This window comes from Channa argus, chromosome 2, assembly GCF_033026475.1.
Source record: "Channa argus isolate prfri chromosome 2, Channa argus male v1.0, whole genome shotgun sequence".
Classification (NCBI taxonomy): domain Eukaryota; kingdom Metazoa; phylum Chordata; class Actinopteri; order Anabantiformes; family Channidae; genus Channa; species Channa argus.
The window spans coordinates 21,543,250-21,831,607 of NC_090198.1; the positions used below are offsets into that span (position 1 = coordinate 21,543,250).

At 39.5% G+C, this 288,358-nt stretch overlaps 4 protein-coding genes across 39 annotated transcripts; 3 read left to right on the plus strand and 1 right to left on the minus strand.

Annotated features, from left to right (window-relative positions):
- The first annotated feature begins 827 nt into the window (after positions 1-827).
- Positions 828-8,111, plus strand: caprin1a (cell cycle associated protein 1a). The gene is made up of 17 exons (XM_067496368.1): positions 828-991; positions 2,279-2,413; positions 2,827-2,889; positions 2,964-3,050; positions 3,395-3,636; positions 3,731-3,813; positions 3,931-4,086; positions 4,186-4,238; positions 4,341-4,424; positions 4,534-4,695; positions 5,437-5,545; positions 5,696-5,757; positions 6,210-6,341; positions 6,537-6,696; positions 6,994-7,182; positions 7,284-7,390; positions 7,530-8,111. Exons 2-17 carry the CDS (start codon positions 2,279-2,281, stop codon positions 7,614-7,616), a joined length of 1,911 nt encoding a protein of 636 aa, XP_067352469.1. The 5' UTR covers positions 828-991; the 3' UTR covers positions 7,617-8,111.
- A 307-nt stretch (positions 8,112-8,418) lies between these two features.
- On the minus strand, positions 8,419-14,511 carry nucb2a (nucleobindin 2a). Its single transcript, XM_067496369.1, has 13 exons — positions 14,379-14,511; positions 13,903-14,040; positions 12,860-12,967; positions 12,530-12,662; positions 12,290-12,393; positions 11,592-11,777; positions 11,380-11,470; positions 11,195-11,253; positions 11,021-11,113; positions 10,749-10,838; positions 10,471-10,641; positions 10,181-10,241; positions 8,419-10,096 (listed from the first exon to the last, which is right to left on the minus strand). The coding sequence occupies exons 1-13, from the start codon at positions 14,400-14,402 to the stop codon at positions 9,867-9,869; spliced, it is 1,488 nt and encodes a 495-aa protein (XP_067352470.1). The 5' UTR covers positions 14,403-14,511; the 3' UTR covers positions 8,419-9,866.
- A 4,130-nt stretch (positions 14,512-18,641) lies between these two features.
- Positions 18,642-79,639, plus strand: plekha7b (pleckstrin homology domain containing, family A member 7b). Of its 24 annotated transcripts, none has more exons than XM_067496373.1 (29): positions 18,642-18,968; positions 19,077-19,153; positions 19,248-19,305; positions 46,860-46,943; positions 50,636-50,744; positions 51,626-51,730; positions 52,269-52,341; positions 52,806-52,906; positions 56,281-56,459; positions 57,922-58,350; positions 58,481-59,003; positions 61,285-61,368; positions 61,844-61,978; positions 62,855-62,923; positions 65,588-65,659; positions 66,745-66,825; positions 66,961-67,110; positions 67,794-67,895; positions 68,172-68,286; positions 68,499-68,698; positions 69,330-69,521; positions 69,609-69,723; positions 69,838-69,929; positions 70,885-71,112; positions 73,366-73,593; positions 74,414-74,547; positions 74,765-74,913; positions 77,342-77,479; positions 78,756-79,638. In XM_067496373.1, exons 1-28 carry the CDS (start codon positions 18,886-18,888, stop codon positions 77,464-77,466), a joined length of 4,092 nt encoding a protein of 1,363 aa, XP_067352474.1. In that variant the 5' UTR covers positions 18,642-18,885; the 3' UTR covers positions 77,467-77,479; positions 78,756-79,638. The 24 variants fall into 24 exon arrangements, with proteins under 24 accessions (XP_067352474.1, XP_067352475.1, XP_067352494.1 ...); XM_067496374.1 differs by having other exon boundaries at positions 18,643-18,968; positions 68,175-68,286; XM_067496376.1 differs by having other exon boundaries at positions 18,644-18,968; positions 62,855-62,908; positions 68,175-68,286; positions 78,756-79,637.
- Positions 79,640-84,616: 4,977 nt separating this feature from the next.
- sox6 (SRY-box transcription factor 6) lies at positions 84,617-223,331 on the plus strand. Of its 13 annotated transcripts, none has more exons than XM_067496401.1 (17): positions 84,618-84,759; positions 107,285-107,355; positions 115,314-115,364; positions 133,609-133,849; positions 136,868-137,078; positions 154,923-155,012; positions 166,538-166,710; positions 168,263-168,331; positions 182,730-182,853; positions 186,631-186,710; positions 196,296-196,445; positions 198,482-198,662; positions 198,807-198,994; positions 208,968-209,073; positions 216,091-216,324; positions 217,106-217,322; positions 218,210-223,331. In XM_067496401.1, exons 3-17 carry the CDS (start codon positions 115,330-115,332, stop codon positions 218,511-218,513), a joined length of 2,403 nt encoding a protein of 800 aa, XP_067352502.1. In that variant the 5' UTR covers positions 84,618-84,759; positions 107,285-107,355; positions 115,314-115,329; the 3' UTR covers positions 218,514-223,331. The 13 variants fall into 13 exon arrangements, with proteins under 13 accessions (XP_067352509.1, XP_067352502.1, XP_067352500.1 ...); XM_067496399.1 differs by lacking the exon at positions 84,618-84,759 and adding an exon at positions 85,180-85,225; XM_067496404.1 differs by lacking the exon at positions 84,618-84,759 and adding an exon at positions 86,736-87,102 and having other exon boundaries at positions 133,612-133,849.
- Positions 223,332-288,358: the final 65,027 nt, after the last annotated feature.

A 288,358-nucleotide genomic window follows, 5' to 3' on the forward strand; every position in this document is an offset into this window, starting at 1 on the left:
TCATGTTGGAAAAAAAACAAAACAATACAAAAAAATTTAACACATTGCCAAAGCCAGCCCTAGTCCTAGGGATATTTATTCTTGGGGACCTAGGATAGTATTTGAGGTGTGATTAAAAACTGTATTATATTGTTATCATTTATCTCATTTAGGGACTGCATATTAGTGAGGTTGTTTATCACAGACCTGACTGTTTGCATTTTCATAAGGAGTGTCTCATGTTAAATACATACCTTTACTTTGAATGCTGGACTTCAAAGTTGGCTACCTTCCCCTCAATACGAAATAGCCAAAAGATAGAAAACCTTTTTTTGTACACAGACAGCAGAGCCAGAACACTGGGTCCAGTAAACAAGTAATTAAAGAATGAAAAAAGTAAATAAATATAACTAGGTTGGGGCCCTGTGAGCCACAGGACCCCAAACAACCTTGTAGCTTTCTTGTCCCTCGGGCAAGCACAGCACATTTCTATCATGTCATTAGTTAGTCATAAGTGGACTGAAAATAGCACAATACGACTATGTGTGATTTTTTGTGTAACAGTAAAATAAAGAGTTCAGGACTGGGAAGTGCATGAGCATTTTCGGCTATTAATACAGTCAAGAAATCAAAAACAGCACAACACATTAGTGGCCTATGTCATCACATCTTTTAAACCATAAAAGTGTACACAGTCCTGTTGAGATTTCTTAATACATTCAGCGTGGACATTCTGCATGTACACATTTACAGTTTGTATTTGCAGGTGTTTAATTACTAATTTTTTCCTAACATGCATATTTTACTGTCAGGCAACATTGAGGGCAGCAGCGGGGACTTTGTAGCCGCTACCGTTAGCTTAGCAGGAGCTAGACAGCCATTGGCCGGTGTGAGACTGTGCATCTTTCTGGAAAAATACGACTGAAAGTAAAAGATACTGACGACACTTAGCTCAACAGTACTAACGCGAATCCCGACAAAGGAAATCTCTTTGAAGACAAAGAGTATAAAGGTATGTGATCTATGTCATCATCTGTAAATGTCTGTTTGAGTTTAATTACTCGTCTTCAGCGTTAGTTCTTTTCACTCGAGGCGATTGCACAAACCCAGTTGTCGCAGTGACCTGAGGTTGTCTTTGTTTTTCCACAGATGAAAACGTCGTACTTGTAGTCGGCCCACTTTTATATGAACGTAGATTCATGTTTTATTGGTGTGGTTGTGAAAAACACCAGTTAACTCGCTATACGCTAACAAGCATGGTAGCTGCTTGGCTAACAATGAGACGGGGCGATATGGTCCCCTTAATAAATTGTTTCGACGTAGGTTAGTTAACGCTCGATAGCTAACGTTAGCGTTGTACACCGGACCAAGGCTGGCATGCTAACGAAGCTAAAAGCAAAGCATGTTAACTTAGCTGTTGTCGATGAGGTTAAGCGGGTATGAACTTTAATTTGTAGGCCGACTTTTTTTTTTTTTTTTTTTACTTAGCGTCATGCTAGTTCAGCGTCTTCACATGTAACGTTAACACACGGTACCCAGCGACCAGCATTAACGTTTGTTTAGATCAGACACAACGGTACCTCGGGGCTTTTGGGATTGATTTGCTCGATCGCGTCGGTATCACTTTCTCTTGCTCGTTTCAGCAGGTTTAAGTTTAGGTTAGTTTCACTTTCCTAATTTTGACCCTGGATTAAACTATGACACGTCAAGTTACGTTAAGAAAATCACAGCAATGACAGTAACGTTAACGTCAGGTGGTAGTCGGCCTATACAGTAGCTTTAGGAGTTTTCGCAAAATGGAAAAGGAAAACAGCTTTTTTCCGGAATAATAATATAAGTCATTGTTTGCTTATCCGCCACCCCTTTATGTAGAGAGGTATCGTTATTTGCATAACTTAGAAAATTGTTTAAACAAAGTGTACTTTCTGAATTTATACTATAACAATAACCTGCGCGTTCTGAATTGCAAAGTGTTTTTTTTTTATTTAATAGTAATGAAATCATCTCAACGAGAGCACTGTCATCAAACATGTTTCCCTTCCCGCTTCATCAGCTGATTATACGTTTCTCCATTTTCACCCTGGTTGTTAATACCTGTCAAGTATCTATACACTGCAGGGCATACTGTAACCGCTACGTTAATTTTCAAACCTTGGTATTAGTTTAGTTCAGAGCAGTCAATGCACAGTGCACGTCTTAGATGGGATAAATTGCCTCTGTTTGTTTCTTCTATTTGGGGATGACATTTACCCTCCCTCCAAAAATTCCTGCTGTGTAAAAGTCATTTTCCTCTCCTTAGATGCCTTCAGCAATGGTTGGCAACAGTGCTGTACAGTCTGTCGCTCCAGAACTGGGAAATGGAAGTCATTGTGAGACCATGAAGCAGATTCTTGGTACAATGGACAAGAAGGTTCGCAACATGGAAAAGAAAAAGGTATCGCTAGTTCTTCAAAAGTTCAAATGTGGCATCACAGTATTTTCTTTTGTTTAACATGTTGTGGGAATGTTTGTCATGAATGTCATCAAAGATTTTGATAACATCTGTCATGTAAAATGTCAATACATATTATCCCTCTTAGCGGTGTGGAAGAACAGAAATTATAAAATTATTTTCCATCTCTGCTGAAAAAGTTGTATCAGGGACTGTTTGTCAGTAGGTATATGAAGTTGGCTCTTCTAGACAATTGTGCCATAATACAACGTCAACATAAATGTTTGGACAGAAACTGTTATTCACATTCAGATTACTTAAATGTTCTTTTGAATTATGATATGGAAATCAGAATTATAAGATGTTTCATGCAGCAGCAGCAATCCTTGTTCTTAGTGTTTTTTATTATGTTACAGTCTAAACTGGATGACTATCAGGCGAAGAAGAATAAGGGAGAAAGACTGAATCAGGATCAGCTGGTAAGATAGGACTTCATAAATCATACTTTTAATGATGTACAAATCTTAATACTTCTCCTATGATGTACCTGTAGGAGGCTTTGTCAAAGTACCAGGAGATTACCAACAACCTTGAATTTGCTAGAGAACTGCAGAAGAGCTTCCTGGCATTGGGCCAAGAGGTGAGTTAAAAAATTATGTTAAAATGGTTCTTTTTATTAGCAAATGAGTTCAAATCATCTTAAATTTAAAGATTTGATGGGATGACACAGCTCTTCAATTATATTTAGTAGCAGTTTTAGAAAACTGCAGCATACGTTCTTCTATTTCAATACTGTATCAAGAGCTTATGTACTAATATGGTCAACAATGGTCAACATGCTGATGGAACAGGAGATTGACACTGATCTGCAACACTGGTTTGACCTTGCTTAGTGTAATTTTAGACTTTACAAATGCTGCAGTGTACACGGTGCAAATTGACAGGGTTTTCATTTGTTTGGAAAAACGTACGATTATATTTTAGGTTCAAAAGGCTGTAAAAAAGTCAGCAAGACGGGAACAGCTGCAGCGGGAAGAGATGGAACAACGGCGACTGAAGACGGTTTTGGAGATTCAGTTTTTACTGGACCAGCTGGGAGATGACCGTGTCCGACAGGACCTTAAACGGCCTGATGCCACTGGTTCCCCTTTGCTAACTGACACTGACCTAGCATTCCTTGATGAGTTTTATAAACTGGTGGGACCTGATAGGAACCATGATGTCAGGTGTGTGTACTTTAATATCTTGAATAATAATTTTGAAAACAGTGCCAGTAGCATACTGCCAAATTTTACATTTACCCTCTTGTATTGCATACAGGCTGACTGACCAATATGAAGAGGCCTCACTACACTTGTGGGAACTGCTTGAGGGTCGGGACAAGGCTGTGGCAGGGTCCACATGTAAGTATGGACCCCCTCCCCAAAAGCAAAAAAACTGTTATTTAATATAAATGTATGTTGTTAAGCTTTTTTTCTGTTGCTTTTGTTCACTTTCTTGTCGCACTGTCTTCGTTCCAGATAAATCGTTGAAAGACACTCTGGACAAAGTGCTGCTAAGTGGTTACTTTGACAGGGCACACACTCATCAGAATGGGACGTGTGAGGAGGAAGAGGAACAGGAGGAGCAGAGTGTGGTGGCTGAGTCTAAGGCTGGGGAGCAGCCATCAGAACCTGGTAACCAAATATACATTTTCTTCGTGTGTCTGTGAGAGAGGAAGAAAAGTATGTGACCCAATTAAATAAAAGTTCTTCACATCTGTTTCTTTTCATTAGAAGAATCAGCTACCGATAAATACACAGAGCCAATTAAAGTTGAAACCACAGAGGTGAAAATTTTGATTGTTGCATTAATAATTCATAGCAATTCAAACAAAGCAGCAGTTTTCTCTTGGTTTTATTTATTTTCATTGTCTTGTCTTGTGTTATAGTTCGTAAATAGACAGTTCATTCCAGAAACTACATACAGCAGTACAGACAAAGACCAAGTTGAGGAATGGACAGTGGAGGCTCAGGTATGCTGTACTATGTATCACAACAGTCCTTAATGCCATTATGCATATTTCCAAGCCCTGCATCTTAGTGTACTCTAATATACCTATTACATGTTCTTGCATTGCATAGATAGTAAATTCCCTCCAGCACCAGTCCTCTGCCCAGCTGTCCCAGGAACCAACGATTACTGTGAACAATGTCACATCCTGTCCGGCCACTGACCCAGTGGTCAGAAAGCAGGCCGTGCAAGACCTCATGGCCCAGATGCAAGGAACGTACAACTTCATGCAGGTGAGAAGGTCCAGTATGTATTGTAGTATTCTGTGCAGATTTGCCTTTTAGTGTGTTACCCAACATTCAGTGCGTTTACATGGTTTTAAGTAACCAGGTTACATTCAGTTAAGAAAGCTGGTTTCTTAACAGGAACATGCGGCTGAATGAAAGGAGCGATTATTAATAGGGTGATTCCATCATTTTTTTTTTTTTTTAAAACAGTCTGCCTACAAGTCAAACAAAAGATTTACTACACAAAGTGCTTTGTAGAGGTCTAAATAAGTCGCTTTCCCTGTAGAATTTTAAAAATTCAGACAGTTCCTGTTATCGTTCAGCTGCCCTTTTTTATCCTTTCTCTCCTCCTGTGTTGTCACTCTGCTGAGACAGGAACACACACACACAAAAAGGAAAAGCCGAAAACAGCATTTCTGTCAATATACTTTTAAAATCTGTGTACGGCTTCCAAAATGAGTCAGAGGTCAAGGAGAAATCAGATTACTCTTCTGCCGCATTTATACAAAAATTTCCAAGAACAAGTTTTCTGAAGTACATAAAAATATTTGCCCCAATTACCAGAGAAATTAGTTTTCTCTGAGTAGCCTGATTACTTAATTGGATATTAAAAGTGATGTCTTGTAGTAAGACACGTGATGTGGGGGGAAAAAAACAGCAAACAAAAACAAATGACACACACACACACACACACACAGGTCTCCCAAAGAGTAAAATGCTATATTTGATTTTGCTTGGTTGTCTTAGGACTCTATGTTGGAGTTTGACGGCCAGGCCATGGACCCAGCCATAGTGTCTGCGCAGCCAATGAAGCCTGGGCAGACTGTTGACCTTCAACAGATGGGCTGCCCTTCAAGTGAGCACCAATTAACATATATCTTATGGGATAAATTCTCTCACATATTGTAATGATAAAGAGGTTGTTATTCCATTTATTGAAGTCTATTTCTTTTAGTTTGACTTTTGTTTGTGCTGTTTTTTGTTTTTTGTTTGTTATTTCTAACAGCACATTCTGAGTCCAGACTTCCTCAAACAAGTGCAGTGTCTGGAGCACAAGAGCCCTCACAAGTAAGTAGAGTAGAGATGCAGCAGGAAGTAGATGGTGTGACACATTTGTTTGGCCCGATAGAGCAGAATAACTGGTAGTACAGGTTATATAGTTTTAGGCGGTGCTAATTAAATTTAATGTGATTCTTTGACACGTCATGGTTTATGAACACAATGGGATTTTCAGTAAATAACAGTGGAAGAAAGTTCAATAAGTGAATGAGCAGTGATCATATAATGACATGGTTAATGATTATGATGGTAATCAAAACTTGATTGTGAAGATATGTTGACACAGTTTTTGGTCATTAAAAAGTGTGGTTAAGTTCTATCCAGTTTTAAAGATATGTGGTTAATTTCAATATTATAAAAAGGTAGAAGGAAGCTCTAAAGTGAAAATTTGTTATCCCATTCCTACCTTTAACCTCACCACAATTTGTGTTTCCTAACCCTAACCCACACCTCCCCCCCAGGCATCGATGTCTTTGTCATCTGAACAGTCCCACGCTCCATGTTCACTTTCCTCTGCGTTTCCGCCTGTCTCGAAACCCACCCACACCGGAGGCATCAATGTCAATGCAGCTCCCTTCCAGTCAGTGCAAGCGGTATGCCTTCTATCTGGGTCCAATTAAACAATGTCTCAGTGGACATGTTTGGACTTGATTTATAGATTTTCCTGAATCATTCAGGTTCATGTAACACAGCTTAATAATGTCAGCAAAAAGACATTTACAGAAATTGTGATTGTGATATGGTTTGGTATGGATGGAATTACAGAAAATGTATCTTTCTCTTCTCAGGTATTTAATATGAATGCACCTGTACCTCCAGCCACTGATGGCCAAGCAGACCCTATGAAGCAGCCCGGCCAGTTTCCTGGTGGCTATGGACAGGGCTATACCAATCAGTCAGACAGTACTGTAGACCAGCCAGACATCCCACAGGACACATTACAATCAGGTGAGGCCAGAGTATCTGGGCGCATGTTTACAGAGAAATCAGTTGACATGCAATGACAACTGCATTTCCCTTGTGTGCATTTCCCTTTAATAATGGGTCTCAGAAGACATGAAAGCTCTTATATGATCAAGAGTGCTTCTTAGTTGCACTGTAGGACCTAGTATCCCTTGTAACAAAGTTAAAATTAGGTTTTTTTTTTCATCTTGTTGAAAGTATTTTATATATTAAAGCAGAACCTTATCTGACCCCATACGAGTTCAGCATAGACTTATAAAGTTTTGTCTACCACTACTCCAGTTGTAAGTGGGTTCCAGCCCCAAGACCAGGTGATGCCACCAACAGGAGGCCATGAAGATTCTCCTTCAGGTTCAGCGTTTGGACAGTCGGCCCAGCCCTATTACAACAGCAGGGCTGTGCCCAGGGGTGGACACAGGAATGCCCGTGGAATGATGAACGGATACCGGAGCTCCTCCAATGGATTTAGAGGTACAAATATGAAACCACTTTTTGATAAAGAAATAACAATAATGTTGCCTAAGTTGGGTAGTTACACAGGTCCGCTGTTAAATATTGTAATTTGTCATCAGGGGGATATGAAGGCTATCGTCCTCCCTTCTCAAATGCTCCGACCAGTGGTTATGGTCAAACCCAGTTTAACACATCTCGGGACTATTCCAATAGCGCCTACCAGCAGGTAAGGTGCTCTCTCGTTAATAATTAAAATACTTTGAAGCTGAATGAAATAGCATATAATAGCTGCTATTAAGATATTGTCTCTGCATTTGCAAATATGTAAGATCGCTAGTCACTATAAATTCCTGTTGTTCTTCAAGGAGGGATACCAGCAAGGCTACAAGCGGGGAGCTGGCCAAGGACCTCGAGGTTTGTCTCGAGGTAATGCTCAAGCTATGAGATCTTAAAGGATCCTAAGGACCATCAATTTGCGCCACGTTGAACATTCAGGTTTTTGAATGTGTTCACCCCAGCCCACTTTTATAACAATTTTTTCTTTGTCACTGTAATCTTTTTTTTCCCCCCAAACTCCTGGCCTACTTATCAGTCAGCCTGCTTTGGTCTGTCTAAATCCTTGTAATGATTTAACACAAAATGCTGAACTTCACCACATGTAGGATTATCAGAAGGTCTGTGATGTAAAACAGATATTCCTGTAAACTTGAAAGATGTCATTAATTTATTTTTTGTACAAAATAAATGTTAACAGTACTCTGCCACTGTCAGACTGATTCCATGAGAATGATTTTCTTGTGCCCTTTGCTGTAAGCCACATTTCCTTTTGATCTTATTCAAAAAAGCATTTAATGTTATTTTTAATCCCACTGTCACTTCTTATGCCATTACTTCTTTGTAAGCTGTTACTGGTTAAGACTGTTTCAATAAAGTGTTCTGCTACCTTCTGTTTAATGGTATGACCTTATGCTATTATCAGTTTGGTTTAGTTCAGTCATTGAATTTTCAGTGTTGGGTTTGTGCTTAGATGATTCCTGCTGGGAACACCAGTAGTACTCCTTTGTAACAGTACTGTCACTAAGCCACATGCACGAGGAATCGGGTAATTAAGACTCTTGTGTAGACAAACCACTTTTGTGTTTTTTTTTTTTTGTTTTGTTTTTTTGTAAAAGGTAACAAGATCTACATTTCATATTATATTGTACTGTAAAGGTTTGTTTATTCTAGTGGTTACTGCATCAATTTTGCACAAACTTAAAGTTCATAACCATTTTATTATGTTGAACTGAGGTTTATAGTATGGCCAAATGACTTTTTATCCAGCAGCAAGCTATCAAAAACACCACCTGTACAATTTGTGCAAATTATAATGCAGTATTGTTTAAAAGGAACACTTGTCACACAAAAAAAACAAATGACACTCCAAATACTAATGTCCACTGTCAATCTTGTATACTGTAAAACCAAGGTAAGGCAGAACTGTAAACACCTATGGCCACAGTCTTACAGCTAGAGACCACAACATTAAAAGAAAAAAGCAACCAGGATAACAATTACACCAAACTAACAGTTTGTTGAGAAAATGATAATTTAAAACAAATGCTGCTTAATGTCACCATTATATCTGCTCTTTCTGTCTCAAAACCTTTCCGTTACCAAAACACCAAATTAAGCAGCGGCTTCAACAGAGAGCTTTGATATAGACGTTTAAGACACCTGAATGAGTCTACACCTGATAAAATTAAAACATAAGTTTTAAATTAAATGTCATGATCAACTCACAAATAGCATGGAACATACATATTTGTATGAACAGACCAAAATTAAAAATCCAATTGTGCTGTTACGTATAACATTTCACAGGTTCAACATTTACTCACTTTGCAGAAAGCAAATTATTTTACAAACTTATTTGCAAAAAAGTCAGGGTTAAAGTTTTGTAACTAAACAGGGTGGATGAAGTTTATTTTTGGAGTGTGTGATTTCACACTTCTGTTCATTTTAAGAACCTAGCACCTTTTATTATTAAAAAAAAAAAAAACAGTGAGAGCAGCTGCAGTGTGGCCCCAAAATAGCCAGTCCTGTACCTGGTGGTTTTTTTTTTGGGCAGAGTAAACATTTTAATAGCTGAAAAACTCTGAATATACCCTTAAAAATGATTAGTGGTATACAGGTCACCTGTAGCAAGAACAAGCATTAAGAAAAGCTGAAGTATTGGTAAAAGAATTGCTTGATAAACATGAGTGCTGTGAGCAAACTGACGTGTAAGATGGCATTTCTTATTAAATCATTATTTGCTGCAATGTAAACTAACCTGTTTTAGATATGAGAAAATCAAAGTGATCTTCACCAACTGTATTGAATGCATATCCATCAGGCTCTCATATTTAAAACCTGTCACACTGCCAAACATTCTTACTTATTTCTGATGGCAAACAAATGAATGTGCACGTTTAAATGCACTTCCTTGGTTGGTCATTTTAATTTTGTACTTCTGTTATATTATCCAAAGATTTGGATATTATTGAAAAATTACGTCATTCATCTGGGATTTGTTTTGTGCTGCTCTCCTTCATCAGAAGTGTCCTCCAAGTCACACTGGTTAAAGAGGTGTAGCACTCAGAGGGGACTGTTCCTCTGAACGCTGGAGATGAGGTGCTGCATAAAGTCTGGTTGTGGAGGCTCAAGTTTACACAGCCTCGTTATGGTTGGTTTTGCTGGCCTTGTGCAGCTTCTTGGTGGCCTGGTGGCAGATTCTGGTGTTCCTGGGGCAGACCTTGCTGGGCCTGGTCTTGATTATGTTGTTCGTGATTTTGTGGATCCTGAGGTGTATCCTGAGGAACCTGGGGTGGAGACTGATGTTCTTGTTGTTGAGCTACTTGTTCAGGATGCAGCTGGTGGTCAAGTGGATGTACCTCTGGGACTGCATTGTCTTCAAATGTAACAAAGATGCAGATTTGCATTCTTAGAGATATGAAGAAAATCATTTACATAAAATGCTGCACTAAAAACTCACCGTGAACCTCAGCAGGGGGTTCTACTTTCTGGGATTTCAGACGCTCCATATGCTCAACTGCCTGTAACAAAAGTGCTTTTATGTCATCACAAACTACTGTGGATGGTTACTGTAATGTGAGCCTGGGAAACACTTAACACTACCAGCAAAAAACATTAGAAGTCTAATACAGAGGAAACTCTCTACAGAACTATTACTGTTTTTTTACTATAAACTTACAGCATTATATTTAATTTTTTCATTAGACTTAACCTATTCTAAATAAATGTATACAATGTGCGACGCCTTACCTGTTGCAGCTCTATTTTCTGTGCATTAAGCTGCTCCTGTTGTCTCTCTAGCTCATCTCTCTGTTTCTGGAGATCCACAGCCTTCTCGTTGAGGTCCTGTTCCTGTTGAGCGAGATGCTCCTCAAACTCCCTCATCTCTTCGTCTGTGTAGGCCTGGTTCTGCTCCAGGGTCTGAGAACACAATATGATGGGACAAAATTTATCCAAGACCTGCTTCTTCTCTGGGTAAATGTTGTAGACTTATAATGTGAATGTGAATCACATTTATTGTGTCTTACCTCCCAGCTATCTGGCTCCAAGAATTCTTTTTTCTTTGTTGCAACCAGGAACTCATCTAAAGAGACCAGCCTGTCTTTGTTAGAATCCACCTATGAGAAAGACAAGAGCAGAGAGTGTTTTACAATATATTATGTATTTAATATTAGTAGTGAAAGAAAGGAACATCATATGTTATCTCTGTAGTATAGTGCCTGGTTTTTAATATCCCTCGTGAGGGTTCATCAGTCTTAACTAACCAATGAATCACACAATCCCATGTGATCTCCTGTACCTCATTCATAACATGTTCTCTCATACGTAGCCTCTCTTCTTCCATCTCCACCATATCATCCTCTTCGTTGGTGGGATCATAAATTTTTTCCAGCTGAAATTACAGACAGTCAACGCCAAGATCATTTATTGAAACTTTACTGAAACTACAGATTAGCAGATGCTAGGACTTTACCTCTTTTGTGAACAAGGCTTCCAGCTCCTGTTCATCAAAGAAGCCATCTCCATTGCTGTCTGTGTTATGAACATATGAATAGACACTGGTGAGAAAATTCTTAATATTCTAATAACAGTGCAAATAATAATTGTCGTATTGAATTCAGTCCAGTCTTTCACAAATACTGTTTAGGAAAGTCTTACCATGCAGGTTGAAAAATGTCTTAGGGTCAAAGTCTTCAGGGTCCAAGCCATCAGCTTCCTCCCACACCTCCTTCAGTTGATTCTGGCTACCCTGAGACATACAAGCAAAATCACATTAGAATTACAGCTGAATAAAAAACAATATTTGCATATTCCATCTTTTTTGTGTGTGTGCGTTTTGTTTTTTGGGTGTGCAGTTAGACCAGACTTACGGGGTGGTTGACTTTAGGGTGGTCAGCATGTTTCATTTTCATTTCCTCATAGTGCTCCTCCTCTTTCTTTCTTTCTTCATCATTCAAAGATTTTAGGTGTTCCCGCCTGTCATGCTCTTTCATCATTTCATATCTCTTAAACTCTTCGTGTCTCTCTTTGTCATAGTTCTCCAAATCCTTAGTGGCCTTGATGCAGGGGAAAACATTGATAAGAGTCAGGTCCATTATAAAAGTCAATTTTTCATGTTGTTCATGTTGTTTCATGTAACACCAGCAAAACTAAAATAAACCGCAGAATATAATGGGGTAAATAAGTATTTAACAATTCAACATTTTTCCAGTCACCACACAACATTCGGCCACAACAAAACTTTAAATTTAAACACAAAACAATCAGCTGACAAATAGGTCAAAGGACCCTAGCTACAGAATACTGCAGGTTTCCCCACTATAGACAATCTACTATCAGTGACTATGGGCATTTGTCGTGGCATAAACACAAAGCAGTTGTGTGTTCCTGTTCTAACATCTGTGCCAAGACAACATGTCTGTAAAGTGTGTATTTTCCACTGATCCTGTGTATTCTGCCCAATGACTTTAGTTAAAAAAAGGTCAACATCAGTTTAAATAAGTGGATAACCTTGGCGTGTCATTACTTTAACATTTTTAAAAAGGTACAAAGTTGCAATGAGATTTACCGATTTGATGAGCCGATCTAGGTCATCCACTTCAAAAGTGTGTGGGTTCATGTGGTTCAGATACTCAAACTGTTTCAGCAGAGCCTGGTGGTCCACTGCAATATCTGTAAAGGAAGTAAATGATGGCATTAATAAAAACATTAAGAGATGTATACCATGATATTTCCTTACAGAAGGCTTATTTGGTAGCATCTTACTTTAAATCATAATGAAATATATATGTTTTTCTGAACAACATACCGTTCCCTCCTTCAAGGTCTTGCTTTGCCTTAATCAAGGTTCGGAGTCTGTTTACCTCCTGCCTCTTCAACTCATCCAGTTTTGTTCTGACATGATGGCTGACAAAGTCGAGCTCTTTAGCCAGCTTACCTTGCTGTATTGTACATGAATGATGTATAACTTAGTGTCATTTACACTGTGAGTTATGGCGGCACATATAGCTATCATCTGTTATTTGCACAAAAGATAAGACACAATCCTGAACAAGTAAAAGACATTTACCAACAGTTTATCTAAGGCTGGTGGAAACTGTGCATACTAGTAAGACTAATGCACAGAAAAGCAGCATACCTTAATGTCTTCCATGTCTGTGTTGTGAAGTTTTTCTCTGAAATGCTGATCTTTCTCTAGAAAATCGATGACTTCCCTGAGGTAGCGGTCATAGTGGAGTCCTGTGTCCTAGAAGATATACCAAATCAAATGTTTTTTTTTTTTTTAAATGCAATGAAATTTACTAATTCAAATTCAAACATTTTTACCGTGGTCTTTTATTGTCACAAAGGTAGAAATTAGTCTTGACAACGAGACATTACATATTATGAACAAGACTAACATTAGGATGTTTCATTTCATAGTGAGCAACATTATCACAGTTATCAAAGTTTCAAGAAAGTGGGACATCAGAAATAATTAGGGTTATCAAATTTAGGTATCACAATATCAAAAGACAATACACTCAGTAATTTGCTACAGAAATTTCTTATTTTACTTTAAGTGATAACTCATTATTAGGAACACTTGAGTTGTCTGATAAGGACACCGTAAATTACAAAATATTTTGATTCATGGGATACATGACGAGTCAAGATGGCTCTTATGTTAAGCTGTATAAATGTATTACTGACTTCTCCAACTTGTCATATGCAAACTTTCCTTTTCTCCAGTGAAAAGGTTGCATTTAAAGTAAATGGAAACATTAAATACATCCGGAGTCTCAGACCAATCACTATACTGACAAAGCTACAACATGCAGGTTCAGGTGATGAAATTAATTTTTGGAATTCATACTTTCTGTGAGGCAATTAGCGGCCATCATGTCATTCCTCGCTTAAATCAGTCAAGCTGCTTTTATCACAGTCTTGTTTAAGTTACAACCTTGCTAGCAAGCAGCCGATAGTGACATAACTGCATAGGAGTGGCACCGGAGTCCCATTCACAATCGATGCAAGTGAAGGGTTTTTCAAGATTATTATAAAAAGGCTCAACAATAACAGTATCGTCCCAGAACAAACTGTAACCAAAATCGTAAACACGTGAAATCTTTTTAAAGCTAAAACCGGAAATATGCTTTGTAATAAACTTTCTATTAATTTCTACACTATGATACATCTTACCACATTAGCTGGAGGCTCTTCGGTTTTTGTCTCTTGTTCTGTGACCTTTGTCTTATCTATGCTGATGGGCACTGCCTCTGAACACAGCAGGTGGATCAGCAGCAGAACCCAGCCGGCGAGAACGGCCCGGCAACACATCTGGGAAAGAGGACAATTGTCGTTTACATTACAGTAACATAAGCATTGAAGAGTATTAGAAGGTACAGCAGTTAACGTTTCCCGGGGTACACAAGGATTTTTATGTCGCTGTTACTAGCTTCTCTAGCCTCTAATGTACATTTTGGCTAGCTAATAATATCCACAGGAAGCTGCTGGTCTTAGCTAACTAACAGCATTGGCTGATACGAATAAAGCACCATGTGACGTTATACTGTCCGTACAAGCACTGCAGCTAACGTAACATGACCGTAAAAATAAACAATCTCTTAAAAGGTTGACTTAAACGCACAACCGACGTGCGTCACTGTTATACTAACTTTATTATGAATCCACGACCCCATCTGGTCTGCTTTACTCCCGTCGCTTCCTCTCAGCTGTGTCGACAGCTTGCTCGCTGGCCAAGCACGGTAGGCTGTGAGTATGCTAGCCTCAACCGCATTGGCCAGTTCAGCTTTCTGCCAAACCCACTAACAAGTTGCGTTGCATTGAATAGTACGTGGCGAGATGACGACGGAGCAGGTGGCTGATTGGTTGGTAGCAGCGCTTGAAAAACGGAGTATGAGGAAACACGGTAAATACAGGTAGGTGATGCAAGTGCATCGGTGTTCTTATAAACACAATTTCCACTGTTCCCTTAGTGTATACCAGCTATTCTGTTTATGTATTAAATTTATTTATTTATTATTTAATGAAATATTTATTTGACAAAAATATAGACACTAATGAACAACAATGCACATCTGATCTGCCCTTTGTGCTATTTCTTCAACAATTAACAAATTACACAATGCGTAGGCTCTGTGTCCTTTCCTGTTCAATTGAGGAAGGAGCACTCTATGATTAATTGGTTTAATGCCACCTCTCACCTCTGCTCTACTCACTGGCCTTATGGGGAGATCTTATATGGGAAACTGTGGCTGTTCTTACAGATGATCATTCTTCTGTCTATGCACTAATCATTTTATAAGCTGATGAAAATAGAATTATTGTTCTGAAGACATTTTATATCTGCAGGTTTATTCTAGTTATTCTAAGTTATTCGGTCTACAATGTTGTGTTTTATTGCAAAAAGCATAGCGTATTCATTGATCTCAAGTGTTGTATTTTGTATTGCCCTTTGCCACTGGGTATTTTGAGGATGTTTTTCTTATTTTTGCCTATGAAGCATTGTCATAACTGAAGTATTTTGTGAATAACTAAATGGCAATTTTCATTGCACTCACATCAGGTTATAAAAATGCTCACTTTGACTTAGACAAAACTGAAAAGCTGAAAATCTTCACTTCTTGTACAGCACTGGGACAACTTTCATTGACCTTTACTTCCTGTGCAGAATCACCTGCTGAGCACCCATCTCTTCAGCAGAGGGCGCTGTTGTGATGTGTTGGCTGAATCCATCTCTGCCATCTGTTCACAGTTGGCCTGAGTGGTCAAATATGCCAGAAGGCACATTCAGGCGAACTCATGAGTCCATGATTAAAACCAACCATAAAACTATGACCATTGTTATGAGCTGCAGCTGCAGTTGTTCTGTTAAGTAATCTTCATTATGAACACACTGAAAACTACAGTAAAAAATAATTCAAAAGAAAATTAGGTCCATATTAAGTGCCTTCTTGATAACACCTTAAACAGCTGCTTGGACCAGCTAGGATAAAGACATAAATTTCTTACCTAGGACTCTGCTTTTTATTGGCAAATTGACTACCAGAATGAACAATTTCCAAAATACTTTTTATGGGCCTTGGCAGATACAGCAATTCAATAATTCAAGATAGTTGTTATCTGGATCGTTTGGCTTATGACTAATTATAACACCCCCGCCCTAGATGTCACTGGACTGGAAGACAATTAATCATTGTCTTTGATCATAACTAGCATGTATACTGAAAGAAAGGTTGAGCAGATGGGGAAAATCAGAACTTCTTTACAATGCATTTATGATTAATGAGGCATGCGATAATAAAATGCACGGCATAATAAACAGGGAACTATAGTTTAAATATTACCTTAAACTTTAAGTTTAACAATTTAGCACTGATTATGTTCTGTATAGAACCTTGTCATGCTGCAATTAAAAAGCGATGTTATTGATTTCCCACATATTGATTTTTTGTGGACATTTGCCAGACACAATAGGATCTAAAATGTTCTCAGTGGAAGACCTGGAAATCACAAGAGAATCTTTATTAAATTTTCTGCTCGGCACCTTTAGTAAGCTGTGATTCAGCAGGAGGGGGCTCTCGGAGGAGAAGACAATAACATTGAGTCACCTTGCTGCATTGTAAGCCTCTGGCAGCCAAGAGGCAGGAATCAGCAGAGTATGCTGCAGAACTGCACTGGACTGTGCATCAATTTTGTGTGTAGTTAGTTTTTGTGTGTGAACTAGTATGTATAAGTGTGTGTGTATTTGTGTGTATGTGGGGGGGTGATGATAAATTATAGCAAGGTCAAAAGTGCAACTAAGTGGGAAAATCATAGTATTACATTGCAGTATGTATGCATTTTAGCTACTCTGCACATCATTTGTCGGGGTAGATATGGAACACAACATCATTGGACACAATCTACACAAGACAGTGCACACTGACACACAATTATGGATTAATCTCTGCCAGTCTCCGCCAACTTCTGTTAAGATGTTTGATGCTTTTCTCTGATTGGTGTAAAGTAATGATGGCTTTTATGATTCAGAAATTGAGATTGGTACTTAAAGGTGAAACTATTTCAGTCACTGTACCTGGGATGTGCATTTGTTGTGCTTGCAAACCATTTATTCAGTTCTTCCATGTCTTTTGTCGTTTCCTTGTAGATGTAATTCCCTTCTCATTATGTGTTAAAAAAAGATACTTAACAGGGTTAGAAACACACAATTAAAAAGAATCCTTTTTATTTTTAGCTTTAGGCACAGCAGCTGTAAGTTTGTTTTTTCGAGGAAATGTTTTATGGCCTTGATCCCATAGATAAATGTATCAACAAAGGAAATCAGAGGTCATATTGTTGACAGTTTGGTGCTCTTTGTTCACTTATGCTCACCCTGGAAACACAAGAATGTCTGGGCTAAGACACAGCTGGGTTTCTGATCTCTGGTTTCTGTCTTCTAAAGTTGGTAAACAAGTTTATTGATACCTTTTACTCTTTCCCACCTAAAGCAGGTAATGTAACACAGAAATAATCATATTATTGCTTTAATTTAAAAGAGCACATTAGGATGTTTGATGCTCAGCTTAATGACTCCTGTACTGACATGAATGTGACTTTGAACATCGCCTGCACTCACACAGCTCAAGCAAAATTTATGGTAGCATTGGTAAATTGGGCAGGTTTGTTTGATGCAGTGTAAGCATTATTGTAATGTGTCATGGTCAGGAAGGCTCTTTGTCCTCAAACCGTGACTGCAGTGAAGGTGATGTGAGCATGACAAACTTCCCCTAAAGCTTCATGTGCAATTTATGCACATACACATACAGTGGTACTTGACTGTATATGTCAAGGTATTTTCACGCAAGTGATTTTGTCTGCCCACTTGTCATGTAGTATATTTTATGCAGTACATCAGTAAACATGTATAAAGGTAATAAAGGTAATAAAATCCTACATTCATGGATTACTGGAAGGTTATTGCAATGGCAACTCCTTTTAATTTATATAACTTGAATCACATGTATAAAAAAATACATGTGTTTCAAGTTAAAAAAAACGTAAACTTTGTTTCAAGAAAATTACATCGAAAGAATAGGGTATATATAAAAAAACCTCTTGTATTGTGATCCAACTTTTAAAGAATAATCACGGTGTGTTCTCCCCGGATTGGCACAGCTTTGTCCTCTTTACTCACATGAGGTCAAAGCTGACTGAGTCATTCTGATTTAAAATGTGGACAAACCCTCTGACCAAAAGGTCACCCAGTTGACCTTAAGGCTGTTTTGTGTTGTCGGACTTAAATCCTTGTTTTCGATTATCTTCCTCTTGTCCTTGCACAATGCAACCTTCTCTGTTTGTTATTAGGAACATGTTGCTCTCAAAAAGTTTCCGAATAAAATGCTGGCTACAGTGCAATCCAGACTTTTAATTGCTCAGTCCCCTCAGAAATAATTCACCTCTTTCTCATAAGTATATGTCAAAACATTTCTTGCAGGGTGTGGATTTAATCAGCGCCCATATTTTAGGCCTGTGGTTTTCAAGTGGGGGCTGGGGTTCTTGGCAAATTACAAAGATAATGGAAAATGTTATTATATTATGTTTGTTAGTATAAAATAGTTGCATAAATTAGCTGTATTGACAATAGGTTTTTAATCTTGTAAAGCTATCTGGGGCCAGAAACTACTCTGGGTATCTTGGCATGGAAAAGTTTGGGAACCCCTGCTATAAGCTACCTGAAAGACACATAATCAAGCAAGTTTCTGTTGGTTTGGCTGAAAAATCATATCCTCTAATACAACTTACAACTATATTATTTTTATTTTGGTGCAAGCAGACTCTCAGAAACCCTCATAACAATTAATTCCTAATTTATTTATGTGCCAAAACTCATTGTCCAGAAAGGTCCGGTGCTCTAATCCAGTGCCCTTCTGCTACACCCTGCTGTTCTCCGCAGTGATGTCCACGTCTTACGCCAGCGAGCAGCTCCACGCTTTCTGCAGCTCACGCCACCACAAGAAACGAAGCCTTGGGGCGAGTCTGTTGCCCAGTTTGGCTCTTCCCCTTTAAAAAGTATGCAGCCCTAGCGGTGGTATTATCTGGGCTCCCTGGAAAAAGTCTGCGGAGAGGAAAGAGGGGAGAGAAGGGGGGTGGGGGGACAAGCCGAGCCGGAGACGAGAGATCATGGCGGCACCTCTCGGACGGGACGCCCTACCTGACCACTGGTCGTACGGAGTTTGCAGAGATGGCCGGGTCTTCTTTATCAAGTGAGGGGCTTCAACTAGTCAACGCTTCGCCCTTATTACGAGTCATTACGGAGGGTGTGGGGGATTTTGGTGGTTTTTGTCGTGCAGTAACAGGTGTCTTTCTTGCAGTGATAAAACTCGTAGCACCACTTGGCTCCATCCACGCACCGGTGAACCTGTAAACTCCGGACACATGATACGCTCAGGTACGCGACGAATCACACGTTTTTTGGTTTTTGCTGCAGTGTGTTTTCTGTGTGTGTGGCGGGTTGTTTGACGCGTTGTTGGTCCGTGTTACAGACTTGCCGAGAGGATGGGAAGAGGGCTTCACGGAAGAAGGAGCCAGCTACTTCATCAAGTGAGTAGCTCGGGAGCAGTGTTGCTTTGTTGCTTTAAAGTGCTGTGTGTCGGCGGCGTTTCTACTCATGTCCACTGTGCAGTTCTCACATGGAGCTGCAGGCAGTGCCACTGGGACTAGATTAAAAGGCTGTCTTTAAAAACTATTTGCACCGATGAAAATGACACCCAAACACACTGACATATGGTTTAACTCACATGGGTTCCATCTGCTCCGGGAAACCAATTATTTCTGCTTGCACTGTGCGTGGAAAGTCGCAAAGACTGGCAGGACCGGAAGGAGGCTATTAAATATTCTCCTCACATGCTCCATGCAGGACCTTGACTCCCTCTAATAGATAGGTGTGCAGCCTTCATTCTGTGTGTGTGTGAGGGACTGTAAAGGTTGTAGGAGAGGGGTGTGACCATGGAGTGACAGAGATGTATTATTGATGCAGATAGGACAGAATTGTCCTAGTCATAGCCCACACTTTAAAGTACTTTTCTTGTTGGTCTGATTTTCACGTCCTTCGTAGGTTATAAAATCATACGATTTAGTTGGGACAGCGTGAAAGGGAAAGGCACCACACGGCGTTTTAACTTTTTATCAGCGCTGTTTGTGTATGTCATCTTGTGAATTCTGGTCATTGTGTATATAAAAACCAATCCAACCAGTCAGAATAAAATGAACACTTATTGTAAAACTATGACATAGATTTTTCATTCAATAATTATGAATTACAGCTCTATAGCTTGCTTAAATTTTTGATGTTCCACTGTCTATAGCCCTGTCATGGCCACTTTACTTTGCCCCATTTGTTGCAGACAGAAGGTCTATACGGAGAGTTTATATCCCCATAGCTGCAGTGTGACACACAAGGTCCCAACAGGTCCCAACAACATGCAGCACATTGTAGCACTGAAGTAATGATATAAACACTCTCATTTCATTTTAGCAATGCCTGTTCAACTCAGAAATGACTATAAATAATAATTATTAAAAAAAAACAATCAGGCTATAAATACCAATGAATTATGTCCAAGCATTCAATGGCCACCACTGAACCCTTCTGGCATTCAAAGGCGTGGACTTTGAGGAAAAACACATAAAATGGTTTTAACTGACAAATTTGTTGTTGCTGACTCTCACATTGTGTGTAGAATAAAGGCGGCCATTGTGTTTGCCTTGTACGCTCACTTTTGTCGCTTAGATGTGAGAACAATGCAACAGTGGAATTGTGTGATATGTGGGAGCCTAAATCTTAAAGCTGGTAAATCAGTGGACTACTTGTTGCCGAGTTGGCTTAGTGGAGGGATCCTGTTTTGCTCCTGCTCCCTGCCTATTTCTTTGTCTTAGAGGCCCAAGTTCTTGGATTCACGCAGTGGCCAGGAACACCCCAAGACTGTTCTCTTGTTCCATTCAGCTTGTTTTGACCACAGCTGACATGTTTTCTTGTTGTCTTGGTGTGTGAAAGAAAGCAAGATTGTTTTGTTTGTCTCCAAGCAGTTAAAACTACTAGTTGATTATTTTCTTTTTTGCTATCACTGTATCGTGATCTTACATTTTTAGTAAAAAAAAAAAAACATACATTTTAGCTTGAATGTGCCTCTGACAACAAATTGTAACACGGATATTGAGATAATGATGACTGTACGCCTGTATTCCTATTGCGGGTATATATAAGTGAAGACCTTTTGTAAACTTTAAATACTGAAATTATGAAGTGCTGTTTAGCATCCATATGAATGCGATAAAACACCTGATCATTGTTATGATGACCAAAAACTTTTTATTGCGCCTCAGAGGAAATTTCTGTTATTTAATCATGACAAATACTGCCATTTTGTATGTTAACTTTGATATAACTATATAATTTATATATAGCCATATGTTATATCCAGGTTTCTGTATTTGTCCCATTTGCTATCGGTTAATTATAGCAATTATCACTTGTGTCCAATAGGATAGAAGAACAAAGCATGCCTGGTTAATTTATTACTCATTTACTTTCTTAATAAATTGGTTGGTTTGACAGATTAAGGGATAAACAACTTTTTAAGTAAGATATGGTCAAGACAATAATTTATTATGTTATTCATTCATATCACACATGCTCCACATTCTGGTAGGGTCATTAGGTCATTGTCACGCAATATTATGCACCACTTATGCACTACTTTTGGCCTGGCTTAGGCACAGAGTCAAGGAGGTCGGTGTTGGCAAAAGATTGTGGGATGGCTTAAAAGATACAACAACACTGACTAAAGTAAAAACAATGACTAACAAGGAGAATATAAGCACATGACTCTTGTTTTGTGCTTTCTCATTACCCCTGCAACCACAAACTCCTCTGTGCGAAGCTTTTGTTTGACTTTAAAATACGTCATAAATTCTACTCGGGTGACTAATATTATAGAGCCTACTAATGGATGCCAATTTCCCACACATATCACTCATAATAAACTATGCCAGTAGCTCATAGGTGACCTACCAAACCATAAATATGCGCTGACATAAACTGATAATCCACCATCCACTGGCATGATAACTTTGACTCCATTTAGTCAGTAGATATAGCTCAACTGCATTGGGATCATTCCTCAAAATCACATTTAAAAACCAGGTAATGGTACGAGAACTTAGACTGTGGCTTTGTTTGAAACAATTCAAATCATCAAGTTTTAGTTTTTAGTTTTGAATTGGCTATAATTCAGCATATAGAATTTTAAAATCCAGTTGATACTTAGCCATCAGACAACAGAATCCCCCTGAAGTAGAAAATCAACTTGTTAACACAAAGCATGTAGGCTCTGTCCACTCCTATTGATCCAGCTCTTGTCTCATGTCTTAGCTTCCAAGTAGCAAACAGCAACAAACAGTTGTGCGGTGCTGCCATTGCCACACGTTGCTGCCGTGACAACGGTGGGTAGATTTTGTTGTGTGTTGACGGTGGAATTTAGCTGAGTTGGAGTACAAAGGAGGGATTGTGCAGACCTTCTGTTGTGGCAAAACTCACATTTATTTACACCTCATTCTGTAGGCCAGCCTGCAGACCTAAATTATGATTGAAAGTTGCTGCTGTTATGTTTAATGTAAGGTTTTCACTGTGTTGGCTTAAACTGAGAAGGATTTAATCATGAAAGTTTGAATTTAGTTACAATGAAGCGCATATGTTAAAATGTGAAAATAGAAGGATGATATTATCAAAACTAATGGGCGAGGTCCGCTGTCATCTGTGGCATCAGATCGAAATTGAGTGTGCCTGGCTGTCATACTTCTGGCAAACCTCCAAGGAAGTGACCCAATTTCAAAATGATTTTCTAAAATCAACCCATTTCAATCCCTAAAGATAATGTTCTACAGATGAAACTAGTCTGTTTTGCAGGTACTTGTTGAGGTCTACACATTTAAAGGGTGTAGTTTAGCAGTTAGAAAGCAAAACAATCATGATGTGCTTAACATGTGGAAATGGGATTTGTAGAGTATGTAAGCACTATCACAACTAAGTAGGCTTAATTTAAAGTAATAATAGTAGTAAGACTATTGCACTTGCTGTAAAAACATTTTATATGAATTTGTGTGAAAATTATCAACGTTAAAATGGGGAAAATGAGTTCAGCAAGGTTTACTCCAGACCACATTTTTGGCTCTCACTAAGTAAATGTGAAAATCTATAGCTCCCTGAGGGAAAAAAATGATCCCAGTGAGGTACAATGGTGTCCTGTTGAGGACACAGTTTACATTGTAAATGGACTTACAATGATGTGGGACAGTTTGATATCCACACTAAAACTCACATTCATATGGACTTCATTTACTTGTTAAATGTAATAAACCCCATCATCATTATGTTGGGTGTTAGGAGTGTTTATCTTCTAATAGTCTTGCTGCTTGTTGTGTTTGAAGTTTCATTTTTACCTACCTAAGTACTCTAAGCTAATTATCCACAGGGTGTTCTGGGAGTTTTGAAACAGGGCATTTTTATAAGGGATAAAAAAGTTTAGTACAGGCCCTTATATTGAGACTGCTTTAATGATGGTTTCTCTCTGCAAACAAAGCACATCCACACCTCCATCCTGAGTTTGAAACATCATTGCCAAAACAGGACATTACTAAGACACTGTCCTGAAATGACCTTTGGTCTTTCAGATGTTGCATTTTTAACATAAAATATATGAATGTGTACAGAAGCTGTAATGTTTGCTGTGTTCTTTGTCAAGAAGAATGAATACACATTAGAGTATTTTATTTGGGATATTTGGTTATTCTGAATGTCTTTTTTTTCTTTTTTTCAAACTACAAAACTGTGTCTTTGAAAATGGACTTTGACTCATAAACATGTAAAGTGAGTTTCTTTGTGTAGGACAAATGTGTGCGAGGCTAGTTGGCCTTATTGGCTTGAAACAGTTCACTTGAAAATGTTTTCCTGGCTGGTCCTCCTTTGAGCTCACGCAAGGAAAGTATTTAGTTTTTTTTTTTTTTTTTAAAGGCAAGAGAAGGACCAACACTCTGCTTAAGACTCAGCTTAACAGCATCAAACAGTGACACTTGTAAAAATCCACTGGATTTTTTGAATAAGCCTGACTACTGTTTTATTTGCCAACTAGCCTCATGTTTCCTCAAAGGACCACTGATGTCAAGAGATGCCATTTGTGGCATGGGAAGTATTGAATAAATATTGGAAACACAACAGTGGATACTAATCAGATAGTGCTCTCCTGCCCCAGGGAAGAGACGGTAGAAAGATCAGTGCAAAGCTTTTGTTTCAGCAAAGCTGATGTATGGTGACAAAAACAGTAAAGCAGCTGTTCATTTTTACTGGTGGTCTTAAAATAGTCCTTTGTGTAACTAACTGAGAATTTGATTTTATTAATTTGTTGTGCTTACACATAAACAGCTGGTGTAACACATTTTCTTTCCCTAAACAATGAGAAACTATCTGTATCACTGTGCAAACATAGCAGTTTTAGGTACAAAGACGTAATTTAGGTTTAGACACAAAATAAACATGGCTAACTTTAGTAGAAACTTAGTGGTGGGGCCTAAAATATGTATGCTACATCCTTCTGGCTGTTTGAAACTGGACTTTATTTCGATCTCCTGTGGGAAAGTCAGGTGCTTTGCCGACTTACCCATACCACTGCACTCAAAGAAGACACAAACTAATATGTAGCTATGTGGTATAGACCAACGCTGTTTGAGGTGTCAGAGTCAAGCTTGTGGCTTAATTTAGATCAGTTTTGACATTTAAAGACATTTTCTGAAACATTTACTCATTTAGTCAATGGCACACAATATTTAGATGTAATGTACATATGTTACATTTGCATATGTTGCACCACAGTGGGTCTGCATTTGGATTTACAGTCTAGCACATCATCATCATCATCATCAGATAAGTTTTACCTTTCTATTCCCCTTGATTTCCTACCAGAAATCTAGACATGGTTTCCATCAGGCTCAAATATCAGCACTTCTGAAGACTCTTCTTTGTAAGATTGTGTGTCAGCACAGTTCAGTGTCTTCCTTTTCTGTACCTTGCCTTAGGGTGTTAGCTCAGTGACCTTCAGCTGAAAACAGATAAAATCCCCCTTTTATTATTGGTAAACAAATTTGATTATGGGGGGATTTATTAGTATGACAGAGGGCTAAAACACTACACTTATAGGTACTGTTTAGCAGGAATCCTTTTGTCACTATTAGATACACTTCCTGCTATTATTAGTAAAACTGTCTGCTGATTGGTGCATGTATGGAGAAGATTTATATGTGATGGTTTGGTTAGAACTTATATTTGTTGTGCCAAATATGCTATGCAGGGGATTAAAATACTGGACGGAGAGCATTGTAAGTAACCATATATCATGATGTGTTCCTTTGCACCATGATCAAAGAATCAACAACTGGAACAAGGAGAGAACACACACACAAACTGCATGCAACATTAAAACATTTAATTTACCTATAACATTGAAACACAACCTTGCCGTGAAGCATGAATCATTAATCTTATGCACACGCAACACTGTCTTTAGCAGCAAATGCAGGCATACAAAATTGATATTACAATTCATGGCCAAGTGATTGTAAATGAGCTGTTGGTGAGGCAGCAAGTCGTCTCCCTCTTGTAGGTGATTTATGTCATTATCTGCAGATCCTTGTGTCATGTCGGAAATGTGTGCAGCTATTATGTTTGTTGATCTGTCTTTTTCTCTGTTTGCTTGTGTTGTGGTCTGAACCTTCACTGAAGACCATTTTTCAAACAGACCTGTCTTGTCAATATCACATCCACGTCGACTTATTGCAAGGCTTGTGACAGTTTAACAATACAGTACAGTACTGTCGGGGCCTACAAATAAAGTTAGAGGTTAAAGCAATGGACTGACTAAAGATGATGAAAACAAAGAGCAGATTGAGAGTCTGTACAGTGGGTGTTTGTGCTGCAGAATAGAAATCAGGCCTTGTGTGGGCTACCAATATTTATCTCAAGAATCTGCAATGAATGAATACATTAGGAGTGGCAGGCCTGAGGTGTGCTCTATGTGATGATATACATTACCTAGAATGAGTCAGTCACTGTCTAGCCAGCTTGAGCAGGTTGACCATTCGGAGCAGGAGCAGGAGTCAGAGCAGAGACAGGGCAGGGGAGATGCCCGAGACAGGATGGGGACCTGCTGTTGCAGTTGTCTGCCCCTCTGTCAAGGGACTGACTTTGCTGATCATGACACAGAGCGGGTTGCAGGGGTACAGCCCTCCAGTGTGGAGAAGAAGGAGAGTCAGACTGAAACAAGGTAACACAGGTTTAAAGTTATTACACTGTGAAATTAAAGTTGTGTCTTTTTGTAAAATAAGGTTTAGTGTTTATACATGTGTTACTATTATATGGATAAGTGTAGTATAGCAATGTTCAGCAGGTGAATGGAATTAGTAGGTGACAAACTGCAGTGGAAAATCTGAACATATTCTATTCAAAAACAAAAATTTTCCCCACTTTTTTTGTGTTTTGTCATTCCATCATTTTCTAAATATTGTTAAACAAAGAAGATCTGCAACTGAGTAATCTCAGCTGCCTCTCAGAGGGAACGAAAGCGTTTGTATACCCTCCCTGTGATTGAATTCAGATGACAGTTCTCTCTGCCGCATTCTGTCAAAGCCTGAGTGTGACTGGAGCCACTGCAGAGAGAAGCAGGTCCCATATCACCTTGCAAGATGAGTGAGAAAACACATGACTGCTTAGCAGCCACAAAGAAGGATGGATGTTATATAGACGGAGAACGTCTTTCCAGGGAAAGTAAAAGCATTAGTAAGCAGGACAGATTAGTGTTCATCTGGTAAGGTATTGTATAAATACCTTTTTAGACTTGCTAACTATTTGTAAATCACAATCCACAAACTGTTTCATATGATTTACTGTTTTTAAGTAAAAGCAAACATGTTAAAATGGAATTAAAGCTACTATATGCTACCTAAGCTAATGCTGCCATGGTATTCAAAATCAGTCCACACTGGTAAAACTTTCCACTTGCTCAGTACCAAAGGCAGACAAAGTTAGCAACTCACTGGTGCACATAGTGGACACATAGCCTTAATCAGTCAAAGACAAATTAAACTCATGATCTGGTGAAGTGCAAATTTTTCACTTACTGCTATTTTTTAATGTAAGGACCTTGAAAATCTATACGGATTTGTCTGTTTAATCTGACATTCACTGACTAATCAAAAGCTTTGTAGCAGTAATCAGTTTTTGTGTTTAACTATCTCTTTATATTCCTTCAGTTATATTGTCTAGGATTCAGCCTATGAGCTCTGAACACACCGTTTCTCATTGTGGATTACTTGATTGCATATTGCTGTTCCATTAATGGAATATTGAATATGAAACTCGTAAATGAATTGGCCCATCTGGTCAGTGCCAGTGAGATCTTAGTTTGGGAAATTTAACTCACTGCAGCATTTATTGACCACATAGAGCTGTGTTAGTCCTTTCAAACTAATCCCATTTAATTTACTTTAGTGCAGAGATGTGCAAGGCTAATTTCCTATTAATAAGCTGACTGAATCACCTTTTTACTATACTAATTGTTTGTGATTTGATCATGTACAATTGCTGTGATTAGTGATTGCTTACAATCATCCAGTGTCTGTACTGTGCTTCGTGACATAAAGCTTGGTTTGAGCAGTTAAGCTGTATTTTGATAGCATGTGTGGAAGTTTTCTAATCACTGTAACGAAGTGCAGGACCCATGATGATGTACACCCTCATCTGTCTCAGAATCACAGTCCTGGTAATGTGTGTGCATTTTTCTAAATTTATTATTCAGTGCAGTTCTGTGTGTAACCACTAGATATTGCTGTTGAGTCTTTTAGAGATTTAAATAGTTTTTAATCAGGACGGGTAATGTTTTTGTGCAGGCTTTTCTCTTTTAGCTGTGATGTTTAGAAGAAATTCTGATGTGATTTATTGAAGTTCAACTTCATAGGTGAGTCTAATGGAATGTTTTACCTTCATACCCTCATTTCTCTTTTGCATAATCACTTGGAAGAATCTTTGAGCCTTTCAACTTGAAAAACACTTTGGTATATTTGCAGTCTACAAGTCTACTTTTTCTGATTAGATGTGTTTCTAGCAGAGAAGATGTCATATGTTGAAACTTATTTTATAATACAACAGCAGGATGATAACACTAGAAGTCCACTGTAGGTGATAGAGCGAGAATGTTGACCTGACTGTCTGTCTGACGTATCGACCTAAACCACCCCCATTCAGCCTTCTGCTCTTATCTATATGTCTGTGGATTATTGAACTGACATTGCAGCATCCTGAGCCAGCCAGCTCAGCTATAGTCTGCCCTCCATCCTGAAGCCTTCTCTCCCTGAATGGGATGTGATCTGATAAAAAGAGCTCAGGGTTGGACGGAGGGCTCTGATTGCACACAAGGTCAGCACTTTTATGTTGACTGGACAACACACTAAAGTGAAGATTGTACATCTGGCCACCAAAAAGAGTTGTCGCTTCAGAGTTTTTAGTAGGATGGGCCTTTTTTCCTTTCTGTCATCTTCATCCCTTGAACAATAGAGCATTATCATTTTATTCATCCCTTAGGAGGCTAAGCAGAGCTAGGTACTGGACAGTAAGTGCTGGTAATGTTACTGAGTGATCAGGAGCAGAGAGAGAGGGCTGAAACAGCAGTTTTACTCCTAACTGACACCACCACCATTCCATGTGCACCCTTTGTAGCACACCCACCTTGTTCTGCACACAGTTAAGACAAAGGCTCAGTTACTATAGGTTCATATAACAGAAAGGACATCCCCCCCCCCGCCTTACCGTTCATCTTCAGAATAAAGAAAGACTTGGACCTTTGAATTGCTCTCCACATCTGATCTCTCACTGGTAAGTAGCAAATGTAGAGACATCCTCAGCTAGATTAACCATCAGATGCTGGGGATATGCTGACAACAGTAAGAAAAAGAGGGAGGAATCTATGGCATCGTCTTGGTGACATCCGGCATTGTTATCGTGGGGAAAATAGAATGACATGTTTTCCAAATGTAGGATATTCAGTTTAGTGTTACCATTCTAATTATTGTTCTTTTTGTTATTATGGCTTTGCTTGTTTACATGTATGTGAATATACATCTTTTTTATATATGCATCAAACGTTTAATTTCTCTGTTGGCTCTGCATTAATATACTGCTTATGTAGGTACATATGCAAAGTTGTCATTCAAGTCATTGCGAGCAATGCTGTTGTCTGTATTCAGATGTTTTACTTAAGTATAGCAACACCACAGTGTTAAAGTACTCTATTACAAGTAAAAACCTTGTGTTAACAATGTATGTAAGTATTAACAACTAAATATACTTACAAGATATAAAGTAAATTGAATCGGTTTGCAGCAGGGCCACTTTTTCTAACTCAGTGTTATGAACTGAAAGGCTTTACATGTAAAACATTGATCTGTCAAGTAACTAGTAACAGTCTCATTCCAGTGTGGTGAAGTAAAAAAATAAAATATGTACCTCTGGAATGTACTGATATATCAAAATAGAAAGGCTCCTTTTTAAAGTGCATGTTTCTACAAATAATTTTAAACTGTTATTTGGACAGATCAGTAAATGTTTTAACTACTTTACTGCAGGAGATTTGGAACTGTCCTACTTTCTGGCAGTTCACCTGTTTGCCATTGTAATGCTGATTTACATTTAGGTGGTGTGCATGTTCCAGTTTTTCATTGCAGAAAAATAAATTACTGTGGGAACCCTGATGCAGATTTCATATGGATATTTGTGGCTAGACCAGAGATCTGAAAGACTGTTATTACTGCCACACAGTTAAAAAGCTGTTTACTTGCAGCGGGACTGCCTTTGACGCTTTGGGTATGGTAACAAGATGTAAAGGACAGTGTATACAGATAAAACTTGGCTGATGAGAGCAACACCGGCTGGATGAAATACCTACCTGTTTGCATGTGTGTATGTGCAGGTACTTTCAGTTTAATCTGTGTGTTGACTTCATGAGTCCTCAGTTGCTGCAGAAAACATTTTTCATCTGCTCTCCCACTTTCTTTACGGGTTGATAGAAGGCATCTGTAGCATGGCCTAGTCATCAGTCTATTCAGCTGTTGGGACATAGCCTAGTCCTCACTTGCATTTCTCAGGTTGTCACACTAGCACTCTCTGCCCTTCATTACTCAATTTTTTTAGTTGAGAAGTTGTTATTGGACGTTGTTGTCACGTGGCTCATGAAATGTGTAGTGATCTACAGAAGCTGCTGCCTCCAAGATGTTTAAATTAAAGATTATTTTTGCACTCACATTTACATACAGTTATTTCAAGTTGGTACACAATGACAGCATATTAAAATTATATAAAGAGTAGCAATTACATATACTTTATGCAGCTAACTACCATATTAATATGTAACATTAAAACTGCAGTGCACCTTCTGCCCCTTATCTTTTTCTCTCCTCACTACTATTTTCCTACTTCTCACTGCTCATTCCTGACTTTGCTTGCTGTGCATGTTGTGTAGTCCCTGCATGACTGCAGAGGGAACTGACTAGAGAGAGTGTCCAGTTCTGGGCAGAGCACTGCCAGCAGAGCTCTACTGAGGAACACATACATTAGCAAAGAGAAGAAGAGAGGGGAGCAGAGAAAGAGAACCGCTTCAAGGAGAGTATGTGAGAGAAGATTTTGATTATATATCTACTGGCTAGTGCCTTGTGCTTGTGGTTTTATTTGGTGCTGTGGGGCCTCTTATATGATGTACTGTTGAGGTTGGCTGCCTGTGATAATACCCATCACAAGTCTAACACTATCTGAAACAAGGGACAGCTCAGTGATTGCATGTATTTTTAGCAACACCTCAGCAGCCCAACACAGGGGAGGTGGGAAAGAGGATGTTTTGAATGAATCGACGCCACAGAGCTCATCAGAGGACGTCACCAACAGCAGCACTAACAGCTGAGAGGAGTATACACACACACACACACACACACACACAGACAGCCACCACTGAGAAGAGCACAGCACAGCAAAACACAAACCTACGGCTAACATGTTGGGCCAACCGGGACAGTCAAGCTTGCGCGTCCCTTACAAGAGGCAGCCAGTGTATCAGGCGACAACAGTCAGGTGTGTATCCCATCCCCTCTCCCAACACACAGTATGTGGGATTGCGATGCTGTGTGGCTACTCAGGAGGTGTGTCTGCCAAAGCTCTCCAGCAGCTGCGGGAGATAAAGTGATTCAGATTGCATGCTGTTACGCGTTTGTACAAAGTATGTGTGCAGTCAAGACAAATTACTTGCATGCTAAAAAGTGCTTATTGTCTTGGTTTTTTTTTGTGGTAGAAAAGGCAACAAGCTGTTTTTGCTCAATACATCTTTGGTTTGCCTTTCTGGATACGGTTGGTACATACATCAATATGGTACTAATGGAGCATTCTTCACAGGAATGAGAAGACGGAGAGGGAAAAAGAGAGATACTCACTGCAGCGCCTCATAATCATGGGTCACTAACTGCTGTGTTGATGTCAGCAGAACTGATTAAGCAGATAATAATATACATGGTTAATATGGGATGTCTCTATAGCTTAGACTGTAGTGGGGATTTGATGCAGTCGTCTCCATCTCTCAGCTAGACAATAATACTGTGCAATTCCTAAAAGAAGTACTTGTTTACATGAATTTTCCTCCAAATCTTTAGCACAGTTGTTTTTAGGGTCCAGCCCACACTGAGGCAGACCAATAACTCAGACTCTTCTACTTTGTGGTATTTTGAAATCTATTTACTTCTTTGATGTAAGCCGTGCCATTGTGAGCTCTCTCTCCAAAGTGTGTGCAAAGATGTTGAAATTTCACCTCAGTTAACTCGACGTGTACTGTATAATGCTTTACATGACCTCCTATACGCAAAGATGCTTTGAAATCCAGGTATTTACCACAGGTATATTGTGATTTATACAAATAAGCAACCTACAGAGTTTGAGCAGTTTTTCTGGTGACCTGTCACTTTTAACTGGGTTGTGACGTGGAAACAATGGCATGGATCCAATCGTTTATAGATCTAGACAAAAGCTACTGTATCAGGCTTATTATCATTCTGTCAGGGTCTCTTTGTCATCTGCAGCAGTAAGGTTACTTTGCCTATTCATCATTCATATATCCTTCATCAGTGAGCCCTCTTGCTATGTTCTCAGCCACACAGGCAGCAGGGTGAAAACACCAGCCAGCAAAATTACCTGTCGGCAGCAGATAACGGAGGGTGACAAGTTGAGCCAGTTTTGAGTTAATATTATTTTCATTGGTGGAAGTATGGATAGATTTATAAATAACCTAGACAACCTTAAATTAACATCAGTGTGTCTCTGGTGGGTTTGTTCATTCCTCTGTAGTGGTTTGTTTTTAATGGGTTATGTAATGATCAGCTTTAACTTGGTCGGGTTCTGCTCATAACAGCCTATTTGATGTTTCCTCCATCCAGTCAGTTCCAGTTGGTGCTTCATCTGTATGCTTAGCTGATATAGAGGTCGTATCTTTGTTAAGTATGGTTTTAATAGCTGGGCCATTTCAGTCTGAAAAATGACGCACCTAAAATAGGTGCAGGGGACACACTGACAGAAGCGAGACCGTATCTGTGAAAGGAGAGGACCTTTACTTAACCCGAGACATTCTGCAAATTTCCAAGGACATGGATACTTCTCAGAATAGACATAATGATGATGCCTAACAGAAGGTTGAGGTATTTTAGAAGGGAGTATGTTCCCTGTGTACTAAGTACATGACCTTTTAAATTCCCCTGATTATCATTCAGTTCTGCATCTGTGAGTGGGATGAAAATTCCAGGGACGGGACTGTTCTAGTAAAATCTCAATGTTCCTTACCAGTTTGAGTTGTAGAGCCGTGCACCAGACGTGGCCTAACTTCCTTCTCTGATGCCTGAATTAATAAGCCTACCAAGACTCTACAAGCTCCCCCCCACTCGTGGGAAACAAAGAGCTAAAAATAGCATCTAAATTCATTTACCCCCTGCCAGCCAAGGGGAATCTCATCTAATTTATTTAATCCATCTGCCTAATTTCCTCAATAAAACGACAAAAGCATAGTCTGTGTGCTTTATCCACAAAGTGGGGCAGATGAGAGTGGGCTTAAACTAAACTATTTGATCTTTTTTTACTACTTTTGTAACTATATATATTATACCATTATTTGATGTACTGTAACATTACATAATATAAGATGCCAGTCTTATAACCAAAGACACTTTAGGATTAGATTGTAGGAGAAACCTGCTTGTGGCTTTGTGTATGGACATCAAGCCATCCACACTTTCATACATCATGATATAACAAGACATTGACTTAGAACCAATCTGTGCTTTTGGGCCACTGATGCCTCAGTACCTTTTGTGTTGTTCACTGCCACCAAGCATTACAGCCATGGAGTAGCTGTGTGTATCACTGTAATGTAACTTCCCAATGGGACTGTGTTGAGTGGCTGCTTTTTTTCCCTCTGCAGTGTGTGTCTGCTCACGTTCTGTAATGAGATAGGTTCCTCCAAGGCTGGAGCCAGTCTGGACATGGTTAGCAAAGAGCAGATACAGTATCTCTCTCTCTCTCTCTCTCACAGACACACACACAGACACACACACACACACACACACACACAGTGCATACAATATTCTAAATTGTGAGTGGGGGCAACATATAACAAATACATATTACACATTCAAGCAAACACTGTTGTAAAGACTGGTTTGCTGCAGTAAAGTATGCTGCACTGTACAAGCTCGGACACCCTCTGGGCTACGTTTCTCTGCAGCAAAATTTACCAGACTAATCAAAATGTTCTGATAAAGTGGTTTCTGTATTTTTGTGTAAATATGATGACTTTGCCACTGTACAACATCCTGGGGAATAAAGCAAGGACTATAAGTTTATCTATTTGTATTCTTTACAGTGCACTTTTCAGAAGGGGAATAACTTAAAATGTTTCCTCCACTGTCATCCTGCTGACAAAAGCTCCTCAATGTTAAAACAAATCCTTCATTTTTGATGTGTGTGTGTGTGTGTGTTTGTATGTGGCAGATGAGGATTTGGGGTAGGACGAGAGTACTTAGTGGTGGGATAACATAATAATGCCTCTGACATAACATGACTGTGAGGGATTTACACATGTTTTACAGCGTGAGGGTGAGCTGAATCTCTTGTTAGAGGATCCAGGGGCCGATGATCTGCTCGTGTGTTTTTGGACAAAAGCAGTGGCAAGTGACCTGGCTTTCATGAAACAGGGATTGTCCTGGTTCAAATAATGTCATCCTTAGGAGTACAATGAAATCCAACTACACCTGTTCTTTCTTGTTTCATATGGTCGAATGAATGACAGCATGAAGACACTCACTTATCATACCTTCACACTTTGAGAGGCACATGTCATGATTATCATGATATTAATTTATTATATACTAATATGTTTTAATTATATGAGAGCAGTTCTGAGCTCCCTGACTCTTATTACACAGACATTGAGCTCTTATGTCATGTTTACACTATTGCTGATGAATCGTTATGCTCTGGCGAAGCTGTAGTTCTGAAAGTGTGTTGCGTTGAGCACAGTTATTTACACGATATGACTCGGCAGTTTTTGAGCCATGGACAGAAACACCAACATCTTTTACAAGTCATTCTCTTTTCTCTCCTGGTACTTGCATATCATGTTAAACACATGTATTGGTAAACCAATGCCACAGCTCTCTTCTGTAGTTGCGTAGTAAAACTCCCTCCTTCCTTCAGTTTCCAGGAGGGTCAAGACAGTCCAGATCAGTTTTTGTGGCCTGGCTGTCACTGAACACTGTTGGGCTTCCTTCAACTTCTCCTGTCTCGTTGCTGCGGTTCTTTTGTCCCTGTCTCACAAAGGGTACTATGCTTCAATTGACAATTGACTGGCAGCTGTCCCTGGGATAAGGGACCAATCACAGGTAGTGCGAACACACCATTACAGAGGTGTTTTCCCAAGCGCAAGTTAATAAAAACAAAAGACATAACTTCTCAGTTTTGTTCATCTCTGCACTGGGCCATATTAGACAATTTACCCGAAGCTTTTTTTTTTACTTTGTTGGGATATCACAGTCACAAATGTGACATCATACAAGCTACCCATCCAAACTGCTAACCTACCAACCAGTATTTTATAGGGTGAACACCTCTTCCTTGAATTATCAGACTTTATGACAACTCTAGGCAAGCTTTCTACCAGAGCTGTGACATATTAGTCATTTGTAGAAGTGAAGTATTCTGTGTTAAATCTGATCCCGTCATGTGATTAAACATACTGTATTTAGATGATGTCAAAGATTCTGTGTATTTTTGCTACAACTGTCTGTTACAATTTGAGTTTTTTTTATGTCTGATTTATTTTTGATGCTGGGGGATTTTGGGGATTAGAGATCAGACAGATAATCTAACCACAAACATATGTAATTTGTGTTTGTGTGTGCGCTCAGGAGAATATGTGCGTATTGTATCAAAGGTTGTGTTACTTTGGCAGAATCAGGCAGAGTCATGTTGTTGGTGTATAACCTTCAGGAACCAGGCTGCTGTTTTGGATTTGAAGAAAAATGCTTACTGTTAGTCCAACAAAGTATGACTGCTGCTGCAGTTTGGGACTTGCATTGAGGACCTGCTGGTAGGAAATCTTTTGATGCACTTGTTCTGTCTGTTATGCCATTATGTCATGTTATGTGTTTGAGTTAAATTCATAACTGCGCATGTTGCTACTTAGGTGCTGATGTGTAGTCTGTGTGACAAGATGTAAGCAATTCTACTGCATGATGCATGGACCTAAAGTGATTTTCTGTTCAAATGGTCTTATGACTAGTGACTAGGAAGATTAATGTCTCTGATCAGAAAAGAAAAGCTGACTGTTATTTTTTTTGTGCTTTTGTTGCACTCTGCATCCTTAGCATTTTTGCTTTATTAATGATCAGTCAGAGTCATTGTTTTCTTCTAAAGCTGCCATCTCCAACTGGCATCTGCTGCAGAATTACTGCAGAATTCAGCACAAGCTGCCTCACTATAAATTTTCTGTTGAGCTATAACCAGAAGCATAAGAAGGCACTTAACATGAGTGTGCACATGCACCTTGTAATAAGCTAGCTGAGAGGCTGGGCAGTGATGCACCATCTCGATCAGGAATGCAGAATCACTTTTTTTTTCTTGGGCTTTATGGAAATCTATAAGAAATGCAGTTAAGTGGAAATATAACATTGAGCCTGTTTTCCCAGAATTCACTCTGCCCTCTCTTCATTCCCCTTCATCTCTTCTATTCTTAACTTGCTAAGTAGATCCATGTCTCTGTGTGCTTGTGTGCGTCTGAATATTGAATAACCTTGTTCCAATGTAAACACAGATGAGTGCCTGTCACATGATTGGCCAGGATATCATTTAGGGTAGGGACAGGGTCACTGTGCTTGTCTTCTATGTTGATAAGAATGAATCATACCAGAACTATTCTTAAGTAGTAGTCAATTGTAATTGCTACTCTTAAACTTGTTAATGCACATTTCAATAAGTGTACTTCACTAATTTATGTTTAGAAGGGCAAAGAATATAGTTCAGAACAAAGTCAAAATTAAAAATGTGTATTTCTTTTTTTTTATTATAATGAACTTTGACATATATCTTGCTTTTATATTTCAGATCCAGTGGCTGCAATTCAAGCTGCTTATTACTGATTATATGTTTGGTTTTTACATATTTGATAAGGTTACTGGAGATAGACTTTTAGCTGTTGCTCTTATGTGCCCACCTTGATGATACTTTACTCTCTGTACTGCACTGTACTCAAGATAATGGGAGAAGATGGTGCTTTTGTTCTCGACATCTGTTGCAGCAAGAGTAAATATTTCAACTAAAAAGTGTCCTAGTGACAAGCCCTTGATTTTCTGAGTAAATGTGCAAATGTGGGCTCGACTCTTCACTTGTTACTTGTGTTTTAGTGTTTTGTTGGAATAGTGTTGGGGTGTGTTTTGAGTAAAATTACTTTCATATTGGGTGTGTACAGGAGGTTTTTGAACTGGGAGAAAGTCTGCCCCTCAGTGTGGTCATACTGTTCTGTGTCCATAACAAGAGAAGTCTACTTCTGGTTTTAAATTTACACATTTGGGGGGTTCTGGAAAAAGACAATGCTTTAATAGAAGCAGTGTGGGAGGCATCATCTCTTTATCTTGTCTAATTAATTCTTTCTAATTGTTCAGAACCTCAAGCTCTTTAATATTCGTGATTTCTATTCTGCTGACAGCGCGATGATCATTTTCCTACTGCAGTTAAGCCTTGTGCACATGGGTGGAGCTCCCTGAAGGGATTCAAGGGCGAATCGGTCAAATTTAAATTAATCACTACTTTAGTCTCTTTCATGCAGATGTGATCAAAGTTTAATCACTTACCATCATTTTAAAACACAGCATGGTCTTTATTGTTGTGTTTTGTTGAAAATTGAACTGTTTCTTTTAATAATTTAGTATCAGTGGATGAGATTATCTAACTACATTTCATATTTTAAGATTGTGTTGTGTTCATTACAGTGAAGTCTCTTGGTGATTTGATTTTTTTATTTTTATTACTACATATGGCAGCACATAGTCAATGTTGATGCACAGCATTACCATTGGTATATTATGCTCTTTTCCTGCTCGGAGCTGTATCCAAGCCCTCTGTCTATATCCTGCCTGAGATTTTCAGCTTTAAAATTTCCTGCATTTTACTTCTGTCCTACATTGCTCAGCTAAGCGATTAGCTGTGTTTGGCTTTGCAGTGTGGGTTGGACTCGGCATAAAACACCCAAGCAGAAGGACTAGTTCAGTGTTATTAGCTTATTTAGCTGTTATTCAGAGTAGATATGGCACCTCGTATTTGTTTTAATTAATCTCAGTAATATTAAAAGTGTCTTTTTTGTTTGTCATCATTTATATAACATATCCACACAAGAGAAGACTCCAATTATATAGTGTTTTTCTAGCTCATTGGTATTCAAACCACTTTACAGTTGCTTCCCATTCACCCATTCATACAAACAATGGCAGCAGCTGCTACGCAAGGTGCTGTCCTGATCCACTAAGGCAACCTCTCTAGCTCCTGAGCCTCAGCCGCCCCAATGAACAATCCAATAAGATGAGCGGGTTGGGTATCACTGCTCGTGAAACTACCTTTGTGTGATTAGATTAATAGCACACACATGCTTTGTTAAGCACATTTGTTGAAAAAGTGATACACAGTAAACCTGCTTTTAAGCTGATGACAAACGCATGGTTTAGGTGTAATTTTCAATTAAAATTCAAATTCAATGATACAGAGGATATACCACAAGGAGGGCCATGAGTTTGTTTTAAAATCATTGTCAGTTGTTTCAGTCAGGCTGTCTATTAAAGACCAGTTCATTTGTTCGACATGCAGCAAACTTAAGATATGTTGATACAGTGGGGTTCCTATGCTTTGCTCTGTAAAAGTGTGACTCTGTCCTGCGGTTAACACATAAGGACATGCAGCTGTTGCTTATTTCCTGCTTAGTAAGGAGTTGTTCTCGCTTTTCAGCTGTGTACACTGTGATGACCTCTGCTTCATGTTTTATAATCACATTCCCCCTTTTAGTGTGTGTCACTAACCCACATCCTCCACTGACCTGCAGTGATGACGAACATAGATCTGTAGACTTTAGCATGTGTTTTCCAGAGGTAAGTGGCTGATGATGTTCTTGAGCTCTGCATTCAAGATTTGCTCGGACATTTGTTGATAAGCTTGACTGAGTACTGTGTGTGTGTGTGTGTGTGTGTGTGTGTGTGTGTGTGTGTGTGTGTGTGTGTGTGTGTGTGTGTGTGTGTGTGTGTGTGTGTGTGTGTGTGTGTGTGTGTGTGTGTGTGTGTGTGTGTGTGTGTGTGTGTGTGTGTGTGTGTGTGTGTGTGTGTGTGTGTGTGTGTGTGTGTGTGTGTGTGTGGTGAAAAAAAAACAATATGCCTTTGAACCTGCTTTGTTGATGTGCTGATCAGTGGGGGAAAGACTGGCAGGAGAAAAAAAGGGGCATTGGCTACTCTCATTTCAATTTCATTAAGTTAGTTGGCTGTAAGATTTGATTAGTTTTCTGTCAGCATATCACTTAATCTGACTGATTAGACACTTTAGGATGCACTGTTCATTGGATAATGTGAACTCCACTGATAAGATCCATGAACAAATAATGGGTGGAGTGGAGACTAACATCATCCTCACATGCTCTTTGCAAACTGTCTCTCCTCTCTGTATTTGCACTGTCAAGCTTGTGATGCTTTAATGCTCTTTTTTTGGTAGGAGATCCAGTAATTGCTTTGCAGAATCTTTTCTCCTGCAGCTTTTCAGTGCCCCAAGAAGAGGTTTGCCAATCTAGATTAAATGTCAGAACTTTCAAACCAGCTATGCTGCTCCACTGTTTATAAGCACACAAGGCAGACTTTTCTGTGTATAAAATACATCAGTCTTAAAAGGTTCGTTCTAATTGCAGAGTTGCAATAGAGAAAAGCATTCCACTCTCTTTTACTAGAAACTTTGAGATTTTCCACTTTCGCTGAATTTGACAGACACTCATTATAAATTAGAAGTAGGTCACACACTGTGTTTTCTATTGCATTTGATAGTTAAATTTCTCTGGGGCCTGAATCCGGAATCTGTTTTGAAATCAAGTAAATTGCACCCTGAAAAAAAACATGATTTGTTCACTTGAAGAGCAGAACAGATCAGTTTGGCTTTCATGTGAACTTTCTGTTTCCTAGCATTAAATTTAACACCGTATAACGTGTTATTGAGTGTCACAGCTGACTGTGTCTAAGCCCAGTGAAAACCTGCTGCAGATGGTTGGTTTCTTAAAAGTAAAGTGATTGATACTGGAGGTCGTGTACACACACTAGTAAATAAAGGAATATTTAATTAACACCTGAGTTGAAAACCAGTGAAGCTTTTCTTCACAATTACTTATTTTTATTATAGGTGTGCAGCAGTATCTAACATCATTTCCATATACCACACAAACAAATTCAAACATATTAGATTTCAACAATTCCTGATAGCACAAATGAAGAGATGGAATGAAGTTTATTCAAGGTGTCTGTGGGTCATCATTATTTAGTGCAGGATAAATCTGCCTGTGTTAGTTATTGACATAAAGCAGCAGGGACCTTTTTATTGATTCATTCCCCAGAGTAATACTTGCTCCAGAAAACTCCTTAACCATTTTTGTTTCACAGTCTATATCTGTCACTATTGATCCTTACGGTAAGTGCTTTTGGAAATCCTATCATAGTCATGGTTGGATGCATTATAAAACCACCGCTCATTTGATCAGTTCCTTTAAGTAACCCTTAATAAATATTTATCAGTTCAGGAACATTTGTGCTAATGTGCAAAAGAAGTACCCATTGTCTTGAATGTACTCCTCCGTTAAAACATTGCTCCATGTTCCAGGCTTTTACTCGAACAATGTCAGATTACACATTTTTCCTAGTACAACCAAGGGCAAACCTTCATGTGTACAATTTGTCTATACAGATTTTGTACACTGCAGCTAGGCATCCATTAGACTTTTTTCCAGTTTTCCAAAATGTAATTTTTACTTTTGAATTTTTACTTAACAGAATGAAATTGAGAAGTAACTGATGGGTTTAACCATCTTTGGAAGAGATTTTAGTTCCCAGACAAGTAAGAGCAATATTTAGACTGAGGAGTGTTTCCTTGCATTTTAATTATTTATTTTGGACCAACACAGACTTCTTGCATTCACTGAAATGCAATTAGCTGTTGCCTTGCTTATGCTTTGGAACAGCATGGCCTAAAGGGCCATTGTGAATGAAATAAAATGTGCCATGTCAGTGTGTTTGTGTGTTGAATGTTGATAAGGTAACAGCTCTTTCAAGCCCTCTGTCTGACAGCAGTTCAGATGCTGGCAAGTTTTTACACCTCTTCTACTCAGCATTGGGCCTTTTTGAACCTGTCTTTGCGCTGTGCTACATGAGTGCGTTGTTGGATGACTGCAAACTCCAAAATGGGATTTTTCCTCTTTCCTCTTTAGACTACTATATCTGCATGCATAGACTTCTCTAGTATGGATATAATCAATGTATTCCATGTCCTTTCAATTTGGAATTCTGTACTTCTTTCTGTAAATAACAATAGTAGTGATGATGATGATGACGATGATATAGTGATTGAGCTCAGTTAACCAAGAAAGGCCAGTGTGAAATATGTTTGGGCGAATTTCCTCATTTCCATTGTGAATAATAACTCCAATATCTACTTGGAGATAGTGTCCTTGCACCAGAAATGTCAGGGAAATGAAACTGAGTGAGGCTGCAGCATTGCTCTGTATGAAGCTGATAAAGGTCAGTCAACACTTGAACATTTTACTGTAGAATGTTTATTTCCTTAATGGCTGCCTGTGTCTGGATTCTGTGCCTTGTTATTAGGGGTTAATTAATTTTGCCAACCAAGCCTGGTATGCTGCAGGGGGTGTCAGGAGGTCCATTTCTCCACTCTTTGTCTCTTACCCTTTCACACATTCACACTGCCTGGGTTAGGTGACATACACATGCTGTCATTACAGAGTTCAGTGTTGGTTCACCGCACCTGATTTGTCTGTGGTGTGTATCTCTGCAGACATTCTTTGGATTGTATGGAAGAATAGCATCTTCACAATAATAATCTTGCCGATATTAATGCTACATTATATTTACAGATAAATGAATTGGTGTGGAAATGAAGTCAGCAGCCCAGCTAAATTAAATGATTGCTGCTGTGTTCTGCTGAGGTGATTAGTAGAATTGCACAGCATTGATTTGTGTTTCACTTTACTCAGAGCTGCAAAATAAAGTACTGCAAAACCAAATGTAGGCTATTGTATGGCTTTTTTATACTACACCAGTTTGAGGGAGGAGTTTCTGTTCAGTGGCTTTCAGTAGGTGAACTAGGTGAACGCCTAAGCTGTCATCTAAAATGACTACTTGAAAAACTACTTCATGTAGGTGAAAGAAAACAGCAAGCACAGACATCTGTGGTGTTGTTTTTTTTTTGTTTGTTTTTTTTGCTTTTGTTTATTTTCTTTTATTACCACAGAAGGCTGCTACCATCTGTTTCCATGTGTTGGATTCCTTGGGATTACTTTCACTTCTCTCTCAGCATAGGTCACAGGTCAATATCACTGTTAAACCAGTGCTTCAAAGAGAAGACACCAAAGACCCTGAGGTGCCCTTGAAAGGGCTCATGAAGTTCGAGAGATCATCTATTTCACAACTGTTAATATGTTACTGAATCCTGCTTTCAATCTTCTGTTTGTCTTGTATTTAATATGAGCATTGTGGTCATTATATAGTATAGTTTTAAGAATCCCCATCTGAAACAGTCCACTGACAGCACAGCGAGGACTTTAGCAAAAGCTGTTATTGTAACCCTTACGATTAAACTGCTAATCCAAATTCCCCCTTTCTGGGGAATGTAATTACAACCAGATTACTTTTTCTGTTAACATAATGTTGATATTGAATATGTCAATTATGTATTCCAAGACAACATTTGTCCACCAAAATATGCAGTCTTAAGAAATCACAGCAGCAGGTTAGTATTAGAGAAAGATCGAGCTCTGTCTTGGCATCATTTATCACAATATTACAGCATAAAGACAGATATAGCATCCATGGCCACTCTCAGCTTCTGTAAGAACCGAATGATGTGCAAAAATATTGTTTCCATCCTTCTCTTTTTCCCTTTTCGTCATCTTTACACTGGCACCTAGAATGCACTACAATAGGCAGTGCATTTTGATAAAAATGTCTTGCTGAAGAACAGATAAAGCTAACAATACTACTTCAAAATTTGTAATTAAATCTTGTTATACTTTATATTTCTACAGTGTTAATATGTTAAGTAAAATGTTAAATAAAATTCAGATTTTCTATGTGGCCTAATTATCAGTGAAAAACCATTTTGGATGACTGTGGTTAATTTTGTTCTGTCGTTTTAAAGACTTGTACTCACGAATCTTTGAAATATCAAACAGAGGATTCAACAGAGGGGTTTCTGGAGAAAGTCATTGTGTAGCTTGTCCCAGCTCCTTTATCCTCAGTTTACCTAGAGTGCAAGGTAAACTGGGGGTCAGAAAAATTTAAATGACACCAATTTGCTGCCAATAAAAGTGGAATCTTTCTCCCTTTGGGCAAATTGAATTTAGCAAATCACACACCTGTCACTCACTAAACACTGAAGATGAATGAAATCTGACGCCATGTCTTGGCTGCAAAAAATAAGCTAATTTAGGTATATTCTGCGTCCTTCTGGACACTGCTGTTACTGCTCTAGGTTCCACCTAAACATAAACTTGTTCTAAGCTTTATAGTGCTAATCTTTATCGCAAAGGATGGGGAAGACGTAGCTCCGTTTGAGTGACTGGAGTGACCACAGATTTTTGGTGTTAAATTTTATAAAAAGGGACATAGAGAAACTAATGAACATTGCAGAATGATTGTGGCTTAGCCAGTAAAGTTATGTTTCTGACTGAGGTAAAGCAAAACTGACAACATGCTCTCTTGTTTTCATTTACTTTAGGAGTAGACGGACCCAAACCTGTGTTACAAACACTAACCAGAAAACAAACCTATAACAGCTTCAGCTGTGAAGGACTTTTGACAGCATAGCAGCAAACCTAACAAGGAGCTGACAATAATACAGAAATAAAAAAGAACCTCTGTTTTTTTGTTGTAAGACTATATTGACAGCTTAGGTACAGTTTGTCTTCTTGAGAAGTGTTGGAGAGTACATATCTTACTATTTCTTTGAATGAGATCATGTTTAGCAAATTCTGGTAATGTGTGCAGTGTAGTGAGAAGGGATGGTAGAAAATGGAGAGGGAGGAGGATGTGATTAGCGACTGAGATATTTCCCTGATGGGAGGGGAAAAAATCTGTGTGGGACGAAACTCTGCACGCTTGAGCAGGAGAAAACGGAAATAAAGAGCTCCCCCTCCTGCTCTTCTCCTGCTGGCTCTACTGCTATGAGCGACCCTCTCTGCATCTTCTACCTGCTCTAGTAATGCAGACAGAGTCTAACAGCTGACTCAAGACGATTCACCCTCCCACAGCAGGTGAGACTGGCTCTGCTGTGTGCATGAAACGACAGGGCACAGTAAGTAATAAACATAAATGGAGAGATCTGAGCAAGTAGTGAGTAGAGTTTTCCTTTTTCCCCTTTGGGATTTTTGTTAGGGGAAAGGAGTGTGAATAGACACAGGGGTTGAAATGTGTAATCCTTTTGTCTGATGTATGCTGTGTTTCTTTAGGGTTAAGATAAAGAGGAAGAGGTGTCCAAACGATAAACCCTGCCTCTAGTGCCAAGTCTTAGTCCTTGTGTTGGGTAGGGATTACCCTGAGCCTCTTGTTTTGCTTTAAACTTTGAATTTGGACTAAATTGTGGACTCCAGTTGCTGCAGCATTAAGAGACAGCTTGTTATAATTTGTGCTGCTGTGTCTTAACATTTCTTATGAAAAAATTAAACACTATCCCCAGTGTGGTTTGCCTTCTTTACATCAAATGTAATTTATAGGCAGTTAGCTGCTTAAGGGTTAATGCAAATTCTGGTCGCAAACCTCTGTGTTTTTACTTCATATATAGTAGTTTTTAACTACAACAGTCTTATTTGATCAGATTAAACTTATTCTTGTTTACATAGTGGTAACAATAGTACTGTACGTGCAAACACTGCTGTATTGAGAAACATCCTCTTGAAGCTCTCAGCAAGGAGAAATGCCTCCCATTCTTTTCTTTATCTGGCCCGATGGAGGCAGAAACTCTTGACCTGATGATTAGTGTTTTGGATCCCTGGGACATGTTAGTGGTGTTAGGCAGTGCCTGTTTTTAAGAGTCTATAGTAACATGGCACACCTCACCTTATGACAAGTACTGTACTTTAAAATATCTGACAGATTTGTTTTCTTTTGGTCCGATTAATTATGGATTAAAATGCAAACAGTTAATATATAGTATAGTGAGGTTTACTAACTCTGACATATTAAGTCAATCATTGCATTTTTTTTTTTATGTGATGTAATGAGAGTTCTTGTAGAGTTTATTCTGACTTTAAAATGTGTTATTCGAACATCTGCTAAATTAATGTGCACAGTCAAGATCATATCGCAGAACGTCGCAGGCACGGCTGTAAGATACTCCTCTGTGAGATTGGTTGCTTTTTATTTGTACCTGAAATAAGGTTGGCCGTTTGGGTTGGCTCTTATAAAATATTTTATATTTGTAGAGTCACGACACAGAACCCTTATATGAAACTCTGCTAATTAAGTGTCATTGGCAGTAGCAGCAACACTGCATCCCGACTAGAAGTTGCGTGCCGGTTCATCTGCAGCAGGAGTTTATCTTCCCCTTTGGGACAATGTTGTCACTAGTGTTGATGGCAGCTACTTCTCACAAAACAAATTGACCTACTGTGATGCAGTGTTTATAGAGTAACTTGAGATGCTGCAAATTCCATGACAAATAGTTCAGAAGTAATGCGGCTAAAACAAAAGCCTCAAAGAATGCACATTCCTAATTAACCGGGGGAAGCTGGTCCAATGCCATATGTGCACAGTGCAGCTCGGCAATTTATGACCTGTTTTGTGGCAGTTTTATGTATTGTTTATATTTAATGTGATGTTGTTTTTGTGTGCAGAATCATGCAGCATCATTCCTGGTCAATATGCCCTCTGAACCTTTATGAAATGTCAACTCATACATTGGTTTACCCTGCTCAGTTTTTTTCCCCTCACTATGCTGCATTCGTGTTCTGTTTCAATAATTCTGCACCTTTATGGTGCTGAACCTTTGCAGCTGTCCTTTAAATAATTCATCCCTTACTGCTGGATGTACAGTATAGTCATTTATTTACCATTGTTACTCTAGTGATGGTTGTGTAGTCCTGTTCATTTTTGCTGTTTGTATATCTGTGCGATGTGTGTCTATGAAAAAGGAGCACATGCATTTATGTAGCGTCTGCACAGCAGTATTTACCCTGTGTTTTTTCATTGCAGGCTTGTACACAATATTTTCCATCCTCTGTAGAAAAATTGTGTTTTGTTTTTTCTGCTGTAATAGACTGTGATAAGAGAGGGTCAGCTGGAATAAAATACAACCCTAACAAAAGCCAAACAGGAAAGCATAACATTGTAGTTTTCCTTATGTTTGCACCCAGTTTTTATCTAATCTAAATGGGACAAAGAGTCCCATCTTACAGGTTGCCCCCCATGACAATCTACATAACAAATAGATTAGAATGTAATGGAAATAAAAGATATGAATATAAACTTTCAAAATGTCCAGGACTAATTATATCTGCTTTCATAAAACATAACAAATACAGATCTACAGTAAATAATATACCAATGACCAACGCTTCAGTGTGTCAGACCAAAGGTTTGCTCAGGGCATGTACATGTACATGTACCTGTACTTTGGCACATAGCCAGTTTGGACAGTATGTCAAATATTTTCCAGGGTTTTGTGGTAAAATTCTAAAATGGAGTGGTATAGAAAAAATTATGTTGCACTTATGAATATACTATAGACAACACATAGTAGCAGAGTCATTGCATATAATTTCAGTCCTCTATCTACCAGTACCACTTGTCACTTGTCAGTTTTTTATTCTGCCCTGTGACAGTTACATGCATTTATGCTCTAGTTAAAGCAATGAAAGGCCCCATCTAATTGAAATCAATAAAGCCTGGTGAGCTGGATAAGGGGGAGTGCTGAGCCCCACACTTTGTGTAAAAGAATATGAGCTGCGGTTCCTGACCTGGCTGCAGTGCTACCATAGATTTTTGTACTGCTGACTGAGGCATCATTGCAAGCTTAGTGCAAACTTCATGTGGTTATAACGCAACTCTATGCTTCTGTTTGGCTGCAGGTAAACACACAGCTGTGCAAGGACACGATGAGGCAGGAATATGATTAATGAGTTGATACTCATTTTGCTTTCTCCCTTAATGTTGGTTTTTCACTATCTCCCTCTGTCCTGCAGCCACAACTTGAGGGCTACATCATTTCGACACCCTGTGACCGGGCAGATTTCCGCTGAAAACACTGAATACACCCTACAAGACAGGTGAGTGGGTCTTTTTCTTTTAGGGATCGATCCACATGTCACATGGTTAAAAGAGTTAAGTTCAAGGTCATATGATTGGAGTCTTAAAAATTGTGAAAATGTGAAATAGTCTGTCAGCCACCCTGGAGAAGCATATGATGGAGGAGTTCTTTATTTTGCAAGCAGAGAAACATAAACAAGCAGAGACAAAACAGTTAAGTTTCAACTAACTGTTCATGAGGAGAATTAGCTGCATTCATAGTCTGAACACTATGGTTGAGCTTTGTAATTTATTCATAACTATCGTGGTATTTAAAACTGACTGCACTCACATGTCACTGGAATTAGGAGGCTCCAAAGGCTCTATAATTTGATTCGTTAAATTATTGCCTTAATAGAATTTTTGGTAGTGACACAGGTGATGCTCACATATGCTTCTGATTGTGTTCATATCATGTCTGGAGTCGTGAATCTGTGTCGTCTAATGGATATCACAGATAAACGACTCCAGACAAGTTATAATAATGATAATGATTACTTTTCATTAATAATCACCTTTCTCTCAGCTCTAATTTCTCTTAATGTAGTTAAACTGGTATAAGAGCAAACTTGTGTTTCTCAGTTTTTATTATTGTCATTGTGTGAACCTCATCCTGCAAGGCCACTAAAGCTTTATTGCAGGTTTAAATCATAATATAAAGCAGCAGGTGTCTGATCACATTAAGCTGACTTGTGTAAGATGATCAATCACAGCAAAGACTCCACTATCTGCAGAAGCATGTGACCCCCATATTCACACTTATTCTGTTCTGTTAAAGCAATGCAGCCATACTGGTCCTAACCTGCATCGTGTACTGTCATTCATTTCCATTATCCTTGGTTTATGTTTGTTGAGACAAAGATTCATATATCATCAAGGAACATTAAAGCTATGGTTGCCTCACTTGCATATATTCAAAAGTAAAAGGATGACTTTGGTAGTTTGAGATGTTGTATTTAATGTCGTAATGCATGTTATAGTAAAAATACAGTTGGTTTAAATTGCCCCTCACACAACAACATGACAGATATATTTTCTAATGCACAAGTCAAGTTTAGGCAAAGGGTGGGGGTGCTCAGCTGTGTTTGTTAACTATTCATCTGCACATCCACATCTGCAGCAGTAAAGAAAAGCCTCTCTGCTGCAGCATTAGGAAGCATAGACTATTTGATTAGGAATCATTTTGATCCAAAATGCTGAATGAATGCTGGTATTTTGAGACAGGTTAGTTCTTCAGTTCTGTTTTCTTCAGTATGTACCAGATGGGGGACATATGTTTTGTCAGCATTAAAAGCTAAGTAAACTAAAAGTTAAAATACTGATTTTGAAACCTAAAAGATTTTATACATAAGTAAACCAAAAAAACTGCATAAAATGTTTTTCGGCTCAAATGGAATTTTGATTTTATTGTTTAGAATTTATAATAATCCACTGTGGCAACCCTGAACTCACAGGATAACCTGAAAGGAAAGGTTTCCTTTCATAATTATGACAATGTTTCTTACAGCTTTACCTACAGTTACATATATTGTTTTTTTTACTATTGGCTCTTTTCTGGAACAGGGCAGGCTTAACAAGGTTGGGTGTGTTGCCCAGGAAATTTTCTAACTTGAAATCTTCTACACCAAAATGGATAGTAGGGAGAAAGTGGCATATTTTGCTGCATGTTGAATTAAATTGAATAAGTCGCTTTTTTTTTTTCATCCACCTGTAATTAACACTACCCATATTTTTTGTTAGATCTTTTCTGCCTTGTATAAGCTACATCCATACAGCAATCAGGCACAACAAAAAAAAAAATCAGCTGGTGGCTTTAATATTGTGCTGGATCTGGGTCAGCATGAGAACCTGGTCTGCAGTTACACCACCACATATGCAGCAAACTGCGACGCACCGATCTAACACCCATTGATCATGGTCACCATTATTTTTGGTTTGTTTGTTTTAACATGTTGACCCCTGTTGACTGCAACAGTAAAACCACCAGGTATTAGTTGCGGTGGTAATTGTAATATACTCAGAATAATAATGTTAGGTTAAAAAAAACGTAAAATTAATGTATGTGTAAATTGTCTGTTTGTCTATCAAGGCCTTCTTAATGCTGTGGTTGATCTCTGTATACTGCAGGCTTCCTGCCCAAGCGGAGGGAACCCTGATGACATTTTTAGAAAGCTCCCTCAACTAACACAAAATACATTATAAAACTGTTTTGACTGACTGAGCAGTTCTTTCTCAGACAAGTGACCTCACCCTTGAGTAAAATTGGTGGTGTGCCCTTTATGGCAATTTCTTTTTTCATCTGCACCTACTTCTATTTACTTCATCTCCCATTTTAGTGCATCACTTCTCCACCCTCCTGCATATATGAATGTTAAAATCCATGTTGTAGGCTTGAGGGTGTGACGGCTTGGATGCAGATTTAACATTGAATGTGTATGATGCAGTCATGACCACTCATGTCTGCCGAACATCCTGTTCACAGACATAATGTTAGGGGCTTCATTTTCTGTATCATGATATCTGAATAGAAGTGTTTTTTTATCCTTTAATTAATGACTCTCCTCCCAAGAGGGAGAATCTCAGTGTTTTTCTGGATATAGGATTAAGGACAGAGTAGGAAGAAGTGCCTCAGAGAACTCGCTGAGACAATCAGTTCCTCAACTCTTTTCCTGCACACCCATTGCTTCAAAGGATTAAAAAACATCAAATATGCCCTCACTTTTATCACAGCAAGAGAAACAAGGGGAAATTGAGTATTGTGTCCCTCCCTTTACACTACTTGACGTGAAATATCGCTCCTCTCCACCACATGCCGCAACAAATTTCCTGGGGAACTGTTCCAATGACAGTGGTGGTAAACAGCGTGAAAGCTTATCATAAAACAGCAGTCCCCTTACGACAGAAACATCCTGTAAAAACTCTGGCTGCAGTCCAGTCTGTGAGTGCAGATATTCCACTGAGGTGTGTATACATAAATAGTGTAATAGTAAATAAATTGTTATTATTATCATCACTGTCTTAGCCCCTATCACCTTTATTATTGCTTCCAATAACGACATAATAAGTGTCCTAGTAAACATAGTAGTCAACAAAACAAAGAGAGATAAATAAATAAAAATAGTATAGGTGGGGGGGTACCAGTGGAGGATCCACCTTGAGTCACTAGCAGTGAAGTGACAGTGAAGGCCACATCAGGGATCTTGAGAGCAGTGTATCATGGGCAGGTCTGCCAGGGAGTAAATGTGAAAGCTTGAAGGTAAAGAGAATGCTGAGAATGAATAGCAGGTCATTTACAACTCAAATAGCAATAGTGGTAGTGATAGGATTGTTAGCCAGTGGTTATAAGACAAAATGAGACAATATGAAAAATAATCAAATAATACGTGCATATTACGTATGCATAGTTTAAAGTCTTGTGGTGTATAAGTTGCTTGCCCACAGCTGATTGTCAGAGTGTCATTGAAGTGTTAAAATATTCACTGCAGAGCTATTGGCCGTCGCAGGTGGCGGGGCTGTGTCAGGAAATTGTCATATCCTTTATATCTGAAACCTCAGCATAGAGCTACACTCAGCTTTACTGCATGTCTGGATTTTGTCAGAGGAATAGACAAGGAATCCAATGCTTCCCATTGTTTTTTACTGATCTTCCTCTATGCTGTCGTCTCTACTGTAGGATAGAGTCCCGAATGTCCAAGTCAGCAGCCACTCACAGATCCCCCAGCATGGTCACGGAGTCTCGTAAGGCTGTGACAGCAGCAGCAGATACCACTTCAGGGTCAAAGGTGAGCGTTAGTGTTTCTGTCCTCTGAGAGGTCAGCTGTTCATGTCAAGTGTGTTTTGTGTCTCACGTTAATCATTTTTACCTTTGAACCTAAACATAAAACGGTGAATAATGGTCAGAGCTAAATACTTCTAAAAAGAGTATCTTAATGTGTTTTTTTTTTTCTTTTTCTACTTGTCTTCTTTGACAATAATAAACTCATATGCACATCCTGTGAGACTGGACAGGGGTGTGGTGTACAGAATGTATTCTTGTGAAACCCGTGCTTTGATTTCCAATGTGATCATGGAAATTTTTGCTGCAAACATGACGCAGAGTAGAAGACAAATTGAAAAGTGCAGGACAGTAAAAAAAATTCACAGAAATTGCTAATTTTGGGTAAAAAAGGTAAAAAACTGTCTTCTGTTTTTCAGAATGTTTAACTAAAATGTGTCACGTTTTTGATTCTGTATTAGAGATTAGGTATGCATATTTTTCACCACCATTTTTTCACCACCATCACCACCACCATTTTTTATTTTCTTCTTTCCACCCTGACAACCTCCGGATATTCTGCAGATGAACACATTAGAAAAAAGTAGGATTTATTTTTCACATTTAATGTGGAGCCTGAAAGGAGCCTGTCTAAATGTTACAAATGGCTGCACACACTCACAGAAATAGCGAGTTGGTATTTTCTCTTCTCATTATGGGTGTTAAAAGGACGTTCAGGAAAGAAAGAAACTTTTCTTTCTCTTATACTGTAAGAGCAGGGAAATATTCAACACAATCATACTCTTTTACGTTCTTTTTTGTTACCTCACATGCACATTAATTGGCTCAGCTGTCTTTAACAAAGCTGCCATATAATCGGCTGATTTGGGTTTTCTTTGCTTTCTGCAGGGATCCAGGGGTATGGGGAAAGTGCACAGCTTTGGCAAGAGGGATCATGCTATTAAAAGAAATCTCAATGTCCCAGTGGTGGTAAGGGGCTGGCTCTACAAACAGGTGAGCTGGCATTCTCCTCCTCTTGTTGAAAGACCCTTCCTGTCACATCTTTCAGTGAATGATGAGGGAAATGTAATTCATTTGCTTTTCAAAATTCAAGCAAGTTCTGGTTTCTCTGTTTTTAAATAATTTGAATAACTGCATTGTGTTGCTGACAAAACAACACACACAACAAAATTGTGTGTTGTTGTTGTGTATATATAGAGTAATTACTTTAATAATCATACAAATAAATTACAATTTAATTAATGATGAAAACAACCGGTAATTGCATGCGCACAATTGTTAAAAAGTATCAGTCACAACCGTTGCATATTTACAATTTATACAGTTGGTGAGATACTTAACTGCAAGTGTTGTACAAGCTATGCTAACCATTACAAGAAAAATCAAAGTTAAATGAAGTGAGTGTAATCACATACATAAAGCCTTCCTTCCCCCTGCATTCCCAAACTACACTGTTTAATTGAAATGTGAATAAATTAAGATCCTGTGAGGACCTTTCCTAAATTCGTTGTGTATTTCCCCTCACCTCCAGGACAGCTCTGGAATGCGACTGTGGAAACGGAAGTGGTTTGTTTTGTCAGACTATTGCTTGTTTTATTACAAAGGTGAGTATCTAAAAAGTGCACTTGGACTTGGTTTAGAAGTTAATGTTAAACTGGACTTGGTTGTGACATCAAAAATATGAACCTTCAGTAATCTCCTCTGTGGGATGATACATTTCCCGATGAGTGACAACCTGTAATTAGACATATGACATATCTTGCTTTCGCTTACTCTCCCCCCCACCCCAACTTCTCCTTCCCCATTAACATGAGTGTTTTATCATTGGAGGTAATCACTACTTGTGTTTCCATGGCACCTATCTCCATTAATCACACTGAATCATTCATAAGCCACATCCCACTTTGTGCCGCATGCTACCACATGGCCCCATCCAGACAAGAGTCACCCGGGAATTATACTAATTTTACTTCTGTTCGTAATTCTTCAGTCACACACAAGCATCGTAAAAGATTTAGGCAGAGTTGAAGGTTGTTTTTCTTGACGATTGTGTTTTCTTGCTTCACAGACAGCCGTGAAGAAACAGTGCTTGGCAGTATCCCTCTGCCCAGTTATGTCATTGCACCAGTTGAGCCTGATGACCACATAAACCGAAAATATGCTTTCAAGGTAACACTGAAGTGGCATAGAATGAGATCCACTGCATGAAAAATAGTTGTTTAGTGCTGGTTAAGTGCTCTCTACTGCCTAGATCACATTTTTGTATCTTCTTTAAATTATGAAGATAGGTCATTATTAGGGCTGGATAAAAACTACAGCATCAACTAAAAAATGCCTGTGTAGCATCAGGTATATTTAGTTTAATTATGGAACGATCAGATGTTTCCTGATTTATATTGTAAGGTTTCTATTTATAGTTAACATTTATTGCTGCTCATGTTACAGCATGACACTAAGAAATTTGTTTGAGAAGTTTGGACTAATTTTGTTTACTTATTAAAAAACAGTTTCTGTCTATGTAGTGAAACGGTTATTGTTTTGCACTGCTGCTTAGACAATGTCAACTTAGGTTCACATTTTATAGCTAATGAATTCTCTAAAGATTTCCGTCTAAAGTCCAGGTGAGCAGAGTCCTCATAAACATTTTACCTCCTGGTCCCTGATGACGAGTGTTACAGTGGATGTCTACAGCAGATGATCTAATCATCAAAGCATGGTTTGATATTGTTGAGCTATCTTGGGCAGAGGCAAATGTTTCACTCTTTTAGCAGTACCACCAGCATGCTGGAGAAGCTGCACCAGCGCAGTCTTCCATATGTGCTTTTTTGTCTCTTGTACTTTGCCTAAAACGTGAATGACACACAACGTCCTTATACCTTAAACAACCAGCCACCATGTACTAATAGTGTCATTTTTACTTTAAAGTGTGCAGCAGAACTTTTTCCTGCATGCAGCAAAGTCTTTTGTTTCTGTTCCCTCTGAGAATCTGCCAGAGTACAGCAAAGGGATTTGTGTCTTTTTGTTACAGCATGAGTGTTATCTAGCTCCTCCTTTGTGGAAACACAGAGCTTGCTGCAGAGAACAATAGTGTCTAAATGTCTGATGCCCTGCTCCAGCTTCATGGTATTCTGTCGCAATCCTTTCAGCTTGTTTGTACTTTGGCTTTTTGTTCATGGATTGTGTGTGTGTGTGTGTGTGTGTGTGTGTGCTTGAGTGCACATTTGTATTATGTAAATGTGTATGCTTGTGTTGATCTCATACACTTTAAAGATCACTTTACAGTACATACAATGGAATTTGTATAATTGTTCTGCTGGGATATAAATTATACATTCTTCCTGCTCATCACCTCCTCCCACCACCAGCAGGAGAGAACATACAAGATTAGGTGAAGTGAGCCTGGATGAGCCTTTGCTGCATCACCTGTATTTAAGTAATACATGCCCCTCCCTTCCCCCCAACTCTCCCTAAGCTATGATGAATTAAAAAGCCGAAGATTCCATTCCTTCCTAAGGTGCTTTGGAAATTTTTATTTACTGCTAAGTAAGCATGACAAAAGCTTAGCAGATGTGTGATGTTGTTCAACAATACGATATTCTTCTGGAGCCACTCGCATGTACAGTGAATTAAACAGTACAGTGAACACAGTTTTTGCTGGCTTGGGATAAAATTACTCTTGAAAACAACCTGAGAACCAATTCTTTAATTTAAGACATATAAAACAAGTTGGGCAAGTCAGTACAGTATCACAGGCAATTTTTACAGTTGAGATATGAGTTGATGCTATGCAGATGTGTCTGATTGTAAACTTTAAAGCCCTTTTGATGTTTCACACTTTACTCATTCCTGCTTCTGCCAAAAGACCACAGCCAGACACATTTCTGATCCTAATGAGTCAGCACTGATCTGCTGTAACTTCCTGTTGTTTTCTGTTCTCTTATTTTTGCTCATCTCACTGTGTTTCTCTCATTCCCTGGTGGTCAATTGCTTCCCATTGTGACCTGGTGTGTGTGCGCGGGCGGAGTGAGTACTGTTCTCTGCGGGCGGCCATCCTGAATCAAACAGGCTTCCTGTCTTGCATGAATAGGTATTTGGTTTCACTTTAGCCTCATCAGTGGATTGCCACCCTTCACTTATTTTGTGTTTCATATCATGCCACTAGCTGCTGAATACACATTTCTAAATGTGCATCAAAGGCTTCTCATATTTTCATTTCTGGACAATATAGAGCTCATATAATTGTCAGTTTTTCCTTCTTTCATTAAAACTCGCCTCTTCTTTAATATGGTGAGTGCAGGGTTCTTTGGCAAGACATTGACCCCCAAGTTGCCCCATTGCCTTTTATGGCAGCTAAACCATGATCAGTGTTGTCCTGAATGTGTCAATGGGGATTAATAAAGAAGTTGAATTAAATAAAACTGTCAAATCCAAGATGGAGTCTTGCAGTTAAGTCTGCACTTAATGACACACCTCGAAGCAAAACAAAAAGCACATCTGGAACCCCCTAATATTTAGCAAGCTAGCACATTGTTCAGTTTACTGAGCATATTCTAACACATACGTTCATGCTCAGTGGTTTTGGTATTTGTCTTGTCAACCTGTGTATAATTTGTGACATTTTCAGAATCATGCCTCAGCCATTTTTTCCACACTCTTGTCTCATTTCATTGCCTTGTCTTGGATGTTTGTTGCCATTGATAATTTGCCCCCTGTTGGAAATACATTCATTTTATGTAGTTTTACAAGTCAAGGTACAATATAACCTGATAACTTGTTTTTCTGTTGTCTATTTTGAAGCAGACATCTTATTGTGTTTACTTTTGGGTGTTTGCTTGTCACACATTGTCTAAAAGTTGCCTAAAATTGTGCTCACTCCACATTATTCATACAGTAATTGATAAGCTACAGAGGTATGTTAGTATGGGCCAAAACTCCACATCCCGAGTGCAGTGGTAATAGCAATTGTGACATGTTGTGACCAGTTTGTGAGCAGGCAATGAAGTGCTGAATGCTTTTTAATGTGGTAAAGTCAGTTGTCTGCATCAGATTTGGGTGGGGTTTGTTGTGAGTTTGAAGGATTTGATGGCCATGCAATACAATCATCCTATTAGGTTAGATTCACACCGCCCCATAGAAATGACCAAAGGTAAGATAATATTTAACATGAATGATTATGTGTTTGTGCGTCCTGACTGAAATGGTGACAGAGGCTTTTAATTACTTTTTCTTTGCTGCTCTTTGCAGCTTTTTTGAAAAGCAGTTGAAACCATAACCTGTAAAAGCTTTTTTTTTCTTACCAATAACAGCACAATGCTCCCATTATTTCTGCTGCAGCACTTTGCTCCCTCCCAATTCTTACTTTCAGTGAAATGTTGCTGTAAACGCTGCCTTCACTTGGTTGACAGTTGTCAGTCTCAGTAGAGAAGAAAGCAAAGTTTTTCAACTCATCACTCAACTGGCAGTTTTCTTTTTTCAGTCCAAAGGAAGAGATTCTCTTATCTATTCCTCTTTTCTCTCCCTCTCAATATCTCTCTCTTTGATAGGCGAGCCACACAGGAATGCGCTCCTACATTTACAATAAGAACTCTGTGATTGGCTCACAGGCAGAACACTGCGGGATGCGGACATATTACTTCAGTGCGGATACACAGGAGGACATGAATGGCTGGATCCGGGCCATGAACCAGGCTGCACTGATGCAGCAGAGTCACACTATAAAGAGGTTGGTCTTGCTCTACAGAGTAGGATGCACTTCAGTTTTTGTTTTTTTTTGTTGGACTTTCATAGAACAAAATGAACTAGATGTGTCTTGAAATGATATAAAGGGAACATAATTATCGGTGGTTTTGAAAACATCAGCTACAGTGTTGAACTGGCAAATGCTTCAAGTGCAGTTACAAATATGTGCTCCATTTATTTTGACAGCAGTCTTCTGCAGTAGGTTCAGTCCTCTACATCAATTCTGGGTTAGATAGATAGGATGACACGCACGCACGCACACGCGCGCACACGCGCGCACACACACACACACACACATACACACACACACACACACACAAACACACACACACACACTGCATCTTGTATTGGGGTCTGATATAGACATTATACCTGCTGTTTCCAACTGAGGCAGTACACAAGATTGTTATGAATATTGTTTTCATAACAAAATTCATAATCAATGGCAGAAATGGTCTGCAACACAGTTGGATGGCCTTTGACAACTGTATGTGATAGCTGTATGTCAAATGCCTTCCAAACAGCATTTAGCCATCTTAGATTAGCTGGATGTACTGCACAGCTTAATGGGCTGTGCAATAATGTCACCTAGAGGCCACTGTGCGTCAGTGCCCTTTTTTTTTTTAAGTAAGCTCTCAACATGATGGGGTCCTAAGGAATAAAACATAAATTAAATTAAACAATTTGCACTGGCGACTTACTGTAATAATAAACGCAACACTGAGGTATATACTTGATTGCCATGAAAATACTTCCAAAAATAAACTAAACTACACCTTTTATCACCGTTCTCCCATTTATATTTTACTTCTTAAATGTTATTTCCACACAAATGAGTAATCTTTATATGTATGCTTTGTAAATTTAGGCTTTTAAAAGTAACTTACTATTTATCCCATTTAAATGTGAAACTTAATTAACTGAATGAATGAAATCTTGGCATGGTACCCAGAGCATCTAGCATGGAGACAAAGTGATTTCCATTTCTGTTTCCAAAAGATCCACTCTTAATGAATCCTCCAGCAAAAGCCTTTTTTCTTAAATCTAGCTAACATACCTCTAGTCACTGGTCTTTCCTCTCTTTAACTCAGTAATGCATCTGATCATTTCTAAGTGGCTTTGCAAATGTACTGGGACATTAGTTTTAATGGGCATGAAAATTAATTTGAGTTCCCGTTGTGTTTTTTTTATCCAGCTCTTAATGCTTTTAAATCTCTTGCTTCAAGAAATGTCCTGCATGGTACTGTAATATACACTAATAGTATACAGTGAAGCGGTAGAACAAAATAATAAATGTGTGTTGCTGAAAAATTGCTGCAAGGTTAAATAATTCACCTTTAAATTAATATTTTTTTGTAAGCTGGAAACATCTGCGTGAAGAAATGTAATAAAATAAAATAAAAAACTTTGTAAATAGTACCAGGTCCCTTCTCACTTTTTAACAGAGAGGTGGAGAAGGCAGAGAAGGCTGCGCAGCAAGCAGGCCCACAAACCAACCATGTCCACATCAAACAGAACTCTCCCCAGTCAGAAAGTCTTCGCAGGACAGACCGAAAGGAGCCTCAGGATAATGGTGTCAGACTGGCTCATGGAGATGAGGTGAGGTACGCATTAGAGATCCAAGGGAGGCCCAGCCAGTCATCCACAGACGAAAGAGTAGAAAGACTCTCTCCAGACTCTGTTGACGGTGCCGCCCACAAGAATGGACAACAAACTGTAATTCAAGTGGCTTTGCTACCAGAACAAAATGGAAATCTTGTCTACCAGAGGGGCCTTGTTCCACAGTCAGACCCCGAGAAACATGTGCTAAGAAAGAATACACGGGCTCAAGTGGAGCAGTGGGTCAAAGTTCAAAAAGGGGACCCACCAAAGAGGTGAGTTTGATGTCACACAACACCGGTTTTCACTATAACTGCAGAATAAAGGGTTTGCTTAGGATTATGTTGAAATGATGATATTAAATTATTATGAACATAAAGACTTCCATGTGTTTTTCTGTCCCAGTGCTTCCACTGCTGATTACAACCTTCCTCGGCGAACTCCTCCCTTAAAGCCAAAAGCCAGCACCGCAGATGCTGCCTATCAGTCGTTGCCAAAGTCTCCCCGTCTTCCATCTGGCAGCAGCTCTCCTCCAGCATCATGCAACTTGCCCAGTGACTACAAGTATGCCCATGACCGGCTCAGCCACTTTCGCATGTCCACCGATGAGCGAATGGCAACCAAGGAGGGAATGGTGTGGCAGCTGTATGAGTGGCAGCAGCGGCAGCAGTTCCGACATGGCAGCCCCACCGCTCCAATGTACACTGGCCCTAACTTCACAGACTCTTTTAGAGTTACTGTGGAAATGCCACGTTCTATCTCTGTCCCTCCATCCCCATGTGAAGTCCCACCATCAGTCCCCTCTTCCTTCAAACCCCTGTCCCCTCGCAGGCCACACACTCCTTCAGATAGACGCACAGTCAGGCCTGTGGATGAAGTGGCACCTGGTTCCAGCTCCCCTGGCCATATCTGTGCCCATCTTTCTCAGGTAGAACACCTAAATACATATGAAGGAGACATACTCTCTTCATACTTAGGCAGAACCCTGAAGACCTGGTTCTCAGAAATGTTCTCTAGACAATTTATACAACAATTTATTTCAGTATTGTAGTGTAAAACATAAGGACGTAACAAGTCTGACACAAAGACCGACCAACGATTCTGTATCTAAATCCTGGAAGACATAATCATGATATTTAGGTTAGGAAAAAAAAATTTATATGTAAAAGTTCATGAATTAGTTTATATCAGTGGCTTTACGAAGAAGAAGAATCTTTATTGTTGTCATTGAGCACATATACATATAGCACATACATGTTACAATGAATTTCCTTCTCTGCATTTAACCCATCGCTCTGGGGGGAGAAGTGGGAAGGGTTGGGGGGGTGCCCAGGGAGCTAGCGCTGAGTGTCTCGCTCAGGGACACACTTGGTGGGTAGGCTGGGATTTCCTCCTGCAGACTTCTGCATCCCATCCTGCTGCTCGAGTGATTTGTTATGTACTGTAGCCTAGGTTAGCAAACACACAGTGCAGTCTGGGAATTTGTTTTTAGCTATTTTATCAATACTCGTAAGAAAAAAGGAAACACAGACATTGTTTTGTTTTTTTTTTCTATGAATTGCCTCAAAGGTTTTGGTAAACAATAGCACAATACACTTGCACTGTTGTGTTGTTTTTTGTTGTAAATGCTGCCTGTTGTTGTCCAACATGTGCTGTGATGATCTGTGCTGATCTGTTTCCCCTCAACCCTGCACACAATAAAATGGATCGATAATGTTGAGAGGGATTCATGCAAGCACCACCCCTTATGACTTTATGGGCTGATTCTCAGTCATTGGTGTCAAGCATACTGGCACACAGTAAATGTCAAAAGTCTGTCATCTTCCTGGGACTGAAAGAAAAATTGTTGATTCACATGTAGTGAGTCAATGATAAAGGTCTCATTCTCACGGTAGCTTTGGATAGTGGATGTGAGGTGTCTATTAATGTTCACTCGAAGGATAGTGTGAGCTCACAAGGACACCATGGGAAGATTAGCATGTAGAGCATGAGAAGACTCTGACTTCTCATGTGCACACACTTTGATGCTCGTGTGAATCATTCGCAGATTCACACAGTCCACACCCAGGCACCCTCCACAGGTGGTGTGAGCATGTGTGAGTAAAAAGTTTGCTGCTGTGCTGTTCCCCAAGCCGTTGCAGCACTCAGGCAGCACCGCTGTCGCCGCAGGAGACGAAGCAAGGGGACGTCCTGTCATCCACACCCTGTGCTGTCTCCCCACCACACCCTCCACATGTGAAAGGATCTCCCTCCAGACCATCGCCACATTTGCCAACACAAACAAGCCTCATAACCAACCCGTTGGCCTTACGCAAGTAAACAAAGTGTCGTAGATGCTCTGTTTCCTTCATCAAGACAGTAATTACAACCATAAAACAGAGTGCAGCACAATTATGGAAAACCCTTCAGAAGAAGATGCATTTTTAACAAAAGGGGCTACAGTGACTTCGCAAGAGGATCCAAGAGTGAAATGCTTATGGGAACTACATTTAGTTGGCAGTGAACTTTGTACGGTGCACCCAGCGTCTTTGGGGCTGATTGTGCTTTCTGGCTGGAGTGTGCTTAAGTAATAGCAAACTGCGTACCTCTCTGGAATATCATTAAGAAGTATATTTTATTAGCAGCTAATCCAGTTTGCCCAGGGCTTCTCAGCACCCTATAAACATCTCTACTGTATCTCAAACATCAGCAGCGGTCTTTTTCTTGTGATCTCGCATTTAAATAAAAAACCTATTATACAGCAAAAAAATAGTGGCATGGGAATCTCAAAGGGAATGGCTTACAGTGCTTCTCTTGCTGGTAGCAAACAAATGTTATTTTAAGAAAGCAGGTTTAGTATAATTTATGTGTAGTTAATTAAATCTCTTGTTGTTTGTGTCTTTTTAAGGTTCTGTAGTGGGCCTGCTTTTCATTAATTCTGTGTGTTAAGCAAAAACGTCAAATTTTTTGGAGCCCTGTAGCGTCTGAAACTCAGGGCACACCTTGTTTCAAATAAGAGTACGAGTGATGAAAGGGAGAAAAAGATAAATCTGCTGCATAGTCAAATTTGTTTGCAGACTTGGAGGCAAAGGTTTAACTTTGATTCAGTGTTATGGAGTGGTCTTCTTCTCTTTCAACACTGTTGAAGATACTTATTGAATTAGACATTCTGTTTGATTTGTCTCACTAAGATCTGTAATAACACGTTAATGATTTTTGTTTTTCCACAGACTTCCCAAATAGAGAGACGGTCCATGCCAGCCATGGGCTACATCACACATACTGTCAGTGCACCCAGCTTACATGGAAAAACGGTAAAACCCTTTTTAATACCTGTACTACATTACTAGGGTTTAATATTAAAGATATTTGATCTATAGTGTTGCATTGTTTTTTATTTGTCCAGGACAGCCCATCTGGGCACTGGAATAATTCTGCAACAGTATCAAGATGTAGAATCTAGCGGTGATTGAGCACCTAAAAAGCTGGTTTAATTTGTATGTAGTACATTTGCTTTAGTGTTCTCAGTTTTGAAAACATACATTTTCAGAAAATGCCTGGTAACACAATAAACCACCCTTTCATTATCAGCCTCCATAGTGCATTATTAGCTTTTACATTTTCAGCGCTACTAGGAAGCAAAATATATACATACAGGCGTCTCTACCACTTGGCTCTCTCAGCTGCTGTAGCTCAGCCACTGTACTACCCAGATGGTTCTCAAGTATTTTCTCTCATCCCTCTGCACTGTCACTGGCTTCTGGGCCCCTGAACCGGCCTTGGCTACAGCCAGAGGAGCTGACTCTGCTTCTTATTCAGCTTCGGAGGCACCAGGCCAAGATGGCTGGTGTGCATAACCCCAATGATGCGTTCGCTCACCTGCAGCACCACCAGCACAACGGCCTTCTAGGCCCCAGCATGCAGGTCAGGGGCCCTTGTACTTCCCTAAACTCTTCTACAGCACACCTGCCAGTGCATTGTGGCCTGCCTTTCCCTACCCAATCCTATACATTACTTCCCTGCCATTCATAATAGTGTGGCTGGTTGATATTTGTTGGTTGTCTTGTTCATTCAACCACTTGGGCATGAGCTAGATCACCTTTTACGTATACATTCATGTCTTCACCATAAGTATTCATGACGGGCTTGTGTTACTTTATTTGTAAAGGAAATACACCACATTTGAAGCATGTTGCTTGTTGATTGTGCCTGCACAAATCTGACTTTGTTTGATAGATATATAACATTGCACAGCCACTTATAATATGCTATCCATGCAGCCCATTAGTATCCACATCCCTGCGTGAAGTCAAGTCATTTGTTCTTGGTGTTACCATTCTGAGGCAGCCATTAGTCTCCATATGAGCCCGTTGAAAAACAACAGTGCACTGCTGCACAGACTAGCAGACCACAGCAAAGCTGCAATGGTGCTCAGTAATGACAGCTCCACCCAGTTTTGAACATCCAACCATTCTCTTGTCATTCCCCATGTTTATGAAGATGTGTAATCACTCAGTGTGACCACATGTCATGCACAAAACCTGTGTTGCTCAGTTGTCTATGAGGTCAAACATGAGACATTAAACCAGTTCAAAAATTACACAAATTCTTAATTACAGTTTAGCTTTACTCGCTGCAGATAAAAATACAGAGGTGAAGTAAACTGTAATTGAGATCAAGTTAATTAAAGTTCTGTTAGTAAAGCCTGAACAGCAAATAAAGGCCTTAGGAATCATCTGGTCACCCATTATCCTTTGCAGCTTCATTTCAAATATTTATCTCTCCACTGCTCATTTAAAGGCTGATGATACTTACATACAACTGAAGAAGGACCTGGAGTATCTAGATCTGAAGGTGGGCCCCAACAAAGTAAATGCCACTTTATTCTTTTGAAATTCTACTTCGTCTCCCTTCTGTGGTCTGCTGCTGCTTCCTCCAACATCTGCTTCCCCGTTTCCCCATATTCTTATCTTTCCTCTGTTCTATGCTGTGTTCTTATTCTCTGCTTAAGATGCTATTAACATATCTTTTAACAGTCTTTATGTTGTGTAAAATTTCCATCTGAGGATAAAAAAAAACATTTTTTGACACGTCAATGTTAAGTTTATCCTAATGGGAACTGAAGTTGTATAAGCACATGGCTAAATTAAAAAAAAATATTTCAGTCATGTGAACTCCAATGCCTCCAATTTGAGTGTTAATGGTATAGATGAAATATAAATAAAGTTCAACTGGTAGAAATGCCAAGGCTTAGTATTACTTTATTTAAACAATCTGTCTCATTTAGCTATCGGCATATTCCATTCACACCTAATTGATTTGTATGTTTACCACCACAGTGCATTAATTAGAATTCTATGTTGTGTTTTGGAATGGGGAGGTCATAAAGTGATGTTCAGGACATCCTGTTTCACCTCTCCACTTTGGATCTGTTCCAATATACTGTAGATCCAAAGTATTGACCCAATGGTTGTTTCAGTACGCAGTGTTCAAAAACTACACGTTTTGGGTGCTGTTTGAATGTAAGGATGGTGTGCATACAAAGTGAAACCGACCATTTCACTGCTTTTTAAATGGATTGGAATGCATCCCTGGAAATTATGCCAAGTGCTGCACATGAATGACGTGATCCTGACATTCACTGTGTGATCCTTCAACACTGCCATGAGGTTTGAGTTGATGGAAAGGAAATTGTAATGCAATGAACTGCATTGCATGGCATTAGGTATTTCTGAATGTATTATTGAATATAACTTTGATAAATTAATTTTGCTTTTGTTTTGCTTGCAAGAGCATAAGAGATGACCCATTGATGCTCTTTAAGAAATATAGTAACATGTCATTTTTAGACAACAGTGCCAATTTATATTTTAGGGCCTCTAGTTTCATCTGGGTGTCAGGTAGAAATATACAGTAACATGCAGTTGTGTGCATGTATCACAAAGTGTACTTGGTAGTAATTAGTAATGTACATAAAGTTGGCAAACTTGATCAGGTTTCAACTTGTTTTTCATGTGATCCTCACTGAGCAACAATGCCTTTTACAAATTTTCTTTTAAAAACTTTTAGGGTCCAAGCACAAGCTAAGAAACCCTGATGATTACTTTAGTTACTATCCCAGACTTGACAAAGCCCTTACCCCAGAAGACATTGTAAAACTGTTTTCCAAGCTGTCAAGTACTCCTGACTAGTAGAGTAGACATATTAAGTCTCACATATGCACTGGTCCATACCAGTGAGCTGGGTGTGGTCATTCTGACTTGCCTTATGACTATTCCACCCACAGTTACCCTCAGCTTCATGCATTACTAACAGTGAATAACAACTGCCAGACACATCTCTACCCCGTTACCTTTACTATTGCAATTTATTCATGTGCTTTTGTACAAATTCGAGGTACTTGAGTTTTTGCCTTAAAACATACTTTGTTCTTCTGCTCGACTACAGTTTACAGAAAAATTTTTGACTTTTTACTCCACTACATTTATTGGAAAGCATTTAGTTACTAGATCCTCTACAGATTCAGATAATTTGCATAAATAAATTTGCTAATACGATGTAATATTATGGATTAAGCCAACCAGCAGAACAGACAATTCTTACAGTACACATAATAAAATTATAATTAAATTTATTATATTATGCATATTAAGCATTCTAAAATGGGACATTCTATAATATTATTTAGACTTTCTGGTACCTCGTTTTCAAAGAGTAACATTTTGAAGATCACAAGAGACAAACACACAAGATAAACATGAAACATACAATTGCATTATCAAAACAAGTCTATAAGTCTTATGAGGGTACAGTAGCCAATAAATAAATAAATTAAAGAAGCTAAAATATGAAAAGAATCAGTTTAACATCAATGACTTTGCATGTTTAGCTCCAAACACCACTTACAGAGCTTTGTCATTGCTGCAGACTCAGATGTTTGTCAAAGCTGTAGGCAGTTTAAATTATTTGTTCGGGGGTAGATCGCTCTAGAATATTTGCCGAATTTATGATTCAGATTGTCATGGTTTGCACAGATTATTTTTAATAATTCCCAACTGTTTAGCCTCTTACCGCTAGCTTTACCCACACCGTCACTGCTGTTTCTACTAGTATATACTGCCTTACCCCACATGATAATAGACGCCTTAGTAACTTACAGTTAAACGTTTACACTGTACTACACAGTACAGTTTAGATCAGCGTTGAATCTTTGTAATCTTTATCATTAAATAACAATTGTATGTATCATTTTCCTCCCACATTGTCCATATAAAGGACCTGGTTGTTTTGGAGAGTTTAGTGTTTCCCTGAACGCAAAGATGCAGAAAATTCGCTGAGCTGCTGCTCACAGTTTTCTTATAGGAGCTGCTTTTTGATTGGATGGTGTTTTTTTTTTTCCCTTCTTTATTTTGTTATTTTATTTGACTTTGCTAGCAGTTTCACTGTATAATGAAAATCCATGCAGTATGGAAAATATGCAACTCCTACTAATGTTTAACATTTTATTGTATTTGCGACTATTGGGAATTTCAGGTTACTGGCCGTGAGAGTTTAAAAAGAGAGAGACCATCCAGGCCTGTGAAAATAGCAGAAAGTGATGCTGATGTAAGTGAATCATTTTGTTCCCAAGATTTAAAGAAACAGCCTGATAAGCACCCTGTTTATCCATCCCTTTTCTTTTCTTTAAGATCTTTAGCTTTAGATACTGTGTGTTTTACTGTGGTTTATGTGTGCGTTCTTAAGTTGTGGTAAACAGAGACGGCAGAGGGAAGGGAACGTATGTACACTGCAACACTGTGGGGACATCCATCTACGCTGCACAGTGAGGGCCTGAGAGTATCGACCACAGCTTTTATTTTCTTCCCTGCAATTTAAAGAGAAAAATACATGTAATGGGAGTTTTAGATGTTGAGCTGTTAAATTTTTCAGTTTGATTTGCCTGATCTTGATTTGCTCATTCTTTGTTTTCTGCTGCATAGAGGTAAATAAGATGGATGTCCTGGCTTTTCATCATTAGCATTGTTCCACTTTAACAATTTATAAGAAATTGCCAGTAAATTTATCTGAACAATGAATATTTTATGCAATTAAAAACAACAATATATGGCAGCAAAATAAAAACAGCTTAATTATTGATTGAACAGAATGATAAATAAATCTGAGGAAAAAAAACTACACTGTGTGAGAAAGACTGTGAATTAGGCAGTCTTATGTTGTTTTCATAAACACATAACCCATTTCTGGGAAAACAAATCTGTCACTCTCAGTAAACACCCTTTTCTCCAAAAGTGAATATGAAAATATGGATTTTTGATTATGATTACTCATAATGGGTATTACCAGATCTCACCCCCAAACTAGACAGCGTAGAGCCTTTTGATATTTCTCGCTGCACTGATGAGAGGAATTCCTCTGGGCTTTTCACATAGATGAGGCTTATTGACATATTTACAGACAGCAAAGGCTACAGTAGACGATCAATTCATCTTATCTGGCTGAGTTGTTAAAATGCAGTTGAACGAAGACAAGAGTGGAACAGTCCACCTCTGTTGTGTACAGATACTGTATCTCACCAGTCACTGGTTTATCTCTCTCGTCTCTTTCTGCTGGATTATATCTACACTCTGTAGTACTATGGAAGGCTTGCTTTGTTGTCCTGAATTATTTTATTTCAAATGTTGTTCCTTTAGGTGAAATTAAGTCGACTATGTGAACAAGACAAGATTCTTCAGGAGCTAGAGGCCAAGATACGTACTTTGAAGGAGGACAAGGTTTTTAATTTAGACATATACTAGTAGTTTTTTCCTTCTAGAAGTACAATATTTACAGCCTGTATTGTTGTATTGATGTGGTCCATGTAACAGTTAACATGTAATGATGGTGTCTTTCATGTCCCTATCTACTAGGACAAGCTGGAGTCCGTGCTGGATGTTTCCCACCAGCAGATGGAGCAGTACAGAGATCAACCAGGCCATGCTGAGAAGATTGCCTATCAGCAGAAATTACTACAAGAAGATGTGGTGCACATCAGGGCTGAAATATCCCAAGTCTCCACAGTAAGATGCAAGCTGCCCTCACTTAGTATATATATTATGAAAAATCTTAATTGAGGGTTTAAATGTCCACTGTGGCTCCCATGTGTAATTCAATTAGGTTTGGCAACTATGGTAACCTGATAAAAACTATACAGAATATCTGTTGTACAAATTGCATTCTGCCATGTTTTTTTCTAATTGGTTAACTTCTCTTTTTTGTTGTTCCCTTTTGATGGTTTCTGCCACTGGTTCAGTGTTTCAGGTTGACTGTGACTATCACAATGAGTGCTTGGGGACAATCCTGATAGCTACAAAAAAAATATTTTTTGTGCCACCATGGTCAAAGTCTTAATTAACATTCAAAATATTCAGTGTTAAAGTGAAAAAGATGAGTTTCAAAAGAACATTTACAAATAAACTACAAAAAAGCACAACAGTAAACAGGAGTATTTTTGGCTTTCACTCTGACAGACATTTCCAGTCATATTGCTCATCCAATTGACAAAGCAAATGAAGTCTAAACAATTCACATTTTTAAAAGGCGATTTCAAGTGAGAAAACTCTCTGGTCTGTAGCACACTACACCAGATGTGGAATTGACCATATATTTTATTTAATGCTGTGGAACATTAAAACCTAAGATGAGTACACTATCAGAAGGCTGTTTCTTGTCTTCTCATAAAATCAAGTGTTTTGTTCTACAGGAGATGGAGAATGCATGGAACGAGTACAGCCGCCTGGAGAGAGATGTGGATTGGCTTAAGTCAGCTCTGCAGAGACAGATGAGCCGCAGTGATCTTTCTCAGGTCTGTGGCTCAGTGATCTCTGTTAACATACTTAAGTGGTTACTCAGTCATTAATGGGTGTGTGGGAAACAAAGCAAAGATTTTTCTGTGGCTTAACTCTCCTCAGATGATCTTCCGCCAGCTTTAAATTAAAAACAATATTTTGGCAAAAGAGAAAACTTTCCATCACTAAAGCAATTCCTTGGGGCACAAATAAATTTACAGTATGTGATAAGGAAAGTGTGTGTGTGTGTGTGTGTGTGTGTGTGTGTGTGTGTGTTTCTGTTTTTCTTTAAGCAGCAAGAGAAAGTCCAGATCAGAAAGGAGCTGTGGAGGATAGAGGATGTCATCGCTGGCCTCAGCACCAGTAAAGCCAACTACAAAGTCACTATTTCCTCTGTTACCAACCCAGGTGAGATAAGTGCTGCCTGGAAGCGAAACAGTACTTGCTGACTGTGCAGTGTAACACATGCCATGTGGCCGTGCTCTTGTAACTTATCATTAAAGCTCTTAATCATACACTTGGTACCTAATTCTTTGAACATTTCCCATGGGAAAGAGAAGCACTGTCTTTACAGCGTGTGTGCGGTCACGTTACATGTTTATATACATCAAATTCCCCAGAGAGGAAATTTGTGCCTTCAGTCTCGGCCTCGTCGATGCCTCCTGTATCTGGGAGCCCGTCTGCTATGGAGATGAGATTGTCCCAACAGCAGCAGCACAGCCCCCACCTCAGCCCTAGCAGCCACACCCCCACTCTCTCCTCCAGCCCCAGCCAGCAGCCCTTACATCACGCGATAACCATCACCAGTGGGCTTAAATGGGTGAGTGAGCTCTGCCAACGAAACAAACTTTGTGTTCATAGATTTTTTTTAAAAGATAATGCAGTACATTTAAAATGGTACGAAAGGAAATAGCCCATTCTTCCATTTTAGCTGAAAGCATGCAATATTTTTGCCTATAAATAACTCAAACAAGGAAAGAAATTGCTATTCATTGGTTCAAATTCATCATTGCAATCAGTGCCATCAACACTAACTAAAATATACAGCATTTCTCATTTTGTCATTGTGGCATTGGTGTTTCCATAAAGAAAAGTCAGAAAGCTGGACACAGACACCAGTATGAGATGCAATAAAGGTCCCCAGCTGGTAAAGTGACACTGCAGTTATGTACCTGTTGATTGGTCCTCTGCTTGGACTGTTTAGTGCATCACAGACTTGAACTCGAATTTGTGCATCTTCATGAGCGTCAATGTAGACGCTCATGAAGATGCTTGTAGACAGAGACAACAACTCCACAGCACTAGTGGAGGTCAAAAACTACACAGGCAACCTTTAATGTCAATATCCACATGTGGATACTATAACATAATATGAAGTAGATGAACCAATAGGAAGTATATGCTGTCTGTCATTTGCAGTACTTGTAAGTTACCAGTTGTTCTCCTTGCAGGGTGAGGAAGATGTGCCGCCCAGACCTCCTCTACCACAGCTCTACAGCCCTGATGAGCATCCCCCTGCGGTGCCCCCACTACCCCGAGAGACAACGGTCATCAGACATACATCTGTACGCGGCCTCAAACGACAGTCAGATGAACGTAAAAGAGACAGAGAGATAGGCCAGTACACTAATGGAGACAGTAAGGTGCATACAATATGTGTGTGTCTTTGTGTTTATGCTTGTTAAATGTCAGTTTCCTGTCTGTTTTTAATATCTGTCTGTGTGTCTCAGGTGGAACTTAGGCCTTTCCTGAGTGACCCAGAGCTTATGGGAGCTGGAGATGGCTCCAGCTACCTCAGTGTTACAGCATTTGGACATGATGGTTACCAGACATTACCTAGCAGAGGTATGTGGATGACAGAGTCAGTAGATCAGGTTTATTTAGATGAAGCATATTTCATGGTCATTTCAGGTTCAAATTATTTACTAAACCGTGATTTAATGTTTGTTTTTCCCTCAGGAGTGGCTGGCTCCTCACTTAGGCAAAATCAGTCCTCAAGCATTTCCTCATATGTGACCCTCCGAAGAGCAGCCTCAGCTGCTGGCATGAAGGTGAGGCTTCTCATTAAATGAAAATAAAGAACTAGCCAAGAGTGAACCAAAAGTGAGTGCCCATATCTGTAAACAGCACATATACAGTAGCATGCAACACCACTTCCAGATTATATCAATGATATGTATTAATGAGTGACCAGACAGTGAAATTCTTTATTATTGGGGCAACTTCACAGATTTTTAACTTGTTTCCTATTGTTCTATTCATCCAAATGACATCATCAAAACAGAAAAACTCCTCCAGATGATGTCATCTAGACAAGTTTTTCGCCAAGGTGCCAAAGGATATTTTAAAAAATAATAGGCAGAAGGTTTAACATAATTCATATACATGTAGTCCCACAGCTAGAACCATACAGTAGGAGGCAAGTGGAAAATCAGTGATGTTGCCCTACGTCGGACTCGCCAGACCATGAAATTCAGCTAAAAGAATTTATGAATGGAAGCTCATTGAAAGTCCTGCTTGTATTTTTACACTACAAGCTGGAAAAAATACAATATTCTGAAAAATGTCTTATTTTTTCCAGTATTTTAAAATCACATACATCAGATGATTTTAGTTTTTTATTAATCAAAGAAAATCATACTTTTTCTTAACTATATGTGTTTAAGGATCTCAGTAAAATGTATTCTTTCTCATTTAGACAGCGGAGCCTTAAACTATCATATCTAATGTGAGAACTTCCAGCACAAGAACATCAAGCTACAGTTTATAGACAATAAACAACAGTTATATTGAAGTACTTCCTGAACCTAATGATCGTCTCATAAATATTGTCACATTGTTTTAATTTAATTTTTAAAATCCTAATAAACATATAATAAATACAAATAATGTCTGATTCTCATTAATAAAATATTGTTTGGTTTGTTATTATTTTCCTCTATGACTTTGCCTTCTGATGCACCTTACATTCTCGTTATCTGTTCTCTTTCCTCCCACTTCTCTCAGGAGAGACCAAAAAGTGCCTTGGAGCGTCTGTACACTGGGGACTCGGTGCAGCAGCAGCAGCAGCAGCAGAGGGGGAAGATGAGTGCTGATGAGCAGCTGGAGAGGATGAAGAGGCACCAGAAGGCCCTCGTCCGCCAGCGCAAACGCACCCTGAGTCACGGAGACCGCCACACGTCTTCGTCGCCGCGCACCCCATCGTCACGACCGCTTTCAGCAGACTTGGGATCAGTATGTTACTAGAACAGTATCACACGTCACACTCTCATGCATGATGACAATCAAACTGAGAGTGGCGATCTACAATAGTAATGCATGCCTTCACAAAGAGTAGTCGGCTTTTTCTCTGCTCCTGACATCACAAAGTTGATAGTAATTCAATTCATTGTTGCCAAATGTTACACTCTCAGAAATAGGGGTACAGTAGGAGTCAATTTCTGTCCCCCAAAGTACAGTCTACACTAATTATTAGACCTCAAGGTGACTACGTGTACATTTTGAGAGCTATAAATGTATGTTCCCAAAGAGTAAAAGGTACATATATGTACCATTTGTTCAGCTAAGGTACAAAATTGGAAATCAGTTTTTAAGTAAATTTGTGCATAGGAAAATTTGCTATTATTGACTTGCTATTATCAAATCAATAAATCAGTTATCATTGACTAAGTTTAATGAAAAGCAGTGATATATGTGCTATTACCACAAGGGTTCAAACTCAGTGTGAAGGGTAAAAATGTGACCCCCCAGTGACAAGCCTTTGTATCTCTAAAAGAACATGTCACTTACTTTCTGAGAGTGCGTTTACCGTCTAGTTCAAGAACCATGAAACTGAACCAACTAGACAGAATTCGTTCATCCTTATTTTTGTGATGTACACCTTTGCTTTTCCCATTGTCAGACTGTTTTGTGTGAAAATGCTTTATACAGTCAAGTGGGTAACTGCTTTACAAAGAGTAAAACAAAAGTGCGTTCTGATATAACTGTTTATGCTAAATCTATATTCAGATAGGGCTGTGGTCTTGTTCAAAATCTTTACAAATATTATCAAACATAACACACTAATTAGCTTTTCCTCCTCACACTGATCCATTTCACTGCATTTTTCCTCTTCTATTGCTCTACCATTGCTTTATCAATTCCTTCTCTCATCTCTTTTTGGCTATTTTTGAATTCACTCTAAGAGTATTATTTTTTAACCACACTCTGATACTGTTTTCTATCCTGTGACTGTTTGACTTAAAGAATTCAGGTGTCAGTTCATCAGTGTCTTGTCCCTCTTTTAGACATTAATGCTTGCGGTTGTTTTGTAAATCAGTGCTGCCTTCTTTAATTAGTCAATTTATTTATGTGTGGGAGTGTGTGTGTGAGAGGGGCCGGCTGTAGCTCAGTTGGTAAAGGCAGGCATCCACGGACCACAGGGTCCATAGTCCGATCCCCGGTCTCGGCTATATGTCGAAGTGTCTGTGGGACAATAAAAGACACTGAACCCCCAACAGCCCCATTCCCCTCCCCCAGCTATGCAGTGCCGGTCCAAGCCCGGTAGAAATTAGGGAGGGTTGCGTCAGGAAGGGCATGTGGCGTAAAAACTGTGGCAAATCAACATGTGGTCCACTGTGGTGACCCTGAACTCACGGGATAAGCAGAAATAAATAAATAAATAAAGTTTGTGTGAGAGAGAGAAACTGTGAGAGAGAATGTGCCGACTTATTTTCTACTGACCAAAACACTGACCAGCGCTTTGCAGTGCCCATTAGCATCTTACTCATCTCAGCCTCATCATAGCATTTTCCTGCTGGAATTTTCATATTTTAATGATCTGGTAATTTATAGATTGGGGCCTGATATTGTCCTATTTACCACATTTTCAAGCCTTGTGAAAGGACACCTGTTACATAGACAGTACTAATGTGAATAGCATTCATTGCAAAACGTAGGATAATTTCACTGTTTGCTCAGTGTTGTTATCTGCTTATTGATTGTTAGTTACAGTATAACTCTTTCTATTTCATATGTGAATGTGTGGAAATAAATAAACCTTATTTTTTAATGAAGATATATTGCCATGTTTTTTATTTATTATATTTGCTAAATGAATACATACAGCATGTTTGTATCTGGTTGAGTGAAGTGATATTTCCTGTTTATTTCAGCAGCACTGTGCTGTTTTCCTTATCACTTTTGTAGAGATTTTACAGCCTGCTATGATTTGAGAGCTTCCAGTTCTATACAAGCATGCATACTCATCTATTCATGCTCCTTCTTTTTTATTTTATACACCTGTTTACATATACACCTGTGCATATACACACTCACACCCTCTTTGCAGCCTTGAAAATGTTTTTCATACAGTGCCAGTGATATCTAGTGTTGCACAGTACTAGTTCCATGACATTGAAGAGAAGTCTGTTTTGCATGAGAAGTTGATGGTAGCATCCTGTAGTTTGGTTCATGATCTGTTTTTTCTCCCCTGTGTACATTGTCCAGTGGAAGAGAGAACAGGAGTTTGACCTGCAGTTGCTTGAGAGGGCTGTTCAGGGGGAGGAGGCACAGCCAGTTAGGAGTGTCCAGGGGGAGGAAAGACCTCCAGATCACAAAGAGAGACCTCGCTCGCACTCTGACGAATGGCTGACCTTCGGCTCCATGGCCACAAGTCCTCCCACCCATGAAGCTGATCTAGAAGCACTAGACTATGACCTGGATCTAAATAAAGAGGTACTTTGTACTTTGTCTGACCAAAGAAATATAGTTGATGAGCTTGATGTGAATATGTAAATATGATAAAAGTAGGAGATTGATCTTAGTGAATGTAGACTTTGAGAGCTGAATAAAAAGAACACTAGCTGCAGTGGGGTAGTGAATCCTTTTTTTAAAAATAGTTTCTAAATGCAGAAGTGATGTTAAATTCATCAAAAAATGTCATACCCATGGCCCAAAAATACATTAACTACAATTCAGTCCATCAGTTCACATGAAAGGGTTTTATCATGAATATAGACGAGATGCATAATTGAGATAAACATCCATGAATTAACAAAATTAAAATAAAGTTGATTATTTTCTCCACAATGTTGCTCTGAAGCAGTATGGTCAGATTGCTGGCAGATGAGCATGCCTATGAAATGAAAACGTATGCTGCAGCAGAGTACGCTGTGAAAATTTATTAATAACCTTATTTTGCGTTTACCAGTCGGTAAGTTAAGTGAAGTCATGTGAGCACTGCTTACTCTGTCTATACTAGACCATTTTTGGTAGGCGGTGGGAAAACGAGTCCTCCTTCTGTACTGGTGTCATCGAGTAGCTAAATGTTACATATAATACCGGTTGGTATTGGTTTTAAGTTTAGCTTTCTAATGAAATCATTATCCACTGTATCCAGTCTTGATTACTGCACCTTTTTTTTCCAAAATTACCATAATTTCTCTCAACTCAGATATCATCACCTGTAGGTGGGCGACATTTTTTATGTGTTTGACTTAATAGCATGGGATGCAAAAGCAGCTTCACCCTAACGCACTCTGTACCTATTTTGTAGCTGTCCAAGCCTCAGAAAGTGTTGATTCCAGAGCGCTATGTGGATTCAGAGCCTGAGGAGCCCCTCAGTCCTCAGGAGGTAGAGGAGCGTTATCGTAAAGTGGAGCGCATCAAGACCATCTTGGCGAAGTCCAGGTAGAGTTAAAATAAAATAATACCGACTTTTCATTTGAGTGATTGACACACAGCTGATATACAGCCGGTGGTAAGAGAACAACAAAATTCCCTTGAGCAAGGTGCTGCTTTTCCCACCAGCATACAGTGCTGCAGCTCAGGGTATCCTTATCGCTATCACTGCCGTGTCACATTATTAACAGCCTTGTATTGTTTTCTGTCTGTGTGCATGGGAAAGTGTGCAAAATCTCACACCGGCAGTATCTGTGGAAAAGCCAGATGTGGAGCTGGTGGCACTCGACTCAGCTCTACAGGAGCAGGAGAGGATCATCACCATGTCGTACGCTCTCGCCTCAGAGGCTTCGCTCAAGAGCAAACTAGTCACAGGTTGGTATTGATATCATTTGAAATTAGTTTGTTAGTATAAGCCTATGGGTTCTTGTAAGTTGTATATAATTTCTTTATAAATGGGTAAAAATCATCACTCCACAGAAACACTTAGAGAAATAAATACAGCTCCTGAAAAAAAAAAAAAAAAGTGTACCAGTAGTGACAGTTTCAGTGCAATTTCTGCCAGCATCAAATTGTACAGTTGAAAAAGAGAGGGAAACAGCCTTTTAAGCATGCTGGATTGATAGAGTGGAGATGAGAAGGGTATAAGGTGCAGAGTTGCTTAAGCAATAAGGCTGTTCATTTCCTAATAACTTTACATTATTCCTTATTAGGAGCTCAGATAGTCTCTAATTGCAATCCGTGTAGAATCTTTCAGAGAGGGGAGGAATCGCTTGATGAGGCCATTTTGTGTGCTGATCAATGACCGAGTCAAACTCCACTCTCCTCCTGCATACCACTGCTGCTCCTTTGAACGTGGCTCTGAACGTGCATAAAAGACACTGCGCTCACTTTTCATCTCTTTCATACTCTACAGCAGGCAGGCAAGTTCATTTTCACTGTAGCTGCAGCAGATTGTCAGTCTGTCTGCCTCACTCACACTAACACACACATGCACACGTATATCTGTCACACACAGTAACACTCAAGCTGTCAGCGTGTGTGGGGGCTTAATATGCACAGTGAGGCAAAGTCAACAATTATAACATTATTTCCAGCATAGAGAAATGTCAGAGAATATAACTGGTGGCATCTTGTCAGTAGAGACTGAATCAGTGACTTTCTCTCCCTTTGGTGTTAAAGTAAGGTATGCCGGTGCACTTTCAAATCCCTGAATTAAAAGAAGAGTCTTTTTCACAGTATTATGCATGAGAGACTTCAATAATGCTGGCATGAAAGGTGGAATATTCAGCACTGCAATTAGTTGCAAGACATATTAAAAAGGTATTTTTGATTGTTGAATTTGTTATTCTCAAAGTTAAATAATTTGCTATTTTGTAATTACTTGTAGGGAATTTGAGAAAAAGTTATTCTAGAAAAATTATCTGCATAAAATGAATGATCTACAAAATAAATGTCCCCATGTAGTGCCTCCTCAACTATTCATTGCTTTCTTTTCTTTTGAGCTGATGAAATGTTCTGATGATGCAAAATGAAAGCGCACACCACACAACTGCACAGAACTCACAATAAAGCTCAAAGAGACAGGGTATTACTGTATCTGCCGACATTTACCAGCATAATGTGTTTTTTTCTTTTCTTCTTCGTCTCCAATAACATTTATGGTTTGGGATTCACAGACAGAAAAAAACAGCTTTCCTTAAATCATTTTGATGTTATAAAATGTCGACACACCTGAAACTCTTCTTTTTTGGGAAATGAGATGTTGCTCCACACTCACAGAATCATTTTACTTTTAAAAGAGAGGGGCTCTTCTATTGACATGAATTTCACTAGAAGCTTTTCAAATGAAATGGTTTTATTACTTTTTTGTTTCATTAACGATTTTGGAAATTTTGGATTTTCAACTCGGGATTTGAAGATACAACCTTAGGCATTGTCAGTATTTTCAGACTCTTTTTATACAAACACTATTAAGCAATAATGCAATTGTGTTTAATCAAGTGCTTTGTAAAGTGGCTTTATTATATTTTAACATTTATATACACTGTGTCACAAAATAACATTTTCAGCTTTCAGAGATTTGCCTTTATACTATTACGAAAACTATACAGCAATCGGCCACAAAATTAAGTTGTAGTGTAGAAAAAAATGAATGCTGCAATGATGGACAGGTGTCAGAACACACACCGCATCGCTGCTCACTGCGTGTGCGGTTATGTCTGAGTAGACAAGTCAAAGTGCCTGTACTGACGCCTGTTCTCCAGGAAACACGAGCTGATAGTTGTTGGTTTTTTTCAATGGCAAGTAAGACACTGTGCCAATGTTACAATTTCAAAATTGTCGGCAAAATATTTTCAATCAATTAATCAGTTAATTGACCTATATCTCTATTTAATGCTGATTGTATCCATGTAGCCATGTATGCAGCCATTGTGGGCAATGCTGTAGATGACTGAGCAGCGTTGCGCCACAGCAATATAGTATGTACAGGAACATAGCATTTCACAAAGTACGTTGATTTATGGGGTATTCATTAATACTGGTTATTCAAACTAAATCAAGTTTCCGGGTGATGGCACATAGATTGTGTTCATGTCACCTCCCTGCAGTATCAGTATCAAGCGGGATACAGCAAGTGTGAGTGTGAGAACGTAATCACTGTCATAGTTGTGTGTCCTTGCTGAAAAAGCTGCGTGGTGCCAGTTCTAACCTTCAATGTGGCTTCAAAACTGTCCCTGAACTGGGCACTTGACTAACAACCAGTGTCCCTCTCTCTTTTCCTTCTGTCCTTTCCTTCTAGTTCCACCACAGGCTAACATCCCCACCCCTTCCCCCCCACCTCCTCCTCCACCTCCTCCTCTTCCTGCCGTGTCTCTGGCTCCGCCCTCTCCTCTAAGCAACGGAATTCACTACACATTTGTGTAAAGCAAGTAATAAAGTAAGGCCTAACTGCACGTTTTACGGTGCTAATGTTTTCTGGGCCTCGCTAAGCTTCTCCAACAAGAGGCTCCTGTGTGCTTTGCACCTCGCTGCATGCTTACTGCTCTGTTGTGATTGTAGGAAACACATCTTGTCTAGCTTAGGGAAGCCCTGCCTCTGCTCCCATTATAATCAAAACAAACATCTGCAGGCAGTCTGCTCATCCCACTGTGATAATTGTGTGTAAATTGTTTTTTGTTTTTTTTTTTTTTTTGTACCACTGCCAAAATATTTATGGACGGTTGAGGAAAGAAAGGGCTGAAACGAACATGACTGTTTGTAGCATTGTGTGTAATTAACAAAAGAGACGGCTTTTGATTTAGCACCTTGACAGTTCACCAGTCAGCACAGCTGCATTCCACAGCACCAATTAGCTCCCCATCTGTAGCCTGGCAGCGATACGTCAGAAGTAGATATCACTGTTGTTACTGTAAATGCAGAAAGAGCTTGTGTCATTTTACTGCCTTATTAAAAACTGACGCCCATCAATCAGTTATAACAAGTATTTCATTACTGTATTTTGTGTCTAAATTGTAAGTGACATTATTTTAATCATTAGCCCCACTTGTGTGTATGAAATAAATTGTTCGATGTAGATCATTTAAAAAAGGTTCTGCACATAGCACAAACACAGTAACAAAGTGTGCATGTAGTAGGTGAGATTGACCTTTGACCACTCTGGCATGACTTGAATGTGTTACTATCTACTGTCTAAGACGTCTTTGACTGCATGTCCTTATGTGTATTATTGTTCTGTGTGTGATGTGTTTTTTTCCCCAACTTTTTTTTCTCCTGTAGCTCATGCCCCTCATGTTCAGATCTGCTATTAGAGGTGGGCTTTGCAGGTTGGAGTAGGATGACATTCAGCGTCTTCTAGACTTTTTATTTTTGTATTAAGCATAATAATAATAAAACTACAGCAGATATCACTATACTGTACTAATTACCATGCTGTAGTAGTTAATCATTCATAAGAGTTTTAAAGAAAATCTACACATTAACCTAGTGCCATGAAAGCTGTTTTTTGCTTTATATCTAATAACATCCTTGATGACTGTCTTCCAGTGTCCATTTTAGTAAAGTGCATGTTTTCTATTTATGCTATAGTAGATTTACATATTAAGTTAATGTGGCACCTTTAACCATTTGTTTTTTCTCAAGGCAAACTATTGGAGGACTATATCATTTCTACAATCCTTGTACTAAGTGTGTTTCTCTTTCTTATCACTTATCAGCTCAAGCAATTTCTGGACACTGAGGTGCTATTCCATGATGCCAACAAACAACGGGATTCTGCAAGAAAAGGGGAACTAGAAGACTTGTACTAAACATTTACTTGCCTGTTTGAGGCTCACACATCGTCGACTGGTTGATTCATTAGTAGCTGCTGAAAGTGACTTTCCTGTGGAAAACTGAAGCCCTTATTAAGGGAGCTGCTGAGCTTATACAGTACATTATGGAAGTGTCTAACAAATGTTGATCTTACAATAATAAAAGTATTTTATACATGTTATTGCATTTTTAATTGTACAATGTATCATGTTTTCAAGGTATGACTGATTTCCATTTACTTGCAGTGTGATCTCAACTGGGAACGTTTAAATTTATGAACAAGAGGTACTAAATGTGTCACGACAATAGTATTTTTTGTCAAAACTATTCTTACACCAAACCACTTGAAATATCATATGTATGTACCTGTAGCACTGCCAGTCTCCTTTTAGCTTGCCAAATGAATTTTATTTTTGCTTACATCAGGATAAAAATAACCCTTGACATATTTTCTGTGTGACTAGGGAAGTTGCACAATGGAAATTTATAAAAATGTGAATATTAAAGATATTAACACAACATCTTGTTCATCACATATGTATTTATTTCAGAAGTATTACATTTGTTTCATATTTATGGTATATCTATTAATTTTTTGCCAATTTTAAACCAGCAAGAAATACTTCTGATATTTACAGGGAAATTGTTAATCTCTGAACGTATTGTCCTTAGCTTAGACTTTTTTCTAATTAGTGTCACATTTTTACAGGCAGACATCACTGATGTTTTTCAAACAACTACTCTTGTGAAGATGAATTGTCATACCGTACAACAGAAATAGAAGAACATTCGCCAAAACAACAGAAAATTAACCAATAAAGTACTGAGGTCAAGTAACACTCGATATTCTGGTATCACTTATGAAGCTGCATGTCATTTTTTTTTCTTAAGCTTAAAAACTTTTAAATTTGACTGAAAGATTAATCTTGGACCTTGAAACAACAGTTGACCAAATAATCAGACAAAATGTGAATAGTTTAAATTCAAGCATCATCAGGTTCACAGAAACCGATGACAGAAACACTGTTGCCTTGCACAAATTCCAAATTTGTGTCTTAAAACTGTCTGCTTTAGGCATACTTTTGCCGATGTGCACTGTCCAGTCCAAAGATTTGGGGTTTAATATTCTTACTGTAATAAATTTGAATAGATAAGGGGATTTCTACTAAAATGATTGACTTTTGAGCTAAGACAGCATTTGCTCTTTATTACATTGCAGTGATGCATTTATTGACCATATCTTTATTCTAATCATGCACAAAGGAAAAAGTACAAAATGTGCACTCACCATAGCTCTAAGATTCTCTTTGAAGCTCCACATTGATTGCCTTGACCTATTAAACTTCATTCTATTATTTGAAAAAGGAACCAAACTATGGCATGCTCAAAGGAGGTGAACTTTCAATACAAAAAAGAGAGAGGCTTCTTGAAATGTTTCTTAAGTTCAAAGCTTTTCGCTTCTCAAAAGGCATTTTTAATTCCGTGCATTTTCAACCAAGAAGGTGGATACTAATAACTCTGGATTCTGAAGTACAGAATTCATATCTTTAAATCATGAACTATGCCTCCTTTGCAATTGTAAAATAAACCGCTGAGAAATATATTTATAGAGTTCCTGATTCAAAAAGAAAATAATATGGAGTATGTTTTGAAATGAAAAGTGTGACAGTGCTGTTATTAGCAAATCTAGCATTTTAAAGACAAATGAGGGTGATTATTTATCATGAATCATTTTGATACACGTGCAGACAGGATGTGGTGCATACACTTTAAATCGATACAGCGCCCTTGCCTCCCTTTGCCTGTCTGATAGTGAGCTGTTGTGCTGTCTCCCTCCCTAGTGACATCTTTATCTTTAATTGGAGAGTAATTACTTTCACTCGTCTGCATCGCCGTGCGCTTTGAAAACACCTGAGAGAAAGAGGATTGCACCTCCCTCAACAACCACATCCTCTTTGCCTCCCTCTCTCCTCCAGGATTGGGGGCCCCACAGCGCCTGCTGGCCCTGGTGGCTAGAAGACCCATCACATCCTCTGTTCTGCTTATTTTGCAGTAAAATGGGATGTTTTTCCCCCCTCCTGCAAAAAATTCACCCAAGACCCTCCACTGAGGATTGTGGCATTTCCATGTATTGACGTTTGGCTGCTGGTTGATATACATTTGTTATTCTATGCTCTGGACTTCAAAGAGAATGAAAGACGGCCTATTATGCTAATTGAGTCCTGTTCTGTTAAATGCAATCAAGGCCTCCCGCATTAATCCTTTACTAAATACTTACTGGCTTCAGAAAAGCTTTTTCTGTTGCAGAGAGACTAAGACACATGGTTTCCTGACAGGGAATTTTTTTTAGAAGGTACTTTTTGTACAAGTAAATAAAAGGTAATAAGTAAGTAGCAGCAAATAAAAGATCTAATTTTCAACCACAAAAAATAAATGAGCTTCATGCCAGTGTTTACTGACATTCATCATAAGGCTTTAACTTTTGTTGGCTTTTTTTTTTTTTTTTGCAGGTCTATGGTTGAAAGGAAGAGCCTATTGAGACCATGCTGAGGAGTCTGACCTTGTTCTCAGGTCTGTATTGTTCACTGCACTTCACATTGCATTTGTAACATATTCACAGTTTTCCCCTGACAGGAGCAGAGAAAGGAGAAATCCAACACTGATTCCCAGTGATACCTATTTCCATCACATAAATATTATTGTTACTTGCCGTGAATGTCTGAGGGTTAGACTTACAGTGGAAACACAGCTGGGGCCTCCTTCTCACACTGTGGAGATCCAGATTGTAGTCCAATTGTGCAAACACAAAACCAAGGAAGCCCGTGCAATAGGCGCTTTGATTTTTAATAGTATTTTATGCTGTTTTATCATTTCTAAGCTCCACATATTGTACATTTTTTAATATGTAAGAAATGAAATGGTGATTTGTTGAATAATTGAAGAGTTAGGAATCACTGAGTATTCTTCCCAATGTGTGCGCATGCTATAAAAAGAATAGAGGGAAAGCTAAATTACACTCATGCTGCACAACGTTGGCCTAACTATTTACAGAGATTAAAACAATACAATCAGAGAATTCTTTTATTTCAAAGGCGTGATGCTTAGGTTTTACTATTGTGGTATCATTTGGGAGATAATAGGGCGAACGTGAAACTATTAAATATTGAATAATACGTTTACTGACTTAATATATTAAACAGCAAGAGAACACAGCTCCTCCAACATAAATGATTAAGTGTGCTGAGAATGTGCTGTGTTATATTATACAATAAATTAATCTCATGTTGCTTAAACAGAATGCTTTTATAATACCTACAGTGAACTGGGCTTTTCATACATAAAAGCAATTGCTTTGTAAATGAACACATGCCCCTGGGCCTCCTCTTTAATCTGGCTGCTCCACGCACACATACACACTGAGCTAAGTCAAAATTTACTACATCTGGCTACGGGTCTACTGGATCATCATATCTAAATACAATGTAATGTTGATGCATCACTCTTTTTGTAAAATCCATCAGCAATAAATTAACACACAAATAAAACCATGGGGACATTTTTCTTGTAGGAAAAGTCAAACTTGTGTGTATTAAGTATACATTTGAGACTATCCAGATTCCTTACAGGTTCTTAAATAACAGAACGCAGGTTATGTTTTTAGAAATATATAACATTACATATACTGTAGTTCCATATTCTAAGTAGTACTTCAGAGTTGATATTTGCAGAATTGATGGCTAAGTTTGTGTGATGGTGTCCATGATAACTATATAATTAGAATTGGCATGTTACACTCCTTATTTCAACATGATTATTCAGTGGTTCTCTGTTAACTTGAAAGGAAATATTAGATCCTGACTAAACTTTGATGAAATACAGAGTTACAAGTAAGAGATTTGGGTCAACTAATGAGAACAGAGCGCCCCACTTTGCAAGTCCAGTTGGGAGAGAGACGATTTGCATGTATGCAAATAGTTTTCGGAGTTAATTGCATAACTTGGCATTCAGTAATAACTAAGTCATGTTGGTTTGGGAGGATGTTTGTCTGTCACAACTAGACCATGTCAGTGGTTGAGATCACTAGCAGAGTCACCTCCTTGGTGGAGTTGTTGGTAACACAAGATCATTTCTTTTGACAGTTCTGCATTTGCGAGCTTTATAACCAAAAAGCTTCTGCAGCAGTTATATCCAGAAAGACCGATATGTGATGCACAAAGTGTTGTATCTATTTTCCATTTTCTCCATTTTCAAGCCACTGCTTGTGCTCACTGTTGTTGCAGCTATGGTTGAAGTGAGCTGCTAATACTGTGTGTACTGAGAGTCCTGTACTGCCACTTGACTTAATGTTGGCTGTTGGCCTCACACATTCAAAGACAGCACAGTGATCACAAAATCATTGCTTGTAAACATCTTCATGATTGTGCTATCAGAAATAAACAAGGTGCATCTATGTATCTGCAGGTCCCAGGTGAGGATAGTTATCAAAGCATATTCAGACTCTTCTAATACTTTGTTTAATTAATATATATTACATATAAAAACCACATGATGCTCAACAATGTGTATGTAAATATAAATATACAGCTCTCCCAAATTAATGAAGGTATGTAACTGTATATGCAACAATGCCATTTTTTTCATACTCGTTTATACTTTATTTTCAAAGTAATATTTATATTTTGCAGCTTAAAACTGCTGCAGTTGTAACCTAAAGGCATATAAACAAAATTGGATTAAAACAAAATATTACATTTGAACATATTGTGTGCCGTCACAGGTTAGACTTAACTGGCTTAATGTCATGCTCAAATGTTTAAAGTAGAAATTGTATAATGTTCTTCTTTTGTAATATAGTTAATTGTGCCGTCTCGTTGAGAAGACTAATCACTGTAGACCTATGCTTGAATCAGCTGCACACCTTTGAAACCTGCTCTGGCTGCACTGTAATCAAAGCAGCCCGCCTCATCCTCCCTCACTGACTGAATGGTGTTCTCTAATTAACCATGCAGAACAGGAGAAGAACACATGTTAATTTAATGTAACAAAAATGTTGATTTTCATGCACTCTCCTTTTCAAATATTTATGGGCTAGACTTGAATTTCTAGATGCATCAAAGACTCACAGGATATGCAAATGTGTCTGCCTTACCCCCCAACAAGTTGGACTGTCTTTTGCTCTACATGCAGGCTTCATGAACTAACATGTGAGCTATAAAGAGGAAGCCATTACAGTCACCTCTACAAAAATAGCAGCCTATATTTGTGTTTTGAGAACTATCCGGTAACCACTAGCACCTGTTCAGCTGCCTGGTAAGATGTTCTGCAAGTACAATGAGTCATCCTGTTTTTTTGTTGTTGTTGTTGTTTTGTTTGTTTAATATGTTTTGTTCTAACACAGACAACAATGTTGTGTTGAAATAAAGTAAAAAAAAAAACAATAGCAAAGTTTTAAAGAAACGTCTTTACTGCTACATGTCATCTATGCAATGAGACTGTATGAGTTCACAATCGTTAAACATATTCATTCAAAGGTTTGGCTGCATTAAATTCACCTCAAAGGAAACAGAGAGTTGTGGTTCAAAGTCAGTGATTTTTGTGGGATGGAGGAGAGCTGTTCCCCGCGCTGTCCAAAAGGTGGCGCGTGAGACACGTCAAACACACACATCAGTCCGGGTGGTGAAGGAAAAGTCCGCTCCTTCAGAGGCTGCGCTCAGAGCAAACAGCCTGCGAACCATCATACAGTGATCTGTCATGCACCGTGTTGGGTTTATTTATAATTTCCCCACGTAATAGTGTTTCATTGTGTCGGAGTCATCTCTTAATAATCAGACATTACCTTCCTATAGTTAAATTTCAATGGGCGCACAAGTTTAAACTATCTGCAGAACTGTAGAAAGTTTCGCAAAGGTAAGTTTTTCATTTTTATCTTGTTTTTCTTTTTTCTTTCAAGCAGATTTCAGTATGGAAATACTGAAACGCACATAACTGCACAATTTGCAGCCCCTTACAAACAAAAGAGAGAGAGAAAGAAAGTAAAGGAAACTTAAAACTTGCACCTAAAAGGAAATTAACTTATGCGTATAAAGCGGACGCGCGGCTGAACACCGTGATGCTCCTTGGTGGAGATGTGGTGTGTTTTACTTCACCCGGAGCAAAAAGAAAGGGAAAGTGAGGCGCACAGGAGTCTGAGCTGATGTTGTGGATGAGTTGTGAAGCCAACTCTATTTCTCTCTCCCTGTCTCTCTCTCTCTCTCCCTCCCTCTGTTCCCCTCTCTCCCTCTCTGTCTCTCTTTCTCAGCTTCTCCTCCCTCTTTCAGCTCTATGTGTCTCTGCTGTTAACAATCACAATTTCCTCCTGCTGTCTCCTCTCTTTGTAAGTAACTTTGTTTTCTTCTATTATGTGAAACTTGATAGTGAGCTGTTCTGACACTTATGGCATGTGGAGCAACAGACTGTGGTGGACGTGTGCTGTAATCTGTTTCAGGTTCACCTCCTTTTTCTACTTTTCATAAAACGCTGCTGTCGATTTACAGATTAGAACTTCGCCGTCAGTCGTCTCGCTCTTTCTGACTCTTTTCTGACATGTGCACGGATTTTTTGTTATTTCTTTTAGTGTGTTTGCCATGTGTGGGCCTTCTAAAAGTTCGGCTGATTATTTAAAACATATGCTCATTCATTACAGACAGTGTGTCATTGTAAAAGCTACAGTATTGGCAGGTGAACTCAACCTGTGGGCTGCCTGCAGGGTCAAACGCTTCACCTCTGCTTTTATCTCAGGTGTAAAAGATCTTTTATCGGAGCGCTTTTATTAGAGGACTTATTGACCTTATGATGTGGGTCTAACTTAATATCCAGTTAGTCTGCGTTAAAGTGCTTGAGCGAAATATTGATTATTAATCTCCTATAGGAAAGTATACACACAAAACAAAACAAAAAATAAAATATACCAGTCGACCCGAGTTAAAAGTTAAAATGCTGGAAAACTACATTTATGTCGTATCACTGCTCGCAGCATTATTTAAACAATTACCTCTCGTTGTATTTTCTTAAAACAGTGCTTTTAAATTATGTATTTTATTTTTTGCCATGCTCTTTAAATGTAATGATTTAATTATCTACAAAGAAATGCACTGCACAAAAGCAATAAAAATTATACCACCACGTTTGTATTTATTAGACGAAGGCTCATTTTTACAAAATAGTCACTTTAAAATATAGAAAAACCGAGGAGCAAAATGCGACTTTCAACCAATTCAATTTTCTAATATCAGAAGAGAAGCTGAAGATCTCGTGACAATGTGCAGATAAAATCTTATTTCTTTTATTAGTGGCTAAAAAGGTTGAAAAAAAGAACAGGGAGTCTCAATTTGCTGTATTTTAGGTGTTAATTTAATTTATGCAAATCGATTCTGTTGTATCACACAAGTCTAAACTAGTCCCTGAACTCTTTAGCTTCTCACAGCGTTTCTTTCACCTGCTCTCATTAACTCATACCAGCTGAATGCAACCCCCCCCCCCCCAAAAAAAGAAACTTGTGAATTTGTGACTTTTTTTGTGTGGTGAATTTGGAGAGGTCAGCGCGTTATTTGCCTTCCAACTAAATTAAAATAAAATCACTAAAGTAGAGGTGTAGCATGTTTAGATAGGAAAAAAGTCGTCCTTAACTTTGCTGTGCCGCGTTGCTTGTAAGTGATGTTCATTTAAGTAAGCTAATTAAACTGACTAAACTGCGGGCAACCATCCTCCTGTCTCCACTTTTATTTCGCAACAAATCTCTCTCTCTCTCTCTCTCTCCCATTCTCTCTCTCTCTTTCTCTCTCTCTCTCTCTCGCATCTCTTGTCTGGGAGGAGGAGGGGGGAGTCCTGCCTCTTTGCCTTCCTCAGATCAATGCCCTGGCCACTCACTTTCTGATGTTGCACGACGGGAAATGCTTTGAATACTTGCGACATGGCTGCGCGCATTGATTGCCAAGATTGACAGCAGCTCTACCCATCGTCTTCTCTTGTCTGAGTGTGAGAGAGAGGCAGATAAAGAAGAGATAGGCGGACAACAAAAGGTACTTGTAGTTTTGGACAGCTCAACTTCACAGAGAGTGTACGGGATCCCCCCATATGGTCCCGTGCGAGTAGACTTAAGTTTTCACTCAACAGATAGCTCAGAGATCATTTTCGACAAAGTGTAGCGGTCTAGTAGATTTTACGCACGGGAACGGACGCGCACTTATCCCCTCCAGGACTCGGATCATCAAGGTAAAACAAGACGTTTGCTGTACTTTTCAACGTGCTCTATGTTGTCCTCATATTTTCACCTTGTGTTTTATGCTCAATTCCTGAAAGTCGAGCGCGCTGTGAGTGAAGTGTTCAAGCGCAGGGCGAATTTTTGTTGTTAAAAAGCCTTCGGAAAGTAACTCAAGTGTTAAGGCTTGAAAGCGTTTGCGTATTTTGTAACCGGGGAAAAGACTGTCAAACTTTAAATATTGCGATTTTTCTTTTCTTTTTTTTTTTGATGCGTCGCTTTCACCACAACAAGCGAAGTGCACGACAGACGAGGCGCTCGGGGTCTGTGCAGAATCGGCGATTCAGCGCAATATTCAGCATCTAAGCTTCTTAGAAGTAAAGTCTGTAAGAAGCTGACACGTCGTTTGAAGGTTTGAAATCACCTTTTTCTTCTTTGTTTATTGCAGCAGCGTGAGGCGGGCGGACGCGGGCTGCACAGTGTAGCCTGCCGCCGGACCGCTGTCACCCACCACATTGTCACTAAAGTTCACAAAAACCGCGGATTCTTACTGAAGTGCGAAATGTTTAAAGGTGGACGAGGCTTTAGTGTCTGTGTTTACATGTCCCGTAACTTTCTTCTGCTGGTGGCAGTTTCACTTCTGTCCACAGAGCGGTACCATTCATTGACAATGACGTGCGCCGCGGTGGGTTTCTCGTCTCTGCTCGTGAGGGGGACACGTATATTTGCAGCTTTCGCTCACGTCTAATACCTTTACTTCATGGTGCTTTGCCCACAAATTGACTCTGTCTTCCGTAGATTTTTTTGTCTTTCCTTTTCTTTTTTCTTTTTTTTGTGTGTGTGTGTGTGTGTGCCACAAACCGGGAGTTCCTGGTCCCATTGTAGCCTGGGAACTTGCTTATCCTTAACTTTCTCGGGGGGTCAGGGGAATTGACCTCTAAAGAATGCATAAGCCATAAATTAATTTCAACAATCGCAAAGCTTGTCCATGTAGAGAAGATGGACTTGAACAGACAGTTTTCCATTTAAGCCCAAAGCTCTGCAGCTCGACAGCCTGGACTGAACACACTGAAGTTCTCCTGTGAAAAGTGCAAATGTACTTAATTAGGATCATTTCCATGCTTTTTATACGGATGTAGCTGCGACGTAATTCCAAAAATCAATAATCAGGCATTAAAATTAAACAATTATTGTTTAGATGTTTAAAAGTATAAAAAAAACGTATTTTATGAATTTTAGGACATTATATTAGGACATTACTCTTTACATTGTCCAGTACAAAATATTAATGTTGACAAACGCTAACACACTAAAAGGCCCATTCAAACTTTCTAATAATGCCCTATTAAATCAAAGAGCACTGAAAAATGAAGATAGTGGCAGTGTGTGAGGAGCGGGATGGCCCCGTCTTTTGAGATGTTTTCCAAAATTAGACACACTCCTTGTGTACAACAAGGAGCCTCTGGAAGTGCGGCGGCATAACATTTTATTATGAAGACAAACTCTTTATTGAATGGTACAGCTGCCTCTTTGTTTTATTTATTAAACGCTGTCCACGTGCGTTTTGTTAACAAACGCACCTGTAGTTAATTAATGAAAACATAATTATATGTGGCGTTTTATTTTTTATTTCTTCCTTAAAACAAAAATACGTTGTTGTGTTATTCTCTGCAGTCACAAGACAATCAAAGGTTTGTTCCTTGCGATGCCAGAGGAAAGTTGGTATTTAGTTTTGAGCACTTGCTCCTCCTGTAGCTGTAGGTTTCCACATAAGGTAAGGCGGTCCAAACGCACGTCTGGATGGCACATTTATAATTAGACTGCCCATTCAGCACATTGTCCTGATTGCTATACAGGGACACTCGGCTGTGTCTCTATAAGAGTTTGAGTCTGACGGCTGGGGCAGCTCAGCGTGTCGCTCACCAAAAGAGCGAGAGAGGACCGAGTGAAAAGCGGCATTAGTGTCTTTTGATGCCAAGGAACCGCACTTGGCTCTTATTTAACATCTCTCATTTATTTTTGCACAGGGGAACTCTACCGGCATCTTATTACTTGCCATCTTTTGTATCAGACTCTGTAATTGTTACACACAACTTGAAAGCGCATTTTAATAACTGAAGAAATGTGGTGTGTTTCGTAGAATTGTGGTTAGATAATTTCAGCTGTTTTTATTAATATTGCCCGTGACAGGTTTGCTTTGAATGCGCTTTAATTGCAGCCGATTTAAACCAAAAAATAAAACAAATAAACCCTACAGACTGGCAATTTGCTGGTGCTTTATGCCTAAGCGAACTGCAGAACAATAATCTCACATTGATCATATTTAATACTGACTGGCCTTGCTCATTTTTCTGTATTTTCAAGCACTAATCTGCGGGTGGATCTCGGGGTGAGCATTTCCCACCTGGACTCAGCGTAACATTTAGACTCACAGACGCTGATGTGCCAGTGAGTTCAAAGATTTTAGGACTTAGATTTTGGCATGAAGGGAGAAACCACCTGGCTCACTTGTCTAAACACATCCTGCACTCTGCCCAAGTCCAATATCTCCCGTGTTGCAAGAGCAACTTTGCTGCTGAGAATAATTTGTTTTTCATTATTACACACTACTAACAGAGCTAATTTTCCCAGTTGTTTTATTGAGTGGCAGAGAAATGTTGGGTCTCAATATGTGTTTAGACTAAGTGCCACAAACTGAGTTTACTTGTAGCTCTACTTTTAGTGTCCATATCATCTACAGGTAGGGTTTGTTTAAACTAAGGTCTTGTGGCAGCAATTAGTGGGATCAAAGAAAAAGCAGGAGAGAAGTGGGGAGGAAAAGAGAGAAATGGGGGGACGAGGGAGGGCTCTAAAGAGTGAAAGGGGACTGGAACCAGGCAGAAATGTGCTTTATGTGATACTGTTTGATCAATTTTTCTAAATTTTCCTCCCTAAATGTGGGCATTGATTATTGATTATCCTTTTAGGTTGCTGCATTAACACAGAAGTTGAATCTGGTCATTTTGAATTAACAGCAAATGTGTTACTGGGAATTTAATTTTAACTTTGACCCAACTCAAAAGTAGAATTAAAAAGTTCACGAGTAAGTGCTGATCTATGTTAGTTACCATACAATGTTAAATTGTTTGCGGCTTCAGAAAAACAGCCGTTATTTATCATTGAGCCACACAGTGATGCAAATGAAAGTGCTGGTTTGTGTAAGTTTCATTTTACGGCCTCGCTCTTCTGCTTAACAGTTTTATCCGGAGTGTATTCCCCTGCCAAACAGAATTCTTTAATGATATTACAACCAATTCCAACTCATGATAATCTGATTTCACAGTTGGAGGAGGGAAAAAACATTCTTATATTGATTTCATTTTGTGGATATAAATAATTCTGATGTGTTGTCATTTGCAGATCGAGCAATGTTTCAAACAATATTAATAATATGTGTAATACTAAACGTATTTCTTAGCCATCAGAGTCAAGGGCTCCACCAGTCCCTTCAGACCTTGATATTTTAGGTTTTTATGTGGAAGCGTGGTGCAATTTTATCATTCTGGTGTGTGTGTTTGTGTGTGTGTGTGTGTGTGTGTGTGTGCATGGGGGGGGAGGGTGAGCCCCTGTGTGCTTTGGCATGCGTGCATGTATGAGTGATACTTTCCCTCCCAGACACAGTGGGAAAATGTCTTCATTCTTGACACTTAGAAACAGCACCGTTGATTCTGATATGAAACGTCAAAACTCAAAAAAGCCACTCTGTCTCTCCCGACCAGATGTCATTTAGGCTGCGTGAGTGCGACCTTACACCCTGTGTTATCTTTCCTTATATACTGTGTTTGGTTCTGTGACAGCTATTTTGTTCAGAATGACAGGATGCAGCAGGATGTGTGCAAGGAGAGCGAAGCTATAGATATGGGGGGCAGCTGAGGGTGTCACAGGTACTAGTCTCCCTCTCTTCACGGTAGTGAAGGTAGCGGCTGAGACCTGATGATAAACAAGATGAGAGGAGGTAAACAACAGCAGGCCTGGAAAAGATAGAGGAGGGGGGCAGCAGAAGGGTGGAGGACTGCAGGAGATAATAAATGTGGCAGCACATGTTGTGACATCTGTCTTTCTAAGTGTTATCTAATTTGCTGTAGTATATTTCAACAATGATTCAAACTGATGGGAATGTGCCATTGCAAGGTTTTCTTTTACAAATTGTTTCCTTTAACAAGAAGTTTGTGACAAGTCAGTAACATGACACTTCTGTCATGATCTGTCATGGTCTTAATTTTCTTTCACGGGACACTGTGGTTTGGCATTGCACAGTTTTTATTTATAAAGGGTGCACGCATACAGCGACAGGAAAATCACCCCCCATCAAACACCCAAGGAGCATTTGGTAGAGTAGCTCTGGTTTGCCAGAGTGCTTCGTGGCTTAAACAAAGGAAGCACAGTGCAGATGCCTTCACTTTGGATGATATAGACTTGTGCTCACACAGGAGGAAATTGTAGCTTTCCTCTGTCTGCACCATTGCCACCTCTCGTACAGGAGCAATACTGATGAAATCAACGGTCAGTGGAGTCATTAAGAGCAGACAGAGGGGCATCACCTCCACTAAGTCACCGGCCTACATGAAAAGCTGTGTGAACAAGGAGCCAGACAGATTAATGCACTGGTGTAAAACACAAAGTGGATACATAAGCTGTTTGAAAATGTCTATTGAGCTTCTAGATTTTGTATTGCATCCAGCTTTTTCAGTTTAATTTGCCATAATTTGGTGGAGTGTTTTAACTTCCTGTTTTTCATTGAACATCTGATGCCAGAGATTAAACTTGAGCACATTTTATTCTCTACTCTGAAACAAATGGCACCTACATGTATATGTGCGCCAACACTTACTGAACAACAACAAGGGCAGGGGCAGTTTTTCTCCTACTTTATTAGATCTGTGTGTCCCTCTGGGTGCTGTAAGTGAACAGTATTGCTGACACTAAAGGATTACAGATGGAAAAAAAAATTTAAATATGTGTATCTTCACAGGAAGTGTATAATTGCACAAGTAACGTAAGTGGACTATTTTGATCTGTATCATTCACTCACCCACCGAATATGTTTTTCTCAAAATAATTGGACATTTTCTTCTAGTCCATAGCATAGTTGTGCATAATTAACTTTGACTTCAAAATGCAACAGCCTGGGCTATGGTAAGTAGCCTCTGTTGATTTTTTTTTTTTTTTTTTTTTTTTAAATCACACATTAATATGTAGAATTAATTGAAAGGGCCTTGGTGGCTCTGTTTCTGACACAGGTCTGGGACTGTAATCAGGTGGAGGAATTAATCGAGCTCATTGTTTTTTATGAATCAGATGAAGATTTGTACAGTGGCTGTGTGAAGATGGTTGCCTTTATTTCCATATCAAAGAGGCACGCAGTGCAGCCGGGCAGTAATTAAAATGTGGTGGATTTTAGAGTCCCTCCACATGGGTGCGCACACACACACACACACACACACACACACACACACACACACACACACACACACACACACACACACACACACACACACAAACAGGCATAAGGGTACGTGCCCACACTGCACGTGCAAACACACTTGCGCTCACACACACGCAGCATATGGACGAAGGCTGAGAACTGTCAGGTTGTGTGAAAAGAGTGCAGGTGGTTGAAGCTGAATTTTAAACAAACACTTATGTTGCTTCATTTTCCTTTTGCAGACATGTGGGTACAGAATCCAAATCTAGTTAAAAAAACATTTGATTTTCTTTCCCTTTTTTGTGGCAACCATTTTGTTAGCTACAGTTTGAGAGCGCCGTACATTTTTTTTGTAATAATTTTTTTCACTTTGGCTGACTGCAGTCACACTAACCTTTCATTCTAATCACAGAGAAATGTTGTTTATTTATCAATCCGTCAAAGGTTCATACATAGACATGCATATACACAGTCTTTGTATGTACATGTGACCTTGCAGCAGAATTCGGGGTGATTAAACAAAAAAGGAAAAAAAGATTCTGTGATCTTTTGCCCTGAGTGAATTCTGTCCTACTAGAATTTGGAGAAGCTCTGAAGACTCGAGATTGTGTCTTGTGAGTGAACAAGGGAAAAGAGATTAGTGTAATGTGGGCTTTTGCGCTGCCTGCACACAAAAGCATCACAACAAGCCTTTTCCTTGGGATCCCCCCTATTGTGTTTGGAACAGACCTTCCCATGGGCAAGCCACTGCCTTGGAGGAAGTGTTAGAGAACTCTATAAAAATATTATGGGCTTACATGGGCAGCTGTGACACTGAAAGTTTTCATCCAAATACAATGAGAAAGGCAACCTTATAAAACTTACACTCATAAGAGAAAATAAGGGAAGTAGTGGGTTTGAATTTCTCAGCATTTACAAAAAATCCTATCGCAAAAAAATCAAATAAATAAATCTCCTTGATTATTTCAACATATAAGGTCTCAATGTGCTGCTGTGCTGTAATCATCCCACCTTAGTAAATGAAAATATAATGAATTCAGTTTCGTAAAGTTTTTGCACTCCATTGTTTGTAGGAGCTGAACGATTAGACATTATCCACTTGGTGGAGGTTGACGGCTGGCTCACTATCTGCCAGCTTGATCTGACATGACGTGTAAAGTATGCCCCATAGTTACGGCTAAGACAGCCAATCTGGCTTGTCTACTCGGCAAACCAGGCTTAAGGATGCTGTTAGCCATTTCATTGGCATATAACTGTATTTAAATTGGAGTTGTGTGTGCGTGCACGTACAGTAGGCTAAACACTAATGAGAAATATACTGTACACTTATTGACATTTTGTTCAGAATCCACATAAATGAGGCCACGGTGCATTTCCCAATAATGTGTCACTTCAATCAGAAGGGGGTCCAAATATTTGACTTCACTAGTTTGATTGACAAGTGTGAGTCAAGTATAAAAACGACACAGAAGTTCTAATTTAATTGGAAAATCTTTTGTCGGCTAATTCTATAAATGCAAAAATGACCCTAGGCTTCAAGCTTACATATGGATTAAAACCTTAGTTTAGCTTCAACTTGTTGATATTAATACATTTTTGAAGACTACGCTCACAACAAAAACATAGAAGCTCTCTTGCTGCCGCCGAATTTCAATTCTGTGTGTTAGCCCTTTTGGATGGAAACAAATGCTGATCAACCATTTGCATCATGGAGCAGCTACTGTGACATCAAAAACAGGCCAGGAAGTTATGGAAGAAAGGAAATATTGGGCCAGAAATCAGATTCCCAACAGTTTTTCCTGTGGAAAATGCTAATGCACGGTGCCAAAAATAAATCAAAGTGACAAAGAAGGAGGGTGGGGGAATACATGGAAAGGATCTTGTGGCTAAAGTTCTGATGAAGTTAACCATAGCATCTCTTCTTGCCCAGGTCTTTTGTTTCCTTTCTGAATAATTTCTTTTTACACTGACTTGGATGTGTTACAAAGCTTTGCCCTTAATGTGCATTATGAGAAAATGGTTTCAGCAGACCCGACCACAAGCTTTCTCTTGGTCTCTGTCTTTCTCTCGCTCTCTGTCTGTCTTTGTTATTGTCTCTATCGCTCGCTCGCTCTCTCACTCACACTCTCTCTCTCTCTCACTCTCTGAGGAAAGGGGATGGGGTGTTAGGGCCTTGTTGCTGAAAAGATGGGCTAAAAGGATCTGTTCTGAGACTTTCTAAGACTAAAGACTCCACAAAAATAATAATGTTCATGCTGCCTCAGAGCTCCATGATGATGTGGAAGTAAATAAAACTCTCTCTACTTTAGTCTAAAACATAGATTTTTCTTTTCTCTTGACCTACACATAGTTTTCAATGTGGTTGAGAATACTTATTGAACTAGTGGCAGACTTTCCTATTCCTCCAAACAGCATAGTGTCCTATCCTCCCCAGGAGTGTCCACAGGAACCTTTACTCAGTCTATTTTTACTATAACCACAGCAGAGACTACTAAAGTTAAAAATTGACTTTAAGGAAAAAAACATCTAATCTGAATTTACCATCTGCTTGTTCTTTCATGCTTAATGAATTAACACACATTTTTGAAACAACTGTTGAAGGCAATGGAAGCATCTTGCTCAGTCTGTAATTGCACCTAAGAAATCTCTGGACGTTTATAAGCAAAGTGCAGCTCCATTGAGGAAAGCCCAGAAATCTCAGAGCTAAGAGAATAAAGCCAAAGAAAGAACCGGCTGCAATAATCACTTTTTTGAATGGGACTAAAAAAGAGAAATCTTCTGAAATGATAGAGAAAGCCTGTGGTTTGGCCCATGTGGTAAATTTCCCATGAGCCTCTATGACAATCTGAGGGGATAGCCACTCTGGCACACGCCACCCGCCCACACACACACAAACATACACACACACAGATTGCCGTTTCTTCCTGGCTGTACGGGTGTAGAAACCTCTGGGAGAAGGATGGCCCGAGGGAGGATGAGTGACAGGAGATGGGTGAGGAATAGACTGAGGAGGACCAGGGAAAGACGGGAGGAGTTGTCATGTCTGACGAAAAGTAACACAGTTTTTCCACTCGCCAGGATGTCTGTAAGGTTTACAAAAGCTTTAGGAGAGTGAAATGACATTGTGGAACGTGGATTAAAGAGCAAAAAAACATTTTTCAAAATGATGAATATTTGCTTTTGCTAGAATATTATATAACCGCAATTAATGAGCCTGTAGGCTGCATACAAATATACACAGATGACTTCAGAACCCTCCCATCTTGTGTTCTGTTCATATGCAACTAATTTCCAAAAGAGATTTACGTTTGCTGTCAAACTGTGTTGGCAGAGTCACATGCTCTCACCGCGTTGTAAAGTCAGAGGGAGAAGGTCAGGGTGGACAGCCAGGCACATGACTTCTCTGCTGGAGACTGGGGTTTGCTTCCCATCAAAGTTGACTTTTTTAATATTTACCATGCTCACAACGTTTCTCCTAACCTTAACGAAGTGTTTTAGTTTTCCAACCTAAACCATAATGTACTTACCATGACCACAGTGTTTCCCTAACTCTAACCCAGAGCTTTGAGTTGCTTCAACACAACCCTAGAGAACGTAATTATGCTTTAATTGTGAGGACTGTTTGTTGCAAGGGCAAATTAAAAACATTGACCGTAAACATTTTGCAGTAACAATTAACATTGGTGTCTTAAAAGAAATGCCCAAACGATGGCAAAAATAAATAAAAATAACCAAAAACAAAAACAAAAACTTGGGCCCTACATTTCCTTGGAAGTGTTTGCATATTAGATATGTATGAACACAGACTGTAGAAGACATTGTTGGACACTACCCACACACAGGCACATGTACGCTTATGGTTTTGTTTTTTGTGTCGGCAAAGAGAAAGGGTTTATGTCCTTGGTTAGGGGTGGGGTTGAGGGTAAAATGGGAAGGTACAATGATCCTCCTCATCTTCAGCAAAGCTAAATTTATTGGTTACCATCTGCAGGGTGGAGGAGTTTGGGGTTGTGGCCAGGCCAAAGAAAGGCTTCTAATTAAACAGTCATCATTATCAACTTGTGGTCAGCGATCAACATCCCCAACACTGGTTCTCCAAGATGAACGTGGAATCATTCAGGCTTTCCTTGAAGCCCATGCTGGACTGAATTAGAATAGAAGAAACAGTGGAGAAAAGTGCTAGCGAGAATGTTTTTTTTTTTCGCTCTCTTGGCAGAACAGGCAGCATGAGGCCCTGTGCCATATCCACTCAGGTTTAAACAATTACCCGACATCAGAGAAACCAGTAGAGCCTCAGTGCTGGCACAACCGTCGTGCTTTTGACTGCTGTACTTCAGGCCATGGTTTCAGACATGGCCAAGTGTCACATGTAAGCAGAGCTTTCGATAATTTCAATTAGTGTAAGAGGGTGTGCCTGCAGTATCTGTATCACTGCTTCTGGAGCAGCTTCCTATGAGGTTGACAGCCCCTTAATATAGTATTTCATGGTTTGATGTGTGAGTGACACAGAGGCGCTCCAAGAGGATGGCAAAATGGTTTATTAGGACCTAATTAGAGCCCTGTGATTAAAGGGGAAGTGACTGTGATTAGGAGACCTGCAGATGATGGGGGAAACATGGATGAGTATTCAGAGGAGAAAAGCACAGTATGCATTAGCCCATGTGTGTTTTGCGTGTGTGCGCGCACCTTTGTAGAATATGTGATCTCTACAGAGTCGCCTTGGAGCAGTTGTGTTATGATATCATCTTTACAGCAGATCTCCGCAGAGGAGCTTCACTACTTAAGCTATTAGGCACAAAATGCATAAATGAATGTGCTGGTGAAGCTCTGCAGCTGATGTGTTTTTGCAAGTATATGTGCATATGTATGTTTCAGAAAATTGACGTGCAACTCTCGTATCTAAGACATCATTAAACAAAAATGAAGATGACCCGTTTTTTTTTTTTTTTTTTTTTTTCTTTGCTTAATTTTAATGATTTCAGTCCACCATGTACATGCAATGCTGTGGACTTTCACAGCCAATTGAACATGAAACCATGAGGAATGTTCTGCAAAGTCAGGTCTACTTTGGGAAGCTTAGCGCACTTGCAAAGAATCACACATTCTTGTGAACATCAGAGTGTGTACTGTTTAATGAAAATGTTAAATGGTGGTATTATTATAAGTCTCCATCAATGAAGAGATTACCATTGGATTTTCTTTTTTTTTTTTTCGCCTCACAAACTTCTAACTTTTTCAGATATGTGATAGCCACTGCCATTAGAAATCATTTATGGGAGTGTTCTGATGGCAGGAGATTGTCAGCCGGGCCTTGCGATTTTACAATTTCACAACTGACTTCCTCCTTAAAATGACACTGGCTTACCTGCCTATTACTCCCTTTGATTTCTACAGTACATGCTTCTGCGCTCTGAGAGGTATTCATAATAAGCTTAAACTGCACTGGCTTCATTGCTAAAGGTTGCTTATCTCGTGGCTATTCAAGAGAAAGAAGGGTAATATTTTTTCCAATTTCGACATTTTACTGTTAGACCACACTCTGCCGAAAACCACATTTGGAGGACTGTTGTGGAGAGCAGACATGCACACACATGGATATATGGACACATACCAGCACACATGCATTTACACAAGTGCACACACACTGTCCATGACTGTTCTTTAAAAACATTATTTTTGCCATTTAAAAAATGAAACGGTACAGCTGCAGATTTTTATTTTTTTTTTTAGGTGGATGGAAGTCAAATATTTCAGCACATTCATTTCTGTTTTATTTAGTATACATTTTAACTCATATTTCTAAAGGTTGTGGGAACCAGTCTGCTAGCTTTATTTAAAAGTCTGCTTGACTCATTCAATTGAATTCTGTGTCTGTTATATCCAAAGAAAAATCCTGAAAAGTGTTTTTCTTTTATTACATTGATCATACAGTACTTACCTTGCAGCACTTACTTCAAGTTTGGACATGCAGTTTAATCTATTTATATTTTCATTTTGTCCCAGTGGAATGTTCAAAGCATACCCAGCCTCACAATGTATACTCATATGTAATGCTAGACATACTTGAAAACTAGTTTGTGGTGAATGGTAGTGGCCATGAAGGGCCCTCTCTCTTTTGCTTGGACCAATGTCAGTTTTACTTGTAGAATAATGTGAAGCATGTGTTGGGCAAGTTAAAAAAAGGTGTGCTTACATGATCACCATGTTTTCTCTGAACCACCTGGATGGTAGTATTATTCTACTATTATCTGTATAGCTGCCTATAGTTTCTTTCTCCGGCACTTCGGATGCATGCTGTTCTTCGTCAGTCCTTTTTACGAGCTCTGCAAAGACACCTGAAGGTGTTTGCCTAAGCCCAAAGTGTAGCAAACAGAAGCCAACCAGACACTTGAACAGAAAAACTAAACCATAATGAGTAGCAGACTTTAAATACACATAATCTGTAGGTGCAAAGTGTTTGTTTGAACTGTAGCTTTCTCCAGCATCTAACAGTGTGCAGTAGTCTTGTACTGTAAGCCTAAACACTCCCCAGCGCCTCTGACTGTAGCCTGAGCCTGCTGAGTCCCAGTTTTACTGCGGCTTGCCCCATGCTGTAATAGGCTCCCAGGACATGATGGGAATATAATAACTCCTTGATGATGTTTTTCTTACCCCCCTCATTCTCCACTAAATGTAAAATGTGCCTAGAAACATGGCATATATGGCACAGGTTGTGATGTCAGTTGTTATTGCTGGACATGCAAACCAGTAAATTTTGGATTATTTTCCACAATCTGCTGTGCATGGTGCATTATGTCACAAAGGCCACATTGTTAGTTGGGTGTAGGGCAGTGTTGTGTCTCTCGCTCTTTCCCTTGTTTTGTGCATTGCTTGGCCACCTTCTGTGCTTCCAGTCCAGACTACAGCCCTGCTTTATGCCCGTTTCCTTTCCTTGTGCTGCAATCAATGGACAATGGGCCCATAGGATGGCTTACATAATGAGAAAATCATGCATTAAAAAGTGTGCAAACTAATGGCCAATAATTTTATCCGGAGTTGTTTTCCCCCGTGTAATTTGATTATGTGCAAATGTACCGTGGATATCTTGGCAATATTCTAATATTACATTTGGATATTCCTCATTATGGGGTGTGTGTTCATTTATACTGATGACATATGTTGGATGTATGCTCGGTCTGTCATGAGATTAACTGTGATGAGTTTCATTCCTTTGCTATAAAACTCTGAGTCCAACATTGCTTTTGTTCAGTGCAGTATGGAATGGGAGAGTGTCTGATAGAAAGCCTCCTGTTTTTCCACTAATTAAATTTGCCACTAACATATGCTGGCAGGAGCCTCTTACCTTGTTTGACTTATTTATTGCCTGACTGTAGAGGTAATTTGACCTTTCATTTTAAAGGTTCTTTTTTAATCCAGAAAAGGAGTGTTAAACTCAATTATACCAGTGATCAGTGACTCAAACACTACATTTGTTTCCTCTGAGGGGACAAGCCAACTACAGCCCTGCTCTTAGCTCCTTGTCCTTTACCCCTGGCCCTTTCACTCCCGCAGGGCAACAGGGAGGGGGAGAGGTAAATTAGGAGAGAGAGAAATGGGGATGGGGGGCAGGAGGGAGACATGAGTGAGATGAGAAAGGAAGAATGGAGGAAGAGAGAGGGAGAGAGGAAAGTGCCCTACAGTTCCTGCCATGTCACTGGAGATTTGTGTCCTCCTTTTAAATCATTTCCCTCTTTAGAAGATTAAGAAAGCAGGAATATTCTCAAACTGATCATTTTCCCTCCCCCTAAATGGACTAATTTGCATTTGCAAATGCGGATATTAATTGTGGGTTTCAAAAAGAAAAAAGACAAATGACCTCTGCAACTGTAAATAAAAAGTAAAACAGAGGTTATAATGTTAATTGTTAAAATGGCTGTACTGGGGCCAGTGGAGCCACAGCAAACCATATGCCCCATCAGATTTACACCACGCTCATATAATCTGCAGTATAGGCTTATTTTTTTATTTATATGGCCCCTAAATCTTAATCAAGATTTCAGTCATTTTTTGCTCAGGTAAATTAAGTTGTCATGTGTGCCTGCTCCCTTTTTGTCAGTCATTTATTTTGTTTAGTATTGCAGCGAAAAAGAAAAATGGAACACTTTTCAGACATTGGTTTTTAACAGGAGACACGCGCAGTAAAAAGCTGTTATACTGTAGAGTACAGTATTATATGAAGAGAAGATGAAGAGTAATTTTCCTACATGGAATATGAAAGTTCAATATAGTCCTTTCTTTTTTTCTGAGAACACCACAGTCCATTTAAGACTTTCCTTAGTCTGTAACACGCTACAAAGGTTTCCCACATGTCCTTAGTTACAGTTGTCTGCCTGCTATTTGCTGAGGTCACCACTAAAATAATTATTTGTCAACTTAAGCCTGCCTTTGCAAATGGAAAAATGTGCAGCGGTAACACAAGTCACTGGCGGAGGAGGCCACTATCAAATAGTACATCTCTGCTTCTCCTGGAACAAGGAAAACACAGAATAATTTGCGGACACCAATGCCTTGTTGTAACCTGATCATTTATGGATCAGTTGTTTCCTTTCTGGTTTAATTCACCATGTGATTGATTTTCAGTGCTGTACTGTTGGAAAATATCCACGCTAAACCGTGCCTGAAATGGGGAATCATTTGAATACAGATGCTTACGGCTTAGGCCTTGTCACTGGAAACCACTTGGAGCCAGGAGACAATTGCAGGTTGATTATGTTGCTTCTGACAGAAGTTGCAAGTCCTTTGTACAAGGCAGAGATATTTGCATCTAAATGCTTATTGTAGATATCTAAACAGCATAAAGACTGATTGTAAATGCCAGCTGTTGGGCTGTACTCGGGAATAAAAAAAAGATTTTCAATAAGGGAAATTGGGCTGGAAATGAGGAAATTATTTTCAAACAGTGGAGCTGAAATCAATAAGTAGGAAATGGCAGCGTTTGTTGTGGTGGTTGTAGTTGTCATTTTTACTGAGCGTGTTTGTACAATCACATATGAATCTATTTACAGTTAGCGCTGTATTCTGTAATCTAGCTGGTGGAAATACATTGTTGATATTTATGTGCTATTCTTTCCTTACTGCTGCAGGTTGTAAGCAGATTCTCTTCCTGTAACCAAATATTTCCTCCCTAATAAATATGCATGTTTTATGTTTGCCATATTTCCTTCTTTTGATCATATTTTGTTTACAGGTATTTGAGACTGTTGAAACATGTCATTGCAGCCTTTATGATGTTGGTGTGTGTGTGTGGACGTATTTGTATGTGCACTCTGTTCCGTATGTACAGTAAGTGCAGTAATATATGTGGGTGTATGTGTGTGTGTTTCTGCCTGGTGCCCAGAGCAGAGTGATGCCCCTGCTGATTCTGTTCCTCCAGCTCTTTGTCCTGCAGCACTCAGTGTGTCTGCCTCCTCAGGAGACTGGCAGGCTTCTCTAGTGTGGCTCCACAAAGGCCCACCCTCCTTTGAGGTGTTAAAAACTTCCATTTATGCATCTCCCTGGACAAAAAAGCACCAAGCCCATTTGAGTCCAGTAGCAACACAGGCAGACATTGTGGCCACGCTTCTCTAGCACTCATTTCACAGATTCTAAAACCAGTATGTGGTGAACAGGATTTGAGGGGCTAAAGTGCCCCGCGAGGGCCAGGCGATAAGAGGGGAGAAACGCCACCACGCAGTAAACTAGAAGATGGGTCCAGGAAAATAAACACATTACCTGGGAGAGAGGGAGAGACTTGTTTTCATACCCCTGCCCCCAACATACAAAAATACACAAACCCCACAGTGGATAAGAAAGCGACAGAAAAAGAAAGAATGAAAGAAGGACGGAAAGAAAGAAATGAAAATGTGTGTATATCTTTCGGAAGTTAAGAAAAGAGGTCTCAGTGTGCAAAATGACAAGCCTATTCTGTGTTCTCTGTCTTCAGTCTTTGGAGTGATAAATATGTGAGGAATCAAAGAGAATTGATAGGCTGCACACCCGCCTGTTGGGAGCACTGGGGACTGAATGCCGTCCACCGTGGAGGAAAACATTCTCAACCCAGTTGCTGACTAAATAAACTGTTATTCTTGTTATTTGACACAGAAAAAAACAAAAACCAAAACAAAGACAGATAATGTATTTGCCGGGCAGCACACAAAACTCGTTCAGCCACAGCAATGTACTATTTGCATTAGACTTTTACTCGTAGCAAACTGGGCAGAATAACAGCTGCTCAAGGATGGATTGTTCTTTTTTTTCCCCTGCCTTATCTGACACTACTGCACTTCAGCTCTGCCAAAATATGGTCAGTGTTTTACTCTAAACAAAGATATTTTAACTGGAGTGACACTCGGGTAGTCATTCCCGACACGTCACAGCGAGACTCTAGTCTGTTGTAGTTCACTGTCAGGAGAGGATCAGTCAGAGACAGAAAAACGCAGTTTAAAAGAGGCAAGAGGGTGGAGATAAAAAGAGAAGAAGGGGATATTTGTAGGGCTGTGACAGTTAACAGTGTGCTGGAGTATGAAACAGCTGTTGGTGACCGACCTGTTTCCAGCACTAAATAACCAAATGATGTGGTGGATCTCTTGTAGACATTCAGCTTGTCTTTCTAACAACACAGCTCCTGGCACTTTATTTATTTTGTCCATAGCTGTCTAAGGTTTATCACACTAGTAGGAAATAAATACATTTATGAGCTGACAATGACTTCACTAATCCTGTCTGACATAAACTGGTCCGTGCCAATATGTCCACATTCTACCTGAACTCCAGCGGTTTCCTGACCAGTAATGTTCTCTCATTCCAGCTATGGATATTACTCGCTGCATGGAGACTGTCATTTCATATTTCACAGATGATGCTACTGCAGAGAGGATTGACTGTATGGAACTGGATATTTAACAGACAATCACATGTGTTCAATTACTGCATCAGACATTTCTGGGCCAGAATGTTCTGCGTTTCACCCCCACATTCACCACCATCAGCCCCTCCTCCTCTTCCCATTTCCCTATTTCCCCTGAGACCACTGTTATAGCCCCACCTCATTGCATCCCAAACTCTCCCATGCGGTCCCCAGCCTGACTGACTGTGTGGCTGCTGCTTCTGCAGAGATAACCACACCGAATCCAGGTAGGGAGCAGTGTGCTGATGGCATAGATTACCTCTATTGTCAAAATAACTAACTCTGCAGAATTCCTACTTTAGCTTGTTTGGACGCAGGAGAAAGTGAGGATTTGGAATGGAGGATTGGGAGGATATATTTTTTTAACATGTTGCAGATCTGGATGAATTCCAAACTGAAGTTGAGGTACAAGCTTTAGCTTGCCTCACAAGAAAAAATGAACATACTGTGTGTGCCTACCTGCACACCTGTATGTAGTAAACATATAAACGTACATATTACACACACATACATTAAACACAATTTAAATTTGACCAACTTAAATAGTTATAATACAATATGGAGCTAACAGTGCATGAATTAGGCCCAACTTCATCATTGCTAAACATTTACATGAACAAATTTGTCTGGAATTTGAAGCTTTGCTTGATTTGAAAGTAACATTTTCTGATGTGGAAGTAAAAGTGCTGTGCTCCATGCACTGTACAATTCCATCAGACTTACACTATGTTTGATCTGTAATACAAAGATACATCAGACATTTTTATGTGGGAGGGTTTAGGAACCAGTGAATGGGTTAACCAGCCATTTCACTCACTGGATTGTTGCAGAACTGTGGCATTTTAATTTAGAGTGTGTAATTGTGTGTTTGACCGACACCAAATATCATGAAAAAGTATGGATTTTAAAACCATATGGGTCACGGATGTTTATAACAGTTGATGCTCTCTATTTTATTTCACCACAGTTTCATCAAACATGAGCCACACAAGCCACACAAGACTACAGACCTCTTTGCTGTTTGTTTTCATGTCTCTCTGTCTGCAAATTATCTGAAAGAAATTCAGTGCTAAAAATTATGCTATAATTTTTGACTTGGCCTCACTGCATGTTGAGTCTTTCATGGCAGCGTGTGTGTGTGTGTGTGTGTGTGTGTGTGTGTGTGTGTGTGTGTAGTATGACTAGCCAAAGCTAAAGAAAAGGCCACTCTTTGACAGAAATACCACAGGTGCCTCTGTCTCTGCTCCTTTCATGTCAGCTTTCATGTCATCAGTCTATTTGACTTTTTACAGAGTAGCCCTCCAGGAAATTCTGTGTAATTACATATTTTACCAGAAATCATTTGTCGATTTGTCCCTCACTCTAACTTATTTTAAAATCCAATGCATCTCCCCCGCTCTTGCTAACAGTTTCTGTCTCTTCCAAAGTAAAACAACAACAAAGATAATAATAAGAGGACATTTTGTTTACAAAAATGTGGTGAAACTAATCTTTTGAATTGGGGGTGCACTGCAATTGTGTTTTAATAAGTGCTCGATGCTCTAATTAGGAAAGGCCAAGGCCTGCTTTATGTTTCATGTCTGTAGGTCTAATTCACAGCAGGGAAAGAGCTGCTATGTGCAGCTACAATAGGCTGGTTGACACTGACTCTTACTACACCACAGGGATTTTCTACATTCGCTTCATTATAATATAATTTGGGTTTGCTCATTATTTGCAATCATAAATTCTTTTGTTTTTTTTGGTCCCATCAGACAAATAATTAACGATAATATCCAATGAATAATGGAAAATACAGTTCTCCATGTATTATTTACCTCATTGTTATCACTTAACATCAGATTATGATTTCAAAGGTTTTTTAATGTCTTCTCTCTGTGATTATCAGAGAACTGATTTGTTTAGGCACAACAGGAATTAAGCCTTTTGACAGATGTTTAAAAAAAACTCTTACTGAATAAAAAAACACTCAGTACTCAAGTAAACAAGTACAAGTATTTGCTTAAAAAATACTCTGGTACAATTAGAAGTACTTCTTTACAAAAGTACATGCTTTGAAATTCACTTTAAGTACAAAAGTACAGTAGTCAACTACAAAAACAATATATTCTAAGGAATATTGAATAACAATAAATAACATGATATATGATAACATAAATCTGGAAGTCTTATTCAGATTTATTTAACACATTCTCAAAGATACATTTATGGCAGAGAAAAGGCCAAAGTTACTTGGCAACTTGTGTGGACAAAAATGACACAGCTGGTTTTGTTTGAACAGTTTTTAACCACTTTTTGTACTAACAGGTGATAAATCTATAGTAGTACATTGTAAGCTATTGGTTAGTAGATGTATCAAGAATCTTTATCTGAAAAAGTTACTAATGACTATAGCTGTAAAATAAATACAGTGGAGAAAATTATTATAGTAAATTATTTGCTCCGAATTGTAGTAGAGTAAAAGTGAAAGTAGCTTAAAATGAAAAGTACCACAAAATTGTATTTAAACACAATATTTGAGTAAATCTACTTGGTCACTTAACACCTCTGGGGATTGTTGTGGAGAATGAAAAGCTCCTAATATCACTTAATAGTGTGTGTATGTGTGTGAATACAGGAGTGGGCGGTTGCAGCTAGAGCATAGTTCAGAACAGAGAAATGTGTGTTTAGCGCCATTTGAGAGGCAGACATAGACTTTAAACTCAGAGGTGCTATTCATGTAACAGCGTTTTATTCAGCTGGGGTCACCTGGGTCCCCACTCCCCCATTGTCATCTCCAGGCTCAAGGATACCGCATTCAGACCTGCCTGCAACTCCTGCCTTTATCTGGCTCGCTCTGTTAGCCCTCCAGCCTCCCACGCTGCAGACTCTGTACTGTGGTCTAACAACAATGCAGTGGTAGTCAGTAAATTTATCTGGTCTTGTTGTTGGTGGCTTATTGGCCCTGGCGATGGGAGACTGAGGTGCTGTAGTGCAAATTAGTGACAGCTCAGTTAAGCGTGACCTTAAAAAACCCTTGGCCTTGTTTAATTGGCACTGCTGGCGCGGACTAATTGTATAAATCAGCTGGTAATGAGACCTCAGCTTATTGTAAAAAAACAAGATAATTTGAGAAAATGAACATAAACGAGCTTGCAGCATTTTGCCCCTGAATCTCAATGGGTTGATCATTGAATTATTTTATCACTATTGTCATTGCTTCTTATCTGTAGGTGCATTTAATATGGAATTTGATGCCTCTGTACTTCCCCGGTTACGTGTGCATTCTCTAACGGAGCTCGTAAGTTGCAGTCCTTCGGCAGACGTGCTGAAACTAGCAGAGCATGGCCCCTAAATAAATCATTAGCAGGCAGTGCTTGAAGAAGGAAAGCAAAATTAAATAAAACAACTGCTTTATATGAAAGCTGTTTATTAGTGGAATCTGCCAACTGGAAGACAGATTGATGAGGTATCAGACAAGTGGGTTTTAAACATTGTCTAGAATGAATTCCTGTTGGTGACAGCTGTGAGGACTGGAGGTCAGACACTAACAAAGCTGTTTTAGCTCCACTGTGGAGACTCTGACCCTCCGCCAACAGACACTATGGCCCCAATTCTCTTCCTCTTGTTCTGTCTGTGTTTGTTCTGATGTAGGTAAATACACTTATCTAAGATCCATGTTGACTTTAACCATGTTCCAAATTCACTTTTTTTTTCTTTGCAAACTGAAGCTAACGACACAATAGTTATTACTAACAATGACATGGTGTCATTGTTGGTAAGGACGCACAAAAGAATTCATTTCTGTTCTTTTTTGCTTACGTTTCAGGTTATTTACATGAATTCTAAATCAACCGACCAGTGATCGCTGGGAACTGGGGATTCAGTCTTTCAGTTTTTGTAAGTATCAATTTGCCTTTTCAGCTATTTATGTCTTGCCACATGTCTCATACACTCCCGCTGTCTTTCACCCACATTGAACACCTGCATCAAATGAGGTGGACAATTAGATAGGTGCACAATGTAGGCACAATTACTTACAGTATATAGGCACAAAGTTATAAGCAGGCCTTTGAAGGATTAGACCTAAATGGTATATAAACGCTTTACAGAATATCTTTTGCCAAAACACATCAACTTTTAATAAAATGTAATTTTTAAATTATTTTCTGCTGACCTAAAACTGCTAGATAAAGATCAAGTAAAACATTCTCATTGTATATTTACCAATGTCAAGAATACAATTATTTAGAGAACTACAGTTTTGCTCATTCTGTAGGCAAACCTACAGTAAACACGGGAAGAGCATAACGGTAGCTTTACATCAGTACAAAACTAGATCTGAGATGTAAAATGGCAAACGCAGGCAATAATTATCACAAAATAACAAGATGACAATTCCAAACTAACCCTGTAGATACTATAAAAATCTATATTTTTTACAAAAGCACATATGTTTAACCCAGGTGTGAGTCACAGTATAACTCTGGTCATATACCAAAATACCAGATTAAAGGAATTTAGGTGAAAATTTTTCAAAGCAATATAGTAAGATCACTGCCATGAAATGTGGCATTTTGCTTAAAAAAACAGAGTAGAGAATACTGCATTCCTCTCTGCATCAATATAATATTACCTTAACAATCTTTGCTCAGCTGTTGCTCGTGCAGGTTTTCTAATAAAAATTTATCTTGGATATTAAGCAAATAAAGGTGAGAAACTTAGTTGGTGTTATTCTTTTCTTCCAAATGTCAGTTGGAGATATCATGGGAGTCATATTAATGTGGTTGAGAAGCTCTTCAATATCAGCTTGGAAATGTCTCTGTGAATTCAAAGTTCATGGCCATTTACCATTGTTTAATCATGCCATCTCACGTCACACGCGGTCTTCTGCTCGGATGAACATGCACCTGTCTACTAGTGAGCTGCCACTGCTACTGCATGGTAATGTTGTTAGTTACAGTATATGTGAATGGACTGACATGTAAAATGGTCTTACTACTACAGTCAGGTCATACTCTGTGGATTTTCAAAAAATAAAAATTAATCAAAGTCTGTTCAAGTGCTATGTAGTAAATAAACTCAGACAAAGATTATTTATTCTTGCTGCAACACTTTATACTAGCTGCAACATCTTATTTTTAATACCTTACACTAAACGTTAGGTGGTTTAAAAATGTCACCATCGTTTCACTAAGACAATTTAAAATGCAGATCAGCCTAGCAACATAAACTGGGTTTAGGTAAAATTTTTAAAACGTTTGTTTAGACTTGAAGAGGGAATATGAATAATTTTGGGTATCTAGTTTTATTCAGGTGCTCAACTGAAAGTGTTTTCTATTCTGTACCGATTGGACAGCTTGCAGAAGTTGGCCAATGGGCCAAATAGAGCAGCTTTAAAACTTCCCAGCTAACCTGAGCCACGAATGTAACAGGAGAGTCGTTGGGCATGACTTGTGGGTTTGCAGAACCAAAATGGAGGTTCATGTACTGATGACCACATGTAGTGTTAGGGATCTTTTGGGAGAGTCCCGATAAAGTCTCTGGGAGAGTTGGAAAATTTCTGGAAAGTCTGGTGTCAGCAGAACAGACAGAGATGTGAGATTTAGTTTTTGTGTGATTTCTTCTGCATACATTCATTGCTAATGTCTACAGGTACCTGCTGATCCAGCTAAAAACGGTCCTTCTTAGGTTGTTAATAAATTGACCCCTGCCATTTTAATAATGTAGATTAAAGTATGTGTTGTTATGTTATCGGGCCAAATCAGTGTTATCAGGCATCTGTGAGTTTTATATAAACTCAAGTTATAAAGTTATTTCTAAAGTTATTTAGCAGTAGTGTACTTGCATTCATTGCCATATCACTCTACTGAGACATCCTCATACAAAATCAACATCCATTGACCTACAGGTTTAATTAATCTGAAAAAGCATGACAGGAAGTAATTTAGTTTGTCTGGAGCACTTATATACAACAAGTTTAATTACACTTGTGCAATCTCATTCGGAAACACCTGAGGATACATTAGACCATCTGAATAGGCCATATACACACTTTGTTAGTATGTACCATTTATTTAATAAGCAGCAGTCACACTGCCTCACAGCTCTCAGCCCACTATGGCTGCACCACTGAAGGGAAGGATGCGGGGGAGCCACTTTGTCAGAAATTAAATAAACAGCACTTCACCATAAAATGAAATTAAATAACCTCTGAATGGTTATTCTTCATCTATTATTTATCAAATGGGCCTCTTCAGTCCACTGACCCTGCAGTGATTATGGTCAATATGTTGCTAAACACGAACCGCTCGACAAAGAGTGCCTAACAAAGATTTAAATTTCATCAGCCTCAATTACTTCAGAGGATCCCAGTGCAAATTAGGAAAACTAATTGTTGCACATGCCATTACCTGGCAAGAATGTGGAAAACCCACCTGAACTTTATCAATCTTCCTAAACCCTGCATTCATTTAATAGCTTGCTCTCTGTATTATTCATGGATAACTCATTTTGAAGTGGTTAAACTGAACTACGCTTTAACTGTTGGCAATTTGTTTAGGAGGGGTGTTGTCTGGGCTCTCTTTACAGTGGCTGATTAAGTATGATCCATCACATGAAAAGTGATTCATGCGAGTTGGCTGCTGTCCTGCTTCTCAAGATATGTTCCTTTGCACTATAGGACAGAGTTTCACCTAGTAGCTATATACAGCACAAAACAGAACCAGAGAACATGCCATTAATCTTCTTGCTACCCCAGCTGTGGAAAGTAATGCATAACTAAAAGTCCGGTAAAATGAATTCATGATTTCAACCATGAACTTTTCTCCCAAAACGCCATGAATCGTCTCCAACTGATAATGCACCACGACCCTGGAGTGTGAAATCCCTGTTGCGTTGAGAGTAGCCAGTTAATTGATTCACAAATTATTTAAAGTTTGTGGTGCCCAGGGGAGTGCTAGGATCTAATGACGGCCCATTTTGAAAGAGTTAGAAAAAAAAAAAAAATCTTCTCAGGCAGGCCAGTTTTAAATTGTGATAGTGAGTTAACAAGTCTAATCTGAGCCCCACAGGATAGTTGGTGTCCAGTGTTGTGTTGATAGATGGTTGTTTTTAATTGGTATCTCATTCTAAATAGAAGATGCAATTTAATAATATTTTATGCCTTTTTTGAGATGCTGTGTTCCTCCTCTTCTCTCAGAAAGCATTCAATATAAATCTGTTTGTAACGCAGATATAAAAACAGACATTTCACACAGAAGCAGTTTGCAAATGCTATTGTTTCTGAGTTGTGTAATTTGTCAGTATGACAGCTATTGTGGCAGATTGTTCTGTTAAATCCCAAATTAATGGGGCTGTGACTGAATTGGACAGGGTTAAATGTTGTTACTCTGTTACTACCTACAACTCTCGAGCAGGAAGGATGAGCATTACTCTCCCCCGTGGCATGTGTGATATTGCAAAGAAAAGGTGACCATAATCAAGAAAATAAATAAATTCAGAGTCTTGTGGTAAGACTTAGACGAAGTGAAAACTGGCCATTTTGTGCAGAAGAGGCTCATCTAATAGTGTACACACTGTATGTTCCATCGCTTTTTACTTGAAAGTTGTTGGATCCCTGCGTTAATAAGAAGAAGCCTCTAATCTCGACTCATTAGCAACTGCTGTCATTCAGACACACGGTGTCGGCCTGATTTAAATAAAATAAAATGAAGATAGTTGTTTCTGGTCCCTTGGCTTCACTCATTGCCATAAACATATGCTCTGTGCCCCGCTTCTTTCCATCTTATTTATGACTTTAATTTGTTGTGTGGGCTGCACAAGAAATCAAATTTAATCCAATCCTCCCAGGGACCCTGTCATATAATAACATGGTAATTTCTGTGTATCCTTTTGAAAAATGAGGAAATTAATTCTTCCTGACATGTTCTAATTATTCCAGTGTGAACGGCGGATGGGCTCCCCTCCTTCCTCCCCATCCCCCCAGCCCCCTAAGTGTCAGTTGCCGACGGGTGGCGAGGTGCTAATGCTGACCAGCAGTGCGTTTAATTTGAAACATGAGCAGACACCTTTCAACACACCTTCCTAATGTTGGAGTGGCTCACACAAATTAATTCACTACTCATCTGGCAGCTCTGACTGAGATGTGTGCGAGTGTGTGTGCAAGTGTACGTGTACATGTAGAGTGTGTGTACATTTGGGGATGAGGTCAATGGGACACCAGTGCCATTAGTAAAGGTAACATAAGGTGTGTCTGTGTGTGTGCTACCATGTAGGTGTATTTGCATATATGTCAGTGTGTGTGGACATGTGCTGGACCAGGTATCACCTTATTTCATGTGACTGGGTGTTGAGTTGGTGTAATGCTGTCTGTTGGGATGTTGGGATTGCTTGGACAGCTCTTTCTTTTTTTTTTCCTCCCTGGATCTCCCCTTCTCTCGAACCTTTTCACACATCCCCCTGCTCCACTGAGAGCTCTGAAAGGCTTATTTAATTAGACTGTCATCAGGCAGTCTTTAGCTTATCACTTCAATGTACATATGGGACACTACTGGCAGAGAAGTTGTGGAAAAAATATGTTGTGTTCAAAACTTAGTCTTTAATTTCCAATGGCGTTTTTTAAATATCAGGCTGTTACAGACCCAACATTTTGTACAGTAATAATTATTATTAACATAAAACTGGCTTGGAAAATAAATAAAAGGTTGTGATCTATTAAAATGTTGGACAAAATAAAAATAATGAATTAAAATAAATAGTAATGTTATATTCTGACTACCCAGCGCGGTATACATGCAGGCTTCAGAGGGAAGAAATGTGTTTCCACTCCAATTATGTACAGTATCTAAGCAGCTGAGACAGGACGAGAAAAAATAAACAATCAAAATTTAGTGAACTTTGGAGTCAGGTCAAAACCACAAAGCTGTAATTGATCTGGTGTGTGTGTGCGTGTGCCTCTGTGTGTGTGTGTTGTCTCTGGGTTGTAGAACAGAAGGTTCTTAGCTGTGGCGTCATGGTAGAGGAGGAAAGAACATGGCTTTGTGAGCGGTGGGTGGGTCCCCCCATGACTCAGAGAAGGGAGAGAGGCGTCAACATGGCCGCCCGGCCCACGGGGATTAAAATGCCCCCCCACCCCCCGCCCCACACCCTGCAGGGTAAATCACTGCCATTTTGGATCCATGTGGAGGGAGCAAATGCACTCTCCATCACTGTGGAAGAACTGAGACATAAGCCACCAGTTAGGCTGTCACTGTAGCAGCTCTGTGGGTAGATCTACTTCATAAGCTTGTTTCCACTGAGTACAGTAGAGTGTTCTGAGTCCCGCTGTACTTTCTTAAGAAGACTGAAGTTCCTGGATCAGTGCAGACTCTCGCCCTCTCTATCCTCATCTTTAGATATTGCTACTATGTTTTCAGAGAAAACTGGTGTGCAGTTGCTGGTGGGATGTGTGTAGCCAACTTCTGTATCTTGGTGTGCACTGCGCTCTATGTGAGGATGTTAATGACTGAAGGCTGAGAGTTCCACCTCGTGCCAAGACCCACATGGCTGCTGGCGGTGCATTAAATCAGCAGTCAATTTGACTGGAAGTTTGAAATCTGGGCTAGGTTAAGGGGATGTGCTGAAGCCGTGTTAATAGCTAGCTTGTTGTCCATATGGTACTGCTTTAATAGAGCACATTTGTTGCAGATGGTGGGAGACTTGGTTAGGCAGAGGCAGCTTTTGGCAGACGCTCATTCTTCGAAAGGGCTGCCGTGCTGCTCAGACTGGTACGGGCCAACTTAGTGATGTCTATCCTCCCTACTTCACCCTCTCCGAACAGCCTGCCCTTGAATTGCAGCCTAACCTTAATTTAAAGACATTCTAGTTTTTGCGTGTGTGTGTGTGCATTCAGAGAAGAGCAAATACAATGTGGCTCAGTCACTTTTTCCTCAGTTTGGCCAATTGCTTTCCAAACCGCACTTTTGCTTCCACGGGCTAAGTTCAGTTGTTTCTGACCACAATGGGACTGTAGACAGCAGGCACAGCTGAGGAAACACAAGCACACAGAGAGCGAAAGAACAAGGGTTATGGAATATGACCAAAGATAAAGATAGAAACAGAGCATGGACTAATCTATTTCGTTTTCTCTTCTGCTACTTAACTGTTTTAGCAAGCCAGCTGAAGGATGCAGGTGCTAGTAAAATAAACACACATTGAGATAATAAATAAGACTATTCTGTTTATCCCGCACCTTGTTATAAATATATAATTTCTTTTGTAACAAACTTGATATTGTTTCCGTTCCTCTTCCTAATGCTTGAACTAAGGTATGTAAATGTGTACAAAAAATTTGTGATATCAACTTAGAGTGGATTGTTTTAGTTTGTGCCTGGCGAAGAGTATGTGTGCTTTTTGCACTCAGATAAGTGAGGAGACACGCTTGATCTGCTCTGCTCTGTTTGACGGTTGTTTTCTCACGTTGTCACTGGCTTGGTGTGCTGTGATGTGGTGATGGTATTATGTGCGCTGGGCCTAGCTGAGTGGAGAAAAGAGCAGAGCTGTAGTGCCCCTGGCTATGCCACTCCCGCCTCCCCAGACACCTTATTGTGAGAAAAGTCTCAGCTGAGCCCTCTGGGCCTTGTGGATCCACTGCCTCGCTAAGTGCTGGCCAGACTGAAAGGCACAGTGTCCTTGGGCCCGGCTCATTCTTTCCATTCTCTCAGAGGCTTTTGTCTCACAAGCCAAGAGAGCAAGAGGAGAAAATGCCAAATTACACCCATGTCACCAAAACTTAAGGTGTTTAGAGGCTGAGATGTCATTTGCTGTTTTGGTTTGTGTTATTCAAGATGATATGCAGGTGCAAGTGTTTTAACAGAGGTTCAGAAAAGCATTTTTTTTTTCCTAATGGTGTTAAAAAGCAGTTATTTTCATAGCAGGAATTTGATCTGTGGACTGTGTGTGTGGATCTGTGAAGCTCTTGAATTTAAAAGTTATGAAACTGAATAAAAGAACGTTGGAGTGATGAAATGTTGCAGTACAATGACCTGTTTTACTGCTAAAAAATATTTTTGCAAGATGCCTTTTCAGTGCCTGAGTATCTCTAAAAGGCAAGTTGTGAGAGCTTCATCCACTGACAAAAGTTCCACTTGCGAATGTGTTCACTGCAATCGCTGCTCAGTTTTACCACTTAAAACACGTGAGACCTAATCAATTTCCACCCAATCTTAGCACAATAAAAGCGTATTTTATACAGACCAATAACATAGGCTAATGGAAACCTGTTGTAAGTAATTTTTAGCAACGTGTCGCCAGTATTTTGTGGGCAAGGCTTCTGAACGACCCCTGCAAGCGGTGACATCATGACCACATCCCTTTGCCTCATTGGCGCAGTGACTCCCAGCTTGCGTCCTTTGCGGCCGGGCTCCCAGAAACCACAGCACCCTCGCCACACATGGGCTGCATCTGGACCACCGTTGGCTACTCTGAACAGACTGGGGCTGCATCTGTGGTTACAGTGCTGGATGTACATGTATATATCTGCACACAGCCATGGAAAAAGACGGTATAGAGATCAGTAGGCAGAGTTTATTTGATGCAAACATATCATCAGGCCCTCAGTGCAAACCAATGTTGTATGCAAATCCACTCCCCTCCATGAAAAGAGGTATAATTAATGATGTCAGTTCATAAAAAGAGAGGATGGGTTCGTAGCCATTTTTCTGCTTTAATTAAAGACATGCCTTATTATAGGAGTACGATGAATGCTCTATGTGTTTTCTTTCACTCTATTTCTCTTTCTCTTCTCTTTTTCCTTGTTCTTCTTTATGATTGTCACTCGTTTCATAGTGAAAATGGTTCTCTGTGATTTCTCCTGCCAGAACCCCACACGCAGACATGGAGGGCTTTCTTCGTAGCAGCTTTTTACTGAGGTTAGTTTCATTTCCGTTGTTGCCATTCAGGAACACAGGTCGGGCAGGGGTGGTAGTGGGCTAACAGGGGTTAAACTTTCTGACAGATTGTTAGCTTTAGACTTTGTCCTGTGTGTGCCTATGTGTCTGTATATTTGAACAATGTCTAACATGTATTCCAACATATTAACCCAAGCTGTGTGTTATCATTGTGTTCATGTGTTCATGTGCGTGCCTGACTGGCATGCTCACTGATCAGTCACCAGTCAGACTGAAACCACACATCCACAGCTTGAGGGACACATACAGATGAGCTTTTTCTTTCTTCCTCTGTCGTTTACAGCTTTAAGAACCTGCTTTCTGTGTCTTCAAACTGCATGCTTTTGTCTGACCACTCTCCCCGTACGCCCTCCCTTATTAACCACCCTAATAATCATGGATGTCGGGGCAAAGCCATCCCTGGTGTATTGGCCTTCTGGTGTTCTGTTGTTTCCTGTTGTGTTATGTGTTTGTATTCAACATACCATAAAGATTCAGATTTTTGTCTTTACCCTTCCTGTGATTCTAATTAAAAAATTTTGCTGTCATTACACACAGAGGAAGTAAATAAGAGAGCGTATTTACCATTGGCTCCTTTCCTAGTCAACCACCTTCTCTAGGCTCCAGTGTTGCTCCCTAATTAGGGTTGGCTCATTAGAAGCCACAGCAGCAGCATCTGCCTTTCAAAGCTGCTGTCAGCCAAACTTTACTAAAGCTAATGAATCCTCTTTGATTTCTTTTTCAAAAGGTCACTTATTTGATTAAATTAACAGCATTTTTTTTTTCTCTCAGAACTGTTGGGGGCATTTTAAAGAAAGGACAATTTGATACCATTACTCTCTCTAGTCAAAATGTCCTTCAGGGATTCAATAGGAAAATTTCTCATGTATTTAACTTTTTTAAAATTTATCTTTAAAATTCAAACATTTAAAGAGATTTGAGTGCCATGTATGAACGCTTCAGATAAAAAAGGTCTGAAAAAATTAGAACCAAAGTTTATCCTGGAGAATTATACTTTAGAAATTACACTCACAAGGACCTTTCACATTTATAACTTCTTTTCATTTTAATTATATTTAACAAATTGAAAGAACTATTGATAATGTACATATACCATTAATATATTTAAATAGCTGATATAATTGCTGTTTGCTGCACTAAACAAATAAACTATGAAATGCAAATTCAAAAGGATTTGTTTGAGCATTTATCAGGTACAAGCTTATTTGGTGTTATAAATCTACTTTAGTTTGACAGGAGCTATTCAGGCATAAAACACGCAAAATTTTAGTTTGCACACCACCTATGCTCATTTCCACTTGCTTTGGAGGAATGCTAAAGGTAATTGAAGTGGATTTAACCCGAACTACCTGGACTAAAGATGTTCTGTATCCTGTTTGTTGGAGTGGCACAGTATAGTGAAAGAAGCTAAGTGTTAAATGTAAATTATGTACTTTGCTATGTAACTGGAAAAAAGGGGGGAGTAGGGGGTGGGCTTGTTAAAAATATAAAAGCATATTTCAAATACACCAGGGAGATTTTTACTTGAAATACGGAGAGAGAGAGAGAGAGAGAGACACACACACACACACACACACACACACACACACACACACACACACACACACACACACAGACACACACACACACACACGACCTTTGACCTTGGCTGTTTCTCAACAATTTGCTTTTGTTCTCATAGCTGTGAGAAAACACTGTGATTATTCTAAGTAAACACATTACTGCAGTGCTAATCCACATCCCTCTGTCAATGCCTGTTTTAATTAAAGGAGAAGCGCCAGTAGAAAGATATCACGCACTCTAGCTGGAGATTGGAGAGGCCTCAACAATCAGGCCAAGATTAAAGGCAGTCTTTGCTTCAGGGTTAGCCCTTTTGCTTGGATAAGACTTGTGTCCTGGAGTGGGCCAAGGGCTGGGGGAGGGGGGATAACGGGGGGGGTGAAAGGGATAGAAATATGGGTTGGATGGATGTGGCAGTTAGACATTCCTCCAGTGAAGAAGTATCTTTTCTGAAGGAACTGAATTAGGTCAAAGGGGGCTTTCTGAACATGCTCATACATATCTGGTTTGTGTACAGATGGTATTGACTTTTTATTCTGTACTTCATATCTCAGTAATTCAACGGGTGGGCCTTTCGTTTTTGTAATGAGTCAAGAGTTTGGTTTTGAGTCATACATGTAGTGAGCTTCAAAAGCTGCAGCAGTGCTTCCTAATGCACCTGATACATGGCCATTGTAAAAAATGCATCAAACTCTTTAGATGTGATGGGGAAAAAGCTAAACTCCATATTTTATGTACAAGTCAAAGCCTTTGTACTGTCTTAAAGAAAATAATGCCTGTCTGTTTAAAGTTCTCCATATTTATCAAACAAAAATATTTTTAAAGTTCTCTGAACCCCAATATACAATGTGCACATAGTCTTTAATAGACAACTGCTCATGGTCGTGTTATTGTAAGCCTCACAGTTTTGCCTGAGAAGATGTGTTTTCATTTTGGATCAATTTTTTATGTTTATGGAAGGCGTTTAACAGGTTTTTGTTTGTGTAGTCAAAGAGACTGAGAAAATGAGAGTGAGAATAAGAGAGAAAGGGGAAGGAAGAGAGACAGAGATGTGAACACAGACAGAGAGAGAGAGAAAGAGAGAGAGATGAGCAAAGAGAGAGAAGGGGAGAGAGAGATCTTCAGCCTGTCTACTCCCAGTGGGCAGGACCTCCCCCTACATTTCTGCCATTATTTGATGTAATGAAAGGAGAAAGTGTGTAACATTGAGATTGTTAATTAATTTAGTCTAACAAGATGAAGATAAATGAAACCCACTGAAGGTTGACTAGGCTAAGGGGCCCACTTAGCATTCCTCCTGCCCTCGGGCACTGTCTCTCTTACTCCTTTACAATGGAGCGCAGCTAATAGGTGCAGCACTGTGTTTGTACAACCCTGCTGAGCTCTCGCCCAGCAAGTTTAGATGTGGAACTTTTTGACAAAATATTTTTAATTTCCACCTCAATTTATCACAATCTACTCTCAGGGATATTTTAATTTCCAAATGGCTGAGATGCATTTCTAATGCAGTCAGTTTTGGAGCGCAGATATGCAATTATCTAATTGATTCATCTTGACATGTTAGACAAGGTTCAGTTGACATACATAAGTAGTGAAATAAATTGACTTTTACATGTATGTATAAAGACACTGATCAAATAATAATAAATTATTCTTTCAGGAACTATTTTATTATATTCTGCCTGTGAAGGTTAAATATATACAGTATATATGTATATGCTACAGTATTTTTCTGAAATGGAGGGAGGTTATATAAATAGCGATTCTTTCCAGCAACTATGTGGCCCCTTTACATGAGCCTGTGTGACTCCCAGCCTTTCACCATATGAATAGTTCTTGTCTAATGCGGCTTTGGGGCTATTTGAGCGGCAAAAGAGACAAAAAGCAGAAAGGACAGTTGTCTTCATCCACAGCCCCTACATCAAATCAGTAGTCTATCGTGGTTCTTCCCCAGTGGACACTTTGTACAGGACCCTTATGGCAGCACAGACCAATCATTATGGCACCCATTCTTTGCTCCTTTAGTTCTCAAGTCATCAACAATGGGTTGTTGATTGTATGGAAAACAGCAGAACAATTATGTCCTCTGTTTTGGTGGCAGGGCAGCGTTTTAAAGTGCAATCCCCGATAATGGCCTCATTATTGTTATTCTTGGAGCAGGCCTCAGGAGAAAGACGTAGCCGCTTGAAGTACGTCATTATTTCGTAAATTTCGATTAGCTCATCATGCTGTCTCCTGGCAAACAGAATCATAGCTAATTAAAAGTGAGTGAGCACTCTTGCCTGTGACTTAAAAGGTAGCACTCGATGGGCTGTTAATATAAAAAAAAGAAGTGGGGGGGAAAAAAAAGGGAGGATTAGAGCTGTTACCCTAGTAACTCTAACTTCCATCTGTGAAGGAACAATGAACTTGTGTTCCTCCACCACCTTTGCTTGAAAAAACAGAAACCAAGGAAGTGAGTGTTCTGAAAGGACAAGACCCTATTTAACAACAAAGTGGGACCCAGGCCTAACAGGTTCTTTGGTGCGAGTTGTTAGGCGAGATCACTGGGGGATAGAGGAGCAGTAAGGTCAACATGTAATTCTATGACAGCGAAGGTCATCTGAGAGGTTTACAACAGCAGTTTGCTTCCAGAGTCCATTTGTCTTCCCAAGAAACGAAAACTCGAGGGTGACCATTTTAAAAATTGTAAAAGAAAACGAGACTGACCAAAAACACAGCCAAATAAAAGTCTCCTTGTGATAAAAGGAGTAAGATGCCCCACAGCCAAAAAAAAGTGTATACATTTCCTCAGCTGATTAAATAAACAAAACCAAGATGCCAAAGAGCTGGACCAATTAGATGGAGCTGTCAGAAGTAGTGTGAATCCTCTCTTGCATTTCTTTTGCTAATACAACTGATTTGGCATTGCTTTCTCACACCTTAACTCTGTTAGAAACATGAACTCACACAGTGTACAAAAAACTTAAACACCTAATATTTGAGCAATGCACTCTTGACTTACACAAACTGCTGCAAAAAAGCATTTTTCAACTTCTTTTCTAGGTTTTCGTTTTATTAAACAGAAGGAATTGTTGTCTCTGCATTTTAGTTAAAGCACTGGAAATCTTGAGAACTGGTGAGGAAAAATACCGGTCGTTGAGTGTAAAACATTTCCATAATGTTCCAAATTTATTTCACCAGGACTAAAACACTTAGGCTATAATAGAAATAAAAGCATTGCACGGGCTCATAGTTAAAGAGCTCCTAAAGAGTTGCTACTCTGAAAAGGAATGCCTCTGCTCTAAAACACTGCTGAGCTATGATGATCCATGACTATGGAGAAACAGTATGGGTTTCTCTTTGAGTTTTATGTCCCTTATTACAGCTGCAATACGTCTGGTCACATTAAGCTAATTTATTGCTGAGGCCAGCATAACAGCAGTACAGGTTAATGAATTTGGCATTACTAATTAAACGTTATTGAGGGGTGAATATGAATCCTGTGGTCGGGCGGGACGGTGGAGAAAGGGGAAAGAGAGGAGAATGGGACAGAGGACTTTTCCATAGGGTAGTGTTCACAGCATTAAGACCTATAAGAAGGGATTGTGAAGACAGCACAGCCGTTGAGGTGAAATGGAGGACAGTTTAATATAAGTGCAATGCCCCATCACAAACTTCTTCGCAAACTGATTATATGCATATAAAATGAAACTGTTATGATTACACATATATTTCCACAGTGTGGGAAAATAGAAACTAATATTCCAATGTGAAAGGAGGAATACAACGACAACAACTTGGTCATTTGTCTGTATTTGTTGTGAATTATGTAAACTATTGCAGGGTAAGAGAATCAATGAACAGCTCCATACAGTGATCAGACACCATTGGGTTTGGTGCAGTACATCGTGTATCTCCTTTGACACAATGGTTGTTAAGCAATTTCTTCGGTCACCTCTTAAAAACAGGAATTTGTAGCCCTCAGTTTTTTAGGTAGCTTATTTTGTTTCAGACAGGTCCATAGCAAACTGTGTATAATGTGCATACTGAAGGTAAAGTGATAATTCTGTACCACTCTGAAGTAGTGGCAACACAATGAAGCACTGACCAGCAACAGATTATTGTTTAATAAACATTGGTGAGTTTATGATCCATGCAACTGAAGCATTTAAACTGTATTAGAAATTCACGATGTACAAATGTTACACACACAAATGTTACAAGAAGCTTGTTCCGAGTGGATTCCTCTCCTAGCTGGATTACAGAGCCGTGTTTTGGAGCTATGATACGGTATGAAGCTGCTCTGTGCAGTCATATGTGCATTGTTAGAGGCTGGTGTGCTACATGCAGTGTTTAAATCATATTTTTCCTGCCACTCTTTCTCTCCCTCTCTTTCATTCTCACTAGCATCTCCAGACTCCATGTCTGACATACTCTCCCTGAGAGCTAAGCCTTTCAATTTAGATTTCAATTATCATGTTAGTTTTGTGATTAGACTTTAGTCCTCCAGGAATCAGACCTCTCTGCTCCTCTCTATTCCACTCTATTCCACTTCCCCTGCAATCACATCACATCTGATGAATTGCGCATATAATTACGGAAGTTATTGAATATGCAGATCACTGCTGACTCTTAGTGTGTGGTTCATAATGCATCAACTCTAACTGTATCAAACAAGGGTCTCTGATAAAGACCCACTCTGATAATGAGAGAGGGCCAATGTATGCTATTAGGCAGAGATAACAGACACTACAAAGACTGAGACTCAATTAAAACAGAGCCACACCATAATTGGTGTGACTCTTGTGTGTGTGCGTTCGCGTCCCTACACGTCACTCAGGCCAGTGAAGGAACTTGGCACTGGCCACAGTCATTTCTACCATTACAACCAGTGCAGCACAGTCCAGTCAAAGTGGCCATACAGCCAGTGTACAAGGTGTTTATGAATCCACCAACATGAGGTATTTCCCCCATGTTACAGTATGTTGCTATCATCGTCTTACACCCCGTCCCATGATGCAATTCCTTGGAGCTTTTCAAGAGAGAGGAGTGAAGCACTTTACAGGCACACCCACAGGAGGAGGATGTGGGAAATTTTGAAACTTTTGATAGCTTTTAGAGAGCCTTATTAAAACCTAGCATACAAGATTAAAGGGTCTCTCATGCCATCATTTTGTAGGAATACCAGGGATTTGTTACTTGCCCGTCAATACGTCCAAAACCGATAATTTTTCCACATTAAGGTGCTCTTATAGGACTTCTCAGTTGAAGTTTCACACACAATTGAGAATACAGGGAAACGGAAGAAACCGAGTGCTGTATTTTTAGCCTGTGCAGTAGTGATGTAGCTGCCATTTATAGCTGATATGCCGGGCTGATGTAGGACGGCTGCTCTGCTCTGCTGACACCATAGCACAATGTCCAAAATAAAGACAAGCAGGCTGAAAAAGCATCATAGTATGTACACCACCAGTTTCATTCCTCAAGCAACAGCTATCAATAGAATATGCAAATAAAATGTAGGATGGCTCATATTTCTATATTTTAAGATTTGTGAGACCTTCACATAAACATACAATTTATGCATCCAAACATCAAATAAAAGGAACACGTGCACGCACGTATACATATGTATTTCTATATACTGATCTATACTGTTGGGACCTTTCCAACCACACCCAAGCAGTTAATGAGTTCACACAAGGCACCTTGTCTCTCTTCAAATCTTTCTTTTGATTGGCCACTACTAAATTATTTAAGCCTCTACAATCACATGTTCTGTAAGTCGTGCTGATGGTGATCCTATGCACAGATGGGGTTCTGCTAGTTTATTTCGTCAAAACACAGGCCGTTTTTTTCGGTAAGGATGGAAGCTGTTCACCTGACAACACATCCTGGTAAGTGTGGAGCCAGGAGTGAAAATCTTTTCCACATTGTTAATTAGGCATACCTTTTCCTCTCATTTTCTCTCTGTGCCATTTTCCTCTAAATGTGTTTATAGACAGTGAACTTAAAATAGCTTTAAGGGAAATTAAACAAAGCCATCATTGATCTGGCATGTTGTGAAATGTAATCGCTCTTTTGTTGCCCCACATCCTGTGGTCACAGTGGCAGGTATTAGAAGCATGGCTACTGCGGGATCATTTTCACTGTCATGGCTGTCTGTTGTAATTAAGACTTAGAGCAGGCTTTTAGCACACTGCACTGTGGTACTTTACCCGCTCCCATGTATATTATTAGGCTAATAGGATTGAACATGTTTATACCAACTGTTAGCTTAACAGAAGGTCAAAAAAAGTGACTTAAACTTTGTTAAGGGGCTTAAGTTGAGGCTTGAATAGCATTACACTGGCTGACTAATGGGCCTAGGCAGAAAATACACAACTTATGGACGGCACTTGTGTTCACTGTTAAATGCCTTAGTGGTCTGTAAAAAATGAATAAATAAATAAATATAAAATAAAAAAATTAAAGGGCATAGGACCATCGGGATTTGACTGCCCTTTACTGTAAAGAGTGTGTTGCAAGTGCAACGACCTTTGTCAAGTTCCAGCTATTGTTTGCAGATTGGTTACACACTCTACATGCTGTGAAAGACACATCTGTTACCTTCAGCTCACCAGAACAGTCAGTTGAGGGGTGTTTGTGTGTGTTTGTGTGTGTGGGTAGGATCCTCTGCTCGCCTGTTGTGCAGCCCAGCTACAGTCCCTATCCTCTTATCAAATATTTGTCTGGCCTTCACTTTTTATTTGCCTTCCATTCTGTTTGCTTTGTTTATTGAAATCTATCTCAGGCAGATTGATAAAGTTTCCAGAGTTGTTTTTTTGCTACATAATGCGTATATTTGCATTTATTTAGCTGTGTACACTTTACATCAAGTATGTATACGTGTTTCTTTTTGTACCTAAAATGTATGTTCATAGAAATATAATGGCGATATGTATATGTTCCTGGTAATTTAGGTTTGCTGTTTAGGTTGGCATTTTGAAAAGTCAGAGCAGGAACTATAAAAAATATAAAGTATGCAGTCATAGGTCATCTTTACATAAAATTTCTAAATGCAGTGTTTAACGTCAAAAATAAAACCATATTTGTTTAATGTGTGTTAGATTGATTCCCTGATTGAGATCCCAAGGGTGGCCATAAATGTTTTTGGACAAAGAGCCTCTTTGTGTGAACGAGGCCCAATTTGAAATGGAAGAGTAGTTTGAGATTACCAGATTATTTCCTACTAGCCCAGTGAGGGAGGGAGTGAGCGAGGCAAGGCGAGCCACAGTCCTGCAACGTGCTGTGATGAGGCTGAGTATAATAAGTGCGGTGGCAGGGAACCACAACAGAGCTGGGGCAGAGGCTGCCTGGGAACCAGAGGCCCATGGCGCACAGCCAATCACACACACACACACACACACACACACACACACAGCCACACACTTGTGGCTTTTTAAGAAAGCAATTTAGTTAATGATTTCATTTTGAAGCACTGTCATGATGTATGTGTATTCTGAGTGAGCCAGCAGCTGAATAAGGAGAAACTAACAGAGGAAATGGTATTAGTAAACACAAGCTTCCCTCGACAACCACTGAGAGAAATAACATGCAACAGTGCGCAATGTCGTATTTGTTGTGACGCAGCACAAAAGTCACTTAGGCAAAAGATTGTGTTAGGTATATCGCTCCTGACTTCTTCATATTTTCATGCACTGGTCTGGACAAATACAGAGAAGAATTGAAGCACAGTTTGAGTAGTCAGACACACTGTTAGCAGCAAACTGCTGAGGCATTTTGTGTTTCAGTCAGCATCTAATTCACTACAGTGCCCGCTTCCCCCGGAGTAGAAATACAGCACATTTCTCTGTTCAACCATGTCTGTCAGCTCTCTGATTTTATTAGGGCTATGTTTCACATTCATTTACTCAGGTTTTTTCTGTGCCGGCCCATGAATGAAACCATCTTAGCATTTCCGAAACATCAGCTTGTGTGTCTTCTGTGAATCTAATTTTTGGGCAATTACTCAGATCAGTGGTTGGGCTTTCTGGTTTTGCTCTTCAGATCTCATTTTTCTCCACTTTCTCTCTTTTTTTTCGGTATCATCTGCCAATCACTTGTGGTAACTTTTAACCACCTCCAAACAGAGCTGGGTGCCAGCCATTCATTTAGTCCTTCACTTTTGCTCGGCTTCTTCCCATCCAACCTGTCAGAATGACACGCTGTTGACCAGGCTTTCTATTCAGGACTGGCAAATTAATTGGTTTCAGTGGTTTAAATCAGCAATCAATGTCAGTTTCTCAACATAATAAGCCTTAATCATAAATCTTTGAGGCGTGGCTTGCCTGACCTCTATTCATCATGGCTGAGCTAGATGGCCTCATCTGGGTGGAGCAAATGAACTACCCCTCTTTTGATTTTCCAATTGACGTGTCACATGAAACTTGGTTACTTTCTCCCCTCCCCAATTCTATCCCAGACCTTCTTCTCACAGTCCTTAAAAATGCACACCAGAGTACAAAGACAAAGAAGCGAAAGAAGTCCAGTTTTCACAAGTACTTGTGTGAGGCTGCTCAATGAATACCATTAATTTATTCTGAAAGAGGAAAAAGAATAGCAGAAAGGAAAAAATAAATAATTGGAGGTGGGTCTAACTGTAGCTAATGAGCTGTTGTCCTCCCAGACCCTAGAATAAGAATAGAGCAACTTAATTACAACAGTGTTGATGGTAATTTCCTAATTTTTTTTCTCCCTAGTTACAGAAATCCATTTATAAAATGAGAATAAAAAAGAAACAAAAGTGCTATTCCTTTCTGTAGACACTGTAAATATACCAATTTGGTGACCAGGACTTACGAAGAAATCAACATTAGGGAAAAAAGAAAGGGGAAAGGATAGTGATGGAGAAAGTGGCACACCATGTGTCGACATTCCAGATGTCCAAACCAAACTGGCAGTTGTACCAACCCTCTAGTTCTGTTGGGCACTGAAGTTGCCAATGATGACTTCATGATGGCAAGACCAAAGACTGAGGCCCATAGTTTTCCTGCCATAAAGTACAATGAACCCTCCCCCAACTTACCCCCACTTTCATAAACCATCCACAGTAACCAGTACCCATGCTTTTCCTGCTCTCTGGAAATTTGCCTTTAGAGTAAATGTGTTGGCACAAGGGTGGGGGTTCTTTTTCAAATAACTGGGGTGGCACCCCATCACTTCTTGAAAGCATGATAATTGTTGAAGGCATAATTTCTAATTAACAACCTGTCTACTATCCTCAGTTTGGGCAGCAGAGTAGTATTCATCGAAAAGAACATCCTGCAGTTATGTTGTGTCCTTACTGGGGGTGGGACAGAGTTCCAGGTGATCTGATAGACAGAAAAAATCTGGGTCCATGAGTCGTTTGTGCATACAGGGTATTACAACAAACAGGAACATAAAATAGCTGTAAGTCAGATCGGTTCTTAAAACCCAGGGCTTTCCCACAGGAGACTGACATTTGATTCCAACGTGACAGAGGTGTTAAGCACGTGTTTATTATTGTAATCACTAGGACTGTCTCTAACATTAAGGAGGTCTATATTTGAAACCAAACCAGGATCCTTTATTACTAACCCTAACCAACTACTTTCTGTGTCTCAACCGCACCTAAACTGTTGTGTTCCACAATCATAAACTAGTGCTTATGATATTACTTTTTGATAAAGCACGGTGCAGCAAGTCAGGATTATTGTGTAATTTCAAAAGATACCTGCTGGCATAGGGATTTTATTTAAACATATCTCGACAGGAGACTGGTAACTGGTATACAGATGCTATTTCAACAGACAGCCTGCGCTAGGGTCTGTTCTGATAGAGTCAGAACAGCGTTAGATAGCATCAGTGCAGTCCCCCTTTAACCATGTCTTCAGTGGTGCTTCATGAAAAGAGAAGTCTGATCTGGCTGGGACCCATCAACTTGCTCATGAGCTCACCTTTGTGATATTTTGCCAGTGAAAGACTAAGGTTCATGGGAAAGGGTGTTAAAAGCTGCTAAAAAACAAAGCATTGCCCCCCCGGAGCAGCTTTGTCGATGTTACTTTTTTTTATGTTTTTAGTCCTCTACAGCATCACACTTGAACGGAAATGCTGTAGATGGCAAATCAAACAATATACAGCTCAAATTTTCCCCGCCACTGTATGGACCATTTAGCCACCTCAGGCATTGTCCTCGAGTACAGGCCAAAAGTCTAAGGCTGTGGCGATTCAATTTCTTTTCTTTTGGCTTTCTTCTTTTTAAATTCTCCTCTTTTAGAGATTTCTATGCACCCTATAGGCTTATTGTGCATCTCTTTGGTAACTTGGGATGTGTCCCCTCACTCCTGTTTGGCACCCCCCAGCTGGCTCCTCAACTCCGTTTTCTGGCAACTGTGAGAGATGTTACACCATGAAGTGTTGCCATTTGCTGCAAACTCTCCAGTGCACAGAAGAAGTTATCTTTATAAATGACAGAATGGACTTGGCCTGAATGGAGCTTTGTTTACTGTTTTACAAAAAGGGGGCCCCCACTCTATATTTCATCTGTCACCATTGCTTTTCTTTCCTTCAACAATGCTCGATTGTTTCCGTGAAAATTTCAGGTTCCATGAACAGGAGAATTCTGTATTATTATGTTCCTGCCAAATTCCGATCTCTGTTTTCCTTCTCCTGCTCACAAAGGGCTCATAACTTACTGTCAACTATGAGGCAAGCCACAAAGCTCCACTGTTGCTCAGCAAATAGGGTTGTGTTGGTTGATGACTTGAATCACTGTGAGGTTTGCTTAAGTGCAGCAGCAGCAGCGTCAGAGGTCTCTTTGGGAACGCCATCCCCTCAGCAGACTTAAAGAAAAAGGGAAAGTAAAAAAAAAAATGAAAGGGAAGTAAAACAACAAGTAGCTCTTCTTGTCTCACTGTTTTTTTTTTTTTTTCTTTTCTATCTCAGGCAGGGAAATAATTTGGCAGGTGAAGGAGTTTTCCCACTGCTGTTTTGGTCTTCTGGTGTGTATGTTTGTCAAAGTGTTTGAGTCACAATACCTAGGTAGGTAGGATTATTTTTCTTAAAGAATCCTGCTAGTCCAAAATAAGATGGAAGTAATATTTTGGATGGCCATTCTTTATTTGTGAAAACTTATGCATGAGTGAACTTGTGGAACTGAGAGGCTGTTATACCATCCAGCTCTGAGCCTGTGTCCTGGGATCAGGAAAAGGGCCAGTAGCACAGGGGACCAATGGAGGAGGAGGAGAGACGGGGGAGGTAGAAAAAGAGGGGGCAATGAGGGATTCGGCGTGTGAGTGCTCATCGACCCTTCCTGAGTAGACAGACAGGGACACTTAAGCACTCTCACACCTGCATCTGCCTTTGCCTTGCGTGGGGGGCAAGGACACCAACCATGCTGTCAAGGCAGCTGCACAAGTGTTTAAAGTGAGATACAAGGCAGTTCCTCTAGCAGGAGATTATTGCAAATAATTTACCCTGCAAAGTAATTATCATTGCTCTGCTCAATATGTAAAGTGTGCACTTCAGGTGGCTTGCTTAATTTGCTCGGGGTGGCTATCATCTGAGTGTAGATTTTAGCAGCGGTAACTGTGGCAGTTTCTAATAGAGAAGCCATCGGGAGAGTGTGTGAAGAGACGATGGAGTGCCACCGTAATTGAGTTGACTTTTTTCGAAGGGAAGGTCAACAATAATGGAGGAACGATTTAAACAAATTCATTTAGACAACTCTCCAGTCACTGTACAGTAGGTTACTTAGTTGGAAAATCTCTATTTTCCCAACCATTTACTATATTTTAATATCAATATCTGTAATTACTTTGTTGGGTAAGGCTTGAGAAATTTGAATCAATTTGTGTATCACTGACTTAAAGTAAAGAAAACAAAAAAACAAATGGCCCTAGCAATCACCTGTGATTAACCATTTTTTTTTTCCAGATGCAAGAATTACAAAATAGACAAAATGTACTGTATCTGTAGACACATTTGAAGTGTGTGTGTGTGTGTGTGTGTGTGTGTGTGTGTGTGAGAGAGAAAGAGAGTAACCGTGCTCAATATACAGCCCAAATTACGAGTTGATTATGTATCCAGAAACCTGGCTGCTGCACAGCATGGCACAATCACAATGGAGGGTGATAATTTAATTGTGCTAAACGGTGGATTCCGTGTCAATGCTCCTCCAGCTGGGAGCTGTCAGGTAGTAATATCTCATTATGGCAGGTGAAGAACCCAGAGGAACCCTACCATGACACCTGTTACAACAGGAGGAACCCCTGAAGGAAACACACAGATGATTTTTGCTCTCTTTCTTTCTCTCTCTTTCTCACACACACACGTTTTAAAGCCCCCAAAAGGACCTCCAGGATTACCATGAATACATTTTCCAGGTTATTGCTATTGTTTGAAATAGTGAAGAATTTTTAATTTATATGTCTCATGTGGTGCACTTTTAATAGTCAATACATTACAATACAATAAGAAAATGGCACAGCGCCTTTGATATTTAGTTTTAATGTAGAGAAATGCCAAGCCCAAAGACAATGCTTAAATATACATTTATGTAAAGAAATTAAGATTTTGTATATGGTAGGGTGTTATTCCTTCCACAAATTAGTTTAAAACTCTTTTGTGAATGCAGTTATTCTATAGGGAGTTTTCAAACAAGGAGTTAGATGTGGAAGGTTAAAGCCTCTTAACTGTCTTCTCCTACTTTTGATCCCTTTTTTATAAGTCTTTATATTTTTAATAATTTGCTTGTTTTTTTTCCTGTCTTCTTTTGTGTGTTGATAATGTGTAAAGAAAGAGGGTGTAAAATTCACCCTTGTAGGGACTTGAAGCTGAAAACTTGAAGGTGCAAGACATCAGCAGCGAGACAGACAAGTGGGCATGTGGGTGGGATGGGGCGGGGGGAGGGAGATGGTGTGGAGTTACTTATCACCATTGTCTATAAAAGGTAAACAGTGTGACAGAGCAGATACAGCGGGTGAAAGTCAGTCAGACCCTTTTATGATGAAAGAGGAAACAGGATAGCCGAGCACACATGGCCCCAGAGTCACAAGACACCCAGGATGAGCAGGGCACAACACTCTTCTAATACTCGCCAATTAAGCAGAGGTTGTTTTGCACGATGAGGAAATATTATCGCAGGGAACAATTCATGACTCAAAGCATTCCAGGCCATATGAGCCCACGGCTGGAGAACTTCAGTCCTAATCCTTTTAAATGTGTGCAATATTGTCAGCTATATATAGACAGACCAGCTCTCTTTTCTAACTGACCCTCTCTCATCTCTCCCTCGGGCCTTCAAAGTCACTGGGGCTTTGTCTTTGAGAAGTGGACAGAAAGGCAGCATTTGATGCACTTTATCAATTACTTTGGTTTGATAGTTGTTCATTGTTATTGTGCACTCAAGCATAAGGGATGGCAGCTTGTCAGGGATTTATGAGCTACCTCTTCAGTTCGCCATACTTTCACTGTTCAGTATGTACACACATAGTTTGGGCTTATTTTCTAGAGAAACCAGTTCAATTATTAATGTGAGTAAAGTTATTTCAACAGCACCAGAATCTACTGTAGTTGTACAAACAGGGCTGTTTTGCTGATTTTATTCTGCAAGCATGGAGGCCAGGGGTGTAAACAGTGTTATTTTATCAGAAGATATGATATGGTTCTACATGTATTCACAGTACCCACATCCAGCTGAATTCTGCTTCTTATTTTGCTCCTCATCAGATGTCTTTGTTGTGTCTATGTTGATCTATTGCACGTAAACCCCTTTAGATCTCAGCGGTGTGTGATCCCTGCTCTGAATATGAGGAATAAAAAAAAAATAAATAAATAAACATACAGTTGCCCTCAGATATTTTCTGAGAATTACTGCTGCACTTCCCCTTTTCCCTTTCAATAATATGAGGTAGTATTGTATGGGGCTTGTCAGAGGTGGGGGTGGGGCAGAGCGGGTTCTCCACACTCTTTAGCTGCCTGAGCGCAGCCCTCCCAGCACTGCTAATAAATTATTAACTCCTGCTGACAAATACTGTTATGGAGCCTGCTGCAGATCTGTTGCATTCTTTAACAAGATTGCTGTAGACACATGTTACAGGAGGATGGAGTCTCCATTGCTCCCTCGCTCCTTTTCCCTCTCTCTATCCCCTTCTCTCACTCACGCCCCAGCAGTTTGACTGATGGCTGGAGACCAAAGTAAAAGTGCCTGAGAGACTGAATATTTTAGTGGTAAAATAATACCACTTGATTTACTGTGTAATACAAAGGCAGTGCTTTGTTTCACTCTCACACTCCATTGAAGACGAGGTGCTTGTTGCACTAGAAGCTTGGGCATTTTGGGTGCATGAATAAAAAATATGTCCGAATCCGTGTGCTCCACCCACTTTCACCAATCACACGTCTCCCCTTGCAGCCCCCACATGTATGCCCTGAACTTTGCTCCGACTTTTGATTTTCAATTAACACTAACCAATTTTAGGATCACTTTCTATTTGATGTAATTACAGGAAACAATTTAAAGGCTGATTAAAATTGAGGGCTGAGTCCCACTAAAGACACAGTCACAACACATCCAGCCACAGAGTCTAATACATAAGGAGTCAGTCAGTCACGCATGAGTTTCACACTTCTTCCCTGTCATCTACCTGACTTACTGGATTGTTTGTACAGCTGCTGAGACCCATGAGATTAATTTAGGCTACCATTGTTTAGGTCCCTCTTCACTGAGTCTGCTGATCTGTAAATGTGAGAGGCTGCGTGTGTGTGTGTGTGTGTGCCAGAGAGTATGTAAGTCAAAGATTGTGTGGTAAGGCATAGAGACTGTTGAATTTGGACATATCCGTGCATACTTCTGAGTGATTCATGACAGAATTATGTCTAATCTGCTTCAGCCTTAATTCTCTAAAGATCTCTTAAGTGTTCGGGGGCTGGTCTTTTCACGATTCTGATGGTTAAAACAAAACATATTACAGCATATCATTTCTCAGCATTATATATTTAGAATGAATGCCCAGGACATCTCAAGACTAACAACCCTCTATAATATCTGACTGCGACTGCACTGTAACTTTTGCAATGCAATTTTATTAGACTTTCTTCAATATTTTATCGTGTTTTATTGATGTAGTTTCCTCTTTACTGTCATTTATTAATCATACTTTCATGGTCCGTCTACATGAACTAATTTGACAGAGTTTCGTGGGTAAGACCCAAAAACCCTGTTCTTTTCTTAAATCGAACAAATATTTGACTACCTGTCACAGCTTGGCTCTCAGAAGAAAATACACGGACACAATTGCACCACAGTCTCAGTCAACCTTGGGAGGCAGCCCCCACCTAACTCAGGGGGTGGAACTAAAGTACTGTCACACTGACCCCTGTGGCTAGAGTAGAGGAATGGGGCAAATGTTGATCAGTGATGATATGTACTACAAGAAGTACACTGAATATGTTTACCCCGCACCTCCCCCAGCACACAAACACACAGAAATGCACACATACACTTAACCCGTGGAGCGGCTTGAGCCTCCAGTAGTCACATTCTAGTTTTAACTGTCAATTTCCCGTAGTTGAGAAAAATATGCAGAATAACATTTTAGGGAAAAGCAGATTAGGAGGTAAATATGCCCCAGCTCCTTCTCTCCACTTCACATCAGTCGGAAGGCCATATTATCCCCTTTTAATTTAATATCAAATGCATAATTAGATTTGCTGCCACAGTGTTTAATTTCATTCATTGTGGCACACAGCATGAGTGTGGCCTCATTAATTGTGAGAAAAAATGGTTTGGTTGGATAAATTCTGCACAAATAAAGAGTTGGGTTGTAAAAAAAAAAAAAAAAAATGGAATTAAAATTAACATGAGTTTCTTTTGCACCTGATATGTCAAGTACACTCTTCACTGTAATATTCATGAAAGCGTGTGACAGATTTGTGAATTTAGTCCTCTACTGTTAGTTTTTCATTTTTAAGCTGCTTAAGTGGGATTTGTTGGCCTGGGGGAAAATAGTCGAACCAAAATGTTAATAAATTCCTAATTTGATGAGTGGAAACAAAAGTAGACGAGGACAGTTTTTGTTTCGGGCTTGATTGCGTTGGTGTTAATTTAACTCACACAAGGAAAATGATGCTTGAAATCACATCAACATTACAGATAAAGAAGATTACTCTAGGAAAAAGCTACTTTGTTTAACATCTCTTCATAGAAGGAGTTAACATTTTTGTGAGGTTTATTTTTATGTGGTTTAATTCATTTTTTTTTTACTTTTGATTTGGATGGTAGTCTCATTGCCTGGCTGACCTACTACCTAAGTAACTGTCTTGAGTTTTGGACCGGCACCCAAGAAGGCACAGTTCCAGCTTAGATCAAGGCATCCATCTGTATTAAACAAAGGGTTAGGGACCACATAACCAACTCACAACTCCACAGGCCAGAGCAACTAGAAAGCAGTCAAGTGGAGCATTCACTTAATTTATTATTATCTATGCAGGTGCAAACGCAAAAGCCATGCAGTACATATACTCCTACATAATAACTTAAACTGCCAGATAATGAAATACTCTAGGAAACAGCATTCATTGTCAAGCATTATGGTTTATCCTCATCATCATCCACATTATTGCTATTTCTTCACTCAGTTCTTGTTTTCTTGCTCCACAGCAGAGTCATGTCTTCCAAGCAAGCTACGTCTCCTTTTGCCTCTGTGGTTGATGGGGATGATGCCATGAGCCAGGAGCACTTGTCTTGGGAGAAAGAGGAGAGTGCCGAGGCCCATGGCACACCGCAGCTGCCACTGCACAGCCTGCTCCATGGAAAAGCCCATCCCGATGAAATGCAGCCGCTCAGCAGCATACCGACAGAGAGCGACTGGGACAGCTTGGTGTCTGCCCAGCAGCGCATGGTGAGACATATCAGTATACATTAATGCAAAAAAAGGCATGAATGGCACACAGAGACAGGATCATACAGATGCTTCTACAATTGGGTAGGTTATACTTAAGATTAGTGCGGACAGTTAACCCAATATTTCAATTGAGTTTTTTGTATTGTATTTTATTTGTTTGTTTTTTATTTGGAAGGCAGTCCTCTCAGTATGGTTTGGAGTTCATAGTGAGCATCATGTTGGGTTTTAATTATGAAATGCATTACTATTAGTGCTGCTGACATTAGTTTCTTTTAAAGAAAATCTATTTGAGGAAAAGTATATTTAGGATACCTTTGAATGTGCACTACTGTCTTAATGTCTTCGCTTTGGTATTCATAATCTAGACTCAGTAGGCACTTATTGTTTGTAAGTCTTACAAAGAAGCAGTTAGTATTTCACAGTTTCACTCCCTTGATTCTTAAATGCAGTTGGAAGGTCAGAGATTCTGGGGTCTTCAGTCTTTAGAGTCTTCATACTAACTCTGAATAATGTGACTGTATCATTATAACTGATGATAAGGAAATGTAAATGTAGCCATATGTGCTTCTTTTACCTTGCATTTTTGTAGCTATTAAACAAACATGTCTTGTTTTCAGCACACGTGTTGTTTTTCATGTTGTGTGCAAGCTACATCTGCAGCCAGACCCTAGATGTTGTATATTTTAAGTGCAGAGATGCTTTGATGTAAGCAGAGGGATAGGGAAGAAGAGCACAGGCACTTGTGGGCTATAGACATGGGAGGCAGGTGGTTGTCTGTGACAGACGGGTCTGTGGTAAAGAGACCCAGAGGGCCCCTGAAGTAGCGCTGCAGTTGGCCACTGAGACGCTCGACACAACAGCACTGCCACCCAACACACATGCAAACAGACACATGAATAGCCTGTGTAACAGAGTGCTTCTCATGCTGGGGTGAGTATGCTGGCAGTGTAGGTAATTGACAAGCAAAGAACTGCCCAGGTGTCATCATAGTTGGGACATTATGGGGTGTCGGCAACAGAATCTAGCAGGTTTTATGATTCCAAGTGTGGACTATATTACTACTGAAATTATGTATATGGTACCCCTGTTTTATAATAGAAAATATCAGTGACAAAGACATATTGGCCCCAAAAGGCTAATAAATAAAAACAATGAAAAAATCAAGCTCTGTATAACAATCAGGTTCGATGTCATGAGAAGAGTCTCGTCTGAAACTGTACTGTTAGGAATGCAAATGTTTATTGAAATTGTGTTTACTTTAAGGCAATAATAATAAAGTGCTATCACAATGTAAAACAAAAGAGAAAAGTGAGGGAACTGTGAGATGGGGAAAGGCATAAAGTGAAAGGAATGAGAGTGTTGCCTTTGCTGATTACCTGACTCCAGTGCTGCGCCATGTGTCTGTGTGGGCTGTGACCTGAACCCACGCCAGCTGATTAACCCAGGACTGCTCCACTCCCCTCAAGCACACTCCACTGTCTCTGCCATGCTGCATAATCATCCAACACAGGGCTGGGAGGTGCAGAGCAGGCCGGTCGGTCGTGCCACCCTGGCGCTTGGTACCATACCACTCTCCACACCCCTGTAACTCTGTCTGGGGCTTGACATGCCACGCAGGGATGAGAATTTGGCCCTGTCAACATTCCTGCCCAGTTTGTTGCATTCCTGACTTTTTATTTTGGATTGTCAGTGGCTCCAAACATGGGTCTGTGATTTAGCCCTGCTGTATTTCTCACTGCTGTAGATTCAAGCTCACGTTTTCATAGCAGATGGGAAGATATTCTTTTAGGTAGAGATATTGTGTCAATTTTCAATTCGGCTCAATTCCGTCAACGTTAATAATCCCACTGGGGGCAAATTGTATGATGCAGCTCATTACACACACAATAATGTTAAACAGACAAAATAACACAAAGACTGGAGCAAAACATAAAGGAGCCGTATAGGAAAAAATTTCTAAAAGCAATATTCTATAGAGGTGTACTGAGTAATAAGCAGCTCAATTGCAGAGGGAATAAACAGATCTGAGCAGTGCTTAGTTTTGTGTGCAAAATGATGCCCTGATGGCAACAGGGAAAATTCACTTGCTAAAACATGATGACACCAGATGAGACCACAATACTTGTTGCTTTCTGGAGGATTTGTTGGTTGCAAAGAGAATGCAAATCTCGCTGTTCCATGTTTTTTTCCCCTGACTTTGAGGGCCAAAGTTTAAATCAGAACTAACTGTTGCCCCGTCAAAAGCTGCTTAGCTACCTTCTGCTTTCTCAGACTCTACAAACCATAATTAACACCACCTTCTGTCAGACGCAACGCTCAGCCACGGTCTGTGTGCTGACTGTACAGTCCCAATGCGCATGAGTTTTTCGCTCCCTCTCTCCCTCCTCCCTCAACCTGTCTCTCATTCTTCTCCCCATTTCCTTCATGTCTCTGTTTGTGCACAGGGAGCACTTAGCCAGTCAGCCAGAGACAGGACCCTTAGTTAAATACTAAACCATACACAGGTGGGATTGAAAAACAACAACAGTTTGAGACAGGACACAGATTTACAATGGCTCAAGGCACTCAGTTGAGAATAGGTCTCAACTAGAAAATGAACAAATTACACAGCAGTCACCCTAACACAAACGCACACTCAAAAGCAATTTGAGAAATTACAGTTGGGAGGTTTCTCTGTGTAGTCTCTGCAGATGAAAAGTAAAGCCTGAGCACATTATGGATATGCCCTATAAAAGTGTACCTCATCATTTCATCTCAATTTTTCACTTGTCATATCTCATTTACCAGTGCAGCTAGCTCTGTCGAAGATACAGAATCGGCTGTATGAAAGCCAGAGAGGCGCCATTTGATATGGACAAATCACCCCTGAGCTGCGAAAACCTAGTAATCACTGGATTTGAATGAAAAACTGTCAAAAAAGCCCAATCGAGTTCTGACAAAATGCAGAAACATACATCATTAAATAAGATTCCAATCCCTTGTTGCCTACTCTTGGGACTTTTGTTTGTCTTGCAGGAATCTGACAGCAATAAAGTATGTTCCCTGTACTCCTTCCGGAACAATTCCACTTCCCCACACAAGCCGGAGGAGGGGGCCCGGGAGCGAAGCGACCTGCTGAGCGGATCAGCGTTTGGCACTCCGGAGCGCCGCAAAGGAAGCCTGGCAGACGTAGTGGACACGCTGAAGCAGAAGAAGCTGGAGGAGATGACAAAGACAGAACAAGACGGTATGACTCCCTTTCGTGTGTGTGTGTTTTTGGAGTTTGGACACTGGAATAACTCTCTGCTCCAAAGTGCACCTGGTCCTCCTAATTTTCCCTCTTTCTTTTGAGAATTTCCTAGCTTCTTTTCTCTCCTATCAGTCTGTCTCATGTCTGCACACACGTTGGGAAAACTGACATTACAGCATTTCCAGTTTGTTCCGAACTTCTTCCAGTGTGACAAAGACTGTGTGGCAATGCACCTCAGCACAAGTGTGGTCTTCTCTCATGCCAGTGCAAACTCTTTAACTATAAAACCCATATTGCTGATGTGATGCCAGGAACATTACCTCTTTTTATTTTGCTACACAGAACTCCTTTTACTTGAAGCTTGCTACTCACAAACAACTTCCACCTCTCACAGATTTTACCTGTTTCATATGCCTAATTCATCATATTCAACGCGATGAATAAAGATTTCTCAGGTTTTTATTTTGATACAATTACAGAAGAGAAAAAAAATCCCTTTCTGTATTAAGATTGTTAGGTCTCTGTCATATCTGCACCCCGTTTCACCCTCCTTGGCTCTCCCTCCCACAGCCTGCAGTCTATCAAGAGTATGGTGGAAAAACAAATATTTGAAAGAGCTGCTGAAACACATCCCCCTTCTTAATTAGGGCTGTAGTAATACAACTACATCCAATCAAATGTTAAACCCCCTTGGGAATGCATGTGTCTCATTTAGTGTCTAGGGAGCTCTTAGCTTAAGCACTTCATCAGACGAATAAATTAGACCTCTGTTAGCCTAAAAATAATTTGCCACTTCTTTTTTAAGTGTTCGTTTGGTGATCTTTGTATCAGAGCATCACAGGCCTCTCACCAGATAATCATTTAGACACATTCTGATATAGGAACTAATTATATGCGAAGTCATTTAGATGATAAGATGGGAACAATCACTCCTCACCTCACCTGAATGGCAAAAGAGACTTAAGATCAATTCGAAAACTAAAACATTTGTATTAATAAAATGGATCAGAAAGTCCACGCGGAAGCAATCAATATGGAAACAACACATACTGCTGGTTTTTCACCCTTTTTTTTTAGAACTAGTTATGCTAATTAAGGCTTTTGTTGATGTGTTAAATGTAATTAATTGTATTGTATTGATACCTTCCATATAATTTAACCACTTGACTTTACCTGATAACGCACACACACACAAAAAAAAAATCATTATGAAAATCACTTCATTGCAAATATATTTGCCTCTTTGAGGAGGAGCCTTGGCAGGGGACTTATTTTTGGAGCTAATCCCAGGATACAAGAGAACGGGTACCCACCTACCCAACATGCCTTACGGGACACATTTTGTTCAGAGAACAGTAAAGCAGTACTGGTGCTACATCTTTGTTTTACCTCAAGGTAAAACAATATTTCATATGTGTCTTGCTTCTTGCAGAGTTGATTTCCATGGCAAGATTGTCAGTGCTCTCTGTACCGACGGCGGGTGTTATGGTAATGAGCCCCAGCTGGTGAAGGCTGGTTGTTGCAGTAATTTAAATGGTCAAGTGTAGCTTGTAATCCAGGGCCGTATGTTAGTGCGGGGAGGAGAGGGTGCTTACAGAGTGCCATACAGCTGTTTTAATCTCCTGTTAATAATAGAGACTTGGTCTGCCTCATGCGCTGTGTATCACTGCCACCAAAATAAACTCCCTTGTTGGAGGATATTAGTTTCTGAGCAGAAAACACAGCAGACGACAAGAGGCTCACAAAGTTCAGTATGTTGTCCCCAAGCTACAGGGACTGAGGGATACTCCGTTTTTTAAGGGCACTTGAGGAAGCTTCAGTGGTGATGATCACTGATTACTGTAAAATGGAGGAAGAGGGACACTTTGAGACTGCCAAGGAAAAACTCACGGAAACCTCTAAAGAAGGATAATTGTATGTCTTTGTCTATAGAAAGAGACTCAGTTGGAAATTGAAAACAGCAGGATTAACCTATTAAATAACATGCAAGAAGGCAGGAGAAGCCATTTGTTCTCCTAATGATGTTGCTAATGTATCACAAGCAACAGATGAGCTAAATATATCACTTATCTAAGCATGGCAACTGTTGTGTCTAATTCTCCTGCTTTGGTGCCCGCCTGCTCGGGATCACTGAGGCCCTCAGAGGCTCTTTACCATCTGCTACCATTCTTCTGCGGGCTCCCTTGTCTGGTCAAGATAGGTCATTGTCCTGGTGGAGCAAGGATAAACAAGATCACCTCAAGTGCTGAGGGAAAACAAATGGTCTGTAGTCCACTTTTTACACTGTGCATCACTAATACTTGGAGCATTAAATCCCACACGAAGTGATGCTAATATTTGTGGAAGCTTTGGGTTGAAAAGATTCCCCGATATAGTAATCAAATATGTTTTGTTTTTTTTATGTGCTGTGAGAGGTGCAAATGAAATTCAAATCATTTCCAATTCTTGAAAAAGTCACCTCACTTTTTCAATAAAAAGTGGGGAAATAGCTTTGTTCATTTTGGTATCTGGAGAAACAATACAACAGCTTATGTCCCACAAAAAAAACAGTCCAATTTTCTTCATCAGTCACGAATCCCTTAAAAACATTACAATAGAGGTGGTGCTAAGCATTGTAAGAATCCATCCTCCACCCCTCCATCGCTATATATTTTTACCCTTTCACCCTCTCTATCCTTCCACCCTTCCTCTCCATTTCTGGTCCTTAAAGTGCTTTAAGTGCTTGTGACTGTGCTAATGAATGAAAATGTCCTCCCAGCAGCGAGCACTGCATTTAGCTGAATAGTCACCTTTGCTGTAAAAGCTCTATTAGGCCCAGTTGCCAGCAGGGGTAACGATTGTGCCCCATGTTTATTTACTAGGTATTGTAAATGCATTATTTATGGATAAGTCTCCAGACAGCACTTGTCAAGAGTTAAAAATGTCAGTATAAAGTATTAGCCTAAAAAGAAAAATAGCCACCATTATAAAAAGCCAAGGTGACCTTGATTTGATTCACATGCAATTAGAACAGTTTTATATAATGCACTAAAGTATGAATCAATACCATGCAAGTCAACACAGAAATACTTTGTGTGCTGAGTCTTTATGATCGTCCCCAAGACAAGGACGGGTAATTGGGTTTCAGCTTCAATGTCTTAGCTTTTAGGGATTTTCCTGGGCTCAGCATCTACTTGTTGAGTCGTTGCCAATACAACCAGCACGGGATTGAATACAGTTATGCATCTGTTGTTGCATCTATTGAGTGAGATGCTGAAACAGAAGCCATCTTGTTCTTTTCTTTCGGTCTGGTGAGTAAAGTAAATGTCTAAATAAGAGAGATGTAGAGTCCAAAGAGACTAGGAGGAAAAAAAACGTGGCTTTTAAAATTTCTTTCAGTGTTCTATAAAAATGCCTGTCTTATCTTTTAGTCCCCTCAGTCTTTCTCAACATGCATAACTATGGTTGACTACAGTAGCTATGATATCCATCACAGCTGTTAAGACTCTTAAACATAATCTATAGCTATAATCTAGAAACAACAGTTGCATTTTTCTAGCTAACATTCTAGAAAAACAGGAGAGCAGACAAACAGATGGACAAATATTTTAAGACTTAAGTAAGAGCAGGGGCTCTAGCAGAATATTTGACACCTGGAGCCCTTTGAGAGAACCCTGGATAATTAGCTTAGCAAAGGGTGGGGGTCAGGGGAGTGGGCTTACCACCATTCAGCCAAAGTGCAACCTCTTTTTAATTTCAGGTAGAGGAATATTTAATGACTAGTGAGAAGAAGGTTCTCTTATTACGGCGGTGGGCAGCGTCAACCTTTGCTGGTGACATAAAACAGAACAACACGGTGTATCACTGTGACTAATTGTGTTTGGGCAAAGGGTTATATGTGTAATTGTGTGTGCTTCCGTATTAGCATTTAGACCTCTCTTCCTCTTCCTCTGCCTTTATCACCTCGCCCCTATTTGTAAGTGTAATCCCCCCGGTGAGGTTGTGTATTATCGCTGTATAATGACTGTGCAGTAGGTTGAGTGTGCGTAGCCCCAGGTCATTATGCTCTATTACAACAGGCCATGTAATGAGATTCAAGGATGGGTGAAAGCTTTGGAACAGAGTAGGCTCAGCTCTAAGCCTGCGGTCTGATTAGCACTGATGAACTCTTGACTCTGTTGTAACACTGTCCCCTGTCAGTGTCACAGCCCCCGCTGACTCTACATAGGAGCTCACTGGAAATTGGTTGCAGGTGCTTAATAGCACAAATCGATTTCTTTATTTAGCTTGATTGTAACATTCAAACATTTTTGAAATGTATATTGTGCAGGATATAGTGTGTATTATATACCTATTTTTAAAAAAATACCCCCTTCCCTCTCCCCAAATAGATGTGTCTTTCTCCTCTCCTTATTTAGTTCCTTCTCTTCTCCCCTCTCTTCTCATCCCAGCTGCCATGTCATCTGGTTCTGCTTTATCCCACCTAATTAATAGGAATCTTTGTTATAATGATCTGAGCATGGGACTCTGACTCTATGCATATGCAATGAGGGCTGCAGATCCAGTTGCCTTGGTTGCAGATTTTGAGACGTTCTTCACACATAGCTCTACAGGGCCTCTGAGTGCCGCTTCCTATCGGACAATCAAGCCAGGACCCTCCTGGCAGAACACACACACACTGGCCAAGCATCAGTCAAGAATCAGCATCTCTGCTGTGTGCTGGGTTCCCATGTCTTTTAATAATCTGTTGTTTATTCTGTCAGCATGAGTTCAGTGAGCTACTTATCTTGATGCAAGTGATCTATTTGATCAAACAGATGATATATTTTTTTGTGTGCACGTACTGTATATCAGTGGGGACCTTCCCGTGTGTGTGCATGTGCTCGCTTACTTATACTGTATATCAATGGGGGTCTTCCTCCGTGTTTGTGCTTGTGTGTGTTCTCTCTTGGCCTGTGGAGTGGTGCACCAGCCCAGCGGAGCAGTGCTCTGGTCTGTCACTTTTGTTTTAATAGGTAATGCAGATCTGTTCAGGCTGAAGAGACATGAGCTGGAATCGCTTGTTAGGACACATGATCAAAAGCGGCTCTCTGCTCTCTGCCAATCAACCCTCTTGTCACCCTGTGAAGCAGACGTTAAATAGATTTTTCGGCTGTATGCCGCGGGCAGCCAGCCAGCCTGACATGTGAACTTTCACAAAAAAGATACCCTGCCCCTCACTCCTCCCTAATGTCACTTTCCCACCTTTTTATTTCTTCTCCGATTCTTGCTCATCCTTTTTCCTGTCTTCTTTCTCTCCCCTTTTACATTGTCTCCATTCCATCTTGTCATCCTTACCTGAGATCAAAATTTACCTTCCTCCTATGATTTTCATTTCCCACCATGTCCTACTCTCCAGTGACAAAGTTGCTCCTCTGCCAGGCTGTGATCAGAGCCCAGGGCTAAATGGAGTGGCTGTATGAGGGGAATAGGGAGCACAGAGTGCCCGGTCAACTGCTGAATTATGTATTTACTATCTGTTCCAAAACAGGGCCATCACATAACACAGGCACGTCCCAGTAGGACGTTGGAAGCCGACACAGGTTTCACTTTACACAAGCTAAGGTATACATTTTGTTGCTGCTTTCAAAATGGGAACCCTTTCTGCTGTCTTTGTCATTCAGATGACAAAACAAGCAGCTGCTTCTTCAATGTGCCATTCTTTGCATTCAAGATCACCTTCCCCAGTTCTCATATTCCGATTAGTCAACAGTAGCAACTGCTGTGGAGCATTCCAGGGGCCATCTTCCTGGGTTTCAGCTGTTGAGCGTGTCCCCCTGCACCCATACAGCACAAAACTCCCATTGTGATCCTGGCTTACTGACTGCACAGGAACCTCTTAATAGGAGGAAACGGGTGTCTCTAAGAGACAAATCACAGCCAAGGTTGCACAGAGGCTTGTTTGTCTTTACATACTCGTATACTCCTGTTTACATACTCGTATATCGGATTTCTGAACAGCATATAAGCTTAAGTCAGTGATATGAATGAGTCTGCAGTAAGAAGTGTTGTTTTTTGCTGTTAAAAAACAAGACATGCACCTGTGAGTGACTACTGTAGGTGATTTTATCAACTGCAGCTTGTAATAGCTTGACTGTTAATGTGAGACCACAAGATTTGGAGGGTGACAGAGATGGTGAAATGCTGACACATAAGAAGACAGGAAACATTATTGCTACTATTATTTGTCATTGGGCTGTGAAGCCTAGAAATTTTAAAATAACAGCCTGGTCTGGCAGTTAAAAGAGAGACAAGGTGGTCAGAAATGGTAAGAACAGGGGCTATTCCGCAGTGGGATGGGGGACAGAGGGGTGGGCACATGTGTCCTGGTGTGTCTGTGTATGTGTGTGTGCATGAGAGCCTGCAGTAGGGTTACACTGGGACATTTGTGTGTCAGCTTAGTATCACTGTTCTAGCTGTGGCATTCAGCTCCTAAGCATTCTCCACACATAACTTGACAAAAGAGCCGGTGTCATCTGACCAAGGATCAAAATAGTGCAAGTGTAACTCACACCCTGGGCACAAACAGCCTCTGTGGCCCGCTAATGATTTCAGAGAACATTGCAGGCTTGTTCTGTTAGTCAGAGGTACGTAAGCCATCCAGCCAAGAGATCCACGGTGACACAAGCAAACACGACAACTAGCGTAGATGCCGCCTATTAACATATTTGCATTGTTTTTCACTGAGCAGCAAGGAAGATTGTCTGACACCAAACTTTGATGTGTTGCCTCTTTAACAAAGAGACTATTTAATCAGTAGTGATGAAACAGATGTTTCCTCCCACTAAGTGGTTCCTCTTTCCCCTTGTTCAATGAGATTACATGTGCCAGGAGATGTGATGAGGATGTCAGAAGATACGAATAGAAGTGTGTTTTATTGCACTGCAAAGCCTGTGTGCCAATGATGATAATCACTTGATGAATACCATCTCCCTTTGAAAATAGTACCAGTATGATTTTTTAGGCCAGCACTGGATGATATGTTTTATGACTGCAGTGTCAATAGCACATCATGATGTTCAATCAATAAGTAGTTCTTATTTGTAACTAGGATTAATGATTCGTTAGGACAGTCTAGTGTAATAGGGGAAGAAGGATAAGGGTGGATTCAATAATATATTTTAACTTTCTTTAACCTCCTTAACTGCATTCATCATCTTCCTTTGTTTTTCCTCTGTTATTTTTCTGGGTAGGTGACCCTTTGCTTCAACAAAGCTAACACCTGTCTGTTGATAGCTCTCCTGTTGAGAGCAGGACCAATGAGCTCAGTCAGCCATAAGAAGCAAATTTTTCCTTTTTTTATTTTTTTTTTTACTCTATCTTTGCCCAGCAGGTCTCAGTCCATATGGCTCTGTATCCCACACAAAGGGAATAGGCTGAACAAAAAAATACAAAATACAGCTCCAATTGTTGCTGAAGCAGAGACAGTGTTACTCGTAGCTCCTGATTTAAATTGTTAGATTTAGATGTTTAACCTCTGAAAATATACATCATTAGTTTTAGTCCAATTTTAGTAGTTAGACTCTTGTTTTTGTTTGTTTCAGTCAACAAAAATCAGAGGTCACACGCTGCTCAGAATTTGTGTGGTTTTCATTATTTTTGTTCTGCAACTCTTAATATTTTAAACTTCTTAGTATTTTAGGACTATAGCTGTACAGTCACCTTGGTTACTAATGTCGTTCTTGTCTATGCAAGATTTGTGGAAAAGGCTGTTTTATACAGAAGCTGGATGCACTCAGTTTTATAAAAAGAAAAAACATTCCCAGGCTTTAGTCTGAGAGCAGAAGCTAAATCGTTGGATAACATTAATACAGTGATATGTCTTTAAAAAACATCTAAAGGAAGATTTAGGAGGATAACTGCTGACATGAATCCTGGAACTTACTCATTCCTTTAGATACCAGCACAAAAGATATAAATGTTAAACCTACAGCTCTTCACAGTCCATAGTTTCTGCTTAGAAGCAGTACCATCAGATGACACCAAAATGTTAGTGAATGTAAGAGGTTGTTATTAAGTGACAGCAACCTTTGAAAAAGACAATTGAATTAGTATTAGCATTAAGATGGTAATGAAGTCATGTGAATTTGTATGAATGATTCATCCTAATGTAAAATATGAAACATTTTATAATGTTCTCATTTTGAAAGTTTTTGTTTTGTTTTACTTTCTAGCTATCGAAACATTACTTTCTTGCACGTGAAATTCCTGTAGAATTGCTATCCACTACTGCAGCAATAATGACAACACGTGTAAAAAAACATTAATTTTTAACTGAACTTCATTTCTGCAGTAGTTGTTCTGATCAAGTTGCAAAACAGTTTTGTTAAAAAACAATGTCTAGTGACTTTAGAAACTTTTGAATAGTTTTTTTGTTGTGTGCATGCAGCTCTTTTTTTTAATCTAAAAATATTTTTAGATTAGATTAGACCTAAGGTCTTACAGTCCAGTGGTCAGTGTATGTGCATACCCAACTCTGGCGTCTTATTAAACAAAGTTTGTTCCGAGGTTCAATAAATGACTTTAATTAGTATTTAAAAAATGAAAAAACCAAACTGCAGAAGTTGAAATCAATAACACTCTGACTGTAAGTTTTTGAATTTTTTTCCCCCCACAAATATTGTCATTTATTTAAGCTAAAATTAGGATGTAGCACATGTGGAGAAAATCCACACAAACACACACACAGCAAAATTCCACACATTCACAGTGTGCTGTATTCTCAAATGTACAGAATATTACCCAGCTTATTCTTGTAATTTGTGCTTTTTTAATATCTCATCTTATGGTTTAATCTCTAAAGCACATCACTATCGTCTAACGTTTATGATGAAATAAAGTTTCTATGTCTATACCAGACACTTGGCTTCATTGCAAATTGTAATGCATTCATGTGGATCCTATTAGTCTCTTTTTGTCCTTGTAGAGTCAGACACCCATTAATTTACTAAATCACACTGAACAGCCATGATCACAGTACTCCATGTTTTCTTCACACATCTATTAATTTAACATAGATGAATAAATGTGAATGTTTTCGAGCATTGATTAACAGGCAAGTTTATATCTGACAGTTAAATTGCAGGGTACCCAAAAAAATCTCTTCAATGCAAGGTACCCAGTAATTTAATTTTTGTGTAAAATTATTATAATTTATTACACTGTGTGGACCCTAATGATTACAGACATCAAATGGAAATTAGAAATTGAAATCAAGACCACATATTTCTCAAGTTCATTCATTTTCACAAGTGCTGATCCCCTCATCAGCATCGACCGAGATTCCACAAGTACTGTCTACTTTTTCTTTCTAGTAAATCAAACACTTGCATGCCTGCACACACTCAGTGGCACACCATATCTCTGTTGTTTTCCCTTTTCCCTCTTATTGCATTTCTGTAATGCTTTCTGATGATTTTGTCTAGTTTCAAAAAAGCCAAGGTGGAGCCAATGTCGCTCTTGAGAAGCAAAGTGCTTTATTACAGGCTTTATCAGGCTGATTACTATTAAATCAGAAATAACAGTGAAAAAAGATAGGATTGAAATAAATTGTTTTATCTTCCTATTAAAAAAAATCTCCTCTTTGACCTTGTCTGGTTCTTGTTACACGTACCACTTGGTCTTCCTTTAGTTAATTAAAATAGCAATTGTTTGTTTCCCTGATGAATTTTAGAGTGCATTGTATTGGTATCCGTGTTCAGTAGACTCCCTCTGCTGCCTGAAAAGAGACTTTAAAGCTAAGGAGGGGAGAGTAGGGGGAATGAAAAGTTCATTTTGCTATCCAAGCATTTAATGGTCCTAGTTCTTAAAAGTGACCTTGTGGGGTAGAGAGCGGAGCAGCACAGCAGCTCCTTCCAGCTGCACACATGGCATCCATCGGGGGCACAATCACGCACAGTCCCAACACCTCAGGCTCGGACATATGTTGAGTTTTATTTCATTCTTCTGACATTAATCCTATTCACCAGCTGTTCTGCCAGCTGCCACTCTCCGGCTTAAGGGGAGATTGCAGTTTTGGGGGCTCGGAGTACTGGTTTATCTTGGCTCCTCATCTCCTCCTCACGAAGTTTTGATTGGATTTTTTTTTTTCTTTGCCCTCTTCCTACTTCCAGGTTCCTTAACTTACACACTTTGCTAAAAATCTCTTTCAACTTCTTTGCTTTTGTTCACCCTACCCCCAATAATTTGTGCAGATAAGAGAAGGCTGAGGCTGCAATTTGACTTTGAATGTTTGCAGCATTTTCTGGCCCATGCCCTCATGAGGCATTTGGTAGTGTTTCTTCAAGATACATATAATATTAAAGTCAAAAGAAAGGTACAGATTTTGTTGATGTACAGCAATTGTCAACATCTGCCACACCAGCCTCTTGTTTCCCCCACACTTTTCCTGCTCTTGCTCTCAAAGAAGCATTTGTAAGAAATCACAGTACTGGAACCTACTCACCCCACAGTCATCTAACAGCATTTCTGTGGGATTAGCCTGCACATGGCCTCAGCCTGTACAGTTATGATTATTGACATATTGGGTCTGACATATTTCACATTTATGTGCATTGTCTGGAAGCACACTCAAGTGTTCTCAATGTCATTTCTGCTGAAGTACGGCCGGGCAGTCTGCAAGCAAGGGCCGCAATGAATTGATCATTGCTCACTGCTCACTTTAATAATTCAAGCCTGATTGCCACAGAGTGCCGCAGTAAAATGGATTGGGAGAGGTCACATGCTGCTCAGCTCAGGAGGTGAAGCCTCTTGGGGGTGGTTAATTCATATATGCTTGATAGACACGTGTCCTATTTAGAGAGGTCAGGGTGCTGTGTGTGTATACGGCTACCCAGAATGTCCAGGTCAACACTGTGGGATTAACACGGGCAGCGCTGATAAAGGTGAGGAATAGGAGAGAAGTACCTGGTTACGTAGGTCAGCATGTTTAGCTCCTCGAGGACAGAAAAAAATAACACTCGAAAAGTTAGCCGCACAATGCGTCTCTTTTTCCTGCTTGAAATCGCTCAGTTTGTGATATTTCTAGCCTGTGGTTGTATGTGTCGCTGTCTTCTAGTGTAGCTGACATTTAAATTTGCAACCTTGAGTTGCAAATAGGATAAATACAGGGAATAGAAATCAATGTGCTAAAACGACCATAAAGTCATCAGACATCAAAGAAACACAGTGCTAAAAAAAAATAAAAGCACATTTAATTTGGCGGCAAACCTTTAATCCAGATTCTACTAAGCTTCTATTAACAAAAAACAAAACAACTTTCTTCTGGCCCACAGCCCCTTTTGAAATGAACAAATTAGTTTGGCACTTTCAAACTTGGACAAGCAGACGATATACTAAAGAAGGTACAGTAAGAAGAAGGGGGATCGCACCAGAGCGTTGCCTGTCTGAACCACATCTCATTTACACAGTATATTTATAGCAACTTGTTTACATGACCAAACAGGTTAGTCTAAAGGTGACTAACGGAGATGTTCACCAAGTGGAATAATGATAAGGTGTCACTTAAAGAAAGCCCACCATGAGGTGCAGGTGTTCTACAATATGCTGACATGTCTCAAGGAGCTGGACCTTTTTATTTATGCATGCCAGCACTAGTAATTACATATTAAAAGGCTGGAATTATTTAACTGCACCAAAAAAGTCTTCTGGAAATGGTAGAGGTTATTAAAACTGTTGACAACGAGGAAAGGTAATTGCCTGAAAATGAGCAATAACACACTGTTGTGCTCAGAATGTTATTTTTTTCCCCCCTCAGCTCCCTCTTTAGCATTTGCATTGTGCTGCATCACCCGGGTGTGTAACCTATTGCGTTCCGATTGCTCCCTTGCAATTAGTGCCCTTTTTGTCCTCACTTCAATAACGCCATGATTATGGAGACTTCAGGAGTATTTGCAGCATCCAACAGCTGTTGTCTCAGGGACTACCGGCTGAATGACAAAAACATGTTTTCTCTCTGCATTTCACTTCCCTGCCTGCCTCTTGTAATTATTATGTTTTATTTGCTGTGATGATGGGGTCTTGTTTTTAGTGTGTCTGTGATTAAGATATTCAAAGGACTCCTTGGAGTGTGTCACAGGCATTTTCTTTTTTATCAATCTCGACTTTTGATTTGTTTCCCGTGCAGTGCAGAGTGGATGGGAAATCAGACGTCAGCCTATCATTATCTGACTTAGAGTCTGAGTTTTATCTCTGAGATAGAAATTTATGCTTGCTTGAATTAAAAAAAATACTGTATCTAACACTGAATGTAGCAGTGAAATTTAAGGGCTTTCTTTAGTTTCTAGATCTTAAAATCATTGCAAGATAACAGTGTAATTTTCACAGTGGAACACTTCATTTTACCTTTTAAGGTTGCTCAGACTACACTAATTATCACCAGGCTACAATCACTGACATACTATAATATACTACTATATGCCATTGACAAGGTCCAAAAGCAATAATGTTCTTTTTCAGTTTTCAGGTTTTTTTTTCAACGACATATTTATCGTGAACATATATGCAGCACATGATGCAGGCTAAACAACTGTGTTACAGAAATTTTACAGAGCACTTTTCAGCAAATAGCTTAAGCAATGTTTGTACTTTCTCCACACTTATGGTTTGTTTGGTTAGGTAGTTTTCCTAAGTGTGCTGAGCTTCAGTTAATATTGTCAAAGATGTTATTTAAGATTAAGGATTTTCCTTCAGGTTGATATTGTGAGGGCTCATCTCTTGAGATGCTACACAGTGATCCACCACAACATGGAAAGCAATAGGTGGTTTTCATGTTGTGGCGGACACGGGTCATCATGGGCACTCTGACTGGTCTGCGCCTACACAGCCCCATGAAATGTGATGCATACATCTGTCTGTCGTAGCCGGCACAAAATTCTCCTATGCTGACCCTCGCCAAGTACAAATCCTGTGGCTGATTGATGAATGTTTAAATTGAGAAGAAATTATTTTTATGTTCTGTAATTGCTCACAGTCACATATTTTTATGGTGCATTCTTCAGTTTTGTTGCTGCAGTTCATAGATCATCTTAATGTCTTATTTAGTGTTCTGTGGGGGTTCTGGTTGACTATAACCAAGATGAAGCTTGTTTTAACTGTCCCTCACTAGGAAGAGCATCGTTTCCCTGTCCGCCTAACTGTTCGGGTCTCTGCCTTCTGGGGAGGAAATTATTTATATGGTCAGTGTCAGTTGATCATTGATTTGGTAATTACATGTTTCCCCATGAGGCTGGGACAACTGATATACAAGACCAATGCTAAAGGGGAAGTCTCTTAGTCTGTTATCCATGACTTATGGCTAATTTGACTCTCCTACAAAGCCCTCTATTCTCTGCCAATGGCTTTTCAACGCAACAAACACACTCAAACACAAGTATCATCTTTCTCCCAGGAGAAAAGTGCACACAGAGAAGCTCAGAATGTGGTGGCAGACAGTTGAAACATTTTCATTGCTGACAACACAGGGTAATAAAAAAACCCACTGCTGCATGTTGTAACAAACCATTTTTGTGCTCTGAGGCAGTCACAGCCTTTTGAAACATGATGTGTTTTTTTGCCTCAACAAATGTAATAGATTGATATGTAAAAGTGAAGACTGCTTTTCTAAGCGAGCAGTGTATATTTGGTAGCTTTAAAACACACACTGGACTTCGTACTGTACAAGCTGTAAAATAACTGATTTGCTCGACTGTTTGTCTATTTGGCATTTTCACTTAAAAGAAAATGGAAGAATTTCTACTCTTTGCAGGGACAGTTTGAATTAATTACATGTTGTAGATCATCCATCATCTGTAAACGCTTTTTTCTGTTTAGGGTCGGGGGGGCTATCCCAGCTATCACAGAGTGAGAGGCGGGGTACACACTGGACAGGTCCCCAGTCTATCTCTGGGCCAACACAGAGAGAGATACACAGACAGACAACCATTCACACCTATGGACAATTTAGTCTCCAATTAACATACCTGGATGTCTTTGGACTGTGGGAGAACACCGGAGTACCTGGAGGAAACCCAGGAAAGCACAGAGAGAACATGCAAACTCCACACAGAAAGGCCACCGTCAGCCGGGGACGCGAACCAGCAACTTTCTAGCTGTGAGGCAGCATTGCTAAGCATTGTGTAGATAATAAAAATAAAAAACACTAAACAACTTCCCATTGCTGCTAATGCTGCTAAACCCCAGGCATTTATAGCCAAGCAGCACTCCTTTTTTTTGTTCTTACAATATGACTAAGAACAATTTCATATCATTAGGTACTGCATTAAAATGTCAAGGAGATAACTGTGGGACCATACTGTGTGAAATAAAACAGGAATGGACAGACAAAGAGCAGACATTTTACGCTATCCATATTTTCCTCAGCCTGATGGTTAGTGGTAACCTGCCTCTTAGCTTCTCTACTGTGGTTTATACTGAACATGATATTCTGGCAGCCATAACTGTCAGGTGCTGAAAGCTTTGTTTATATCACACATCAACCTGGAAACATTCCTTTGTCGAGATTTATGAGGATCATTATGTTTGTTTTTAATACAGTAAAAAAAAAAAAAAGTAGCCTAATCTAGCCAACTCATCTCAGCTTTAAGTGTCTCAATCCCTGCGCTTGCTCAGCCACATCAGTATGATCACAGAGTACCTGCACAGGAAAGCTGCACACCAGAGATGACAGCGCTGATAAGACATAGACATATTGAGTTTGGCAGTGTTAAATTAGTGATGACTATTCACTTTCTTCTGTGAGCCACTTGGGAAAAAAATAAAAATATTCACAGCCATTCAAGGAATTATTCCAGCTATAGAGCACCAGCCCTAGAGAAGAGACAATGAGACCCAGTCAGGCTTAGTGGTCCAGAAACCATTCTGTTCTCAATGGAACCACGTCTTGGACACACACTCGAGTAGTTTTGTCTTGTATGTTGCTATCTGTGGTAGCTGCAGAGTGGAGGGGGTCTGTGCCAGGCATGGGTCCATAGGGACCATTGGAATCGCTGGGGCTGGAGGAAGTTGGTCTGGGTCCAGTGGGGCGATCTGGGCTTGGTGACAAGCCAAGCTGTCTACTGCAGGGACGCTGGGAAAATGTAAATAAGAGCCTGATAAGGGCTATTGTTTTCATTCCATTCTCATCCCAGCTGAATGGCCTGCTCCCCAGCCACAGAGCATTTTATCTCAAGAGGAGGAGGGGAAAAATGGAAAGGGTGGGGGTGCGAGAGATTTAAGAGCCCCCATAGGAAAATAAAAATAAACTCACTGGACTCTTCTCTTGTTCAAGCTAATTCCTCAGTATTTGATGTCCTACTTTAAGAGGACAAGAGTGTAACTCTTCTTTACACAACATTTTTCAGAAGTTCCGCTCTGTCTTAAAGAATTATGTTTTCCTTCCACTTACAAATCCACCAACATTTGACATCCAGTGAATCCACAGAAGTGGGAATCTTATTTTATCAAAAATAATTTGTTAAAATGAACACACAGTGTCATTTTTTGACATTCTGTGTCATAACCTGACAGTAATTATTATGTTGATACTAACCAGTGTTTCCATTGGCATCTATAATTTCTCCAGAGAAAACAGGCATTTTAGAAACTGAAATAGCATTCCTCCTATTAATCTAAATTCTTCTGAAAAATAGGCTGTGGAAGGAAGGGTTCTTTGAAAAAAGCCAGACATCTGACTCATTTACTGTTTTCCTTAAGTACGCCTGCGCAAAAGTTGCTCTGCTTTGACCAAATCCATTTTTGGTTGTCTGTTTTGTCCACAGTGTTTGAACACTGAAAGGTGTTTGAGAGTTATTTTATAGACTAATCCAGGTCATTATTCACCTCTCCCAGGTGAAAGGCAGGGAGGACAGCGGTGCATTCCAGCTGTAGTCTCTCCTGCTGGAGGACTTGGCAGGTCGTGTCTGGCCCAGCAGAGGGGATGCAGAAGTGAGGGAGCGGCAGCTCTCCTGGGAGGGAGGTGAAAGGGAGAGGGAGGACTGGAGTAGAATGGAAGCTGGCACCACATTATCTCCAACAGTTGGTGCATTCCTTAATGATCAAGTGCCGGAGCAGCATCTGTGATGAAAGTGTATGTTTGCGTGTGTGAGAGAGAGAGAGAGCATATGTGTCCATATTAACATATGTTTACTGTGTTTGTTTAATTCCCCTCAACACCACTTTAAAAATGAGCCTTTTCTGTGCTTTAGGGCAGACAATATTGTGCACTCATCTTGTTCTGTTGGTCTGAGGATTATGATTTGAGGGGAGTTTGTTAACTGCAAGAGGAAGTTGCCTCACCCAGGGGTGAAACACAAGGAAGAAGAGCTGAGCTGTGCTACCCTCTCTGCCCTTAACCCTTGTTTTAAGATCTGTGATCTCTTTGCCATGGAGGGAGTTAACACAAACAAACACACAACACACACAACCATTTCTCTCTCCCTCTCTAAGGGTCAAGGGGACAAACTGTGAGTTGGGAATTGGAAAGTCAATAAAGCAGAAGTAATGTTATAATGACCCTGAGCTGAAGATGTCCTGTCGACCCCCATCACATAGGAGGAAGTGGACAATCAAACAAAATGGTCACTCTGCTTGATCTCTCTGAAAGCCATCCTTAAACAAGGCCACAAGAACTACTGACCCCCTGTTACTCCCAGTTCCTCTGAAGTGGGTGTGTTTGTCAGAAGAAGAGAAAAAGTGTTTGGTTTGTGGAAGTGGAGGGCAAGAGATTTCACAGCGGGGTAAAAGGAAAAAACACTTGTATACATTCTAAACTGTATAAGCCTTCTGTTAGTTTGATGTCAAGGATGATAACGGCAAAAATGGAAAAGTCTAGACTATGGCATACTGCAATATTCTCTGTCTCACTGTCACATTATGACAACTATGTCAAACTGAGACACAAACTCTCCTGGGTTTCACAATTTACAAGATTAACTTGTAAAACCTTTTGTTGCCAGATCTATATTTATAAATGATCCACTAATAAATGAGGTTGGACTATTCATTACAGTGACCCAAAGCTTTTCAGCTATAATTAGTGCGTCTGGGTTGGTTTCACATTTTTCTCCAACTTTAGAAAAACACTGTTTAACGAATTCTATCATGCTTTTGCAATGTCTTAAACATGGTCATAGTTTCTACAGAAATCAGCAGAGTCATTATACATTCAGCCATTAGACAGTACATAAGCTGTTCTCCCTGACTATACAGGACTCTGCTTGTTTCAGCCAAACCCAACAAGACGGCAGTCTGCATCATGTGAACTGGTTCAGACTACAGGCAGTTTGTGAAGACAGTGGCTCAAGGTGGAGTGATGGAGGCCTGCTTGTGCTGCTGATGTTTGATGAGAACAGTTTGACCCCTAAGCAGTACAGGGATGGTGAAGGCCTGGGTCAGCTGGCCCAGTGTGTCCTTCATCAGCTACCCCAGCGACAGCATGGCAGATTGCAGCCATTCCTCCTCTGATTCATTGTCTGCTGGACAAATGTTAATTGTTTTCATCATTGGCAGCTATGTGAAAGCTCAGATGTACCTTGTCTCACTCCTTGCCTTCCGCTAAATGTGTCTCTGATGTCCCCACAATGCTTGCTTCCCTCCTGACTCCACCCTTGCTCATCTCTCAACTGTCACTCTCAGTTTTCATGTTCACAGTGCAGTATCATCAAATAAAATGCCCCTCTTTCATCTGATATCACATTTCTTTAGTTTTCATTTTAGAGAATAAACAAAATGTATAAAAAGAATTGTTTTTAACTAAATTCCAGACATAATATTCCACACCCATTAACCCATTATTGGTGCTAAAATTGTTCCAATAATGTCATAAATTTTCTTTATTCTTTTCCTCAGATTCCTCATGCATGGAGAAACTTCTTTCTAAAGACTGGAAGGAGAAGATGGAGAGGCTCAACACCAGCGAACTTCTGGCAGAAGTAAAAGGTAACAAGCAGATTTACCACACAAACACCACTTTAAGTTGTGTTAACAAGTCCCTCATTCCTATCAGACATACATAATCTATGTACTGTATAATCTCAGGAACCGTCTTGTACTCTGAAATAAAACAAAGGCCTTTGGCTGCCCTCCTCATTCATTTCTCTCCTCCCTTATCTTTTGTTGGAATGCCCGACTCTCTCCAAAGTGCTGTCTTCGAAATTCCAGCCCATTTAGACCCATTCTGAGGCTCTATGTGCTTGTCAGCGCTTTATTGTTGTTGTCCCTTCAGACGGCCCCAGAGCTTAGCTACTCTGCTTGGCACATGCGGTGCACTCATGCCGCTCTGGTAATTGTTGAACCCCAAAGTTAGCTGGATGTAACCAGAGTCTGGCTGAGCAAAGAGGAGAAGAGATGGTGCGGAGAAACACAGTCGTCTCCCCGGTGAGCCGGCGTTTGAGTGGAATGTCTTGACTCTGACAGTGAACGCCCTGCACAGCGTAACAAGCGCAGCACAGCAAAGAGCAACTCAGCACTCCCCCAAAATTTCTGTTTATGGCAGGCTGAAAGCAGGCTGGGCAGGGCTGCTGCTTAGTCCTTAGCACTGACTGTTACTGAGACCTGGCGTGTTTATAAAGCACAGCAGAGCACGAAACCAGTTGGTTGATAACACCAGGCTGTCACAGGCTCCTGAACTCTCCCTCACTTCTTCACCCAACTTGTGTGTTGTTTTTATTTCTTGAAAACCATCTAGACAATAAACTATTGACAAGCCCATAAAGAGAGCTCCTTTTAGTTATTTTCAGGTGATTTTGATCATCTTTTTTAAAACATAGGCAACATAAATAAAACTATTTGTTTATAATTATTGAATTACGCTTTCTACACTTACAGTGGTGAGAAAAAAGGGCTGTTGAGTGTACTAATGAGTATATTCATTGGCAATAACCATAATGAACTGAAGGATAAATCATTGCTTGGTAAACCAGATTCATTGTACCTGCTTCAGTCTAATGTACGCCACTGTAGATCAAAGTGCACTGGCTAAAATGTTTAAAATGATTTAGCCTTTTGAAAGCTGGTCTGTTAAATTACAGGCACGACATTTCATCTGTTTGATGAATAGGGACGAGAAGGTCACTTGGTGGTCTGTAAACAGGTATGGAGTCTGATAATAAAACACTATGGCCTCTGTCTGTTGATGAGTTATGGAGACAGTCTATACACCACAGCTACCAATATAATGCTTCTCCTATCAGAGTGGCAGCTTCAGATATTTAATTAGTATGCCATTTCAAATGACTATAGACATTTCAAAGGGCTGCTTTGTGCTCCCCCTTACAAATGTCTCTCTCTCTGCGTTTGATGTCTGCCTGATGTAAATATGGGCAATTAAAAAGAAGCCCAGGGTTGGAGATGCACAAGGTCCGCCTAATTAAAACACAAACAAAGGTGCCAAGCAGAAAACACCTCATGATTAAGATCTAAAGTGTTATGATGAATCAGAGGTCCCATTAATTGTTAGGTTAAAATCAGTACAAAAGGCAAACATGCCTGCAGAATTAAATGAATGAAAAAAATGAAAGACTAAAGACTGGCATGCAGATAAAGACTACAATACCTACTGGCAGAGTGGCCTTGTACAGTATATTTTATGATCACTCACCAATTCCTCAGCCAATTATACCAAATGCCTTGTAGGCTACCTTTTGACATTGTTCCATCAAAACCTTGAAAGAAAAGTATTGTGTTATTGCAGAGACAAGTGGTGGAATCTAGCTGGTGAGAAAATAATTTTGTCTCGTTCTTAGAAAACAAATAAAAATGAAAGACAATAAGTGTGACACAATTTGACCTGAGGCTTTACCAATGGAAAAAAAAAACACATTCTTTTGCTGCAGCTGTGTTCCAGCATGCCCCGAATACTTTATCCTGTCGAGGTGAACACGTGCGTACAGTAAACAAACAAAACAATAGTATCAACAACATCAGACCATTGCTTTTCAAGGTCTGTTAGGCCAACCAACCATTTCCCTCTCACAGACACATCTATAATTATAGCTTATTGTCATCTATGTTCTACATAATGTGCTCTTTCCAGGGTAATGACGTATTTTAGGTTTTAAATTTAGCAGAAACAAGTAATATAATCCAGTAGAAGCAATACAATTGTGTTATTAAGGGTTAATGATTTTAATGCTGTTAGGGCTTAACATCAGCAAGGGAAGGCAAAAAGGAGGGTTTGTGAAGGAGCATTAGTGGCGGATTTCTTTTCACCAGTCAATTCCAGAGCTAACTGTTTGTTTTCATACCTGAGCTTAGCTGTCAATCTGTAGGAACGATGAGGAGGGAGATGAAATCTCCTGAACAAAACCACAGAGCAAGAAAGGGAGGCAGGCTGGAAGCGCTCCAAACCACAGAAAGTAGCAGATAATAAGAGGCAAGGTGGAAGGAGAAGTGCCAGAGAGACAAACACCTAGTGAGAGAAAAAAGGCTTTAGAGGTGGATGCTTAAACTCAAAGTCTAGTGCTGGAAGATTTTCAACCTTTTACAGTTTTCTATGTTTCTACATAAATGTTACCAAAGTTCTAAAACTAGGTAAAAGAGAACAAAACGAACCCAATGAGGAAAAAAAAATCTGTTTACTGAGAGACATGAGCCCATCTTACATATCTGTATGTACGTGAATCTTTTTATAGAATCAGTTTTATTATCTTAACCATTTATCCTGTTCAGGTGGCTGGACCCTATCCCAGCTGTCATTAGGTGAGAGAGGCAGGGTACAGGGTGACAGATCACCAGTCCATGTCTGGGCTGGATGGACAGAAATACAGACATCCATTCACACTCACATTCATACCTTCATACTGTAACATGCATGTCTCTGGACAGTGGGAGGAAACCTAAGTACCTGAGATGAGCTTAAATCCCTCCAAATCTATGTACAGGGCTGATAAACAGTTGCTGAACATATTTATTTAATGTTATTGCTGAAAATGGGGGATCACACCAGTTACAGAATTGTTTTCCGTAATAAATCAAAGAAAATTTGTCATTTTCTCTCATCTGTTTAATATGGTTCCTTTTATCCGAAAACAAAGTGCCACTGTACAAATGAGAGCTGTATTATAAATATAGATATCACACATTATTGTACCGTGCATATATCAGTGTCTATATACACACACACACACACACACACACACACACACACACACACACACACAGCCTAAAATGTATACAAATATAGCACCGTGTCCAGTGGCAGATAAGGTTGCTCTCTGTTGCATGGTTGCTCTGTGCAGGGTCTTTGAGACTCATACTCAACAGAGCTGTTTAAGTTTCCCTGCTGAGTGCCAGTTTACCCAGCCCCCCATTGGGGTAAAAAATGCTCAATCATTTACTCAAACTGAAGAAAAATATGTAGTTACAAAATTGGAACACAAGCTGTATTCATTCTCTTGGAATTTGCAAAAAAAAAAAAAAAAAAAAAAATCTAAGAAAAATATGAAGCTTAACATTGTACGCTAGCATTGAAATCGCAGCTTGAATTGTGAAGCAGAAAAGCCAGGGCTCTTGCACTGTCACAATCAATTTGAGAATGGTGTCTACATGACAGTGGATGGGTTCACCCAGACAGTCCTGTGGCAGGCAGATAAGTGGAAGCTCTTTACAACGAGAACGCAGGGCAGGGCAGGGCGGCAGCTGAGACTGATTTGGTGCTGGCCCTACCTGTGCTGGCATTACTCCTGTACAGACAGAAAGGGGTCCACTGTGTGAACACAGAGCGCAGATTGTTCAGTCATATGGTTAGCTTTAAAACATGATTATTCACTTTAAAATGTAACTTTATTCGTAAGCCTTCTGTAAAGTGAGGTTTCGATGCCACACAGACTCATATCTGTGCACACATTTGCCAGTGACACTGACTGTGGCTTTAGAAATAAATAAAGGAACAATTTTGTATGTGATTTCAATTTGCTTGTATTTTAAATGCCATATTTGGACATTATGATTAATATACACAAACGTATAAAAAACATTCACAAAAATAAACAGCACAAAGCAGTATCTGTCGTGTTGCTCCAGTCAAAAAGGCCTCAGTTAGCATTTTCTCCACAACACTTCAGTCAACTGTTTGCCCTGTGCACTCAGGTGAAATATGAGACACAGTAAATCATTATTCCTCAGGCCACATTTGCCAGATGAATGTATGAGAGTGTTGGACTGTGTGTTTTTCTCCTCTAATGAATTGAGGAATTTAGTTTGTGGCGATGGAGGTAAAAAGCGCTGTGCTTGTGCGTCTGTAGGTGTGCACTTGTGATATGAACAGAATTCTGCTTGTGTTCTGAATTATATCCCAGTTGTTTGTCATGGTTTGTTTAATGTTTTTATTTGTGTAGTAGATTTTGTGGAAACAGGTGTCAATCTTGTCTGCATTTGAAGAGAATGTAAAACATTTATGGAGCGGACAAAAACATACGTGTGTCATCAGCTTACCCCCACCAAAGCGAACCGTATCACCACAGCCATTAAAAGCTGCTGAGGGGCAGATCTACGTCAGCACTAACAGAGTTTAAACAAATACATTGCTCAGGTATGAATTCATAATCCAATTCGGGCAGATGCAAAAAGCATCTGAATTTTGCAGATGATTTCAACGGTGCATGTCTTACACCCAAATAAGATTTTAATGTTTTTAAAGATTTTAATGTTTTTTGATTTTAATGTTTTTAAAGCTCTTTATCAACCAATGCATACACAACCTTCAAGTTTTTACTATGCAGTGTGGCCCCTTTTGTGGCTTTCCTGACTTTACACTAACTAAACCATAACTAAATATTAATCTTGGCTCGTCATATTACAGATAGACTGTTACGTTTAAACAAATGTGTAAAAAAAGAAACACAACCTGCAGAGGTGATATTTTGACCTCATGTAAAATTGAAACCTTGAGCAACTTGACAGCAAACAATGTCAATAACTGTCTGTTGTTTCATATGACACTTTAAATCAGCTTAAATTGAATTTATTTTTAGTTTTATTTACATTTTAGTTAAGTTAAATGACTATCACTGAGTGGCTTGAGAACTAAACAGGTATTTTGACATATTACATTGTGAATACATATACTGGCCACAGCTGACTTTCCTTCCTGCTCAGCTATTTCAGTCTTTTACTTGTGACCTGGATTGAAACCAGAGAAAACACCTGTTGTGTCGATATTTATTTACTAAAGACAACAGTCTGGAAAAGTTTTGAAATTGCACAGTCCAAAGAAACAAGTACATTCTGCTTTATTAGCTGTATACATAAGACCAGTGAATACATGTTGAATTTGAAAAGAATGAGCTAACATCTAACTCTGAATTTAATTCCAAGGTTGTGGACAAGACAGTGAGCTGGTGCCTCGATGACTGTCTCACAGACGTTACATGTTTTGTATGAGAGAGACCTTGGAAATTGTATGGTTTTTGTATATAAAGGCCACATGAGTCAAACTCACTTTAAAAGAACAGAAGTAAACTTTCTATGTTGAGATATATATACGTTTTGTCTTCTGGGCAAATTCTATTGTCACTTTCATTTCCCCCGTGAAGTGATATGTTCAGCTGTTCTATTCAATATGAAGTTCCTTGACCAGAGTCATGGATAGACAGTGAAGTGCTGAGAGTCACAAGTACAAAAACAATAAGCTCACACACAATTATAATCCTGTGCCTGGTGCTGAAACCCCACATTAAACATCCACAGTCTTAATAGAAAAAGCTGCAAACCAGACCTGCACAACGTTTTGGAGGAGGTTTGGAACATGCCTTCATCCTTACAAAGCTTCTTGAGCTCAGCCATATTCATACATATCTCATAGTTCTAATCCAAACCTCCGGTGTCGTTTCAGGAAATGAACCCCGACCAATTCCTGACTCCAATTAATGTTTGTTTATGTCATGATCCGCACTGTGAACGTTTGAGTCGCAAATTAGTTAAAATATGTTCTGTTTGTTCATAATTGTAACTTAGAAGAAGATCTGACCATATTTTAAGACAACCTATATTTAAATCCAGATCATTCCCAGGGGTTATGGCTTCTAAAAGCTTCACGGTCATAATTTTAAGTGGTTTTTAAAATTTGAGGAAACTTTTCTAACAAGATGATGATTCTTTGAAGTAGCCACACCACACAAGAAAGCTTACTAAGAGTCAGTGCTGCCAGCGTGAGTCATTGCGTTGTGCTCGTGCTCGTGAGTCAATGCTCGTGTTAATGGGCTTTTATTGGCAAGATTAACAGCTTTTATATCATGGCAAAGGCAGCCAGCCAGGTAAAACGGCTGCTGCTCATATTGTCTTGGTTGTAGGACATGGAGAGGCATTAACACCATATTACTGCAAACACATACGGTCTTGTAGCATTGCCGAGCAATATATTATATAGTATGGTGTAGTTCAAAGCAAAGGACACCAAAATAGCAGTTCTCGGTATTCTAACTTTTGCTACAAGACCAAATGTGTTTCCAGTAATATTGTGTTAATGCCTCTCCATGTCCTAAAATGCAAACTTAAAGTTATAATCTATAACTTCAATAAAGTAGACATTCCAAAGACACTACATTAAATGTATGTGCGCTTTAACATGCTTAGTTAGTCCAGTCTATTGGCAGGACACTAAACAAGAAACTGGACCGAACGGCCAGTTATCTTGGCTTAACATAAACTGAAAATAGGGGGAAACCGGTTTAACCGGGTGTAAAACTTTGTATCCCCCTAAGTGTCATAAAGAGTAAAACAGAATTCTTCGGTATAGTATTTGATGGACATTGAGCTAGTTACAATGTTCCTTAATATTTTCATTTGTTAGGGGGGATGCAGACTTTTGCTCCAGTGTAATTTTCATTATGTTACTATTTTTTAAATATAATCTTTGATCATTTTGGTTACATACTGTAAAATGATAAAAGAACATTTTTACTAGCTAAATGTGCATTGTTACTATGTTGGGTTCAGGGTTAAGTTCGCATACCCTTACACTGAAATGTCTTATAAGTTAGAGTAAAATGGAGACGTATACTGGTGCAGAGGTCTGTGTAGCTTTTGATAAATGAATTTAATAACAAAGCAGGGCGTTGGGGCTCAGTTGGTAGAGTGGCCACCTACCGACCATAGGATAGAAGGTTCAGGCCCCGCTCTTCCTGACTACATGTCGAAGTGTCCCTGGGCAAGACACTGAACCCCCAACAGCCCATCCCCATCCCCAGCCGATCAGTGCCGGTCCCAAGCTCGATAGAAATTGTGCCAAATCAACATGCGGACTAATTATCCACTGCGGCAACCCTGAACTCACAGGATAAGCTGGAAGGGCTAAAAACCAAAACTTTTCCTAAACTTAACCAAAGTGCTTTTCTTGCAGACCCTAAACCCAACTGGAGTTGAACGCTTGTCTCTGGTTTGATGGTCCTGCACATTTTATCAATGTCATCCTCCTTGCGACTTGCTTTCCATTCATGCATGTAGCACAGGAACGTGACTTTTAGGAGACAGGGTTGATTTTTTTCCATATCCATAAAAGCCAATAACTGTCTTCTAAAGACTTTTTAGCATTCTAGTTGTAATCTCTGCTGTCTTGTACAGTGTTCACTTCTCTGTCCTGTTATTACATCCTTGGTTTGACCTCCCTGTGACCCATAGACTTGCTCTTGCATTCACCTTTTCTACCAGTCTGTGGCATCTTAAGATTATAATGTTCACTAAAGCATATATTTAAATACAAATTTTTGATTAAACAATTAGAGATTAGTTATCTAAACTTATCTATCAGTGATTGTCAATGCTATTTGCTTACTTCTTGGACAGAACCCAGTTCCTCCTTCATGTACACCTCTCTATACATCATAAATGTGAATTTAGTATAAGGATTGTCATGTGTTTCATGCTTTGGCTGAAGGAGCTTTGTGGTTTTGGGAAGAAAGGTCTGTGTGCAGAAAAAGCTTTCTATTTTGAACACTAAACAAGGTTATAGCTGCTACTCAATTGACTCTGTTTCCCACAGAAAGAATGGACAAAGGATCAGATGACCGCAGAGTTCACACACGTGTGCATTTACTCAGAGGCATGTACCTTTTATCGATTGGAGCAACATGCAACACACATCTGTACACACTCATGTCTACATTAACACACACTTTAGGAGAGAGCAGAAAGAGGGTCTCAGCATGCAAGGCATTCAAGCTATGTGCGGTCTGTGTGAATACAGCTCGGTACAATCGTAGCATTTAGACAAGTCCTATTTTACTTAGGATGGGCTTGCAGCATATGGAAGCATCCACAATAGCTGACTGATAGAGAGACAAAGGAATTCCAGTCTTCTGGCGTTAAAAAACTCAATTCAGATCTGGTCATAATGGCTCAGCTGTCCTAACCAAAGGAAGGGAAGAGAATAGGGTGCCTTGTGATTTTCCCCCTTTTCACCCTCGCCCTCCCTCCCTTTTCTTCTTTTTTTGTGCCTGAATCTTTTATCTGTGTTATTCACTCGGGACTCTTCAAAGTAACAAGCCTCCTTCTTTTTCCCCGGTACTGGACTTGGAACCCAAATTAGAGACTGCTTGATTAGAGCAGAGAGAAGGGAGCCAAGAGAGAGGGAGATGTGGGTATTGGACAGAACAAATCGCACCCCTACAAAGTGCCTTTTATCCAAAGACCCCAAGGCTCAAATACCCCCATCCCTTCCCGAGCAACCATGGCTCTGCTTGTTTTCCTCTTATCATTTATTTAGTCACTCGTTGATGTTTTCTGCCCTACTTTGTGACGTTTAAGACAGGCAGGAAAGGTGAAGACTGAATGGGCTGAAACTGAACACAGTTTTACTGTCTGTACCTCCGACGTGTCAATCTAGAATCCTAAGTTACCACAGTGGCCTGCGGGAGAAAAAAGGAACAAGAAAAGTGCCAGTGTAGCCTGACCACTCACTCCTGGGATCCCCTTCCTGTGTCAGGCTGGTATTGTCCTATCGAGCTTCGGTCATCTAACAGGAGAATGTCACAACATGTTAGATCTGGGCAGGCTGCTGGGGTTTATGTAGCGCCAAGGCATCTTTGGGCTGTCTATCTGCCTTCGGAAGTGCAATGTGAGGAGACATGTTAACGGGCAGACCCGAGCCCCACCGCTGTTAAAAGCCATGCAATATGCAGGAAACGGCCTCTTTTGTCAGCAGGCTGGTCAGACACAGACCACGACTGTCCTTTTCTACACCACCCAATAAAAGTTTTATCTGCATTTTAAAGCTGATTCATAATTTAAAGCAGGAAGAAAAAGATTTTTACACCAGTCTACAGAAAACATATGGGCCTGATTTTCTTCTAAGCTGTGTAGAGTCTTTAAAGCAGCATTCACCAAAAATTCTATAATTTATATTTCATCCTTATTGTTATTTATCTTTACAAAAAAAGGCCAAAAAGACAAAACAAAGTGCTAAATAATAACAATTTAAAATAGGTAAATATGAAAGGCCCTGGTTGCAGCACAGAGACCAGTTTTGGTTTCCCACAATTCAGCTCAACATCAAAACAATGGGCCCTCTGTTAGCATTCTTCTGGTGTCCGGGCAGGACTGAGCTCTCTACACTAACCCATCAGATCTCTGTGTGGACATTTAACAGCAGTCCCACTGCACATTCATGCACACAAACACCTTCTTTTTTTCTCCTTAAATAGTGAGTAATCATCAGAAAGGTGTAATTAGGCAGGCTGAGAGGGCGTCATTGAGTCCAGATGTTTGGTTCCCAATTCAAGGTCGTCTATGCCTGGCTCCAGGTCCGATGGCCCTCCTCTTCACCTGGATGATGGCTTTCTTTTCTTTTTCTTTATTTCTATTTGTTACCTTTTCTGGCTCGACTTCTTTCTTTTCCTCTCTCCTTCCTAATACAGTATTGATAGGTATGATTTATTGTGACAACGAATGCATCTGGCTGCTGACCTGTAAATGGCAACTCCTTTATGGACACAGCTAAAGGTTAATAAAATTGGTGCTGATTGTATCAATTTTACAGACACACCATTCACAACAAGTGTATTTGGGTGAATAAGAAGTCAATTCAGTCCTTGGAAACTGCATGCAGGCCCAATGAATAGCTGCTTTTAGGTGCTTTTTTTCGTTAGGAGGATAAATAGAGAATTGCAGCTCTCTTCCATTGCAGCAGGCAGCGGAGGCAGAGCGAGGCGAACCGAGGTTCAGACAAGCCTGCCAGTAAATTGCCCTGAATGGGTTCTGGAGGTTGACAGGCCCTATTAAGACAAACGGCTTTCCTCATCGGAGAGATAAAATAAATCAGGTGTTTAGTCAAATTAAAATAGTTTGAGTGGAGAGGGCCCCTGGGAGCTCTCGGAGAAACTCAAGACAGATGTGGCTAGAGACAAGAGGAAGACACCCAGGAAAGAATTCAGCTCCGGCTGGCCCCAGGCCAGATTTCACTGTACTGTTAACGGGATCTCTGTGTTTTTCCTCAGTCGTCCTCTCTTTCTCTGGCTGTATCTCTGTCTCTTCCTCTCCATCTCTCTATTCTTTCTGTATGTTACCCACATCAGCTTGTCATACAGGAGTGCAGTGGGAGGAGAGTGAGTTACTGTCTAGCCTCTCACTGGCAATTATGTTGGCTGTGTAAGTCAATGGTAGGATCACTTAGCATTGATTAGGCGGAGGGAGAGAGCAGTGAAGTGGAGCTGCTCGCTCTATCACACAGCGCGGACATGTGACTATACAGAGCAGTAAGCCTATTGGTCTGTCATAGCTTTTATTAAGTAATTTTATGAGTATGCATGCAGCAACTTCACAGACAATAACCTAAAGTTTGCACTGTCCACCGCTGATCATCATGAAACAATTTCTCTTTAGTGATTATCATCAGTGAATTCCGGTCATCTAGATGATGGGTGTTTTGTGCAGGTTTTTAACAAGTTTGCAAGCTCCTTACAGGTGAAATCTGCAAGGAGTAGCTCCTCTAACATATTGCTGGTATGTTCATATAATAAAAAAAAAACTTGTGTAGTCTGGAGGCCAGTGCAAACAGTGGCTCTCGACACTTTCTTTATATTCACCGCTGGTAGTCTGACATAGGCTGCCACCTCAGTTTGACAGCTCCCTGCAGCTCTTTGTCTATGTGCTGGGAACAATTCCTTCTCTTTCTTCCTCTAAAAGCTGTGAACAACAGCTACAGTAAAACAGACAACTCCAGGCTGTGTGTGACCTTAACACTTTCTAGTGAATTCACTGCAGTTGGCTGCTGCCTGTGTGGCTTTCTTTGTACTATATATTGTGTACAATACAATAGCACAATAACATTGGGTGTGTGCAGCATGATCCCTTTCCTATATTTTGCAGTATACAATGACCAAGGCCTTCTGCACACTTTCTTACAAAAGTGTCCACCCTGGTTTTTTAGTTAGGCCACTATGAAGCCTTTTTTGTACTGTTTTCTTTTCAGGTATGCAAAACTTCTTACTCCAGTCCTGACATCAATCTTTCTCTCTGTCTCCCCTCACTAGGTACTCCAGAGAGCCTCGCGGAAAAGGAACACCAACTCTCTACGATGATCACTCAGCTGATCAGCTTGCGAGAGCAGCTTCTGGCTGCCCATGATGAACAGAAGAAGCTCGCCGCTTCACAAATGGAGAAACAAAGGCAGCAAATGGAGTTAGCTCGTCAGCAGCAGGAGCAGGTAACTGCACACTCTGTTCTCTTCATTTTCCCACATATTTCTTCTTCCTTCCTGTGAAAAACATTAATTTCCCTGCCTCCCGTAGTCTTGTTTATGCAATTTCCTGCTTTGTCCCAATAATAAACCCCAATAAATACATTTGTGACAAATTGCACTCAACTTTCGAATTCACATTAAATTTCATGCCTGAAATATGCCAATAAAATTTTACTCGGTAGGAATTTGGAATAATATTAGATTTAAGAGATGTTACATTTTATATTGCCTCAGATATTTCAGTCATGCTCTCTCGCCCACATTTATGCTGTGTGGTAGGAAAAATGTTATTATGACTTGTACTAACAAATGCAGGGGAATGTGTGAATTAAACGTTATATTAAACATGGAAGTCCTCTATATCTTATAAATCGACTCCTATTAGAACAAGCCTGGCATTAGATTTGCAGCACAAATCAGGCCAATGAGCCATATTGTACAAATCAGCAAATTAGCAGGGGCCATGAAGTGTGTTAATGTCTGAGAAGAAATAAGGACACAAACTATCCACACAGGCGACACTTTTATTATCACCAGCCACCCTAATGGCTATGAGTCAATTATCAGCAAGGAGTTCACTCAGAGTTTTCTCAGCACACTCTCAGGCCTGTGGTAAATGAAGACATAGACCATATACCTTGAAGTGATGCATTTGGTCCTAGTACACTAATAATACATTAAGAGTATTGATTTCTTTTTCAATCGATAATGTTCATTTGCAAACTACACTCAGCTCTGTGGGCTTTGTAGACATTGCAGAAGAAATGACCAATGATAAGATATTTTGTTACCTGATCTTATATTAAAATGGAAGAATATTAATAAAATGGAAGAGAGAGAGGGAGCGGGAGAGGAGCCTGCTGAGAGCTAGAATGTCATCAAGCCATCAAGATACAACACAGTAATTAACTGTTGACACTCGTGAGGAAGCCAGCACAAATTAATCTTGACACATTTGCAGACGACCGATATCTTACAGCGAACACTTTGTAATTATATTTAAAAATGAAAATTAAATGACACTTAAAACTAGGTTGTCATGCTCAATGAAGTAGGCATGTAGAAAGAGGGACTGCTGGGATGAGAACGATTGCGGTGTGGCTGCTCGTCACTTAGGGGCAGCAGGGACCTCTGTCACCCGAACACTGCCTGCAGCAGTTATCTCCATCAAAACCATGTTCATCTGTTCTGTAAATCATTTATTCTCTTTTGCCACTAATTCTGACGGTGCAGCTCGACACAGTTTATTTCATGTCCGTTTTGAAAACTGAGGATTTTATTTTTCAGACTGAAGGATTTTTTAATTTTGTAAAAAGAAGTAATATTATTCTGTCTTACTAAGGCACTTTTTTCTTCCTTGCATTTCTAATGTGTAACTGCTATCGATCATCTGTACAATTCTATAAACTTTAACTGGCCTGAATAGCTTTTAACTATTGATATTTCTCTTCTTCTTTATGTCACTTTAACCTGGATTTATTTAATGTGCTGAGTTATTTTTCCTGTTCCCAACCAGATTGCAAGACAACAGCAGCAGCTTCTGCAGCAGCAGCACAAAATCAACCTCCTCCAGCAGCAGATCCAGGTCAGTGAGTGTGTTTCTGTTGGCCCTCTAACACTCAACAGCTTATGCCTCTCAGTTTCTACGTGCTGATTACTACAACATTTCTCCTTCTTCAGTGTAATTAGTGCACCACTGCCGTTACCATGAGCCAAATGTCTGGATGTAATAGCACAGATCAATAAAATCAGGCACTGAAGTAAATACCACTGCTAACTTCTGTTAGTCTTGTCATGTTTTTTCTCCTTTTTAAAAAATATTCCTTGTCTTTTTATCTTTAATTTTTTGTGTCACACTAACATTCGTCACTCTCATCAAATGTTAATTGCCTGTTGGTAATGGTGAGGGCTTTAAAATATGGAGGAGAATAATTAGCACATCTTAATGAACAAAAAAAGAGGGAAAAGTAACAACAGCTAATGAGTCATGTTGATGGAGAAGAGCTCGGAGGTGGGGGGACATGAAAGAGGCTGGTAAATGCCTCTGAAACTAGTCAGTCCCAAAAGGGCAACGTGGCACGCTTTTACACAGCTCGAGAGCTGCTGACACTTTCATTGTCATTGTGCCGTGTCTGTGTGTGTGGGTGGGTGGGGGGCATTGTTCTTTTTCTGTTTCTTATTTGTTCTTTTATATGTGTGTGTAGCTTTAGTTTTCACCTCATGCCACACATTATTCTTCTCATCAGTGTGTATGTATGTGCTTGTGGCTTGTGTGATACAGTGCAGTGTGGTTCAGTGAAAGACCACCCAGGCTGGGTGATTCTGGACATGGTCAGGCCCTCAAGGGTAATCCAGGGTATCTGACAGTGGTCAAGGCTGTGAGCCTGGCTGCCTGTGTGAAGCTAATGTTATCTTGGAAGGTGGTGTCAGGCACATCCCACTCCGTTCACGTCCTCCTCCACTTGTTCTTTTAACTGATACCTCCCCACCTCCTCCTTTTATAATAACCTTTTTTTTTTTAAATCTCTGCAAGCGCTCACTTGCAACCAATTGTTCCTGCAGCACCTTTTACCACTCCTAACAGGAGATACAGTTTATTCTAATCAGTAGGCAAAGCAAACTTCTGGTTTTAAACACAGTTAGCACAACAACCACATTTACTGCTGGGATGTCAAAATGCCTCTTTCAAGGGCTCTTTTGCTAGAGCAAGATCATACTGTGAACATGTTCTTAAGTAGCCACTAGACTGGACAGTCTATTGGAAAAATGACTCCATATTACACAACACTAAAGAAAAGCACGAAGCAAGACACACTGTCTGGAAAACACTCAAAAATGAAGTACCTTATACAGACTGAGGGGCTAGTGTTACTAATATCATGGAGGGCCCTTTACTTATGCTCAATGAGCATAAGGGCAAAGCCCTAATGCATCTCACTTTTAGAGGCCCTTGCTTTCATCACAAAGTTAAAGGCAAATGGTACCTGAAAATTCCCCTTGATGCATAGTTTTGAGAGAGGGTGGGGGGGTCGAGTGTGTATGGGAGCACACTTCTAAATATCCATTTCAAACACTTGAACAGAGATACAAGTGGAATCCTTTCTTGCTGAGCCCAGTTCAGAAGCCAGCTTCTCCCTTGACCACAGATATACCCCGATAGGAAAGAAAAAAAAAACAACAACAACAACAACACATCCACAATTAAACAAAAGAGTCTCTAACCATCTGTTCCACTGCCCATCAGCATCTGCCAGAGGCAGAGCACCACCCAAAAACAAATACTTCTGGTTTTAACATGTATAATACTGAATATCAAGCATCTAATGCAAAAGATGTCTCTCTGTCAATTATAACTTATTTAATCCAAATGTCCAGTGTGGTGGTGGCTACTCGATGCTAACTGCAGTAACTGTAGAGTGAGTAGATAAAAGAGAGTTGGAGACAAGTTAGTAAAGCATTTTTTTGTCACTCTGTTTTCATTACTCTTGCATCTTAAAAATGCCCTGGCCATTTTAATATATAACAGCTTTGACTTAATTAGGCCTGTAAACAAGCTTACAGTCTGTATGTCACAGACTTCTTGCTAAGTGGTAAGCACTGTTGGGGGATTGGGTTACTCTGTTATTAGCATGGAGAGCACTAAACTTTATTGGAGACCCTACTGGCCATCAAAGTCCTTCTGTTTTGGCTTCAGGGAGACAGCAAGTAGAAAGCCTCTTCCTAGGGTCTCGTATTGATGACGTTAAATCATCAAATTACCAATGGACAGTGTAAAATTGCCAAACAATAAATCCACGGAGAGTGCAATTGAGACAGTTGTTGGCACACCATAGGTGTGTTCACAAGGGTTTTTTGCATGTGGATTCTATGGAATCTGTGGTCACAGAGGTTTAGTTAGTGGGGTTTGTAGCAAGGCAGCATGCAGTTTAATCACGTTTCCCTTTTGAATAGCCATCTCCCTTCTTTATCCTTTCTCATCATTTCCACAAGAGAGGGAGAGAGATTTAGTCTTTGTCCTTCGGGATTACAATGTCACTTGTTTTAAGATAGCAGATGTTTTGATTGCAGTGTTAGGGGCTTATCAAAAGTTAAAGCTCAAGGCTTTTTGTGTTTTTCCCTCAGCTTGTTTGTATTCCTTCAGTCAATCCTCGATGCTTAAAATCGTCTTGGCCATAATTCAATGCCAGGATGAGATTATCTCAACTTGATTTAGTTTAAAATTTGACACGTGCAACAATTAAACATATATATTAGCAGCAGAACTGGTTTTTCCAAAAAGTTATCATCTCATCAGGTCTGTGTGTAGGTACTGGGAGATTACAAAAAAAATTGAGCACTCGTGTTTTTCTCATTTGTTTCGGTGCAGCATCTCTCATCAGCATACTCAACATTATTTGAGTCTCCTCTTCATGGCTTTGTGTTTCATAATCACATAATCAAAATCACAAGGAGTGTGCAGTTATTTTATTTATTTATTTTATAAAATGCCCTAAAATGAAGTGGAGCTCTGTGGAACTCAAGTAACAGTACTGTCAAAAACCATGCAACAAGCACGCATCTCCTCAACTCCCATGGTAATGACCCCAGTTCGTGCATTCCTCAAGGAATTAAAAAAAAAACTCACACAGGCATGCAGATACAAAGCCGATCGTGTACAGTACATAGACACACAGGGGCCCAAAGCATTGATACACACATCAAGAGAATAAACGTTGGCTGAAAGGTCAGGGTGAACTTTATCTTCACAAACAGGCTGGAGAAAGCAAAGCTACCCAGATGAAACAGAGGGACAGTTTTTTTTATCCAAAACATTTAATTAAAAAAATTTTATCCATTAAAACATCACAATATTACGACATTGTCATTTGTCATTGGCTGTGGCATTGATGTGCCAGCCCTGAGTACACAGTGAAATCCAAGATCTGAAAGATAATAAATTTCTATGGAGGCCATTGTGGACGAGAGTTTTTTTCACACCTGTTTTTGAAACCTCAAATGATCTGTTCATCAAGCGGGTCAGGTTCTATTTATCTTGCTTTGACCTGCTGTTCTCTCCCTATACATGGCCTGGCTTCAAACACCAACTTCACTTTATGTACACATACATTATCTGTGCCTCTACGTTCTACCTTTAACCTTGTGTCCATAAAGATATATTGTCTCATCCATTTAAAAGGAAAAACCAGAGATTCAAAAAGAAAAGGCCGGTATACTGTTGTCCTCGGCACACTTCAAAGTCTTAGAGGCTTTCACACATGTCTTAATGATGTAAAGAGTTTGCGGGGGACATGCAGACATTTAATGACTAAATGCTAAAGGTCCCAAATAAAGGATGAATTGAAATCACACCAGCATTTAGTTGCCCACAGTTTTCAAGGTGGACTTTAACGTAGCTTTAAAAGCAGATATTGTGAGATAAAACAGGACAACAGACACATAGGCAGATCAATGGTCACCACTCACATATCGTGCCATGATTTTTTGACTATCCAAAGAAATCCTGAAAAAACTCATAAGAAGCTTATTAAGCAGCTTGAATTACCATTTCCACTGTTTAAATTAAGTACACGCTGATAAATGTTTTGTTTTTAATTACAGACAACATTTTCTTATATGTTGCTCATTACTTTCTGTTAGTATATATTTAAGTGAGGGGGAAAAATAAGGATAAGGGTGAGTTATAGTCAGTTGCACATGGATTTCCCATTTACCTCTATACAAAGAAACCAGAGAATTCACAGGGGAAGCTCTGTAAAAGTGTCTTCTGTATTCTGTGGCTGTAGAGCCTGCCCAGTAAAACACTTCAGCGCTTGTGTTACACACTCACATATGTAATCATGGCATTAATTGCAGTTGCTTCAGTTTGCTCCAAAAGAAATCAATTTATAAACTGAGCGTAAATAGTAAATAGTCTATTAGTTGTCCGTTAAACAATACTGCAACCTATCTACTTATATACACTGCGGAAGCCATTCTGGCAGGAATCACACCTGTGTGTTCTCTCAACACATTTGTGTGAGCTTGGTGTTTAGCTTTTTTGCACACACACCACGCTGTGAAGATGTGGTCCAGATTGGTCAAGATAGATGTCATGCCCCACATGTAGCTTGACCTGCAGCTATCATGAAGTCATTCCACAGATTTTCAATAAAATCCACCCCCCCCTGCTTTAGCTGTGCCATTCAAGGTCTTTCACATTCTTGTTTTGATGCCATTCCAGTGTGATTCAGCTGTTGGCCTGGGGTCACGGTCCTGTTGTAACATAAATCATCAAGCCAGTATAAGGTCTTTGTCAACGATGAGCAGTTCCCCATAATAATTGGCCTGTGTTAACTGTTTTCTCCATCCTCACAAGCCTGACGCTTCTCCCATTATCCTTTGATGAGGGGACCGTTCACATTTCCACAGAATGTAAACTCCTTTATTACAGCTGAAGCATTAAACATTTATCAGGAACAGAACATGTCCAATTGTTGTCTAATGATAAATTGTCTTAGTAGTACTGATTTGTAATCACTTTTTATTATTAAGAAAAAGAATATGCATGTCCAATACCATGCAATAATTTAATGCACTGATTCTGTTTAGTTACCAATTTAGAAAAGCAAAGGCCCCAAAAACTACAACATTATCGTAAATATTTTAAATCAATCAGATGAGTTTAAATAAACACAGGGCTGTATGGTAATTGCACAAAGATAATAGCACTAATTTGTGTATTCTCAGATGCTTTGTTGTCTCCCCGGCACAAATGATTTTCTCAGTGTGAGACTCTTATTAATGCACTGGCAAAAAAAGCACAAAAATAGACATTGTTAAAGAGAATGTGTAAGTCCCCCAATTAGCACAGCTAGATTGAAACTGTTAGCACGATAATAAGAGAATAATAGAGCAGGGAAATGATAATGTGTGTGAGCGTCTGGGTTTAAGGGTGTGTGGTTGTGTGCACACGCATGTCTGTGTAGACGCTGTGCTGCCAGTCCTTTGCCTTGTGTTGAATTGTTCTGTGTTAGCCTGCTAGTAGGATTAAGTTGGGGCATTAACAGCCTAGTCAGACAGGCTTGGCTCTCACCCAGGGAGGCTCAGTCCAACATGTTCATCCTCCATTTAAGGAGACTGTTAGCTGATGAAGATGTGCACATGCAAGACCAAAGATAAAAGAAGGCAGTGACCCGACTCATTAGCCCCTGTGATTTAATATATTGACACTTGGATACAAATAATTCCGTCTAGTGGACTCAATCGGGGGGAGGGAGGGATCAATTCAATTAGTTATGAAATGTGACTTTCTGCCAGGAAGCAGAAGAAATGCTGACGTTAAACAAAGTTGTGTGCAATTTAAACAATAAAGCCATAGCTGTCCTGTTAAAACTTAATGATGCACAAAAAGGTGTGAGAGATACAACCTCAGCAGCAGTTCTGATGGTTTACAAATGAAGCTGAGTGGACAAACAGTTGGTATGTAATGCAATTTGTCTGTTAAACAAATTATTGCTTTGCGAATATAAAAAGGAGAAGCTGTTTGAACTTTCTAGGGTCTGTGGGTTTTGCTGCACTGAGGCTCGATGCGGCCACGTTCTTTTAGATGACGTGCACTATGTATTTACTCAACACAAATGTGAAAGAAAAAAAACACGGGCAGAGTTCCTGAACTGTATTACTTAAAAAATAAAATGACAAAAGACAGACAGATTTATGCTTCTTTGTGTTTTTCTGAAAATCTTTTTAAAGACAGTTAAATGAAAGGTGATTGCTTGTACCGTGTCGTTGCCAGTGAGCTAGGAATGTAGACAAACATTGATCAATTATTTCTGTAAATTACACCATAAAGCCATTTCTTTGTGTAATTGGCCTTTGTATTCAGACACCTCAGCAGTTTAAGCGGCAGTAATTAAGAGGCTCCATATGAGAGGTGCCACATGAACGACTGTGATGTGTGAAATCACACCTGAGGGTATACTTAAAATTACTCACCTGAGGAGTTTCTAAAACAGGTTAATTTATGGCACACGCTTCCAGCCTTTTATCAGTCCAAAGAAGTGATGGGGATAATCAAACTAAACCCAAACTAAAGATTAACAGGCATCTTGGAATGTGAATTAGCATTTTAAATAAATTGCATTCTTAAAAAAAACTGATAACTGAACATCTCTTCTTTAGAGACACATATCATTTATAAGGTTTCATCTGAATATTACAATAAAACACCAGTGTGGAGCTGAATGACCTTTGCTAGATGCAGGCAGAGCACATAACCCCATTGTAGCAAAAGGAAAATATCAGTTGAGGGAGAACACGTCCTCCAGTGTGACGCTGATTTAGTTTTTTCCCTCCCTCTCTGCACGGACTGTGTTTTCTCTACTAATGTTGAGCAAACTGTTTTGTCTTCGCGTTAGCATTGCGTGGCCATCGTCCTCAGCAGTGGGCACACTCACACGGAGAAAGCGCTGCATTAATAGGCTCCACTGTGTACGGGCAGCCGGCAGGGAGAAAGGGGCGTGTGTTTTCTTAGGGCTGGGGTGGCAAAGCAAAGCATTCAGCCCATGGCCAATGCAAAAAAGGAGCTTTTTGTCTTTGGGGCGGACGAGAGGCCTAAGCCTTCCCTAACAGAACACAATGAATGACTAATTTTGTCGTGCATAGAAACAGATCTGTATATTTTATTTTTTTTAAACACATTTCTTGATAATTGTTATTAACAAGGATTTTTCAAACTTATTGTCCTAATACCTCTCTTGCTTGATGTCTTATGAATTGCTGTGTTTTTTCTTGATCATCATCAGGTGATGATATTTGAGCATGTTTGAAAGTCTCCATACACTTGCCTCTAATAAAGCCCCCCCCCCAAACCCCCCTCTGACAGGCCTCCTCTCTGCTGAACAACAGAATGGGCTCTGTTGTTTTCTGTGGCCCCAGCAGCTGGGAGCTAATAATGAAGACAGAGCCTGAGTCTGTGATTGGTGGACAGGACAGAGGGGGAAACCCAGCCACAGCAAGGACAATACCATCACAGAGATCAGGGGTGGTCTACTGTTTCACTTTCAGACTAAATATTTTTTTCACACTGACCCACTAACAGCAAAAGATACGTCCCCTAAATTCAGTTAAATATAAGGCCTCAATATATAAGGGGAAGTGTTTATTTTTATTTTATTTTGTAAAATGTGAAGCAGTGAACAGAGCATCTTTTTCTCGTCTTGCTTTAGCATGTTGCGGGGTTAGATTTTAAACCTTTCCGGTCACATTATTTGATGAGTATCATTAAGTTAATTCTTACTAAGTTCACATCACATAGATATAGCTGTCTATACCTGAATAGCCCGTGTACATTGTTTTTAGACCCATCCAATGGGGGTCTGAGACATTTCACACATTCCCATTTCCTTATGGAATAGAGAGGGTGATGCTGGCCCCAGGTCCAAATGTCGGTTTATTTACATGTATGTGTGTTCTGTCATTACACATGCTGTTGGACAGGTTTTCTACGGATTTTGCCAGTTTACTGTGAATTTTAATTTTTTGGCTGGACCTTGAAAAAAATATTCTTATATAATAATTTAATATAATATTATATATAAAAATACTATATTTCTACATATACCCCATCCCCCAAAGAGCTAATACTGTTTGGAGATGCAACACTGACACTGATGTTAAAAGTAATCTGTATTTTAGGGATTAATGCAGGATTCTTTGCTGTACGTACACATTCAAACAGCCTTCATCAGCATGTACTGTAGGAATGATTTTTCTTTCATCTCTATGTCAGGATGTGTACTGTGACTGTGTTTAGAATAACAGACAGACAAAGTAACAATTTGGAAAATGAAAACTTCTTGGTCAGTTAAATACACACAAATTTATCCTAAAACTGCAGATATCACATTTTCTTTTATAAATGTGATCTCTATTATTTTGTCTTTCTGTTGGAACCATTGCATGATAAGAAAGGACATATTTTTGTTTTCCTTATTTTTATCTGCGTATTGTACCATTTGCATTATACTTAAGGTCAAGATTTTATTTTTCTTCCTACAACATTTAATAACAAGACTACATTAAATTAGAGCAGTGTGCAAAAATCCTACAAATTCCAGGCAGTGTATTTAAGCAAACAGTAGCCTGCAGATGTATCCAGTATTCCAAGGAAGTCAGGAGCAGCAATGAGATGGAGGAGGAGTACTGGAGTGAAAGGATTTGGGGTGGAGTGTGTGAGGCGGGTCAGTGGGTTGGACTGCCCTGCTTTCAAGCTCTCGTCTTAATATAGATATATTGGAATGGCTGTTTTCCAAGAAGGCTTGTTTTACTGTGTAAGGAATTACTGGAACAAGAAGTCATCTATTGGTTATTCCCTCTGGATGGCCTGACCTCACTCAAGTGTCTGGATTTGCTACAGTTTAACACACACACACTCACTCACACACACACGGAAATGACCAAACCTGAGTGAACAGCACCTGCTGTCAGCGTTGCACCCAAACAATTCACAAAAAATATTATGGGACTTCTTTGTTTTCGGGCTAGTGCCTAACCATTATTTATGCGTCTGAATGTTGTAGGAAAGAGTGCTGCAAAAAGATTTCAGATGCAGGAAGGAAGTGAGGAGAAAAGGTCAGAGACTTGACCAGGACAAGGGCCCTTTGTTGGTGACCTGAGCCTCTCCAGTGTATTTGCCCTCCCCATTCCAGTGCATTCACTGCCAACGCAGACAAGCAGGATTAATGTGCCTCAGTCTAGTGGGTGGTAATATGAAGACCTTCATTCAAAGGCAGAAGTCTGGAGCATCAAAGTCTGGTTCAAATCTATTGATCTAGCTGTCTGATTACCATCAGCAACAGACAAATCCAAACACCATCACATCTCTGTTCAGTCAATGTGGGGGTCCGCCATGTGATGTAGCTTTTCAGTTTTACAGTGCCCGTATAATCAGCTGATAAGTGACCCATAGGAAAGGAGTAATATGTGCTTAAAGAACCGTTGATTGTTTCAGTGGGGGGAAAGTCCTGAAGCAACACTGAGAATTCAGCAATCCAGTGCTTCCACTGAGTGATTTTCCTCATGGTTAGGCTCCAGTACAGTCTACACCCAGCGGGCTGTGTACACAGTGGCGGGTGTTAAACATATCCTGCTGTCTAGTGTCAGTTTTACTGTGTGTGCTGCTGTTGGGATGTAGCCAGACTTGCCAGTTTCCTTAAGATCACTTTCTCTTTAAATGAATCACAAAAGGTGATTTCTACTCACAGGCGTTTGGTGTGCAGCGCAGTGGAGAGCAGGAGGGAACGAAGTGTGATCCGTTCTTACAGCAACAGCTGGAGTCTATCCTCTCTGGGTAAAATTACAAACCCCTCCAATAGAAAATGTGAAAAAGAAGGTTAGCGAGAGCTGCGGATCTGACAGCTACCAAAGTGTCGAAGTAATTTTATTAAAATGAGATGCCAGTGTAGCATGAGTCCCCCACTAAATGATTACTGGTGATTGTGATCTTTTCCTAATGGGAAAGGCGGCTATTAAAATCTAAATGATTGTACAGAATTAAGAACATCATCACCATGAAATTTTTGGTTATTTGCAATCGTTTTGTAGTCAGTATTTCCATAAAACAGTTGAAGTGGTTTTACATTTTAAAAAACCTCCTGTAGGCAAATGAATGCAGATTATATCCAAGATAAGCATCTGTGTGCAAGGTGTGTTAAAAGGTGTCAAGTAGCAATTAATCATGATATTAGACCCAGGATCTCACGGGTCCTTTCAAGCTAATAACCATGAACACAGTGAGAAGAGGTAGCTGTTTGTCTTTTTGCCCACTTTGTCTTTCAGTCTTGTTAATAGTGATGGATTGTGGCAGTAAAACAAAAAAAAAAATACTCTCCCAGATTCCTTCAGATAGATCATTGTGGTCTGTATTGAGCAAACCCTAGTGTGGATCAGTGCATGGAATTGCACGCAGGTTCAGTAGAAAAAGCAGCAAGGGGGGGGGGGGGGGGGGGGGGTCTTCAGGCCTCCTGGGTGCTTTGTAAAGGCTTTAACAGACAGTGAGGAACATGGGTGTTGACAGGGGCCCAAGTGAGTGCTGTAATACGCTGTACATCTCTATTTGCACTCAGTGTTTTGGAGCTGCTTGCTTGTGTGTTGTAGGTGGGTGCTTACCCAGTACCACCATTCCTTTATTTTTGGCACTTCAGACCTTTAACTAGGTTTAAAGCGGGTGTGTAGACATATTTTTAAACGAGTTTTTTTTATTTCAATACCACTGATTGTTTAAAATAAACGTGCCTCTTAAATCTAAAATATTCTAGTTGTAATTTAACACCAGTAAACCTAAATGACATAATACATTATTTGTAGATTAACGCAATACTTGTCTGTAGGTGCATATTATTTGTATTGAAGTGCTAGAAGAGATAAAGGGAGCTCTCTCTACCGTCTTTTACATATTGTGTATTTACACATCAGAGATGAATCTGTCTGTGCCGTCTGACTTGACCTCGGCCGTCTGAGGGAAGAACTGGCTGTTTTGAATCAGTAGAGCATGTGTACTGTAAGTCATTTCTTGTTTAATTAAGTTTTACTTACTCAAACCTTTGAGCAGATTGAAAAACAAAGCAACCAAATCATTGAATTGAATAACAAGAAATATCATACAATTACAATAAGAAAACATTTTAAACAACATTTTAGATTTGTAACAGTATTTTTTTACGCAAAGATGTAGCCTAAACAAATGAGCTGTTCCATAATGTAGAATCTATCTGGTGTGAGACTCACACTAGGACTGCAAGTTGGTTCTATTTATCAAATACCAGCATCTACTTGAGGGGGAAACAGATTGCATGCTGGCCTGCTACAGACTTCATCAGGTCATCTGAATTGATGATACATGTTGCAAGGCAGTTGAGTTCCCCCGGAAACCTCTGTTGGAGTGTGGGCTGGCAGAGACGGGGGGCCTCAGCCAAGTCTGCCTGACTGATCACTACAGATGCTCCTCTTCAAGTATTCCGAGTCAGATCCTTAGTGCTTGGTCTTAAGGGACAAACAATAGCACCTGTTCCTCATAAGATAGCCCATTCATGTATCTTTAATGAAGCCTCGGGGCAGATGGTGTGAAATGACATTATCCAGTACTTAGCAGTGCTAAGACAAAGGAAGAGCAGTGCCAGCACAACAATGCCGCTGTATTTACGAGAAGGGAGGACGCTGCCCAAGTGCCCCACTCACATCTGCTCCACTTCATTCTCTGACTCAAGATCATCTTGGCAATAGAAATATCCCGGGCACTTGGCCCACCCATATATGAACTTGAGCTTAACATTAAGAGGAGGAGGTGGGGTTTCTAATAAGAGAAGGAGAATGGAAGTCACACACATGTACTACATACTTTGTTTACGTATCCGTTTTAATTTTTTGATATACTTCATTTAAAAAAAAAAAAATTCTACCACTTTAATATTTAAAAAGAACTCATGAAAGTGTTAAAATCTACTCAGCCAGCGTGCCAGCTGTAAACTGACAACACAGCTATCCTCCACTATTTGTTGCCACCTTGAAGCTCCTCAAAATATGATTTGCCTTTCTCTGACATTAGTTGCCGTAAATTAAACTTTAATGTGTGGAGCTCATTACTGCAAATCACACCCATTCAAACTCAATGCACTTATTTCTCCTTCAATGCACATTTACACTCTGTCTCGCTTCAATGAATCTTGTATATTCTGCTCCATATTTTAAAATAATAATAGTAATAAAAGCTGATATCCTAGATGAAATTGTCATTTACATTTAGCACTGCTGTATAAAATACATTCAACTACCTGAAGCCTTGCTGATATCTCGCAGTATAGACTGCACATAATTTGTATACATATCTGGTAAAGTCCAGATCTTTTCATTGTTTGTCACATTTATTTTTACATGATTAAAAGTTGAAATGTGTGACTATAAATTTAAAACAATTTAAAACAATTGAAATACTTTTTCATTGCATAACCTCAAGACTATTGTTTCCTTATAAAGCAGCTGTTCTCACATTTGTGCCTAAGTTTGTTTTCCAAGTGTTATTTGAAAAAAAAATGATCATAATTATGTTTATGAGAAGGCCAATACACTTTATGGGTTACCACAGTCTTGCAACAATGATCTGACTTTGGGGAGTGTTTCGAAGCTGGCATTTCTGAGCCAGTAGAAATTTAGAAAAAAGAGCTGTGAATGATTAGCTCATTTTGAACAAATTGATTAATATCATCACTTCTGAAAATAGTGATTTCTTTTTTTTTAATCCAGCATTAAAAAAAACTTAATTTGCCGTTAATTTTATTAATTACAAAGAACTACCGAGCAACAAATTTGTAACACGCGAGGAGGCATGTGGACTTAAGGGAGTCCTTTTCTGCTCTGTGACTACCACACATTCAGCAACAGACTCCATCTGGTTTTACAGTCCAAATACACAGACAGAGAAAAGCTGTGTTCTCCAGTGTCCCCCCCCCCACCCCACCCCTCTCCTCTCCTGTCACTGGACCTACCTCATGTTGTGACATTAATTATTGTGTTTTTCCATATGTTCCATACATGCAAGGCCAAGATCCATCTTTCATCCATTCAGTCTGGAAACCTGGAACACAAATCCCTATAAAGCAATGTTTTATTTAAGGTCATTTGTCGCAGTCTCCTTGGCCATTTATTTTTCTTCAGCAACAGCACGTTTTATAGAATTACATACTTTTCTATTCTTCTGTAATGCACTTTCTGCACTTGCACCTCTGTAAAAGCTCAGTAGACATAAAATGCTTCTATTTAGTTTTCAGTCTAGCTCTGCACCTTTGGACAGATCAATAAAGTAGTCTTAAGTAGGTTTAGTGTGCTAGCTGTGAGAGAAAACTGGGTGCACCTACACTGGTAAAGGGTCTACAGGGGGAGCAGCACCGGCTGAAAAAGTGGAGATCATAGCAGAGCTCAGCCAGAATATGGGGGAAAAAGTCATTGCTCAGAGCAGGTTGATTTCATGCCCCAATGCAGCGACAGTAATTGCACCCAGACCCATTTTATTGCAAGTTGATTTTAAGGAGGTATGAATGGAGAAACATTCTGTAAAGTGTTTATTTTGGGGGATGACCTTTATTAACCCATTTTCCAGGCAGGTTCCCTTGAGGTTGCCTGGCTCAGTGCTCGATTAACCCTTGCAGGCCCATGGTGGCTGCACTGCTCCCCATCATAGAGTTTCAGGAATATGGGGATGACAAGAAGATTGGAACTTGCAACTTCTGCACAAAACCCCTGAACACCACTTTTGAGACATAAGCTGCTCACCCACCCTTAACACACACACGCAGGGAGGTTGTTGATATTCCCAACAGGCAAGTCGGCAACAGGCTGGAGGGTGAAGGTTAATGTGAGAGTGAAACGGTCGGTCAGAGAATGACATTAAAATGATGTACAGCGAAATTATATGAGGAGTTGACAAACCTTCCCTTGAGATGTGTGTATGTGTGGGCTGATCAGTCTCTCCACCTGTGTAACACATTCAACAATCTTTGCTTTGCTGACATTTTCAGCCAAGACATTTTCAGGTGAATGCTTCTTTCTAGACACACACACACACACACACACACACACACACACACACACACACACACACACACACACACACACACACACACACACACACACACACACACACAGTGTTCCTCTACAGAAGCTGAGCCTTTCAACTGTCTGTTCTGCATGTCGCTTCCTCTGACTGATGCTGGAACAATGTTCATTTGCCGGTGTCTTTGATGTGCTGAGGTAAAATTGTGGTCTGGATTAAGAGCAGGCGTAGCTTGGCCAGGTATTGTGTGAGCACACGAAGACAGTCAATGCTGCAGAGCCCCTTGTCAGCACCTGTTAGGAAAGGCTGTGATCTGACTGCCCCTTGAGCAGGCTTTCTGTTTCTGTGTACCATGACTGTGCTTGGGCCCCTCTCTGATCTCTGCTCCTTATCTGTTCAGCAGGTCCAGGGTCACATGCCTCCGCTCATGATCCCCATTTTTCCACACGACCAACGGACTCTGGCAGCAGCAGCCGCCGCCCAGCAAGGCTTTCTCTTCCCTCCGGGAATGTCTTATAAGCCAGGTATGTTCATTTTGTCTTTCCCCCATTTTTTCTCTGTGCTTTCTATGTCTTCTCCCCTTTTCTTAATTATGAATTTTAGTTGTAAAGCTGTTGCAGTACGCTTGGAACAAACACTTGAGGCCAATGACATGCTCTGCCCTGTCTGAACTTGGGCTTGAGACCGAAGCCCAGGAATGTTCTAGTCCATGTGGAACAATAGATATGGGTAGAGAAACAGAGGAATGTAAACATGTCCTTAACATGAAAGTATCTTTCAGGAGTGTGCTGGCTGTAATCATTTTTCAAGTACTCAATCTTAGAGATTCAGTAATAACACATAAGATGAACACTGTATGAAAAGTCATCCTATTGGTAGCAATTTTGCTATTTCAGTTCCTCACAATTATGCATTTTGACAGGGAAATTAAGTAATTAAAACATATTTATAAGGTGGATAGTTGTTGGGGGATGTGAATGAACAGGTTTTCCTGTACATATAACTGTTTTCATTGCTTGTAACAACATGCCCTTTTCTCTTCCTTTGTCCTCCGAATTGTGTAAAAGACGAGCTCCGTGGCCTTCAAAATGAAAAAGGCTTATTTGCTAAATTGTTGCAACATGTTGACTGATGAGCTGCCAACGCAGTAACCTCATACACCCTCATATTTTTGCGAAAATTAAAGCTGCGCCACCACTCACTACTGTACTCATCTTAAATATAAAAAAGATCCAGACTAAATTGCTTCCTGCATCTCCTTTTCACTTCACATGGTCTACTCGGTCCCAGGACCAAGCAATTTTTAGATGTGTCTATAAATTATTTCATCTAATTAAACTACATTTGTACATGTTTTAAAAGGATTTCCTATTTTCTCTTGCACACATAATAAGACACTGAAATAAGGAGACACTGTTATGTTGATGAAAACCTCACTGTCAAAGCCAGAAATAGGAAAGTGTGGTTGTCTGTTGTAAAACGCCACCAGAACAAGAAGGAGAACTGAAAACGGAAAAAGAAAACACTTGGAAGTCAGCAGGTTCACAGCAGAGCATTAAAAGGTGTGGTAGTGCAGTTAATGAATTAACTATAAAACCACAGGATGAAAAAGAAAGTCAGCTATTTCGGAACTATGGAGCCATGACAGCTTAAACAAAGTGCCTGAGGGGGAGTCTTTTACCAGTGTGCTTTCTGCAATAGGTTTGACACAGAAAATATTTTAGTTCAAATAACAGGAGCTATTATGGAATCATGGTCAGGGGTCGTCATGTGTATGGTTCCTGCATAATTCATGAGTTCATGAAGAAATAGCAAAGGGGGTGTGAAAATGATTCTTGAAGTCAGGAGAGTTGTTTTCAAAACCTCCATTATTTCTCCCCGCCCCACACAATATACACAATATACCCAGAGAGTACAATGTTATCACCACCACCTGCAGGGTCTACAGGATGCTGCCATGTCCTTTCTTCGTGAAGTGAGTGGCCAAGCATTCACTTCTAAGACTAAGGCAGACTAATCTGATGTGATCATTATGAGACAGCTCCCAGGGACCACTGCTTATGACCCCCAGCCCTGTGGTGCTCACATGGCAACAGAGTCATTCGGGCACCATAGTGGTAAGTCATCACCCCATTCACTGGCTGTGCTCAATGGCCTGGTGTTGCATGGTAGACAAGCACAAGTCGAAGAAACACCAACTCATCCTTAAAACAAATAGACACAAGTCGAACTTCCCAGTGTGTTCGCACTGTTTACGCAAACATGGCAGCATTCAGTCTGATGTGCTTCTAATGGACATTGCAGAATGACTCCATAGACTTCCTGTGCCAGTCCTCCTCATGGACATCCTGCTGACAGCTGACAGTTTTCTCATGCGGTTTTGTTTTAAATCTTCTACATTTACCACATTTTGGTTTGTCAGGCTGACAACTGACTACACTGATTCTTGTGGATACATTGTGGAGTTTATTAAATCATTCAAGTTGAACAACAGGGTTTTCTTAACATTGCAACCTCAATAAATTAAATTGTGCTTGCCAATTTTTTTTTATATTCTATGGTCTCATGAGATCTGTTAATGTGATAAAATGATATATGTAAGCAAGATTTTCTGTGAACAGCTTTGGCAATACAATGTAGTATAACAGCTGATGAAAATAGAACATCATGTTTGAGGGTCAGAGTCACATAGTTCATCATCAACTGATCTGGTCTAAGAAATGTCTCAACTCTCTATTTGTCAACCCTCATATATTTTATGATATCACATGAGCATGGATAAATAGCCTGTTGTGACCATGGAATCACCTGCACTACTTCCCCCCCCCCCCCCCCCCCGTAGCATTCAGGGTTCAAGCTCTGGGCATGGGACCAGCACTGGTCTGTTTAAAATAAATAAATAAATAATAAAAAGTTCTAAATGTAGTCCCCTTTCACCAGTGATTCTAACCTGGCACAGCGCCCATTCTTCTGGAGTCTGCTGCCTCAACACAGACCTAAGGTGCAGACCTTGGACCCTAAGACCCCCCAGCAGAGGTGCTGTGGTCACTTAGCACATAACCCTCCCTGGGTTTCACATGACATCCAAAGACATCCAGGCATTTATTATTCCCTAGTCCTACGTCACAGAGAGAGACAGACAGAGAGAAAGTGATACCAAAAAGAGGAGGTGTAGAAATAACCACAGACTACCCGCGCACATCCAACCCAGCACTATTTGAAACCACTTCTGCTGTGTGATTTTATTTGCTACTAAATGGGGATTGAATTTCCATGGCCTGTATCACATTGTGCTGTGCTGTACAAGATTGCAAAGTGAGGCAAGCGGACGAGGGCAAAGTGAAAGAGAAGGTATATACATTTACCTTGTCTGTGGCTTAATGGCTCCATATGTTTGTGAGGAGAAGTGACAGGCTGAAGTGGGGTCTGAGCGAAGGCCAACTACCCCTCCCCACTCCCACTGTGCACCCCTCCTCCCCTCCTCCAGACACATGCTTCAAACCAACCTCCCTTCTATGAACGCTGTGCTGTCCCGGCTCACTGGGGCTGTTCTGTCCATCTCAACACACTAGGTTGAGTGTGTAAAAGCTTCTGCACCCCCCTGGATATCACTCATACTGAAGCCATTTTTATACCCCTGTCTGACAAACGTGCTGATGGAAGGCCAATAGTAAAAGGAATAGTGTTACTATTTGGGGACTAATTCTTCCTTGCTTGATCACAGTGATATGTGAGATAAGAATGTGTGCGTGTTTTTTTTTAACCTTGTTATTGTGACTGTACACTTGTTCTAACCAGTTTCCATGCAAGTGATTTCACTGTGCTGCCAAAGCTATTACTCAGAAACAAACAATAAAGTGTTGAACAATAGCCAGACAAGTCTCCAGCTGTATGAACAGCCTGAGAGAACATACATAATTCACATTACATAATTCTCTACTGAATACCAAGGGAGATATTTAACATTTAGTCTGAACACAAACACATATATACACAAACATTAACTCATAACTTGTTAAACTATGAAGTAGTTATTGTTGTTATGGTATTTTCAAGAAGAAGTGCAGGTGGAGAAAGGAGGGAATGGTGTGGAACGTTCCTTAGTAATCCTGCTCCAGTCAAACCAGCTTAGCCTTTTGTTAATGCAGATGTTTGGGCTTGAAGCCGAGGGCTCGTTGCAATGTGCCACATTGCTGTGGCAAAGTACTGGAGGGCCCAGGATCTGTGTTGGCACTTGTCTGGTCGTTGTGGGCCGGCTCATTGTCTGAACCTGTATGCATTGTTTTCTCTCTCTCTGACAGGTGATAACTACCCGGTGCAGTTCATTCCATCCACAATGGCAGCTGCAGCAGCGTCAGGACTCAGCCCCCTCCAGCTTCAGGTATGAACACAACTATGACAAAGAATGTTAGGGACGCACGCCAAGCCCAGGGCAGACTAAGCAGCTGTACGCTCAGTAACGAGCTGCACACTAAATAATCCTGGAGGCCCCCAACTCACACACGCTTATCACCTTACATATGTAATTTATCTCATTTTATAGAGGATTTTATCCCCACTAGCTCTGCCAAACATAAAAGTTAGGAAGATAATAGTTATTAGAAGGAAAGAGAATTACTCTGTTTGCCTTAATCACCTGCCACTGAATTTATTAGAAGAGAACTGACTGACTCTCCTTCTCGCGGCTTTCATCTAATAGTAAGGTACACGGTAGTGATTGTTTAATCTAAGGTGAGAAAAACAAACATGAAGAAATAATGGTGGAAAATAATCTAATATGTAATTTTATATAAAGGTAGTAAAATCAAGCTCACTAGATGTAGTACAAATTGAGGCAGAGTCAGGGTTCTAAACCACAGAAAATGTTGGGATAGGCTCCAAGCCCTACAGGCTCCTCCAGGATTTTTCTCACAGCATTTTAAAAAGCTCAACCTAGGTCAGAGCTTAACCTGAGGCCATAATGCTTAATATAGATAATTATCTGCGTTCTATCCTTTAAGTTGTTACTATTATAAGTTCTTCTGGTACCAGTGTTCTGTCCACCAAGGCCTGATCTTTATGTCCATGCTTTTGATAATTCCCTTGCAGGTATTTTCCTAGCAATGCCAAGCTGAAATAACAACCATGTTTATTCAGTTGCACTGCTTCTCGGTGCTAATCATTTGATTCCTTTGCAGTTGTAGGTAATTGTAGATCTTCAGTCTATTTCAAACTACAAATCGTGCTGTTCTTTGGAAACAAAAGAAGGAAACTCAGAATTAAAAAGCATCTCTCCTGACGTATGGTTAATTGGCCACTGCTGCTTTGTCAACAACAGCAAAAAGTTACTGAAAGTCACAACATGTGATACTCAACACCAGAAAGGTGCATGACAAGATTAAACAAGACCGAGGGGGGAACTCTTTGCACGCTGATATATGTGGCATTTGTCCTTCGGAGGCTACCACTGTCAGTGTTAACGAGCCTTGGCAAGTTCTAACAATGCATGCAGCTGGCTCTGAAGAGCTCTGCGTCATTATGGAGACATGAGAAGAGCTATCAGAAGCATGTAAGGTGGTAAATGAGTCTGCTCATGTTTGAAGATGTGTTTCTGTGAGAATAAAATATGGAGGCTGCATAAGTGAATTTGTTTTGTGGAGTATATATGTGCCGCTTAGATTGTGTATCATAGCAAAGGAGTGGTAGTTCAAACAGGCATCCTGAGTCTATTTATAGTGGTGCATGAGGTCAGATGAGACAGTCATATATCTGAAGGATGGGGTGAGGAAGGGGAGACGGGTCTACAGTCATTAATTCTGATTATGTATCTAACCCTGGGAATGGGCAAAAACAGTGCCTCCAAGACCATGACTTGGCTGACCTTTACAGAACACAGTAAACAAAAAGAGGTGCATTTTACATTAATTGAAGTCTGTCAGCCCGTCACATATTCCGCCTGCTGGCTGCTATTTACCCTGCACAGAGACTCCCCTTAAAACAGCAAGGCAAGTCAAACATGCCCTTTTCTACATAGCTGGGATCAACAAACCATGTGACTGCCACCACTTCCTCTACAAAGCACTGGGAGCTTGCTATGATTAAAAACATCATATCAACCCAGACACTGAATTAAGTTGGAGTTGTCTCCTCCCTTTCACAGCAATAATGGCACCAGAACTCGGTCTTCTTCAAAATTCAATGGCTGAAAAGTGAACTTCAATATGTCTATGCGTCTGTGTTCAAGAGAGAGGATTTGTGGAAAAAAAAAAAAACTTTTCATGAATAATAGCAAAATCACAACACAGTCAGGTGAATTAAAACAGAATAAGCGAACGCTGTCTGGCAATTAGTACAGTGAAGTACTTGTGGCTTCAATCTGCTCTGTCTTGTGCAGCAGCAGTAAAAAACAAAAAATGTGACAGCTACTTCAAAATTAATATATTATGTTCACTGTTGATGCAACTTGTAATTTAAACACCACTGGTAAAATGATTTGGAATAACAGCACTATTAAAATCAAATCAAATAAGCTGTATCATAGCCCTGCGAACATTACTTACTAACGCTAAATACCATATCAATGTGTATTTTTTTATGCATCATCGAGCACAATACTCCACTAACCCCTCAAACTGTCCTGAACTTTTCTAGTTTCAAGCCTGTTCTTCGTCTTCCTCCCTCTCTTTCCCTCGCACACACACAGGTACGAAATCCCACATATAGCTGAATAGGCTGCCCCCCAATTAAAATATCTATTCCTGTCAGCTGCATGGCAAGGTATAATTTTCTCCAATTTACTCAGTTTAGATTGTGCAATATATGAACCTTAAAAAATTATCTTATTGGAAGAATTAATTCCCACAATGCTGCCTAGGTAATGTGATCAGCCATCCAGTCAGAGAGGCCAGCCGCTCCGTCAGTCTTAATGTCGGCCACGCAGCCTCTTCACAATCTCCTCTGTCATAACAGGCTGATATCCTCCCCCCATTCCCCGCCCTTTCTCTCTAAGAGAAAAAATCCCAACAAGGTAACAAAGGCTTAGAGCTGATGGATGTAAATGAATCTTCCAGGAAGCGTTTGAGTGTTGGAGACTGTAATTTGCTTGTCAATACAGGGTGGTAGCATCACTCTGGTGGCTGGCAGTCTGCAAGTGGCTGTCACCAGGCATTGCTGTACCACAGGGCAATTTCACTCAATGTTTTCCTGACAGATTGGCTCTCCTCCTCAACTCACAGGAGAGAAGGCGGGTAAACTATCCCAGCGCGACATGCCCCTCTTCATTAGTACCCGCACAGTGCCGGGATGAGCCCAGGACCAGCAGGAAACAATGGCTCCATCCCTGCATGTCCTTCCCTGATTACAACTGACACCTCTCACCTAACAGAGGAAATTGTGCTTAGATTGTACCCCAATCTGCCCGGACACCTACTATATTCAATTGAGTGAAGAGACAAGGAGTGGAGAATTTCCCTAATCCCACAAAAGGATTTTCTATTTGGGATAGCACTTAATTTGCTGTTTGTACACTATAGCTTGCATCAGTTGCCAAGTGGAAAACAATTTAAGAAAGGACAGTAAACACAAGCAGCACCATTGAGAAAGTCCTGTTTTTTTATGATTAAAAGCAGATGCTGGGGTTTAAGCCATTTCAAGGAATGTGTTATTGGATAAAACAGAACATCTGGGTTCTCTATATGTGGTATCACTGTTAGGACTGAAAAAATAGAAATCCTCTGCTTTCACACAGCCACTGCACCATTTTTACCTTGTGCTGCCATGGTCACTGTCTTATCTTTCCAATTCCCATTCCAAGTGTCTTAGTTTGTGTATTTCACTCTGAATTACTCCCATCCTCTTCTCTTTCTCATTCTGTCAGTGGATTTGCTCTTCTTTCCCTGAACTGTCCAGGCCCATCACACCCTTACACTTTACAGTACTGGAAAAAAAGCCTGAAAATTTTAATGCCACCATTACCACTTGCTGCATTTGCTCCTGCATCCCTCTAGGTCCATGATAAACTTAGGCCCAGCCTCAGCTCACACTCCCTCTGTAAAGATGAAAAGCAGCCCTCATGCTCAGTAACAACCTGGACGAGATCTCAAGCAGACAAATGTGAATGAGCACTGAGTGGCTTAACATGACTGAAATGATAACACTGAGTGTAACAGTCTGGGACAAACAGGAAAAACGTGGGAGAGCAACAAGCCACACATTATCTTTTGTTTGGATATAAATGCTATGTAGTGCAGATGTGAAGAAACCGCTTCCATCATTAACAAGTGAAGTACTTTTGACTTTGAAAGAGAGAGGGGAAGAGGAGGAGGAGAGAAAAAAGAGAACAGACATACTGTAGAGAGCAGCTGTTTCTGTGTTTATGAGCAGAGGAGCTTGGTCTTTGAAGGTAACCCAGAGCAGTGCAGCAGCGCTAGCTGCGTGTGGAAGACTGGCTAATAGGGTGGCTAGGTGAGCAGCTGGATGGAGGCAGTGGTGAACAGAGGGACAGATGGACAGATAGAGTGGATAATGCAATGAGCAGCACTGAATGGGAGGGCTGGCTCTGGGGCCCCTGGGCCTGGAGAAACTCTAACTCTCTATCTCACACACACACACACACAACATTGGCTGTGTGTATGTTTGAGAAAGAGAAACTGATGAGTGAAATATATAGTGTGGATGTTAGACAGAGAAATAGAGAAAGACAAGAGGAGGAAGGAGGGGTTAGAGCAGAGCAGGTTGGGTGCCAGCAGATGAGACAGATGTTGGGCCATACTGGAAAGCATCGGCACAGTGCACCAGGATGCCTTCCTCCACTCCTGACATCTGGGCTTAGCCTGGGTCAGCCTGCCTGGTCACCCTGGGCAATGAGCCTCTACAAGCCTTGTGGCAAACGGGGCTGGCGCTATGCTGCCTTTTAAATGGAGTGGTGCACTGAAGCACAGTTAATGCCCTCATATCCAGCCCAGTGCTTAGCGCCCAGGCCAGGCAAAGGTGACTGAGAGACAAAACAGACACATAAACACAAAGAGACGTGTAATTAAGAGTGTGTCAGCCATCGATCATTTTTACCTCATGTTAAATGTAAAGGAAACATGTTTACTGGTTTTGAGGCTGTTTATTTGTGTTTAGTTTTTATGTTTTGGGAGGACGCAGTTGTAAATGTGCAATGCGCAATAATAGCTAGCAGCAAGAAATATGACAAATATCTGCCACTGCATTTTCCAGCACATGTTGCCATACTGCCACTGGAAAAACAAGATGCACATTTGTTTATTTTCCTCTTTAAACGATAAGGCATAGGTTTCTGTGCTTGCAGAAAGAAAAAAAGCATAGATTTGATATAAAATTAATGTTTTTATCATAATTGATTACATTGTATATTGAGTCAGTATCAGCTTCGTTGTTTTACTAAACAAACAGAGGCTGACCATCTTAATTACTCATCATACTTCTGAAATGTCTAACATCATCAGCAGAGTATGTAATCTCAATTTAATGCTGCAGGCAGAAAAGTGAACCTCCCCGTTTAACCTCTGCTGCCTCCAGAGGGCTTGTTTTTAATTACCAGAGGCTAACAGGCTGACCTTGGGCGTGCTGCACTCACTTTGAATCCATGCTTGCTGAGATCTGCTCCGCTCTACTGGGAAACAGGGAATGATGGGGTCAGATGAAAGACCTTAGACTTTGTGTTTGTGTGTTTTCCCATTTATGTGTGTTATTTCTGCATTAGAATAGTCTTGATTTTATCAGATGGGCAAAATATTTCAAAACACTAAAGCAACAAAAATAAAAGCTTCAGAGAACACATAAAATAGAAGCACATATGGTAGTTTTCTTTTCTTCCAGATTTCTTTAAACATGCACACTTTGTTTACTACCATCAAGCAAGCTCTATCTTGGTGTGCTGCTTTATGGTTTTTCATGAACACAAGTATCCTAGAAGATTCTTTCGAGAAGTACAACTAGTGTTAGGAGGGTAAGCAGCGAGAAAAATGGGAGGGCATGCAGGCAGACGGACCCTGGGCTCAACTCAGGCTTTCACATATGTCTCCAGTACTCCATAGTTGGAGCATTGACTTTCAGCTTGACCCTAGTTACCATGAACCTTTTGCTGCCCCCACCTGGCAAGTGCATATGAATAAGGTGTTAGATATGAGAAAGTCAAGTGGGGGAAGCAGGCAGATGTCTTCTGCTCAGGGAGATCAGCCTTGGCAGGATGCATCGTCCCTCATCCTTTGAACCATACAATTTCTTTATACATTCACCTTTTGAGAGGTGACTGTTTATAATTTATGCATGTACTGGGTGTTAAACTATTTTGTAAAAACTATAAATTGCATTTTTACCCAGCTATACCATACTGCATATCACTGATATATTTAATACATTTCATATTTTCCTCTAAGCAATTTACGGTGGGTTAACAGACCTTTCATCTGTCTTTCCCCCTGATTGCATTTATTGTTCTTTAGATCTTGGTGGCAAACTGTCCACACTTATGACAAGAACCATTGCTTCTCACCCCATGGCACTGATCTGCTAATCAGTGCTGGAAATGGGCATCCTGACTGCCTCTAATTTGGGGCAAAGTGTAATTATGGTCTTTTTCCAGGACAATAAAGTTCTTCCCATTCAAGGTCAGGGGCATGCCCGTCGACTGGCCTGTTAGCAAACATCTGTCCAACAGACTCAGTTTCCATTCCTCTACTTAGACTTGCATGTAGCCTGGAGTGACAGGCCGTGAATGGAGTATCCCCCCTCTCTGTTTCTCTGTCACAGTTTCTCTCACCCCTCTACACATGAACATTTGAACACACACAGAGTACCTTTACCACTGACATTAACTAAGTCTAGCTCAGATGAGAAGAAAATAGAGTTTGGTTTGCCTGTGTCCATTCCTGTCAGAGACAAAAGGCTGTTTGTGACTGAGGTGGGGGCAGTGCTATCATTGTGGGAACATAATCAGTCTGTCATTTCCGCTGCCCATGTGCTGTTGTTATCCCCAGGACCCCTGGAAGAATGGACCTTTTGTACAACCGCTTATGTGGCAGCGATAAAGTTTCTTAAAGGAGCACATATGTGTTTATATCTGGAGATATGTGCATGGACATAAAGTGCTTTGTTTGGCTTTAGTCTGCACCTACACTACAAATGAAGGTGAGGTCAGTGGGGTTGGGACGCTTTTTACTATCCACACAAATACTGCCTGTATGTGGCCAGTCAAACCAGGAAATGAGACAGGATTTGCTGATTGGCCAGACGAAGAGAAATTAGAATCTCCCTGACACCATCTCAATGAGTAACACAACAAACCTTAAAGTTTACTTAGTCTAGTCTTAGTATAGGAGGCCAGTGGGGGAGGGCTGCTGTCTGATGGAGTGAGGTCTAAGGCTACATGGAGTAACACTCTTTTTGAGACAGTAGCTCTACTTGACAAATCCCTGCTATTTGCAGCAGGAGACAACACCCAATTTCATCTATTACCTAGTGGCAGATCAATACAGACCTGCAGCTAAAAGAAATCTTAACAGTGTGTGAGTGCTAGGCACAAAAAAACAAGTGCAAAATTAATAATTTAACCAGTCTTGTAATATTCTTTTCAGGTTTTAATGATAAACACCAATCTGCTACAATATAAAAACAAAACCGGATGTGGTAATATTAGGTAGTTTCCCTTTTGCCACCAAAATGGCTCTGACCCATCCTGACATCTAACAGCATCCTCTGGTATCTGGCACCAATGTGTCAACAGCATCCCTTAAGTCATAAAAGTTGATACAGTGCATCCAGAAAGTATTCTCAGATCTGAGAATTGTGAGCTTTTCCCACAATTTGTTATATTAAAGCATTATCCTAAATGGATTACCTTTATTATTTTCCTCAAAATTCTACAAATGATACCTGATAATGACAACGTGAAAGACATTTGTTTGAAATCTTTGCAAAATGTATTAATAGACTTATGAAAAAAAAAATTTAAAAAATCACATGTATTCATTTTCTTAGCCATGACAAAAAATTGAGCTCTGGAGCATCCCATTTCCATTGATCATCCTTGAGATGTTTCTGCAACTTAATTGGAGTCCACCTGTGGGAAATTCAGATTATTGGACATGATTTGGAAAAGCATACACCTCTCTATATAAGTTCCCACAGTTAACAGTGACAAACCAAGTTATGAAGTCCAAGAAATTGTCTGTAAACCTCAGAGACAGGATTGTACCGAAACATTTTAGCAGCATTGAAGGTCCCAATGAGCACAGTGGCCATCATCCGTAAATGGAAGAAGTCTGAAACCCCCCAGAGCCTACCTAGAGCCGGACGGGCGGCCGGCCGGCCGACCAAAGTGAGCAATCGAGAGAAAAGGGCCTTAGTCAGGGAGGTGACCATCAGCCCGATGATCATCCTTGGCCTGAATGCCAAGTGTCATGTCTGGAGGCACAAATCAGGCACCGCTCACCACCTGGCCAATACCATCCCTACAGTAAAGCATGGTGGTGGCAGCATCATGTCCAGGTCTGACTCTCACGTAACAACTGTAGATGGTTTTAGTGGTGGACAGAAGTCAGCATAGGCACATTGACTGTTCTTCAGCTATGAAACTCCCCTGCAAGCTGAGATTCATTGGACATTCTGATATTTGGCATAATGACCTAACAATTAGAATTCGAATTAAAAGGTTTATTGGTCATCACTGAGTACACATACATTTTACAGTAAAATATGTCCTCATCACCCTGTGGTGACCCTGTGAGCAGTGGGCAGCTGCAGGCAGCGCTCAGAGAGCTAGGGTCTCACTTAAGGATACACCTGGTGCATGGACTAGAATTTGAACCGAGAGAATGCATCACAGTCTGATGGTCTACCAAGCCATCAGGCCACCAAACTTTTAACAATTTTTGCTACAGTAGCTTTTCACTTTTATTGGATCAGAGGGGCCAACCTTAGTTCCCCACGCAAATGAGCCATGGGTGCCCGTGACCCTATTGCTGGTTTACTGGTTGTCCTTCATTGGACCACTTTTAGTAGGTGATGTGCTGACCATTGCAGATTGGAAACAAGACCTGCGGTTTTGGAGATGCTCTAACCCAGGCATCGATCTATCATAATTTGCCATTCTATTAAGATAATCTATGTTATTAAGCTCACCCACCTAGGGTTTCTATGTTGTGGCCAATTTGTGTATATTATACTGCAACTTCATCCAGGACAAAAGATAAATTACTACATTTAATTTTTGATTAAACAGAAAATCAAGTCTGTGGCTCAAAAATACTTTTAGACCCTTATAGCAATGTCTTTAATCACTCTGTCTAGAATATTCCACATAATCAGCTGAGTTTTGGACGTGTACATCGTAACCTTCTTACTGAGTGCTTCCCCCAGTCATTTGAACCACCCTCTTGTGTGGTAATGTCTAACTAACAGTTGGACAACTTACTGATTTAACGCCAAAGAAAATAACTGTGATTGCATCAGTGTTCTTTGTGCAGGTTTCTAAGCCTTAATAATGCTTGTATTTAAGATATTCTGTGATGGCAATCCAACTGAGGTTGGGTTTCTAACATTGTGGAGTGGGACTGTCTCACATGGCAGTGTGGAGAGAAATGACAGGCTAGAAACTTCAATACAAATCTGTGTAGATCTAGAAAAATGAGAGATCTTTGCTAACACACTTGCATCCAGTCGGCAAACTTTTCTCTGTGATGAGTGGAAAATAGGGGCTCCAAGTATTTTGAATGAAAGCCATCTCTGTGTGGTTTTTAAGACTGCTGTCTCTCTCTGGGTTCAGCCTTTGAAATACAGTTAAGACCTTTGATGGAGGTTCTCTGCCAGCCTCATGGAAAGAGAGGAAAGACGTAAAGGGGGGGATGAAGGCAGACACAGAAGCAGAGGGAGATCTAGGGAGAGGAAAAGACAGAATATAAAACTTCGAATGTTTGCTGGATTTGGATGTTAACGCCTTGTGGGTTTCTCCTCCTCCCTACAGCAACTGTATGCCGCCCAGCTTGCCAGCATGCAGGTCTCTCCTGGAGCCAAGATGCCTCCACTCCCCCAGCCCATTAATGCTAGTGGGCCAATTTCTCCCTCCTCTCTGAAGAATGACAAAAGTTCCTCCAGCCCCATCACTCAAGTCAAGGTACTATAACTGCTTCAACCTGCCCACCCACCAGCACAGGCCTTGAGTGGTACTTGACCTAGTCTAGCATAGTTGGTCTTGTCTGAATAAACTTGCATCTACACTGTTCGCTACTTCACTGTTACATGACCGGTGTGAAACCCAACCTCTAACAGGCCATCAATCTGTGGGGTTTTAACAAGGCTCTCTCTCTTAGCCAGAACTCTGTGGACATGGTTGCTATGGCTATGACTGCTCCAAGACAGTAATTAGTGGAACACATGGTTTCTAATTTCTTTTTTTTTTTCACAATGAAAGGTTTCTTACTTCTACTTTTTGTTAACAGAGACAGAATAAAAACCATTACAACAGTGCTATACAAATGCTGACAAGAGTAAAGCAAAAAGAAGGACTAAGGATTTTTTTTCCTCAAAAAAAAAAAAAAACATCACAATGCAGATGTGTAATTTCTGCTGCTGTATGGCATGTCTCTACTAGACCTCCACGCAGAGAAAAGGCCATATACATCATCTTCACTCACTAAGGCCATAATCACAAACATATGCCCATTTGGAGTAGTTTAGCTTAATAATATCACAATGGAGGAAGGCCATAAATCAAGTCCTAAAATGGTAGGAAGGCACTCTGGATTTCTCTTCACAGGCATACACAGAGCTCTCCTGCCTAGAAATTTCCATCAAGTTGACTCAACATCATCATTTCATCACACCAGTGCAATTCTTTAATTATCAGGTTAGATGGATGACAATTATCCCACGATTAATACAACACTAATTCTAGTCAAAATATTGCAAACCTTTCCAAATATTACAAAATTGGGTTCTTCAAATGAAATGAATCATATATAAATGGAAAGCAAGCATACATTGGCATCCTGCCATCTGTGTCCACAGTCCAATGGAATCAAACTGCCTTTAGTTTTGTTTGTCTGCTTTCAGCTTCACTGCATGACAAACTGTTATTGGCACAGCAATAACATAGCCTTGGGGCAGACTATGCTTGAGCCATATGTTTGGACAAGGAGACACTTGGGCTTTGAAAAATACTGTTAACGACAGCATAAGCCCTAATCTGATTTAAAAGACTGCTGTATATACAGGGCGATTTATACTGTGCAAAGTGACATCTCTCCTCTTTTTTTATTTTGATATTTTATTTTGAGGGAAAACCAAGCCTATTTCTTTTCAACTTTTGTCAGCTTTGCATATATATTGCGAATAACTGCTCATGGACTTGTGTTAAATTTGTTTGGTGTGCATTTATTCTACTTTTAGGAGTTAAAATTGTTTACAATTTTAACTCCTAAAACAAACAACTGGCTTTTGCCTCCCATTGTTTATCTGCAAGAACCCATAGATAAATGTTTGGTCCCAGTGGTAAAATCCCTCACAATGGCACCTTGGACAAAAGCGCTGCTTATCAGTAACTGCTCCTGACAATTTAACCAGCTCAGAAAAAACAGCACCTCTGACCGCATCTCATAACAACACTATTAAGTTTGTATTTATTTTTGTAGAGTCACGTATTATTTAGGAATAGACTTATCAAAGCATATGATAAACCCAAGTATGCACAAATGAGGAATGAAATTAGAGAACAAGCTAATGAAGGAGATAATGTAAGTCGACATCTGATGAATGGAACAGCTGTCTTTGATCATTGGCACCGCCGTTATCTGGTCATTATTTATTCTTTGAACCAGAGTGCAGATACAGAGAGCAGGGAGGAGGAGAGGGAGAACAGATGAAGATGTACAGAGAGGCAGAATCTGCTTTAATTAGTGTGAACAAAGGCACTGGGCAACTGTGAGGAAGATCGCAGTGGCACAGCTCCTAAGAACGATGGATGAGGAGAGGAGAGAGGAGGAAAAAAAGCAAATAGAAGAACCAGAGAGGAGGTGTGGGTCAGGAAAGGGATCCTGTAATTAACTAAGAACAGAGAAGAACTGTGCTGTCTGGGAATCCAGAGCTCCTCCAAAAGGGGAGGCCACCTATTCATATCTGTGTTCTCTCATAATCCTATCTCTGCTGTCGTAGGAGGAAGGAACACAGCCGCTCAACCTGTCTGCTCGGCCAAAGACGACAGAACTGGTCAAATCCCCCACATCCCCAACACAAAACCTATTCCCCGGCAGTAAAAGCAGCCCCAACAGTCTTATGGGCAAGGGTGGTATCCCCAGCCCGCTTGGAGGAGGCCTAGGCCGGGGCTCATCTCTGGGTAAGACCTCAAGAGTGTCACAAACAATATCCCACAAATATACACAGATTTGCTCTGTGCACAGATATGCACAGTGTGAACTCACATCCAGATATGTATCCATATCTCAATTTCTTTACATTTTGTGTGTCTGTCTGTCTATAGATATTCTGTCTAGCTTAAACTCTACTGCGCTGTTCGGGGATCAGGACACAGTGATGAAGGCTATCCAGGAGGCTCGGAAAATGAGAGAGCAGATCCAGAGGGAACAGCTGCAACATCACCAGCAGGGCATGGAGGCAAAGCTGTCCGCCCTCAGTGCAGTGGGCCTCAACAACTGCAGAGCTGACAAGGTTAGCACTACTGTCATACAGTCTGCGGCAGTTTTATCCCCTAATCTTGTCTTTTCCACTGCAAGCTTTTTCCATGAAGCACAAAATAAGCATTTGACCCTAAAGAGTCTTGTAAGTCTCTCTGTAAGTAGTAAAGGAAAGAAACTATTAAAGAAAGTGGAACATGGTGATTTTGATATAGCAGTAATTCTTAAGGATAGTATTTTTTCTTTAATTCTCGTCCAGGGTGGCCGTGTTGATAAGAGCTGGCATAGTCCAGTGTGTACATGTGTTTACTTAATTTAGTACGAATAGGTTAGTGTGTGTGTTTAGAGGGCTCAGCGTTGTTGCTGCTGGTGTGAGGGCTGTGACAGGCCATGGCAGTGCCCGGTGTGGGTTAAGAAGACTCTGAAGTTTCTGCCCAATTAAAGCAGACTTACAGCCCTCTCCGTCCCCTGACGCGGGATGGGGCTGCTTTGTACCAGGAGCACACACTCCCAGGGATTCCCTTTAAAAATATCTTCAATCGATGAGTCAATCAAGGAGAGAAAAAAAGCTGTCCTCCTCTCTTCTGCTTGATGCCATGTTGCCAGTTGGCTGTGAGGAGCAGGCAGGAACTGGGAGCGATGCTCATTAATATTTCAGCACCTGACACTTTCAACCAACAGCTTCAACTAGGTCAATGTATATGTAAAACAGTCAATGAATATCTATTTTGATTTCCCTCTAATTTGGTATTTGGAAGAGATCACTGTCTATGCAGGTGGCAATCAACTATGCTCTTGCTGAAGTGAAGAAATAAATCTGCACAGCCCACAGAGAGAACATCTACAGAGCCTCTCCTGCACTTATCCCGTACTAACCAGAACAAACAGGAATTTAATAATGCTAAAAACAATTCACAATATAATTTTTGTACCGACAAAAAAAAGTATAATTGTAGCATGTCACATTTCTGTCTGAATTCCATCTTGCACATGATTCAACTCTAGGCTTTCATTCATGTGCTTGGCTTTCTTTGTGGAGTTACACCATGGTATGTGAAGCTTTTAGCGTGAGTATGCAAGCTCTCTTAGTCCCTTCCTCCCAACTGAGGTGAGCTTGTGGTCAAAAAAAAAAAAAAAAGCCAAATCTGCTACCACATGAAAGCTCTAACTGAACAATGCCTGTGGGCAGCCATTTCCAAGAGGCAGAGCTCAGCTAAAAAACAGGCTGTAGGTATGGAGCAGAACACCGTCTTCCATATTTGTGTTTTGTAGTATGTACTTTTGTTTCCTCTGAGTTTTAAACACATTTGTTCAACCTATGTTATACAGTAATAATCATCTCAAAGGTGGGTAAGGGTTTTTTGTTTTATCCATAGGGGTCTTCTGCTTGAAACCGCTGCTTGTCATTTACTCCCCACCTATAATCAAAGTTTTGACCGGGTTTGTCTTGAACAAAGGAAATAAGAAACGTGTGTGTTTTGGGGGAAGGGTAGGGAAATGCAAAGTAGTAATAACGGAGCCATAAACCTAAATGCTATTATGGAAATAAGTTTAATGGTGCGATTATAGTATTGACCACCCAAAATGTCATACCAGATAACAAATAAAGAACATTGAGGTGAAAAATGTGATTGCTGCATAGCCCCAATCCTTATTTTAAATCATCTTGCTCATCCCACTGTGTATATCATTGCAAATACCAATTGATATAATCTGAAATCTGAAAGCATAAGCTCAGGTAATGGGTTTCTGTTTTCATTGCAACATCATCATGATTATGTCTTGCTGAATGACAATTTAACTGAGCTGAAGTTTGACACTCTGGGTCATGCAAATCACAGTGAAATATTGTCCGCTCTTAGTTCCGGTGACACTGGTCCTATTAGGATGGTGTAAAATTAGAGGCACGCTTTATCAAGTCAGTTAAAAGAATTGCCCCATCATCTTCATCCTTGGGCTGCAATAAAGAACAGTAGGTTATAATTCAGTGGCAGAAGGGGAGAGAGAGACTTTTGCTGATACAGGCAACACACTAGAAAGGTTTGAATGCCCTAGCTAAAAGCTTTCACTTTGGTCAGTTTCAGAATATTAATATTTCAAAAAAGCGCCACGCCTGACATAAATATGGTGCAGTTTTTAATAGCTCCCCCTCCCAGTCTCTTGTTTGGAAGTTTATCATAGTGAGAGCTTACATGAAGAAGATTCTGGAAAGGTAACATAAATGGGATTAAGGAGAGGTTAAGATCATCCAGCGTGCCTGTTAAAAGGAGATATTAAATATTGATTTATCCCACTGTAATGACCGGGCAGAGGAGTGGGTGTAAGTGCTGCTTACAGATGGATCAATTCATCTTTTCTTACAAAGTGTGTCCCAACAGTACAATGCATTCCTCTCCAACCTTTATCACTATAGCTCTCTCGGTCTCTCCCCCCTCTCCCTCCCTAAGCATTGACCTAGGAGAACATGGCGTCGAACACCCTTTAACCCGAGGACGTGTCAAAATAATCATGCGTTACAAGAGCAAATTTTTCTTGCTTATCTTTTATTTGCCTGTTTTTACTAGATCCCATTAGTACAATAAAACCTTTTACAACCCTCCTGCAATTTACCTTTTTGAAATATTTATGTAAAGGTATTATTGTTTGCTGAGGGCAATGACTTTGTTCCATTATTTAGCGTCTCTTCCTCGCCCAGTGGAAGCATTTACCTAGAATGCATCAGTATGCCTACAGTCAAATACAGTGCATCTGAATCCATTTGTAACCATTTGAATTGTTTCCTTCTATTATGCACTGTAGCTATAACTGGGCATTCTGTATTTCAGGGTCATGGGTGAATAAATACCAAGCATCTGTATCTGTATGTTTTCACTTAGATGGGATATACAGAGATTCAACCCTGTTGCCATGTTGGCGGCAACATTTTTGACCTCAAAAAGACATAAATACAAACAAAAGTGTGTCTGTCCGTGAACAATATATAATTTTTATTTATTTATTTTTGCTAAATTACTAAGTGCATATTTATGACCTACTGGAATACAGTGTATGGCTTCAAAGTCAGAGGTGAAGTACTTTACTTAAATAAATTTTCACCAGCTCAAGTCACATGACCGATTTAAGCTATGGCTTTCTTAGCATACCAATCTAATAAATAAAAGGTAAATTTAAAAAAAAATTCCATGTTTTAGCTTACACTCATTATAAGAAGACAGTTTAATGTAACTAGTCAAATAAAACAGAATGCATACAACAAAAGCCATAATCTAAATTTAAGTTGTATTTAAGTCTATTCATCTGTCCTCTCACTAAAAGTTGGTCAAGTGTAGCCAAACGGCAGCACTACCAACACACATAATAGGTGATACTAGACCTCGCCACACACATCGATGGTGTAATTGTCTGTAAAGAGTAAATTGCAGTCTGGTAAGTAAATTACTTTTACACAAAGATTGCAGATAAAAAGAGGAGCATTAATTAAATTTTCAGTGTCAGCAATCATTTCCTCTGTTACAAAAGAAAACAATTTATTTTCACTTTCCAGTGCACACTTTAACTTTCATGTGTAGTAAAGGCCCCAACTCAGGTCCTGCCCAGTAAAACTGCTCAGAATTCAAGCAAATTCAAGAGCTTAAAGCATAATCTGGTTTTGGGCCAGTGATGGACCAGTCACGTCTGTAAATCTGCAGGGTACTGGGCCTGAGGCAATCGACAAGCTTTGTTGTTGAAACCTGAATACTGTGTGACAGATCTCTACACCGTTGTATCCATTTCTCTTGCTTTAGTACCAATAGATGTAGCTCCTGTGATGTCCTGAAGGTTGTGCGAGATAAAATATATTCCTCTGCTGACATGTCCCTAACTGGAATCAAAAGGTGAAAGGCCAGTGTATTAACCTATTGAACTGCCCTTTTCTGCCCCGCAACAGCACATCTCTTCAGTATTGATGATTTCAATTGTCCATTTCCCATATCCCAAAGCTCAGCCTGTAAATATTCAAATGGAGCTTACGCTGGTCCTTGACAAAATCCAGACTACTAACCTATTGGTTATAGTGGTTATAATGTTCCCTCTCTCATGTGTACATGTGTGTGTGTGCATACGTGCTTCTGTGTGTGTGTGTGTATGTGATGCCAGGGCTCTATTCAGGCAAAGTCCTCACAAAGACTTTGAATATAATCTTGTCTGGTCTGCAGCCCTGGAAGCAATTTTCTGCTCCTTTTCGACTGCTGTCTTGGAAATTGCAAAGCAAGGCGTTTTGGCTGCAATGTAAATCCTTGGCATACAAGGGTTTGCCCATCCAAATTAGATTATGCTCAGCTCCCAGACACTGGCTGTAGCCAGCAAGTGCTATTGTGAAGATTGCTTACATTAATGCTTTGTCCAATTGTTCATGTTTGCCAAAAGAATAAAAATAATGTATGACTCTGGATAATATGTGCCTCTGCGGGCTCCTGTCCCAGGTCAGGTCTTTCACTCTGTCTCGCCTCTTCCCCAGAAAGACATCAAGACTGCATCTTGGTAGGGTCATTTGGCGGTGGTAGCTCCATTATTTTCTACAGTTGTCATTTTACATGGTGAATTTCTGGCCTGGTGCAGCTGTTCAGAAATGCTGCTGGCCACAGTGACTAAAACCTGTGATGCTGCACTCACCACACAGCACATACAACAAAGGCAGAGGAAAAGAACAGGCCACAAAGGACCATTTATAGTCTATGGCATTGTTGCAGTAGGAACATAATGGCCCCAGTGTCCAACAAGTCTTCAGGTTTTGTCCATATGTGAAAGGGGTTTTGGTAACGCTGCAGTTTTTAATATCCTGCTGTTTGCAAACTGGAGGGTTTGATAAGGCAGGTTACAGCCCAACCTCACAATCCCAGAGAACCAAGAGAACAGTTTGGATCATTGAGGATTTGAAACGTAAAAGTAAATAATGTCAACACAGAGGATCTGAACAGTGTGGAGAACAACATAACGGAACACTGCGCCATAAATGTGTCAGGGTGCTCAGGTGGTTATAAAGTATAAACATAACATAAACATATTACAGCATGTATGGTATATTTAAAAGTATATGTAAAAGATTTTCCGAAAGTAAACAACGAGACCTAAAGAAGAATCTATATTTTTTGAATTTTACTGGTTTTCCCTTTAACAAAAATAACTCATCCTGAATGATGATTCCATTCTTTTGATAAAAACAAACAATAGACATTAAATTGGCACAAAGCCCAGATTGGAATTAGCTCTTTTTTTTTTTTTAACCTCCATAATTAAATTAAACTCCTTATTTCCCGTTTTAAACAAATGAGTCGATACAAATGGGACTGGAATAGCTAGCCATCTCTGCCCTGTGTGATGTTTAGGACGACTACCATAGAACAGATGCCAGCCTTTTGTGGCTGCTACTGTTGATTCTGCTGCTGCCTGCATTAGACTTAACTCCGGAGAGCTGCGGGTAAAAAGAGAGCAACAGCCTGCATGAAAGAAACTGTGGGTTTACCGCATGGCTGGATGTACTTAACATTTAAATGGTTCAAAACTAGCAAAAACTACTGGAAAGCTGCAGAGTTATAAATAGCATTGCAGCTGGTTACAATAAAAACACAAAACAGATGAGGTGCTGAGCTGCTAGGAGCTGTAGCTATGTCAAAGTACAGTCTTTGTCTCCATCAGGATTGAGACAGATTGTTGTGGGATTTCAGTCTGAGACTCTCAGAAAGAAGTCTTAGACCAATGCAGACCCCTGTGATGAGTGACACCTAATGCATAAAACCCTGTATGGTGGTCAGAGAACCCCTGCTTTCAACTTGCCATGAACCAGGTGTGTGATGTAACCATTATAGGCTTCCATGATGAACAGTTTTTATCACTTGTGATCGGATACTGTACTTTCCAATATTACAAAAAAATAGATGGCACTGTACCAGTAGTTTAGAGATCTCAGGAAGTTCACTAGTTACTGCTGTCAGATTTCAAAGAAGGGCTAGTGGGATACGAAGAAATAAAATGTATCATGCTGCTCAGCTCGCAGTATTTTTGTCAGGATTATTCTGATGTCAAAATGTAATGGCAAGCAAACATGCCATCTCAATCTGTGCCTGCATCATTTGGTTTAGACGTCTTCCTTTTGGTTGATCATTTTGTTCTCAAAGTCACACGAAAAGGTTGGTTATTACCACCAATGACACTTATATTTTATCAATCAATCAACACATAACAAATTTAACTAAAGGGGTCTTTGGACCTGGCCCAGGGCTTGTCATTATAACAGGCACGAGGCCTTCTTTGTCCACTTATCCAAGTGCTGAGAGGAAAGTATCCAAATCTCTCCAGTAGTGACTATAGCCTGGTTTGGGTGAGCCTTTCTTTGCCAATAGCGCAATCAGGTTGTTAATTACCCAAAAACATATGTTGGGTTCTGATGAGGAGTCTGTTAATTTCTTATCATAAAGAAAAATTTAAATTTTGCAAATTAAGGTACGTCCAACCTCATGGTCAAACCGGGGCCAACAATCGGAGCAGCCTTTACTACAACTGCACCCCTATCTATACGACTTTCTTCACTCAAGGCTATATGGTTTTGCCTATTGCCTGGGGCTATTTACAAAGGAGAGGGTAGTGTCAGGATTGGCAGTACGTTGCCTAAATATAGGGCAGGAGTAGGCACAATGCAAAGGGCCGTCCGCCACCCGCCTTTGCCCAGAATACACCCTGTGGGCAGAGCAGCAGGCCTCCGGCACATGTTCTGTGGCTGCCCAGATTAAAGCTCTCTTTGCAGCACTGACAAGAGCTCGCCCAAGAAGTTCCTCAGACTCTCCCACCTATCCTCTTTCTACCCTCCACTCTTCCTCAGTTTGCTGGTCACCCATGTGCAACTGAACAAAATGCATCTGTTGCTAAACTTAAAAGACAAAAGCCCAAACAGGCAGGGCAGATGAGATTATTGTGGGTGGCAGATTTCCACTACAGCTCAGAGTGCACTGCTATAATTTTAGTTGTGGGGTGGAGAGCTGCATGCTGAAGTCATTTGAGGGAGGGACCGGCTGCTTGCCAGCGGTTCGTGGTCAGAGTGGGAGGGGAATAATGTGTACTGTTACATCTTTTGTTTCCTGTTTCTTTATCTTTATCTTGTGATCTGTTCTTTCACTCCTCGTTATTTCTTTCAAAGGCTTTTCAGCATTTAGCAGCATTATTTTCTGCATGTTTTGTGTTCAAAATCTTTCATCATCCCCTTGTACTGCTCATTATAAATACCTTTTTAAATTAGCCATATACTGCTGGGCTCCCTCTATTTCTCTCTCACCCTCTCTTTTGCTGGCAGGAAGTCCAGCTTCCCTCGATACTGCATGTCCTTTGCTACTTCTCTGTGTCAGAGTGATCAGTAAAAATTTAATGACACTATAAAATAATAAAAGTGCCATCAATTTATCACAGCACTTGATGCGTGTGCAGTAAAGAAGCATTAGTTCACGGAATATTTTCCAGCCCTAAAACAAAACCCTGATGCTGTGCAGATAATTTATGGCTGTAATTTCAACTATAATTTAAATTTGCAGATATAAATTACTAAACTTATAACCAATAAGTATATTAAGCTCAGTATATAAACTTTTATGAAAATTTGTGGTACCATATTGCTCAGATAGTCTGATATTAATTAGGATAGCCAACACAAGATAAGGAGGAATACATATCGTTAATGCATCTTATACTATGTTGAATCCTGCATCGTATGAAGGGAATGTTTTCTGTGTAGTCACAAACCAATTCTCACATGATCCTCACATGATCCTTTTTACTGTAAAATGAAGTAAAGCTACCTCAAAGAAAGCTTGAACAAGAACCTCATTCAGTTTTGTCCCAGCTGTCTAATGTGATGATGTTCGCTCATCATATGACTTTGTGCAGTGGAGACAGAAGTTCAACACAGAGCTACTTATTAATGAAATTCATTGATGGATGGGCCCTGTTCCCTCTCCTTCTCAGCCCAACATGATGCTTAATGATCATGAGTTTATAAAAGGACTTGATTGATCAGAGTGGGCCAACGAAGCGCAGAAGAGAGATGAGATGTCTACTTTATTACAGACATACAGTAACCGTGACCGCTGTGTCTTCCTAGTGGACTGTCCAAGTAGCTTCTGAAGCAGCACCATTGCCCATCCAGCTAATCACACATCAGTCACTTTGTCATCGGGCTGCTAGCCTCTTTCATTAAGAGCAATAATGTGGCTGGGTGATAAATACGCCTCTCGGTGCGCGTGCGTGCACACTCATGCATGTGCTGCTTTACACAGAATGTGACACAGAGAAAGGCACCATACTCCATCTTCTCTTTACAAAGCATCCTCTTGCCCAGCAGGGACCACCACATGTCATAATTAGAAAACACTTAAGTAAGCAAAGGGCCTTCAGACAGGCAGGCTCTAATCACAGGCCATAAGCAGGTAGTGGTTAATTGTATATCAGAATCACTCAGCTGGCCATAAATAATGACTGCTCCTTCAAGTATGATGGCAAATTGCAGTGCTATTTCTGTCTGTCTCGCAGTCCTTTCTTCTGAGGAATAGTTCTTGAATGAATAAAAGCATCAGGAAATCAAAATACTGTGAAAGGCCTGTGAAATGGACTTGAACCATCTTCATCATTCGTCTTATCTTTATAAACCCTCAAAGGGAAAAAAAAAAAACATTTTAAGCAGTCAGAAAAATGTAAATTTTTTTTTTCAAAATGTCCCATAATTACTCACGTTTATTGTTGCCAGGATGATTTTTTTTAAGACGACACAACAAACTAAATGATGCAACTGTAAAAATAAATATTTACACTTACAATGGTTAGGTGTACTTATTTTTTTAGCACCTTCTCCTATTAGTGAGGAAAAAGAAACTTCCCGTGGGGAAAACGTCAAAAAAACAATAACAACTAAATGATGTAATGCTTTACAACGAAGAGGTTAAAAGATTAATGTGTGTGTTGGTATGTGTGGCAGGGGAGCTGTTAGTATTGTATGGGGACTCTACCTGTGTGCAGTATGTGTTGAGACTGTGTGTGACGTGGGCATGTTAAGAAAAAAAAATAAAAGGCAAAGGTCAGGGCAGACAGCACATCTTTGGCAGAGGCTGAACATTCACCATGGGAGTAAAACAAATGCTTTTTTTCTGAATGGTGGCAACATGTCTGCTTTTAGTGTCATCCAGGCAAAAACTGGGAGGGGGGAGAAGAGATTATTTGTATCATGCAGAGTCAAAGTGTCCAACTCCTAGTTGAGTCTTTAGAGAGAAAGACAGCCTTTTGCTAATGCCCTGTGTATTCACTGAGGAAGTAGGTCATTCAACAATGGAGCCAGCAGCAGTCGGCACTCTCCCCTTGCATAATACATTAAGTGTAATGTGCAGCAACTATTCAGAGGCCCCCCGAAAGCTGTTATTTTATTCTGTAAATGCACACGGACATGACATTTAATATTGTCACGGAGCGCTGAATGACAGGGTTTCATTGTGCATCAAGTACAACATGATGCCAAGTTTAATCTGAGCACAAAGCGACATGACAAACGGGAAAACACGGTGTGTTCTCCAAAGCATGAACTCTGAATAAATGATGTTCGCTGAGCTCTGGGCGCTGCAGCCTGGAAGAGAGGATGTAAGGAGAAGATTACAGAGGAAAATCTGAGCACAGCAAAGAGGGCCACGGCCCCATTGTGTGCTTGGGATCACAAAGTATCCTTCTGTAAATCTATTTACAGCACCCCTGGCCCTCAATGTCTCTCTGCCTTCTGTCATCCATTATAACAGCTGCTGAATAGAGAGATGAGAGAGGAAAAAGCTACATCTAGCTCATGTCAAAAGAGCAGCTCTTCAAAAGAACCTCCATTTATCAAACACACGTTTTCCTTCGCAAAATTTCACTTTCTTGATGGGCCTATTTTTACATTTCTATCACTGTATAAACACATATGTATGTGCTTGTTAGTGTACCTGACTGTTTGTATTTTCCTGTAGGAGAGGGCGCATTTTGAGAGCATTGGCCACCACCTTGGCAAGCTGGGTGAGGAAGGAAAGATCGGCCACAGAGTTATTGACCTCACCAGGCCAGAGGATCTAGATGGTAAGGCTGTATTTTCTCACTCTTTATTTATTTTCTCCCCACATAATTGTTTTGAATCCACATAAGCAAATGAAATCTGCAATTTTAATAAAACTTGCTGTGAATTCTATGCAAAAGCATCTACCAAAAGTAGATTCATTTATTCTAAAAAGGGGCTTTTGGTGGCCGACAATGCTGCAGCTTCATGTGTCTCAGCATTAGATATTTTGTATTGGTATGTGGAGAAGTGTGTGTTCACAGGTAGATGAGCAGAGGACAAGAGTGCCTGAGGACAAAGCTGGCATTTTTACAAGCTCGGCTCCTGTTGCTGTTGTGCTTGTAAATTTGGGTTGCACCAGTGTGACAAAGCGTCATCTCCCTTTGTGGCATGAGCTCCTACACAGGGGCAAGGAGTACCTCAGTGCACCAGTGTTTGCCCAGCATAAATATTTGGCAGTTTCCATGGCACTTCAGAGCCACAGCAAAGAAGAAATTGGTTCTGAGTCATCTTTGATGCCTCAAAGAGACTCAAAGCAGAGGGATAGATATTTCTCAGGACAATGTAACCCATCAACAACTTTAAATAGCATCTCTGACACATTTCCCATCAGTTTTAGAAAGAAATACCCCTGCATAATTGGTTCACATAGACTTTTATAAAAAAAAAGAAGTCTGTTTACCAACTCTAAAGGAAATGTCTTTTTTTAATCACATCTACTTTCACATCACACCCAATCTTGAAGATGAGAATTAGAGGTACATTTGGCGGATTCATTGACATGTTTCCCATGTGAGCCACAGCAGCAGATCCCATCCCACCCGTCTGACTCCTCGGACAGATGTGCTTCCAGGGCTCATTCTCCCAGTGGGAACCCTCCCTCTGTGGCTACTGTGGAGTCGGGACTGAAACAGAGTCCGCACCAGGGCAGTTGTGTCCTTTTAAGTCCTGCTCAGGGCCGAGGGAAAGGCTCGCGCCAAAAGCCTCACATCAGTGTTCCCAGTGGACTATGGATTAGGAGCAAGCAGGGGTTAGAGGAGAGTAGAGGTCCTCTTCCCAGGGGGAAATGACTGGGAGCCATGGCCCAACACACAGCTCACACACACACACACACACACACACACACACACACACACACACAGTTACCATTTCTTCTCTTACACCACAAATACATCTGCCTGTCGCTTTCAGCTTCACCAACAGGAAAACACACACGGCTGAATGATGTGAAGCAGGGTTTTATGATGTGAACCACAAAGTGTTTACTCTTCTGGGAACATGTTTACTTTGAAATCCTTGTTGTGAGGTTTTTCTCTTCCTTGAACCAACAGAGGCTTGGCTTCCTGGCATACCTTGCTATATGGAAACATCTCATTTCAGCTTATTTGTGCTCTCTTTAATAGCTTAGACAGCACCGATTTTCTATATTTTGACCTGCAAATTACCAAATCAATGCTTACTGAATTCTCTTGAAATTCATAATTTAAGCAACAAATGCAATAATTTTAGAGGGAGTTTAATTCATTTTGAATCTCCTCCATATATTAAAAGAAACTTTTCCTCTGTAGTTTAAAACACATTGCTTATACTTTGGTGTTTTCTGAAAAGGAAAATTACTGGGTGTACCTCACAAGCCTGACATAGGGTGTGAAAGCCCCTTGGTGTGTAGCAGCTTTCCCTTCAGAACAGAGCAGCCACATTGAGCAGGCCCAGTGTACAGCCGACTTCTGTCATCACAACTTTTCACAGAAAGCTTTAGCTTGCTTAAGCTAATATTTGTAGAACATACAGCAACCCCCAGTCCTAACGACTGAAACTGGGAAAAAAAGTGGCAAAAGAATTGAAATAGATAGGATTTCCCTCATTTTATAAAGCCAAGAGCCACATGCATGATCCTACCACAAATTCATTAGGTCTTCTTAAGCTGTGATGAAAACATTACTAAATACCACAAAGGCCTCAGCCCAGCCAGGCGCTTTGTTCATTCACATATGGTAGTATGGAGAGCTGCTGTGTAGCTGAGGTTGTGTGTTTGTTTAAACCGTCCGCATCAATGAGGGTCCATGGAGAACAAAGAAGTTGTTCAAATGTGTGTGGAGGAAGGAAACAGTATGAATCCAAACCCTCAGTGTGATAATATCACCAGAAATCAACAGAAGAGAGGCTTCAGCCAAGCAGCGTCTGACAAAAAACCTTCATGGAAGAGGATGAGAAGAACAGCACTGTTTGGTTGCTGTTGTTACAGATCACTGGTGATGGGTTTCTTCACATCCATAGCACAGAGCTGTTTTGACATTTTTTGAGTTGATTGTTTAAAGAGGTTTTTGTTTTATGTTTGAGTTTTTTAACTGTGAGGCCATGACAATCCACCTCTGGTTTGTGCTGTTTTCCAGCAAAGAAAGCTTCCACGAGGACGTTCAGGCATAATGATTTATCAAGCCCCAACAACAATGGCTGAACAGATCAATACAATCAATGAGCAAAATCTGAAGCTGAAAATTGCAACTAAATGTACCCACAAGAGTTGTAGTTTCTATTATGTGAGAGCACTGCGTTTTGTGTGTGCAAAGCTGGGATGTTGTGAAAGGTTAGACTCCACTTTAGGCTAAATCCACCGGAGAGAGGATAGATCAGACAAAAGTAAAAGCCATAGCCTTCGTGTTGAAACAGGTTGGCTGTTTGTTCCCAAGTTTCTACATGCATGCACTCAAACTCAAATCATCCTAACTGTAAAAGAAAGAAAAGCCCTGGCATGTTATTACTTATTACTTAGATCACTTGTAATTTGTAATAGTTTAATTAGAATGCTATGAGTTCAGGCTGGAGCAGGGACACTGAGAGCTGTGTCCTCTCTATCCATACACATTAATCTAGCCTGATCCTGCTCTGAGGGAGAGGCTCCATTGTCAGCAGTAAATACCTACAGTCAGAGTTGATCCCACACGGAGGGCTTGGCAGGTTTGCGTGATTGTTGCCTGCTCACTGAGGCTCATCCTCTTGAGCGGATTCCTGGGTGACATTATGGGTCTGCCCACGGAACAAAGGTGAGTAAGGAGGAGAAAAGGGGGGAGGAGAGGGGATGGTCGGGCCAGTGCTACCCTCTGGCTTGATACACAGTCGAGTCTAAGCCTGCAGCTCACAGGTGTGATAGGCATTTGGGCCCCACTGCATTTTCCCTCTGTTTCTCTTGCTTTTTTTCCCTCTGGTTCATCATTATCAGCTCTCCTTTTCCCATTTTTTTTTAAATTCCTCCCAATACAGACCCACAATCATTCTTTCTCACTGTAATTCATGCTGCTCATCGGCAGTGTTTCCAGGAGAGACAAATTAAAAGGGGATTCTCATATCGCTCTGTCACACTTCAGCTGCGGGCCTCATGAATCACAATAAATTCTATTAAGCAGCACTCCCTCTGTTTCACCCCCTCCCCAGCTACCACCTAGGGGGCCTGCCCCTGTCACTGCTAAACATCTGTGTTTATTTACACAATCACACACCTAACTGATTCCTAAATGTCTTGCCCCTCCTGAAAGAAACTTAATGCTCATTTGCAAGATGTCAAAAATACAATGAAAAATTTAAAAACAATGTTGCAGTAAATTGCATGTTGCATTTTCTAGAGAATGAGACAGGATGCCTCTGATTAACTATAAATTACGAAGGATGGGCCAAACTTATCCAACCATCGCGTGCTTTTATGCAACGTTCATACTGTAACAAGAAAGATTACAACAAACACTGCAATATTATTTCCGGTCAATGGTCGAAATCTGCGTTAGGCTGTTGGACCAGAGACCACCCCTGGGAAACTGAGTCGGCTTTAAACTTTCATCCTTTTGTATTTAAACACCCAGGACTGAAGCACCAGCCTCAGCATTGGTGTAGATGATGTAACACTGCTGTTGTTCCATTCAACTGCTTTCTGTATCATCAGACAGAGCAGACAGGCACTTTTCTATGTGCCATGGCTCATATGGCTTCCCTCCAATGAACCAAGTCACGTGGCTGGTTTCCTGGCTAACTATGGATGTGGCACTAGCTGATGGCAGGCGGCTGTTTTGTCCCCCTCCCCGTAAGAAGCTCACCTCTGCCCGTTTGCATGCACACCAGTATATAAATTGCTGAATCAGTGTCAGTGATAGAGTAATGGCACGGGAAGCATCGTAAATTATAGCAAGCAATCCCGGGGCGCAGACACTGGCTGTCGTGTCTGAGTGAGCGCTGCGCTCCTGAGCTAATGAATACCTTCATCTGGCCCCGGCAGTCAGCAGATTGCCCCGTGTTGATGGATACTGTCAGCCCTCCGCCACACCACATTTCATTGCACAATAAACATGGTTGTCAAAACCAAACAAAGTGAAATCAATTCATCCTGTACAGTGAGTGCATGCTAAATGAAATTAACGTACTGTGGGGTTCGGTGGCAGCAAATGTAGTGTATTATTTCTGAATTCATGATGGCTTTAGGGCCTGTAGTATTCTGAGAAGCAAAAGCAAACAGACAGACAGAATAAAACACTAAGTGTTTAGGAAAGTGACACAAAACCGAAATGTCTTGATATAGTACTTTGCGCATGTTGGGTGCATGTAAGTACAAAAATATATGGACTGTTTAAAAGCATCCCACCTCATGTATTCTTAAAAGGAGTAAGGGATTTTTAGGGATTTTGTGAAAGGGAAAAAACTTGCGTATAAATTTTCTGAAGAAAGAAACATCCTGGAACACATTTTCTGGGACCAGAAAATGTGTTTGTAACTCTGAACCTCCACTGGCCTGAACTAACTGTTAAACATGAGCATATGCAAATCAATCTAGGGTGACTTTGTATTGGGAGAAACAAGTTTCTTTGTGGGCAGCTGGAGCTTAAAAGTTCTTTGTATGAACCAACTTCTATTATAGGTGGTGGCTGTTTGGCTACACATGTTGGCTTTCCAGAACCTGTCTTGTTTAATAAATGTGAGAAGAACGCATATTCTTATGAAGTGATGGCGCTGAACATCTTTAGTGGATTTGAACTTAATGCCTCTGCACAGCCCTCCATTATTCATTAAGAATTGGATTTTGTTTATCAACTGAAATAATAATAGAAATCAAACCCCAGGTAACATGTGCCAAGGCTGCTAGTGGAACAGTCTAATGAGAAGGCTTCACATGTGGATGATGAAATATGCATGAGTCATCCCAAGCTTTCTTTTCCAGATTTGAGATCATTAAAGATGTATCGTAGCATATGGAAGGCCTTTTTTTGTCTTATTTTTCAAGCCTTGTTTATCAACATGTTTTTGTTTGTTTAAATATTCATACTGCTTTTATTTAATTCTTTCACATCTTACATATAAAAGGAAGCAAATGCGCATGCAAACAGAAATCATTATCAGTCTGATGTACAGTTTAATACTGTGAGAATCTCTCTTATGCTGATTGTGAATGCCCTGATTGAGAAACAGCACTTAGAGAATCAGCACACTCATTGCAAATGTGTGTGTGTTTGAAGGCGAAAGGAGGAGTGAGAAAGAGTAAAGTGGTGGAATACAGGCCTGATTTTTTTGTGCATATATGTGTTGAATGAATTTTTATTACGATGTGCCAGAGTCTTAGCTTCTCACCTCAATTTAATTTTTTTTACAAACATCCTCAAGTCTCATATTTATTTATTCTGGTAGCTTTGCACTATTTGACCTTATCTTGTTTGTTATCCTTTATTTTGCAGGTAGTGTACATTAATATTGAGATCTCTTTATTAAGTGACACTGTACCAGAATAAACATAGAGTTTAAATACGGACAGATATATTCACAAAAGCAAGTGGCTTTCTTACATCAAGACAAAACTGCCTTTGATACATTTCCCAAAAGTGAATGTTTTTCGCAGCCAATTCAATTTCTGGGGAGAATACTTTCTGAAGCTCACTTTAATGTTAAAGGTACAACTTTGGTTACAATATTGTGACCTGACATTGTAAATACTTGGGTTACACTGTACTGTATGGTATTAGGAAGATGTACAGCTTTTCAGTTACAGTTCTCACCTTTCATATATGAACTAATGCACTGCACTGAGATACAAAGTCAGGTTTAAGGCAGGGCGGGATCAATTCTTTTACATAAACCCATTAGAACAATCATCACATATGCAAACAAGGGTACAAAGCAGCATTGGTTTCTGCGTGAAAATACATTTTGGCTTATAAAATTCAACCATTTCAATTTAGGAACCCTGAAGAGCACGGCTAGAGACAGCGGGCTTTTCACTTGAGTCCTTCTGAATAGTGCAGGTTTGGTTTTGTCTGAACCCCAGAGATAACAAATGTATGAAAGGCTGACTGCCGACTTGCAAAAGACAGAGTGATAAAAGAGCCTGTGCTATATAAAATTGGATCATCAGCATAAAATCAACATCAGAATTTGGAGTGGCACAGATTATATTGTTTATTTGTATTTATGAGAAAAAATGGGACAAAGACTTAACCCTTTTGGGAAAGCTTTATTAACTTTTCGAGCACTTGATTTAAAACTATTTGACACTACTGTGCAAATTCTATCAGAGATGCTCGTAAAACCCTTTTCTGCAGTAGGTAGTTTATCAAGGCTATTTTTTCTAGCAAAATATTATCAACAGAATCAAAAGCTTTAGATACAGTAGACCTATAAAATGTGATAATATCATTTGGCGCACAGAATATAGCAGCTGTCTTGATGTAACATGAATGCTGTAACTTTTTTTGGTTTTTTCTTTTTTTGGTCTAGAACTAATTGCGGTTGGCTTTACTGAATATATAGCTGTTTTTAGAACAATTAAAGACCGCAGCTCCCCATTCAGTTTTATAACACATCAAATAAAAGCCAATCAAGTTGGGTTCTCTACTCACTAGAAAGTTTACCCTCTGTACGAGGGTTTGAAGCCTTCCACTGATCTGAAATCATATTAATGATGATGACAGCACTGATGGCAGTAAATGAAGGAGAGTTTAAACATGGCTCGTCATTTATTCAATGTCTTGCCTCGCTCTCTCTTCTTGTTCCTACTCTGGCTATTCCAGGGTCGAAGGAAGTCAATGGCTCTTCAGATAAACCCCAACCCTATTATTGTTGGCCAACAGGAGGCGCTGGATCAACCGAGGCACGAGTCTTCAGGGAATCCCGAGGAAGAAACAACAATGAGCCACACATTAAAAGACCAATGAATGCATTCATGGTGTGGGCCAAGGATGAGCGGCGCAAGATTCTCCAGGCCTTCCCTGACATGCACAATTCCAACATAAGCAAGATTTTGGGTAAGACTTTCTACCATAAATCTAACTAACTGAATGCAGCAAATATTATTGGGGCTCCTTACTCCTTTACTGTAAACATAACCTTACAGCATTTACAGCTGATCGCTGAATTTCTTTAATGGCACTTTGTAGAGGTGGAATGCTACACTTCTGTGTACAACACCACTATTAAACGGCACTTATTTTATTTCCTTAATCAAGTTAAATTGTTACTATAACTCACAAACCTATAACTACATTTTCAGTCATAGGTCACTGTGCATCAGTTCAACTAAGCATACCAGATGGATTTATAGCCCATCAGAACCATAAGTGTTTGTCATGAAAAATGACAGAGGCTAAACAGGTCTTGTCCCCTCAGCACTGGAGTCCATACATCAACACTGTTAAAAGTGCTGTCATCCCTTCCCTGCCAGGACAATTCACAGAGCTGCGGTATTTACTACGTTAGCTTGTTGGGTCCTTGCTGTTTGAAGTATGCCTCTCCTCTTGGGTAATGTGCATAGGCAGGGCTATCACGGATGGTGTGGAGTGGACAATAAATCTTGGCACAAGGTTTTGCTAGAAAACGTTGACCCTTATTAAGGGTAGTTCATTCCTAAATTGTCTGATGCAGTGCAGTATGTGACTACATTGTAACTGCATTCTTAGATTTAAAAAAATTAAAAGGCCTCTAAATTTGAAAACCATCTTAAATCAGATTTCCTCATAATCATGCCTAATAACATTTAGTAAAGTGTCGTGTTACAATCCTTAAATCTGAATCTACTGTGTTGTGTAGGTTCTAGATGGAAGTCCATGTCTAACCAGGACAAGCAGCCATACTACGAGGAGCAGGCCCGTCTGAGTAAGCTACACCTAGAGAAGTACCCAAACTACAAGTACAAGCCACGGCCTAAGAGGACGTGCATTATCGATGGGAAAAAACTCCGTATCGGGGAGTACAAGCAGATGATGCGCTCACGACGACAGGAGATGAGGCAATTCTTCACTGTGGGGTAGGTGAAGTCATACATCCCACTACACAAAAAAACTGATTAATATAAACTAAACATATTGTAGCATTTTGCTTTTTTTTCTCATACCATATAGTATAACCACTCAATCAACCACTACATGTTGTGGTGGACAGGGAAAAGCATGGGTAATAGTTAATGCTGACCTTGACTGGCAGGGGTCAGCACACATTGCAGCTGGCATGTTGAACCCTCCACCACACTAAAACCCGTTGGTATTTTTGCTGTGGCTGATCAGTGTATTTCTAAGTGATGGGTTAACCTCCTCTTTACGGGCCTGACATGCACAGTAATAGTGCTTTTCAATAACTGTGATTTAATCTTTTTAAACAATAGCAGTTTGCAAATGGGGCATGAAGTGCAGACTTTATTACAGGATATAAGCTATAAGTATAGATTTAACAGAAGCCTGGAGGGCGGCAGTCTGAAGCTTAACACATTAATTTACTGTGTGAGGTTAAAAGGAGAACCGTATTCCAGGTGTTCCCATGTCAGTCATAAGCCTCAGTGGCTGGAGTATCAATCATTGAGCGCAGCACTATCCACGTACTGGCTTTACAGTGTATGTCACCAATAAATTGGGTCATGTTTCTGAACAGCTCAAAACAGGAGCTTTCAGGAGAACCACTCTTTTCCCAAATCATTTTCACAGAGCTGATGGCTTAAAGCTCACTACTCTGCTGTGGAAAACCCCTAATCTGGACATCTCAGTTTAAACGCAGAAGCAAAAAGTTTTTTACCCCACTACCCTTTTGTTTTTTAGCAACTTGTTAGGCATTCTCTGTCCATCCATTATCATTTCAAAAGGTCCAATGTGTATCAAATAAAGAATTGGTCATCTAACTTGTGTCCCTTTCTTCCTCATTTAGGCAGCCACCACAGATTCCCATCACCACCAGCGCCAATATGGTCTACCCTGGAGCCATCGCCATGGCCACCACCACACCTTCACCTCAGATGACATCGGAGTGCTCAAGTGCTTCAGTGAGCCCTGAGCCATCCATTCCTGTCATTCAGAGCACCTACAACATGAAGCTAGAGCCTAATCCCATGGCGAACAGTGAACCAGTCAATGGGGAGGATGAGATGGACCTGTACGAAGATTTTGAGGATGAGCCCAAATCAGACTATAGTAGTGAAAATGACACACAAGAGCCAGTCAGCGCCAACTGAGACCTGCAACGCTCATACAGGAGAACGCCCAGTGGGCTGGTCTGATCCGAGGAGGAGAGAAGCAAAAGAAAACAACTACACCACCAAGGTTTAAAAGTGTTTTAAAAAAACATGTATCATCTAGGAGTCAGCATGCAGATGTGGCTTCATCAGAATCAAAAGCTATCTGGTCTTAAGTGTTTCTTCAAGTGTGTAAAGCAGTTTGGTTGTGGTAATTTAGATTTTTTTTTTTAATCAATGTTTTTTTTTTCCATTGTGATCATGGACATTTATACAAGGAGGTTGTTGCCTAGAACAAAACGCAGAACTTGAAATTGAACATTTGATAAAAACCTATAATTCTTAGCATAATTAAACTTGTTTTCCTCTTCAATTAGATGATTTTGATATATTAAATAACTGTTCAAGATGGGAATAATCTCACTCAGGTATAGTGCGCCAGCCAACAGCTTGTGAATGTTTTAAACCAAGAGTAAAATATTATCAGTACAAAATATCTCAAAATTCATATGGAGTGATTCCACCATTAGAGAGGGAAATTACACATTATTATTTATATTATTACATTGTTATTACTCAAAATTTAGTGCAGAAGTGCCAAACATTTCAAGTTGTTTCTAAAATCTGTAAAGTCTTTTGAGAGAGGCTTCGCAAGTCTTAGACAATCTCTTGATCTCTTAATGCAGCTTCATCATCCAGTCTTTCTTTAATTTACCCTAACAGAATAAACAAATGAAACTCAGGAACTTGGAGGCAGCAGGCTCTGCAGGAGGTTAGTGTGTGACATATCTGGGTGGTAGCTTGTGATGCTAGCTGTTCTCCAGGGAGCCCAATGCAGTGATCATCAATGAAACCAGCCAGCCTTTTCATTTCCTCTTCCCAGTCCACAGAGAGCGTCGTGGCATCCTTCACTCTTTTCCAGCACTGCAACCCAGTCTGACTCATCAAGGTCTTAATCAGAGTGATTGTAATCAGGCCAGAAAGCTAAAGGGCCAAAGGCCTCCGATCTGTGGGATTGGAACTGCAGCAAAAGGCAGCTTTGGAGGGCATTACAGTCTCAAATTGATGTTGTACAATGTGTAGCTACAGTTCATTCTATTAAATGCTTTAGCCACGTTTGGACGGCAAGTTTAAAGTCTTAGGTCTTAAAACTTCATTTTAAACTGACACTAAGAAGTCTTAAAGCAGAGCATGGCCATCGGGTTGATGCAATGAGTTGATTACTGTAGAAGTCTTAAAAGGAGCAACAGTTCATGAGGATATTTCTAAAGACAGTACAAGCTAAAATCATGTTTGTTTCTAAACTGACTTCATCGTGTAAATACAACAAGGGTGACTTACAACACTGATTTTTCATTAGTGCACTTACAGGAAATTTTTTGATGCCTTTGAGCCTTATTATTTTCAACATTCTCATCGCACTTATCTCTTGCATTTAAAGACGATAACAACATGACACTGAAACAAGGGACAACTCTGTCCATATTTTAGCTATAAAGCTGGCAAGTGGTGACCTTCTGCACACTGCAGCTAGATAGAGCTCCTCCAGCGGTCAGGGCCTTAATGTTGCGACTCAGCTTTTCTTTGCAGGGCAGAAGGTCTAAGTGGCTCCCCTCCCTGCTTCTGCCCTGCTCTGACCCCTGCCCATGGTAACCTCAGTGCCCAGGGGGCACCATCTGGCTACAAGAAGGAGAAAACACCAGGGATGGGAAACAATAAAAATGGGGTGTGTGTTCCTCATTGTGCTCTCCATCAAAGTGCTGGAAGCAAGGCCTCAACAGGGCTCCCACCCTGGCCCAGTCACCAGGCACTGGTGAGCAGATGGAACAAGTACATCAAGCTGTGGGGGATTATTAAAATGACTGACGACTGGGTATAGTCTGAAATACAGCATTATTAATGCATGAGTCCAGCTATTCCCCTCCCTTGCCCTTGAACCTGTCCATTTCAGAAAGAGCTCATAGGATTTTGAAGGATCTGAATGGCTGGTCACTGTATTTAACTGGTCAAGATCCCCACTGCTGGTCACTGCATTTTTCTCCTAGCTCTAATTGGTACAGATGGCTCTTTATATCTCTTTAGTACTGTTATCTTCTGTGTTCTTATTGTCAATACCCACGTAGTGCTGGCTTGCTCTGTTTCTACTTTTTGGAAGCATTTATATTGAGTTTTGTAGGTTTTTTTAACCACCTCATTAATAATCCCTATTTTGTTCTTCATCATATCTTTTCTACATTGTTCTCATTTTGAGGAACAAACCATTTAAGGATGCTCTCCTACAAACAAACCCAAGTGGATTTCTCCAAGTCAACCTGTCTGGTATTTTTAAGCTGTTTGCTTCTAGTTTGCTGGTGGTTAAATTGATTTGTATGTGACTGTAAATATTTTCATGACCATGCCACACCAGTTAAGTTGGCTGGTAGTTAAAAAGGACTCTTCACAGAACTGAAACTTGACTGTGTTCATACAGCAAAAAAGACAAAAAAGTAAAAAAAAAAAAAAAGAAACTCACGAGGAGATGTTTCATAAGTGTTATAAGCACTGGATATAAATTGTATTTTTTATCAATTCTGATTAATGTGAAGCTGTTTGAGGATAAACAGCATGAATGAACAAAATTCCCCAGTTGGACTCAAGTGGGTTTGCTCTCATAGTTGCCAGGTTTGAGTCATTTTTTGTGTGTACTTATTTTGTTTATTTATGCAAAAACACATGTGATGAATGAACTCTTTCTTTAAGGTTCAGGGCTGCCTAGGGGAGAGACTCAGCACAAGAAAGCAAGCAGAAAATTCAACAGCAGGCTCAGTTAGCCGTGAAACACCAGACTTCAGCGCATTGTATATTGTATTTGAAACTGCAGAGTATCAACTTATTGTATTTATTATTAGCCACTGCTGGCTCTAAAATTGTCAGTAAAACAACATGGACAATCAGAAAACAGAAAAATAACATGTTTAAAAAAAAAAATTGGAGCTCAAAAGTTTTCAGTGAACTCACCATCTCATTTAGATTTTATTGTAAATATAACACAGGAAATATATTTTTGTTCATTAGTGAAGTATAAGTTATGTATTGTGGCTGTTTTATTGGTCTTTGTTTTATTTTTGTACTTGGTTTCATGTTTTTAAACCTGACAAGTCACTGTACCTCATGTAGATGCTGTTTTGTTTCTGCCTATTGGAAGAGAGCACCTGAGATGGGGAGAAGCGCCCCGCTTGCTTCTGTTTTGATAATCTTCCCATAACTATTCAAAGAAACAATCAAAGCTGTACTCGTTCGACTTAACACAGAATCCATTTCAAGTAAGGTACTAATTTAAACAAGTGGTGTAAAAGAATTACTCAATTTGTTTCCAATCATGTTACAATCTAAGTAGTATGCTGTACATCCTCACTTGCGTTTTATGTTTATTGCAGCACTTAATATGTGGCAAATGTTCTATGAGGAGATAACATCCTAAAATGGCATGCATTTCTGTCATTAGCTGTCAAAAGTTGTTTCATGAATGACAAGTGATTTTTAAAGTTTTCTTTTTGTTTTTGAAAGGTGGGAGCGTGCAAATATTTGTTTTAATGTGGCAGAATGCACAGAAATTGTGCATTTGTTTTAATTATATCCTTGCCATCTTTTTGTATGTTGCTGTTTTTTTAATGAATATGTTCAACTATCCAGCCATCTGCAAATGTAGCCCTCACAATTGTTTTCTCTTAATTCACTTGTTAGATATGCAAATGGTTTGAATGAACTGAAGACAAACGCTTGTATGCTGTTTCAACATTACTTACTGTAATTTTATTTTTTTTTTCTGTCTGAACTTTGTGATGTATATGGTGGGAATGTTCTCCGTGTTAATTTAATCAGCACAATTCACTGACATGCTGGACTGAAATGCTAGCTGCTGTTCAGAAGTGTAAAATTTGTTTGTTCAGGGCAACATTTATTGTTGTCTTTGGTACTTTGCTTTTTAGAGTTGTCTCTCAAACAACACTGTGTGTGGCTCTTCTATCACTGGAGCCGTTGTTTTGAAATTGGTAGCAGCCTGATAAATTTTTCTGCATAGAAATCTTTTAATTTTTCTTTTTTTTCCCCCCCTGGCAGGTACCTAGGCCCATGGCAAGTATTGTTCGGGTGTCATTAGATAAAATGATAAATAGTGTCTGTTGCTGCTTTAAAAAAAGTTTATGTCTGAATATGTAAATAGTTTATCATAATATCTTGTACAGTCCAATGTAAAGTTTTTAATTCAACTTAAAAAAATGTTGCCATCACATTTGTGTTCACATTCTTCTTTATACAGTACAAAAGATCAATTATTTGCTAGGGGTATTATTGCTAAAAAGAAAAAAAAAAGTTACTAATTTTTATTATGTTTGTTTTGTTTTGCTTGGCTTTAAAGTGTACACCAGCAAGTCTTTGGTTTCCATGTGCAGTATTGACGTGAGGTAAACTTAAGGTGAATAATTTTATAGTGGTGTGTGTGGAGAGCATTCTCTTCAGCTTTGGTAGTATTAATACACTATATCGAGTAAAAACAAACAAGAGAGAAACGTGGGTGCATGTAGGCACCACAGAAATGTGTATACTGTATATGGTTAAATTATCCCCACAGGATCAATTCAGGCATACTATGATGGAACATCATTTCCTGTATGTCTCAGTCCATTGTAACTGAAAAACTGCCTGTTTAAGCTCATTTACCTCAAGAATTTCTTCCCTTTCTGTAAAAGAGACAGAAATTGTGTTACAGAAAGCTTCTCACATCACTCCATCTTTTGTACTGCTGTTGACACTTACAAATTAAAGAGACATTTTGTTTTACGATTTGAGTAGTTTTTTTTTTTATTTTATTTCATTGTAACTTCTGTAGGTACAGCAGAGGGGTTGATAAGTTTTAAATCAAATGGTGTTGACTTTTTATAGTGTGTTTGTAGATTCTTACCCATTACATAAACTGACTCGCACACAATAAAAATTAAGTCCAACACGAAAAAATACTTATGCTTTTGTTCCAGTTCCTCTCTCGTAGTTTTTAGAGAGAGAATGATTACAACTAAAAGCAGCTGATAATTTAGTGTTGTACAATAATTTAGTGGTCAAGCACACAGAAAAGAAACTTCATGTTATTCGCATAACATATAAACAAGTAAATTATTTAATAAAAGTAGGGCCTAAAATACAAATTTATTTATAACATTAATAAATCACATCTATTTTAATTTGATCTCAGAATATTACAAGTATCGTGTATTTCAAGCTAAGGATGTATTTACAAGTCAGTAATGACCAAAAATACAAATAAGCACAAAAATGAAACAAATGTTTTTTTAATAATGTTACTTTAGAAAAAGACAGTTTTAGGGAGTTTAGTATTTTGTACTATGTATGTCAATATGCAAATATCATTGTGCATATTTTGAAAGGCTATACACAAAGATTTCAAACTGAGTCTAAATGATGTTCCTTGACTTGTTATTCCTTTTGACTTAGAGAAGACTCAGAGCCACGGTTCCAGGAGCAGATGTGATACATATCCGCAGTACGCTGACAAACAAAAGTGCACAACGACTATTTTACACATAACATATGGGAATGTGCACTTAACATGTTTGATATTTGTCCCTTATTTGTAGCTGTTGCTACACAACTTAAAATAGTGCTTCATACATTTAGCTTTATTTCAATTTAAGAGTCATTGTACTGACATATCAACATCTTTCGTTTATATTTTTTTTTGCATCCATTTGATAAAAACAGTATAAATATACAAAGCAAGGGTTGAAGGGACTATACACACACTGTTTACTGTACCATCGTACACCACACTGCTGTAGCCAGATGTAGCTGCCTGTATTTCAGGGATTCACTTGCCATTTCTGAAATGAACAGATGCCCTAGACACTTATTTTCACTGACATTTTATCTTAATATTTTAATATATAAATACTAGAGGCATCAGTGCTTATCATTTTTCAGACTGAGCTTAAACAGTAATTCATGGGCTCTTCTTCTTTAGACAAAATCTATGAAAGGCCAGTTTCAATAATAAGACCATGATCTAGTGAGTAAAACACTACACAGTGGGTTCTAATACATTTACATAACAACGTAATCTCTTTGAAATTTGCATCACAGATGTCTCAATCTGATCTGTAAAATCCGTATCAGCACAGATCTGACCTTTTTTTTTAAAAGTTTAAAATACTGCATGCAAAATATAAAAACTTAAACACAAAAAAGGCAGAGCCAAATTTGATCCTTACTTTAGGACAATGTATTTACTGATCTCAGCCTAGTTTTTCTCTCCTTCCAAGTGCAGTACAACAGAAGAATAAAAATTAGAGAGTGACTTTGGAAACTTACTTAAACAAACCCATAGAGACAATGACTGACATTAATGTTGGCAAAATGCCAGGAGAAAAAAACTCTTTATTTCTACTTTTTGTAGGCAATTTCTGGGCAAATGAAAGTGTACAAATATTTAGCTCCCAGCTCTCTAGCCACTATTGATGGTGCACTTTCTGGTTAAAATGAAAGACGCTTCCAGCAGCAGTTCTTTACAGATGTCACAAATAAACGTTAAATCCAAAAGTAGCTCATCAATTGAACATGTTCTGTGTAGACAGCATCTGTTTGGAGCCAAACAAAAATAGGAAGAGAAGGCATTTCAATTTAAACTCCACTGTGTGACCAAAAGTACAACACATATTGACACTATAGAATCCTGTCATATAAGTTATAGAAGTTGCATTCTTCCCATTTATCCTTTTTTCATACCATATCAATCATTGAACTCAACCTAAATTTTTTAACTACTAATCTTCATATTTTAAATCATACTCTCTGATTATTTCAGCCCTGTTTAACTATAGGTGTATAGGTGGTAGTGGGGTAATGGGTGTGGTGCCATCAGAGCGCACATGCTAAAGGCTCTGCTACTTTCTTCTCTAAATGAGAAAGAGGTGCTTAATCCTGATTTAAATTAATTTACATCTTTGAAAGATTCATCATAAAAATACATATAATGGTTAAAGGTGTTGTATTAAAATCTAAGATAGGTTGATTGATTCACAATGTGAACTCATGCATTGTAATGTGTAAGATAAGATTTCACCTAAATGTCGCCGGTGGGTTTTCAGCAGCTGTAGCTGTGTTCCTAGCTAATGTTACCTGGTAAAAAGATGAACAATTTCTTTACATTTCCATAGATGAAAGTAAGCTTTGCATAGCAACCTCTTCTCATGCTACTGTTTCTGCTAATGCTCTATTTACCTTTAAAATAAATCTTTCAAAACACAAAGACCCCCTCTTTGTGTCTCTGTGTTGCTACACTGCCTGCATCTATGTGGAAGAAAGTTGCGTTGGACTGTGGTTTGAGACTCTACAAAATAAAAGGGCATAATATGAAACAACAGATGTTCATCACACAATGTATATTGGCATATTTCAAGACCCTACCCATAGTCCTTTTCAAACAACTTTACTTTCTCAGAAGAACCTCCTTGATGTCAACCACTCTGGTTTTAAGAGTGGTCAATCCACAAATGCAGCCCTCCTGACAGTTGTGGAATCTCTGGGGACTGAAAAAGCTGCAGCTCAGTCTTCTGTTTTAACCCTACTTGATCTATGCGCAGCCTATGACAAATGTAAACCACTAGATCCTCTTGTCTTCACTCTCTGACTTAGGCACCACTGGTACCTGGCTCAGGTCTTACTTATCTGCACAAACCTTCAATGAATGTTGGCAATGTATGCTCCCTTTTTTAAAAATCTACACTACATCCTTGGGTTTCATATGGGGCCTGGTGGTTCAGTGGTAGAGCATTGGGTTGTTATGCAGAAGGCCAGGGGTTAAAATTCTACCCCACCAGGTGTGGCCCCGCCCTGCCACCTTGTTGCCAGTCCCGAGTTCAGATAAAATGGCACAAGAAGGACATCCAGCGTAAAAACTCATGCCAAATCAACGTGCAGAATAAGTTCCACATAATCTGGGTTTATCACTGAAGACCAACTGAGCTTTACTGAATACATCTCTCCTGTCTTTAGGGCAAGCAGATTTGCCCTCTACAACCTCAGAAAGACCAGACCCTACCCTACCTCCAGCCTAACTTATTGTGCAGGCACTGGTCATATCTCATCTCCACTAGTACAATGCCCTGCTGTCCAAGCTACCAGCATGCACAATTAAACCCCTGCAGATGATCAAAATGTAGCAGCACGTCTAATTTTTGATCAGCTAAAAAGGACACACATCACACCACTTTTTAGATCTCTGCACTGGCTTTTAGTAGCTGCCCACATAAGGCTCAAAGCTCTGGCTCTTGCTGACACAGGGGTCAACTCCACAGCACCAGCACCTGAACTCCCTTATCCAGGTCTACAGTCCCTCCCACCCACTTTACTCTGGCATCAAAGGGAGTGGGCGGTTTCTTCAAGGCAAAAGATTCCCAGCATATGTCTTCAGCTCGGTGTTGCCACAATGGTAAAATGTCTCACCCCCAATATCCAACAAAGAATTGTTCTTCATTTCCTATGCACTGAAACTTAAAAACAAGAAAGAAAAAGTTTCATACCTTTCCTATTTTGCACTTGTATTTCATAAAAAGAAACATTTTGCACCTCACTTGTAAGTCACTTTGGATAGATGCTTCTACCAAATGACTAAATGTAAAGGTCATCGCAGCAAAAGTTAAATCAACGTTTATTTAAAAAACAATTATTATTTATTTTTTTACTACAGCCATTTGTGCTGGAGCTCTCATAAAAACTATGGCAGTGTTAATATCAGTCTGAACAAAGACTTTAAGCTGTCTTTTAAATAGAGGCTAAAGCAAAACGATCACTTAAAATGCCTAATGGAAACTTGTTCAATCTAATGTGATTGGTGATGATTGGTTTTATCTGCTCAATCTTGACAAAAATGAATTGCTGAAAATATTAGTACATAGGGTACTGGTCAAGTAAGCAGCAACTGTTTAGTTCATTAAAATGATTTTAACAAATTTAACAATTTGATGTATCCAATAAGAGCTTGATGCATTGCATCACAAAGGCATAGATATGGCGCACGTGCACATACAGAAATAAACACATCCCAAAATGCTTTTAAGACATTTAATTAGGAAATAATTTATCTGAAAAATTTATATGAAATCCACCTTAAAATTACCATTAGATATGATAAAATGTGCAGTTAGGTGGATTAAACCCAAAAGGAGAATTTACTCACCAGACTATCACAGTGGATTTGGTTATCAGAATAATCTGCACAAGCACACGATCAAGAGTTCTGAGCCCTGGAATTACACCTCTAGTAAAGATTTATTCATGTATGTGAGTCAGTGTGTGTGTGTGTGTGTGTGTGTGTGTGTGTGTGTGCCAGAGGTCATCTTGAGTGTTGTAAGCCCAGACTCTGTCCATCATTCTCTGGATCTCTGCCACCTTTTGCTCATTATCATCATAATTATTATGAGTTTTACACCCTGCTTCCTTTTTAAATAATGTCTTTCTTTATTCAAGGGGTAAAACATTTAAAATTAATTTGGAGTCTGTGTTAACACAAGTCAGCATGCAAAATTTTGATTTTACTGTTCTTCTGCCTCTGTTGGTTTGACTTGCCTACAGACAAAGTAATAAAAAAGGTCTTTTTAACCATTTGGGGAAATGTGTTTGTTACGCTCATCAATCACTTTGTCTTTTACCATTGTACTTTATGCTGCCTTCCCAAGAGCATATGAAAGCTACAGTTTAACTGCAGTGTCTGTAATAGATGTTTGTGTAAACACTCTTCTGCTGTAGATAGAAAGCTAGACATATACCTCTGCTCAATAAATCTTATAGTAATTTTCCGAGTCTGTATGTCAACTAATGGCATCGGAAAAAGCTCAGTGCTTTGTGTATTTGTCTTTGCATTATTGTGCAAGTGCATTTGCAACATTAAACAGTAACACTGCTGACATGGTGTTTCTTTTTTTGTGTGTGTGGCTTTGGACAGTACCCATACATTTTTGTCTGAATCAAATGAGAGGTTGGGGGAAATAATTGGAAGCCCGATGAGCTATGAGCCGCAATACTGCTGTTTGTAAGTGGCCTATTTGGATGAACTGTCACTGTTCTACAAAGATGTGTATGTTTGAACAGCAGATAATAATTAATACAGCAATACTGTCGTGTAGCAGCAGGACTGCTATTTCACAACTCCGATGAATAAACACCGGAGGCAAGGGGAGCAGCAAGGGGCACCTGGAACAATATTTTACTCATTTGGATCTGCTCAATGCTACAGCCGCTGCACTCAGTGAATCTGTCAGACAGCACCATTTCCCCAAGAACAGCTGCTATTTATCTGATTTTCTCATTAGAGTTGACTCATGACTTCATTGTACTGACTTTGGCAGAGGTAAAGTGGGGCCTAGGTATAACTCTTTTAAAACAGCTGAGGCTTGGTCTCCCTAATATTGCTAAATGTAGAAATGCCTGTCTATGCTCTCTGTCTCAGTTCAATCGTCAGTTAAAGTAAAATCAAATTCTATCTGCATCTGTTTCCTAGCGTGTATCAATACCTTGCAACCAGATTTTACATGCACTTGACAGCTTTATTCTATCTATTTCTAGCACAGGTGAAAAAAAAGGTGTTGGGATGAATCTCAAGAGTCATCCAACATGTATACATAAACAGTATGTTTTAATCCTTGGAGGTGAAGGACTTAAGAAATCTTGCTAATTTCACAGATGGTTTAAAATAGATTAGTGTGGAGTAGCTGCTCCCAGAGAAGGGCTGACCCACCAGGCTCCCTGTGCAGCTGCCAAAACCCTGTGCCTGATGCTCAGAAGTGCCTTCCAAAAGTCCTGCAAGGTTAAACTCAAACTTAAGCATCCCGAAATGCTATTCTTGTTGTTAGCTTCACTGCATCCTCAACTTTACCTTCCGTTTTTCGCGTGTCCACAAGAGTTAAGTTTCTGTAAATTCTGGGTGAATGTGTTTATTTCTTACTTTTTGGAGACATCTAATCTTTTCAATTTTGGATTTCTTGTTATAATATAACCAAATTTACGTTTTGCGGTTTTTAATACTTTCCTTAATAATAAATGATAAAATCGGAATTATTTGTTTGTTGTTTGTTTGGTTTTGCTTTGTTCACAGATCTTGAACACGACCTTGGAAAATATAACCTGTCTATGATTGGCTAAGACAATACCCAGACACGCCAAGGATTTTACTTCGAAAGCAATGTGTCTTCTTGGCCACAGACACTATTCTTACTTGTTAATTTTTGTTCTCTCACATTAGACATTTTTTACAATGCATCCAAGAGCCATTTTTAAAGGAAATAAAGGGAGTGAATCAGACTCTGCGTGGTATTTTGAACAGGCCAAGCCTGCTGCTAGAGTTGGGCTGTGTCCGAGCAGGCCTGACACAACTCTGGCCTGGCTGAAAAGGCCCAGCTTGGAGTTAATGTGGAAAGACAATGGCACAGGGTGAAAAACTCGACGTGGTTTTGTTGGACTTGTCATTCTCTGGTGCATAGCTGTGAGGAAAGCCTAGGAACCATCTGAATGTTATTTGTGCTTTTTTTGACCCATATTTGGGACAGCTTTCACAAAACCATTGTGAAAAGGTTAAAACAATGGAGAGGCACTTTCAGTAGAGGGACAGGCCTCGACTCTGGCCAAACCATTTTGGATGTGCTTCACTGCAGTTGTTCGTCTCCAAAAGGCTGACATCATAACACAGCTATAGGGTGATTTTAACTATCCTGAAAATAATGATGACTAATCCCCGCAGTGAATATAGGCAAATTATTATTTTAAGAATTAGAAAGATTTTATATATAATTAAAAAACAAAGGTAGACAGGACACAAATTAACATTGACGGTAACAACAACACAACAGCTAAATGTCATACACTCACCCTAACACAACATACGTCTAAAAAATGTAAGGATCACATAAAGATTTGTAAAATATATTAAATAAAAAACGTGTAATGGATTATTTTGTCAAGAGTGCATTGCAGTTGCTGAACGGAGATGATACTGAAAATATATTTCTGTCTATGTAAATCAATCACATTTTCTGAGCACAGTTGTTAGGAACACTGGCTTGTTAAATGAACTTTTGAAAATCCACAAGGGACAATATTTCAGAAAATGTTATTTTGCATACGGTTTCACATCATTGCATCTCCTTGGTGCAGTTGTCTCCCAAAGCATTTGACTGCATTTCTGTGGGGAAGAATAAATGCGTAATGTTTTTTTAAAAGCATCTCTGCCCCCTCAGGTTTTTGAAGAATTTAACAAAATAAAGGTTTCTTTCTCCGAATATGTTACTCTCTCAAAGCGATCACTCAGCTCGCTCATGCATATGTGAATTACACACCTTTATGAATATGTAAATGTTGCGAGAATGCCTCATTAATTAGTAATTCATGCATTTTTCACAAGCCCAATACTTTGCCAGTGTAGTCTGATGAATTATCAGCCAGAAGTTAAAAAAAGGGATTCATCATCACGTTTTCAGAGGTTTTCAGCTACATCTGTAATTTGTGTAATTCAATGAATATGATTTGGGTAGGTTTTTATGGCAGTATCATTGCAGCTGTCTCATATTATGATCTATGGATTTCTACTTAGAATAGGCAAGTGCACTTATAGTATTACCAGCCACATTTTGCTATTTAGATGTTTGCTTACACTATTATATTCAGGTATAAAAATGAAATGCAAGTGTCTTGTAATTTTTTAAAAAAAAGCTCCTTTTTGATTTTGAGATAGACGTTGTATGTTCTTTGAGATCTCAAAGAACATCTCATGTACAGTATGCTGTAGAAAATTGAAATCAACCTGCACAAGTGTTACATATTTAAAAACCTTACCATAACTTCTCGTCCATAAACGCAATTTTTGTATCTGCATCTTTCTCTATGAAAATCTCTTCTGAAAATTTAAACAGTTTGCAAAATTTCTGGGCCAACAGGACAAACTCAAATGGATTGAAACTTCCACATAATTTGACAGTAGAGTACATATGGCAATATCTCAATGTAACACAGCTAGTTGTCTTTGGGATGCAGTAAGTGACTATATCGCACACATCTAGTACAAATATTAACTTAGTCACAGGCATGAGACTTGCTTTGGTCTTTAACTTCTCTTCTTCGTCTGCTCTCAGTCTGTTCAAAAGCAGTAATGTCTAATTGGGCTTAAAATCAGACCTTGTGTTAAACTATTGTTACATTCAGGAAAGTTGCAAATTTACAGGAGCAAGCGCAACAATTTGTTGTATCAGTTTGTTTTGGTCACTACACAATGCCGATCTGTAAATTTAATATAAAGCCACATGGAGAATAAAGTGTGCTACATTGGTGCAAGGAAAGAGTATAATTATGTAAATTGATGGGTGGCCCTTTGTTGTATGCATGAGTGTCTGAAAGTACTAATAGTTTACAATTAAAAAGTGCAACAGTAAATTCATAATCTGGACTATATTAACAAAACTGTTAGTTTCTCTGTTCTCACACTAGGTCTTCACTGAGATATGACAGCAATTCAACATAGCTGGACATAGTGTATGGATCGTGAACTGAAAGAGCCAATAGCTCATGCCTTCACAGCTACTTGTTACAAATACTGTAGGTTTCTACATTTGTTTTTAAATGAGCATAAAAAAAAAACTATTTCTGACATGAGTCTCTCAATGAGAAACACATAAAATTTCAATTCACTCACTCGTAAAAAAAGTTATTAGTCATGATTAATAAATTACTAGTTCATGGAGTAATGAGTCCAACAGTGGCATGTAACTGAATAACCCAGTCTCTGCATGTGCCTACTGCCATTTCTACATTGTTGGTGGTGTTGATTGCCAGTCAAGCTCTAAATGCAGCTTCTTGCATCAAAATATGAATTATTTAGATGCCTTATGGATTTAAAGATAAATTACCAACAGTACACAACTATGTTATGAAACATGAGGCTGCCTTGAAAGTGACTTAATATCCAGACCATAAGCCAGTGCAAGATCCTTGTCCTTTACATCACTATGGCTGTGCTGCCACAACATCTCAAGGGTCACTTAGTGGCCAAGATAACCCAATCTCCTAGAGATATATGAACAGAGGAACCCACTACATCTTTAAATCTATTACAAAGGCACAATTACAATTTGAGCAGAGTGATGGGGTTCCTGTCTGGGGAGTTACAAACCTGTGTTTGGGCTTTACATAAAGTTTAATCTAACACGCATGTCTTTGAAATAACTGCCTTCAGTTCTCAGTCATCCAGGTTTGGTTATCCAGAGGTTGAAACATGTCAACTCGACTTTCAGTTGACGTGAATCAACCTCCGGATGTCTTGACTGTTGGAGAAATCCCCAGTGCAAACTCCAAACATAAAGCCCACAGTCGCCAGGTAGATTTAAACCTGGGACCTTGTAGCTATGAGGTGGCAGTGGTATCCACTCCATCACTATGTCGACCTGTTAAGATCATGCCACAATATATTGTTCACTCTAGTTTAGTTTGCTTTTTTAAAGTATAATCTATGTGTTTGAATCCCCATGCTCACTGACCTGTTTGTCAACATTCTGAACCGAAAAAGAAACCATTCAGATTTGTTTGCTGCGGCTGGGTTAGAAGAGACCTGTTAATTGATTCTTTAGGATTCACTCCCTACTTTTGGGGACACTTCTTGCCTCTGTAGACATGGTGGTGGTGATGAAAAACCAACGTAAGATTAAAACAGTGTGTCTAAGGAATTCAATTGTCTCCCCTGCAAATTTAAGATATTACAAATTATATTACATCAATCTTATCAGCCATTTGGGTCATGATAATTACTATGCAATCATATAGATGCAACTGATATTAAATATTAATGTAATCATTCCTTGAGGAATGATGGTAATAGAAAAATCTTGGAAGTTGCTTCTCATATTTTTTTAAACAACACTAAAAAAGCTCAACTGTGATACAGTAAGATTCATATTTTGTCTGTCTGTGACAAGACAGAAACAAGCAAGATCATTTTTCTCTGGTTAAAGGTTGGGTTATGACTTTCATTTTAACCTAAAGAGTTACACGTAAATGTGATTCTGTATATTTAAGGAAAGCAGTTCTACATTTCTAATGCTCCACTCATTCACACTAAAGAGATTGACATAGTAGTAAACTGATATTAATTAGACACACTTTGAAATTCTCCATTCTGGTCTTCTCCATGCCCTAGTGGAGCTGGTGGCTTATTAAATCATTTGCTGCTCTTGGGTGATCTTTTAAATCTTGGCCTGACCCTCTGGGCACAATTTATTTTTATTTCAGAAAAAATTTACCAGCAAATTTTGCATTAGTTCAAGAGAATTATAAATCATTATTACACAGGCAGGCACTTCAAACATTTTGTTTAAGAGCTTTCTACTCGATGAGGCTTCAAAGGAGTTGTTCACACTGATGAATTTAACGAGGGCACGTATCCATTCATTAGCACAGTGAAGTCGGGATGATCAGGTTTTGTATACGGTCCATCCACATCGATCTCTTGTAGTGTCTAAAACAGAATGGGTGCCTTTTGATAGTAAGTAATTATTATATTACCAAAGAGGAGCATAATCACTGCAGAACATTGTATATATATACAGCAGCACAAGTTGACCTACACCAATCAGCCACAGCATTACGGCTGGAGGTCTTAATCATGTCATGGAAGACAGCCTGCAACCAGCAAAATGTGACACACTGTGTGCAGAGGTGGTGGAAGTACATTAACTCAACACTGAAGTAAAGTGCAAGTATTGACCTAAATAAATGACCAGGTAAAAGAAAAGAAACAAACAAATACTGCATTATGATAATACATTACACTTCAAAACTGCACTTTACACTGTAATAGTTTAGAATTACGAGCTGTGGGGTGGGGGGTGAATTACAGATCCTTGAGTATTAATACCCCTTGAACTTTTCCACATTTTTTCACATTTTAACCACAAATGTACATGTATTTTATTGGGATTTAAAGTCATGGATCAACACAAAGTTGTACATAAATGTGAAGTGAAAGGAGAATGATAAATGGTTTTCGATTTTTCAGTTTAACAAATAAATATCTGAAAAGTGTGGTGTGCATTTATTTTCCCCTTTACTGTGATACCACTAACTAAAATCCAGTGGAACACTTAGCACCTAGCACATCACCCTGAACACATAATCCCCAACAAGATGCTGCCACCAAGTTGTGGTGATGCTTTCTTAAGCAGGGACAGGGAAGCTGGTCAGAGTTGATGGGACAATGAATGGAGCCAAATACAGGGCATTCTTAGAAGAAAACCTGTTACCGTCTGCAAAAGACTAGAGACTGGGGAGGAGGTTCACCTTCCAACAGGACAATGACCATAAACATAGTACAGCCAGAGCTACAATAAAATGGTTTAGATCAAAGCATATCCATGTGTTAGAATGTCCCAGTCAAATTCCAGACCTAAATCCAACTGAGAATCTGTGGCAAGACTTGAAAATTGCTGTTCACACAGACTCTCTCCATCCAATCTGACTGAGCTTGAGCTATTTTGCAAAGAATGGGCAAAAGTTTCATATTCTAGATGTGCAAAGCTGGTAGAGACATACCCCAATAGACCTGCAGCTGTAATTACAGCAAAAGATGGTTTTACAAAGTATTGACTCAGGGGGGCTGAGTACAAATGCTCGCCACACTTAGATATGTATTTGTAAAAATGTTTTAAAACATTTTGTAATTTCTTTCCCCACTTTCCAATCATATACCACTTTGTGTTGGTCTCTCACGTATTTGCTTTTAGTCTCCTCTGAGATATAACAAAATCAACTTAGCTGGACATAGTATACAGATCATGAACTGAAGGGACCCATAGTTTATGTCATTTCAGCTATTTTTTACAATTACTCTAAGTATTAGTTATCAAATGAGAATAAAACCCTTAGTCTCTCAATGACAAATTACATAAAATTACCACCACAGTTTCACCCAGTAATAAACAATGCAATCAATAATGTACCACTTCAAGTTTTTTACTCAAGTAAAAGTACTAAGAAGTTTATTTACATTTTACACAGTTACCCTCTCTAACATGCAAATCAAATTTGTTGAACACAGTTGTGAAACTAACACATATAAAAGGGCAGATTTCAAATATATGAATGCTAGTTTGAAAAATTCACATTTTGTTATATTTTGGTCAGGTTAATATTAGTTTATCTGAATTGTGGCATCTGGGTCACAAACCAACAGCAGACAAAAAATTTATTGATCTGAAGTAACTGAAGTTGGAATATGGCCGAGGTCTATAAATCGAGCCCACAGAAACAGTTTTGGGTTGTGTTGTGTTTTTGACGTAGTAGCCACAGATGTCATTGCATATTCACAAAGAACAAACTTGCCAAAAAAAAATTCTTACATATATTTACAAATGAAATGGCTATAAAAGAGGTGAACACATTTCAATACGTATAACAAATCCCACTTTGATGTTTATGATTTCTGCGGAAAAGGTACTACCACAGTTCACAGAGGAGTTGCAGTCTTTATAGAGTGTAACTTAGCACTGGCCTGAGAATTCTTCTGAAAATAATTTTTCATTTTGAATGAAAACTTATTTTGTATGAAAAAAGGTCTGCATGTAAAACAAAAACTGGTAGTTTAAATTTTCCAGCACCAAGAATTGCCAAACAAGGCATGTAAATCGTGGAGAATGCCTCTCTCATTAAGACCCCTTTAATAGGTAGTATAGAGTCTACGGTTTGACATTATGCAAAAATATATTTTACTAAGCAAAGAAGAAAAGAGCCTTAAGAAGTGTAATTACAGCACTAGGCCAACTGAGAATCCCACTAGCTCTCCAAACAGCTGATTAGATTTAGTCTCAGAACTGAATCCATGATCTTATGATTATTTGTATCTAATTAGATGGCATATTCCGAATGTATTGACCCAGTTTAACTAAGACCATAGAGCAGATGTGAATAATGCTATTGTTAAGGGTTTAGCAATGCCTGTGGCATGACCAGTGGGACAGAAAGTCGACTTACTATCAATTACAGTGACATGATTAGTGTGGCTTTGTCTCGCAGTCCCTCAGAGCAGAACACAAGCTCAATTACCAACCACGCAGAGGTGGCAAAGCCTTTTGATTTGCCCTGCCTTTTAAATATCTACTGTAATTATAATATGTCTCATTAGGTACCACTGCCACAGTACTGGCCAGCAAATCTAAAACACAAAGACCATAGGTATCTCCCGAACACTCAGTGTTAATGCCAAATATGCAAGTGTAAATACAGCGCTTGTAGCATGCGATCATAACTAATTCCTTTATAAACATTTGTTTAAACTGTTTTAACTATAAAACACAGTCAGCAGTTTCTTTGGTACAGCAATCTAAAACTAGTGCAGTCAAATACAACGAGTCAAGCTTTTCTTGGAACTGTTGCGGAGTGGTGCACTGAACTCTATGATGCTTTTCAGATGTGTTAGTTTGTGTTCAACTGTACTGCATTACATTGACAGATGCTTCAATTATTTTGTCCACACCGGATGTATCAACGGGGCCAGGCTAAAAAAACATGTCTCCATATAAAACCAATACAGTTCAATGGCCCTACAAACTGCATCTTCTAAAATCTTCAGCAAAAACAGATCATCATCTCCTCAAGACTATATTCATTTTCCTCAGTGTATCTAATAAACTAAGGACCAGCTGTGGTCGACACCTCATTCATATCTAAAAATTTGACAACTGACTGTATGCTGTATCCAGTTATTTTCAAAACGAAATAAAATGTAAATTTGTGTGGACATTCTGCAAAGGAGACATCAAAAGAAAGGTTTTGTCAAAGAGGATTTAGGGTGACGGATAGCTGACTACAAAATTAGAAAGATGAAAATGGAACACGGAAGAAGAGGATAAAAGGGAGGAGGAAAGCGTCCTGTACCAATCGAATGGGGCATGGAAACAAATCATTAATGCCCGTCCGAGTATAGTCTCACATTTATTTAAGCTGTTGGCATTGTCAAATATAATGTGCATTGACCATAAAAACAGAGGGCGGAATCATGTAAAATTTATTAATTTATCAGTTTATTGGCTTTCAAGTTAAGTACAATGTATTTCATTTGAGGATTTGGCAGTTACCTCCACTGTTTTGTACTTAATAGATGTCTGAAAAATATCATTTGACTTACTTTTTGACTTTTTTTCAAAAGTTACTCTGCTCTGCAAATGAAATATTGTAGTCCATTTATGTTTTTCATTCAGGAATTAAATGGATTTGGAAGCACGAATATCTATGTTGTCAGAAATTTGGCACCTTGTTCAGACACATGTTCACTTCTGGAATTGCTGCAGAAAAATCAAACTTTGCAGTCTGTTTCATATTAAGACTCTGGTTTTAAAAGGTTTCAACTAGTCCACTAAATTGTAATGCAATTTTTCCAGAGCCCGTGTTCTCAATGTGACTCATACAGTTAAGGATGTAATGGTGTGTGGTTTGATGTATAATGCTGGCTCCCTGGAAAAGTTGTCATCTGGTTTCTGGTGATTCACTCTCCCATCCTAAACCTCAAATATACTTTAGGTATGATTATTTGTGAACATTCAGAAAGAGAGATGTACTGTATAAGGGAAAGTGAGCTGTTAGTTTTAAAATTTCACCTCTGAAATTATAAAATAGCTGTTATAGCAGCACAAGATAAGTTCATACACATTGTGTTCCAGAGGTGTAGTTTTGCATATGGACGGTTGGGACATGTTCCTATCAATTTGTTTCGGAGGACAGAAAGGTCCGTAGCAAATTTTGAGCAAAGTCATTCACATTGTGTTTATTTTGAAGCTGCTGGGTGAATCATTCTTCTTCCTTTTGACGGGCTGACCAACGACAAAACTATGGCAACAGTAGCTGCTCTTCACTTGTGCTTCTTGCATCTAGTGTCATCTACTGTCTACTGTCTGTTACAACAAACTAAAGAGTCTTTCTAAATGTCATGCTACAAAAAAAGCAAAATTATAATAAAATATAAAAATAAATAAATAAAAGGGAAATGTAGAGGGGACAACTTCAGGAGATGTTGTTTAATGTGGCAGGAAGTTGTTATCTAGCTATATAGAGTGGAAAAAAGCAGAGACTGGTGTGGTTACTGTGGCTAGTCACAAGGCAGTAAACCAGCCAAGTAGTACTGGTTGTAGTTAAGGGGAAAGGGAATAACAAAGGAAAACCATTTTTATCTTCGAGCTTGTAATTAAAGAAACACTTGGATCCAGGTAAATAGCTGTGGGTAGGGCAGGGATAGTTGGAAAACAAACAGGGCAGGGGTACATGAGGAACTGGATTAAGTTAACAACAGCGATGCTACAGGTATGTTATAACTTTTGTGAAATGTGTGAAATGTGTGTTTAATTATTTATTATTATTATTATTATTATTATAAGTCTGTGTGGACAAGTCATTTTAGTGAGTGCAGCTATGGGTGTGTTTAAAAAGGCTATGCACTGTACACTGAATTTACTAAAATAGTGTTGATAGTTAGGTGATCTAAAAAGCATACAGTATAATCCATGTAGGCCTGTTGACAAAATGATTATTCTGTCCTTCCAAACATCTGTTTTTCTTTTAAGAACATGAGAATCCAGGCTCTGTACCTCTCTCCTTTTGTCTCACTCTCGCCGTCCTTTTTCCGGGTATAATGGAGAGGAGCTTTGTGCTCCAGGCAGTATCTGGTGGTAGCACCTGGAAGTTACCCATCGCCTCCCTGTTTATATTTGTTTGTCGCTTCCTGTTGCTCTTTTCTTTTCTTTCTCCACTCTCCCCAACTGGTGTAGGCAAACGGCTGCCCACCATTAGTCTGGCTCTGTTGGAGGTTTCTTCTGTTAAAAGGGAGTTTTTCCTCTCCACCATCGCCCAGTGCTTTCTTTAGGAAGATTTGTTGGGTTTCTCTATAATTCTTTTTGAATAGGTATGTCCTGATACCACTTATTCTCAGACTGAGGAGTACTCAGTACTTACATTTGAGTACTTGCAAATACCAAGTACTGATATGAGTACTTATGTGTTTCTAGTATGACTTGCTGGAGACTAAAATCTTCATCAATCCACTACAAATTAAGCTGATGAGATAGGCAGAGACTTAGAGTAGTGGGGAAACACCTAAAGACTAACAAAAACTGGACATTTTGCATTTAAACAGTTTCTACCAACTGTCACTAATTTAATCTCTGACAGTCTAGAAAGATCAAACACCCAAAAAATAATGCAAGATTTCTGAAATTCTAGAATGTTCTTTAGCCAAGCCAAGCATTTAATAAACAGAGATACCTTCCCTGAAAAGAACAAAAAGCAAAAAGACACGCAGATTTGGGTTGAGATCCTGGATGGAGAGCCACAGACAACACAGACTGAAGACACTAAAGAGGAATTTGGAGGTAAAATAACTTTTGAAAAGAAAAGTAACATCAAGTACAGCTGTAGTTACTGTAGATCTCCCTTGGGTGTCTCCACTGTTAGTCATAAATATTACATTTGTTCAAAATAATCTTTATGAGAATGACTGTTAACAACTGGAACTTGCAGAGCAGAGCTTTTGGTTGGTTGTACTTTTATCATTGTGACTTATCTTAAAAACAGCTCCAAACCACAGAAGGTTTCACCACCGCCTACCTGCTCGACCAGCATGAGGTTGATGTGGCATTGGGTGGAGTATCAGAGGTTTTCTGAGTATGACTAGAAGTGCACAAAGGCTGATAGATCTGAAAGATCTGATAACTAATGCTGCTATCAGTATCAGGACATCCCTGGTCTTGACCCTCTGTTGTGAAGTGCTTCTAGCTAACTCTTTGGAGCCATATAAATAAGGTTGAATTGGAAAATAAATACATTCAAAACTATAGCCTTAAACAATATAGACTTAAACTCAACTTTAAGGTGTGGATGCTGAAAATCCTAGCAAACTATATTGTACTTTGAATCAGGTTGGACAGCAAAGGAGAGTACTCCAAACTAAGTGTCCTGGACAAACATGTTTTGCTTACTCACAGATGTTTTTGTTCTTCTAAACATTTTGGACAATAGGTTTTCTCAGTAAAATGTGTAGTCATTGAAGGCTGTACTGTAAATAGTCTTCTCCCTCAGTCTAAATCTTTTCTGCATCTGTCACTTTTGAGCCCTTTGCACAAGCTTCCAGACTGTGGAATTACATTCTTACATAATGCATGTTGCTCAGAAGATACACCACAGAGGTGGACTTTTATCTACCGTTTTAAACTTTAAAATAAGAACATATATTATTCAAGTACATTCAATAGTTAATATGGATACATTTACAGTAGCCATCCTGATTTAAACTGAAAAACTGCCAGGAGTTTTGCTCTGGGGGGAACTTGGAGACCCAATCTACATCCTTGTTCTGCTCTGACATTTCAAATATTGTTGATTAAAAACAAAACTTTTTCACTTTTTTCCACAATGAGAGCACTCCCACAACCAGTGACACCTTCATTAAAAAAAAACCTTACAAACAGAAAGGCCGGGAATCTTTTTAGCTGTAAGGCAGCACAGCAATGAAGCCGCTGGTTTCCTGCTAATGTGCTGCTTTTGCAAAGCTGGCTGTGTAGACATTGTGTTAGTTTCCACTTAGATCAGACATATGAGTTGACAGTGCTTTTTCACTTGGCTGACGTATTTCTGCTTGATTTGGGCAGAAAAGAAGCCAACTGTCTACCCCCTCAGAGAATTCTGTTAAATTTGTAACTACATCTTTTTCTCTCCATTTCACTCCTTAATTCGAACGACAACAGCAGTTTTCTCCCCTAAAAATGTCTCTATAGAGTATATAAATGTTAAAATTACAACAGCTGGATGTCAGTGTAGCCAATCACATAACTGTGGTCATTAATCTGTAATTATGCTGATTTTGTCAAACCAAGGTGCAACCATTAAATGACTTGGTCGGGCGTACCTCGCAATGTCAGCTGGGATGCTGAGTTTGATTGTTGCACACATGAATTTTTCTATTGATATTTAGGTGTGCACTGTTTGGGGGGTGAAGGAGGTGTTGCCCCAGTGTGACCTTAGATTTGAAATAGGGCAGACACAAGCCATATATGGGATGATAATGTTGTTCCGTTTTGAGTTGCTTCAATGTTTCTGTTTTGGTATTCGGGTATTTACTACTGACCCAATTTAGGTCCAGTCAGGGTAACCACAGGTTTTCAAAGTTTGGTGCATCTGCTTCTGTTCCCTGATTCTAGCCTCAGTTCTTGATATTTTCTCTACAAAGTTCAGTTACATCCAATCTTAGTTCAAATTGATGGTAATGATCAAAGCAGAACCATTGGCCTGGTGTTTGTGGATTTTCAGTAAACGTTAATATAAAGGCCACAGACAACACAATGCATGAATGTCAAAATTTGCTTCTGCTCCTCTGTTAATCCAAGAGTTACAGTGTTCCGAAAAAGTTTGTTTTCATTCATATATCATACTGCACCTCTTTGCTCGGGGCGACTTCATTCATAAATTCCTTTGTTTATTATCAGCTGAGATGAAAGACAAAAGTGGACCTAAATCACAAGTATCTAATTCAAAATATCTTATACTTCAGTGCAAGTCAAAAAGTTTGCTTTTTTTTTTTGCATTGAGCTACAGTTTAATTCATAAGTAGTATTGGTCTGCAGTGTTGATCATTTTAAAATGTATAATTAATACAGTTCGCATAATAATTTAGGTATTCTTTTTTTAATGACAATACTGTGCAACTTAACACTGCTATCTGTACTGTAAGTTAAGATCATTAGTGAGTGAAAGATGTGTTTAACATTCAATCGAGATGTTTTGGCCTGCCAGCTATTCATTTGTAAAGTACAGGCAATGTCAGTTGCTGGCCCTCCATATTAAAGTTGCTACTTTTCCTGGAAAGTCAAATGTTTTGTGGCGGTCAATTCTACAACCATGTTGTGTCTGAATGGAAATAAACACAGCAGTCTCTGCTATGGTACACATCTAAGGGCTCAACATTAATGCTCACCCGTTCGCCCGGGGCAAGTACACTCTGTGATCACACAAGTGGAATGCGTCATGCAATTGCCCAGTCGGGCAGGTGAAAAATAAATGTGACGGTCTGCAGTGTTACACAAACATTGTGTCGCTCTTCCACAAATTGGTTAAAATTGTATTTTACTGTACGGCTGTGCAGAGTTCTCCCATTTCAGGAGAACCAGAGACCAGGTCATTCTATTTTTCATTTGATGCTGTCCCGCCCCTCTCACTAACATCACCATAACTTCATGAAGCATTAATAATGTGGATTGCACCACAGATGAAGGGTTCACCCTGTTTGAATGTAACACGTTTTTAGAAAGGGTAGAAAATATTTATAGAGTAGCTTCACATTTCAGCTGATTGCTGAACACCAATAGCTAACTAGTAAACTGAAACTCATGATTTTGCTTTGATGTGAGCAGCACCCAAAAACATGATCTGTTTAAACTCCACCAAAACGTAAAAACTTCTAGGATATATTGCTTTTTTTTTTAAAACCAGATAGATTAAAATCTTGTGACTAAACTTTACAATGAAGTAGGTTCATTTACTTTGCATAACCAAAAACACAGGCACTACCTGCAGCTATATCTGCACCTGATGGTTCGTCAAGTTTTTTTACTAAAATCTGTAACAATGAAAAATCAGCAAATAAATCAGCAAATTGTTTTTGGCAATATATAATTTCTTTCCCTGTTAAAGTTTCTTTATAAATCACAATGTGGGCTCCAAATAATTTATGTAATAAAAAGGTAGATTAACACTCCTGCATGTTAGTGGGCGGCTGTAGCTCAGCTGGTAAGGCAGTTGTCCACGGACCACAGGGTCAGGTTCGATCCCTGGTCCTGGCTATATGTCGAAGTGTCTCTGGGCAAGACACTGAACCCCCAACAGCCCATTCCCCTCCCCAGCTGTGCATTGCCAGTACCAGCCTGGTAGAAATTGGGGAGGGTTGTTTCAGGAAGGGCAAGGGTGTAAAAACTGTGCCAAATCAACATGCAGACAATGATCTGCTGTGGTGACCCTTAACTCACGGGACAAGCAGAAAGGTACCCCCCCAAAAAAACAACAACACACTTCTGCCTGTTGTATCTTCTTATGCATTATTTAAAGGCCCTACACTCTTATTGTCATGTCAATATTTTAAGCTGCAAAACATATTTGTAATTCAGGCCCTTCAGTATTCGGCTCAATTAGTATGTTGAATATAAAGTGTGAAATCAGACCATAGATGTGTTAACCAACATGTTCTTTTTTCTGCTGTCTCTGGTTTTATCATGACCTGTGATCAGTATTTATACTTCACTATAAAACTAGTATTTATGCCTTCTTTATAAAAAAAAAAATACAGATACAACCTTGAATCCTTAAGTTTTTTTTTTAACTTACTTTTTACAAAAGCTAAAAAACAAATTCAACAAAACAAAAACGAATCTTTATCACATTAATAAAATTATTGTCAAAATCAAAGCTACTTTTATTTATCTTTTTTCTGTTTCAGGCAATTAAAACATATCAGCCAATTGTCCTAAGTGCAAGTGGTCTAAAAAGCCTAATGTCAAGCCCTGCATCCTGTCCACAAGGCAAAGAAACACTCCCAAGGTCACGCTACCGTACCTTTTCACAAATTTTATAAAATCATAATCATTAAAAGAAAACAAAATAAAATCATTATCACAAGGACGTTTAGGTGTTGGGAGGTCTATCTAGTGGTTTTTAAAAGTGAACATACATATACAGTACCAGCATTTGAAACAAATGTCTGTAACATAAATACAAATCTAGACACAATAACAATATCACTTTGTTTTGGCTCTGATTACAATTTGAATAAAGGCATCAACTGGCACAGCCAGCAGTGAACTGGGTTTATTAAGATAATATGGAAGATCATTGAGCTATGAAGAACCAGATTGTGTTAAAGCGTGGACCATTTCCTATTGAGCAACACCAACTCCAGCAGCATGTCCACTAGGCACTAGTCCACTATAGACACTCTTTGCCCACATCTTTGCATTTGCTAACAGGAGCTATGACAGAAAGCTAGACATCATTAGTATAGTGCTGAAAACAAAGTCCAAAACTAATTTATCATGTAAAATCTACAAGGTCTGCAAGTTAAGAACTGCAGTAGACAAAATGAAGCTGTTTGCTCAGTACCTCATTTTACCTATATCCCGTCTAAAGTGCCACTTGTTAATGTCGCTTAATATGACTGTATTGTTTACACCCCACACATACAGCGAAAATGAGTGCCAGCTGGGCAGTTTAGAAATGGGATGACAAGAGAATTAAAGGTGGGGTGTGTCGGTGTCTCTCTCTGTGTCTCTGTGTGTGTGTGTGTGTGTGTGTGTGTGTGTGTGTGTGTGTGTGTGTGTGTGTGTGTGTGTGTGTGTGTGTGTGTGTGTGTGTATGTGGAGTGGCAGGCTATTTAGACGTGCTACTTCACTTTGCATTAGTGATACAATATCAGGCATGGGAAGCCAAAGTGAGGCCAGGTTTCAGGCAATGCTGGTCAGGCCTGAAGCGATGGATCACTTACCTTAAGAAATCAAAGTCAATGGCAAAAGATCTGATCTGGAGTGGGGCCCACACCACAGAGAGAAAAGTGTGAAACCTGGAGAAAGAGAGACACACATTGAGGAAATCCATTACCACTGGAGAAGCCAACAAGCATGAAAGGAGCTGTCTTGTTAAATTGGCTGCTTGATAAAGCAGGTCTTTGGCTGAGGAGCCACTCAGAGTCACCACTACTGACACCAGACAGAGGAAAGAGAGAGGCCCTTATTGATACGGTGAAATGTTGAGTCACTGCAGTCCACCCTCTGTTTTCACTAACAGAAAAAGTCGGAGGAAAATGTATATCCCAGAGGGTTCTTGAGTAATCAGGGTAACATGAAATACAGTAGCAAAGTACCTGTTTGCAGGGAATGCAGGCGTTCAAAAGATGTGTAGGTAATTAATAATTTCCTATTTTGCAGGTTTGCAACATTTGAGCACCACATCGTGCCAACTAATTTTCTCTGCCCATTTGTTGCATTGCAGGGTCAGTATGAGATGCAGCAGATTCCAGTAGGTACAGAAACCAAGTGCTACATGTCACCTAACAGACCTTTACAAACAGACACATTATTTGAACAAAGTTAAAGATTTTAACACACCAAGGAAACACTTGTGGAAAACGTTCGAACTCCGCAAAGAGAAGCCAGGGACCAGGTGTACTGTACACAATGTAGTCATATACACTATATTGCCAAAAGTATTCGCTCACCTGCCTTTAGACCCATATGAACTTTAGTGACATCCCATTCTTAATCCATAGGGTTTAATATGACGTCGGCCCACCCTTTGCAGCTATAACAGCTTCAACTCTTCTGGGAAGGCTTTCCAAGAGGTTTAGGAGTGTGTTTATGAAATACATAATACACAGTGCTCGCAGTCTTCGCTCTTATTCATCCCAAAGGTGTTCTATCGGGTTGAGCTCAGGACTCTGTGCAGGCCAGTCAAGTTCTTCCACACCAAACTCACTCATCCATATCTTTATGGACCTTGCTTTGTGCACCTGAATTTTCATTTATTTGGATGGGTGAGCGAATACGTTTGGCAATATAGTGTATGTTTCTACAACATTATAAGAACCAAACTCTCTGTGGAGCAATAATTTTTATGGCAACATTTGCAAGAAACAAAAGCCAGGTGCACTTTGTATAAAGTATATGTTTTGTAAGATCTGATGAATGGCATTTGACTGTGCTTAAATCGGATGGTTTAAAAAAAGAAAAAAACAACAACACAAGAACAACTTGACAACCTTGAGTGTCAACTAGAGTCGTGGTAGTCGAGACTACAGTGACTACAGCCTGTTTGTACTATTTGAGTTTCCACGTTGTTACGCATTAATGGAGCGCAGACATGTTTGATAAAACAGCACTTATGTAGCTGCATTACCTCCTTGAAACCACACAGCAAAAAGCAGATTTAACATTCTAGCTTTCTGCTAGTTTCCATTAAAAGTTTAGGTATGAAAGTTTTATTTTCATAGTGAACTACTGTACATGGACAGTAAATGTTAGAAGTTCAGATAAAAATAAAAATAAATCTATTATACTATTGAAGACTTATACAGTAAGTATGATCAAACATACTGTAACTTTCCTTTGACCTTCCCAGTGTCTCTTGTGTATGTTCTTGATTTTGAGAGATTGGTTTTGGCAACGCCTCATGTGAACCAAGGTGAGTGGCATCAGGTATGTTCAACCTGCAGTCAATGACCACTGACCTTTTAATCGTCTTGGCTCACTTAAGCTGCTGGTGGATCCCCAGTAGATTTGTTTTTAATGCGCTGAGATTTTTTTTCTTCCTCCAAAGCCCCCCTTTTTATCTTCTTCCCGCTGTGTGGCCGAAAACCCCAATGAAGGCGTGGAAAGCCTAAAATCCTCAGCATCATGAAAAGAAGGAGAATACAGCTCAATCAAATCCTGAAAACATATTAACTCTGGCAAATAAATAGAGGATAGTGTACACTTTTTACTACATGCTGATTGCTTTGTGGTTAAGTCGTGAACGACATATACAAGATCTGGATTAAACAAATTGATAAAAGGGAAGGAAAATGCATACTGCAGACAAGTACGAGACATACTTTAAAGGGAAACAATGAGCTTTTAGCTCTTGCTTGGTACCAAGTAACAGAAAGTACCACAAGAATTTAGAAATGAAGCACAAACGCATAATAAAGATTAATAAAGATTAATTATAGGTCTTCAAACCCCAGTATCACACTTTCTGACTTCTAATCTAAACCTCTTTACTGAAAATCCAGATAAAGAGTGTAAAATTAATTCAGATTAAAAAGAGGAAGTTGCACTTTCTACTACAAACACGCATTATGTCAAAGAAATCACTTTTCACAGATGCAAGGATTGAAATATAATTATTTTTAAAATATGTCCTAATCTTTTTAACCGTGTAAGGATTATTATTAATAAGAAGAAGAAAGTAAAACCTTTTGTTTAACATCATTTTTCTTATTTTTACTGGTTCAATAATTACATTATATGTGCAATCAACTTACTTGACTTAACATGTAGTATGGCATGCTGTTCTTGTAAATCCCTCTCTAAAGAGAATTGTGTCATTTCCCCAAGTGATCTAATTTATGCTAAAGAACACTGACTTCATTTATTTTATTTATGCAGATGGAAAAAAGTAATGTACAGCATATTGCAAAGCATTGCACCTGTATATGGGAGGGAAGCTGAAGTTTGGAGAGAAAGGCAGAACAAAAAGAGGTTTTGTAGCTGGCTGTAGGTGAGTGCTGCAAGGCTGCTGCTCCCCAACATTCCATGGAGTCACATAATACTGTCGGTTTCCTGCTGGAAGTGCCAGCCCAGAAAGATTGAGTGTGTTCCCAAAGTCAGAAGTTTACATCTGTGTATCTCTACTGTTGTTAGTATGTCCGTTTGTGTACTTCTGATTTTATCACACATCTCAGCTTGACCTTATCTAAGATATCCAGTTTGGAAAAATCAGCATTTTGTCTCATCTGTTAGTTCTGTATATCTTGTATATTGCTATAAAAACAGAGAGAAAAGGCAGTATTTTGTGTATGAACATCCCCTGCACAGGGACATAGGTCTGCACTTAAAAATGTTTATGGTGTGCTCTAATATGCATTAGCACAGGTGTGTACAAGACACAGCCAAAGAAATAACTCACTTGCTTTCTACTAGGAACTGTACCTTCTGGATTCCAGCCCCCCCCAAAAAGCTTAGTCTTGAATGGAGCTTAATGTTGTTTTGCATTATGCTGGGGTCAATACAGAACTGTACATTGCGTCAACAAAGAGGTTGATTTATTTTTTTCAGATCATCTAAGCATTTTATTGTTGTTGTTATAAAATAATACAAACAAATAATTTATAATCTGGACGTCTATAAGAACAGGAGCTCACAGAAACATCAGAAATTATTTTGACATGTTATGAAAAAAAAATGTATCACATTTAAACTTTTCTGTGCTTGTAACAGAAATGTGCTGTGATCTGGCAACTTCAAAAGCTTTTTAATTTTACTTCACAGTGATATTTGTTTATTATACAAATAAATAAATCTATTTAGAACAACTTTATCATTCATCTTTTTTAGCATAAATTTAGAAATCTTGTCTTTACCTTCAGCATTTTTACAGCCATCAAAGTGAGTACGGTCAATGAACTAATGAATGTCTAACCCTAGCCCTTACCCTAACCCTAAAACCAAGTCTTAATCCTCAAAAACCCTTTGAAGGGGTGCAAGAACGTGGGGGCCGTCCACACTTTGTCAAAATGTCCTCAATTGAATAGTAAAACATTTAAACCGGTCCTCACTCTGCTGTTCACACACACCTACACACAAATCTTCAGTGTAGCGTGTAGGTAGAAAACACCCTTAAACATGATGCCAGTAAAAATGTGTAAATTAGACTTGGCCCTGTGCAGCTTTGGACCTCAGTGTGCAGGCTGAGGAGACATTAACGAGGAACCAGAGACTAGGTGATTTAGAAGAGAAACGGCCCAACACCAGGAGGAAAATAAAGTAAAATAATAGATCTCAAGGATACAATTAGGAGAATTATGATTCAACAATGAGGTAACTATCATTCAGTCAGCTACAAGTGAAATTTAGATGACGACATCATTTATGTTGTTCCCCTTTTGCTAGAGTCTACTGGTGCCACAGAAACCGGAGACTGAGACTCAACAGAGGCGCAACTCAATGTGAATCTGTGCCCATCCTCTTAGCACATTCATAAAACAGTACAACCATATAAACCATTTTTAGAGTTCTACTCAATCACAATTTAGTCCGATAATAAACTTTAGATGTCTCTAAACTATTTTGTTCCTTATTAAAACATTTTTTTAAATCAAATGAGGAAAACTGATGCCACAATATGTTCAATATCAACTACAAGCTATTGTGGTCTAAATGATGGTTCAGCTCATATGTAAAGTACATCACCATGGACATTAGTGGTCAGAGTCTGATACGTGTCTGTTCATGAATCACAAAAGAGCAGACCACTCACTCACACTTCCCTGTACCGCTTCATTGAGTGCAAATCTTAACATTGTCCCTTAGCGTGTCATAGTTAAATTGGAGAGCGACAAGCAACAAACATTTATTTTCTTGCGAGTCTGTTTCAGGATTTAATTAGCCCTTTTTTTTAACCTGTGAACCCCAAGCCTCACCCCTGCTGTAAGATGCAGAATTCATTAAGCCGTTTTCTGCCCTCAGATTTTCACACCACGGCTTTGAACATCTGCACCCTGTCATGTATCATCCCATTCATTTCTACTTAATTTGATCCTAATAAGTGCCTACATGAGGAGCCAGATGTTGCTGCTTTGACTGTGGCACTGAAAGTTTTGTTTGAGGGGAGTTGTGCTCTGTGCCTGGTGGGCAGGGAGGTGCATCCAGTGCAGACATAGACTGTTTGAAATCACTCATTAATATGTAGAATAGTTTTGTGATTCCTTATTTTCTACATATTAGTTTTTACTTGTCAGTGCACACAGAAATCCATCAACATTTGACAAGGTCCCTCAGGGTAAGCCTGAGAACTAGCTTTTCATTTTCATTAATTCCAAAAGACCTGTTTACAAGAAACTCATGAAACACACATTTGTATCAGCCAAGTAAGATCCAGTTAGAAAAGACACAACTTTAGTGTTTCCTTATGGAGCAAACATTTGAAATAATGGAATATAATTATTATTACTTTTCAGAGGGATCGGTGGCATCCTGGGGGAATCAATGTGTGGGATAATTTTCAGTGGGCAGGATGGTGGGAGCACATCTGATTATGTTCTCTGGATAGAGAACCCCTGTAAACTTGACTGCTAATCAGCACCATATGCCAGCCCCTGGCCCTCATTCCCATCTTGTCATTTCAAGTGGCTCCTAGACATGGCTCCTGACATGCCCTGGCCTCAGCCACAGCAACTAGCAGCCTGGCATGTCATAAAGAGTGAAGTGGTGGTTGCCGAAGACTCTTATGTACCCCACAGATGCACAGGAGGACACACAGAAAATCCAAAAGATGAGCTATATGACTGTTTTGAGTGGGCCTCTTTACCTGTAGAGGGAGTAGTGGTGGCGGTGCTGCCTGCATACCCATGGGACGATGGAAAAAGCTGTTCAAGCTATGTGTCTCTCTTTTGTTTTAATATAGGTCTGTTGTAAGAAATTGTGCACATTTCTAAACACATGGTGGCCTTCTTTGGCAGTGACCTGACTTTAAAGCTGGTGGTAAACAGGAAAGGGTCAACTTGATGCCGGCACAGCGCAGTGAAGCACCTACATCAGCTAAGCCTCAAAATCAAGTCCATGTAAATAACTCCCTTGATTATAATTCTTATAGCTTTTAGGGTCATTGGGGTCAAATGTGTCATCTTGCCATGGATCACTATTACATGGGAGGAAAACTGAACTTGGATGCTCGAGAAGGGACGAGGGCTGTGGAGGGTCACTCACCCTTCTATCCAAGTAGGCATCTGCTCCTATTTAACCCCAGGCCACAACAGCACTGTGGGTAATTAAAGTGACTACTTTATTTGCTGAGTCACACATAGAGAGCTATTCCCTCTATATAGCAAAATATTGTCACTACACTAGTTGATCAGCCCACAGTACTAAAAATCTCTGCTCTAAAGTACAGCAGTGGGATGTAAGAAGCGCTGAGTGATACCTCTGATGGAGCCTTCTTTATTTATATCACAAAGCTGTTTGTACTGAGTCCCAGCCCAGGGCTGCCGTCACCGCTGTTTCTCTCCGGCACCGTTGTCATTTAAAGTGACTACAGCTTAGTGTAGCTGTCAGCTGACTGGTTTCTCATTGTTTTACATGCTCACAGACTATGCCTGTGAGAGAGTGAGTGCAGGCCCCTCAGGCAAACATTATGTCAACCCGCTTTGTTCTACAGGATGCCGGGAGTCCCTCGGCTGCTGCTTGGCTCCTCTGCTAACTGGGGAAGTCAAGGAGATTAAATGGAACATCCTGAATCTCATACTTCCTAATGCTTTGTGACATTCACACTCTGCTGAGACTATAGTTATGCCTACACAAAGGAACAGTGACAAAATGTGTAGTGCATCTTTGAAAGAGATTTTATGCCACAAGACACGTGTACATCAATACAAGTCTACCTTTAATAAATAATGGAGAATGTTTTGAGCAGTATTTTGTATTTTGATTTGAACAAACAGAAGCATTGCATTCTTAACAATTAGTAAGTCCTTCATGTGTTCTCAGAACAGGTTTATGCGGAATGTTTAAAATTTTGTTTAAAGAAATCAAAAGACAATACCGCATTTACAGCATATACAGTATGATCTTGTTTTTAACAGAGTATGTGATAGTATATTAATGATGCACTTGACATTGTTGTATGAATTATTGAGGACAAGACAGCCGTCCCAAGTCAGTCAGTCACTCTGGCATCAGGGACCGTCTACCAAGAGAAGAGAGTCCAAAGCCCAGTTTTGTTAGAGGCTGCAGTTGTTGATTTTAGTTAAAGTCATTCTGAATCAGAAGAATATTGGAAATATGTTGAAAATTGCGTGGTTCTCAATAAAGCTTTGTCAGTCATTATGGAATGCTGCACATCACCATGTGTTCCAAAATAAACCAAAACATCAAAGTAATCCTAAAAATTGGACATAACTACATAAACAAAATTATGATGGAGACGTGTGGAGGACTGGAATATTGTGGACGGCAGAGAGAGACAGAGAGAGAGAGAGAGAGAAAAGCAGAGACGACAGTCAGATGCAAAAAATATAAATGTCTGAAATGGTCATTATTATTTCATACAAATGTCTTTTCTTAGCTTGAAAAATTTAAGCTGCAATGGCAGCACCAACATTGCACATGTCAAAAGAAAGCCCAGGGACCGCAGATGATTTAAGTGGCAGAGGAGAACATATGCAAAAACCACATGTGTAACAGCCATCAGTAAACAGTGGTAAACTTGGCTGAACACTTGACATTTTTTTAGAGCACAGCCAGTGGGTTAAATACAGAGGCCCCATTTAGCTTCTCTGTTATACAGTATCAGGTTGTAGATGGGCCAAAGTGTATGCACTGCTTTGAATATTATAAACCATAACAAGATGTCACAGTTACTTCACAATGCTGGTTTGGGTCTATTATTGGGTCAGTTCAGAACAATGTTATTTGGCAGTGTTTTAACTGCTTAAGTGATAAACAATCGAAAGGACACAATGACCAAAAAAATGTCACACATGACTGGTGATTTTTATTACAATTCTCAATTTTTGATTCTATGTCTTTGGTTAAGCTTCTCACTGGAGTGAGATTTTTTAATTTTATTCACAAAGCCAACCACTGTTAATTGTCCTCTCCACTGATCTTTTCAATTCACATTTCATCGCTAACACAAACCTTATCCCTCAGGTATACGCTGGAGCAAACAATTAATTTACTACCAGCTATGATTGTGAACCACCAAAAAAAAAAGTTTTAAAATGCCAAGCTTTCTAGTGAAAACATTGATCTGATCCCAGTTTACATATTAAAGATAAGCAGATGAACTACAACTGGTAGTTTTATTCAAAGCAAACGCTTTAAATCATTCATCATCACGTTATGCTAATGGAAAAATGTTTTTCCAAACAAGGAATTTCAACAAGCGTTACAATTTCAGTCTTGAGTTTTGAAACCCCCACTGCCTAATTATACATGCTTATTGGTGGACCAACGATGCAACATCATTTGGTCAACAACCAATAAACAAATTTGCGTATATTGCTGTATTCTTTAGTCATTAGTTCACAGGCCATCTGTATATAGAAATAAACAAGAAACCTTCTTGCCTGCGTAGGATTCTAATAGTGGCAGTGCCTTTGATCTGTGGTCCTTGATCTATTGGGCCATGGTGTCATATCCCCCTGTGATGTGGTGGATTAATTAGGTGGAACGGGTATTTATCCCTTAAAATCATAATACTAATTTACCCAATGCAATGTGGTGTCTCTGTGGGTGGCAGCAGAGGGTCTAACTTCTATTAAAAATGCTTAGCCTTCACATCATCTGATGAGCTCCAGCACTAAATGGATCACATCACAGAGACATTCAGCATGCAGAAATGCAAATTATTAACACAAATCAATTATATCAATATCAACAACAATATGTTGCTGCTTGTTTTAGTAAATGTGCAGCACAAATGTTTACTACTACTGTTTAATAGAACGTTAAATGGAAAAATCTTCAAATAAACAAAATGAAAATTTCATTTGGTGCTAGATATTCACAAATTCTGTCATAGTGGTTAGTCATTGACCGTATACATAGAAAGAAGGTGGAAGTATGTCAGTATACAAAGAGAATACCATAGAACAAAGTGTGTATGTGTACATGTATATTATGTATATAAGTGAGAAAAAGGTTGTAGCTACCTGTCATTAGCAAACTAGTCATAAAATGGGAAGTAACACATGTGATGAAATAAATGCAACAAGAAGGCAGCTAGTAAACATAAAGACCAAGCAAGCAAAGGAGGGGGCACGCACACACACACACACACACACACACACACACACAGTCTCTGCAAACAAGACCTGCCAAACCTTACAATAAAATCTTTCCTTGGTTCTTTGTGTCCAGACCAAAGATAGTGTACATTGTCCATCCCTGTGTACAATTCTGCAGTGTAGGGCCCCTGGCTCCCCCAGGCTGAATGCTGCTCGTTCTTGTGCTCTGGTCTGTGAATGCTATCTCAGAGCAGCAGTGCCCAGAATGATGCCTATTCCCACACCCAGCAAACGCCACCAGGGGATAAGGAAAACACAATTGATAGAAAGTGTATTCTTTTTCCTTAGGTTCCCAGCAGCATGTTGCTAACTGTTTCTGGTACCTTATCAAAAACAAATGCCTTTGAAAACAAAGCACTATGCTGTATTGTTGCCTCCTTTTTGACAAAAATAATCTTGCTTTTCCATCACCCACTAAAGTAACCTCAACCTAACATTCTTGGTGACACGGCTATGCCGAGAGTCAGCTACGTGCTGTCTGCTGTTGTCTGTTACACGCAACACTAGACAAGCATGGGACCATACAACCACAGTTACCTCTACATAAACTGAGGCTCAACTTAAATTTGATGATATTACTTTGTGCAACCATGTTCAATACCCATAATATGTATGTGCAGTATCAGTCACAAATATGCACTGAGGAGGATTACGAATCCCCTAAACATGCTTCATCTACCGATCTTGTAACAGTTCTATGATCATAAAATCTCCTGTCTCTTTCTCACACTAACAATATACAGTCCCACTTTTTTGCTTAGCCCCACAGTAGAGTACCATCTACTGGCTGTTTATGGTACTGTATACACAACGGTCTCAACTCAGTTGAATGGATACATTTATATTTCATCCCCTTCTAATTTATAGTCATCTAAAGGTCGTTGGACAGTTAAATCTTAAGACAAATGCAACCATTTGCGGACCTTCACATAGCATCTTCTGCAGAAATTCACTTAAAAGTGACGTTTTGATTACAGCATATATCATGTGTTTTCCAATTAATCAAAGGTGGCTTAGCTTTAAATAAAGCACTAATTTCTGATAAAAGTATTTATTTAAAATTTAAAAATAATTTATTTAAGTAAGTTATGATACAAAGCACCAAAAATTTGCTTTTGTGTCAGAGAAAAGCTGCAGTTGGTTAAGTTATTTCTAATTGTACTGTTGTTAAAGGAAAAAAAATGTCTGTCTTTTGCAAAACGCATCCCTATGTTGACCCAAAAAATACATTGTACATTTTATAGAAAATATTTATTAGGTAAGTAAAATTAAAAAAGAAAATAAAAACTAACTTTGATAGCAGCCCGTTAATTTTAGTACCAAAAACAATAACAAAACTGAAGTTTGTTTTACATTCTTTTATGCAGCAACTCTTCATCATGAGCTAATTTCAGTCCTATCCCTTAAATACCGTAAAACGTTTATAATCAACAGATTGTCCTTATTGTAATTATTGCCATCAAAAAGTTACTTTGCCATGTAAAGCAGTAAAGCCTGTTTTCACTTTCACCTATTTTGCTGAATATGGAACACATACAAATAACACTTGTGTTGTCTGTCTGTTGGATTGAGGAGGTGACAACCTGTTTCTAAAGCCCGGAGGGAGATGTCATCGGCACTAAGAGATGAATAGATCAGTATAGTGTCACTACCCTCCCCAGCTTATGGCACACAGACCAATGATAATTACTCACTAGATGACAGCCACTGAGAAAAAAAAGAAAAAGGAAAAAAAACTTGGTCTGGTGATTTCCAAAACTAAATGGACTGCAAATCAGATGAGAAATGAAGCATTACTACTACTAATCAATTATGTTATCACTCATGTTTTCTCTCCTGACTTAAAAAAAGGCTACACAAATTTTTTAGTATCTAAATAAACAATGCAAACAAAAAAATCCTAAACAATAGGAATACAACTAGTAGAAATGTCCCATATTTCCTCTATCACCCCTGAAACGGATATGACAGACTTGTGCAAGATTCTAGTGAATGTTGTGAAAGTGACAGTGAGAGAGAGAAAAAAATTCTGCAAACACATATTAAGGAAATGAAATAATGTACAGAATCTATGTGTAAATATGAATTAGCTATGTTTCAGAATGTCAAAACCCATAGTCCTTACAGTTATTATATTTCACCACAGATTAGCAAAAATCTGCCAATTAATTTGAAGTAATGAAATCTCATGATGGGTGACTGTCATAGAAATGTCTTTAGGTGCACTATTTAGACATTCCGTTCAGGTATGTTAACGTGCAAATGGAGGACCACGAAACACACACTGACGCTCTGCCATTGTGCTGTCATACTGTTGTTGGTACCCACTTAGCTTCGGTGTGGGCTGCTCTGCATCCTCACTGCCCGAAGGCTGTTTTCCTAATCATATTAATGAGGGAGCAATGCTCCAACCTGTGCTGCAGAACTGCTGCCTATGCTCAAGGAGCAGTCCTATTTACACTGTACCTATACTAATCTGACAGCCTTGATCAAGGAACAGAAAATAAAACCCCTAAGGCCTCTATTGATCAACCTTGAGTCTTACCCTAACACCGTTGTGAGGGGCTGGTTAGCTATTACAAATGTTAGTGTGTTCAATGAATTATTTCATCAGAAAAAGCATGCTGCATTAAGTATTTATTTTGAAGTAAACTATTTCAAAGAGGTGTCCATACTATATCATCCCTGTTGAGCTCAGGCACCAACAGTGCGGCCTATTCTTTGTGTATGCCTACAGTCAGGGTCTGAGAGAGTGGAATCGCAGTTAAGAAGGACGTCAATAGCAGGAAGCGTCCACCAGAATGTCTGGGCTCTGAGATGGGCTCCTCAGTAGGTCAGCCTCAAATCTCAGACTTCATGATCATATAATTGCAATGTCTGGAAAATCAACAGTCTTTCATTATTTATGTCATTCAAAAAAGCTTAGAGGAGATGTGAAATTGAAATTGAACTTGTCTCTAAGGCTAATCCTACAGCAGTCTCAATCTAAGAGGCAACAAACTTTAAGTCCTGACCTCCTGGAACCTGCAAATGGTAGAAGAGTAAAGTTGAACAACGTCATGAAAAAGATAAAGGAACGAAATACAATGAAGTACAGGGCGTATTTGTTGTAAATAATCAGTAATCCAATTACGCACAAAGACCTGCCTTCCCACTGATTTCCTAAATGTTTACTAATGGACTCTCTCTCTTAGCCATTCTATTACAGAGAATTGTTGAGTGTTCCCCTAGAGGCTTATCTCTCTTCCAGGGCCATGGGCCTGGTTAATGGATGACCCACTTGTTAGCTAATTGCTGTGGTGTCCCTGAACACAAAGGAAATGTTAAATTATGTTATGCGGCTGTTAGATAATGAGCTGAAGCAGCCATAGCACTTTCTCTAAGCCCTGAGTACAGTCTATACAGCACCACTGTTGTTAACATCCTATAGACTGGTAGGAAACTTTTTTATGGGTTTAATACACAAAGCTACAGTTGCTGATGGAGCAATCTTGTGTTGTTCTGCTTATCCCTTTGGACACAAAAAATACAAAGTTTCTAGTTATTAAAAGTGTGTTTGTTTCTTTAAACCAAAACAATTCAAACTATTACACTAATCAAATTTTTTTCCTCTCACACACAGAATCCAGGCCACATGTTGTCCTATGACTCATCATCACAATATGGTTGCCGAGTTTGTGAACAGCCAGTTATTAGATCAACACTCTGACGGCACATGTACTTCGTCACCTCGTAATGAAAAAGGGTCACACAAATCTTAAACAAGGACCTATCAAACTGACTCTGATGCCGCTACACTCTAGTAAAACCTCAGCAGACGAGCAACTCAAAAAGCCAGGCAGTGAAGGAGGAGGAGCTCAGGTCTGACAAGTCACCAAACCTCAACAAAAGCAGACCGATTCAAACCAAATGCACAGCCTGCTTGCTTTAAGCGCTCCCACAAGAAGTATGGATCCTACAAATGTCCAGGGAAGGATTAATTCTAACGATGCTCTTACTGTAAACATTCCTGTTGAATCGCAAATTTATTTTTTTTGATGTGCCAAATTTGTTATGTCTGTGAATCAAAATTCAAGTTTTAAGCAAAGGACAGACCAAAATGAATATTTAAGTGAGTCAGTCGGGGAGCCCGATGTGGCTATATTTCAGGATCCCTGAAGTATAGACAGCCTCCTCACCTCTTGGACCTGAAGCCAGGAGTAGAGAGGCCAAGCCTGGCCAAAGAGTCTCTTTCACTCTCCTCTGAGGATTTGTTTTCACTGGAGGACACGCTGGAACACAGTGCCATGTTTGAATTCTACTGGCACTTTTTTCAAATAGTAGCCATAGCCAATTGGGAAGGCCTGGCTGATGATTTTATTCAATATTTAACGTCCTAGGGCAGAATCTCTGGCAGCTCGGGATAAACAGCCAGGGCTTCACTGGGTATGAGATGAACAAAACCTCACTTTCTTTAGATAGCTTCACATTGAGACTTCCCCAAATCCCCTAAATTATATTTTTCAAGCCCTTTTCATGCCTATGGTTTTGTTACGGCTTTATCATCGTATCAGCAGCCCGTGTTTATTCAACCCTCAATTACCAAAGGCTCAGCCGGCAGGCCTTTAATTGATTACTTTAATTGATTGGTTGGGGGGGTAACCGTGGCTGAAAAGCAGTTTATCTTAATCAGTTGAGAGGAAATTTAGAGAGGGTCTTGATTTCCTCCAGCTGATCACCCCTGTGTGGCATAAAAGTGCAGAGTGGGAGGTGGTGTGTGAACATTTGTTGTTAGTCATCTAACACTAAGAAGAGAATTAACATTTACTTAATGCAAAAGATGATAAATTTATGTTGTTTGTTGCCTCTTCCCACCGGATAGTTTTCTGCATTTTCTCCACTTCCCTCCCTCTGTCCAACCCGAGGAGCAGGTGTACATTCCAGAATTGTTTTTATATATGGGCCTAAGTGGTAAAATTATAAGTTCTTTTTTTTTTTTTTTTTTTTAAATACAATGATCGGGCACAGGTGACTATTTCTGAAACTGATATGTTAGCATTTTAAAAAACGAAACCTGAAAAAAGAAAATCTGTGAGTTGTTGCCTTAATTATGTAAATTCCATGGATGTTTGCCTGACTGTTACACACTAAATAATTGAAAGTAGTGCCCATTATTATTATTTATCTATTCTTGTGACATACATTAGGTAAACTTTACAATCTCTGGCTAACCAATGCAGTAGCTCAAGGTTATAGTTTCTACCTTTTTTAAGTCGAAACTGTCAGAAATAATTAACACTATTTAAAAAGAATGAGAGGGCCAAAACAATCTTAATGTAATGAGCAGCAGTCCTATAAAGCATGGGAAACATTAAGGTAAGGAAGACGAACAAAAACATGACCAACGTCTGAATAAAATTCAGATTAACAGATTGATGAAGGCGGTAATGTTAAATATCTCGTGTCTGAACAGGGCTTATGTGGCCCATGCTCTCCTGTCTCGTCTAAGGAATAGGGGACACAGTGTCTGCAGAAGACCATGGATATGTAACATAAACATACTCTTGATCATAGTTAAACCTCTTTTTTCCACTGTGACTGAATAGTAATAAAGACCTGGGGAATATCCTGCACACTCAACCTGTCGGTAACAACATGTCACTGCTGACAGGATTAGAGTTGTGAAACAGCAGGTGGTTAACTGGAATTATTGGATGTGGATGTGAATAGGTGAGATGTTTCTTTCCTCACTCCAGAATAGTCAAGAAGAGGAGTAGTAGTGATAGTGGAGCCTTTCTATATCATTGCAGCTCCTCACAGCCAAGAGGAAGGATCGTGCCATGTATATATAAAAAAAAAACAAACAAAAAAACCAATGCCATAACTGCTGTGCATTTGCTTCCTCACTGACCCCAAGTGTTTCATGTCAATTAGCATGGGTTCTATGTCCTTACAACTTTAGCACAGGAGGCATCTCTTCGCTGAGAATAGAATATTTACTAAAGTAACCTATGGCTTCTTTGTGGCTTCAAGGACAATACGCAACTGACTTTATTCAGAAAGCCCATATTGATCAGCTACTGATGATGATGATGATGATGATGAAATGCTAATGCTAATGATTTTGGTAATAAGATAATGATAATAATGCTCTTCTTCTACAGCAGTAAAGACCCCTAATGGACATAATTTTTTGTACACAGGAAATGTGTACTCAGATTAACCCGTCTTGCCTGTGTGCTTATCTGGAGAGTGATTTAAAACTTTAACTGGGCTGAAATTATGACAACACTGACCTTTGCTATGGATGACCATTTTGACCTGTCTGCCTTCATTCATGTCTGCTTACTGTTTGCCCTTTGCCTGGCGGTAATTGGTCTCTGCCTGGCACTAATAGCCACTGAATAGGAATGCTTTTCCCCGTGTGTTCAGGGGATAATGACAAGAGGCTAGCATGACCTTGGCTGGGTGGGAGCAGCTTTCCAACTTATGAGAGAGGCCACTCCACTAGGCTCCCACTAGGCTCTGGTGTCTGTCAGGATGTGAAGATCCAGCGCTGAAGCACCACAGCAGGCCAGTCAAGCACAACAGAGAGCTGCTGGGAGTAAAAAGTACCATGAGCAAATTTTCCCATGGTCCTTTACCCATTTATTTCACAGCCCCTGTGTACACAGGACAAGTATTAACAAAATTCAACTTTCATTAAAGATCCTAAAATCCAAAGAGAGTTATTTTACAATCTTATAAGTGAGAGAAAAGAAGAAAATCCTAACATTTGGCAACTTAGAATCAGGATATGACTCAATCAATTAATGTATTGTCAATTGTTGCCAACAATTATATATCATTGTTCAGTACATTAAATGGTTCAACAGCTGCTCTGCTTAAACATAAAATAATTAAATTTTTACTACATGTAAATAGGCCCACAGTCAATGGCATCATTTGAGAAACTTAAATTCTTTCAAAGATGTCTTCTTACAGACTAAGAATTAAATTATTGACTGTGTCCAGGGGTGCATTTGCTACTCAGTGACGCATCTAAGTTCGACCACTGGAACACTAGGTCAGATTATAAGCTTTGTGTCAGAGCTCAGCCTCAGGGTTTTTGTTAGGATTTATCTCACTCAAAGCCTCTGTAAGCTTTCAGAGTATGTTTAAAACTGTGCGTTTGCGTAGACGATTTGTTGTTCGAATCATCTGTTGAGGTATATACTTGTCCATTGCTTATAAGTGTAATTATTCTTGATGTAAACTAGATTTACATGGCACAAATGTGTTTTTCATACGAGGTTTTATACAACATACAGCAAAACTGAGATACAGCAACACAGACAGATGCACATACAAACACTTTCCTTGTTATTCTCCCCTTCTGCCTCATTCCATTCTGTCACTCCATCTCTGTGCCATCGCTGAGCTACTCTTCCCAGATAAATGTTTCATGAGGCAGCCCCCTAACCCTCTCCTGGAATAACGTCCTCTAGATGTGTCCAAGAGATTATATGACACATCACTCAATCACATCTACCTCAGACTTCACATCTTATGGGCTAACAGAAGCACATCTTCAACACAACTAAGCCAAGGGTGAGGGGGGTGACAGAGAGAAGCATATTTTATTACCCAGAAGTAACAAATAGTCAAATAGCTTCTGCAGTCAAAGAATTATCAAAGGGTTTATGCTTTTCAGATGTGAGAGTGTAAAGTGGGTCAGACACTACATTCACTGTAATATGACAGTAAATATTCACAAGCTTATCATTATTTAATCATCTCCTAATGGAAATGATCCCCACCCCAAATATGGACCCACCTCCAAACTTAATCATTTTCAAATATGTTAACAGCTGTAAACTTCATATAGCTATTATGTCTGTCCTGCCTTTCACCTTAGCAGCTGTAAAATATATATATATTTTTTGTTTAAAAATGTTCCCAAAGGCACACAGGGGGTGTGATAATCAGATCACATACTGCTTAAAATTCAGAAAAATGGTACTAACAGAGTTTACACAAACATTGGTTCAAATTAGATCACATTTTTGTTCTATTATATTATCACCTTGAAGATCATCGCAAATAATCTGCAAAGGTCGTGACTGTACATTGTGCACTTTCTTTGTCTGGTACAGCATGTTACCATCTCAGCTACATGTGTGAGTTGGTGGTTGATTTACACTGATTATATGTGAAGCAACAATCTACTCCAGCACCTTTGGCACTGCCTGTTCTCATTCACCCATTCACACACACACACACACACACACACACACACACACTCTGTCAGCTGCCATGCAAGGTGCTCACCTGACCCACTAGGAGCCACTTGGGGTTCAGTGTCTTGCCCAAGCTGGGACCAGGGAATAAACCACTGACCCTGTGGGTCATGGACAAGTGCCTTACCAGCTGCATCCGCCTCCTTGATAGCAATTATTTGCCTCTACCACACCATTTTATATAATTGATATGTAAACCAGGGTTTACCATAGAGCAAAACAGAGAAACATGGACAGATGCACATACAAACACTTTCCTTGTGACTCTTCCTGATGCTGACATGGAGGTAGTGATGTTACCACATTGGCCCTGTATCAACGGGTTTGGCAGAAAGGGTGAAACTGTCATGGTGCAGACGCTGATCTGTGTCGGCCTGGTAACCTTCCATATTTCTCCCCTCTGCTCTGGTCAGCAGGTGCAGGGAGTCAACTGCCGAGCAACACTCGTTCTGAAACTATTCTTGCCTCCCGACAGAATCTTAAGATTACATTGCGGTTAGCTAATCAGGCGGTTTCCCCAGCAGCATTCATTAACTACGGTGTGGACACTAAGTTTATTGATAAAAATCTGGATGGCAAGCTAGAGCTTCCGTATCAGATCAGTACCACGACCTCAAGCTAGTTTAAAAAAAAAAAAAGCAAAGCTACATCTCTTCCACCCCACAGTCCCTTGATATTTGCATGCCAGCGCGGGGTAGGTTGTATTCCCTCTCCGGTCCCGAATGAGAGGCCATGGAGAAGTATATCAGTGATTCACTGGTGGCCGGGCTCATCTGGGCTTCTTCCTCTCCCGCCGGTGCGGGGTTCTTTGTAGTCTACAAGAAGGATGGGGGTGCTCTGGCCATGTATTGATTATTGAGGATTGAAACAGACCACTGTGCACAAGTGTTACCCCATTCCACTGATCTCCTCTGATTTTGAGCTTCTTCAAGGAGCCACCGTGTTTTTCCTTTCTCAGAAACACCTACACACCTGGTCTTCATCTGGGAGTGGGAAGAGTGGAAGACTGCATTCAGTCGAATGGCTTCTACTCCAGGCCTTGTAGATCTAGAGCCCCTTCTACAGCGACAAACCACTACTCATTATTAATCAATTAAGACAATCTATTAGTTCTTTTCTAGAGAAAACATATAAATGTTGTATATATGCATATTGTGTGTGTGTGTGTGTGTGCGCACACACACACACACACACACACACACACACACACAAACATATCTATCCATCTATCTGTACCGTCTTTATCGCATATGGGAATACATAACAAACTAACATTTAATGTTAGTACAAGTACTTGTAAGATTATTTCCCATAAAACTCCCCTCTACTTCCTCTCCGGATGGTACAGCCTAATTCCCTCTGCTTAAGACTTTTGAGACCTCCCACTTCCTGTTTGATAGTCTGAACCTGTGACCTGTTGGTAGATGGAGTGGAGCCCAGATGAACATTTTGTAAGTATCAATGGTAACAAAGCAGATCGAGCCTTCTCCCACCTTAAAGACGTATTCACCTCTGCCCCCTATCCTTAATCTCCCAGATCCCAGTAGGCGGTTCATAGTGGAGGTTTATCGCAAAGGGGCAATTTGTTTTACAGCAAGGAGCACAAATAACAACAAACAATACACACATGAACATAACAACAAAGATTCAACTAATAAGCATTTAATTGTCATCTATCAAATTAATAGCAACAGGAATAAATGATCCTTTAATCCTGTTATTTCTACAATCCGGTAAAGTAAATCATGGTAACATGATAAATTCTTCCCAGGGGATGGGTCAAATCAGCAAAAATTGATTGGGCTTTCTTCATGGAACTGACCTTATACAGGCTAAGAAGGTCTTTCATGGGTATCCCAGCAATTTGGCTACACACTTTCACAATACCATGTAACCAGTTTTTCTGTTTAACACACAATAAGCCATTCCAGCACTCAATAAAATCTCGAACCACAATACCATGATCAGAGTTATCACTGTGGAGAAGAGAGACAATAACAGTATCATAGGCAAATGTATGATGTGTCGGCCATCATAGTGGCTTTGGCATTCATCTGTATATAGAACAAATAAAAGAGGGGAAAGGACGCATCCAGTGGAGAAAAAAAAGGGTGTTAAACAATCATTCACACTCACATGCTGTGACCTTACATTTAAGTCCAACCACCAGCAAATTAGGCCGGCTTCAATGTTATGAATGTCTTTCAGTCTGTCTTCTAAAGCATGAGGTTAGATGCAGTTAAAAGCAGAGGAGAAGTCGATAAAAAGTGAATGATAAATGGTCTGCACTTATATGCTTTTTTATAATGCTTTTCTACCTATTGGCAATCAAATCCCCCAGATTTTGAAGAGTGTTTTTCAGGCTGCTTGCTGTAGCTGTCAGTCTCTCTTTACGTCATACGGTCAGACTGAGGGGCTCAATCAGGATCTGGAGGTCTGTCTCCAAATCCTTTGCTCGTAGGAACCATCCTATTGGTCCCAGAATGTGATCTGGGTTAAGTATGCACACAATTTGCCAACCCTGCCACAGGGCTAACCCCCTTTCAGGTAGTCTATGGGTATCAACCTCCATTATTCGAGTTTGGTGAAAGGAAATTCCCCAGATCACTCAAAATTCATCCCACTTTTCATGTGTCCCGTGTCAAACCTGTCATTTCTAGTGACCTAGTGCAATTTCATTATCATATGTGCACACGTCCCTGTGTCTTCGCATGGGCATGTAATCATTTTGACACGTGTTGCCCAACATAGGCAAGAACAGCATTTAGAAACCAAGTTAAACACCACATGGAAAAGTTGAGAAATGCTCAACTTTATGCAAATATTCACTCATGTAATTTATCTACATCCAGGTGAGAGCTAGGAATGAACATTTCGATTCCAGTAGAATTTGAAGGAGGGAGACAGGGTTTCTCCCAAACACCAAGGACTTGCAACAACATAGAGAAAAACCTAATCACTTAAGTCTTCATTACCAAATAAGTTTCTTTAGTTTAAGTTACCAGCACAGAAAAAAAACAACTTTTAAAAACTAAAAGCCCATAATGTTGGTGCGTCTGATGGTGATGGATAAATACCACAACAACTGTCTAGTTAGAGCAAAGGATGTAAATAACCTCGTCCACACAACCCCCCACTAGAACAACAGGCTCACTAGAGGTCAGCTACTGCTAACTTCTTTGTATTGGTACGTGTGAACATATCATTATTTCTAAAATCAGAAACAGAGTTCATTTCTCTTGGGAAACTCCCCCCCCCCAAAAAAAACAGCCTTTACAATATGTTTTAGACTCAAACAAACACACTTTTTGTGCATCACTTACAACATGTTAATTTTTACCTTCACATTGTAGTTGTGTGATAAGACATACACTGGAGGTAAAAGAAGAAATCTTACAGAGGACCAATACATAAGCAGCAGTAGAATGTGGTCAGTATACAAAACCACATGTGTGTAATGATGCTTAACCTGACACCAGACTTACCCAAACCCTAAACAGTTGTCTCTGCCTATTACAGAGCTGCATGGCTTAACAGCTCTTGAGAGTCTGTTTGCAGGAAACAAAACCCATGACCATAATCAATAACATGTGTATCCAACTTTTGAGTCTGAATCTTGTAAATGTGCAAAAACTTTCAAAAACAGAGAGTTCATCCACTATTACTTTGTTATGCAGTGTATTTTTTAATGTGTTTTATGTCACAGCAAAAATCATTGTAAACATTGTGTCTCTAATATGGAGATGCAGCTGGCAGCTATGTCAAAAGACGACTGCGGCAGCATTTTGCTTACCTTGTAGGGAGTTCAGGATAAACACAACAAGCGGTCATAAAGAAGGGTCAGCTTAATGGCAGTAAACAGGGGCAAACCACCCGTGTACGGTAATAATATATGCTTGCATAAAGATGAGTTGTGTTAACTGTATGAACCTTGGCTCTCTCTTAAGAGCCCTGCTGTTTAATCAGTGGTAAATTAAACTGTCTTGCCTGCCATGGTCATTTGTCAGCACATATTGATGTTTGCTGGCAACAGCAGAAGTAAGAGAACTGCTGCTTCTGTAGCTCCCATAGATGTTTTCATATAAAAAGGTCCAATTTGTCCTGTGCACCTAGAATCACTTTTTAAGAACATGGTAACGGTAGTAAAATGACATGGTGATGTCCTTCTTTATCATCATTTAATTCTCCTGACTTCTCAAGATCTTGGGGCTTCTGTCCTCAGTTATCTACAGATACGTAGGTTGTATTAGTGATTACCTTCGCCAAAAATACCACTGTACAATATTCTTTCAATACACAGGCCTCTTTACTATACAGGTTTCTCTACAGTATTCTATTTTCAAGTCCAGTTCTTACATTTTAATGCAATGTAACTTCATTGCATTCACAGTGAGATCAAAGTGGTCTGGTTCTCTGTTTGATGTCTCCTCTATTTGAAGTTTTTTTTCCTCCAAAGACAGAGCGTGTAAAACAAAAGTTTACATATTCTTGCCTTTGTGAGAGCAACTTCTCCTGCACAATATATTGATCCCAGATCTCCCCAAAAAAGAAAAAAGAAAAAGAAGAAAGACAGGGTTTTTGTTTGAATCATGCGGCTACATTGTCAATACAAGGCCAGCAGCCTATTCCTAGCTACGATGAGCCGCAGAACTGAAGGGAGGGAAAAAAGCAGACTGAAAGTCTTGTATGGTATCAATCTAAAAGAGATAGATGAGACGCATGTAAACATGGCAACCAGCCCTGTCCTGATGGACAACCACACCCCAGGGAAAGTATCACCCACTGACAGTGACTGACAGACAGAGGAAGCAGTGTTGTTGCAATGCTGAATGGCAAGTCCCCACAACACAAGAGGTGTGATTAGGAGCTGTCAAAGCAAAATGAGGCAGTTGACAATGACATCACTCACAGCCAAAGAGTGGGCAAGACTGCCGCTGTGCATTCAATGAGAACCTGGAACCACCTTTACAAAGCACTCCATGTTTACACCACATGGAAGTGTGTGTTTATGTGTGAAAAACATACTGTGATTTCTATGAGTGGAAATACATTTTGTATTATTCAGTAGTAGTGGACTTTTTTTGCAACTTTCACATTGGCTTTAATTGTAACTGGTTGAAATACTACTGCAGTCATAGTGTCCCTTTCTGTTGATGTCAGTCAAACGTCCACGTGCCATTTACTACTTTTTAGCCGAGTAAGCAAATGCAGTAATTTTTAGCAGTATGTATGTCTCAAAATGATTAATCTTAAACTACATTTTCTATACTGTGTATAGACAATACCATACTTCAACCCTCATTGGTTCAGCAATGAACCATAAGTGTTGCATTTATATGGCATGTAAAAAATACAGAGGGTGGATAAATCAGTAAAACTAAGAATAAGCAGGAGCATTTCAGTGAACAAAGTACATAGTTTGTTTTGGGTGTTCGGCTTTTTTTTTCTGTGTGTGTGTTTTTTTGTGTGCGCACATGTGCATGTTCAACAGAGGTTGAAAATTACTTCACGCAGTTTTAATTGGAATTCATATTCCATTGGATTAAATTTTCCTACTTCCTACTTTATTTTTAAGACTTTTCCTACTGCATAACTACAGTTAGAGACTAGTGTGACTATAGTGGATAAACTGTATGAGCTTTGTCAACTCAAAAGGTCTCAGAAGGATAGGCAAGGGTGGGACACTGACAGAAAAATCTCTTGGCTCCAAAATTCAGTTACACAGAAATATGACAAATATAAAGGTAATTTTCTTGTTAGATTACTGCATTGTTTACTGACAAAACTGTGACATATTTCAATCCTAGATGTTCAATCACTATTATAGTTTGGTCAGGGTGTAACTAGACTGACAGCACAAAACCACTAGATCCGAATACTAAACTCACTGAAAAGTAAGTTACGATACATTACGCATTTATTAATTTCATTCTTGGCTAAGGTGTGTTGAAGTGCCACAGTAGTCAAACTTTAACGTAGTAAATAAATACAACAAGACTAGCTTGAAAACGTAAATTTTTTGAATATACTGTCTATATTGTCTTTAATTTAAAAACATTTCTTGGATTTACAAGTTGAATTATATTATCATGTGGCATTGCACATGCATAAAAAAAAAAACTTCAATTACTTTAGCTACTAATTAACCCAATCAATTCAGCTCTATGACTACTGTGCATGCATTCTGAAAATAAGAAGCTGGGCCAATCCATTTTCACTATATCTCACTGTCTTATTTCTGTCCAGTCCTTTTTGTCTGATCATTTTTTTTATATACAAAAACAAGAACAAGACATTTTTGTTAAGGCACATGCAAATGTCGGTATTACGAGCCATTGTTTCCTGCTCCGGCAATTCAGTACAGAAAGGTTCAGGATTATAACTCCGTAATAATTAAGCTGATGGCCTATTATGCTGTATTTCTATCAAATATGTGTAGTATTTGGGGGTAGTTGAAGTTGACAGTGTTGGCATTAGGCCAGCATGTACCGCTGTACAGATGCTCAGATGCAGGTGCATCACAACTTCCCGATGCCCATCAGAATGACAAAATGGTTCAGTAACAATGGCTGGGATCTACTTCAGAGTAATTGTACTAAATGGCTCACTCTCAACCTCTTTGTGAAGCAGGTGTTTAAGTCTATGATGGTATGTTTTGAAGTTGTTCTACATTATGTCCCTTTTTGTTTAAATTCTGAGAATATTGAAACATTCATGACCTTTCAGTTAGTCATCTCCAAAACTAAAACAAGACTTTTTTTTAACCACCTATGAATTTAGTTGTGTTTTCTCTGACACACTGTGACTCATTTAATTTGATTAGCTGCATTCGGACTTGTTTATAACCAAGATAAAATAGTGCTGCTACTTTTATGTTTCTGTGATATTGTCAACTTTTGCAGTGTTTACCATTACTGCAGTTGTTTGTTTGCCACAGTTTTGTTTATCCCTTGAATTCCAGTATATTTCCAGGCTATTGGATGTTGTTTAGTTGTCATCAAAAGGAGCTTATCTATGAAAGTTCTTCTGTTTTGAAGGAGAACTGAATTTCTGCATTAAAAATTAAATGGTATATTGCAAAACATCACTTCTTAGATTTGGGGCAAGTGTTGGAGCAGATGTTCCACCAGTGATCTGTAAATAAGTGGAATTGTAGATAAAGACACTGAGGAGGCTGTAAGATATTCAGGAAGCAGCCCAGCCCTGCTTCAAATCCACTCTAAGAAAATAGTGCAAAAGCAGTCAAAAACTGTTAAAGCGTATTTGATTCTAGCATCTTGTTTTAGTTCTTCTTCCTCTCTCTTTCTCCTTAGACCCTCTCTCATTTCTGCTTGAATTGGTAGTGGAGGGATGGAAAAAAGACCTTGAAGAAGGCTGCAAGATTAAATTAATCGTTGGTGGGAGGAAAAATATCACTAAATATGCATAAGTGTAAAAGAAATGAAAACAAACAAACATATATTAAAGAATATCTGGAATTGCTGATGGAACATGTTTGAGCAAAGCTGGATGCTTTATGGGTTACGTCTCCTCTAGCTGTAGCACATGTTTGAAGGGAGTGTGTTGCCCTCTGCATGGCTCACATTTAATGAAATATATAACAATTGTTCCTCAATCAGAACAAGTGCTTGTTTAAAATGCAAATCTGTTCTTGTCTGTGACATGCTGTAATTAGACAGAACAATGATGTATTATTTCGGTGATCTTTCTCAGTGCTCATCAAGGGCTTTGAGAATGGGACAATGATTGACCACCTGGTCCTGCAACTGTAGCTAAATTTATTAAACACGCTCTCTTTAGAAAATCAATGCACGATTGTATGAGTTGTACAGGGTCAGGCTTATTTTTCATGAGAAGACATAATTAGCCTGACCTGTGACTTGCAAATGCTTAGGATTGTTCTGCACTGTTACTTTAACAATTTCCTTAAACTCCATGAAATGGATTAGAAGTGCTAAAGACAGCCTATAGTTTCTTAGTAGGATTACATTACTATATCTTGAAATAGCATTAATAGCAAACTTTATTAAAACATTTCCATAGTTAAATGCCATAACACAGTTTCAATCACTAGGACTCCTTCTTGCGTGGTCTGAATCTTTTGCTTGTTATACATTTCTCGCTAAACTCAAATTAAAATCCCTCCCTGCTACTGTACGAGGAAATTTGTGTGTCAACAGAGCCTCTGGTGATTACAGATACATATAGAAAATAGCAGTCTTTCTGTATATATTGGGCTTGTTTGGGTCATATGATGCTTGTTTGTCTTTGGATTATCTCGAGTTGCTGTGGAGAAGTGAACATTTGCTATTAAAAACATTTTAAAAAGAACAAATGCATTTCCTTGCTAAAGCCAGTGGGCAAAGCTGCAGGCAAATCTCTACATATCCGAGCAGTTTTGATTAAAAGAAAACAGGCTGTTTCTCAGAAGAATGGTGCCTGGAGAAATGAACCTTGTGTCTTGTCTCTTGAGTCAGTTTATAATTATTATATTGTGTCTTAATTGAACTTCATCATAGTGCTCTCAACAGCACAGCTCCATGACCAAAGCCTGCTGATATATTCAGCTCATTCTGCTGCTTGGATAAATTAATTGGATTAAAGATTTGATTATCAGTTCCTTTGTGTATCCATGCATGAATCCTTGCCATAAACACATTGGTATAAATAGAAACATATGTTACCATCTGCCTTATCCCCTAACAAACATCACACAGCAGACTAAAGACAAAAGGCATCTAAAAGGACACCAACATGCATGCTTCTGATATTTGTGCTACAAAGAACTAAGCCTTTTCACAGCGGTAAAGAAACTTTTTTACATGTAAATGATGATTTTAGAAGCATTCAAATGGGTTACAAACATAGTATAATCTACATTCTGAAGGAAACTTCTGTCACAAAAGAGTGCACCGTTTACACATTAATACGAGTTTCTTCCCTATCATACTCTAACGATGGGACGAAGTTGCAAATGATGATAGTAGTTTTTATGTGAATGTGGGAGAGAAATAGAAAGTCTGTGTGTGTCTGTCTGTGTGTGTGTGTGTGTGTGTGTGTGTGTGTGTGTGTGTGTGTGTGTGTGTGTGTGTGTGTGTGTGTTTGTGTTGGAGGGGCTGCTTGTGACTGGTACGAGGGTGTCAGGAGCAGATGCAAATGAGTAGAGTGAAGCAGTGTAAAACCAAATCAGAGAAAAAGAAAAATAAATGAGTGGGAGAGGAAGTGAGAGAGGATGAGGGAGTGTGTGGAGTTCACAGCCCGGGCTACTTTCACACCTGCAGCCACTGAGTGTGTTTTACACTCAAATCCACGCATGCACACAGACACATATACAGTACACATTCTGTCTCTTTCTCCCTCTCTCTCTCTTACACGCACACACTCCGGATGACAACCTCATGACACGGCAACAACACACCACAGCATGCCACTTCTGTATCCACTCAATCACAGTCTTGCTAATCACATGCAAATTAATATCCCGTTGTCCTCAGGTCACATCCATCATTTTAACAACAAAATCCAACCATTTTGCACGACTTCATGAGCGATCCTATGATAATCCAGAAAAAAGTACAACGCACTTCATGCTGTTCTATCCAGCCTCGAAGGGTTTTCTTCTGGCACCTCAACACTTTTGATGCTTCACCAAATGACAAAAATGGGTGCACATTTTTTAATTCAAAATTGTTCATCAGAGCCTATATTTCCTACTTCTCATATAACCTACTCGTTTTTAATCATGAGGTTTTGGTTTTATGCCCTGTGGAGTGGAAATTTTGTGCATCTTTTTAATGTAATGAGTGCAGAAAAACTAACCGCCATCTGCTTTTCTATTTACTAAACATTCTGGGAAAATCCATCCTCAGTGACTGGATTGCTACATAATGCTGCATAATGCAAACATATCTTTTTGATCCTTGATTAAAATGTGATCGAAATTGTAGGTATAAAAAGTTTGCCTTTGAATTAAATCAATTATTATTCCTTTGTGTCAGACATCAAAAGTACCTCAGATTGAATTGACGGTGTTGCTGTAAGCTTCAGGAAAATGATTGATGCGCTTGAGCTAGTCACAGTGACTTGCATCACAACCTTTGAGATTTAATTTCATTTGAATACATCCATAATCATTATCACCATTTTGAAAGGAAGCTATTACAACCATTTGCTAAGACTTCAAAATGTTTTACAACAGGCCCGAAACATCAAATATGAGCATAGCTGAATAGTCTTTAAATGCACTCATTAAGGCAATTGAATAATTTTGTGGTGTAGCGATCAGAAAGCAGCTTGTGTTCAACGACCGGTTAAATTATGAGATGTACTACCTTGAATACAGATTCCCTCATAGTTTCTTGCATGTTTTGTCAGTAGTTTTACCACATGTAACACATAATACTTGGACTCCCTCTACATGCAGCAGAGGTGTCTTTTTGTATTAATGTAAATAACAACATTTTTAGAAAGCAAATCTAGAATATGGAATATAGCTTAACATGCTACAGGACATCATTTTCATTCTCTCAATTAATGTGCATATTAAAATGTTTTTTTTATTTTTTCTCCAAATGGTATTTCAGTTTACAATTTGTTCTGTTCGAGGTTTTTGTACATACAACACAGCATAAAATAGACACATAACATGTGACATCAAAAGTAAAGTAAAAAAGTAAAGTAAATGGTCTACATACACAATGTACCTGAAAGTTACACATTAGGACAAAAATGTCACAATCGATGACACACACAATCAGCAAGCAGCGTAAAATGGTGATTTTTAAAACTCATGACAGATTTGGATCAACTGAAAAGGTAAATGAAAACAATATATCTAATAATATACTATATTGATAATGATACAGTGGAGTCAGTTATTTTTCACAGGGCAAATGTTCATGCTCTACTTTGCCATACAGTATAGCTAAAACCTTTTAGGTTCTGTACTGTAGCTTGGGCACTAAAGATAAAATTGTAAATCGTCTAATTAAAAAAAAAAAAAGATAAAAAATAAAACTTGAAGTAATCATTATACACTGCCCTGAATATTTAGCAAAAGTCAATTTTAGGCTTGGTAATGCCTGGCGTAAAATCAAAAGCTAACATGTTTCAGATGCTGGAAGATGTTTAATCTTACCAACGCGAAAATCTCTCTCAATGTGGGGATGTGAGTTTGTAGCAAACATTGCTCACCTTAGTCCCCACCACTGTGAGGTTCCTGACCAAGGCACTTAACCCTCAATAGCTCTAGTGGAGCTGCAGTGGTCAGCAGTGAGTGGAACTGTATGGGCCACCTCCCTCTATGCAATAGGGTAATGGAAATACTCAGCCAACCAACCCTCTGTAAATAAAATCATCTCTATCCTTATAAAAATATATTGCTTATATCTTAATACCCAGTACATCTGAAAAAGACTCCAGCACAAGGCAACTGACTGAAATATTCTGAATAACCCTTATGTGTACTTACTGTGCATTTCAGGATAAAAACTGCTTCTTTTATTTGTAGCAGACCCTCTCAGCCTCAAGGGTTATTTAATTCTGAAGTAATTTTTCAGGTACAAAATTTCAAGTTGATCTATTCCACCTATGAACCTTTTTTGACCTCCAACAGTAGCTGCAGATATACCTCATCACGTAAAATAGAAAGTTTCTTTTAACTTTAGCAGTAAACTGAAGAGGCTGTTCATTAGAATACAAGAAATATCTGACCATTAACCTTTTTTCTCACACACACACACACATATTTTATATATATATATATATATATATATATATATATATATATATATATATATATATATATATATATATATATATATATATATATATATATATATATATATATATATATATATATAGTATAGTATAGTAATTTTAGCCTTTCAGCCCAGTGAAAAATCATATAGTTTTGGAGTTGTTCTACAACGCATACACTATATTGATATTGAGGCAGGAACAGAATTCAATATGTCATTCCCAAACATTTCCTCCAGAGAATCACTCCTTTCTCTATAATTTCCATAGAAATTTTGTGTGCAAATGCGGTAATAGACACATTTATAACATCAAAAGGATTCAATTTTCTTTTCAATCACATAACAGTATGAATAGCTTTTTCCATTGAACCTAACAACGAGAGGCCATTACCACATGCTAAAGGATGGGTTGCTGCCACTTGCTTTTATGAAAGTGTGTCAAACAATTTTTCATGTCTCACATTTGTTCTAACCAAACGGGCGCTGTCAAACAGGTTTATTTCTAATTTGTCAGGTGGAGGTCATTTTTATTTTCAATTGGTGTGCGCAATGATCAGTGATGCACATACAGAGTGTACATAGATATAGATTTTTAATGCAGGCTTTTATTTTAGTGTCTTTAATACATTAACTCCTCTCCTCAAGAGTTCATAGAGCACTGTGATGACAACTAGAATAAGCTAATTGCAGCTGGTAAATTATTTGGAAATGATGACATGCAAAGCAAGACTGTGATTGCTATACACCGAGCATTTTGCTGGCTGGGGATGTGGCCAGTGTTCAAATAGATGGGTGATAAAAGCAAATATTTTCACCTCAATCGTGTAATGGCTCCGTTTGGAGCACTTTGTAGAAAAGGTTTGCAGTAAATGGCTGGAAAAGGGTGAGTTCCTCATCTTTCAAGCAGACTGCAGCTGGACCGTTCCACTCAGGCTTTTTGTGCTGCTGTACTGGTATCAATTCACTTAAAGCAATTTAAGTACATGATCAACATATAAAAAGGAAAGAATAGGAAAAACATATATGCAGCCTGTTTCCCTAAATATGAAATTATATCTATGCCTTTTGTGCCATTCTGATGCCAAACTAAGACACTACTACTGGTCCTAATTTTCATGTTGAACTACAATGATACATGTAACAAAAAAATAAATAAATATTGATTCCACCCAACCTCTTATCTTCATTAATTTAATGACTCCTGATTTCCAATTATAGAACCGTATTTTACATTTCATAAATAAATACAAAAGGTAAACAAATAATTCAAAGATACTCAAAGTCCTGTTCAGTTAATTCCCAAACATTTAACATTACTTGATTTGGACAGAGTGGCCATCAAATTAGCAAATGTGTTTAAGTGTAAGAAGAAATTTTGTAGTATAATATCAGTAACAATATAATAGTTTAAGAAATGCACTGAACACATATCATGTCATGTATTTATCAGCATCACCCCCTCCTCAGCAAGTAGAAATGATGCTTTTCCTAAATTAAGTAGCCTATTGAAGTGTTTCTCCAAAGTAACACTTTTGAATACATTTTTAAAAGAATTATTCATGGGGTGCATAGGTTGAACAGAGCAAATACCACATCACGCTGGTGCTCAGAATGTAATTCTTTAGAGTCACAATCATCTACCATGTTTGCATGGGGAATGAAGAAAGTGGAAGCTACGAAAAGTAAATATAGTTATAAAGTGTATAAATCACCTATTTCATGTATATTCAGTGTTTTGTGTCTTTGAGCATTAGCCTGGGGGTCCTGTCAGCCTGTGTCAAGCTACTCCATCTCCAGCTGATGTAACAGTGGTACATTTGAAAAATCTTGACTTTGATTTTAAGATAAGCACTTACATATAGATTTTTTTTTAATATTTTGTCTGTTTAAATTGGCATATTTATTCGATACGGCCATCTATTTACTCCATGGCTCAAAACAAGTCCATATCCATGAGTATGGATTCAATGAATTATTCAGAGAATTGGTAAGATAAGGGAATATCATTGTATCCCAATTATAGTGTTGGAGCCAATTTACTCATTTATTTATGCATCTCTGTGTCTTAGACATGCTTAAAGTTTTCTTTATCCCATGTGTGACTCCATTTGGATACTAATCCTAAGTGACTCTTCTTTTTTTTTTTTTTCAATTAAACAAGTCATTGGATAAGAACAAATGTTTTAGTGTACTGATGTGGTGCAACACAACCTAACGACAGACTGTGATTGAATTTATAGATGTTTTATGTGAGCAATGGGGTTTTAATAATAGCATGAAATATCTCAATATCCACATGCAAAGCTGAGGGACTTCAGCCTCCCAACTGAAGCATGGAACCATGATCCACTTCAGAACCTATCTGAGAAACTGCACTTGTCGGATATAGTTAAAAGCGATTATATCCTTTGTGAAGGATAAAGTTCATAGATGGTAATCAATTATTTGTATGTTAGAGAGAAATGCCAACAGCGTAACCACATCAGTTCTCCAAGATATAATTTAATGCAGTACAATGACAGTGAAACTTCAGCTGCAATAAGAAATGCAGCCTAATGAGTACAAAACTGGTGACTGACCAACAAATATAGTTGGTCAGTATGTTGGCTGTGTGTTGACGTCTGTGTTGTTATGCGTCAAGGCAGATATTTTTTAAAACACACTCAGGACATTCATGTAGGCATTTTTCCTCAATTTTACAAGATACGTTTATGATACAGCCATAGCAATTGTCTAATTTCCAAGCCACTGTGGTTTGTTGGGGCCCCAGGAGATACTTATGCTGGAGCTAAGAGGGACACATGTAAGCCACTGCTCCTGACAGCATGTTGAGTTTAATTCTCATTGCAGTCACAAGGGAGGTACTTTAGAGTGGATAATTGTATCTTAGGTCTCCCACATGCTGCTTATTATTGATTCATAGAGAACAGAATGGACTCCTTGTGAACGTATAAAAATGCATTTAAGTGTCCATTCTCCTTTCTTAAATTCGCAGCTGCAGCTATCTGCTTTTGTCACTTCCAGTCCTGCGCTCTGCCAGCTCAGCTTTTAAGGCTCTGGCAGGCAAGATGGAGCTTATATTTAACAAAGCTGACAGGTTGGACAGTAATGCAGTTGTCCGGGCTTTTATTTCTTACTTGGGATTGGATTTTGAAAAGCCACAGCACATTAGAATGAAGTGCTTTCCGACAGGTCCCACATGAAAGTTGAACTACAGCAGTGCATACTGCAGTAAAAACCTGTCCCCTCTTAGTGTGAAAGAGGTCTCAAGGTTAAAAAAAAAAAAAAAAGTGGTGGAGTTACAGAAAGTTTTTACTCAGTGCTGTGAATTTAAACTATACTCAATTTTTTATTAATGTAATCTTTATTTAAACAGTATATTTGTATACTATCTAAATTATCAGGCAACATACAATTGGAAGAGGGAATATTATTATACTTTATAACGCAAATGGTCAGAACAAACAGCAAATGCCAAAATCGTGGTTATAATTTTTCCATTTTTATGACCTTAAGACAAGAAGGGCTAAATTGTGATACTAAGCAAAGTTTATGGTCTGTTCAAATGTAAAAAAAACAAAAACAAAACGGGTAGTGTTCTTATCATCTTATGGTAAATTTTCCAGCAGACTTTCTCCGAGGAAATTAAGAGCAATCGTGGTAGTAAAGAAAAGTCAGTAGATATCCAAAATATTGGTCCTCATCAAACCACTAAAGTACGTAAACAAATTTTTAGAGCAATATAGACAATTTTAGAGATACTGGGCTTTTGGCCAAAGTGTTAAACATCGTAAGCATTGGGCCCAACTACTATTCACTAACAAAACCTTGTCCAAAATAGTCTAGCTGCAGTCCTGCTGCCTGTTTGGTCAACATATAGAGATTTTAATAGTGACAGTCAATCTCTGCTCTTTTTGAGAAGCAGATCCTTTACTTTGTTGAAAACATCGTGTTGAATGTTCTTCCTTAAATTCACCTTTTACTTTTTGTTACATCACAGTTATATCTGTTGTCATTTTGTTGACATTAAGCTAATGCTGAATCTTCCTTTCCATTCTCCTTTAAGTGAATCATCATTTAAACTAATTAATGATTATCCAGATAACATATGTTCATGTTTGCAAAAGCAAAATAATTATTGGAGTACTGCAGACAAAAGCTATGCTGATGTTACAGGAACTACAGTACAATTGTTACAGCTGTTGTAACTTTAAATATTGCCTATTAAATTTAGAATTCGTAAAAGGAAATGCCAGTTGTTTATTTTGATTTATTTCATTGATTTTTGGATACCATGCTCTTGAACTTCTGGTGGACAGTGTATGCTGTTGGATGGAAGCTAATGGAGGCAAAGGGCATGCTCTGATGTTCCTCCAAAGGACCTTCCAGTTTAATAAGCGCAGAGGTTTACTGGTTAGCAGTAACTGGGGGGCATAGAAAACCCGGCTGCCAGACAGCTGGTCCTCTTCAAATTCACTTATAGGGACACCCGCATACGCAAGCCCCAAGAAGATGACAATGTACCACACTACAGCTGGAAACCATCAGGATAAAAAGTTAAGACTATGGGCCTTCCCTCTTAAGCCAAATCATCTTTGTGCTGAAAGACTGTCTTGGCACAGTCTTTTATTTCCTCATATAAATGTGTCATTCCCAATTTATTTTTCCCATTTTCCATGAATAAAAAATTTAAACAGACATTTTCTCTAACTGAAAGCCTGTTTATTTGATTTAGCATTTTGATTGATCAGTCATAGAAAAGTTAGATTCACCTGGTTATCTAGACAGTTTCACTTGTCTTATTAAACAATGTAACCTTAGGCTACAGTACATAACATTTTTTTTGTAACATATGTTAAGACTCCATAACCAAATTTACATCACCTCCTAGACCTTGTGGTTTTAAACTCACTGACCGAAAGAAAACACCTTAAAAGATGGAAGTGTTGCATATCTAGGATGGAGGACTGTGTAAGAGAAAGACATAACCAACACAGAAACAAGAAACAGATAATGATCAAACTTTTCTGGATGGAGGGGGGGGGGCGCAATAATGAATGAGAATAGTCAACAACAATTGCTTCAATAGGGAAATAGGAAATTACTAAGTATCCTCTGCCTAGTCCATTAATGTGGCTGGGACATGAACCAAGACTTCCTGAATTGACAGGAAGCCATACACATGTTGCCACTGAGTGATGGAGTGTGTACAGGAAAGGGGCGGGGCTGGGGAAGGCTTGTGGACCTGGCATCCCCAGACAAAAACATTGTGTGATGAGCGCTACTCAGTGTGTTTAGAGCCTGGGATGGCCATTCATCCACACCAGTCAGGCCTCCATGGCAGTGATTAGCATTGTCATCCTCATTTCCAGGCCCTCTATGCAGATGGCCCGTGTGCTGGAGGTGCCAACATAAGAGTGGCTGTTCTCTCTCACATAATCACTCTCTGGCCTCTGCTCTCATCTGTCCTCTTTATTTCCATAAAAAAGTATTCTAGGAAAATTTGTATGGCCGTTTTATGTTCCATCATTATAGCACTAGATTATCAAGAATAGACTTGCCAGCGCCTGTGCACTGATGAATGTTTCTGTGGTTCTAGTGACGCAATTGTGGTGTTTCTTTTGAGTTACTCATATTGGCATAGCCAACATTTGATCTTTTTAATCAAGTAAAATCAGTTTTATGCTGCAATATAAAAACACATAGCTGTAGAAGATGACAGTTTAGTGCAGCATAGGGAGAGGTCTGATCAACACACTGCCTGGGGCACTACAGGGCCGCCGTGGGCTCTTTGCGGCCTCTGTAGATATACACAGCAATTAGGCTCCCACTACGAGGCCTGTGGAGAAGAAGAGGGTACTGCAGACAAACTGGATATGGCATGTCAGTTTGATACCACATCACTATGCACAAATGTCTGATAAACTCATTTAGAATCTTTGACAACAACCTTTGACTCGTCTCACATGGTGTTCTTTTTCTCATTTGTACTTTCTCCCTCTCCTCTGCTCTGCTCACCCCTCCTCTAATCTCAAAGCCAAGATGATAGGCCTAATAATTAAAGCAATTCTGTATGGGCTGGAGAGCTCCAGAGCATCTGTGTGTGTCAGTCTCCTGACATGATACAGAGGGACAGCACAACTATTAAGTATCCATCATGCCACGCCACATCAGTTCTAATGCAATCAGAAACACACGAGTACATCGGCTAAGTCCCCTTCCTTCCACAGTGATTAAAGAAGTCTTTAATTTCAAAGACAAATAAAAAATGCAGGATCGTTTTATCAAAAATGTAAATGACCTGTCTCTTTTCATGACATTTATCTATGACAGAGCTGGAGCTAATATTAAGGTCTGTATACTACTGTGTAAAGCAACACAGGGACTATATTCTTTTGATGGCTAATATTCTTAAATGTTCATCTAACACCTTTAAGGCAGATGGTTACAGGCTTACAGAATGTACACTGTGAATTTTTATTGAAGAAAGCTTCAATAAACAACGCAAAAGAAAAAGAAACTGAGTTATACCTGCGTCTCCCGTGGTTGGCTTGTGCCTTTTTAAAATTTGGGCAGTCGTTCAAGAAGAGACCCAGAAAACTTGACAGACAGGGGAGGACAATGACTGTCGCGGAAAGATAAAGCAGCGATGCGATAAACAGGACATTTTCTCTCTTTGAAATCCAGCCATGACCTGACCTCTTAACATTAGACCCTCGATCTGACCCATTCCCATAGTTTAAAAATTTAAAAATGTAAAAGGAAAACCAAACTTTAATAGCCTTAAACCAAATGTATGTTTCAGCACACTGCTCTGGTTATACAAAAACCACAATAGGCTCATGTTTGATTAAACAAAACACATTTAAGAGGCGACTGCGTTTCCTACAATAATAGCAATTAATGTTGTGCTTTGTAAGACAGAATGTAAGGAATTCATTTCAATTTCCTATTAACAGTACTAGGCCTTAACCAACTATGCTGTTATTGTTATCTTATGCTGTTGTTGTTATGTTGACATTTAAAAACCCTTTAAGTTGCTGTATAGAAAAAGCATATCATTCATAGTCCCTGGTTTAAGCTAGGTTCTCTGTTCTTGAATAACAAATCCAGCCGAGGAAAAGTTTAAAATAGCCAGCACCAACCAATTGAAAGTTAGGAAACATTTTCTCATGCTTCCTTCACCATTACAACATTTAAAAGATCCTCTTTAGGTGTCATGAATTCCATGTAGGTTGCCACCAATTCGTCGTGAGGTTGCAACATTTCTTTGATGGAGTTCTCCACATGGGATAAATTATCAGTCTTATCTAGTGTGGGGTATCATTTTAATTTTATCTGAATCTGATTCTGCTTATCAATTACAATTCAACAATTCCCCATTTTGATTCCAAAATAGGAAAAAAGTCACGTGTTTACATGACCGAAACATTTTACTGTTGTTCCAAATTATCATTCAGGTTGTTAGGATCTAACCATAGGTTACCATACCAACTGCACCAAGGCCAAAAGTGCTCAAGTAGTGAGAAAATCTGCACCAGAGTGAGAAGATAATGATGTTGCACTTGAAAACACACTTGGACGGGCCAAACAAAGGTGAGATTCTTTGCATTAGGAGGAGGGAATTCAAACATCGTGGTCCATATTTACAAAAAAAAGAGTCAAGAGTTGGGTTAATTTTGCATAAGCGTGTTCGGTTTGTTATGCTTAGGTGAAGCGAAGAGCCATTTACATATGAACTCTGAACTGGAGTTTATACATTTCACACATCTAACACACAGCAAGAGATCGTCTGAGTCACAAGAGTTCTCATGGGATAAACTGACCGACACGTGAGGGCTCAGCGTGTAAAGGAAGCACAACATGATAGAAAAATTCTGCTGTGGGAAAGTGTTTTGTTGACAGCACATCAGAGCCGTGCATCACATAAACAAAAAAGTGACAGACAGTTAGATATGTTATTAAACATATGTAGCCTTTGATTGAAACTAATAGATAAACTGTTTAGTTTAAGTAAAGTTACGTTTTTGTGACAAGTACCCAGGACTTAGCATTTTTTATTAGCTCTAATTGGGAACCAAATGTCAATTCATAACCCTAGTGCTTGTGGGGTCTCCTCGCTGGAAGTGTACTGTAAATCTAAACTTAACTTTAAAAATAAATTTAATAAATACAATTTTAAAAATTGGGAAAGCGATTGCCTTAGCTTTATCAAGTATTCTCAAAACAATTTTTGGTTTATTCACATAACTATTTTAAGCTAAACAATTCAAGTCAGAAAAAAATGTTTATAACTTCTGACCATAAAAAGTCAGGAGCTTTCAGCTTGTCCCTTTAGGGGTCACCACAGCACAGCACATTCTGCACGTTGATATTGTGGTTTTACGCCGATTCCCTTCCTGCCACAAACACCCCATTTTTTTACATTTATACTTTATCCTTCAAGCCCCCTAGTTCAATGTCCTTATGAGCGTGAGCTCAAGCATCCAGCACACTGCTCTGTCCCAAATCGTTGGGAGGATTAAAAGCGGGCGAGTTGATGACGTTTCTATCTCTCAACTGTTGTTGTAGTCGAGTTATATAACCTTTTTATATTCGATGCAACGCTCTAATGTGCTGTTTCAGACAATGTCCAAGGCTGAATTCTCCTAACATTGTCCGGAGTTCATATGTGAAACGAGCTTTATACTCTTACAGGGCACTTTGTGCTAATTTCAGTGTTATTCATACATGGGCAGATTTTGCTTTAAAAACAAGCACTGCATGGTGATTATGTCCCTTTCATTCTGCCACTCTCTGCACTCTTGCAGAAAGCCTAATGGTTTCTTAATAGCTGATCTAACAATTTTACACACAGTTGCTCAGTTTCCATGATAAACTAATTCAGCACATATATAGGGGGGCATGCATTCAATCAATGTAAAATAAAAAAAAGTTTGATTATGATAAGCTGATTGACAGAAATGGGAGGTGGTTGGGTTAATATAGCCAACTGCAGCTTTAAAAACCGTATTTTTCTTCCAAAATGAATCACAACATTTTAAAATGCATTGAACACAAGCCAAGAGTAAACTGCTGAAATAAGAATGTTGGCCTCCCCAGGAAGGTGGACAACGGTTGCTCGTTGTCGGGAGGGGCGGAGTGATCCGCATGGTAAGAGCTGCATCAAATTTATAAATCTTGACCAATTTATCACATCTTCTAAATCTAAATTGGGACATTCTCGCACAAAAAAACCGCCCAAAACAAAACATTTAACAATATTTACACAGCAACAGCTGTCCCCTGCACAGGGTGGTTCATCTCCGCAGTTCTCACTGGCCAGGTATGACGGCCACTTGGCTTCGGCAGCTTCTGGGCCCTTTGTACATGAACCGGAACTCTTGGTAGCAAGATCTTCAGCACTGACTGTTATGACTGACTAGCTGTGGTCTCAATGAGGCCGCAGCAATTCGCCGGACCACTTCATTTTATGTGGCCTGAGGGATAAATGCAGGTGTATGAATGAAAAGATCTCTATAAAGTAAATATGAAGGGATCCGAGTGTCTCCTCATTTAAAAATACTATCTGACATTTGTTTTGCTCAACCCCCATTGAAAAATCAGTTATAAGTTTTCCTTTAATGCAAGTTTTTTCTCTTTGCCACTCTCTTACAAACTTTGACTTCTGAAGAAACCAGGCAACAACTGCTGTATGTACACTCTCCCATTTCAGCTGCTGAAGCTTGTAACTTATTCACTGCACACAGATGACCAGCATTTTTTTGAAAATTCTAAAACCAATTGACAGATATAGGTAAGTCTCTTTAAAGGGGTGAATACTTATGTATACTATTCGGTTACATTTTATATTTTTAAATATTTGACACCTTGTAGAAATCTGTTTTACTTATAACAAAATAAAAAAATTGTAGTGTAATTGTATTGTTTGGTCATGAAAGCCAAATTAAACTGACCATTTAGTGCTGAAAGGGGAAAACTTCTGAGGAGAGTGAATATTTGTAGGCACAGTATCTTTGTAAATAATCATAAGTAAAATTAATTCCCAATACCCAGTGATACCTGATGATATTTTATGTTCGCACTAAGCCTGTTGTTCTTTAGCACCCTGCTATAGGGTGAAAAAATAGTTTTTCCTTTATGCATTTGTTTTAAATAATCAGAAAATAAGTTAGTTAAAAAAGAAGGTTAACTTTTTGAAGTCTAAACTGATATTTTCCGGAAATAATATGGTAACAATGTGAGCAATAAAGTACATAACAGTTATTTTACTTTGCATAAGATGACAGATTTGACAGCAAAGCGGAAGGATATACGACAACGCAGATATCCCCCAGTGGTTCCTCCTCAGAAGTGGCTCACCTTCAGCGCAGCCCACCACCTCCATTTCTCTCATGTTTATGCAGAGAAAGACTGCACTCTTTTGATTCTACAGTGAAGCTTTTGATTTGAGGCTGAGTGTCTGCTGGCAGGCTTTCAACACTGTACTTCAGGTTCAGGCATTCACTAGTCAAGCTCAGGTAGGGCATGGCAAAAGCCTGAGTCTGGATGACATAAATGTATAAAACTGGTAAAAGGATTATTTGGAAAGCTGCAGCACCTATTTCAGTCAAGACGGTTTTTCCATGGTCCCTTTGCCTGTCCCCCTGTTACCCCACAACCCACAAGTCTTTGCTTGACATACATGTAAGTGCTGTCTCAGCCAAACAGAAGCCCTAGGAGCATTTTGGAAGGCTGATGAATACGTTACTTATTCCCACAAACTTGATACAGACCGACAGCTTTTAAGTGCATCTTTTTGTACAATAAGATCAGGAAGCGCCTTGTCAACAACTCTAAGCTGTCCTGGATGCAAGTGTCTCCGAAGTTTCTGTGACTTTTCCAAATCGGATGACAAAAACTCAGGAGTGGGGCTATAACTAAAATCTATTTACTAGCAGTTATAATGAGGGTTTATCAAGTAATGACAACTACTTAAGACTTTTAAAGAACAAAAGGAAATAGTATGATAATTCTATTATCATACTATTTCATCATATTATTAAAAAAAACTCAATGGCAATGCCTGGACCTGATTCCCCGGACATTGTAGAGAGCTCATATGCGTGCTTCATTGTGGCTATACCTTCTGCACTGACTGTGTTGCGTGTTCAGGGGAGGGCAACCAATCAGAAAGAAGCATGAATGATTAATAAATGTGACCAATCAATCATACCTAGTGTTTGTTCTGGTAAACTACTAAAAACTCCTTTGTTTATGTTAAAGCTAAATGTCACTTGACTCTTTTTTTACATAGTGGTTTCATTGCAATGTTAAAACGCTCATTCATGGAGGATAAGAGAAGTCTGCATTTCTAAAGGTTTTGAAATTAGAGGTTAGATTTACATTTAGCAGACACTTTTATTCAAGCAATCTACAAGTAATGTATATTTTTATTAAAAACCTAACATTTTAGGCTTTTGCTGTTAGATTATTCCATGTGGTATTTAAGATTATTATATTTTTTAAAGGTATTGTGCATCAGATCTGTGGTTGTTGGTTGTACAATATATGAAACAAAGTTTTGACACAGGTAATGTAATTTTAACAGACTTTTTTTGCAAACATTATCCCTGCAAGAGTGGGAGTGTCATTAGTTATATCCTATGGTGTAAGGTTACATTGAAGGAAAAAAAAAAGGAAACGGTTCCATGTAGTGCATCTTGGGTCAAACATAGGGTTAGTGTTATTCAGGAGGATCCTAGCACACCTCACCTAGAGATACCCCCAAATGATCTACCGAACCTGTCAACTACAGGGTGGGGGTGACGAGTGCTGCGTAGCAAGTCAGTTAACATGACGAAGGAGCCATACAGATAAATCACAATTCACTCAGGGAGCAGTCACACTCAATGACATATTCACTGGCTGGCTATACAGCTCATTTGATAACGCTCTTGCCATGCCATTCATTTCTCTGAAGGATGAAAGGGAGGCTGAAAATGTCATCAGCTCACTGAGGCAGAGATGCCAGCAACTCAGAATAAAGAGGGAGGGAGGTGCCTCATAATTAATTAAGTTTTTTAACCCTGTTACAGCAAGAGAGACATCCCACTATTTTCCAGGGGTCTTTCAATTAGACATGCGTTGTAATTAAATGCTGTGTCACAGGGCTGTTGGCGCTTGCCAGATTTATGTCCAAAGATAAGTTACTGCCATTCATTATCATGATGTATAGCACAACGTAAAAGGAATATTGTTAGAGTCCCTTTACGAACACTGTGGCAATTGCATAATAGAAACTGCTCTTATTCTTGTCACTTCTACGTTCACTACACTGCAACAGTTATATTTCAAACCTAGGTTGGCAATGTTTTTACACAGAAGATCAATAACTTTAATCCTGAACAGTTTGACACAAATCCTTGAAACATCATGCTATATATACACACACCACATCCCGTGCATCTACTTTTATATGAATTTCATCAATCATGGATTCATAATGAAACAGTAAAATAGTAATTAATAATAAAAAGTAATTCCTTAAGGGTGCTTACCAAATATCTTTTGCAAAATGTAAACAACTGAAATTCACAATGGATGCACCCTTGATATAGTATCAAAGACAGTGTTCACTCTCTTCTTAGGACAGAAGAAAAGGAGAGAGAGAGACACAGTGAGAGTGAGTGGCTCCTAGGTACCTTGGCTTTACTAGCTGGCCCAGAGTGAAGTCAGAGATGAAGATTTGCCAGTACGAGAGTCAAGGCATAGATACTGATCTTAAGACGTGTCTCCAGGACATGGTGTTGTCATCTTGAAACCACAACTTTTGTGTTAGATGTACTTTCAACTCTAGAAAGCCCAGGGTCTTCATCAGTGTCTCTCTGTTTTGCTTAAGATCACATACACATGCAGTCTTGTTTGACTGACTGTATCTTGTAGATCACAACAACACATTTTCAACAAAGATAATTGTGCTTTACATAAAAGTAATAGCATAGAAACATTAACATTAATGGAAACCCGATTTTTGGAACTTAAGTTTATATGAAATGCACTAAAGCAGCTTTCTCCAGCGCTATTAGTGCATAATATTTTAAAAAATTGGTAAGAAACTGAGAGCAAATTTTTTTGTTATATTGTGTTTTTGTTTTCTCAGTCAATTTAATTGGTTTATTGTTTCCGCAGCTTTAAAATAGTGGAAAATGGATAGAACTACAATTTTCTCTATTCACACAGCTGGTGGCAGACCAATTACCAGCTTGATGTGCTTAGTATTTTTTATGCTGTTGCAGTTTAAGTGAACCAAATGTAGTGATTGCTTCTTCTCTAATGCCTTTATGTGTCTGTAATTTTGTCTTGGTCGGAGATGAAGCCATGTCCTCAGAGCAACAACAAAAGACACCATGAGGAAGAAACTGCGTAGCAATGGATAATTTATTGTGTTTTCCTGCGAAGTAGGTCAAAGAAAACATATATCATAATATAAACTTCTGACGTGGCATTAGTAATAGATACCCAAATCGTCTCCATTCTTCACGCGTGTCTCTTTTCAAACATACTGAGGGCTCCTGCCAAACAGCTTCTAGCGGCTGTGATAAGATAATTACTGGTTTAAAGGTACACTGTGGAATCAAGTGTAACCAAAACATGTTGTGTGGGACAGCCGGGAAATATAGCCAAAACGTTTAATCTCCATTTTTGTTTTCAGTGTTCTGGTCACTTCGTGATTAAGTGACATTTTTTCAGTCTACAAGAAGTCAAGACAAAACATGATTTAAAAAGTAGATTTAAAACTAAAAATGATATGCTAACATCTCTAGCAAGGCTCCAGTCCTTTGAAAGCAATATTTGTCTCCTGGTTTGTATAAAGTCACAGCTCTAATTTTACTTTTGTCTTCTGCGTATACTCATCAAAATCTACTTTGCACAATAACTTTTTGATTTCTTTTTTCCCCTCTTCATTGCTTCCACCCCTATTGTGTCCTGCCATTGTGCTATTACACTGCTCTCATCACCAATGAAGTCAGCCAAAGAACTAACCACTGGAAATATTTCTAATGCACCTCTCAGAAGCAAGTAACATTAGGCGCAAGTTGTTTTCAAACAGTTTGACTGAATCAGACTACACTAGACTGAAAGCCCCCCGTACAATATTAGGTTTAACCATTTTTGACATTAAAATTATTTTCCATGACAGTC

What these genes read in the sequence shown, in the direction of transcription:
- caprin1a (XM_067496368.1), top strand. Translation starts at nt 2,279, where the DNA reads ATGCCTTCAGCAATGGTTGGCAACAGTGCTGTACAGTCTGTCGCTCCA. An exon ending in GACTGAATCAGGATCAGCTG is followed by an intron (nt 2,890 to 2,963) that starts GTAAGATAGGAC and finishes ATGTACCTGTAG; the next exon opens with GAGGCTTTGTCAAAGTACCA. An exon ending in GGCTGTGGCAGGGTCCACAT is followed by an intron (nt 3,814 to 3,930) that starts GTAAGTATGGAC and finishes TCTTCGTTCCAG; the next exon opens with ATAAATCGTTGAAAGACACT.
- nucb2a (XM_067496369.1), bottom strand. Translation starts at nt 14,402, where the DNA reads ATGGGGTCGTGGATTCATAATAAA. An exon ending in CAGACATGGAAGACATTAAG is followed by an intron (nt 12,663 to 12,859) that starts GTATGCTGCTTT and finishes TGTACAATACAG; the next exon opens with CAAGGTAAGCTGGCTAAAGA. An exon ending in GACATTTTTCAACCTGCATG is followed by an intron (nt 11,254 to 11,379) that starts GTAAGACTTTCC and finishes TTCATAACACAG; the next exon opens with ACAGCAATGGAGATGGCTTC.
- plekha7b (XM_067496371.1), top strand. Translation starts at nt 25,849, where the DNA reads ATGAGTCAGTCACTGTCTAGCCAGCTTGAGCAGGTTGACCATTCGGAG. An exon ending in CAGAGTCACACTATAAAGAG is followed by an intron (nt 56,460 to 57,921) that starts GTTGGTCTTGCT and finishes ACTTTTTAACAG; the next exon opens with AGAGGTGGAGAAGGCAGAGA. An exon ending in TCTGTGCCCATCTTTCTCAG is followed by an intron (nt 59,004 to 61,284) that starts GTAGAACACCTA and finishes GTTTTTCCACAG; the next exon opens with ACTTCCCAAATAGAGAGACG.
- sox6 (XM_067496401.1), top strand. Translation starts at nt 115,330, where the DNA reads ATGGAGGGCTTTCTTCGTAGCAGCTTTTTACTGAG. An exon ending in TGTCTGCCCAGCAGCGCATG is followed by an intron (nt 133,850 to 136,867) that starts GTGAGACATATC and finishes TTTGTCTTGCAG; the next exon opens with GAATCTGACAGCAATAAAGT. An exon ending in TCCTCCAGCAGCAGATCCAG is followed by an intron (nt 168,332 to 182,729) that starts GTCAGTGAGTGT and finishes TTATCTGTTCAG; the next exon opens with CAGGTCCAGGGTCACATGCC.